This window comes from Anomaloglossus baeobatrachus, chromosome 4, assembly GCF_048569485.1.
Source record: "Anomaloglossus baeobatrachus isolate aAnoBae1 chromosome 4, aAnoBae1.hap1, whole genome shotgun sequence".
NCBI lineage: Eukaryota > Metazoa > Chordata > Amphibia > Anura > Aromobatidae > Anomaloglossus > Anomaloglossus baeobatrachus.
Genome location: NC_134356.1, coordinates 20,779,854 through 21,068,211, shown reverse-complemented (window position 1 = coordinate 21,068,211; position 288,358 = coordinate 20,779,854). Strand labels below are relative to the sequence as shown.

The window sequence follows — 288,358 nt, the reverse complement described above, 5'->3', positions numbered from 1 at the left end:
ATTGTTTCTCGATATCTCCTGCTTTTATTTTTTTTTATTCATTGTCCGTCATCTGGATTTAGATTCAAGCTATTGATGTGATAGATTGTTTCTAATATATACTGAGGAGCAAAAGGGTAACAATGTTTTGACCTTTTGACTTTCAGGCTCAATACCTCACCATCCACTACAGCTCTGAGCATGAGGAGACCTCCAATTTATACACAATCATCTTGGCTATCTCATATATGACTTGCAAATATTCTGCTCCTGTGACCATCAAGTAAATTCTGCTCCTGTGAGCATCAACTAAATTCAGCTCCTGTGACCATCAACTAAATTCTGCTCCTGTGACCATCAACTAAATTCTGCTCCTGCGACCATCAACGAAATTCAGCTCATGTGACCATCAACTAAATTCTGCTCCTGTGACCATCAACTAAATTCTGCTCCTGTGACCATCAACGAAATTCTGCTCCTGTGACCATCAACTAAATTCTGCTCCTGTGACCATCAACTAAATTCTGCTCCTGTGACCATCAACTAAATTCTGCTCCTGTGTCATCAACTAAATTCAGCTCCTGTGACCATCAACTAAATTCTGCTCCTGTGACCATCAACTAAATTCTGCTCCTGTGAGCATCAACTAAATTCAGCTCCTGTGACCATCAACTAAATTCTGCTCCTGTGACCATCAACTAAATTCTGCTCCTGTGACCATCAACAAAATTCAGCTCCTGTGACCATTAAGGAAATTCTGCTCCTGTGACCATCACCTAAGCTCTGCTCCTGTGACCATCAACTAAATTCTGCTTCTGTGACTATCAAGGAAATTCTGCTCCTGTGACCATCAACTAAATTCTGCTCCTGTGACCATCAACGAAATTCAGCTCCTGTGACCATCAAGGAAATTCTGCTCCTGCGACCATCACCTAAGCTCTGCTCCTGTGACCATCAACTAAATTCTGCTCCTGTGACCATCAAGGAAATTCTGCTCCTGTGTCCATCAACTAAATTCTGCTCCTGTGACCATCATATAAACATAGCAACAAAAAAGAGGAAAATATCCTCCAAAAATTAAGTATTAGTTACAGCAAGATGGGCTGCAGTGTGTACATCGCCCTGGCCAAAAACTAGTGCTCTACCAGGACACAGCTAAACCCCCACTAAAGTGGAAGCGTCACAGGTATAGGAGAAGCAAATCACACACACACCTCCATGGAATGGAGGAGGGCGATTGCTAGATGATAAAACTGCACACTAGTGGCTTGCATAGAGCGCTGTTCACATATGCAGATAACACAGTCACAAACCCGCAGCCTATTAGGTGACGCCCATACTATTAGATCAGGCGGGCTGCCAAGCCGTACCCCACTGTGTATCATGCACGGACAGACACTCTACAGTGCAAGGCCCTGTGACCATCAACTAAATTCTGCTCCTGTGACCATCAACGAAATTCTGCTCCTGTGACCATCAACTAAATTCTGCTCCTGTGACCATCAACTAAATTCTGCTCCTGTGACCATCAACTAAATTCTGCTCCTGTGTCATCAACTAAATTCAGCTCCTGTGACCATCAACTAAATTCTGCTCCTGTGACCATCAACTAAATTCTGCTCCTGTGAGCATCAACTAAATTCAGCTCCTGTGACCATTAACTAAATTCTGCTCCTGTGACCATCAACTAAATTCTGCTCCTGTGACCATCAACGAAATTCAGCTCCTGTGACCATTAAGGAAATTCTGCTCCTGTGACCATCACCTAAGCTCTGCTCCTGTGACCATCAACTAAATTCTGCTCCTGTGACCATCAAGGAAATTCTGCTCCTGTGACCATCAACTAAATTCTGCTCCTGTGACCATCAACGAAATTCAGCTCCTGTGACCATCAAGGAAATTCTGCTCCTGCGACCATCACCTAAGCTCTGCTCCTGTGACCATCAACTAAATTCTGCTCCTGTGACCATCAAGGAAATTCTGCTCCTGTGTCCATCAACTAAATTCTGCTCCTGTGACCATCATATAAACATAGCAACAAAAAAGAGGAAAATATCCTCCAAAAATTAAGTATTAGTTACAGCAAGATGGGCTGCAGTGTGTACATCGCCCTGGCCAAAAACTAGTGCTCTACCAGGACACAGCTAAACCCCCACTAAAGTGGAAGCGTCACAGGTATAGGAGAAGCAAATCACACACACACCTCCATGGAATGGAGGAGGGCGATTGCTAGATGATAAAACTGCACACTAGTGGCTTGCATAGAGCGCTGTTCACATATGCAGATAACACAGTCACAAACCCGCAGCCTATTAGGTGACGCCCATACTATTAGATCAGGCGGGCTGCCAAGCCGTACCCCACTGTGTATCATGCACGGACAGACACTCTACAGTGCAAGGCCCTGTGACCATCAACTAAATTCTGCTCCTGTGACCATCAACTAAATTCTGCTCCTGTGACCATCAAGGAAATTCTGCTCCTGTGACCATCAACTAAATTCTGCTCCTGTGACCATCAACTAAATTCTGCTCCTGTGACCATCAAGGAAATTCTGCTCCTGTGACCATCAACTAAATTCTGCTCCTGTGACCATCAACTAAATTCTGCTCCTGTGACCATCAACTAAATTCTGCTCCTGTGACCATCAACTAAATTCTGCTCCTGGGACCATCAACTAAATTCTGCTCCTGTGACCATCAACTAAATTCTGCTCCTGTGACCATCAAGGAAATTCTGCTCCTGGGACCATCAGGTTAATTCTTGATATCCTCAGCTTTTACTAAACTTCTTCTTTGTGGATCATCTGATTTAAGATCCATGTGATGGAATCATATATTGGATTGTTTATTCAATAGGGATAAATAAAAAGGGATGAGGAATTATAAAGTCATCTTAGAGATCCTGTGGTAAATGTTACATCAGTCCATATTTTCATTTACTGAATTGGGGATATCATTTGGTCATTGAGGTGGGATTTTATAATAAGCAGGGGAGGGACGTATGTCTAAGCAGGGGAGGAGCTTGTGTCTAGAAGTCATTTGTATGTCCGGTGTCTATTCACAGAGGATACAGTAGGAGCAGATGGCTGTAGATTTTCCTTCTGTATTGAGGAGAATACCACCTGTAAGCCAGGGGTGTAAGTAGCGTTCGATGGGCCCCTGTGCAAAATTTGGAACTGGGCCCTCCATCCACGTTTGTTGATTAGATGTATGTATATATATATATATATATATATATATATATATGTATACATTTAGCGTTCTAACTCCTATAAAGACATACGAGTCAGTCCCCCCCCCAATTATATAGTAATGTCCCCCATCCTGTTCTAATGTACCCCATCCTGTGCTCTGTCCTGGTAAATATGTTCCCCATCCTGGTATATACTGTCTCCCTCTTGGTACATATTGTCCCTCTCCTGAGCCCCTCCTGGTATATACTGTCCCCCTCCTGGTATATATGTTCCTGTTCTAGGCCCTTCCTGATATATACTGTCCCCCTCCTGGTATATACAGTCCCCCACCTGGTATACATGTTCCGCTCCTGGGCCCCTTCTGGTATATATTGTCCCTTTCCTGGTATATACTGTCCCACTCCTGGGCCCCTCCTGGTATATATGTTGCTCTCCTGGTATATACTGTCCCACTCCTGGTATATATGTTCCTCTCCTGTGCTCCTCCTGGTATATACTGTCCCCCTCCTGGTATATACTGTCCCCCTCTAGGTATATACTGTCCCTCTTCTAGTATATACTGTCCCACTCCTGGGCCCCTCCTGGTATATATGTTTCTCTCCTGGTATAAACTGTCCCTCTCCTGGTATATACTGTCCCACTCCTGGTATATATGTTCTTCTCCTGCGCCCAGCCTGGTATATACTGTCCCGCTCCTAGTATATACTGTCCCCCTCCTGGTATATACTGTCCTCCTCTAGGTATATACTTCCCCCCTCCTGATATATACTGTCCCCCTCTAGGTATATACTGTTCCCCTCCTGGTATATATGTTCCTCTACTTGGCTCCTCCTGGTATATACTGTCCCTCTCCTGGTATTTACTGTCCCACTCCTGGTATATACTGTTCCCCTCCTGGTATATGTCACGCTCCCCGGGTCCCCTGTCCAGCTCCCCGGCTCCCCTGCCACGCTCCCCGGCTTTCCTGGCTCGTCCCCCGGCTCCTCTGTCCGGCGTCCCCCGCTCCACAGCCTCCAGGCCTCCTCACCTAGGATCCCCAGGCGTCCCGGTCCCCGCTCCCAGCGTCCGCTGTCAGCTTCGCTCCAGCCCGGCTCCCCTGCCTCCTGTTCACCGCTCCCTGCCCTGGCTTCTGGCACCCGGGCCTCGCGCATGCGCGTTAGGGCGCGCGCGCGGTCATTGACCATTTCTTAAAGGGCCAGCGTCCACAGACAGGATATTGAACACACAGGTACAGGGTATAAAGGGGTTTAATGTCCAAGTGGGCGGGGCCTGTTCTTCGTGTTTCCTAAGCTAGGAGTCAGGTCTCCTTGTCTCTGTGATATACTCACCTCTCTCTCTTCTAGAGCCGCTCCTGCCTCGCCATCCGGTCCTGCCGATTCCCGAACCCCGCACGCTCACTATCTGCCATCCCGTCAGTCCGTACCATCTTTGATCCCTGTGGTGACCCGTTCTCTCACTCCATCGGTTCCGGACTCTGCCTGACGTCATCTCGGCCTCCGAACCTGAGCTCCGTCACCCGGACTACCATCTGTGACTCCGTGGTCCCAGGGACTTCTACATTCCACTATTTTGCACGGACTATCCTGCTACCTGTAGTGCTCCGGCTACCGGACCCCTTGCCTTCAGTGAGGAGTTCGGCCCAGTGGATCCACCTCCTGGGTCTGCCCGTCCACCTGGCCCTAACAGTAAGAACAGGCCATGGATCCCGCCGAAGCACTAGCGGCCTTGCAGGAGGAACTCACACGCCAGCGTGAGACCCAGACCCGCATGCTGAACTTTATGTCTTCTGTGGACGCCCGCCTGAACACGCTACAAGCGTCGGTTACATCTTCGGCATCTCGAGCTTCCACTGGACAATCCACGGCCCCAGCTCCCGTGGCAGCCTCCTCGGATGCTTCCAGGCTTCGTCTGGCCCCACCACCCCGGTACGCCGGAGATCCCAAGACCTGCAGGGGATTCATAAACCAATGCTCCCTCCATTTCAAGCAGCTGCCGCATTTGTTTGCTTCCGACCAAGCCAAGGTCGCGTTCATGATGTCCCATCTAGAGGGTGAGGCACTGGCGTGGATGAACCCCTTGTGGGAGAAGGAGGACCCTGTGACCACTAACATCCAGGAGTTCCTGCAGGCATTTCGTGGCACCTTTGATGAGCCCGGACGCGCCTCCGCGTCTGCCTCATCTCTCCTCCGGTTACGTCAGGGGACTCTGACGGTGGGTCAATATGCCATCCGTTTTCGCACCTTGGCTTCGGAACTCGGGTGGAACAATGCGGCTCTAACCGTCCACCCTGGATGCCCTGATTGCCCTAGCAACTCGAGTGGACATTCGCTTTCAGGAACGATCCAAAGAGGTGTCCCGTGAGAGACGTCCGATACGGCATTCCTCTCCTCCGCAGAAGCCCGCCGTACTTCAGTCAACGGCATCTGGTGTCTCCGTCCACGAGCCCATGCAGATCGACCGTTTGCGGCAGTCTGAACAACGCCGAGCAGAACGACTCGCCAAGGGCCTCTGCTTCTACTGCGGAGAGGGCACACACCTTCTACGCTCCTGTCCAGAGAGGCCGGGAAACTCCAAAGCCTAGGGTTGGTAGGAGAGGCCACCCTAGGTGCTGGGACTCTCTCAGACCCGGTTACGTGGACTGTTCAAGTGACAACGGGAGAAACGCGGTTCACGGCCGAGGCGTACCTCGATTCCGGGGCAGCAGGCAATTTCATCCAGCAGGCCACGGTGGACAAGTACCAGGTGCCTGTTACTCCACTCGACAAACCCCTCGTGATTGCCTCTGTGGATGGGAGACCCCTCTCTGACACCATCTCGTGGATCACCAAGCCGGTGGAACTGCGTATCGGTGCCCTGCACACCGAGAACATCGCTCTCTACGTCCTCCCACACATGTCCCATCAAATCCTGCTGGGACTCCCCTGGTTACGGATACACGAACCGTCAGTCAGCTGGGGCACTGGTGAAATCACCCGATGGGGCTCCTCTTGCCACGAGAACTGTCTGAAGACCATACAACCCATCCGACGACCTCCGGTTCCAGAGTCCCTACCAGGACTGCCCTCGGTCTATTGGTCCTTCGCGGACGTCTTTGACAAAAAGGAATCAGAGGTACTTCCGCCACATCGTCCTTACGATTGTGCCATCGACCTGCTCCCGGGAACTACACCACCTCGAGGTCGGATATATCCGCTGTCTCCTGCCGAAACAAGGGCCATGTCTACCTACATCACAGAGAACCTGGCAAGGGGATTCATTCGGAGATCCTCCTCTCCTGCTGGAGCAGGCTTCTTCTTCGTTAAGAAGAAAGAAGGCGACCTACGCCCATGCATAGACTACCGGGGATTGAACCAAATCACCGTGAAAAATAAGTACCCCCTGCCGCTCATCCCCGAATTGTTTGATCGGCTTAGAGGAGCTCGTGTGTTCACCAAGTTGGATCTTCGGGGTGCCTACAACCTGGTCCGCATCCGCTCAGGGGACGAATGGAAGACCGCGTTCAATACTCGCGATGGGCACTATGAATACTGTGTGATGCCCTTCGGCCTGTGTAACGCACCAGCAGTCTTTCAGGAATTGGTGAACGACGTGTTCCGAGACCTTCTCTACGTCTGTGTGGTGGTATATCTTGATGACATCCTGGTCTTTTCTCCGGACCTCCAGACCCACAGAGAGAACGTGCAGCTGGTACTACAAAGACTGAGGGAGAATCGTCTGTACGCCAAGTACGAGAAGTGCGTCTTCGAGCAGTCTTCTCTTCCCTTCCTGGGTTACGTAATCTCCGATACCGGCCTGCAGATGGATCCGGAGAAGGTCTCTTCCATTCTCAACTGGCCCCCTCCTTCTGGATTGAAGGCAATCCAACGCTTTCTGGGATTCGCAAACTATTACCGTCAGTTCATCCCTCACTTCTCTGCTCTGACTGCACATCTCTCCGCCTTGACCAAGAAGGGGGCTAATCCAAAGGACTGGTCACCTGCGGCCGACGCCGCGTTTGGCTCCCTGAAGCGGGCATTTGCTTCCTCCCCTGTGCTCCACCGTCCGGAGTTAAACCGACAGTTCACCTTGGAGGTGGATGCCTCCTCCTCGGGAGCCGGAGCAGTGCTCATGCAGAAGTCCTCCTCCGGGAAGATGGTTACTTGCGGTTTCTTCTCGAAGAGCTTCTCTGCGCCTGAACGCAACTACACCATCGGTGACCGAGAGCTATTGGCAGTCAAACTGGCTCTGGAGGAATGGCGCTACCTTCTGGAGGGAGCAGTGTACCCCGTGATCATTTACACGGACCACAAGAACCTGGAATACCTGCGGTCTGCTCAGCGACTGAACCCACGGCAAGCCAGGTGGTCCTTGTTCTTTGCCAGGTTCGATTTCCAGCTCCATTTCCGACCCGCGGACAAGAATGTACGCGCAGATGCCTTGTCCAGGTCATTCATGCCCATGGAGCAGGAGAAGGAGACATCCCAGCCCATCATCTGCCCTAGTAAAATCATTCCGGTGGCTCCTGTCACCCTGGCCCAGATACCGCCCGGGAAGACCTATGTCTCTGAAACCGACAGACAAAAAGTGTTGCACTGGGGCCATGCCTCGAAAACAGCCGGCCATGCTGGTCAGAAGAGAACATGGAGTACAATTGTACGTCACTACTGGTGGCCATCCCTTCGCACAGACGTCGCTTCTTTTGTCTCAGCCTGCTCCTCTTGTGCCAGGAATAAGACGCCCAAACATCTGCCATATGGCCGTCTCCTGCCTCTGCCAATTCCCTCCGTTCCGTGGCAACACATTGCAATGGACTTTATTACGGACTTGCCCCTGTCCTCCGGACACACAGTCATATGGGTCGTGGTGGATCGGTTCTCCAAAATGGCTCATTTCGTCCCTATAGCAGGACTGCCCTCAGCCCAGGAACTCGCTGACGCCTACATACAGCACATCTTCCGGTTGCACGGCTTTCCATCACACATTGTGTCCGACAGAGGAACTCAGTTTACCTCCCGCTTCTGGAGGGCCCTCTGCAAACATCTGGGAGTGACTCTGGACTTTTCTTCAGCCTACCATCCTCAGTCGAATGGCCAAGTGGAACGAGTCAATCAGATCTTGACCTCCTTCTTACGTCACTACGTCAACGCCCATCACGACGACTGGTCCACGCTTCTTCCTTGGGCTGAATTCTCCCATAACCACCACGTCAGTGAGTCCTCCTCCAGCTCCCCCTTCCATGTCGTTTACGGACTTCAGCCTTCCGTCCCATTACCTGTATCCTCTTCCTCGGATGTCTCTGCTGCTGATGCTGTAGCACGTGACTTTGCGACAATTTGGGACTCTGTCAAGACGTCCCTTGGACGTGCTTCCCTTCGGATGAAGAGACACGCAGACAAGAGGCGTCTGGATCCCCCGTGTTTCTCTCCAGGAGATCTGGTCTGGCTTGCCTCCAAGTATGTCCGATTGAAGCTGCCATCTTACAAGCTGGGTCCTCCCTACATCGGGCCGTTTAAAGTCCTCAGCAAAATAAATGAGGTCTCCTACAAGCTGCAGCTCCCGGCCACGATGAGGATACCCAACTCCTTCCACGTCTCTCTGCTCAAGCCGGTTGTCCTTGGTCCCTTCTCCGCTGCTGCCAGTTTGGCTCCTCGTCCTATTGCCGATGACGACATCTATGCGGTAAGGGATATCGTGGCCATGAAAACCGTACGGGGCCGGCAGTTCTTCTTGGTGGACTGGGCTGGGTATGGTCCTGAGGATAGGTCCTGGGAACCCCGGGAGAATGTGGGTACTCCTCTGATACGTGCCTTCCTGTCCCGGTTGCGGGGAGGGGGGCGTGGGGGGGGGTACTGTCACGCTCCCCGGGTCCCCTGTCCAGCTCCCCGGCTCCCCTGCCACGCTCCCCGGCTTTCCTGGCTCGTCCCCCGGCTCCTCTGTCCGGCGTCCCCCGCTCCACAGCCTCCAGGCCTCCTCACCTAGGATCCCCAGGCGTCCCGGTCCCCGCTCCCAGCGTCCGCTGTCAGCTTCGCTCCAGCCCGGCTCCCCTGCCTCCTGTTCGCCGCTCCCTGCCCTGGCTTCTGGCACCCGGGCCTCGCGCATGCGCGTTAGGGCGCGCGCGCGGTCATTGACCCTTTCTTAAAGGGCCAGCGTCCACAGACAGGATATTGAACACACAGGTACAGGGTATAAAGGGGTTTAATGTCCAAGTGGGCGGGGCCTGTTCTTCGTGTTTCCTAAGCTAGGAGTCAGGTCTCCTTGTCTCTGTGATATACTCACCTCTCTCTCTTCTAGAGCCGCTCCTGCCTCGCCATCCGGTCCTGCCGATTCCCGAACCCCGCACGCTGACTATCTGCCATCCCGTCAGTCCGTACCATCTTTGATCCCTGTGGTGACCCGTCCTCTCGCTCCATCGGTTCCGGACTCTGCCTGACGTCATCTCGGCCTCCGAACCTGAGCTCCGTCACCCGGACTACCATCTGTGACTCCGTGGTCCCAGGGACTTCTACATTCCACTATTTTGCACGGACTATCCTGCTACCTGTAGTGCTCCGGCTACCGGACCCCTTGCCTTCAGTGAGGAGTTCGGCCCAGTGGATCCACCTCCTGGGTCTGCCCGTCCACCTGGCCCTAACAGTATATATGTTCCTCTCCTGGGCCTCTCCTGGTATATACTGTCCCCCTCCTGGTATATACTGTACTCACGCTCACTGTCCTCCTCTTGTGTAATCCTCCTCTATAGCCGGCCCTTAGATACACATTCAGCTGAAGCAAGGGTTGTGAGCCCCCTGAACCCTCGGGCTCAGTGTGGTTGTGATCTCTGTGACCGCGATCGTTCCGCCCCTGATGGGAGCGACCACTGATTGGCCATATAACAATCACTCTCATTATGGAAACATAGAGCACACTGCACGGGTCCAAATGTGCCCAGTGAAATAGTATCATAGGTGCCACATGTACAGACCCAATATTTAACTTAAAGTGATCACAAGCCATGGGGAACCCAAATGTGGGCGCTCGATTATTGAAGACTGTTGAACACGATGACCCTGGAGGTGCCTATGAGTCTATGGATACACCGTGCCTATAAGAGAAGTAGGAAGGGATTAATTATGGCTTCCTTGCCTTCTTTCTCCTATCTCCTCATACATCCATACACAGATATTTCGTTGTCATTTTGGTAACCGCAGAACCACAAAACAGGACAAATCTCTCTAATAAGAACGTGTGGGCACGGAGATACCAGCAGCCGGCCGTACACACTTTCTTGATGTGATCATTATGATTTCGTAGCCCCCTGCCCCTCCTGTTCCCCTCACATCATAGAGGCTCCTGTGGTCCCTCATCACAGCGGCTCCGAGCCATACAATTAGGAGAGAGATGACAAAATGAGAACGATGCTTCCCCTGGGTGGTTTCCAGCATCTATCGCACAAGATCTCAGGCCCTTCCCTTTACGGAGACAGAAAATTGACTTATTAGAACTTTGTACTTTATTCTAGAATTATGGGGACAAATTATCTGGTTTCTCAGTCTTAACCCATTGAATACCTGACTGAGAAATATCTATCTATCTATCCCTCTATCTATCTATCTATCTATCTATCTATCTATCTATCTATCTATCCCTCTATCTATCTATCTATCTATCTATCTATCCATCGATCCATCCATTTATTCATTCTTGCTGATGTCTAGTGGGTGTCTACATTATGGTGGGAGGTCTCCAGTGGTCGATTTCGGAGGAGAATCTTCACAGATCACAATGATGATTTGGGACAGAGAATTCATGTCTGTTCTTTACCCCCCAAACCATCTTGAGGTCCAGATCTTTCTCCTATTGGCCCCTGGGGGGGGTAATGAGCTGGAAAGACAATTAGCACAACAAGGTCTTATCCGGGGTACAAAATGAGGAAAAGAAATTGGTGGTGCCCAACTGGGATCGTTGTGTCAGACACAACTATCTAGGGTCACATACTGGTGATGTCATTATCTACTCATCACAAAGACCCCACGGTCATATTCTGGTGAAGTCACTGTGCACTCATCACCAAGACCCCAGGGTCACATACTGATGATGTGACTATCCACTCATCACAAGGACCTCAGGGTCACATGCTGGTGATGTCACTATCCACTTATCACAAAGTCCTCAGGGTCACATGCTGATGATGTGACTATCCACTCATCACAAAATCCTCAGGTTGATATGCTGGTGATGTCACTGTCTACTCATCACAAAGACCCCAGGGTCACATGCTGATGATGTCACTATCCACTCATTACAATGACCCCACGGTCACAGTCTGGTGACATCACTGTCCACTCATCACAAAGACCCCAGGGTCACTTGCTGGGGCTATCACTGTCCGCTAATCACAAAGAACCCAGGTTCACATTCTGGTGATATCACTTTCCACCTCATCACAAAGACCCCAGTGTCACATGCTGGTGATATCACTATCCATTTATCATAAAGACCTCAGGGTCATATACTAGTGATGGCACTGTCCACTCATCACAAAGACCTCAGGGTCACTTGCTGGTGATGGCACTGTCTACTCATCACAAAGACCTCACGGTCACATTCTGGTGATATCACTGTCCACTCATCACAAAGACCTCAGGGTCACTTGCTGGTGATGGCACTGCCTACTCATCACAAAGACCTCACGGTCACATACTTGTCATGGCACTGTTCACTCATTTAATGACCCCAGATGCCTCTAGAAATCCCAACATGGACTTATTAAACAATAATGCCGCCATTCAATGTCTAAATCATGCAGCGATATAATATCCATGTTAGGTTCAGGTTCAAATGTTGAGACCCATCTTAAGAACAGGGCCCCATCATGAGCCATCATTAGTGGAGGTTCTCTTCATTCACTAGAATGGGAGATTTGACAATTAAGACACATTTCATTAATTTTCTGAGCCCCCATTGAAATGCATTGACTACAGATGTATAGACTTAAATGACCCTTCACATGGGGGGTCTGTGTTATTAAATTTAGGATTTTACCCATTCTATCAGCTATAATAAGCTTTTAGCACTTTAAAAGACCCAAACACATCTATGGGTAACACAAAGAGTTCATTTGTTTCAATGGGACTTGTGTAATACTTCTTTCCTCCTGTGGTGGCACTGTAGGGAGATGGAAGACTTGATGCTTGCTTTCACGATCACTGGGGGTCTCATCTGCAGGACACACTGGGATCAATTTACCATCAGGGGGGCTTTTCTAAGAAAAAAGATGGGGCAGAGCACACAAGGCTCATATCCCCTTCTCTCCTTTGTAACACACTGTCAGGAGAAGAGAGAGACTTGCGACCCCCCAGAATGGTTTATTTGTAAGAAAAAGAATATTCCCTTTCACCGATAACAGATTGACAAACAAAATATATTAAAAAAGTTAATGAATGAATGCTATTAACCAGGATGGGTCAGTGACTTCATCGTCCACCACCTCGTCTTCCTCTTCCGCACTCTGGTCCTCATGAATAGTTGACTTAACAGCATCACTTATTAGTAATTGTGTCTCATCATCATTCACCTCTTGAGACACTAATTGCTGTTCCACAATGTCGTCTGCTTGTGAACTTGGCTACTCAAAAATTTGGGCATCACTACACATGATCTCCTCATTGTCCCTCCTAAAACATGTAGGGCGAGAGGCCAGAATCAATAAATGTAATAATAATGTTTTGTGGTCCAGACTCTTGGTTAGTGATGCTAGACCATGTGGAAGACAGGGTGGTGGTTGGAAATGTAAAGAACTCCTCGAAGAGTCCAAGTGTGGGATCACTTGTGTCCTGGGACTAGTCATGGTGGGGAGAAGGAGGATTAGTATGAGAGTTTTGTGGTCCAGACTCTTGGCTAGTGATGCTAGACCATGTGGAAGACAGGGTGGTGGTTGGAAATGTAAAGAACTCCTTGAAGAGTCCAAGTGTGGGATCACTTGTGTCCTGGGACTAGTCATGGTGGGAAGAAGGAGGATTAGTATGAGAGTTTTGTGGTCCAGACTTTTGGCTAGTGATGCTAGACCATGTGGAAGACAGGGTGGTGTTTGGAATTGTAAAGAACTCCTCGGAGAGTCCAAGTGTGGGATCACTTGTGTCCTGGAACTAGTCATGGTGGGAGGAAGGAGGATCAGGGTGAGAGTTTTGTGGTCCAGACTCTTGGCTAGTCATGCTGGACCATGTGGAAGACAGGGTGGTGGTTGGAAATGTAAAGAGCTCCTCGGAGAGTCCAAGTATGGGATCACTTGTGTTCTGGGACTAGTCATGGTGGGAGGAAGGAGGATCAGGGTGAGAGTTTTGTGGTCCAGACTTTTGGCTAGTCATGCTGGACCATGTGGAAGACAGGGTGGTGGTTGGAAATGTAAAGAGCTCCTCGGAGAGTCCAAGTATGGATCACTTGTGTTCTGGGACTAGTCATGGTGGGAGGAAGGAGGATCAGGGTGAGAGTTTTGTGGTCCAGACTCTTGGCTAATCGTGCTGGACCATGTGGAAGACAGGGTGGTGGTTGGAAACAGACTGAAAGGCATTATCTGAAAGGTATTATCTTCCATCCAGCTTACAACCTGCTCTCACTGTTCTGGCTTCAACACTCGCATCCCGCGCCCCACTGCAAGGTGTGACAGGAACATAGGGCTAGATGATAAGTATGCACTGGCAAACGGCCACAGCATGGACCACCATAAGTGGGACATCCACTTCCACGTCCGTTACCGCACACTTTGTGCATTTTGTTCCCGGGGTTGTGTGAGCAAAGCGTCTCGTCACCGGGTCTTATACTGACCCGATCACACGATGCGACCGGCCAATCACAGTGATGACAGTAGGCAACAATGGCTACGGCATTACCATGACTGGCAGGGAATCCTAGCATTTTAAGAGGCTGAAAAAAAGCCAAGAAACATGTGGAGCGGACATTCGAGCACCAGGGATTCTTGATCGAGTATGGAGCACGCTCGCCCATCACTACCCAGGAGGACCAATCCAACAAAAAAGTTTTTTGTCAAAACTTTTTCCAGCCAAACCCCCTCCTGCTCCTGATAACATATTAGCTTACCACTCGTGTAACTGAGGCGGTGCTGTAAATTTTAATCAGGCGCTGGTGAGATCCGCAGCGCTCCCCTGCCAGATAAACCACAGTAACAGATAATTCAGCCAGTAATTACAGCATCTGCTCTTCATGAACATCACGGAGGACGGAAGCAGACTGTGGATTTCTCTACAAGAAAGGCCGAAACCAGTATCCCCTGCACACCAGGGCTCAGGATGGAGTTCTGCACTAATGAAATAAAAACTAAACTTTGAAAAGCTGCAAAATCTTAAACCCAAGGGTGAGAACCAAACCGCGGGTATATATACACACTGCCTAATCTACATCAAAATCCGAGTCACCGTGGACATATATTACTTTACGTATTCTGTATTATACTCCAGAGCTGCACTCACTATTCTGCTGGTGCAGTCACTGTGTACGTACATTACATTACTGATCCTGAGTTATATCCTGTATTAGACTCCAGAGCTGCACTCACTATTCTGCTGGTGCAGTCACTGTGTACATACATTACATTACTGATCCTGAGTTACCTCCTGTATTATACTCCAGAGCTGCACTCACTATTCTGTTGGTGCAGTCACTGTGTACATACATTACATTACTGATCTTGAGTTACCTCCTGTATTATACTCCAGAGCTGCACTCACTATTCTGCTGGTGCAGTCACTATGTAAATACATTACTGATCCTGAGTTACCTCCTGTATTATAATCCAGAGCTGCACTCACTATTCTGCTGGTGCAGTCACTGTTACATACATTACATTACTGATCCTGAGTTACTGTACATCCTGTATATTATACTCCAGAGCTGCACTCACTATTCTACTGGAGCAGTCACTGTGTACATTACATTGCTGATCCTGAGTTACCTCCTGTATTATTCTCCAGAGCTGCACTCACTATTCTGCTGGTGCAGTCACTATGTACATACATTACTGCTCCTGAGTTACATCCTGTATTATACTCCAGAGCTGCACTCACAATTCTGCTGGTGCAGTCACTGTGTACTTACATTACATTACTGATCCTGAGTTACCACTACAGCCTGGACTGACAAATAATTACGACTCTCCACTGCGGCAAAATTATCAATATGTCCAGATGAGCGTCTCGTGCGGTTTCACCATGTAGTGATGGTTTCCACCATAAAGCAGCTGAGTACTGTGCGGCCTCTATGCTCCAGGCTGAGCAGTCACTTCTCACATTGCTGATGCCCCTTTAAAGCTAAAAATCCTAAAATATCCTAAAGTTTGTTGTTTTTTTTAAATCTTGATTCCTCTTAAATTCTTTGTCTGGTCCCTTCTGAATTGATATCTAGTCCCTGGTGGCCTCGTAGTTTAAAGCCAATCATGGGCATTGTAATAGTGTAGTGTTTGATATTAGGACCAGCTGTTTAATGCTTTCAACCTCTCACCCAATTACTGTTAACCAATGCTGTGTCCTGTCCCTGGTGGCTCAGTGATGCTATTTTCAGTCCCTGGTGGCTTAGTGATGTTTTGCTTTGTTGTTGGTAAATGCTGTGTTCTGTCCCTGATGTATCAGTGAGGCTGTGCCTGGTCCCTGGTGGCTCAGAGGTGCTAAGAGCTGTACTGGCTTGGTGATGCTTTGTCTAGTTTCTGATGTCTCTGTGATTCTTTTTCCTATATCTGGTGACTAAGTGATACTGTTTCTTGTCCCTGGTGGTTTGGTGATACTGTTTCTTGTCCCTGGTGGTTTGGTGATGTTGTGACTTGGTATGGTACCTTTGTGATGCTATGTCTTGTCCCTGGTGGTTTAGTGATGGTGTGACTTGGTCTGGTATCTTTGTGATGCTGTATTTTGTCCCTGGTGGTTTGGTGATGTTGTGACTTGGTCTGGTACCTTTGTGATGCTGTGTTTTGTCCCTGGTGGTTTAGTGATGTTGTGACTTGGTCTGGTACCTTTCTGATGCTATGTCTTATCCCTGGTGGTTTAGTGATGTTGTGACTTGGTCTGGTACCTTTGTGATGCTATGTCTTGTCCCTGGTGATTTAGTGATGTTGTGACTTGGTCTGGTACCGTTGTGATGCTGTGTTTTGTCCCTCGTGGTTTAGTGATGTTGTGACTTGGTCTGGTACCTTTGTGATGCTATGTCTTGTCCCTGGTGGTTTAGTGATGGTGTGACTTGGTCTGGTACCGTTGTGATGCTGTGTTTTGTCCCTCGTGGTTTAGTGATGTTGTGACTTGGTCTGGTACCTTTGTGATGCTATGTCTTGTTCCTAGCGGTTTAGTGATGGTGTGACTTGGTCTGGTACCTTTGTGATGCTGTGTTTTGTCCATGGTGGTTTAATTATGGTGTGACTTGGTCTGGTACCTTTGTGATGCTGTGTTTTGTCCCTGGTGGTTTAGTGATATTGTGACTTGGTCCGGTACCTTTGTGATGCTATGTCTTGTCCATGGTGGTTTAGTGATGGTGTGACTTGGTCTGGTACCTTTGTGATGCTATGTCTTGTCCATGGTGGTTTAGTGATGTTGTAACTTGGTCTGGTACCTTTGTGATGCTATGTCTTGTTGCTGGTGGTTTGGCGATGTTCAGCCATGTCCTTGTTAGGTTAGTGATTCTGTATTCTGAACTATGTGGCTTAATCATGATGCATCTTGCCCATGATTTATTAGTAATGCTGCTTCTGGTGTCTGGTAGCTTAGTGATGCTTTGTCTTGTTCCTGGTGGGCTAGTGATGATGTTTCTTACCTATGATGATTTACTGACTGTGTGAGCTGTGCCTGGTAGATTGGTGATATTGGGCCCTTCTCCGGTGGCATAGTTCTGACACTGGTGGCTTAATTATGCTTTTTCCAGGTCCTGGTCCTGGTGGCCATGTGGTTTAGTGACAGCTCTCTAGTAATTACTTTTCTGACAACCTGTTATTACATTATCTAGTTATTTGTGAACCAATACTTAGACCTTGGTCGGTCACTATGCTGTTGATGGTTGTCCAATAATACAGTGTTTTGTCCCTGATGGCCCAGTGGTTTAGTGTCAATTCTCTATTATTTGGCTTAGTATCCAGTCTCTGGTGACTCAGTGGTTTAACACCAGATGCCTGTGCCGTATCTGGTGCCTTAGTGAAGTAGTGCTGCATCCCTGGTGGGCCGGTAACGCTGCGTTCTGTCCCTAATCGCCCACTAATTTAGTGTGAAATCTCAATAGTCCCTGTAGTTCCGTAACCAGTTTGTCCATTTATTCAGTTTCCAGTATTTAACACTCCATTAATTTCAAAAAACAGTTAATTATTGCCTAGTTTATATTAACATCAATGATGTAGAGTATTGTTCCTGGTGGGCATAAAATGCAGTAAGGTTAGGTTATGTGCGCACGCTGCGTTCTGGCAAGTGCAGAAAAAAACGCACCCTCTGGCAGACTGGACAACTGAAAACACTGTGTTTGTCAAAAAAGATGCATCCAAAACGCATGTATTTTGGATGTGTTTTGCATGCCTTTTACATGCGTTTTGGATGCATTTTTGTCAGTGCGGTCCCCGGTAATTCAGCTCTGCTACATGCTCACTGACAACAGACAGAGACAGAGCCAGGCGAAGAGAACGAACTCGGATGAACTTCACCCGACTTCATTGTCATCGCACGGCTCTGTCTGTGTGTCGCGTCCTGATTAGCGGTCACACGTGAAGGACTCACCGGTGACCCCAAATCCCCTGAGTGACTGCAGTGAGTGCGCGATCAACAGTGCCGTCACTCAGGTTACTCGCGGCCACAGTTGCAGTCCTCCAACTGAGATCTGTGGCCGTGGGTAACCTGAGTGACGTCATCGCTGATCGTGCGGCTCACTTCAGTTGCTGCGTGGAGCTCACAGAGAGCGGTCGTGGTCTGTGGCCGCTCCTTTCAGCTTCATGTAGCAGAGCTTAAAGCATCGCGGGACCTCGTGTGGATTACGCTGGACCTCGAGGGCTGTTTGGGGATTTTAATGAAGTGGTGAAAAAGGGTGTTTATTTTGTCTTTTATTACAAATAAAGGATTTTTTTCGGGTGTTTGTGTTTATTTTCTTTAACTTACAGGTTAATCATGGGGGTGTCTCAGACGTCTGCCATGATTAACCCAGGACTTAGTGGCAGCTATGGGTTGCCATTAACTCCTTATTACCCCAATTTCCACCACACCAGGGCAATTCGGGATGAGCTGGGTAGAGTCCCGGGACTGTCGCATCTAATGGATGCGGCAATTCTGGGCGGCTGCTGGCTGATATTTTTATGCTGGGAGGCTCCCCATAACGTGGAGCTCCCCATCCTGAGAATACCAGCCTTCAGCCGTGTGGCTTTACCCTGGCTAGTATCAAAATTTGGGGGGTCCGCACGTCGTTTTTGTTAATTTATTTATTTTACTGCACGATATAGACCTGCCGGCGGCTGTGATTGGGTGCAGTGAGACAGCTGTCACTCAGCGTTGAGGCGCGTCAGACTGCAACCAATCATAGGTGACGGTGAGCGTGGAAAGCAGACTGCAACCAATCATAGGCGCCGGGGGGCGTGGAAAGCAGACTGCAACCAATCATAGGCGCCGGGGGGGCGGGGAAAGCAGGGAATACGAGATGGTATAATGAGCGGCCGGCATTTTCAAAAGAGAAAAAGCCGCCGGAGTAGTGTGACAGCCGTGCAGCGCCGCGCCGGTGATCGGTGAGTATGAGAGAGGGGGGGAGAGGGAGAGACCGACAGAGAGGTAGAGACCGACAGAGAGAGAGAGACCGACGGACAGAGAGAGAGAGACATACAGAGCGACCAACTGACAGAGAAAGAGACCGACCGACAGGCAGAGATTGACCGACAACGATAGACAGAGAAAGACTGTAAAGACCTGCGTTTTGTTTGTCAAAAAAGCATGCGGAACGTGACAAAAATGCAGTCCAAGTGCATTTTGGTTGCGTTTTGACCCACATCATTGATTTCAATGGGTGGAGAATGCAGCTATAACGCACAAAAGAAGTGACATGCTGCTTTTTTTTCCGCAGCGATTTTTGGCATCCAAAACTCTGCACATTGAATTTTCGGCTTTCTCATAGACTTTGCTGGGGAAGCAGAACGCATGCAATTTGGCACTGAAATGCTGCAGTTTAAAACGCAGTGTTAATGCGGGAAAAAACGCAACGTGCGCACACAGCCTTAATGCTTAAATCTCCCCTATGGCTTAAAATAGAGTCTCTATGGAGCCTGACTAAATAATTTAATAACTAGTGTCTAGTAACCCTGTGATTTAATTCGTTGTCCCTGGTGGGCCAGTGGTTCAGAACTGTGTTCATATTATCACTATTTTTGGGGAAATAGGAGAGTTAAAGGTTCTATCCTTGCAGTGTCCCTGGTGACCTAGTGGTTCAGTTTGGTCCTGGTTGAATTTCAGAAAATCCTAAAAGTCGCAGTCTTAAAAGTTAATATTAACCCTTTAACAAGTCATATGACTTAGGATAAAAGCCAAACTAGAAATTCAATTTGCACACACATGTTTTTGGGTGTTGCTCCTCATCAGTGCAAAACAGGACATCAAATTTTCACTTCAGAAATTTCTAACAGTCGCAATCCTACAAGCCCATATTACCCCTATGACTTAGCAAAAAAGCCAAACCAGAAATTTAATTTGCAGACACATGTCTCTGGGTGTTGCACCTCATCAGTGCAAAGCAGAAGATCAAATTTTTTCTTCAGAAAATCCTAAAAGTTGCAATCCTAAAAGTCAATATTAACCCTTTAACAAGTCATATGACTTAGGATAAAAGCCAAACCAGAATCCCAATTTGCAGAAATTTTTTTCTGGGTGTTCTTTTTCATCAGTGCAAAGCATGAGATCAGATCTGGGTGGATAAAAGGCCTCTATGTGGGAACATAGCCTCTTTACATTGGTGGTTTTATCTTATAGGAATGGTTTTTGGCCAGTTCTAGACATTGTATGTTTTCGGGTGCCAGGTTGAGATCTGGTGATTTCTCCTTCGCTCCGTATATTTTATCCGTGGGTTTTACAATAAGAGACGTGAATGGAAGAAATTGCCTCCGTTCATTATTCCAATGGGATTATTGGGTGATAATAAATGAGATTGTTGAATAATTCATCGCATTCTCCGTACACAGATCTACTCGACTCAACTCTTTCAACCGGCCCACCAGGACATCTCAATTATCATCCCATCAAAGATAACTCGGCGTGACCCCAATGCTCATTACCCTCAGTCGTTCTCCTTCTTTGACCTTTGATTTCCATCTCACGTTAACCAGAGTCGTCTTCACACAAGCAACTAGAATCATTCTTAAATACAGTATTTCCTTAAAGGAGCTCTCTAGGTAAATCCAGGGCAAAGCCAGGGGAAGGAGCTTTTAGTGGTTAGTGACCGTGCTGCCCCTTTGACCATTCAAATTGTACTTGCTGACTTTTAAAGATGTCCTTCTGGGCATGCTCTGTGCCTGGGAGAGTGTAGTGAGCATGCTCTATGTTTCGGAGAGGGTAGTGAGCATGCTCTGTGTTTCGGAGAGTGTAGTGAGCATGCTCTATGTTTCGGAGAGGGTAGTGAGCTTGCTCTGTGTTTTGGAGAGTGTAGTGAGCATGCTCTATGTTTTGGGGAGTGTAGTGAGCATGCTCTATGTCTGGGAATGTGTAGTTAGCATGCTCTATGTTTCAGGGAGTGCGGTGAGCATGCTCTATGTTTCAGGGAGTGTAGTGAGCATGCTCTATGTTTTGGGGAGTGTAGTGAGCATGCGCTGTGTTTCGGGAGTGTAGTGAGCATGCTCTATGTTTTGGGGAGTGTAGTGAGCATGCGCTGTGTTTCGGGAGTGTAGTGAGCATGCTCTATGTTTTGGGGAGTGTACTGAGCATGCTGTATGTCTGGGAAAGTGTAGTGAGCATGCTGTGTGTCAGAGAGTGTAGTGAGCATGCTCTATGTTTCTGAGCATGTAGTGAGCATGCTTTATGTTTCTGAGTATGTAGTGAGCATGCTCTGTGAGAGAGTGTAGTGAGCATGCTCTATGTTTTGGGGAGTGTAGTGAGCATGCTCTATGTCTGGGAAAGTGTAGTGAGCATGCTCTGTGTTTTGGAGAGTGTAGTGAGCATGCTGTGTTTCGGAGAGTGTAGTGGACATGCTCTATGTCTGGGAGAGTGTTGTGAGCATGCTCTATTTTTCTGAACATGTAGTGCGCATGCTCTGTGCCTGGGAGAGTAGTGAGCATATTCTGTGTTTCGGAGAGTGTAGTGAGAATGCTTTATGTCTGGGAGAGTGTTGTGAGCATGCTCTATTTTTCTGACTTGTATTTTTGTGAGCGTGTAATGAGCAAGCTCTATTTTTCGGAGAGTGTAGTGAGCATGCTCTATGTTTCTGAGCGTGTAGTGAACATGCTCTATTTTTCGGAGAGTGTAGTGAGCATGCTCTATGTTTCTGAGCGTGTAATGAGCATGCTCTATTTTTCGGAGAGTGTAGTGAGCATGCTCTATGTTTCTGAGCGTGTAGTGAGCATGCTCTATTTTTGGGAGAGTGTAGTGAGCATGCTCTATGTTTCTGAGCGTGTAGTGAGCATGCTCTATTTTTGGGAGAGTGTAGTGAGCATGCTCTATTTTTGGGAGTGTGTAGTGAGCATGCTCGGTGGAGGAGGAGCTGTCTACATTACTTATTGTCACTGATTTGAGCCTCTCTTTTCTTTCTACAATAGAAGTATTGATATCTTGTCTTGTAATCCCGCCCTCTTGTCAATAAGATATGTGGCCTTGCCCCATTGTGCACAGCACATCATGAGGAGTTGTGGAAATTTTAATTTTGATGTCTCAGGTCCATGGAGGGCCTTTCCTTGAGACTCCCTGGAGGCAGACTGGCCCGGCAGACCACGGCTCTCAGGGTATAAAGGCGGAAATACAGAATTTCCAGTGTCGATTATTTTTCATCTCTCATCTTTTCCCCGGAGATGACATTTTGCCAGACTTTATCCAGACTGTTAGATTTTATTACATTCCTTCAATATTCCACTTCAAATATCAATGGACTGTGCAAGAGAATAGCAGCACTTTACTGGCTCTGTAATTGTGCGATACTCCGCCAAAGGTTGCGAGAAGCTCCGGTATGACTCCAAGGAACGGCGATGGGCAACCGTCCAACGCCCGCACTGGTCACACTGTCAGCTTCAAAGTGAGCGTCTAAGCTGGGAAATCCATTCCCAGCACCAATAAATGACATACATGAGGGTCCCCTGCTCAGATCCCCCCTTCCGCAGAGCAGGTAGCAGCTAACGGTATTAAAAGTACCCCCAGCTTTAGTAGTATTGGCGGTACCATGTAAAACAATGTCACCCCTTGACTCCCTGGGATAAAACCTTCCCAGTCGCTGTAGGTGTAGGGGACAACTCAAAATCACAAAGAAAGGGAGAAGATCCCTTATTTTTTTGGATTATAAGACCCACTTTTCCTCCCAAAAATTTGGGAGGAAAATGAGGGGTGTGTCTTATAATTCGAGTGTTGCTTACCGGAGGTGGTGGAGAGGGGTTGCAGGAACAATGCTGCTGGTGGTGTGCTGTGGCTGAGGGCTTCAGGCCCTGTGCTGTGGCTGCAGTTGCTCTGCTGTGGCTGAAGGCCACAGGCACTGTGCTGTGGCTGTTGTGCTGTGACTGTGGGTGCTGTGCTGTGGCTGCAGGCTGCGGACGCTGTGCTGTGGCTGCAGGCGCTGTGCTGTAACTGTGGGCCACAGGTGATGTGCTGTGACTGTGGGCTGCAAACGCTGTGCTGTGGCTGCGGGCGCTGTGTTGGGGCTGCGGAGTGCTGTGTTGGGGCTGCGGAGCGCTGTGCTGGGGCTGCGAGCGCTGTGCTGGGGCTGCAGGCACTGTGCTGGGGCTACGGGGTGCTGTGCTGTGGGTGTGCTGTGCTGGGGCAGCGGTGCCATCCTGAAAATGTCACCAGTGCAGACTTCAAATAATGGCGCCCGGAGGTGGCGCATGCACAGATGGAGCTCTCAGCTCAAGATATCATCAGTGCACGCGCCACCTCTGGCTCATTGATATTTCATCAGCAGACTTAAGGAAAATGGCGCCTGGAGGTGGCACATGCGCAGATGAGATCTTGAGCCGAGAGCTCCATCTGCGCACGCGTCGACTCCTGGCTCCATTTCTTTGAAGCCCACACCAGAGGCTAACAATTCAAATAGTTTCAGGATAGTCAAAAGTACATATAAAGTGAAAAAAACAATCCCTTTAAAAATTCTATTTTATTAAATACGTCTTAAAATTTCCCAAGTGGTTCACCTGTACAGAAATTATCAAGGGTAGTGTAAATATACACCAAGGATGCCACCCTTATTCAGAAGAATACAAACAAGAGCAACAAAATAGGAGTATGGGGTCCCAAATGGGATTAATTTGACCCTATTATGGACCTACCACCTCACTTCTTCCTACCGACGGAGGTAATACCGCCTTAACGTAACTGGGCGCCCCCGTTCCTCGGTGGCTATCCCTCACTTACCCTAATAATTTCCCTACCATATGAGGAAAAAATGAGAGTGCCTATGCAAATTACTAATAGTTATTGGTTGGCCTTATTAACCCTCAATGAGAGGGCAATGGTTAAATTATAATACCCTGTTTAATATGCTCCAATTCAGCTGGTCATTCATTTATATACAGAGATAACAAATCCAGGAACCAAACCAACCCAAACAGATATGCTTAGCTTGCATTCAGCAATGGTTAGGATATTATAACACCCTGCCTAATATGCTCCAATTCAACTGGTCATTAATTCATATACAGGGACAACAGATACTACAATACCCTGTTACTCATGTCCATCTAATATGCTCAAATTGAACTGGTCATTATTTATATACAGGGATAACAGATCCATAAACCAGACCAACCTAAAAGATATATTTAACTTGCATTCAGCAAATCCCACTCTCTGGAATAATACCAGTATATACACTCATTATAAATGAATAAATTTCATTTTATAAAGTTGAAATATTAACTTCCCTTTTTGAAGTGCATCTGCACTGCCTCGACGCGTTTCTCCGCCCTCTAATCCGGTTCATCAGGAGGCCCAGGGAGAAAGGGAACCATTCAAAAGTGCTACATGTCTCCTTATGGCAGCAGCTGCCGCCATAAACCGGCAGTTTAAATAGACCATATCATATAAACATGAACACAAATGTCCGAGGTATAAGCCGGCAGGCTTCTGTCTCATCTAGGCGTAATGCGCATGTCAATTCTCATTCAAACGCTAGAGCGTGTGAGATAGACATTGCGCATGACCTGATGTCATCGCTCATTAATTCATGACTCATTGTTGTGGTTTCAGATAGCCGCGCCCGCTCGACCCATATTTGGGCGCCGGACACGCCCATCGATTCCGGACGCGGTGCCATAGCAACCTGACAAACCCGTCCTACATGACGCACTGCCCCTATTGCGCACGCGTCCGACACACAACAAGAGGACATTACCTCATGTTGTGCGTTAAAACAGCGCGAGCGCAGCGATTTAATATGGAACGCTTCATATTATTTAACACCATATATACATAGATAATATAAGGAGGAGGGTTTTCTACACCTAAAGCGTCACTCCCTTATTAAACAGGGTCCAAGGGCCTCAAAAGGAGATGGTTGCCATATCATAATCACCATGGCAACCAAACTCACTACAATTCATAAATCAAATAAGGGGGGGAAAAAAAAGGAAACGAGGGAGGGGCAAAATAATACTTAATACAGGTGTAATAGAATAACCTCTTTAAACCACAAAGAGTCATATTTAAGTTCATATGATGTAATTCCCACAAAGTCAGTTACATAACTCCTATATTTATATTCTCAAAATTAACAATATCATGTGATGATATAAATAAGCTCCTAGACATCTACTTAGAAACCTGCCGTTTCAGTCACATTATAACCAACTTTACTCCATTAAGTGACTATATACTACAAACATATACCAAATAGACATATTAATACCTCTAATGTTAAAGAGGACAAAGGAGGGGAGAAAAAAATCTTTCTCCACCTAATGATATGGACTACCTCCTAAAATGAATCACCTATAACCACAAAGATAATCGTCTCCCCACTCTTTGCAAGGAGTAAAGTAACCACCATTTACGTGGTATATTAAACGGCTATCCTAACTAGAAATTGGAAACTACCTACTCTAAAAGGAGCTATACGAGGTGGTCACCCTCAGATGAACGGTGTGTAATTTAATTGTTCGTTTAGACCATTTGGGGATTGGGTTTTTAATCGGAATATCCACTGACATTTCTTCCTCAAAATCCTGTTATCCCAGTCACCTCCTCTGGGATTCCGTCTAATCATTTCTAGGACTCTGAAGCGGACTGATTTAATATTGCCCTGGTGGAAGTCCCACACATGTCTCGCTATAGGGGTCTCTCTTTTATGTCTGATGTCACCGACATGTTCCCCTATACGTCTCCTCAGCTCCCTCCTAGTCTTGCCTACATAATCAAGGGGACAATCACATGTTGCAAGATAGACCAGGCCTTCACTTTTACAATTTGCGAAATCTCTCAGGAAATACTCACGCCCAGTGCTAGCACTAATGACCGATTTACATTGTATAATCCAGTCACAGTACTTACAGCCACCACAGCGAAAGGTACCCACAGGCCGTCGATCAAGCCACGTGCCCACTGGCACGGGTCGGCTGTAGTGGCTGTGCACCAGTTGATCTCTAATAGAGCCTCCTTTTCTGAAAGTGACCATAGGTCGAGGGGAAAGGACGTCCACCAAATCAGGGTCAGCCCTAAGAATCTCCCAATGTCTCCGCAAAATTCGGAACACTCTATCGGATTGATCATCGTATGTACCGATGATTCTTATTAAATCCCCATCTGCGTTCTGCCTTTGATTTGTCAGTAAAAGTGGACCGCGTTCTTTGTTCTGAGCATGTTGAAAGGCCTTACTAAGAACATCATGTGGGTAACCCCTTTCTCTAAAGCGTATCCTAAGATCCCTTGCTTGTTCATAGAAATCTCGATCGTTGGAACAGTTTCTCCTCACTCTAAGGTATTGACCTTTAGGTATGCCTCTTTTAAGAGAATTGGGATGAAAACTGTCCCAACGTAGTAGGCTATTTGTGGAGGTTGGCTTCCTATAGGTTTTAGTTGATAGAGTACCATTGTTTTCAATACCAATTTCCACATCCAAGAACGCCAAATGTGATTTATGAATATGGTGAGTAAATCTTAAGTTAATACTGTTGACATTTATATATCGCATAAAATCATGGAATTCCTGTTGGGTCCCCACCCATATGACTAAAACGTCATCAATATATCTACCCCAATATAGGATGAGCGGGACCCACCATGAAGTATCAACCCCAAACACGACAGTTTCCTCCCACCAGCCCAGGAACAAATTTGCGTAAGAGGGAGCACATGAGCTCCCCATCGCAGTGCCCCTGAGCTGATGGAAGTACTTGCTGTCGAACATGAAGTAATTATGCGTGAGTACGAAATTAAGTAAGTCCATGACAAGATTGTTATGATCCCACAGGAAATTCGCTCTGGACTGGAGGAAATGATTAACTGCCTCCAGGCCCCTTTCATGTGGGATAGAGCTATATAAAGACTCCACATCAATGGAGGCTAGATAAAATTCACCTTCTACAGAGATGTCTTGAATCTTCATAAGTAAGTCAGGTGTATCCCTTATATATGAGGGGAGAGTTGAAACAAAGGGTCTCAGGATATTGTCAAGATAAATACTGACATTCTGCGTCACTGATCCTATTCCCGACACGATTGGTCTACCTCTGAGGGGGTCTATGCCCTTGTGGATTTTTGGGATCGTATAAAAAGTGGGAATCGTGGGATTCACAGGAACCATGAATTCATACTCATTCTTAGATATTAACCGTTTATCCAACGCCTCATCCAATATTTTCACCAATCTATCACAAAAAATCTTTGTTGGATCATTATTAAGTATGTTATATGTGTCCTTATCTCTCAATATACTTAGACACATCTCCCTATATGGTCCATGGTCCATGAGTACCAGGTTCCCACCTTTATCTGAGGACTTCACAATAATATTTTGTTCCTCCCTCAGAGTTCGTAACGCCACCCTTTCACCTTCGGACAGATTATCCGCACCCTCATTATAATGGATCTTACTCAATTCTTCCTCAACAACCTTCACAAAAATGTCAACACTATTTATCTCACTCACCGGTGGCTGCCTATGACTTTTTTTCTTTAATGTGGTAAATGGTCCAAGGCCTCTAGTTGACTCCCCTTCCTCCTGTAGGCCTGTCAGTATATTAAATGCCCCCAAATCCTCCGGGTCGATGCCTAATTCTGCACACTTCTCCCGATCATTATTTTTAAAAAATTTGTGCCATTTTAATTTTCGGCCAAAAAGATGAATGTCTTTTGTCCATTCAAACTTATCAAAACCAGTCCGTGGAACAAAAGAAAGACCCTTGTGCAGTAATGACCTCATATCCGGGGTAAGAGAGACCGAAGAGAGATTAATAATCTTGCCTGCCGTCTGATTATTATTTATGTATTGCGATTTCTCAGACCATAACGATTGGAGGCCTCCTTTTCTAAAAAAGAAGAAGGAGGAGCCAGGGAGGAGGAGGAGGACTGGTTTTGATAAGTTTGAATGGACAAAAGACATTCATCTTTTTGGCCGAAAATTAAAATGGCACAAATTTTTTAAAAATAATGATCGGGGAAGTGTGCAGAATTAGGCATCGACCCGGAGGATTTGGGGGCATTTAATATACTGACAGGCCTACTGGAGGAAGGGGAGTCAACTAGAGGCCTTGGACCATTTACCACATTAAAGAAAAAAAGTCATAGGCAGCCACCGGTGAGTGAGATAAATAGTGTTGACATTTTTGTGAAGGTTGTTGAGGAAGAATTGAGTAAGATCCATTATAATGAGGGTGCGGATAATCTGTCCGAAGGTGAAAGGGTGGCATTACAAACTCTGAGGGAGGAACAAAATATTATTGTGAAGTCCTCAGATAAAGGTGGGAACCTGGTACTCATGGACCATGGACCATATAGGGAGATGTGTCTATTGTATATTGAGAGATAAGGACACATATAACATACTTAATAATGATCCAACAAAGATTTTTTGTGATAGATTGGTGAAAATATTGGATGAGGCGTTGGATAAACGGTTAATATCTAAGAATGAGTATGAATTCATGGTTCCTGTGAATCCCACGATTCCCGCTTTTTATACGATCCCAAAAATCCACAAGGGCATAGACCCCCTTAGAGGTAGACCAATCGTGTCGGGAATAGGATCAGTGACGCAGAATGTCAGTATTTATCTTGACAATATCCTGAGACCCTTTGTTTCAACTCTCCCCTCATATATAAGGGATACACCTGACTTACTTATGAAGATTCAAGACATCTCTGTAGAAGGTGAATTTTATCTAGCCTCCATTGATGTGGAGTCTTTATATAGCTCTATCCCACATGAAAGGGGCCTGGAGGCAGTTAATCATTTCCTCCGCTCCAGAGCGAATTTCCTGTGGGATCATAACAATCTTGTCATGGACTTACTTAATTTCGTACTCACGCATAATTACTTCATGTTCGACAGCAAGTACTTCCATCAGCTCAGGGGCACTGCGATGGGGAGCTCATTTGCTCCCTCTTACGCAAATTTGTTCCTGGGCTGGTGAGAGAAAACTGTCGTGTTTGGGGTTGATACTTCATGGTGGGTCCCGCTCATCCTATATTGGGGTAGATATATTGATGACGTTTTAGTCATATGGGTGGGGACCCAACAGGAATTCCATGATTTTATGCGATATATAAATGTCAACAGTATTAACTTAAGATTTACTCACCATATTCATAAATCACATTTGGCGTTCTTGGATGTGGAAATTGGTATTGAAAACAATGGTACTCTATCAACTAAAACCTATAGGAAGCCAACCTCCACAAATAGCCTACTACGTTGGGAAAGTTTTCATCCCAATTCTCTTAAAAGAGGCATACCTAAAGGTCAATACCTTAGAGTGAGGAGAAACTGTTCCAACGATCGAGATTTCTATGAACAAGCAAGGGATCTTAGGATACGCTTTAGAGAAAGGGGTTACCCACATGATGTTCTTAGTAAGGCCTTTCAACATGCTCAGAACAAAGAACGCGGTCCACTTTTACTGACAAATCAAAGGCAGAACGCAGATGGGGATTTAATAAGAATCATCGGTACATACGATGATCAATCCGATAGAGTGTTCCGAATTTTGCGGAGACATTGGGGGATTCTTAGGGCTGACCCTGATTTGGTGGACGTCCTTTCCCCTCGACCTATGGTCACTTTCAGAAAAGGAGGCTCTATTAGAGATCAACTGGTGCACAGCCACTACAGCCGACCCTTGCCAGTGGGCACGTGGCTTGATCGACGGCCTGTGGGTACCTTTCGCTGTGGTGGCTGTAAGTACTGTGACTGGATTATACAATGTAAATCGGTCATTAGTGCTAGCACTGGGCGTGAGTATTTCCTGAGAGATTTCGCAAATTGTAAAAGTGAAGGCCTGGTCTATCTTGCAACATGTGATTGTCCCCTTGATTATGTAGGCAAGACTAGGAGGGAGCTGAGGAGACGTATAGGGGAACATGTCGGTGACATCAGACATAAAAGAGAGACCCCTATAGCGAGACATGTGTGGGACTTCCACCAGGGCAATATTAAATCAGTCCGCTTCAGAGTCCTAGAAATGATTAGACGGAATCCCAGAGGAGGTGACTGGGATAACAGGATTTTGAGGAAGAAATGTCAGTGGATATTCCGATTAAAAACCCAATCCCCAAATGGTCTAAACGAACAATTAAATTACACACCGTTCATCTGAGGGTGACCACCTCGTATAGCTCCTTTTAGAGTAGGTAGTTTCCAATTTCTAGTTAGGATAGCCGTTTAATATACCACGTAAATGGTGGTTACTTTACTCCTTGCAAAGAGTGGGGAGACGATTATCTTTGTGGTTATAGGTGATTCATTTTAGGAGGTAGTCCATATCATTAGGTGGAGAAAGATTTTTTTCTCCCCTCCTTTGTCCTCTTTAACATTAGAGGTAATAATATGTCTATTTGGTATATGTTTGTAGTATATAGTCACTTAATGGAGTAAAGTTGGTTATAATGTGACTGAAACGGCAGGTTTCTAAGTAGATGTCTAGGAGCTTATTTATATCATCACATGATATTGTTAATTTTGAGAATATAAATATAGGAGTTATGTAACTGACTTTGTGGGAATTACATCATATGAACTTAAATATGACTCTTTGTGGTTTAAAGAGGTTATTCTATTACAGCTGTATTAAGTATTATTTTGCCCCTCCCTCGTCCCCTTCCCCCCCCCCCCCTTATTTGATTTATGAATTGTAGTGAGTTTGGTTGCCATGGTGATTATGATATGGCAACCATCTCTTTTTGAGGCCCTTGGACCCTGTTTAATAAGGGAGTGACGCTTTAGGTGTAGAAAACCCTCCTCCTTATATTATCTATGTATATATGGTGTTAAATAATATGAAGCGTTCCATATTAAATCGCTGCGCTCGCGCTGTTTTAACGCACAATATGAGGTAATGTCCTCTTGGTGTGTCGGACGCGTGCGCAATGGGGGCAGTGCGTCATGTAGGACGGGTTTGTCAGGTTGCTATGGCACCGCGTCCGGAATCGATGGGCGTGTCCGGCGCCCAAATATGGGTCGAGCGGGCGCGGCTATCTGAAACCACAACAATGAGTCATGAATTAATGAGCGATGACATCAGGTCATGCGCAATGTCTATCTCACACGCTCTAGCGTTTGAATGAGAATTGACATGCGCATTACGCCTAGATGAGACAGAAGCCTGCCGGCTTATACCTCGGACATTTGTGTTCATGTTTATATGATATGGTCTATTTAAACTGCCGGTTTATGGCGGCAGCTGCTGCCATAAGGAGACATGTAGCACTTTTGAATGGTTCCCTTTCTCCCTGGGCCTCCTGATGAACCGGATTAGAGGGCGGAGAAACGCGTCGAGGCAGTGCAGATGCACTTCAAAAAGGGAAGTTAATATTTCAACTTTATAAAATGATATTTATTCATTTATAATGAGTGTATATACTGGTATTATTCCAGAGAGTGGGATTTGCTGAATGCAAGTTAAATATATCTTTTAGGTTGGTCTGGTTTATGGATCTGTTATCCCTGTATATAAATAATGACCAGTTGAATTTGAGCATATTAGATGGACATGAGTAACAGGGTATTGTAGTATCTGTTGTCCCTGTATATGAATTAATGACCAGTTGAATTGGAGCATATTAGACAGGGTGTTATAATATCCTAACCATTGCTGAATGCAAGCTAAGCATATCTGTTTGGGTTGGTTTGGTTCCTGGATTTGTTATCTCTGTATATAAATGAATGACCAGCTGAATTGGAGCATATTAAATGGATATGAGTCATAGGGTATTGTAACATCCCTGTTTATAAATCAATGACCAGCTGAATTGGAGCATATTAAACAGGGTATTATAATTTAACCATTGCCCTCTCATTGAGAGTTAATAAGGCCAACCAATAACTATTAGTAATTTGCATAGGCACTCTCATTTTTTCCTCATATGGTAGGGAAATTATTAGGGTAAGTGAGGGATAGCCACCGAGGAACGGGGGCGCCCAGTTACGTTAAGGCGGTATTACCTCCGTCGGTAGGAAGGAGTGAGGTGGTAGGTCCATAATAGGGTCAAATTAATCCCATTTGGGACCCCATACTCCTATTTTGTTGCTCTTGTTTGTATTCTTCTGAATAAGGGTGGCATCCTTGGTGTATATTTACACTACCCTTGATAATTTCTGTACAGGTGAATCACTTGGGAAATTTTAAGACGTATTTAATAAAATAGAATTTTTAAAGGGAAGCCCACACCACCAACAGTTCCTGGAAGTTGCCTGCCCCACTGGGCCGCCCGCCACACCGCCCTACTCCACCACCGCCCCTGCCTCCTGTGATCCAAACTCCACCACAGCTGCTGCCCGCTCTCGGTAAGACACCACCGGATTGTAAGATGGACCCCACTTTTTTTTCCCTCTAAATTTGGGCTGTGTCTTATAATCCAGTGCATCTTATAAACCGAAAAATACGGTAACTGGTTTTGTTATTCAGTGCTTTTACCTGTAGAGGGCGATCAAGAGCAGAAGAAAAGTCTCCTCCAATCAGATGAAAGTTCCATCATGATGCACAAAAACTATTCAGAATAAAAAGGTAGATTTCACAAATCATATATTTTTTAATAATGACTGGCTCCGGATTGTCTGCCGCACTTTTGATGTTCTGTAATCTTCACCAGGCAGTAAGTCACTATTCTCCAGAAATCTGCAGGAGGCAATCAGGAGGCAGCAGCAGAGGCTCGTAGGACGGCGATGCCTTGAGGACGCGGCTGAGACAAAAACATCTGTCCTTATCTCAGATTATTTGTTATTGTGCGAGCTTCAACACCGACACAGAAAACAACGTGATAAAAGCAGAATATTTCCCAGGAGCCGCGCCACGCTCCGTACGACATGCCACTCTTTCTCCTCAGCTTCTATGTCTTTATTAAAAAAAAAAAAAAGACTCTATTATTAAAGTCTTAAAGGACCCAAGGAATCCTAGCGCATGAAACTATTTTCTATTCCTTCAATGCAAAAAAAAAAGATGCATACATTTTTTTACCCCTTTAAAAAAGTCACTGTGACATTTGCTTATCTTGGCTCAGGCAGCAAAATTAAAGGGATAATGAGGTATACCCCAACTTCTCTGTATGATATTACTTGGTACTTTGTAGAAGAGAATCTGTTCCTGGATATAGAATAAGTCAATTTCGTAAAAACCTGTAACTCATTTAATATTGTCAGTGTTATTACTGCTTATCTGGTCTCAAGCAAAACAATATACTGGAGGACGAAGGTGCTACTTGATGTCTCTGTATTGTTTTTTTTACTGTAGAGTCAACAGTATCTGTAAGTAGAGAGCTGGAGAAAGCCACCTCCCAAATAACCTTTAAGTTACACACCTGTCCCAAGTCCGGGTTTTGCTCCAATCCCCCCGGTCCACTAAACTCTGTTGTGCTCCACATTGGGCATTGCTTACTCCCATGTGATTGTCTACCTAGGTCTATATAAGGCTTACCAAGACACACACCTGTGTCTTGGTATCAACACTAGCTTGCTTGTGCACCACAACCTGCTCAGTACCTGCCTGCAGCCTCCAGGACCTCTGCTACCGTTGCCACCTTCCTGCTGTCTCCAGGACCTCTGCTACCTGTCTGCGGTCTCCAGGACCACTTCTTCTTTTTCCAGTCTGCAGTTTCCAGGACCTCTGCTACCTGTCTGCAGTATTCAGGACCTCTGCTACCTGTCTGTGTTCTCCAGGACCTCTGCTTCCTGTCTGGGTTCTCCAGGACCTCTGCCACCTGTCTGTGGTCTCTAGGACCCCCGCTACCTTTTTGCTCTCTCCAGGACCTTTGCTTCTGTCAATGGTTTAAAGATCCTCTGCTACCAGTCTGCAGTTTCCAGGACTTCTGCTACCTGTCTGTGGTCTCCAGGACATCGGCTACCTGTCTGTGGTCTCCAGAACATCGGTTACCTGTCTGTGGTCTCTAGGACCTCTGCTACCTGTCTGTGGTCTATAGGACATCTGCTACCTGTCTGTGTTCTCCAGGTCTCTACAACCTTTCTAATGTTTCTCTGTCAACTGTCTACAGATTCTCTGCTACCTTTCTGGGGTCTTTAGAATCTCTGCTACCTGTCTGTATTCTCCAGGACTCCAGGACCTCTGCTACCAGTCTGCAGTTTCCAGGACCTCTGCTACCTGTCTGTGGTCTTCAGGAGACCTCTGTATCTGTCAATGTTCTACAGAACCTCTGCTACCTTTCTAGGGTCTTTAGAACATCTGCTACCTGTGTGTTTTCTCCAGGACCTCTGCTACCTGTCTACGGTTTCCAGGACATCTGCTACTTGTCTGTGGTCTCCAGGTCCAAAGTCACCTTTCTGCTGTTCAGGATCGGATCTCTTCTACTTGTCAGTGGTTTCCAGGACCTCTGCTACCTGTCTGCAGTGTTTAGTACCTTTGCTACTTGTCTGTGGTCTTCAGAACCTTTGCTACCTGTCTGCGCTCTCCTGGATCTCTGCTACCTTGGTCCAGCATGTCTCAACAACCTGCTGACTCAATGCACATGGCCCGTGTGCCCAACCATATCTTGGAGCTTCAAAGATCTACCTCACCTAGTGAGCCTAACACTGTACCTCTATGAGTTAGTGTGAAAGCTGCTTATCTTGGCTCAAGCAGTGTAAAACTGAATATAATGAGACACTATAATTTAGTTACATGAACCTTAAAATGATATTCTTCTTAGGCAACATGATGGCCTTGTTGTACAGACAACCTAGTGGACAATGTGAAACACCACATCCACATTTGCTATATTGTGCACCTACACAAAAAACTCACCACAGATCTTAGACCCATACAGATTGGTAGTGGTCTTCATATGACAACCCATATTGTCCATATAGTCCAGCTGGAATCTTCAACATCTCTTCTGATTAGTAGTCATCACCGTCACAGGGCAATGCAGAGCTTCTAATAAGAAGATGAGCCGGATGGGAAGGTTTGCAGGACTCTGGTCCAACCTCCACAGACTTCTGATGTGGCCATTGTTTTACCTACTTCCGGAAACTGAATAACATCTTTAAGCCCCGCCCCATTTCATATGGGAACGCCCATGAGGAACAGGAAAACCCTTTTAATTCACATTTGCATGGCTCCCACACCCTTTGTTGTTAGGTTTTTAACTTTTTTGCACTTACACAATGGTGGCTTCCTCTGTGGCTCAGAATACCTTCATACCACAAGTTTTACGTAAAATTCCAGGTTGTTCAGCACAAATACAGGTTTACCAAAATGATGGAGACGATGCTAAATTATTCCAGCCCTGTCTGCCTGCGTTTAATTGCTCGCTCTGCCTCCATGCAGATAAATGCAAGTGCCGTATGCAAGGCCTGTTGTGCTGTTTGAGGCTTAATTTTAAAGGATTTTCCACAGGATCCAATTAATTGGCAAACCAAATTAATTAAAACTGATGAAGTTCTATTCATCCATTATTTATAATCCCGTTACAGCTGGGAAGATGAAGGGGCATTAAGCCGTACGTTCCTACAAATATTTCTTTATTTGTTTGATGGAGTATTAACCCCTTTTGCACTGAAGGGGGCAATTCCTGAGCCCATAGCCGTCCCTTTATCTCCGAACGCTTCAGTTAATATTATATTTCTTCTAAGGAATCACTTTATTCAGGGGAATTCTTATAGATAAGCAGAAAAAACGCATAGATTTTACAACAATAATATACTCTCGGATGGGGAAAATGGCGAAACCCTCCCAGGATCCATATTCTTTAAGATGAGAACAATAAAAAAAACGGTAAAATGAACGTTTTTATTTAATTTGGCAGCTTAGGGTAAATAGTGCATCTGGATAGGAGCTGATAATACAGAATTTATTTTTTATTTTTTCCAAAATATAAACTGGTGTCGTTCATTTAGAATATTTCATAGGAAAAATACCCTTGATGCTATTTCCAGTGTTAAAGTAATTGGTAATTACAAGCTCAGTTGAGGGATTTTCCTGTTGTAAATAGTCTGAACGCCTTTAGCTTTTTTTTTTCTGCTGTAAAATTAGTTTGATATAAAGTATTCCCTTAAAGATTGAATTAAGAAAAAGAAGTAATATAGTATCATACAATTAAGAGGATTAAAACTTATTTTACAATGTTCCCCCCCAGAAATCTATCCCTTTTGGTTAATTAGTTCCGCAAAAGACGTATCCTGTTGAAATGGAGCGTTGGCTTCTCCACTGTGCAGCCTGACCCAAGGTTTCGCCTTTCTGGCTTCTTCAGAGGGCATTCATCCTGCCCTTTGAAGAAGCGTGAAAGGCGAAACTCCGATTCTGACAGGGAAATTTTTGTTCCATGCCTTTTTTTCACATTTGTTTGCATAATTTCTGTTCTTTGCTCAATAAATGTAGATGTTTTAGTAATATCACCCCACCTTAGACAGCGTTACGGCTACAAATGATAAGAAATTATCAGTGGGATGTTTAAATGAGCTCCTAAGTCAAAATATCGATCGCTTTGTCTTTGTCAGACAACTCATTGGGTATACATCTGTTGAGATGAGACTACAATGGGTCTCTTAAGGTCTGACTGCCGTGTCCAAATTATATAGAATGTCGTGTGTGCACGCGAGATAGATAATAATTGAATAGACCAATTATGACTCTCTGTCTCACGACTGACGCCAACAGCTCTGCTCTTTATTTCCAAAACAAAGCTTTTTATAGTATGGGTGTAGACAAAAGTATAGTCCAATCAAGTATCGCAGGCTGGACTCAGGACGTATAGGAATTTGCATAGTCTCTGCTGAATTGGTCAGTCCAAACTTTAGGAATTCCTTTGTTCCTTAACTTCTTTGGGAGTTGTCCAGGATGCAGCAGCCATCTTTAAGGTACATGTGCTGGTATACTGTATTAAGGAAAATCACTAAATATGCAAAATATATATATACTAGAAGGTGGCCCGATTCTACGCATCGGGTATTTTAGAATTTACGTATTGTGTAGTTCATGTATGATTTTTGTTATATATATAGATGTTGTTGTGTGTACTTACCAAGTGTTTGTGTAGGGCGCTGTACATGTTCTGGGTGTTGTCTGGGTGTGGCGGGGGGTGAGAGCGGTGTTGTATGTGTGTTGCGTTGTTTGTGGAGCGCTGTGTGTCTGTAGCGTTGTGTGTGTGTGTGTGTTGCGCGGTTTGTGTGTGTGTGGTGTGTTTTGGGGGGAGGTATGTTTTGTGCAATGTGTGTGTTGTGCGGTATGTGCGTATATTTATGTATGCCGCGGTGTTTGTGTGTTGGGTGTTGTGTGTGTGCAGCGTTGTCTGTGTGTGTGGGTGTCTGTGTAGGGCGGTGTTTGTGGTTCCCAGTGTGTGTGTGTGTTGTGCAGTGCGCGTGTGTGTGTGTGTGTTGGGTGTTGTGTGTGTGCGGCGTTGTCGTTGTGTGTGTGGGTGTCTGTGTAGGGCGGTGTTTGTGGTTCCCAGTGTGTGTGTGGTGTGTTGTGTGTGTGTGTGTTGGGGGGAGGTGTGCACCTCCCATCGTGCTCCATCCCCCATGCTGCGCACCCCCCATCGTGCTCCATCCCCCATGCTGCGCACTCCCCATCGTGCTCCATCCGCCATGCTGCGCACTCCCAAACGTGCTCCATCCGCCATGCTGCGTGCTCCCAAACGTGGTCCATCCGCCATGCTGCGCACTCCCAAACGTGCTCCATCCGCCATACTGCGCACTCTCCATCGTGCTGCATCCCCCATGCTGCGCACTCCCAAACGTGCTCCATCCGCCATGCTGCACACTCCCAAACGTGCTCCATCCGCCACGCTGCGCACTCCCCATCGTGCTCCATCCGCCATGCTGCGCACTCCCAAATGTGCTCCATCCGCCATGCTGCGCACTCCCAAACGTCCTCCATCCGCCATGCTGCGTACTCCCAAACGTGGTCCATCCGCCATGCTGCGCACTCCCAAACGTGCTCCATCCGCCATACTGCGCTCTCCCCATCGTGCTGCATCCCCCATGCTGCGCACTCCCAAACGTGCTCCATCCGCCATGCTGCGCACTCCCAAACGTGCTCCATCCGCCATGCTGCGCACTCCCAAACGTGGTCAATCCGCCATGCTGCGCACTCTCAAACGTGCTCCATCCCCCATGCTGCGCACTCCCAAACGTGGTCCATCCGCAATGCTGCGCACTCCCAAACGTGCTCCATCCCCCATGCGGCGCACTCCCCATCGTGCTCCATCCCCCATGCTGCACCAGCATCAGCCTCTCTGCCCGCAGCATCAGCCTCTCTGCCCACAGCATCAGCCTCTCTGCCCGCAGCATCAGCCACTCTCGTCCCAGCATCAGCCTCTCTCCTCCCAGCATCAGCCTCTCTCCTCCCAGCATCAGCCTTTTCTGTCCCTAGCATCAGCCTCTCTCCTCCCAGCCTACCCCAACCTCAGCCTCCCCCAGCATCAGCCTCTCTTCTCTCAGCCTCCCCCTCCCAGCCTCCCCCAGGATCAGCCTCTCTCCTCCCAGCCTCAGCCTCTCTCCTCCCAGCATCAGCCTCTCTCTTCCCAGCATCAGCCTCTCTCCTCCCAGCATCAGCCTCTCTCCTCCCAGCATCAGCCTTTTCTGTCCCCAGCATCAGCCTCTCTCCTTCCAGCCTACCCCAGCCTCAGCCTCCCCCAGCATCAGCCTCTCTTCTCTCAGCCTCCCCCTCCCAGCCTTCCCCAGGATCAGCCTCTCTCCTCCCAGCCTCCTCCAGCACGCCGTGCTCCTCTGCCGACACAGATCCGATCGCATACACACACACACACACACACCCGATCGCATACACTCACACACACCCGATCGCATACACGCACACACACCTGATCGCATACACTCACGCACACACACATTGAAGATATTGCACATACGCGCTCACACTCACAACATCCGGAGATACCATATGCTTCTGGCCATGTGATCCTCCGGCAGGTCCTGGAAGTTCACTGCACAGTATCGCCGCCGAGAAGCAAGTGATATCCCAGGATGTTGTGAGTGTGTGGATGCGATGTGATGTGTGTGTGTGTGTGAGGTGTGTGTGAGAGTGAGTGTGATCTGATGTGTGTGTGTGTGTGTGTGTGCGTGTGTGTATGTTCCGCTGCTGCACGGGAGCCCACACCAGCATACGGCGGCAACCCCAGCAATGCGAGGGTATGTGTCGGCTGGGTTGGCGGCGTACGCTGATGTGGGCTCCCGGGGGTACAGTACTCACCTGGGAGTCGTGGCTCCGTGTCGGTCGGTTCGGGGAATGCGTGCGGGGGGCAGGGCCAGAGCGAGCGTGCATTGCGTGAGGGTGGCGGGGCGTGGGCGAGTTGCCTGGGCGAGCGGCCAATCCGTGTGGGGGGGCGGGGCCATGGCGAGCCCAGCGGCCAATCAGCTTTGTGTCACCGTAAGGACACAATTTTGGAGCAAAACAGACAGACAGACAGACAGACAGACAGAATAAGGCAATTATATATATATGTATATATATATATATGTTAGTAAGAAACAAAAGCATTCATAAATATGTGTGTTAGATTACATTAACTAAGCTACATACCTAAATCTATGAAATGGCTGAATTAAGTATTTTTGGTTACTCAATTCTTATCCTCAACACATCTTGGAAATCACCCGATTTCTGGTGTTTGTGAGTTGAAACCCATTCAGACCTTGTGACTTTTAAAAATTGTATTCTTTCTTAGGTGATGTTCTTATGCATCCTGCTACTTATAACTTATATAAGTCTTTGCAGCATGGAGAGGAAGCCCCTTGTGCAGTACACAAAACTTCATCTGACCTCTTACTTCATATAACAAGTCTGTGTACCATGGAAAAGAAGTCTCCTGTGCATACAGTAGAAGTTTGTTACGCGGGTCTGTCAGTGGTTGCTTTGCAGCTCTAACATAGACAGGCTGTAGCGCCGGCGTTCCTGCAGAGACGTTGACTTACTCACTGCCCCGGCTGGCTCCCGTTCTCCCCACATTCCCCTGGCCATCCACGTGCTATCCTGCATTCCTCCCCTTTCGAGCACGTTACATGCTGCACAGGGTTTCTGGGAGTGCACCTAAGATACGCACATGCACACTGGCCCTCCTCTTGGAAGGCAGGTGCACTATTTTCAGGAAATGCCTCTCAACCTATAGCTGACAGACACTATGTATTTAAGGCACCCTCCCATTAGGGGAGGTGCCTGCGCAACACCTTGGGTTAGTGTCCTGTCTGTCTAGTTGTCACGTCCCGTTATCCCTGTATCCGCCACCCTGTACCTGCCTTCCCATACCTGTCTCTCTGCCGTGCCCACCATGCTTGCTTGTACCTGCCTGTATCTGTGTCTGTCATCTGTCCTGGGGTCAGCTGCCACAGTCACGGTCACTGCCCTGGGAGTGGTACCTGGCATCCGCCAAGTGGTGGGTGCTTAGTTAAGCCCCCTCCTACTAAAAGATAAGCCTGTTCCCCTTATGGTCCAGTGGGTCCACTAATTCCGGTCACTGCCCCTACACTGGCAATGAACGTTACACAGGCTTAGCTCAAGACAGTATACCAGATTCCTGGCCTTCATCTTTTATCCCCTGTAAAGGTATCTGGACTTACACAAGGTCCGTGGATTCATCTGCTGTCCGGTGGTGCTGGTTGGCAAGAGGAATCAGGTAGCTATATCAAAACCAAGAGGGCAGTAAAGGTGCAAAATTGGAAGCCAAAAGAAAGGTCAGTAAAAGGGCCACAGTCAAACAAGCAAAGCAGGAGCTGAAACACAGGACTGAACCAGAGTGGATAAACTATAACTGGCAACTCACAGCAATAAGCTGGGAGTTTAAATAGGGTGTGGGGCTGTCCAATTGTTCAAAGCAGAGAGCTGATTACTACAGTGTCACCTAGCTGTGTTCTCATTAGTAATTGGGCTTGCAAGAGTTAATTTCTGCTAGCCTGCTGGTTATCTCTTGCATCACATGTTATCGGAGATCTATCACAGTCACTCCCTGCCTTTTTAAGATGGTTGAGTCTGTCTTCCTATGCCGACTATACCATTTGCTTTTTAAGATGAAGCAGCCTCTCTTCCTATGCTGACTATAGCTTTTGCTAAACCAGTCCATGTGCTGTTGTAGCCCTGTCCTTCTGGTGCTTGTATTGCTTTGTGCTTGGAGATATTGTAGAATTCTCCCATTGTCTTGTTGTTTCCTCCCTTCTCTTATTTTCCTCCTAAGCTCTTTTTGAATTATACCGCTGTGTGTGCCATGACATTTGGTTTCCCCTATTTGTCTATTTCTGTTGGCTTTATCACTCCTGCCCTGGTCCTCCCAAGGGGCTGGGAGTATACGATCAGGGCTGGTCAGGAGCAGGACTAGGAAGGCGGCCCAGATATCTTCACCATCAGAGGTAACTCTGGGATTAGGGCCAGTTTAGGAGCCCCAGTCCCCTGCCCTCCATATACATCGTTACAATAGGTTATTGAATGTACACTAGACTCACCCGTAAAGATCACATTGAATTGACCATATGATTGAGGGGTGGTGGTTGGACTTGTGCAATGTTCTGCAGAACCTCTGCAGTTTGCACTCGGCACAACTATGCATAAAATCCTCTAAATACGAGTAAGTTTTGCTTATTTTCTTTTGCAAACGCCACATTTTTGAGGATCCAGTTGAATAAATAGTCTAATATTCCAAGCAGCGGCTTTTGTTCGGGTCAGGTCTGCTTTGCTCCTCCAGGCACAGCTCCTAAATAATAGACATTTTCTGTGAAATTTAATAAGAGTTTTACGGGGAGAAGACGCTCGCGGACATTGTTTGCTTTTCTTTACTTTGAAATTATTTCAAAAAACAAATAAAAGCACAAACAATGTATGATGTGAGAAAGCAACAAGGTGTCTGGAGACAAAAGAGACTGGAAATATGACATGATGTCAACTGCAAACTTCACGCCTTCAGACTTCCAACAATAGCTGTTACTTATACCTATCCGTTCTACCACCAAGTCTCCGGTGATGGCCACTGGCCACTGAATCTTGGTGCCCCAACAGACCATACCTGGTTGCAGACTTAAAGGGCACTTCTAGTGTGGGCCAACGGCATATATGTTCATTGTCTCTTTCGCATTTTGACCCTTCACCTTCTCTTCATCTTTCCCTTGCTCCTTCATATTTTGTTGTCTAGTTCTTTGTATTTTTCTTCCTCGTTATCTTATCTTCCAGACTTTATTTTTTACCTTTTCTCTGCTTCTGATAGAGATGTTCCTAGCAGTTAGCAATCTTGGATTACTCCAGGAACCTTTACCTGGAAATCCAACTGGCAAAGTTATAGACCTTTGTGAGGCACTCTAGGGTAAAGAATAAGGAGTATGTCTTAAACTCTGTACCAACTTTTAAGACTTCAACCCATCTGGTATGACACATAAAAGTATTGTCCAACTCATTCTTGGTGTCCTACGTATGGTGGTTTGGTGTCCTTTGGTTTATTGACCCAATTAATTGACCCACTTTGTGATGTCCAGTTCTGTAGAACCTCAAATAATTTATTGATTCACTTCTGGTGTTCTTTGGTTTAGTTTTTTCCCAGTCCTTAAATGATTATGGTTTAGTATCAGTTCCTTAAGTCTACTGGTTCAAGTCTTTGTTTGGTTTAATGACCTAGTGGTTTTGTAGTCTTTGGGTCCATTGGTTTAGTCTTAAAGTCCCTCGTATCCCTCGGTGCCCATTTTCCCAGATATTCTGCCTCAATGCTTGTTGCTCTCCTCTATTCTCCTCTACTCTTGCCTAATCGTGCCTCAGTTACGTAGCTGCCAGCCTTTTTCTGGTGGGACATATGGTCCCATCTTTGGGCAAGTGAACGTTGACTCCCAGACTAATATTCCAGGGCTGACCCTAGTTTATTCTTCCCAACCAAAGATCAGGCGATCTAGGAATCTTAAAAAAACCTTGCCATCTAAGCAAAGAGATCCTATCTTTCTTGACTGCTCAAAGCTGATATTCAGAGTTGACTTCCCGTTATCCAGCAAGTCTTCGATTATGACCTGTAGTCTGCCCTGATCTTCTGGTTGTCAACATGCCCTGACCTTGACTACACATCTTAGATCTTGTCTAAGGCGGGCTTTGCACACTACGACATCGCAGGTGCGATGTCGGTGGGGTCAAATTGAAAATGACGCACTTCCGGCATCGCATGCAACATCGTAGTGTGTAAAGGCTCGATGATACGATTAATGAGCGCAAAAGCGTCGTAATCGTATCATCGGTGCAGCGTCGGCATAATCCATGATTACGCTTACGCGACAGTCCGATGTTGTTCCTCGCTCCTGCGGCAGCACACATCGCTGTGTGTGAAGCCGCAGGAGCGAGGAACATCTCCTACTGGCGTCACTGCGGCTTCTGTAGGATATGCGGAAGGAAGGAGATGGGCGGGATGTTTACATCCCACTCATCTCCGCCCCTCCGCTCCGATTGGCCGCCTGGCGTGTGACGTCGCTATGACGCCGCACGACCCGCCCCCTTAACAAGGAGGCGGGTCGCCGGCCAGAGCGACGGTCGCAGGACAGGTGAGTCCATGTGAAGCTGCCGTAGCGATAATGTTCGCTACGGCAGCTATCACAAGGAAATCGCTGCTGCGACGGGGGCGGGTACTATCGCGCTCGGCATCGCAGCATCGGCCTGCGATGTCGCAGCGTGCAAAGTACCCCTTAGTCTTACATCTTGGAATCCATCATTTGTCAAGAAATGGAAACCTCTATGAGGTTGCAATCTGAGAAACGATAGAGTGGGTAAAGGATGAATACTAGAGTCCCCCAAAATCTTTAGCTAAAGCCAAAATGTGTTCACCAAGGTTACCCATTTCTTCCCAGTAGACCTCAAAGATGAATTCTAGACTCCTCCAAAATCCTTTGCCAAAGCCAAAATATGTTGAACAAGGTTATCAATTTCTTCCAGGTAGACCTCAAGGATGAATACTGGAGTCCCCAAAATTTTTAGTCAAAGCCAAAATGTATTGACCAAGGTTATCCATTTGTTCCAGCTAGACCTCAAGAATGAATACTAGAGTCCCCCAAAATTCTTAGCCAAAATGTGTTGACCAAGGTTATAATTTTCTTCCAGGTAGACCTCAAGGATGAATACTAGAGTCCACCAAAGGCTTAAGCCAAATTGTGTTGACCAAGGTTATTTATTTCTTCCAGGTAGACCTCATGTGAGCAGATATTGTATCTGGTGCACATCCCACCATTATGGTCCCTACAATCCAATTAAACTCCATATAGAAGACACATTAAATGTTCCCTATAGACAGACAACCGTTTTTTGATACTTCATGACAGCTATGGCACGTGGGGATATTGTGAAGGCTCTAGATAACACCTAAGCAATTCCTTTCAAGGTAAGAGGGTGGTTAACGATGATATACGTTTTTTATTTTTGACTTCCTTGACCCTTGCAGTCTACAGTACAGCGAGGATATCTCATTAGTAAACCGTTCCTTAAGATTTCCTCCTATTATGCTGAAGAAAAGACGTCTTCATATGTTGACACTTCCTTTATTATAATTTTACTGTTCCTGGACCTCTCGTCTCCTTCTCCTACTGCAGTGATATTTGTTAGCGAGCTTTCCACTTTTGTTCCCGTCAGGTTATATTGCTAAGTGTGTGTTTTCTAGTGTCGGAAGCAGTTAAAGTCCCCTGTACGCCAATTTGTAGCCTTGACTAGAATGGAGTAATTACTCGTTATAGGGTAAACAGGACTTTGTTGACGTACAGACTATTGGACAGGGAGTCTCTGGCGTCAATTACCTGGTAGGCTGCTAATCTGCTTTATTGCACGTTGAGCTCTTGTTGATTGCTGAATGCAAAGACAAAGAAAAAAATCTGACCGTAATTTATGTCGGTATGACAGAGAATGCTTGAGAACCTCATTATGTCGGCCATACGTTTTATGTTTCTTCGATTTTTGATCTTTTATGCCAAAGAAAGAAATGCTTGAAAGAACAATTACTGTTACTATGGGGCTGTCGATTAACGAAGCCTGAGCTAATCGGGAGGGGGTCAACCTCTGTTCAGGTTTTTAATTTCAGGATATACAAAAAGTTGCTTTTAGTCTGGAGGTCCCAACTAAAGATGAGTGGATCAAGCAAAATTTGAATTTGTCAGTTCACACGGATTTTTCCAAGAAATTCGATTTTCTGTTACGGGGTATGTAATGACAGGACTGGTGCCCCTAGGCTGGCCCTCAGACTTGAGATCCTGCGCTGTTCCTTATCTCGGAGGAAGGCTTGATGGTAGCCAGGTCCGAGCCCCCAGCGTGACCCTAACTCCTGTCCGAGCCCTGATCTTACTCCTGCAGAGCTGAAAACCTGAAGACCTGAACCAGCCGATACCCATCTCTGGCTGAACAATTCACAAGCCTCACATTGCTTGTCAGACTCTGTGGTGTGAACAGTCTGACGACACCATGCCAACAGGTGTGTGCAAAGCTGAACTGTCATGATTCATGCATGGCTCTGCCGTTTCTGAGCTGAGCTTATCCTGCCTCCAGGGATTAGGTCCCTTGGGAGGGGCCTGTTTTTTCTGGCCTTGTTCTTGGTGCTGCTATCTCTGAGACGCCACCAGTAATATTTCTGACTCTGCTACGTGCACTGTTCCTGAGAGATGTTCTCTGTTTCTTGTCCTGCTATCCGGTGCTGTTCGTCCTGACCCCCGTCCCTCTTGCCCAACCTAACCTATGTCCCTCCTGCCCGACCTGACCTCGGTTCCCTCGACCTGACCTGACATCCATTTCCCTGGCCTTTCCTGACCTCCATCCCTCCTTCCTGACCTTTCCTCCGTTCCTCCATGTCCTCTGGTCTCCGGTCCTGTTCCGTGTCCTCCACTCCCTCCCCTGTGCTTACTTGCTCTCCCGGTATCCGACCTCGGCTCTGTTCTTTGACTTTGGCTTCTTTTCCCCTTGGTACAGACGTGACATCCTGGCATAGACCCTGACTGATCGACTATCCCTGCTCTTGTGTTAGTGACCTCTAGTGGGCTTGTGTCCTACTGCACTCAGGAGTTCTCTTTCTACCTGAGTCCCAGCGCCTCCTAGTGGTAGCTTGACATGAACCTTGCATAACATTTTCAAATAAGTTATTCTCTGCCAATCTCTAGTCCAAACCCGCCGTGATTTGAATGGTGTAATACCTCATTTCTCCTGCGCGAGTGCTGTAGGGAAACTAGATGCTTATTGCCAAGATTACGGATTACTGCTGATTCTTGGGGGTTCGAACATATTATTGTCAGTAAGAATTGATTGTCTAAGGAATTGGCTGTCTATAGTAAAGAAGCCTTTTAATATCATTGGTGACATTAAAAGTTTTAAGGGGTTGTGCCAAGTTTACGATCACAGCCTATTTTATCAAGCCTTCCATTTTTTAGCCTCATTGAAACTTCAATGCTACTGTCATGGGATATGAGGGGATAACAGGGGACCGGGTCTGCTAGACTTCCCTACTCCCAGAGATACCTCTGATGGTGAGAATGTCTGGGCCGCCTTCCTTGCCCTGCTCCTGAACAGTCCTGATCTACTACCCCCTTTCCCAACCACAGGGGAGGTATGAGACAGGAGTGCTTGAACCCACAGATATAGACAAACAGGTGAAACCAAAACTCTATCTCGCAGCTTGTTCACACAGAGTAATGATAATTAGGAAAATAAAGAGCTGGGAGGAAAGAACCAGATGACAGGAAGAATTCCACAGCAAACCATTCAACATACAGTAAATCACGAGACTAGAACACAACAGAACATGGACCAGGTAAGCAAAAGCTATAGTCAGCATAGGAAAACAGGTTCCTTCATCTTAAAAAGGTGGGGAGTAACTGTGATAGGTTTTCCCATAACATGTGATCAAAAAGATAACCAGAAGGCTAGCAGCAATTAACTCCTGCAAGTCCGGTCACTAATGAGCACACAGCTGGTCGATGCCCGAGCCTGCCTGTGGAACTCAGAAGCACCATAGAAAGCATAGTGAGGAGTGTCAGAGTCTGTGGTCTGAACTGCGTCTGATGCTGCTATGACACTACTTTTTAAGTGCACCGATCAAAAACTCCAACCCTCTGAACAAACGCCATCCCTTCTGTATTCCCTGGATATCTCCTGTAGTGGTTCCATTAGCAAGAAGTCGAAAAGGTGCCGATGTTCACGGATCGGTCTCTCCGATATCTCCTCTTTCTTCTTGAGCATTCAAATTAATGCTGCTCCCCTTTAAAAGAAAGTGCATGCACCACGGCTGTCTGGACAGTCAAATCTCCGTTACATATCTTTAAATGCCCTCTCCACACCCTAATAACCGCCCACTGAATGTGCGCGTAGATTCCACGTCTGAAAAAGGAGTATCCTGAAATCACAGAATCCAAGAGGTTTACTATTACAAATCAATAATGGTGCTTTAATGGTTCCTTTAAGAAAATAAGCTAGCGCTGTTACAGTCACTTGCTTATTACCTTTTATCGTCTCTGCCTATAAACCCATTGCATTATATGCATTATTCCTTGCAGATTTCAGGTCACGTCTCTGTCTTCATGCCCAGAACCCTTCTGCAACATCCTCAGATCATTTACACGATTATGTCTTCCATCTTGAGGACTTGTTCAGCTTGGGAGCTCACAATCAAGATGGTTCTTTAGCAGCAGGAAGCAGTGGTGATGTCACACTAGGTACAGGGAAGTATCAAGTGAGCGGAGAAAGATAAGGGAAGGGCGAGAGGGTGACCCCTGACCAAACCTACTGCTGGTCCCTGGGGTCCCTCACCACCATAGATAGGATCTGCACCTATGCGCCGAGCAGGATACCTGACCCTTGGTATCCCTACTGCTGGACCCAATATAGGGAACGGGTAAGAGGAGTTCTTCGTCAACCCCACTAAACCCCTGCGTCTAGGGAAGGGGGAGATGGTGACCCCTGACCAAACCTACAGCTGGTCCCTGAGGTCCCTCACCACCCTAGATAGGTTCCACACCTATGCGCCAAGCAGGATACCTGACCCTAGGTATCCCAAGTGCTTGACCTTAAATAGGGAACGAGTGGGATGAGCTCTTCATCAACCCCACTAAACACTATAGAAGACAACAAGGAGGACACGGGGAAAATGCATGAACTACTTATCCACAGATGACTCAGGAAGGAGTTCAGTAACAATACTACAGATGAGAGCAAGCCACCTGCTTGCAACCAGAGCTAGAATGAACTGAAAATATCACCAGCACCAGTCCAGGGAAGAAGGGAGTATTTAACAACAAGGGGAATACTGATGATCAGCAGCTGGGTGGAAGGTGAACTCCTGCTGGGTCCAAAAGGGGAAGAGATGAATCCAGCAGGAAAGCTACCTATATGTATACTGACAGCAGGAACAATAAAAATTCAGGGAGCATTCTGTACAGCCAAACTCTGTGACCTTCTATTGCCAGAAACCACATGACTGTCTGTCAGCCGAGACAGGTGATCTGAAAGGGATTCAATAATCTAGCTATTACCGGGATTGTTCAGGGGGACAAAATTATTCTTCCCTAGCTTAAAAAGCAAACAAACAGATGCCATTTTCATCCTCAACCATTCCCCGACCCCTGCCAGTTTCAGCTTTTTGGTCCGGCCTCACAGGATGTGGCTGCTCAGCCAATCACTGACTGAGGTGGGTCTCTGATGTGGCTGGTGATTGGATGAGCAGCGATTTCTTGTTATTTCTGGCGTGAGGAGATAAAACCAAGAAGTAGAGGCGGGGGAAACTGGGGAAAGGTTGAAAATAGATCATTAGGGGATCGGTGAAGGTATCAGCTCTGTTTGGGAACACAATCTGAATGTTTTAAAAAAGGGGGCACTATGGTTGGAACTTATAATTATCACTCTTAAAGGGGTTGATCATGTTATAGTGGCATATATTATACATACGGGCTATTACAGGGGCCGTACGTGAAGAGTAGTCAACCATAGGCGCCATATTGCCCTCTTTGGTCATGTGTGATGATGTCATAGGCAAGCGGTGATGTCATTAAAAGGTACAGTATAGCAGTATCAGATATTCTACATATACAAAGAGTACTTTTTTCTTTCAAACTCTGGAAAAAGCTGTAATATTTCACCCCATACAGCACAGGTCGACGTCCTGCGGTATAATTGCACCTTATACATGCAATAAATACATACGCAGAGCGGTATAAAGCGCTCTCCGTCCGTCAGCTCTGACAGCGTCTGATGTGCCGCTTATTAAAGTGGATATCACAGATCCCCCTCTTGGAGGAAGCTGTTTGCCTTTCTTCCCTGCTCATATAACTCTTGTCAGCTGTGATCTGCCTCGCACTTAATGAAAGGCGGGCATCGGCGGAGGCAGGCGAGCCGCGCGCCTCATCGGGAGAAGAACGTTTTCAGAAGGGGCTTGATCAGCATTTAATTATAATTTACAGCATTTCACGAATTCAGTAACAATAAACTGGAACAGTCAGACACAGCTGGGAGTCAGAAACCTGCACCGAGGAGCAAACCTCCTCCAGAATTCAGCTGTCAACGTGAAAACCATCCGAATTCTCCAGAAAATAAAGAAATATACTAAAAAAAAAGAAAAAAACAGAGACAGCGCCGCTCTATTGCACAGGCTGATCCTGGTATTGCAACTCAGCTGTATTTGAGTAAATGGGACTGAGCTGTAATACTAGAGACATCCTGTGGATGAGAGAGGCGCTGTGTATGACAAAAGAGCAGAGCTCTTGTAAACTCGTACATGAAGTTAAACTGGACTTCAAGATTTATAAGGCTCTGTCTAACTAATAAGGCACTAAGGTAAAGCCCAGGGACCTGTTCTCCATTACACACCCAGCTTCATTACTGTTATTGATACATTGTGGTTGCACTGATATCGGGGTACTGCGTGTTATGGATACTCTGGGGTTGACACTGATTTGGGGATACTCTCAGCTTCAAATGATGACCAGTGGCCTTGGATGATGCCCAGTGCCCTCACATGATGATCATTGCCCTCAGATGATGACCGGTGTCCTCAGATGATGATCATTGCCCTCAGATGATGACCAGTGCCCTCCGATGATGACCAGTGCCCTCAGATCATGATCAGTGCCCTCAGATGATGCCCAGTGCCCTCAAATGATGATATTTGCCCTCAGATGATGACCGGTGCCTTTAGATGATGACCAGTGCCCTCAGATGATGACTAGTGCCCTTAGATGATGACCAGTGCCCCCAGATGATGACCAGTGCCCTCGTATGATGACCAATACCGTCGGATGATGATCAGTGCCCTCGGATGATGATCAGTGCCCTCGGATTATGACCAGTGTCTTCAGATGATGACCAGTGTCTTCAGATGATGAGCAGTTTCCTCAGATGATGATCAGTGCCCTCGAACGATGACCTGGGTCATCAGATGATGACTAATGTCATTGGATGATAACCAGTGTAATCGGATGATGATCAGCACCCTCAGATGATGATCAGCGCCCTCAGATGGTGATCAGTGCCCTCGGATGATGATTAGCGCCCTCGGATGATAACCAGGGTCATCAGATGATGACTAGTGTCCTCGGATGATGATCAGCGCCCTCAAATGATGACCAGTACCCTAGGATGAAGATCAGTGTCCTCAGATCATGACCAGTGTCCTCCTATGATGATCAGCGCCCTCGGATGATGATCAGTGCCCTCAAATTATGATCAGCGCCCTCGGGTGATGACCAGTGTCCTCAGATGATGACTAGTATCATTGGATGATGATGACTAGTGTCTTTGGATGATGAGCAGCACCCTCAGACGATGATCAGCGCCCTCGGATGATGATCAGTGCCCTCGGATGATGATTAGCGCCCTTGGATGATGATCAGTGCCCTTGGATGATGATTAGCGTCATCAGATGATGACCAGTGTCCTCAGATGATGACCGATGCCCTCAGATGATGATCAGCGCCCTCGCATGATGATCAGTGGCCTCGGATGATGATTAGCGTCATCAGATGATGACCAGTGTCCTCAGATGATGACCGATGCCCTCAGATGATGATCAGTTCCCACAGATGATGATCAGCACCCTTGGATGATGACCAGTGTCCTCAGATGATGACCGATGCCGTCAGATGGTGACCAATCCTCTCAGATGATGACGAGTGCCCTCAGATGATGACGAGTGCCCTCAGATGATGATCAGCACTGTTGGATGATGACCAGTGTACTCAGATGATGACCAGCACCCTCAGATGATGATCAGTGTCCTCAGATGATGACCGATGCCCTCAGATGATGATCAGTGCCCTCAGATGATGATCAGCACCCTTGGATGATGACCAGTGTCCTCAGATGATGACCGATGCCCTCAGATGGTGACCAATCCTCTCAGATGATGACCAGTGCCCTCAGATGATGACGAGTGCCCTCAGATGATGATCAGCACTGTTGGATGATGACCAGTGTCCTCAGATGATGATTGATGCCCTCAGATGATGATCAGCACCGTTGGATGATGACCAGTGTACTCAGATGATGATTGATGCCCTCAGATGATGACCGATGCCCTCAGATGATGACCGATGCCCTCAGATGATGACCAGTGCCCTCGGATGTTTTCCCCTCCTGACAGATGACAACCATGGTTCTGATATGAAATAAGAGCAGATTGTTTCCCCCAGACGGACGTGGAGGCCGAGGATGTCGTGTTTCCTAAATATCACGGCTCTGAAGGGCCTCAGTTGGAAAAAGAAATGTGCCTGAAATAAATGGAAGGGAAATGCAGGAAATATTGGGCGGAATTTGTCCTCGCTGCTTCCGAGACCGGAGAATTAACAGCAGTGAAAAATAACAAAACCAAGAGGCCTAGCTGCAGAAGTTCCGGGGAAAAGTAAAGTGTGAGGTTGTTCTATTCGTGTATTTCCACCTTGTCTGCTTATCACAAATAGATGGAACCGCACGTCATTCTTTTTAAATGTTATTCCCTACCCACATTTGTTTGCAGGGCAATTGCCGCCATTTTGCTTCCCTCTGCAGACCCCCAGCCCTTACTACAACTATTTTACAGCGCAGAAGTTTGGGTCTCTATTGACTTATATGGGGTCCGCAGTCCAGGGTTAAGTTTGAGTCAAGTTTGTGTCCCAAACCAAACTTTTAACTAAAGTCTGTCCGAACCCAGCAAACCCCAACTTCCAGGGGTCCGCTCATCTCCAATCCTGATCCCTGGTGGTCAGAGGTACAGTCAGCATCCTGATCCCTGGTGGTCAGAGGTACAGTCAGCATCCTGATCCCTGGTGGTCAGGGGTACAGTCAGCACCCTGATCACTATGGTCAGGGTTACAGTCAGCATCCTGATCCTTGGTGGTCAGAGGTACAGTCAGCATCCTGATCCCTGGTGGTCAGAGGTACAGTCAGCATCCTGATCCCTGGTGGTCAGGGGTACAGTCAGCACCCTGATCACTATGGTCAGGGTTACAGTCAGCATCCTGATCCTTGGTGGTCAGAGGTACAGTCAACACCCTGATCCCTGGTGGTCAGAGGTACAGTCAGCACTTTGATCCCTGGTGCTCAGAGAGGTACAGTCAGTCCCCTGAGCCCTGGTGGTCAGAGGTACAGTCAGCACCCTGATTCCTGGTGGTCAGAGGTACAGTCAGCATCCTGCTCCCTGGTAGTCAGGGGTACAGTCAGTAACCTGATCCCTGGTGGTCAGGGGTACAGTCAGCACCCTGATCCCTGGTAGTCAGGGGTACAGTCAGTAACCTGATCCCTGGTGGTCAGGGGTACAGTCAGCATCCTGATCCCTGGTGGTCAGAGGTACAGTCAGCACCCTGATCCCTGGTGGTCAGAGGTACAGTCAGCACCCTGATCCCTGGTAGTCAGGGGTACAGTCAGTAACCTGATCCCTGGTGGTCAGGGGTACAGTCAGCATCCTGATCCCTGGTGGTCAGAGGTATAGTCAGCATCCTGATCCCTGGTGGTCAGAGGTATAGTCAGCATCCTGATCCCTGGTGGTCAGAGGTACAGTCAGTATCCTGATCCCTGGTAGTCAGGGGTACAGTCAGTAACCTGATCCCTGGTGGTCAGAGGTACAGTCAGCATCCTGCTCCCTGGTAGTCAAGGGTACAGTCAGTAACCTGATCCCTGGTGGTCAGGGGTACAGTCAGCACCCTGATCCCTGGTAGTCAGAGAGGTACAGTCAGCACTTTGATCCTTGGTGGTCAGAGATACAGTCAGCATCCTGATCCCTGGTGGTCAGAGGTACAGTTAGAGTCCTGATCCGTGGTGGTCAGAGAGGTACAGTCAGCACTTTGATCCCTGGTGGTCTGAGGTACAGTCAGCACCCTGATCCCTGGTGTTCAGAGAGGTACAGTCAGCACCCTGATCCCTGGTGGTCAGAGAGGTACAGTCAGCACCCTGATCCCTGGTGGTCAGAGGTACAGTCAGCACTTTGATCCCTGGTGGTCAGAGGTACAGTCAGCACTTTGATCCCTGGTGGTCAGAGGTACAGTCAGCACTTTGATCCCTGGTGGTCAGAGGTACAGTCAGCACTTTGATCCCTGGTGGTCAGAGGTACAGTCAGCACCCTGATCCCTGGTGTTCAGAGAGGTACAGTCAGCACCCTGATCCCTGGTGGTCAGAGGTACAGTCAGTACTTTGATCCCTGGTGGTCAGAGGTACAGTCAGCACTTTGATCCCTGGTGGTCAGAGGTACAGTCAGCACTTTGATCCCTGGTGGTCAGAGGTACAGTCAGCACCCTGATCCCTGGTGTTCAGAGAGGTACAGTCAGCACCCTGATCCCTGGTGTTCAGAGAGGTACAGTCAGCACCCTGATCCCTGGTGGTCAGAGGTACAGTCAGTACTTTGATCCCTGGTGGTCAGAGGTACAGTCAGTACTTTGATCCCTGGTGGTCAGAGGTACAGTCAGCACCCTGATCCCTGGTGTTCAGAGAGGTACAGTCAGCACCCTGATCCCTGGTGGTCTGAGGTACAGTCAGCACCCTGATCCCTGGTGGTCAGAGGTACAGTCAGTACTTTGATCCCTGGTGGTCAGAGGTACAGTCAGCACTTTGATCAGTGGTCAGAGGTCCTGAGCCCTGTTGATCAGTATTACACATTTTCCTCTTTTTCTGAATGTTCCAGCCCCTTTACCTGGTGATTTCTCTGACTATTTAGAGCGCGGTGATTTCACGTTGCATTGCACGGTGGTTGCGGTGGAAGGTTCCAGGCCGCGCATTGTTTCTGCTTTTCCTTTGCTCTGCAGTTTTGGATTAATATTGTACGTTCCACTTTAGCAATTTTCATAAATACACACAGTCCGTGCCTTTGCTTTATGTCTGTGTAATATCTCGCCGGGGCAGAGCCGCCGCTTCCCGACCGCCGCTGTGCCAGAGAAATTATCAACTGAGGGGGTCGAGGAGAAGCTGAAAAAGTAGCAAAATGGAAGAGTATGTGTTTGGCGTAAGTGAAGGTATTTTGGGGATTTAGGAGCCCTCGGTCTCCCCTGCTGCTGCCGATCAGCATTTCTTGAGTTTTTCCTTTCTAATTCATCGCTCCACACGTAACACAACATTCTTTATTCTTCACCACTTTTAATATTTTTGCTTGTCAGTGAATATGTGAGCAAGGATGGTTGACCTTAGGGAGATTAACATCCACCACTGCGGAGACACCATCACGTGTTTCTCAACGCAGTGATTCTAGAGCAATGCCCCCTGGGAAATATTCAAAGCAAGAAACCCTGCGGAGACACCATCACATGTTTCTCAACGCTGGCAGGAAACTAGCCAGGTCTTTCACCGGGAAGGAACAACCACGGGAAGGGCAGTCTCCAGTCAAGGAGACCACCTATGCCAAACATGGTATCCATCCACAGACAGCCGTTTCGGGGTATTTGCCCCTCATCAGTGTGGAGTAGGAATCTGGCTAGTGGGAGCATTGCCTAGTAAAAGACTATGTGAGCAAGGATGGTTGACCTTAGGGAGATCAACATCCACCACTGCGGAGACACCATCACCAAAGACCTGGCTAGTTTCCTGCCAGCGTTGAGAAACATGTGATGGTGTCTCCGCAGACCTTCTTGCTTTGAATATTTCCCAGGGGGCATTGCTCTAGAATCACTGCGTTGAGAAACACGTGATGGTGTCTCCGCAGTGGTGGATGTTGATCTCCCTAAGGTCAACCATCCTTGCTCACATAGTCTTTTACTAGGCAATGCTCCCACTAGCCAGATTCCTACTCCACACTGATGAGGGGCAAATACCCCGAAACGGCTGTCTGTGGATGGATACCATGTTTGGCATAGGTGGTCTCCTTGACTGGAGACTGCCCTTCCCGTGGTTGTTCCTTCCCGGTGAAAGACCTGGCTAGTTTCCTGCCAGCGTTGAGAAACATGTGATGGTGTCTCCGCAGGCCTTCTTGCTTTGAATATTTCCCAGGGGGCATTGCTCTAGAATCACTGCGTTGAGAAACACGTGATGGTGTCTCCGCAGTGGTGGATGTTGATCTCCCTAAGGTCAACCATCCTTGCTCACATAGTCTTTTACTAGGCAATGCTCCCACTAGCCAGATTCCTACTCCACACTGATGAGGGGCAAATACCCCGATACGGCTGTCTGTGGATGGATACCATGTTTGGCATAGGTGGTCTCCTTGACTGGAGTCTGCCCTTCCCGTGGTTGTTCCTTCCCGGTGAAAGACCTGGCTAGTTTCCTGCCAGCGTTGAGAAACATGTGATGGTGTCTCCGCAGGCCTTCTTGCTTTCCTTGTCAGTGAATGGGAGCGAAAACGAACAGAATACTGCTCATACAGCTGAGGGTTTGCTACAGTTGTATTCAGTTTAGACTATCCTCGGGGGTGAGGCAGGTTCCTCTGCTCTTCTGTTCCAGTTACATTACCCAACCTGACACAGGGCAAGAATCCACTTACTACACAGATAGTTGGCATCATCCTGCCGCTATACAGTGTTATACTGTATTATACTCAGACACTACTGCTGGGCCAACTCTGCTACATCAGCCTTGTTTAAGCTAATTCTTTTACATCAGACTCTGATGTGCCAGCTCTGCTACATCAGACTCTTTTGGATCAGCTCTTCTACATCAGACTCTTCTGGGCCAGCTCTGCTACATCAGACTCTTCTGGGCCAGCTCAGTCCATATCAGACTTTACTGGGCTAGCTCTGCTACATCAGACTCTTCTGGGCCAGATCTCCTACATCAGACTTTACCGGGCTGGCTCTGCTACATCAGACTCTTCTGGGCCAGCTTTACTACATCAGACTCTTCTGGGCCAGCTCTGCTACATCAGACTCTTCTGGGCCAGATTTACTACATCAAACTCTTCTGGGCCAGTGTTACGGTTGCTGCGAGCGCTGGAGACTAAGTCCAGATTTCTTGCTACTGCACATGTGCGAGCGCTGGAGACTAAGTCCAGATTTCTTGCTACTGCACATGTGCGAGCGCCGGAGACTAAGTCCTATCTTGGAGCCATTGCACATGTGCGGGTGACATCATCGCTGACACGAGGTCACATGTCTCTGACACCTTCTATGCCGATTGGTCGCTGGTCATGTGCTTGTGATGCCTTGCTCGGTGATAGGCCAGCATGACGTCACTCCTGTCGTTCTGGCAGCGGATTGGCTCTGGTGTCCTCCATCTTGGATGAGGCACAGAGTCTATATAAGACCCTGACACACGCCGCATGGCGCTCAGTCCTCTTGGTTCATGCATAAGAGTAGACGCTCTGTGCGCGTTCCTCTAGGCATTCCTCTGTCTATGCTAGGTGAGCGCTACCGGCAGGGTAGCGTTCTTATACCTTACAGCTTCGGCTGCTGTCCGTATCCTTACCTCTTAGGGGAGCGGACATAGGCAGGTGCCTGAGGCACATGGTCTGGCTGGGCCTTGTGGTTCGACTCGTAGGTGGACGTTGCCGCTAGGGTAACGTTCCTTATACTGCGTCTGGCAGTTGTTCGTATCCTCGCACACTAGGGGAGCGAACAGAGGTAGGAGCTTTGTGCGGCTTACGCTGCTGTTCGTCTCTTTTGCACCACTAGAAGAGCGGACCTAGGCAGGTGCCATATCTAGTGGTTCGTGTCCTCGCACACTAGTGGAGCGAACGCAGGTAGGAGCTTTGTGCGGCTTACGCTGCTGTTCGTCTCTTTTGCACCACTAGAAGAGCGGACCTAGGTAGGTGCCATTTCGCACACATTGCCTTTGTCTCTGTGATTATTAACAGAGATCATTCCACACACCCTCCAAGTAAGGGAGGAATTGCTTTACTTACTTATTATATCCTTCTGTGAGTTAACAGAGGTATTGCACTCTGCCATAGTCTGCAGCAGAGTCTTTGCACGGTGGACCCTGACTGTCTGATACTCCTTTAGATTATCAGACAGCCCCCCGTAACATTAGGACTGAGCCAAGGGTCTGGCAGTTATGGCAGAATATCAGCAGTTACACCGTTACATACAAGTACTTGAGTCACGGCTCAAGAGTATAGAGGATAAACCTCAGACCATGGTGACATCTGCACATGATCCTCGACTTGCTCTGCCAAACAGATATTCTGGCGATGCCAGATCATGTCGTGGTTTCATTAGTCAGTGTCAGATACACCTAGAGGTCAACTCTTCTCGCTTCTCTACGGAGAGGTCCAGAGTAGGCTTTATCATCTCCTTACTTCAGGACAAAGCCTTAGAATGGGCGACTCCCCTATGGGAGCGCTCTGATGTGGTTACTCTGAGACATCAAGACTTTCTTGATGCTCTTAAGGCGGTATTCATGGGTCCGCAGGTTACCCATGATGCGGCCCTGAGACTGTTAGATCTATCTCAGGGTTCGTTATCCACTAGTTCTTATGCCATTGCTTTTAGAACTCTGGTGGCAGAACTAGATTGGCCAGAGAAGGTGTTGATTCCTATCTTCTGGAGAGGGTTGGCAGGCTATGTCAAGGATGCTCTTGCTACTCGTGAGGTCCCTGCTTCTCTGGAGGACTTGATCACAGTAGCAACGAGGATCGATGTACGCCATAAGGAACGTAGACTCGAGGTCTCTTCCTCACGCCCTAAGCATCGGGCTATTCCAGTTGTTGAGGGTCCACTACCATCTTCCTCAGCATCTGAAACATCTCCCACTCCTATGGAGTTAGGTCATACGTCTTCCAGACTACGCAAGTCTGGTCCTCCTATATGTTACGTATGTCGTCAGGCTGGGCACTATGCCAACAAGTGTCCTAGTCGTCAGGGAAACTCCCTGGCATAGTAACCATTAGAGGGGGGTTACTAGAGACGTCTTCTGCACCCTCTAAGTGTTGTATCCCAGGTCAGCTCTCGTTATCTGAGAATACATGGCATATTATGGCTTTTGTGGATTCCGGAGCTGACGGGACTTTTGTGTCCTCAGGATTTGTAAAGGGACACAATATTCCCTCTATCATGTTAGAGGCGCCTATTCCTGTCCGTGTTGTTAATGGAACTATGTTGTCTGACTCCATTACATTGAGGACAGTTCCCTTGCGCCTTTCCCTGTCTCAGGGTCACATAGAGGAGATTTCTTTTCTTGTTTTGCCTGAGGGTATAGACGATGTCCTTCTGGGTCTCCCATGGCTTCGGACTCATGCTCCTCACATTGACTGGGAGTCTGACAGCATTATTAGTTGGGGTTCGAAATGTCAGTCCCGATGTCTTCCCTTACCACCTAAGGTCATTGCGGTTGCATCTACTGATCTCTCTCCCATACCTACACCCTATCTGGATTTCGCTGACGTGTTCTCCAAACAGGGTACTGAGGTTCTTCCACCCCATAGGCCGTATGACTGTGCCTTAGACCTTATCCCAGGTTCGGTTCCACCTAAAGGCAGGGTTTACCCCCTGTCGATACCTGAGTCGGAGGCCATGTCGACCTATATAAGAGAGAGTTTAGAGAAGGGGTTCATTCGTAAGTCTGTCTCTCCCGCGGGAGCTGGGTTTTTCTTTGTTCGGAAGAAAGAGGGTGATTTGCGTCCCTGCATAGATTACAGGGGTCTCAACGCAATCACAATAAAGAACAAATACCCATTACCTTTAATTTCGGAGCTCTTTGACAGATTGAGAGGAGCTCAAGTTTTTACAAAGTTGGATCTGCGGGGTGCCTATAACTTGATACGAATTCGAAAGGGTGACGAATGGAAGACCGCTTTTAACACCCGAGACGGTCACTATGAATACCTCGTCATGCCTTTTGGGTTATGTAATGCACCCGCAGTATTTCAGGACTTCGTAAACGATGTGTTCAGGGATTTACTGTTATCCTCAGTAGTGGTGTATCTGGACGACATCCTGATTTTTTCTCCTGATCTGGAGACTCATCGTCAGGATGTCGTTCGTGTCCTTTCCCGTTTAAGGGAGCACTCATTGTTTGCTAAACTCGAGAAATGTGTATTCGAGCAGTCCTCATTGCCTTTTTTGAGTTACATTATCTCACAAGAGGGCCTGGCTATGGATCCTGCGAAGCTCTCTGCTGTCCTGCAATGGTCCGAACCTCATTCCTTGAAGGCGGTGCAACGCTTCTTAGGATTCATAAATTATTACAGGCAGTTCATACCCCATTTTTCTACTTTGGTGGCCCCTTTGGTGGCCTTGACTAAGAAAGGTGCTAATCCCAAAGCCTGGTCTACTGAGACATCTCAGGCTTTTGAGGCAGTAAAAAGACACTTTTCAACTGCTCCCGTTCTTCAAAGACCCGATGAGAGTAAGCCCTTCCTCTTAGAGGTTGATGCCTCTTCAGTGGGTGCTGGTGCGGTCTTGTATCAAAAGAACGGTGCAGGTAGAAAAAGGCCGTGTTTCTTCTTTGCGAAAACCTTTTCACCAGCAGAGAGAAACTATACCATTGGGGATAGGGAACTGCTCGCCTTGAGATTAGCCTTGGAGGAGTGGCGTCACTTGCTGGAAGGAGCGAAACATCCTTTCCAGGTCTATACAGACCATAAGAATCTGACGTACTTACAAACCGCTCAGCGTCTGAATCCTCGCCAAGCCCGCTGGTCCTTGTTTTTCTCCCGCTTTCACTTCTCCATCAACTATCTGTCTGGGAGTAAGAATAACAAGGCAGACGCCCTGTCTCGCTCTATGCTTTCTACCCAGGAGGAGATTGACGAACCTCGTCTTATCCTTCCCTCCAGGGTTTTTCATACGCTCTCCCCTGTGACGTTAGACCAAATCCCACCGGGCAAGACCTTTGTTCCGCCTGATCGACAGAATGATATACTGTCATGGGCCCACACCTCAAAGGTGGGTGGGCATTTTGGTATTAGGCGGACACGAGAGTTACTGGAGAGGTGGTATTGGTGGCCACACTTAGCCAGCCACGTCAAGAGATATGTCGGTTCCTGCTACTCGTGTGCTCGCAACCGTCCATTACGGTAGAGACCGGCTGGACTCTTGCATCCTTTACCAGTGCCAGATAGACCATGGGAGGTGGTAGGCATGGACTTTGTGGGTGATCTTCCATGTTCACAGGGACATAGATTTGTGTGGGTCATTACGGACCATTTCTCCCGGATGGTTCATCTCGTACCGTTATCGAGAATCCCATCTTCCAGGGTACTAGCCAAACTATTCCTCAAGCATGTCTTTAGGCTTCACGGGATGCCAGATCGTATCATTTGTGATAGAGGCCCGCAATTTACTTCCCGTTTCTGGCGAGATCTTTGTAGCCTTCTGCAAATTGAGTTGAATCTCTCTTCGGTATACCATCCGGAGACCAATGGTTTGGTTGAGCGTACCAATCAATCTATGATTATATACCTTCGACACTTTGTTGCTGAGAACCACGATAACTGGTCCTCCCTCCTACCCTGGGCAGAATTTGCCCTTAACAATTCGCTGGCTGAGGCCACTGGGCAGACACCGTTCGTACTCAATAATGGGCAACACCCTAGGGTACCGGTACCGTTTCCCGCTGCTGCACCTCCTCCTCTTGTGGCCGACTGGGCAACTAATGCCAGAGAGGTTTGGGATCGGACTCAAGAGTCGATCCAAGCAGCTAAGGACCGTATGAAGACGGTGTCCGATCGGTTTCGTCGCCCGGCTCCTGTCTTTTCTCCAGGGGACTTTGTGTGGCTCTCTGCAAAACACGTGAGACTTAGAGTGAGCTCTGTCAAATTTGCTCCTCGCTTCCTGGGTCCTTATGAGGTTCTTCGACAGGTAAATCCTGTAGTCTACCAATTGAAGTTATCCGTCCATCTTAAGATTCATGACAAATTCCATGTCTCACTGCTAAAGCCGGCTATTTTACCTCACGCTCGTGAAGTGCACTCTCCTGCCTCTGATTCCTCTCGCTCTAGCTATGAGGTATGAGCCATAGTTGGTTCTAAGATGGTTAGAGGGCGCAGGTTCTTCTTGATAGATTGGGAGGGTTACGGCCCGGAACATCGCTCTTGGGAGCCTGAGGAGGCTGTCCATGCTCCCGACTTAGTTGCCGATTACCTGCGTCGCCGGGAGGGGGGCCCTTGAGGGGGAGGTACTGTTACGGTTGCTGCGAGCGCTGGAGACTAAGTCCAGATTTCTTGCTACTGCACATGTGCGAGCGCTGGAGACTAAGTCCAGATTTCTTGCTACTGCACATGTGCGAGCGCCGGAGACTAAGTCCTATCTTGGAGCCATTGCACATGTGCGGGTGACATCATCGCTGACACGAGGTCACATGTCTCTGACACCTTCTATGCCGATTGGTCGCTGGTCATGTGCTTGTGATGCCTTGCTCGGTGATAGGCCAGCATGACGTCACTCCTGTCGTTCTAGCAGCGGATTGGCTCTGGTGTCCTCCATCTTGGATGAGGCACAGAGTCTATATAAGACCCTGACACACGCCGCATGGCGCTCAGTCCTCTTGGTTCATGCATAAGAGTAGACGCTCTGTGCGCGTTCCTCTAGGCATTCCTCTGTCTATGCTAGGTGAGCGCTACCGGCAGGGTAGCGTTCTTATACCTTACAGCTTCGGCTGCTGTCCGTATCCTTACCTCTTAGGGGAGCGGACATAGGCAGGTGCCTGAGGCACATGGTCTGGCTGGGCCTTGTGGTTCGACTCGTAGGTGGACGTTACCGCTAGGGTAACGTTCCTTATACTGCGTCTGGCAGTTGTTCGTATCCTCGCACACTAGGGGAGCGAACAGAGGTAGGAGCTTTGTGCGGCTTACGCTGCTGTTCGTCTCTTTTGCACCACTAGAAGAGCGGACCTAGGTAGGTGCCATTTCACACACATTGCCTTTGTCTCTGTGATTATTAACAGAGATCATTCCACACACCCTCCAAGTAAGGGAGGAATTGCTTTACTTACTTATTATATCCTTCTGTGAGTTAACAGAGGTATTGCACTCTGCCATAGTCTGCAGCAGAGTCTTTGCACGGTGGACCCTGACTGTCTGATACTCCTTTAGGTTATCAGACAGCCCCCCGTAACAGCCAGCTCTGCTACATCAGACTCTTCTGGGTCAGCTCTGCAACATCAGACTCTTCTGGGTCAGCTCTGCAACATCAGACTCTTCTGGGCCAGCTCTACTTCATCAGCTTCTACTGGGTCAGTTATGTTACATCACACTCTCCTGAGCCATATCTGCTATATCAGACTTTGCTGGGCCAGCTCTGCTACATCAGTCTCTGCTGGGCCAGATTTACTACATCAGACTCTTCTGGGCCAGCTCTGCTACATCAGACTCTTCTGGGCCAGATTTACTACATCAGACTCTTCTGGGCCAGCTCTGCTACATCAGACTCTTCTGGGCCAGCTCTACTGCATCAGCTTCTACTGGGTCAGTTATGTTACATCACACTCTCCTGAGCCATATCTGCTATATCAGACTTTGCTGGGCCAGCTCTGCTACATCAGACTCTGCTGGGCCAGCTTGGCTACCTCTGGTTCTACCAAGCTAGATATGCTACATCAGACTTCATTGGACCGTTTCTGCTACATCAGACTCTTCTGGGCCATCCCTATAACATCAAACTCTGCTGGTTCAGTTCTACTGCATTAGGTTCTGCTGGACCAGCTATGCTACCTCAGACTCTGCTGAGCCAGATCTACTATATCAAACTTTGAAGAAAAAACAAAAAGCCAGCACCAAATGTGCACTTCAGCACTAAACATTCCAAACTGTACTTATTATAAAAATTTTGAGATTTTTGGCAAAAAATTGCAATTTCTTGAGCTGCCTCGCCACGTCACGGCAAATCTCATTAGAGGCAGTCCTACACTAAAATATTATTATAAAATGTGCCATACGGCCTCATATATGAATAGTAGAACTGCTCTTAGCAGCACTCACCTGGTCTATTTCAATCCCGTACCCATGACTGAATCATGGCTGTGGGCGGGACAGGTCCAAGCAAATGCTGCATGAAGTAAATAGCCTGTGGACAAAGCCTGATGACTCAATGTGAACAGTCACCAACCGCCAAAATCTAGACAGATGGAATACATCCCAAATTGGGGTGCATAGCAAGGTGGAGGTCAACCACCGACCAATTCAATGAAGAAAAAACAAAAAGCCAGCACCAAATGTGCACTTCAGCACTAAACATTCCAAACTGTACTTATTATAAAAATTTTTAGATTTTTGGCAAAAAATTGCAATTTCTTGAGCTGCCTCGCCACGTCACGGCAAATCTCATTAGAGGCAGTCCTACACTAAAATATTATTATAAAATGTGCCATACGGCCTCATATATGAATAGTAGAACTGCTCTTAGCAGCACTCACCTGGTCTATTTCAATCCCGTACCCATGACTGAATCATGGCTGTGGGCGGGACAGGTCCAAGCAAATGCTGCATGAAGTAAATAGCCTGTGGACAAAGCCTGATGACTCAATGTGAACAGTCACCAACCGCCAAAATCTAGACAGATGGAATACATCCCAAATTGGGGTGCATAGCAAGGTGGAGGTCAACCACCGACCAATTCAATGAAGAAAAAACAAAAAGCCAGCACCAAATGTGCACTTCAGCACTAAACATTCCAAACTGTACTTATTATAAAAATTTTTAGATTTTTGGCAAAAAATTGCAATTTCTTGAGCTGCCTCGCCACGTCACGGCAAATCTCATTAGAGGCAGTCCTACACTAAAATATTATTATAAAATGTGCCATACGGCCTCATATATGAATAGTAGAACTGCTCTTAGCAGCACTCACCTGGTCTATTTCAATCCCGTACCCATGACTGAATCATGGCTGTGGGCGGGACAGGTCCAAGCAAATGCTGCATGAAGTAAATAGCCTGTGGACAAAGCCTGATGACTCAATGTGAACAGTCACCAACCGCCAAAATCTAGACAGATGGAATACATCCCAAATTGGGGTGCATAGCAAGGTGGAGGTCAACCACCGACCAATTCAATGAAGAAAAAACAAAAAGCCAGCACCAAATGTGCACTTCAGCACTAAACATTCCAAACTGTACTTATTATAAAAATTTTGAGATTTTTGGCAAAAAATTGCAATTTCTTGAGCTGCCTCGCCACGTCACGGCAAATCTCATTAGAGGCAGTCCTACACTAAAATATTATTATAAAATGTGCCATACGGCCTCATATATGAATAGTAGAACTGCTCTTAGCAGCACTCACCTGGTCTATTTCAATCCCGTACCCATGACTGAATCATGGCTGTGGGCGGGACAGGTCCAAGCAAATGCTGCATGAAGTAAATAGCCTGTGGACAAAGCCTGATGACTCAATGTGAACAGTCACCAACCGCCAAAATCTAGACAGATGGAATACATCCCAAATTGGGGTGCATAGCAAGGTGGAGGTCAACCACCGACCAATTCAATGAAGAAAAAACAAAAAGCCAGCACCAAATGTGCACTTCAGCACTAAACATTCCAAACTGTACTTATTATAAAAATTTTGAGATTTTTGGCAAAAAATTGCAATTTCTTGAGCTGCCTCGCCACGTCACGGCAAATCTCATTAGAGGCAGTCCTACACTAAAATATTATTATAAAATGTGCCATACGGCCTCATATATGAATAGTAGAACTGCTCTTAGCAGCACTCACCTGGTCTATTTCAATCCCGTACCCATGACTGAATCATGGCTGTGGGCGGGACAGGTCCAAGCAAATGCTGCATGAAGTAAATAGCCTGTGGACAAAGCCTGATGACTCAATGTGAACAGTCACCAACCGCCAAAATCTAGACAGATGGAATACATCCCAAATTGGGGTGCATAGCAAGGTGGAGGTCAACCACCGACCAATTCAATGAAGAAAAAACAAAAAGCCAGCACCAAATGTGCACTTCAGCACTAAACATTCCAAACTGTACTTATTATAAAAATTTTGAGATTTTTGGCAAAAAATTGCAATTTCTTGAGCTGCCTCGCCACGTCACGGCAAATCTCATTAGAGGCAGTCCTACACTAAAATATTATTATAAAATGTGCCATACGGCCTCATATATGAATAGTAGAACTGCTCTTAGCAGCACTCACCTGGTCTATTTCAATCCCGTACCCATGACTGAATCATGGCTGTGGGCGGGACAGGTCCAAGCAAATGCTGCATGAAGTAAATAGCCTGTGGACAAAGCCTGATGACTCAATGTGAACAGTCACCAACCGCCAAAATCTAGACAGATGGAATACATCCCAAATTGGGGTGCATAGCAAGGTGGAGGTCAACCACCGACCAATTCAATGAAGAAAAAACAAAAAGCCAGCACCAAATGTGCACTTCAGCACTAAACATTCCAAACTGTACTTATTATAAAAATTTTTAGATTTTTGGCAAAAAATTGCAATTTCTTGAGCTGCCTCGCCACGTCACGGCAAATCTCATTAGAGGCAGTCCTACACTAAAATATTATTATAAAATGTGCCATACGGCCTCATATATGAATAGTAGAACTGCTCTTAGCAGCACTCACCTGGTCTATTTCAATCCCGTACCCATGACTGAATCATGGCTGTGGGCGGGACAGGTCCAAGCAAATGCTGCATGAAGTAAATAGCCTGTGGACAAAGCCTGATGACTCAATGTGAACAGTCACCAACCGCCAAAATCTAGACAGATGGAATACATCCCAAATTGGGGTGCATAGCAAGGTGGAGGTCAACCACCGACCAATTCAATGAAGAAAAAACAAAAAGCCAGCACCAAATGTGCACTTCAGCACTAAACATTCCAAACTGTACTTATTATAAAAATTTTGAGATTTTTGGCAAAAAATTGCAATTTCTTGAGCTGCCTCGCCACGTCACGGCAAATCTCATTAGAGGCAGTCCTACACTAAAATATTATTATAAAATGTGCCATACGGCCTCATATATGAATAGTAGAACTGCTCTTAGCAGCACTCACCTGGTCTATTTCAATCCCGTACCCATGACTGAATCATGGCTGTGGGCGGGACAGGTCCAAGCAAATGCTGCATGAAGTAAATAGCCTGTGGACAAAGCCTGATGACTCAATGTGAACAGTCACCAACCGCCAAAATCTAGACAGATGGAATACATCCCAAATTGGGGTGCATAGCAAGGTGGAGGTCAACCACCGACCAATTCAATGAAGAAAAAACAAAAAGCCAGCACCAAATGTGCACTTCAGCACTAAACATTCCAAACTGTACTTATTATAAAAATTTTGAGATTTTTGGCAAAAAATTGCAATTTCTTGAGCTGCCTCGCCACGTCACGGCAAATCTCATTAGAGGCAGTCCTACACTAAAATATTATTATAAAATGTGCCATACGGCCTCATATATGAATAGTAGAACTGCTCTTAGCAGCACTCACCTGGTCTATTTCAATCCCGTACCCATGACTGAATCATGGCTGTGGGCGGGACAGGTCCAAGCAAATGCTGCATGAAGTAAATAGCCTGTGGACAAAGCCTGATGACTCAATGTGAACAGTCACCAACCGCCAAAATCTAGACAGATGGAATACATCCCAAATTGGGGTGCATAGCAAGGTGGAGGTCAACCACCGACCAATTCAATGAAGAAAAAACAAAAAGCCAGCACCAAATGTGCACTTCAGCACTAAACATTCCAAACTGTACTTATTATAAAAATTTTGAGATTTTTGGCAAAAAATTGCAATTTCTTGAGCTGCCTCGCCACGTCACGGCAAATCTCATTAGAGGCAGTCCTACACTAAAATATTATTATAAAATGTGCCATACGGCCTCATATATGAATAGTAGAACTGCTCTTAGCAGCACTCACCTGGTCTATTTCAATCCCGTACCCATGACTGAATCATGGCTGTGGGCGGGACAGGTCCAAGCAAATGCTGCATGAAGTAAATAGCCTGTGGACAAAGCCTGATGACTCAATGTGAACAGTCACCAACCGCCAAAATCTAGACAGATGGAATACATCCCAAATTGGGGTGCATAGCAAGGTGGAGGTCAACCACCGACCAATTCAATGAAGAAAAAACAAAAAGCCAGCACCAAATGTGCACTTCAGCACTAAACATTCCAAACTGTACTTATTATAAAAATTTTTAGATTTTTGGCAAAAAATTGCAATTTCTTGAGCTGCCTCGCCACGTCACGGCAAATCTCATTAGAGGCAGTCCTACACTAAAATATTATTATAAAATGTGCCATACGGCCTCATATATGAATAGTAGAACTGCTCTTAGCAGCACTCACCTGGTCTATTTCAATCCCGTACCCATGACTGAATCATGGCTGTGGGCGGGACAGGTCCAAGCAAATGCTGCATGAAGTAAATAGCCTGTGGACAAAGCCTGATGACTCAATGTGAACAGTCACCAACCGCCAAAATCTAGACAGATGGAATACATCCCAAATTGGGGTGCATAGCAAGGTGGAGGTCAACCACCGACCAATTCAATGAAGAAAAAACAAAAAGCCAGCACCAAATGTGCACTTCAGCACTAAACATTCCAAACTGTACTTATTATAAAAATTTTGAGATTTTTGGCAAAAAATTGCAATTTCTTGAGCTGCCTCGCCACGTCACGGCAAATCTCATTAGAGGCAGTCCTACACTAAAATATTATTATAAAATGTGCCATACGGCCTCATATATGAATAGTAGAACTGCTCTTAGCAGCACTCACCTGGTCTATTTCAATCCCGTACCCATGACTGAATCATGGCTGTGGGCGGGACAGGTCCAAGCAAATGCTGCATGAAGTAAATAGCCTGTGGACAAAGCCTGATGACTCAATGTGAACAGTCACCAACCGCCAAAATCTAGACAGATGGAATACATCCCAAATTGGGGTGCATAGCAAGGTGGAGGTCAACCACCGACCAATTCAATGAAGAAAAAACAAAAAGCCAGCACCAAATGTGCACTTCAGCACTAAACATTCCAAACTGTACTTATTATAAAAATTTTGAGATTTTTGGCAAAAAATTGCAATTTCTTGAGCTGCCTCGCCACGTCACGGCAAATCTCATTAGAGGCAGTCCTACACTAAAATATTATTATAAAATGTGCCATACGGCCTCATATATGAATAGTAGAACTGCTCTTAGCAGCACTCACCTGGTCTATTTCAATCCCGTACCCATGACTGAATCATGGCTGTGGGCGGGACAGGTCCAAGCAAATGCTGCATGAAGTAAATAGCCTGTGGACAAAGCCTGATGACTCAATGTGAACAGTCACCAACCGCCAAAATCTAGACAGATGGAATACATCCCAAATTGGGGTGCATAGCAAGGTGGAGGTCAACCACCGACCAATTCAATGAAGAAAAAACAAAAAGCCAGCACCAAATGTGCACTTCAGCACTAAACATTCCAAACTGTACTTATTATAAAAATTTTGAGATTTTTGGCAAAAAATTGCAATTTCTTGAGCTGCCTCGCCACGTCACGGCAAATCTCATTAGAGGCAGTCCTACACTAAAATATTATTATAAAATGTGCCATACGGCCTCATATATGAATAGTAGAACTGCTCTTAGCAGCACTCACCTGGTCTATTTCAATCCCGTACCCATGACTGAATCATGGCTGTGGGCGGGACAGGTCCAAGCAAATGCTGCATGAAGTAAATAGCCTGTGGACAAAGCCTGATGACTCAATGTGAACAGTCACCAATCGCCAAAATCTAGACAGATGGAATACATCCCAAATTGGGGTGCATAGCAAGGTGGAGGTCAACCACCGACCAATTCAATGAAGAAAAAACAAAAAGCCAGCACCAAATGTGCACTTCAGCACTAAACATTCCAAACTGTACTTATTATAAAAATTTTGAGATTTTTGGCAAAAAATTGCAATTTCTTGAGCTGCCTCGCCACGTCACGGCAAATCTCATTAGAGGCAGTCCTACACTAAAATATTATTATAAAATGTGCCATACGGCCTCATATATGAATAGTAGAACTGCTCTTAGCAGCACTCACCTGGTCTATTTCAATCCCGTACCCATGACTGAATCATGGCTGTGGGCGGGACAGGTCCAAGCAAATGCTGCATGAAGTAAATAGCCTGTGGACAAAGCCTGATGACTCAATGTGAACAGTCACCAACCGCCAAAATCTAGACAGATGGAATACATCCCAAATTGGGGTGCATAGCAAGGTGGAGGTCAACCACCGACCAATTCAATGAAGAAAAAACAAAAAGCCAGCACCAAATGTGCACTTCAGCACTAAACATTCCAAACTGTACTTATTATAAAAATTTTGAGATTTTTGGCAAAAAATTGCAATTTCTTGAGCTGCCTCGCCACGTCACGGCAAATCTCATTAGAGGCAGTCCTACACTAAAATATTATTATAAAATGTGCCATATGGCCTCATATATGAATAGTAGAACTGCTCTTAGCAGCACTCACCTGGTCTATTTCAATCCCGTACCCATGACTGAATCATGGCTGTGGGCGGGACAGGTCCAAGCAAATGCTGCATGAAGTAAATAGCCTGTGGACAAAGCCTGATGACTCAATGTCATTAAGTCATCAGGCTTTGTCCACAGGCTATTTACTTCATGCAGCATTTGCTTGGACCTGTCCCGCCCACAGCCATGACTCAGTCATGGGTACGGGATTGAAATAGACCAGGTGAGTGCTGCTAAGAGCAGTTCTACTATTCATATGTGAGGCCGTATGGCACATTTTATAAAAATATTTTAGTGTAGGACTGCTTCAAATGAGATTTGCCGTGACGTGGCGAAGCAGCTCAAGAAATTGCAATTTTTTGCCAAAAATCTCAAAAATTTTTTTATAATAAGTACAGTTTGGAATGTTTAGTGCTGTAGTGCACATTTGGTGCTGGCTTTTTGTTTTTTCTTCATTGAATTGGTCGGTGGTTGACCTCCACCTTGCTATGCACCCCAATTTGGGATGTATTCCATCTGTCTGGATTTTGGCGGTTGGTGACTGTTCACATTAAGTCATCAGGCTTTGTCCACAGGCTATTTACTTCATGCAGCATTTGCTTGGACCTGTCCCGCCCACAGCCATGACTCAGTCATGGGTACGGGATTGAAATAGACCAGGTGAGTGCTGCTAAGAGCAGTTCTACTATTCATATGTGAGGCCGTATGGCACATTTTATAAAAATATTTTAGTGTAGGACTGCTTCAAATGAGATTTGCCGTGACGTGGCGAAGCAGCTCAAGAAATTGCAATTTTTTGCCAAAAATCTCAAATTTTTTTTTATAATAAGTACAGTTTGGAATGTTTAGTGCTGTAGTGCACATTTGGTGCTGGCTTTTTGTTTTTTCTTCATTGAATTGGTCGGTGGTTGACCTCCACCTTGCTATGCACCCCAATTTGGGATGTATTCCATCTGTCTGGATTTTGGCGGTTGGTGACTGTTCACATTAAGTCATCAGGCTTTGTCCACAGGCTATTTACTTCATGCAGCATTTGCTTGGACCTGTCCCGCCCACAGCCATGACTCAGTCATGGGTACGGGATTGAAATAGACCAGGTGAGTGCTGCTAAGAGCAGTTCTACTATTCATATGTGAGGCCGTATGGCACATTTTATAAAAATATTTTAGTGTAGGACTGCTTCAAATGAGATTTGCCGTGACGTGGCGAAGCAGCTCAAGAAATTGCAATTTTTTGCCAAAAATCTCAAAATTTTTTTTATAATAAGTACAGTTTGGAATGTTTAGTGCTGTAGTGCACATTTGGTGCTGGCTTTTTGTTTTTTCTTCATTGAATTGGTCGGTGGTTGACCTCCACCTTGCTATGCACCCCAATTTGGGATGTATTCCATCTGTCTGGATTTTGGCGGTTGGTGACTGTTCACATTAAGTCATCAGGCTTTGTCCACAGGCTATTTACTTCATGCAGCATTTGCTTGGACCTGTCCCGCCCACAGCCATGACTCAGTCATGGGTACGGGATTGAAATAGACCAGGTGAGTGCTGCTAAGAGCAGTTCTACTATTCATATGTGAGGCCGTATGGCACATTTTATAAAAATATTTTAGTGTAGGACTGCTTCAAATGAGATTTGCCGTGACGTGGCGAAGCAGCTCAAGAAATTGCAATTTTTTGCCAAAAATCTCAAAAAAAATTTTAAAAATTTTTTTTTATAATAAGTACAGTTTGGAATGTTTAGTGCTGTAGTGCACATTTGGTGCTGGCTTTTTGTTTTTTCTTCATTGAATTGGTCGGTGGTTGACCTCCACCTTGCTATGCACCCCAATTTGGGATGTATTCCATCTGTCTGGATTTTGGCGGTTGGTGACTGTTCACATTAAGTCATCAGGCTTTGTCCACAGGCTATTTACTTCATGCAGCATTTGCTTGGACCTGTCCCGCCCACAGCCATGACTCAGTCATGGGTACGGGATTGAAATAGACCAGGTGAGTGCTGCTAAGAGCAGTTCTACTATTCATATGTGAGGCCGTATGGCACATTTTATAAAAATATTTTAGTGTAGGACTGCTTCAAATGAGATTTGCCGTGACGTGGCGAAGCAGCTCAAGAAATTGCAATTTTTTGCCAAAAATCTCAAAATTTTTTTTATAATAAGTACAGTTTGGAATGTTTAGTGCTGTAGTGCACATTTGGTGCTGGCTTTTTGTTTTTTCTTCATTGAATTGGTCGGTGGTTGACCTCCACCTTGCTATGCACCCCAATTTGGGATGTATTCCATCTGTCTGGATTTTGGCGGTTGGTGACTGTTCACATTAAGTCATCAGGCTTTGTCCACAGGCTATTTACTTCATGCAGCATTTGCTTGGACCTGTCCCGCCCACAGCCATGACTCAGTCATGGGTACGGGATTGAAATAGACCAGGTGAGTGCTGCTAAGAGCAGTTCTACTATTCATATGTGAGGCCGTATGGCACATTTTATAAAAATATTTTAGTGTAGGACTGCTTCAAATGAGATTTGCCGTGACGTGGCGAAGCAGCTCAAGAAATTGCAATTTTTTGCCAAAAATCTCAAAATTTTTTTTATAATAAGTACAGTTTGGAATGTTTAGTGCTGTAGTGCACATTTGGTGCTGGCTTTTTGTTTTTTCTTCATTGAATTGGTCGGTGGTTGACCTCCACCTTGCTATGCACCCCAATTTGGGATGTATTCCATCTGTCTGGATTTTGGCGGTTGGTGACTGTTCACATTAAGTCATCAGGCTTTGTCCACAGGCTATTTACTTCATGCAGCATTTGCTTGGACCTGTCCCGCCCACAGCCATGACTCAGTCATGGGTACGGGATTGAAATAGACCAGGTGAGTGCTGCTAAGAGCAGTTCTACTATTCATATGTGAGGCCGTATGGCACATTTTATAAAAATATTTTAGTGTAGGACTGCTTCAAATGAGATTTGCCGTGACGTGGCGAAGCAGCTCAAGAAATTGCAATTTTTTGCCAAAAATCTCAAAAAAAATTTTAAAATTTTTTTTTTATAATAAGTACAGTTTGGAATGTTTAGTGCTGTAGTGCACATTTGGTGCTGGCTTTTTGTTTTTTCTTCATTGAATTGGTCGGTGGTTGACCTCCACCTTGCTATGCACCCCAATTTGGGATGTATTCCATCTGTCTGGATTTTGGCGGTTGGTGACTGTTCACATTAAGTCATCAGGCTTTGTCCACAGGCTATTTACTTCATGCAGCATTTGCTTGGACCTGTCCCGCCCACAGCCATGACTCAGTCATGGGTACGGGATTGAAATAGACCAGGTGAGTGCTGCTAAGAGCAGTTCTACTATTCATATGTGAGGCCGTATGGCACATTTTATAAAAATATTTTAGTGTAGGACTGCTTCAAATGAGATTTGCCGTGACGTGGCGAAGCAGCTCAAGAAATTGCAATTTTTTGCCAAAAATCTCAAAAATTTTTTTATAATAAGTACAGTTTGGAATGTTTAGTGCTGTAGTGCACATTTGGTGCTGGCTTTTTGTTTTTTCTTCATTGAATTGGTCGGTGGTTGACCTCCACCTTGCTATGCACCCCAATTTGGGATGTATTCCATCTGTCTGGATTTTGGCGGTTGGTGACTGTTCACATTAAGTCATCAGGCTTTGTCCACAGGCTATTTACTTCATGCAGCATTTGCTTGGACCTGTCCCGCCCACAGCCATGACTCAGTCATGGGTACGGGATTGAAATAGACCAGGTGAGTGCTGCTAAGAGCAGTTCTACTATTCATATGTGAGGCCGTATGGCACATTTTATAAAAATATTTTAGTGTAGGACTGCTTCAAATGAGATTTGCCGTGACGTGGCGAAGCAGCTCAAGAAATTGCAATTTTTTGCCAAAAATCTCAAAAAATTTTTTATAATAAGTACAGTTTGGAATGTTTAGTGCTGTAGTGCACATTTGGTGCTGGCTTTTTGTTTTTTCTATATCAAACTTTGCTGGGCCAGCTCTGCTACATCAGACTCTGCTGGGCCAGCTCTGCTACATTCGACTTCACTGGGCCAGTTCTTTTATTACAAACTCTTCTGGACCATCTCTACTAAATCAAGCTCTGCTAATATACTACATCAGACTCTGCTGAGCCAGATCTGTTATATCAGACTTTGCAGGGCAAGCTCTACTACATCCGACTTTGCTTGGCCAACTATGCTACGTCAGAAGCTGCTGAGCCAGTTCAACTATATCAGGCACTGCTGAGACAGGTCTACCTCATCAGAATCTGCTGGGCCTATTCTGCTACATCAGACTTCACTGGGTCGATCTCTGCTACATTAGACTCTGCTGAGGCGGTACTGCTACATTAGGCTCTGCTGAGGCAGTACTGCTACATCAGACTCTGCTGGACCAGCTCAATTACATCAGAATCTCAACTACATCAGGCTCTACTGGGTCTGCTCTGCTACATCAGACTCTGCTGGACCAGCTCTGTTACCTCAGACTGCAAAGCCAGATCTGCTACATCAGACTTCACTGTACCGGTTCTACAACATCAGACTATTCTGGGCCAGCTCTACTATATCAGACTCTAAAAACAAATAAGGACCACAGCCGCACCATGACTTATACAAGTTGGTATGTAATGAATTAAGTATATAAATTACATGGTGAAGTGAACGACCCAGACTGGTCGCTAATGTATGAATAAAAGAAGAGAAAGACGCGACCATATGCCAATTTGTGCCACAAGTGATGTCTTTTATTAAGGTCAGGGAAGGTGAAAGATTGCGGCACAATTACAAGTGAAATAGCAGGGCACAGGCAATCCAAGGTGTTACACATAGTAGAAAAACCGTGCAAAGTACTATATTAGTACCATCCCATAAGTGATGGGGTGGTATACATTGCCAATCAGGATGAAATAAAAAAGCAAGGTAACCGGACCACAATAGATCCCATCGGTTACACATACAATTGCATGTAAGTTGGATAGAATTGAGTAGAACCGCATACAAAGTATATGCACGTACCTGGAAGACAAAGAACCTTAGAATGCACCGTGACCTGCGTCACCCGACGGCCGTTTCGGCTGTCCAAGCCTTCGTCAGGGGGAGTGGCAAATGTGAGGGAGTGAAGGTTTAAAAAGGGAGCGACAACCAATCAAATCCGATGTCCGGGGAGGTGACGCATGCGGTGCCCCGGCAACCAAGAACGCCGTCCGCCCGCCGCGTCGCCCAGCACACGACACTTCCGGTCACATGACAGTCAAAGCCGGTCACGTGAGCGGACGTCACATACAGGGTGAATCGACGCAGCGAAGCGGCGGCGTCCCGGAGCCAGCGGCACGCATGCGTGCTCGCACATCGGAGTCATAGGAAGAAGCAACTATAATAGCCTCCAGCATATCAGATAATAGCATAATATAGGTATAACACTAATAATCGGGCCATGGCACCATAATGATAATAATCATACGGCAAAAACTCCATAGAATGGTCATATGATAACACATTGTATATAAGAACATAGATACATAGAAAAGAGCTGTAATATGCAATAGATCAGAAGCCAAATTAACATTATATTGGCAATGGAAGATATCTCAAAATACATATACTGCATGATCATAAAATAAAATATGAAAACATAGATCTAATCAATGTCAACAGATGTCAAAAATGTGACAAGATATGTCACGAAATGACTAGATTATCATGACTATGAATATTTCAACAAAGTACCCTCATAAGATATCCATATATATATAATATACATAATGGACTAGTTGTATATAAAAGTCCATAATGTACACAAAAAATGACATGCAATATAGAACCAATAAAAAACACAACCATATGGTCAATAGCATCAAAGCTTATAGATATACACCCATATGTGTAGTCAAAAGATATCACAATAAATATATCTATATATATAATTGCCTTATTCTGTCTGTCTGTCTGTCTGTCATGCTTCAAAATTGTGTCCTTCCGGTGACATTGTGTCCTTACGGTGACACAAAGCTGATTGGCGGCTGGGCTCGCCATGGCCCCGCCCCCCCACACCGATTGGCCGCTCGCCCAGGCTGCGCCCCCACACGGATTGGCCAGCCGCTCGCCCAGCCTCCGCCCCCCCCACAGATTGGCCTCTCGCCCCGGCACCCTGCAGGCATTGGCAATTCGGGCACGCCACGCCCCGCCCCCCTCACGCAACGCACGTTAGCTCTGGCCACGCCCACCTCCCCCCGCGCATTCCCCGAACTGACACGGCTGTTAAGGGGGGTGAGTACTGTACTCCCCCCCCCCCATCCCCCATCCCCCGCTCGCACGGGAGTGGTGTGGGCTCCCGTGCGAGCGGGGGACAGGATACGTTGGCATGGTTACAAGCGCATCGAGGTCCTGTAGCGGCGGAAGATCCACACGCACACACACACACACACACATCAGCTCACACTCACTCTCACACTCACTCTCACACACACCTCACACACACCTCACACACACCTCACATTGCATCCACACACTCACAGCATCCGGCGATATCCCTTGCTTCTCGGCCTCGATACTGTGCTGTTGTGACCTTCCAGGACCTGACGGAGGATCACATGGCCAGAAGCATGTGGTATCTCCGGATGTTGTGACTGTGAGCGCGTATGTGCGATATCGTCAGTGTCTGTGTGTGTGAGTGTATGCGATCGGGTGTGTGTGAGTGTCGGGATCAGGTGTGTGTGAGTGTATGCGATCGTGTGTGTGAGTGGATGCGATCGTGTGTGTGAGTGGATGCGATCGTGTGTGTGAGTGGATGCGATCGTGTGTGTGAGTGGATGCGATCGTGTGTGTGAGTGGATGCGATCGTGTGTGTGAGTGTCGGGATCGGGTGTGTGTGAGTGGATGCGATCGTGTGTGTGAGTGTCGCCAGAGGAGCACGGCGTGCTGGAGGAGGCTGGGAGCAGAGAGGCTGATCTTGGGGAAGGCTGGACGGAGGCTGGGAGGAGAGAGGCTGATCCTGGGGAAGGCTGGGAGAGGGGGGCTGATGCTGGAGGAGGCTGGGGGCAGAGAGGCTGATCTTGGGGAAGGCTGGACGGAGGCTGGGAGGAGAGAGGCTGATCCTGGGGAAGGCTGGGAGAGGGAGGCTGATGCTGGAGGAGGCTGGGAGCAGAGAGGCTGATCTTGGGGAAGGCTGGACGGAGGCTGGGAGGAGAGAGGCTGATCCTGGGGAAGGCTGGGAGAGGGAGGCTGATGCTGGAGGAGGCTGGGAGCAGAGAGGCTGATCTTGGGGAAGGCTGGACGGAGGCTGGGAGGAGAGAGGCTGATCCTGGGGAAGGCTGGGAGAGGGAGGCTGATGCTGGAGGAGGCTGGGAGCAGAGAGGCTGATCTTGGGGAAGGCTGGACGGAGGCTGGGAGGAGAGAGACTGATCCTGGGGAAGGCTGGGAGAGGGAGGCTGATGCTGGAGGAGGCTGGGAGCAGAGAGGCTGATCTTGGGGAAGGCTGGGAGGGGGAGGCTGATGCTGGGGGAGACTGGGAGGGGAAGCCTGATGCTGAAGGAGGCTGGGAGGAGGAGGCTGGGAGGAAGGAGGCTGGGAGGAGAGAGGCTGATCCAGGGGAAGGCTGGGAAGGGGAGGCTGATGCTGAGGGAGGCTGGAAGGAGAGAGGCTGATGCTGGGGGAGGCTGGAAGGAGAGAGGCTGAGGCTGGGAGGAGAGAGGCTGATGCTGGGGAAGGCTGATGCTGAGGGAGGCTGGAAGGGGAAAGCTGATGCTGGGGAAGGCTGGGAGGACGGAGGCTGGGAGGAGAGAGGCTGATCCTGGGGAAGGCTGGGAGAGGGAGGCTGATGCTGGGGGAGGCTGGAAGGAGAGAGGCTGATGCTGAGGGAGGCTGGAAGAAGAGAGGCTGATGCTGGGGGAGGCTGGGAGGAGAGAGGCTGATGCTGGGGGAGGCTGGGAGGAGAGAGGCTGATGCTGGGGAAGGCTGGGAGGAGAGAGGCTGATGCTGGGGACAGAGAGGAGAGGCTGATGCTGGGGACAGAGAGGCTGATGCTCGGGACAGAGAGGCTGATGCTGGGGACAGAGAGGCTGATGCTGGGATGAGAGAGGCTGATGCTGGGAGAAGAGAGGCTGATGCTGGGGACAGAGAGGCTGATGCTGGGGACAGAGAGGCTGATGCTGGGGACAGAGAGGCTGATGCTGGGGACAGAGAGGCTGATGCTGGGGACAGAGAGGCTGATGCTGCGGGCAGAGAGGCTGATGCTGCGGGTAGAGAGGCTGATGCTGGCGCAGCATGGCAGATGGAGCACGTTTAGGAGTGCACAGCATGGCGGATGGAGCACGTTTGGAAGTGCGCAGCATGGCGGATGGAGCACGTTTGGGAGTGCGCAGCATGGCGGATGGAGCACGTTTGGGAGTGCGCAGCATGGCGGATGGAGCACGTTTGGGAGTGCGCAGCATGGCGGATGGAGCACGTTTGGGAGTGCGCAGCATGGCGGATGGAGCACGTTTGGGAGTGCGCAGCATGGGGGATTCAGCACGATGGGGAGTGCGGAGTATGGCGGATGGAGCACGTTTGGGAGTGCGCAGCATGGCGGATGGACCACGTTTGGGAGTGCGCAGCATAGCGGATGGAGCACGTTTGGGAGTGCGCAGCATGGGAGATGGAGCACGATGGGGGGTGCGCAGCATAGGGGATGGAGCACGATGGGGAGTGCGCTGCATGGGGGATGGAGCACGATGGGGAGTGCGCAGCATGGCGGATGGAGCACGTTTGGGAGTGCGCAGCATGCGGGATGGAGCACGTTTGGGAGTGCGCAGCATGGCGGATGGAGCACGTTTGGGAGTGCGCAGCATGGCGGATGGAGCACGTTTGGGAGTGCGCAGCATGGCGGATGGAGCACGTTTGGGAGTGCGCAGCATGGCGGATGGAGCACGTTTGGGAGTGCGCAGCATGGGGGATTCAGCACGATGGGGAGTGCGGAGTATGGCGGATGGAGCACGTTTGGGAGTGCGCAGCATGGCGGATGGACCACGTTTGGGAGTGCGCAGCATAGCGGATGGAGCATGTTTGGGAGTGCGCAGCATGGGAGATGGAGCACGATGGGGGGTGCGCAGCATAGGGGATGGAGCACGATGGGGAGTGCGCTGCATGGGGGATGGAGCACGATGGGGAGTGCGCAGCATGGCGGATGGAGCACGTTTGGGAGTGCGCAGCATGGGGGATTCAGAACGATGGGGAGTGCGGAGTATGGCGGATGGAGCACGTTTGGGAGTGCGCAGCATGGCGGATGGACCACGTTTGGGAGTGCGCAGCATGGCGGATGGAGCACGTTTGGGAGTGCGCAGCATGGGAGATGGAGCACGATGGGGGGTGCGCAGCATAGGGGATGGAGCACGATGGGGAGAGCGCTGCATGGGGGATGGAGCACGATGGGGAGTGCGGAGTATGGCGGATGAAGCACGTTTGGGAGTGCGCAGCATGGCGGATGGAGCACGTTTGGGAGTGCGCAGGATGGGAGATGGAGCACGATGGAGGGTGCGCAGCATAGGGGATGGAGCACGTTTGGGAGTGCGCAGCATGGCGGATGGAGCACGTTTGGGAGTGCGCAGCATGGGAGATGGAGCACGATGGGGAGTGCGCAGCATGGCGGATGGAGCACGTTTGGGAGTGCGCAGCATGGGGGATGGAGCACGATGGGGAGTGCGCAGCATGGCGGATGGAGCACGTTTGGGAGTGCGCAGCATGGCGGATGGAGCACGTTTCGGAGTGCGCAGCATGGCGGATGGAGCACGTTTGGGAGTGCGCAGGATGGGAGATGGAGCATGATAGGGAGTGCGCTGCATGGAGGATGGAGCACGATGGGGAGTGCGCTGCATGGGGGATGGAGCACGATGGGAAGTGCACACCTCCCCCCAACACACACACACACACGCGCGCGCGCACTGCACAACACACCACACACACACACTGGGAACCACAAACAACTGCCCTACACAGACACCCACACACAGACAACGCTGCACACACAAATATACGCACATACCGCACAACACACACATTGCACAAAACATACCTCCCCCCAAAACACACCACACACACACAAACCGCGCAACACACACACACAACGCTACACACACAGAGCTCCACAAACAACGCAACACACAAACAACACTGCTCTCACCCCCCATCACACCCAGACAACACCCAGAACATGTACAGCCCCTACACAAACACTTGGTAACTACACACAACAACATATATATATATATATATATAACAAAAATCATACATGAACTACACAATACGTAAATTCTAGAATACCCGATGCGTAGAATCGGGCCACCTTCTAGTCTATATATAAGAACATAAATATAGAGATAATAGTGCATTAGCAGAACTACATTATCAGATGAAACAAAAAACAGCATTCAATGTCCATAAATAACTAATAGAATTCTGGGTAGTATATAGTGGTCCATAGGTTCATAATAAACGATGATCATAGCTGTTCCAGAAAATTGGCCGAAGGTAGATGCCGATATGCAGAAAAAGTCCATAGATTGGTTGGCTATCTAGATGAAAGATATATACAGGAATTAAAATTATGTAAAAACAAATTGTAAAAAAACACACCCTGAAACCACAACTATCACAAAAATGAGGCATACGATATGTTTTCATTAAGGCCCAAGGGGTGAAGGGTTTTAAGGGTCCAGATCCATTTAGTTTCCATTCTAGACAGTTTTTGACTGATTTTACCACCACGAATATTAGAGTCCAGATGTCTTGTTATCTCTATGTTTTCCAATGGTCATGCCAGACCTAGTAGTGATGTTAGAACGGAAGGAAGATGCATCAGATTGGTCGCTCACTGCAGAATTTTAAGAGAGCGAGGTGGAACGAGCAGCCCTAGGTGAGCCAGGTGGACCATGTCTCCAGTGATAGACCGTTTTTTGAGCAAAATCACGCTGATCTCTTGCTAGCTTCCTAGCCTGTGTATCATGGATTTTTTTCACACAGGAATCCAGTGCCTTTTCTAATCTTGCGTCATATGTTGATATTTGATCAGCTGGGCAATCAGCTTTAAATTTAGATTGAATCTCATCAAGCTTGCTGTCAATCTCAGCAATGTTTTTAGTGTTGGATTCCACCAAAAGTTCCATAAATGTTAAGGAGCAGATATTACAAGACTCTTCCCACCTAGAGATGAATGTCTCATCATCAATAGTGAATGTGGGTATAACACGGACCCTTAACCCCCTGGGTATCAGCTTTTTAGAAATATATTTTTGTAAGAATAAGTCCATACTTTCCACATTAATAAGTTTATAACGTGCACTACATCTGCAGTTATTTATTATGCGGTGTGCCCCTGTCCAAAGATTTATGTGGGTCTAACGACCAGACAATTTAAGGTTCGCATTAGAGAACATGTGAACGGGATAGCAGCGGCTGCTGATTGTTCTGACATCTCATCCCTTAAGACGATTCCTCGCCACTTTAGACAATACCACCAATCTAATCCATCACTATTAAGAGTTAGAGGAATCGACCGTTTGGACTCTAATATTCGTGGTGGTAAAATCAGTCAAAAACTGTCTAGAATGGAAACTAAATGGATCTGGACCCTTAAAACCCTTCACCCCTTGGGCCTTAATGAAAACATATCGTATGCCTCATTTTTGTGATAGTTGTGGTTTCAGGGTGTGTTTTTTTACAATTTGTTTTTACATAATTTTAATTCCTGTATATATCTTTCATCTAGATAGCCAACCAATCTATGGACTTTTTCTGCATATCGGCATCTACCTTCGGCCAATTTTCTGGAACAGCTATGATCATCGTTTATTATGAACCTATGGACCACTATATACTACCCAGAATTCTATTAGTTATTTATGGACATTGAATGCTGTTTTTTGTTTCATCTGATAATGTAGTTCTGCTAATGCACTATTATCTCTATATTTATGTTCTTATATATAGATATATTTATTGTGATATCTTTTGACTACACATATGGGTGTATATCTATAAGCTTTGATGCTATTGACCATATGGTTGTGTTTTTTATTGGTTCTATATTGCATGTCATTTTTTGTGTACATTATGGACTTTTATATACAACTAGTCCATTATTTTGTATTATATATATATGGATATCTTATGAGGGTACTTTGTTGAAATATTCATAGTCATGATGATCTAGTCATTTCGTGACATATCTTGTCACATTTTTGACATCTGTTGACATTGATTAGATCTATGTTTTCATATTTTATTTTATGATCATGCAGTATATGTATTTTGAGATATCTTCCATTGCCAATATAATGTTAATTTGGCTTCTGATCTATTGCATATTACAGCTCTTTTCTATGTATCTATGTTCTTATATACAATGTGTTATCATATGACCATTCTATGGAGTTTTTGCCGTATGATTATTATCATTACGGTGCCATGGCCCGATTATTAGTGTTATACCTATATTATGCTATCATCTGATATGCTGGAGGCTATTATAGTTGCTTCTTCCTATGACTCCGATGTGCGAGCACGCATGCGTGCCGCTGGCTCCGGGACGCCGCCGCTTCGCTGCGTCGATTCACCCTGTATGTGACGTCCGCTCACGTGACCGGCTTTGACTGTCATGTGACCGGAAGTGTCGTGTGCTGGGCGACGCGGCGGGCGGACGGCGTTCTTGGTTGCCGGGGCACCGCATGCGTCACCTCCCCGGACATCGGATTTGATTGGTTGTCGCTCCCTTTTTAAACCTTCACTCCCTCACATTTGCCACTCCCCCTGACGAAGGCTTGGACAGCCGAAACGGCCGTCGGGTGACGCAGGTCACGGTGCATTCTGAGGTTCTTTGTCTTCCAGGTACGTGCATATACTTTGTATGCGGTTCTACTCAATTCCATCCAACTTACATGCAATTGTATGTGTAACCGATGGGATCTATTGTGGTCCGGTTACCTTGCTTTTTGATTTCATCCTGGTTGGCAATGTATACCACCCCATCACTTATGGGATGGTACTAATATAGTACTTTGCACGGTTTTTCTACTATATGTAACACCTTGGATTGCCTGTGCCCTGCTATTTCACTTGTAATTGTGCCGCAATCTTTCACCTTCTCTGACCTTAATAAAAGACATCACTTTTTGCACAAATTGGCATATGGTCGCGTCTTTCTCTTCTTTTATATATCAGACTCTGCAGGGTCAGCTCTACTACATCTCTGCTACATCACACTTTGCTGGACCTGCTCTGCTACATCAGATGTCACCGGGCCAGCTCTGCTACATCAGACGTAACCGGGCCAGCTCTACTACATTGGACTCTGCTGAGCCAGATATGCTACATCAATGGGCCAGCTCTTGTAAATCAGCTATTCTTGGGTAAAGTCTTCTACATCAGCCATCACCAGGCCAGCCCTGCTGCATTAGTCATTGCTGATCCAGCCCTGCTACACCTTTGCAGACTGTACATCTTCGTCACCACTTCATCCCAACTCCAGTCCATGTTGCTCAAGAACAGCTAATATGGGCCAGTGACTTCCTTTTCTGTCGCCTCGCCACTCCTCCCAGCTCGCTAACGCTCGGGTCCGGCCCTGCTACAGCTGCTGCTGCTCGGTGGCTCGAGCGGTGGGCCGGATCCGGGGACTCGAGCGGCGCTCCTCGCCCGTGAGTGAAAGGGGTGGTTGGTTTGGGGGATTTAGTCCGTGACGCCACCCACGGGTTGTGGTGAAGATGGGCACCACCGCTGCTGGTGACGGGGATCCCGGGAGCGATGGTAGGGAGCAGCTGGGATGTTGTTTTCCCCCTCCGTGGGTAGGGGTCGGTGGTCCCGGGGCCTGGTGGTGTGACGGGGCGGCAGGGTTGGGGAAGTGCAGGGTTGCAGGGACAGCGCGGCGCGGTGCTGGATGGCACGGGTGTACTCACTCAGCAAGAGATGCACAAAGTCCTCGGTAAGCCAAACGGCTGGATGGACGGGTCCCGCAGCCGGCTGCAGTGTCTCTCCCCGGACAGGTAATGGCGGCTCTCTTTCCCTGCAACTTGATGTACTTGTTTGACTACTATGGATCCCCAACGGTAGTCTGCTCCCCGGTGTATGGGTACCGGAGGAACCCGTTTGCCCGCAGGCGCTGGCTCTTGGGTCTCTAGCCTTAGGCGGTAGCTGTATACCCTCACGGTGTGGGCGGTTGCCTTCTATCGGGTCTTTGGCTGTTAGGAAACCCCTGGGGTTCCGTTCACACTCGGATTTGACTATTATCGGCGGCTCCAAGCCTGGTCGGGGTCCGATGGCCCTGCCTGTGTGTGCTGCATTCACTTCGCTCCCCGGTCGGTACCGGCGGGCCAACGCCCGACCCCGGTCCTACGGTTCTGCGTTGCTTCACCACTCCTGCAGACGGCCACCAACGTCTGCCAACCTTGCTGTCAGTGCCTGGGCCACAAACCCAGACACCCAAGTGCTTACTCCTCTCACTTCAACCTCCAAACTCTATCTGACACTTTTTCCCGCCTCCAGGCCTGTGAACTCCTCGGTGGGTGGGGCCAACCACTTGGCTCCGCCCTACCTGGTGTGGACATCAGACCCTGGAGGGAGGCAACAAGGGTTTTGTGTTTGGCTAATGTTACTGTCTAGTGGGGGTGCGGGTGTTTGTGTGTTATCTGTGACGACCTGGCTAGTCCAGGGTGCCACACATCCTGCCGCCTCGCCACTCCTCCCAGCTCAGTCCATCCATCCTGCCGCCTCGCCACTCCTCCCAACTCAGTCCATCCATCCTGCCGTCTCGCCACTCCTCCCAGCTCAGTCCATCCATCCTGCCGCCTCGCCACTCGTCCCAGCTCAGTCCATCCATCCTGCCGCCTCGCCACTCCTCCCAGCTCAGTCCATCCATCCTGCCGCCTCGCCACTCCTCCCAGCTCAGTCCATCCATCCTGCCGCCTCGCCACTCCTCCCAGCTCAATCCATCCATCCTGCCGCCTCGCCACTCCTCCCAGCTCAGTCCATCCATCCTGCCGCCACGCCACTCCTCCCAGCTCAATCCATCCATCCTGCCGCCTCGCCACTCCTCCCAGCTCAATCCATCCATCGTGCCGCCTCGCCACTCCTCCCAGCTGAGTCCATCCATCCTGCCGCCTCGCCACTCCTCCCAGCTCAATCCATCCATCCTGCCGTCTCGCCACTCCTCCCAGCTCAATCCATCCATCATGCCACCTCGCCACTCCTCCCAGCTCAATCCATCCATCCTGCCGCCTCGCCACTCCTCCCAGCTCAATCCATCCATCCTGCCGCCTCGCCACTCCTCCCAGCTCAATCCATCCATCCTGCCACCTTGCCACTCCTCCCAGCTCAGTCCATCCATCCTGCCGCCTCGCCACTCCTCCCAGCTCAGTCCATCCTTCCTGCCGCCTCGCCACTCCTCCCAGCTCAGTCCATCCATCCTGCCGCCTCGCCACTCCTCCCAGCTCAATCCATCCATCCTGCCGCCTCGCCACTCCTCCCAGCTCAGTCCATCCTTCCTGCCGCCTCGCCACTCCTCCCAGCTCAGTCCATCCATCCTGCCGCCTCGCCACTTCTCCCAGCTCAATCCATCCATCCTGCCGTCTCGCCACTCCTCCCAGCTCAGTCCATCCTTCCTGCCGCCTCGCCACTCCTCCCAGCTCAATCCATCCATCCTACCGCCTCGCCACTCCTCCCAGCTCAGTCCATCCATCCTGCCGCCTCGCCACTCCTCCCAGCTCAGTCCATCCATCCTGCCGCCTCGCCACTCCTCCCAGCTCAGTCCATCCATGCTGCCGCCTCGCCACTCCTCCCAGCTCAGTCCATCCTTCCTGCCGCCTCGCCACTCCTCCCAGCTCAGTCCATCCATCCTGCCGCCTCGCCACTCCTCCCAGCTCAGTCCATCCTTCCTGCCGCCTCGCCACTCCTCCCAGCTCAGTCCATCCATCCTGCCGCCTCGCTCTTTGGGACAGCGATGCCTTTGAATGCGAGCCAGCGAGAATTTGCTCGGCCTCAGCTGCTGCACTCAGGAAAAATTACTTCATATTCAGGGTTTTATTATTGCATTAAGACGTAAGAAATGTGTCAGTTCTGATCCATTCGGAGCGGCGCGTTCTGCTGGGCAGGCAGATTAGGTTAATGCCAGATCAGGCGTCACATTCACAGTTTGCATAAAAAGCACAATCCCGGAAGGAACGCGGCAAAGAAAGTTGTTTTTTTTTATTTAGAACTTTAGCCGGGAGTCAATGTCACCATCCTCCGCCGGTCAGAGTCTCCCTCGGACTCACGGCATAATGGAGACGTCAGTTGTGGATGTCACCTTCACTTTCCCGTCATGGGAACGATTTCTCGGAACTGATGAGCGCAGATTATTATTATTTCCAGGATATAATCTCCAAAAATGGAGACAAATAGATGTAGAAACCCTTAAGTCCAGCAGCGACATGACACCTGTACAGACTGGGAGCATTTAATAAGAAATGTAAAAATTACCCATGGTTTGTGCAATATCAAGGGCGTGTATACTTTATCAAACAGTCTTTAATTTCGACTAAGCTTCAAAAATAAAAATAAACTAGGCATTAAAATCTCCTACCATTTTATGTACACAGCTCCTATGCAGATCAATATAAAGGTCTGGTAGAAGTGGTAATTTACCCTTTACTAGGCACATTCTCCATCGAGTTGTCAATGGCCGACTTGGCTGACATCATGATAATGTTTTTTTTTTGTTAAAAATGTTTTTATTCTCCAGCCTGATAAGTTTAGGGGTCTTTCAAACCTTAAGATCATATCTAAGATGTCAAAAACTTTTGTGATCTCATGAACCTAGGGGCCTGGCTTAGGATTTAATTGATTTGGGCATCTGATGAACTCATGGGTCTAGTTTGGGGTTTGATGAACTTACTGGCCTGGTCTAGGGTCCGATTAACTTTCGGGTCTGGTTTGGGGTCTGATGAACTTATAGGCCTGGTCTGGGGTCTGATGAACTCACAGGCTTGGTCTGGGGTCTGAGGAACATAGGGGCCTGGTCTGGGGTCTGATGAACTTACGGGCCTGGTTTGGGGTCTGATGATCATACGAGCCTGGTCTGGGGTCCGATGAACTTACAGGCCTGATCTGGAATCTGATGATGAACATAGGAGCCTGGTCTGGGGTCTGATGAACTTACGGGCCTGGTTTGGAGTCTGATGAACTTACGAGCCTGGTCTGGGGTCCGATGAACTTACATGCCTGGTCTGGGATCTGATGAACATAGGAGCCTAGTCTGGGGTCTGATGAACTTATAGGCCTGTCTGGGGTCTGATAAATTTACGGGCTTTGTCTGGGTTTTGATGAACTTAGGGACCTGGTTTAGGATTTTATTCATTTGGGGGTCTGATGAACTTATGGGTCTAATCTTAATCTAGGGTCTGATGAATTTACAGGCCTGGTCTTGGGTCCAATGAAGTTACAGGCCTGGTCTGTGGTCTGATGAACGTATGAGCCTGGTCTGGGGTCTGATGAACTTACGGGTCTGGTCTGGGGTCTGATGAACGTATGAGCCTGGTCTGGGGTCCGATGAACTTACGGGCCTGGTCTGGGGTCCAATGAATTTACAGGCCTGGTCTGGGGTCTGATGAACTTACGGCCTGGTCTGGGGTCTGATGAACTTAGGGACCTGGTTTAGAATTTGATTCATTTGGGGGTCTGATGAACTGATGGATCTAGTCTGGGATCTCCTAAAATTAAGGGTCTGGTCTGAGGTCTGATGTTCCTTAGGATCTGGTCTATGTTCTAAATAAATGTTGAGATCTGATAAATGTAGGGGTCTAGTCTAGGAGTCTAGGGTCTGAGAAATTTAGGACACTGCTTTGGGATTTGAGGAACCTTGGCTTCTGGTATAGAAATTGAATACATTTTGGGTTTAACGTCTGAAGAATTTAGGGGTTTGTTCTGGGATCTCTCTCTTAAAATTTAGGGTCTGGTCTAAGGTCTGATGAACCTCACGATCTGGTCCATGATCTAATTAAATGTTGAAATCTGATATATGTAGGAGTCTAGTCTCGGGTCTGATACATTTATGAAACTGGTCTGGGATCTGAGGAACCTTGGCTTCTGGTCTGGAATTTGAATACACTTTAGGGTATGAAACATGTAGGTATTTGTTCTGGGGTCTATTAGATTTAGGGATCTGGTCTGAGGTCTAATAAACTTAGAGGTTTGGTCTACAATTTGAATAAATTGTCTGTTGCCTGATTAATTTGGGAATATGAGAAACCTATGGATCTGGTCAAGAATTTTACTACATTTCGGGGTCCAGTGAATTTAGAGGTCTACTCTGGGGTTTGATAAATATGGAGTTTTGGTCTGGGGTTTGGTAAACTTAGAGGTCTTATTTAGAATTTGAATAAATGTTGAAATCTGATAAATTTAGGGGTCTAGGATTTGATAAAATGTTACAGTCTGATAAGTTTAGGGGTCTGGTCTGAGGTCTGATGAACTTAGGGTTCTGCTCTAGGATTTGAAAAACTGTTGGGGTCTAATTAATTTGGGGATCTGATGAACCTACGGGTCTTGTCTAGGATATGAATAATTTGGGGATCTGATGAATCTACAAGTCTTGTCTAGGATATGAATAATTTGGGGATCTGATGAACCTACAGGTCTTGTCTAGGATATGAATAATTTGGGGATCTGATGAACCTACGGGTCTTGTCTAGGATATGAATAATTTGGGGATCTGATGAACCTATGGGTCTTCTCTAGGATATGAATAATTTGGGGTTCTGATGAATCTACAAGTCTTGTCTAGGATATGAATAATTTGGGGATCTGATGAACCTACAGGTCTTGTCTAGGATATGAATAATTTGGGGATCTGATGAACCTACGGGTCTTGTCTAGGATATGAATAATTTGGGGATCTGATGAACCTATGAGTCTTCTCTAGGATATGAATAATTTGGGGTTCTGATGAATCTACAAGTCTTGTCTAGGATATGAATAATTTGGGGATCTGATGAATCTACAAGTCTTGTCTAGGATATGAATAATTTTGGGGTCTGATGAACCTATGGGTCTTGTCTAGGATATGAATAATTTGGGGGTCTGATGAACCTACGGATCTTGACTAGGATATGAATATCTTTGGGGTCTGATGAACCTATGGATCTTGTCTAGGATATTAATAATTTGGGGGTGTGATGAACCTATGGGTCTTGTCTAGGATATGAATAATTTGGGGGTCTAATGAACCTACGGGTCTTGTCTAAGATATGAATATCTTTGGGGTCTGATGAACCTATGGATCTTGTCTAGGATATTAATAATTTTGGGGTGTGATGAACCTATGGGTCTTGTCTAGGATATTAATAATTTGTTGGTGTGATGAACCTATGGGTCTTGTCTAGGATATGAATAATTTTGGGATCTGATGAACCTAGGGGGCTGGTCTTTGGTGTGGTGCATTCTGGGTCTAAAAGGAATTTTGGCTTCTGTTCTCGGAAGTCAATAATTTTTATCTGAGGTCTGGTTTTCAGTTTGATGCCTCCTCTGCCACCATTCCTACATTTAGTACTTATGTGGTTTATAAGGAATGTGGTGCTGTTGTTTGTGTCCCTTCCTTTCCCTTATATCTTAATCCTCCCCACCGGAAGGGATAAAGTCAACAGAACTGAAGGAGGAGAAGAGCACGCCAGCATGAGAGAGCTCTTGATATGGTAATAAACTAGTCCTCAAGCAGTGGAAAGTGTCAATGTGAGAGCGGCTTATTCAATAGGTCTGGCTTCTTGTAAAGGGTGTGGTTAACTACATTAGGCCCGCCCCCGAGGAGCTGAAAACTTCATATCTCTGTGAGAACTTGTTGTCAAGTATAGATTTAGAGCAGAGACCTTTTTTGGGTACTTAGAAAGCCTGATTGTAAAGTTATCAACTCAAAAATCCAGAAATGTAGAAAAATTTAAATTTCAATTTTTAAAAAATTTATTTTATTAAATATATTATTTTAGAATTTCTTTTTGTTAATATTTAGAATAAGACCAGTTCTCAGTCCAATTTTATCTAAGGTTTACTACACAATCTAAACCCAAGCCGTGTACCTTCCGGGCACAATAAAAAAAATAAAGAAAAAAAAAGAAAAATCAGCTTTTCTCTTCTTTTCTTAGTGCCGAATTGGAAAGTGTGGACAAGCAGAGGGATGATATAGTGACATCTTATAAAGGGAGATATCAATACCATTAGCATTAATTAGGAGCTCAGGGTCTGAATTTGCCAGATAACTTAAATATATCCATATTTAAAAGGATAAAAACTCCGCGCTGTTGACAAAGCGGCTGACTCAGTCCCCTCCGGGAATATACAGGATAACAAGGGTATTAAATATTTACCATCCATTACATGCACATCAATTATGGAGCACGGAGACCTTAAAAGGTGCATTAAGTACATAACCTGCATCGTAAGGAGCCTCAAATACAAAACACTTACTGCCAAACTGAAAGGAGCTATAGCGGGAACATAACAGGGCGCATTATTCATGTGCCGCCTCACATTAGACATTGTGTTTTGTAAAGTTACTGTTTGGAAAAACTTTTTCGGCTGCTGAAAACAAGTTATTTAAAGGAAAATTGCTAAAAAAAACATGAAGGAAATCCTGGCTGTCGAGCGGAGCGTTCCTGAATATAAGGGAAGGGTCCGTTAACACCCCCGGACTTCTACCAGTTCAGTAATGACCCCCTTATCCCCCAAGTCCATGTATTGTGTTTTCAAAAAAATACTGATGTTATTTTATTTTTCCCATTGACCCTGTAGATTTTTTTTAAAAATTCAACATGAAATATAAAAAATAAAAACGGAAAATATACAATATATTTTTTCATTTTTTTCATTTTTAGGTAACTCTTTTATTAGCTCAGCTGAAGCCCTAACCCTACTCCTAACGTAAGCTAGCCCTAACCTTAGTCCTAACATAACCTAGACCTAGCCCTAGCCTTAACTCTAGCCTTAACCCTACTTCCAATGTAACCCTAGTCCAAACGTAAGCTAGTCCTAATCCTAGCCTTAAGTCTAGCCTTAACCTTACTCCCAATGTAACCCTAGTCCAAACGTAAGCTAGTCCTAATCCTAGCCTTAAGTCTAGCCTTAACTCCACTTCCAATGTAACCCTAGTCCAAACATAACCTAGACCTAACCCTAGCCTTAATCCTAGCCCCAGCCCTAGTTCCAACTCTAGACCCAATTCTAGCCTTAATCCCAGCCTCACTTTAGCACTAACCCTAGACCTAATTTATACCTAACCCTAGCCTTAACTCTAGCCCTAATAGTAGCCCTAACCCTAGATCTAATACTAGCTCTAACCCTAGTTCCAACCCTAGATCCAGTCCTAGCCTTAACCCTAGACATAATTTTAGCTCTAACTCTGGTTCCAACCCTAGACCCAATCCTAGTCTTAAACCTAGCCATCACTTTAGTCCTAACCCTAGATCTAATATATTCCTAACCCTATCCTTAACCCTAGCCCTAAAAGTAGGTCTAACCCTAGATCTGATCGTATCTATAACCGTAGTTCCAACCCTAGCCTTAACCCTAGACCGAATTCTAGCTCTAACCCTAGTTCCAATTGTATACCCAATCCTAGCCTTAAGCCTAGACCTAATCCTAGCTCTTACTGTAGTTCTAACCCTAGACCCACTCTTAGCTTTAATTATAGTTCCAACCCTAGACCCAATCGTAGCCTTAACCATAGACCTAATCCTATCTCTAAACCTAGTCCCAACCCTAGACCCAATCTTAGCTTTATCCCTAGACCTAATCCTAGATGTAACCCTATAATTGCAACCCTAGACCCAATCCTAGACTTAACCCTAGACATAATCGTAGCTCTAACTCTAGTTCCAAACCTCGTCCTAATCCTACAATCCTGGCCTTAACCCTAGACCTAATCCTAGCTCTATCTCCAGTTTCAACAGTGGACCCAATCCTAGCCTTAACAATATACCTAATCCTAGCCTTTACTTTAGTCCTAACCTTAGCTCCAAGAAGAAATGTCTCATTGCAGTGGAGACTTGAATTAACAATGGGGTCTGGAAATTAATTTATTTTCTCTCATACAATTTGGTGGTGGAGGGAACCTTCTCTTTGACTCTCTACCCCACGCCACTACGCCATTGGGCTACGAACCAACATGAGTCAAGCGACAGAAACTCTCAAATTGCAGACACGTCGTATGTGTCTTGCATTGACCTCTATGACAGGTTAGTCACAAATGATTTATGACTAGTAAAAATCCAGCACATTTGGAAACATTTGTGATTGTTTGTCACATTAGCGGTGTGACGAACTACCACTAGGTGTCACCATATGCAACTAGTGACAGGGAAGTCAAACAAACCGGAGGTCAAGAGCCAGGATGTCATGTATGGAGCACAGGGATGAAGCAAAGCCAAGGTCAGAGCACAAGCCGGAGGTCAGAAGTCAGGAAGTCACGTAAGGTACGGGGAAGGGGAGCTGAGGTCAGGGTAAAATCCGGAGGTCAGAAACCAGGAAGTCACATAAGGTATACTGGGGAAAAGCGGAGCCGAGGTCAGGGTACAATCCGGAGGTCAGAAGCCAGGAAGTCACATAAGGTATACTGGGGAAAAGCGGAGCCGAGGTCAGGGTACAATCCGGAGGTCAGAAACCAGGAAGTCACATAAGGTATACTGGGGAAAAGCGGAGCTGAGGTCAGGGTACAAGCTGAAGGTCAGGAGCCAGGGAACAACATCAGAGTCAGGGACATGGGAGCAGAGGGGTACTAACAACATTTTTGGGGTAGGAGGACAGGATCAAAGCATAAATGGGAGCCAGAGCACTTACTGCAGGCAGGAATTATGACTGGCGGTGTTCCAGGTGAGTTTGTTCCCTAATGAAGCAGAGCAATCACCCAGAACGAGGCACATGGAGAGAGGCCCCTCCCAACACCAGCGCAGGAACCAACGATGGGAAACCACCCCTCCACCAGCGAAAAATACAAAACAGAACATTGGCTTTGCTGGAGAGCAGAGCACCGCGGATCAGAAGCATGACAAATGGTAGTTGTGAGTCACAATGTAACACCATGGAAAATCATAAGATTCGTAGTCGCAATGCAACACTGTGGAAAGGCCCAGGAGATCCTGCAGACTGTGCGCTGTGCAGCAGCATGCACTGCATAGGCAGAAACTCCAGCCAAATGATAGGAGGAAAATATATTTGGTTTGCAGAAGGCATAAAGTATCTATTCAAATATAGAAAAGCTGGATAGATTCTGGAGATAGATGTATAGATAGATGGATGGATGGATAGACAGATAGATAGATGGAGGGATAGATAGATAGAGGGATAGATAGAGGGATAGATGGATGGATGGATAGACAGATAGATAGATAGAGGGATAGATAGATAGATGTAAATAGATAGAGGGATAGATAGATAGATAGATAGATAGAGAGATAGATAGATAGATAGAGGGATAGATAGATAGATGTAGATAGATAGATAGATAGATAGATAGATGGATGGATGGATGGATAGATAGAGGGATAGATGGATGGACGGATGGATGGATGGTGTTAGGGCCAGGTGGACGGGCAGACCCAGGAGGTGGATCCACTGGACCGAACTCCTTGATGATGGTAAGGGGTCCGGTGACTGGAGCACTACAGGTAGCAGAACAGTCCGTGTACAAGAGGAGAATGCAGAAGTCCCTGGGACCACGGAGTCACTGATGGTAGTCCGGGTGACGGAGCTCAGGTTCGGAGGCCAAGATGTTGTCAGGCGGAGTCCGGAACCGATGGAGCGAGCAGACGGGTCACCGCAGGGATCAGAGATGGAACGGACTGTCAGGATGGCAGATGGACAGCGTTCGGGGTTCGGGATCTGGCAGAACCGGGTGGCGAAGCAGGATCGGCTCTAGAAGAGAGAGAGGTGAGTATCTCACAGAAACACAAGGAGACCTGACTCCTAGCTTGGGAAACACGAACAACAGGCCCCGCCCACTTGGACATTAAACCCCTTTATACCCTGTACCTGCATGTTCAATTTCCTGTTAGTGGACGCTGGCCCTTTAAGAGAGGGTCAGTGACCGCGCGCGCGCCCTAATGCGCATGCGCGCGGCCCGGGTGCCAGAAGCCAGAGGAGGGAGCGGTGAGGAGGAAGCAGGAGAGCCGGGCTGGGTTGCCATCGGACGCCGGGAGCGGGGACCGGGCTGCCTGGGGACCGCAGGCAATGGGGCAGGAAGGCTGTGGAGCAGGGGACCAGGAAGCTTGGCACGGGAGCGGCGGAGCGCAGCAGGGGAGCCGGTGAGTGTGACAGGGGACCCGGGGAGCGTGACAGGGGACCCGGGGAGCGTGACAGGGGACCCGGGGAGCGTGACAGTACCCCCCCATGCCCCCCTCCCCGCAACCGGGACAGGAAGGCACGGATCAAAGGAGTACCCACATTCTCCCGGGGTTCCCAGGACCTATCCTCAGGACCATAGCCAGCCCAGTCCACCAGGAAGAACTGTCGGCCCCGTACGGTTTTCATGGCCACGATATCCCTTACCGCATAGATGTCGTCATCGGCAATAGGAGGAGGAGCCGAACTGGCAGCAGCGGAGAAGGGACCAAGGACAACCGGCTTGAGCAGGGAGACGTGGAAGGAGTTGGGTATCCTCATCGTGGCCGGGAGCTGCAGCTTGTAGGAGACCTCATTGATCTTGCCGAGGACTTTAAACGGCCCGATGTAGCGAGGTCCCAGCTTGTAGGATGGTAGCTTCAATCGGACATACTTGGAAGCAAGCCAGACGAGATCTCCTGGAGAGAAACACGGAGGGTCCAGACGCCTCTTGTCTGCGTGTCTCTTCATCCGCAGGGAAGCACGTCCAAGGGATGCCTTGACAGAGTCCCAAATTGTTGCAAAGTCACGGGCTACAGCATCAGCAGCAGGGACATCCGAGGAAGAGGATACAGGTAAAGGGACGGAAGGCTGAAGTCCGTAAACGACATGGAAGGGAGAGCTGGAGGAGGACTCACTGACGTGGTGGTTATGGGAGAATTCAGCCCAAGGAAGAAGCGTGGACCAGTCGTCATGATGGGCGTTGACGTAGTGACGTAAGAAGGAGGTCAAGATCTGATTGACCCGTTTCACTTGGCCGTTCGACTGAGGATGGTAGGCTGAAGAAAAGTCCAGAGTCACTCCCAGATGTTTGCAGAGAGCCCTCCAGAAGCGGGAGGTAAACTGAGTTCCTCTGTCGGACACAATGTGTGATGGAAAGCCGTGCAACCGGAAGATGTGCTGTATGTAAGCGTCAGCGAGTTCCTGGGCAGAGGGCAGTCCAGCCATAGGGACGAAATGAGCCATTTTAGAGAACCGATCCACCACGACCCATATGACTGTGTGTCCGGAGGACAGTGGCAAGTCCGTAATAAAGTCCATCGCAATGTGTTGCCATGGAACTGAGGGTATAGGCAGAGGCAGAAGGCGGCCATATGGCAGGTGTTTGGGCGTTTTGTTCCTGGCACAAGAGGAGCAGGCTGAGACAAAAGAAGCGACATCCGTCCGAAGGGAAGGCCACCAGTAATGACGTACAATCGTACTCCATGTTCTCTTCTGACCAGCATGACCTACTGTTTTTGAGGCATGGCCCCAGTGTAACACTTTTGTCCTGTCAGTCTCAGAGACATAGGTCTTCCCGGGCGGTATCTGGGCCAGGGTGACAGGAGCCACCGGAATGATCTTACTAGGGCAGATGATGGGCTGGGATGTCTCCTCCTCCTGCTCAATGGGCATGAAAGACCTGGACAAGGCATCTGCGCGTACATTCTTGTCCGCGGGTCGGAAATGGAGCTGGAAATCAAATCTGGCAAAGAACAAGGACCACCTGGCTTGCCGTGGGTTCAGTCGCTGAGCAGACCGCAGGTATTCCAGGTTCTTGTGGTCCGTGTAAATAATAACGGGGTACACTGCTCCTTCCAGAAGGTAGCGCCATTCTTCCAGAGCCAGTTTGACTGCCAATAGTTCTCGATCACCGATGGTGTAGTTGCGTTCAGGCGCTGAGAAGCTCTTGGAGAAGAAACCGCAAGTCACCATCTTCCCGGAGGAGGACTTCTGCATGAGCACTGCTCCAGCTCCCGAGGAGGAGGCATCCACCTCCAAGGTGAACTGTCGGTTTAACTCCGGACGGTGGAGCACAGGAGAGGAGGCAAATGGCCGCTTCAGAGAGCCAAACGCGGCGTCGGCCGCAGGTGACCAGTCCTTTGGATTAGCCCCCTTCTTGGTCAAGGCGGAGAGAGGAGCAGTCAGAGCAGAGAAGTGAGGGATGAACTGGCGGTAATAGTTGGCGAATCCCAGAAAGCGTTGGATTGCCTTCAGTCCAGAAGGAGGGGGCCAGTTGAGAATGGAAGAGACCTTCTTCGGATCCATCTGCAGTCCGGTATCGGAGATGACGTAACCCAGGAAGGGAAGCGAAGACTGCTCGAAGACACACTTCTCGTACTTGGCGTACAGACGATTCTCCCTCAGTCGTCGTAGTACCAGCTGCACGTTCTCTCTGTGGGTCTGGAGGTCCGGAGAAAAGACCAGGATGTCATCGAGATACACCACCATACAGATGTAAAGAAGGTCCCGGAACACGTCGTTCACCAATTCCTGAAAGACTGCTGGTGCGTTACACAGGCCGAAGGGCATCACACAGTATTCATAGTGCTCATCGCGAGTATTGAACGCGGTCTTCCATTCATCCCCAGAGCGGATGCGGACCAGGTTGTAGGCACCCCGAAGATCCAACTTGGTGAACTCACGAGCTCCTCTAAGCCGATCAAACAACTCGGGGATGAGCGGCAGAGGGTACTTGTTTTTCACGGTGATTTGGTTTAATCCCCGGTAGTCTATGCATGGACGTAGATCACCTTCTTTCTTCTTCACGAAGAAGAAGCCTGCTCCAGCAGGAGAGGAGGATCTCCGAATGAATCCCCTTGCCAGGCTCTCTGTGATGTAAGTAGACATGGCCCTTGTTTCGGCTGGAGACAGCGGATATATCCGTCCTCGAGGTGGTGTGGTTCCCGGAAGCAGGTCGATGGCACAATCGTAAGGACGATGTGGCGGAAGTACCTCTGATTCCTTTTTGTCGAAGACATCCGCGAAGGACCAATAGGCCGAGGGCAGTCCTGGTAAGGACTCTGGACCCGGAGGTCGTCGGATGGGTTGTATGGTCTTCAGACACTTCTCGTGGCAAGAGGAGCCCCATCGGGTGATCTCACCAGTACCCCAGCTGACTGATGGTTCGTGTGTCCGTAACCAGGGAAGTCCCAGCAGGATTTGATGGGACATGTGTGGAAGGACATAGAGAGCGATGTTCTCGGTGTGCAGGGCACCGATACGCAGTTCGAGCGGCCTGGTGATCCACGAGATGGTGTCAGAGAGGGGTCTGCCATCCACAGAGGCAATCACGAGGGGTTTCTCGAGTGGAGTAACAGGCACCTGGTATTTGTCCACCGTGGCCTGCTGGATGAAATTGCCTGCTGCCCCAGAATCGAGGTACGCCTCAGCCGTGAACCGCGTCTCTCCCATTGTCACTTGCACAGTCCAGGTAACCGGGTCTGAGAGAGTCCCAGCACCTAGGGTGGCCTCTCCTACCAACCCTAGGCTTTGGAGTTTCCCGGCCTTTCTGGACAGGAGCGTAGCAGGTGTGTGCCCTCTCCGCAGTAGAAGCAGAGGCCCTTGGCGAGCCGCTCTGCTCGGCGTTGTTCAGACTGCCGCACACGGTCGATCTGCATGGGCTCGTGGACGGAGACACCAGATGCCGTTGACTGAAGTACGGCGGGCTTCTGCGGAGGAGAGGAGTGTCGTACCGGACGTCTCTCACGGGACACCTCTTTTGATCGCTCCTGAAAGCGAATGTCCACTCGGGTCGCAAGAGTAATCAGGGCATCCAGGGTGGACGGTACGTCACGACCAGCCAGCTCATCTTTAATTCGACCCGAGAGTCCTTCCCAGAAGGCGGCGGTTAGAGCCTCGTTGTTCCACCCGAGTTCCGATGCCAAAGTGCGAAAACGTATGGCGTATTGACCCACCGTCAGAGTCCCCTGACGTAACCGGAGAAGAGATGAGGCAGACGCGGAGGCGCGTCCAGGCTCGTCAAAGGTGCCACGAAATGCCTGCAGGAACTCCTGGATGTTCTTGGTCACAGGATCCTCCTTTTCCCACAAGGGGTTCATCCACGCCAGTGCCTCACCCTCTAGATGGGATATGATGAACGCGACCTTGGCTTGGTCGGAGGCAAACAAATGCGGCAGCTGCGTGAAATGGAGGGAGCATTGGTTTATGAATCCCCTGCAGGGCTTGGGATCTCCGGCGTACCGGGGTGGTGAGGCCAAACGAAGTCTGGAAGCATCCGAAGAGGCTGCCACGGGGGCTGGAGCCGTGGATTGGCTAGTGGAAGCCCGAGATGCTGAAGATGTAACCGACGCTTGTAGCGTGTTCAGGCGGGCGTCCACAGAAGACATGAACTGCAGCATGCGGGTCTGAGTCTCACGCTGGCGTGCGAGTTCCTCCTGCAGGGCTGCTAGTGCTGCAGCGGCATCCATGGCCTGTTCTTACTGTTAGGGCCAGGTGGACGGGCAGACCCAGGAGGTGGATCCACTGGACCAAACTCCTTGATGATGGTAAGGGGTCCGGTGACTGGAGCACTACAGGTAGCAGAACAGTCCGTGTACAAGAGGAGAATGCAGAAGTCCCTGGGACCACGGAGTCACTGATGGTAGTCCGGGTGACGGAGCTCAGGTTCGGAGGCCAAGATGTTGTCAGGCGGAGTCCGGAACCGATGGAGCGAGCAGACGGGTCACCGCAGGGATCAGAGATGGAACGGACTGTCAGGATGGCAGATGGACAGCGTTCGGGGTTCGGGATCTGGCAGAACCGGGTGGCGAAGCAGGATCGGCTCTAGAAGAGAGAGAGGTGAGTATCTCACAGAAACACAAGGAGACCTGACTCCTAGCTTGGGAAACACGAAGAACAGGCCCCGCCCACTTGGACATTAAACCCCTTTATACCCTGTACCTGCATGTTCAATTTCCTGTTAGTGGACGCTGGCCCTTTAAGAGAGGGTCAGTGACCGCGCGCGCGCCCTAATGCGCATGCGCGCGGCCCGGGTGCCAGAAGCCAGAGGAGGGAGCGGTGAGGAGGAAGCAGGAGAGCCGGGCTGGGTTGCCATCGGACGCCGGGAGCGGGGACCGGGCTGCCTGGGGACCGCAGGCAATGGGGCAGGAAGGCTGTGGAGCAGGGGACCAGGAAGCCTGGCACGGGAGCGGCGGAGCGCAGCAGGGGAGCCGGTGAGTGTGACAGGGGACCCGGGGAGCGTGACAGGGGACCCGGGGAGCGTGACAGGGGACCCGGGGAGCGTGACAGTTGGATAGATAGACAGATACATAGAGGGATAGATAGAGGGATAGATAGAGGGATAGATAAATAGATGTAGATCGATAGAGGGATAGATAGATAGATAGATAGATAGATAGAGGGATAGATAGATAGAGGGATAGATAGATAGATACAGGGATAGATAGAGGGATAGATAGACACATAATTAAATCTAGTAAGGTAATGACAATGATCTTATTTATCCATTGTTCCTCTTCTCAGTGAGAGCTTTCCGTGTTTCTACATTCCGAGCTGAGGATACATTTCCCGGTGATGGCTCTCGCCGGTGACCTTCTAATCAGCTAATATTTGCTCATTTGAATACATTTTCACCAATGAATTTTTAATTAATCCGTTAGCAGCAATCATCTCGCCCACTGCCAGCCCGGCAAATAACAACTTACACTATCATCGTGCCAAAACAAAGAGCAAAATCGCGGGGTTTCTGGAAGGATCAGAGCAGATTAAATTAAAGGATAATTTTAACTCCCATTGAAAATTTCCATCTGGTTGAGGGTTTTGTTAAACTTGTGCAAATTAAAATGTTTCACTCCTTTTTAACAAAATGAAGGTTCGGAGGGAGGATTACATGTGGAGAAGGAGAACAAAGAATAAGGGGCTTTGTGAGAAAAGAAAAACAAGGCAGCTTCACTCCCCAAACAGCGCCACTTCTAGTACGTGTCTGGTATTGCAGTTCAGTTTAGTTCACTGACTTACAGTGGGGTAACTAGAGTTCGATGGGCCCTGGTGCAAAATTTGTACCTTGCCCCCCCCCCTGCTTATGTTGGTCAGATGTATGTGTATATACATATATATATATATACAGTATATGTATACATTTAGCATTCCAATTCCTATAAAGACATATGAGTTGCCCCCCCCATTATGTAGTAATCTTCCCCACCCTGTCATATATGTCCCCCATCCTGATATATATATGTCCCCCATCATAGTATATATGTTCCCCATTCTAGCCCACATCCTGGTGTATATATAACCCCATCCTGGTACATATGTCACCATCTTGATATATATGTCCCCATCCTGGTATATACAGTATGTCACCATCCTGGGCCCCTCCTAGTATATACTGTTTCTCTTCTGGGCCACGCCTGGTATATACTATCCCTCTTCTGGCATATACTGTCCCCATCCTGGTGAATATGTCTCCATTCTGTCTAATGCAAAAAGCAACATTGTACGCACCCTCCCTGACTCCCACGTTGCTCAGCGTCCTCCTATGTAGCCAATGCACAGTGACCAGCAGATTTCATCGGCATCAGTGCTATTGTATAGCTATTGTATAGCACTAGTGTCCCTGCATGGTAGTACAGGGACACTGGCGCTAAAGTACCTATTCATCCCCTCTTCACCAGGTCTGAAGGAAGTTTCTTCTCCTGCAAGATGTTACAAGATGTTTTTGGAAGCTGTAGGAATGGCCAGTGGAAGGGGTAGGACTGGTGGCTGCTGTTTGAAAGACCTCTTCCCGGACCCTGAAAGGCAGATGGCACCGGCTTCCAGTGTGGTCATCACTGAGGCTTCAGGGATCAGATATCTCTTGCAGCAATGTTGCCCCCAATAGAGCATTTCTCTGGAATTTTAGTCGAGGGCCGGCTGGTTGGCACAGAGCCAAGGCAGACACAGGATGAGTGGAGAGGACAAGTTGGAAAACACCAGAAAATACATCTTCTCTGAATACAAAGTTCCCACTTGAAGTTCCAGCTGCTCAGAAATTAAGTGTATTGGTTCCATCCAGAGTGTTCTATCCACTAGAGACACCTTCAAGGGACTTTGGAGGCGCCGGACAGTGGTCTAGTTGTGTGACGCCCCTGGACTAGTCAGGTCGTCACAGGGTACGGCACGCTCTTTATCTCCCAGTGCAGGACTCAACCACTCTTGGTTCCGGGTTCCCAACTTTCAGCACTGCCTCCATCAGCATCCAAAAATCCCAATCACACCTTGCACCACACCCTGTCAGGCACACCAGTGGGCTGCTAAGCTGGAATAGGGCCGCCCACTTAGGGGTCAGGCAGGGAGGTGGGAGGTGACAAGTGAGTTTAGTGGTAGCCCTCGAGCAATGAGGAGCTTGGGGAAGCTGGGAGTTGGAGCTCCCAGGGGAGAAGTAGATTGGGTTGCAGACGGTGGTCTGGACCCGGAGGAGTCGGAGACCCGGTCGCTGAATATTGGGACTGGGTACCTGGACTTAGTCTTGGAGGACGGTTGGTAGCTCAAGTACAATAGCCGGTCTGGGGCCGAAAGCACGTTGGGGTACTGGACCCTAGGTCGGGGAGAGGCTTCAAGCAACCCGACAATTAACCTGTGGAGGATAGGGCCTTTATGGACTGTCCCCACAAAGCTCAGAGATCGGGGGCACTAGCGCAACGAGGGGGATAGAGCTTTACAACCAAAGCAGCCCACTGAAATCCCAAGCGTGAGCTCCTGAGAGCATATCTCCTTCACACCAAAAAGTGGGGAGCAGGGCCTGGAGAGCTTCAAGCTTATGGGCCACTTGGACACTACTAAAATCTGTGCACGGAGGCAGGCTCTGGACCATCAGGCAGTACTGCAGGGGACCGAACCCAGACGAGCTCCCCCAAGAGGGCAGCAGCACCCAGAGACTTGGTTTACAATGTTGTCAGCGTCTGCTTTCCTTCTGAGTGAGTACCTGATCACTCCTTGCTCCCAGCGAACCTGCGCTCCCCTGCAATCCATCTCACCATCCACAGTCCCGGGGCCTTCCCTACCCGTGGAGGGTAACGTCAAATACCTGTGCCCATTCCATCACCCTGGGTACTCCCAACGGGAGCGGCGGTACTCCTTGTTACCACACACTACAGGTGGCATCGCGAACTATCTAATCCCCTGTAAATAACCCCCCATCATATTTTAGAGTGACCCTCGAGCCACGAGCTGTGACACCCGGATCCGAGCGGTTCGACCGCTGCTGGGGCGGTACAGTAGCATTTCAAGGAACCGTATACCTCTATGCAATATGGACACGGACAGGGACAACGAGGATTTGTTCTTGCCAAGGGTGACCTCTAATATTGACCTTATGCAAGAGGGTTCCGGCCTCACGGGACATGCATGGATGTAGGGCTCCGCACCTACACAGTAGAAACTCAGGCCCATGGCTCGACGATGGTCTCAACGTTGTTCAGACATCTTAATATGGTCAACTTGCATGGGTTCTGGAACAGGAGCAGCAACTGGAAACTGAGACACCAGCAGCCTCTGAAGGGATGCAGCCAGATGTATCAGTCCTCTATCACGTTTCACCTCCATGGACCTCTCCTGGAACCTGAGGTTGACCCAGGTAGCCAAAGAAATTTGGTCCTCCAAAGAAATGAAAATATCACAGCCTGAAAGTTCATCCTTAATTCTCCTGGATAAGCCTTCCCAGAAGGCGGCCACCAGTACTTGATTATTCCAGCCTAATTCAGAGGCATACTGGCTGACAATGTGGATACCTTGCCGTAACTACAGAAGAGAGAACGCAACAGAGGCGACATGACATGGCTCATCAAAAACCTTCCTGAAGGCTTCCAGAAAGCCTAGGATGTTGAAGGTGATTGGATCTCTTCTCTCCAAAAGATGTTTGACCCAAGCTAGATCCTCCTGCAACATCAAGAAAGACACCTTGGCCAGGCCGAAGTGAATTGATGTGGCAAAAGTTCAAAGTGCAAGGAACACTGATTAATGAACATTCGGGATTGCTTGGGATCGCCGTCAAAATGTGATAGAGCAGACAAAACGGGCCAGGATTCTGTTGGTGCCGGGTTGGATGGATGCCAATGAAACAGCCGGACCTAGAATGCTCAGGCAGGTGTTCACAATCCGCAGAAAGGACAGTATCTGATCTTTTTTGTTCCGCATCTGCAACATCTCCCGGTACAGCACTGGCAGTGAAAGGGTAGTGGAATCCGTGGAGTCCATGGGCTGTGCAAACTGTAAAGCTCGCTGGTGTTGAGGCGCTGAGCCAGAGTGGACCAACTGGACCACGGGGGAACCCGGGCTTACCCTATAATGGCAGGGGCTTAACTAAGCGGCTGCCGTGAGGCATACACCAGGTATCCCTCCCAGGACTGAGGCAGCTGACCCCTAAGACAGGAGATGGAATTAGGTACGGATAGCGGTGCAGACAGGTACAGCTATGATGGAATGGACAGGTATGGTGGGCATGGCACGGACAGAAAGGTATGGGAAGGCGGACCTAGGAGTAAGTAATGGTACAGGAGCACGGGACCTGACAACTAGCTAGCAGACAGAAAGACTGACTAACTAAGGACGTTGCGCAGGCACCTCCCCTAGTGGCCAGATGACTTAAGTAGCTTGTGCCTCTCAGCCTGTGGCTGAGAGGCACTTCCGTGAAATGGCATGCCGGACCTTTAAGGTGTGCTGGTGTGCGTGCGGCCTAAGTGCACTCCCAGGGTACCTGTGCTTTGTGCACAGTTCGTGGGAGGAGGAGGAAGCAGAAGCACATGTAGATGGCAAGGTGGGTGCGGGAGAGAATGCACCCCGGCCGCGGCGGTGAGTGAGTCGGTATCCCTGCTGGGGACACTGGCATTACACTCAAAACCTTTGTCCTTTACGTTTTGTGCTTATTGTCTTCCTTTGTCGCCCTCACAGCGGCTTTCATGGGCCACGTAAAGAACAAGTAAAGTGAAGGTGCCGGAGCTCTGCATATCGGGGCGTCATCATTTTCACATCAGTAATAAAAAGTCTCAAATTGGAAAACTTTCTTTTAGAATTTTCTTTCCCACTTTTTTTATTGTCTAATTTGATTTTAAGATTAGTTTTTGCTTTCTCCTTTGAAAAGAATTATTCGCAGCAGCTGATGATTAGTGAACGCTCCAGGCCCCAGGGGTTAAGCCGGTATCGTTAATCAGCATAGGTTTTTGTTGGTTTTTTTTGTTTTTTTTTACTATTTTGTAGCTTTGTGTGGAAAATCGAGGCCGGGAAGATTTCTATATGATGAGAAATATCTGGGGTCAAAGCAAAAGCAGAAGGTTTCATTACAAATGTGACTGATGTATGAACGTATATAAAGTATATCATCAAAATTCTCAACAGAACGGCAAATTGAAAAGTACAAAGTGGTAATAAAGAAAATCAATAGAAAAGACTTTCTGAAAGGCATTATCTAGATTTGGCAACCCCTATACATATTAATGTTGTAATAACCAATTTTTTTTTATGTATACTTTCTCGCATGTAGGCCCTTGTGTTGCCATGGTTACAGACTACAAAACAACATGATGTAGTCTGATGATGTAGTCTGATCCTGTAGTCCTGTGTTACTCCACTTCTCTACATCAAGTCCTTGCTAAACTATAGACAGTAAAAGAGGATGGAGATGTAAAAGAATCACGTCTGGAGGATCTGGTGCCCCTTTTCTGTTTGTCTCATGGTGTATGTGTAACTCCCCTAAAGCCATCAAGGAGCTACAAAGTACTGAATCCCCACCAGGATGCAGGGCCTACCCCCAGGGACCCAGAAGACCAGTGTCAATAACATCAAAAACATTCTAGTTAATCCCCGTTTTTCCCCAATTTCCCCATAGACTAGTGACAGACTAGGGTTGGACCCAATGGATGGCCACCTAGAAGTGGAGCCAATCCAGTCCACTAGACGACCAGGTAGGAGGGGCAGACAGTGGACAGTTAGGTAGTCAGAGTGAGTCAGTGACGGAGGGAGCGAGTAGAAGGACTGACAAGAGTGTAACGGTGACCTGAGGGCCCAGGCGGTTGGTTGCCAGTGGAGTACGGTGGAGTACTCCCGGAACCACAGCACCAACGGGGTACAGAATCCTAGGTCAGGCAAACGCTCTTGGCAGACCTGATAAAATCTGCACAGTGAGGGGACCATCAAGGACCTCACTGACCTTGAAGTTCGGGATTCAGTAGCAACGGCAGAACTAGGGAACAGGACCAGAGACTCCGACCCCACAGGGTTCACGCTACCATCATACGGACTACCGTTGAGAGACAACCAGGAGGGTACCCCCAGCCGCTCCAAGCCACAAGGACCCACCAACCAAAGACAGGTGCAGGGGAAAGAAGCCACCAGGTCACTAAATTGGCACTGGGACTAAGGGGATCAGTGGTCAAGAATAGCCTTCCTTGGTTGACCAGTTTCCATTAGACTGTGAGTAAAAGAACCAGTTACACTACAACCCCTTGTGTGGCCTACCTTCTTTCTACACCCATCTACATCACCTTACCTCTGGGGTCCAGCCCTGCTTGCGGAGGGCCTAACATCCAGGCTGGCACTAACACCAGCCCCAGTAGTGAGAACTGTGCAGCGGCGGCTCCATCTACATAGCCGCAACCCGCAGTAGCGTCACGTATAAACTTTCATTTATTCTCCCCTGTAAATATGCCCCTTTTAAAAAACGTCCTCTGGACACGGGACCGGGCAACGGCCACCAACTGACATCTCCCCAGCAATACTCCGAGTACCCCATAACCATGGGCGACACATATGCTTTATATTACTGTACTCACCACCTCTGTACACAAGGTGCCAAGTATCTGAATAGGTTCTGCCTTGTGACAGGAGGACTGTCACACAGTGTCTGGTTCAAAACTCGCCGAGTGTCAGGACTACTTCTGACGCTGTTCACACAACAGAGTCTGACACTCCACATGATGCTGCTTTTGAGTTGAAGAGACAGGCTCGGGCATCGACCAGCTGTGCTCATTAGTGATCGTGCTTTCCTGTGTATTACTGCTTGAGTCACATGTTGCAGGAGACCTATCACATTCGACTTTGCTCTTTTTAAGCTGGTGGAGCCTGTTCTCCCATGCCGTTGATATCTTTATGCGATCCCGGTCTTTGTGCGTTGTTATCCAGTTGCTGGTGATCTACTCTGTACTGTTTGGTGTGTTGTAGAAACACTCTTGTTGTCTGATTATTTCCTCCCTTCCTTTAGTTTCCTCCTGATCATATATTGTCTTTACCTCTGTGAATGATCGCTGTGAGTTTGAGTTTTGGTTTTTCCTCCCGTCTGTTTATTTGTGTTGGATTTACCACGCCTGTCCCGGCCCTCTACTGGGTGGAGGGAAAGGGGCCACTAGACCAGGGTTGTTCAGGAGCTAGGGTAAGAAAGGCGGCCCAAACATCGTCACCTTCAGATGTATCTTTGGGATCAGGGTCAGCAAGGGTTCCCCTAGCCTGAGGGCCAGTTTAGGCTCTCCTGTTCCGAGTGATCCTGTCACACCCCATAAGAAGGACTTAGCCAGGGAGTAGTTAAGCTCTGTGGGTCGCCCACAGGGGGAGAAGCCTGCTGCAGGATACAGCCTGACTCCTCCCAAGTCTAGTCAGTTGAGGAGAGGAGCAGTTATAAAGCTGTATTAGTCAGTAGTATAGCGAGAAAGAGAAGTTTGCAAGCCCCTCAGATATCTTAGGCTGAAGAAAGTGGGTGTTTTTGGCATTCAAGTCCTGACCCACAGGGTCAAACCTGTAACAGAGCACACGGGAAGGACTACAGTGGGGAACAGGTAAAAGATCAACTCTGTTCCCAAGTCGTGAGTACTAGGCCTGAACTCTAGAGAGGTTTCCTGGTCAGTGGATGGACTCCAGCTGAACTAGTCATCAAGTGGAGGCTTTCCCAGAAGGATTTTGGTTACTCACGTACATTTTGGCTTTTTTCTGTCTCTGTGTCAGCAGTGAGGTCTGCCCGGACATCCTCCATAGCATTTTGTTTCATTGAGATTTGGACGGATAGTTTGCGCTGAGCCTGCAGGTTGGCTTGACTTTTTTTGGAACTTAATTGGGGTGGATTAAGCACCATCCGGACTATACTGTGTTGCAATCTTTCACCAATTTTTCTCTGCCGTTCACATCCAGGTAGATTAGCTACAGTGCCATGGGTTATAAATGTCTTGATTATATTGAGCACCATGGACAAAGGAACATCAAGATCTCTGGTGATAGACTTGTAACCTTGAGATTATTAATATTTTTAAACATTTTTGGTTCTCAAGTCCTCACATAGTTCACTGCTTCTCTTTTTGTTCTCCATCCTTAGTGTGGCACACAGACACACAATGAACAGCTTGAGTCAACTTCTCCCTTTTGTATCTGGTCTCAGGTGTGATTTCTATATTGCCCACAATTGTTTTTTCCCACGGATGAGTTTAAAGGAGCATCACATGCTCGAAACAAAGTTGTTTACCCACAATTTTAGAAAGGTGAAAACAATTTTATCTGGCACAATTTTGGGGTTTTGTGTGAAATTATGTCCAATTTTAATTTTTTTTCTCTGTGTATACATGTGTATAATAAAACATGTGTAAACACAATAATTTACAGGAAGAAATACTTCAGTTACTGGAACAATTTCAAGGGTGTGAACACTTTCGGAAATTACTTTATAACGAGCACTTTAAAAGTCCTAAAGTGGCACTCTAGAGGGTGGATTCACATAGCATTTAAGTTTTTTTTATTGCGAGGAGTAAAAGGAGAAGTATAATTCCTTCATTTATATTTCTTATTCTTTATAATTCACTTTGGGCTTTCGTTCAAAAATTGCATTAAAAACATTTTAGTCCCAAATAGCCTGCTGTTAGGGACCTGATAATTGGCATTGAGCTTCAGGAAGGAAAGCATGGCCAGTCTTACGTTGCATGTTTTTTAGAGAATGCAGTAGTAATAATAATAATATTTTTTATTTCTATAGAGCAAATATATTCTGCAGCACTTTACAATTCAAAGGGAACTTGTACAAACAACATAAGACTTTACATAGTAACACATAATTCAATGCCAAGAGGAGTGAGGGTCCTGCTCAGAAGCTTACAATCTATGGGGAAATAGGGTTAACACAAATGGTAAAAATACATTTCTTGTTATGTAAGGTCCAACCTATATGTATAATCTTGAAACTGTAGATACTTGGAATTACTCAGCTTGTTTGGGATGGCGCATTCCAGAAACATTGTTGCAGCACAAGAGAAGTCCTAGAGACAGGAGTGGGAGGTTTGGATTGAGGAGGATGTCAGTCTTAAGCCAGCTTTACACGCTGCAATGTATCTTACAATGTGTCGGCGGGGTCACGTCATAAGTGACGCACATCCGGCATCGTAAGTACATTGCAGTGTGTGACAGGTACGTGCGATCGCGATTGAACATTAAAACGTTCATCGCATACACATCGTACCTGTCTCTAGAATTGCAGGTCAGATTGTTCATCGTACCCGGGGTAGCACACATCGCAGTGTGTGACACCCCGGGTATGATGAACAGATCTTACCAGCGTCCTGCGGCTCCCGGCCCACAATGCGGAAGGAAGGAAGTGGGCGGGATGTTTACGTCCCGTTCAGCTCCGCCCCTCCGCTTCTATTGGCTGGCTGCCGTGTGACGTCGCTGTGACGCCGAACGTCCCTCCCACTCCAGAAAGTGGACGTTCGCCGCCCACATCGAGGTCTTATGGAAGGGTAAGTACGTGTGATGGGGGTTACTCGTATGTGCGGCACGTTCAACAAATGGAACGTGCCACACATATGATGGGGGCGTTGCAAATCGCATACAAGATCATATGCGAAATTGCAGCGTGTAAAGTAATGTAAAGTCATTAGTGGAATGAATAGGGTGGGTAGGGTGGTGGACAGAGGCGAGGAGGAAATATAGGGAGATGCAAAGCTTTGTGTGTAAGAGTTATACCATTGAATTGTATTCTGTAGCAGATGGGCAACCAGTGCAAAGACTGGCATTAGATGGAGGCATTGGTGTAATGGTTGGAGAGAAATATGATGCTGGCAGCTGTACCCATGATATATTAGAGAAGGAAGAGTTTAGTGAGAGGGAGATTATTATAGAGTTGCAGTAGTCCAGGCGAGAATAAATCGGAGCAACAGTAAGGGGCACTTTGCAGACTACGCCATCACAGGTGCGATGTCGGTGGGGTCAAATCAAAAGTGACGCACATCCGGCGTCGCTGTCGACATCGGAGTGTGTAAATAGTTTTTGATACGATTAACGAGCGCAAAAGCGTCGAAATCGTATGATCGGTGTAGCGTCTGTCATTTCCATAATTTCGGAAGGACCGATGTTACAATGTTGTTCCTCGTTCCTGCGGCAGCATACACCGCTGTGTGTGAAGCCGCAGGAGCGAGGAACATCACCTTACCTGCGTCCCGGCTGCAATGAAGAAGGAAGGAGGTGGGCGGGATGTTTACGTCCTGCTCATCTCCGCCCCTCTGCTTCTATTGGCCGCCTGCCGTGTGACGTCGCTGTGACGCCACACAACCCGCCCCCTTAGGAAGGAGGCGGGTCGCCGGCCAGAGCGACGTCGCAGGGCAGGTAAGCGCATGTGAAGCTGCCGTAGCAATAATTTTCACTACGGCAGCTATCACAAGATATCGCAGCTGCGACGGGGGCGGGGACTATCATGCTCGGCATCGCAGCAATCGACTTGCATTGTCGTAGTGTGCAAAGTACTCCTAAGAGTACATACAGAGTGTCCACCCATATCCTGTCCACCGCCATTAACTTGAGAACGACGGCAGCTATAGGCATAGAAGTGGTGTCTAGGTATAGTAAAGTAGCCATGCGCAACGCAATGAAACCACCTATAGCGCCACCTGATTGAAAACAATGAAGTTAGCATTTTTATCTCGAAAACGGAACAAGATAGAGAAAAAAAGTGAATTACAAAGTTGTAGGGCATCATCAATTCAATACGAATCGACACCTTGCATACAGAAATGCTATGATTAGAACGTGTAAAACTCACAAGGCTGCGGACGTGAAGCGACACCTCATGGAGACCGTCCTACAAGTCATTGGGTATGGTGGCTGTGTGGAGTGGCCTCCACGCTCACCTGACCTGACCCCATTGGACTTCTTTCTGTGAGGTCACATCAAACAGCAGGTGTATGCGACCCCTCCCCCAACATTGCAGGACCTACGACCACGTATCACAGATGCTCGTGCAAACGTGTCACCTACCATATTGCACAGCGTGCAGCAAGATACAGTATGCTGTGCAGAGTCCAGATGTGCATTGCAGCAAGATACAGTATGCTGTGCAGAGTGCAGATGTGCATTGCAGCTGACGGGGGCCACTTTGAGCATCAAAGTTAAAAGAGCGTCATATACGTGACCAGCATTCAATGTTTTGGGGGGGTCATGGGTTTCATATCATAGCATTTCTGTATGCAAGGTGTCGATTTGTATTGAATTGATGAAGCCCTACAATTTTTCTATTCACTTTTTTTCTCTATCTCGTTCCGTTTTCGATATAAAAATGCTAACTCCGTTGTTTTCCACCAGGTGGCACTATAGGTGGATTCATTGAGTAGCGAATGGCTAATTTACTATAGCTAGACACCACTTCTATGCATATAGCTGCCGCCGTTCTAAAGTTAATGGCGGTGGACAGGATATGGGTAGACACACTGTATAGATACTGCCCAGTGGCACTAGGTGGAGGCATCGGTGTAGCGAGCGGTTGGACAGGAATGTGAGGCTGGCTGCTACATTCATGATATATTAGAGAAGGAAGAGTTAAGTGAGAGGGAGTCCAATTAGTAGAGCGTTGTAGTAGCCTGGACGAGAATGAAGCGGAGCAACAGTAAGGGGTACTTTACACGTTGCGACATCACTAGCATTTGCTAGCAATGTCCAGCGCAATAGCACCCGCCCCCATCATACATGCGATATCTTGTGATTGCTGCTGTAGCGAACATTATCGCTACGGCAGCTTCACACGCACATACCTGGTCGGCGACGTCGCTGTAACTGCTGAACAATCCCTCCTTCAAGGGGGAGGTGCGTTCAGCGTCACAGCGGAGGGGCGAAGTTGAGCGGGACGTAACATCCCGCCCACCTCCTTCCTTCCACATTGCCGGTGGACGCAGGTAAGGAGATGTTTGTTGTTCCTGTGGCTTCACACACAGCGATGCGTGGCGCCGCAGGAGCAACAAACAACATCATATCTCCTGATGTAGCGACAATATGGAAATGAATGACGTGACACAGATCAGCGATTTTTAACGCTTCTGTGCTCGTTCATCGTCGCACATAGGATTTACATGTTGCGATGTCGCTACCGGCGCCGGATATGCGTCACTAACGTCGTGACCCCAACGATATTTCGGTAGCGATGTCGCAACGTGTAAAGTACCCCTAAGAGTAAATATAGATACTGCCCAGTGGCATTAGGTGGAGGCATCGGTGTAGTGGTTGGACAGAAATATGATGCTGGCTTCTATATTCATGATATATAAGAGAAGGATGAGTTTAGTGAGAAGGAGACCAATTAGTAGAGAGTTGCAGTAGTCCAGGTGAGAATTAATCGGAGCAACAATAAGAGTACATATAGATATTGCCCAGTGGTACTAGATGGTGGCCTCGGTGTAGCGGTTGGACAGAAATATGATGTCGGCTGCTATATTCATGATATATTAGAAAAGGGAGAGTTTAGTGAGAGGGAGACCAATTAGTAGAGAGTTGCAGTAGTCCAAGCGAGAATGAAGCAGAGCAACAATATTGCCCAGTGGCACTAGGTGGAGGCCTCGGTGTAGCGGTATGACAGAAATATGATGCTGGCTGCTACATTCATGATATATTGGAGAAGGGAGAGTTAAGTGAGAGGGAGACTAATTAGTAGAGAGTTGCAGTAGTCCAGGCAAGAAAGAATCAGAACAACAGAAAGAGTACATATAGATACTGCCCAGTGGCACTAGGTGGAGGCATCGGTGTAGCAGATGGACAGAAATATGATGCTTGCTGCTATATTCATGATATATTAGAAAAGGGAGAGTTTAGTGAGAGGGAGACCAATTAGTAGAGAGTTGCAGTAGTCCAGGCGAGAATGAAGCGGAGCAACAGTTAGAGTACCTTTAGATATTGCCCAGTGGCACTAGGTGGAGTCATCGGTGTAGCAGATGGACAGAAATATGATGCAGGCTGCTATAGTTTTGAGATTAAAGAAGGGAGAGTTTAGTGAGAGGGAGACCAATTAGTAGAGAGTTGCAGTAGTCCAGGTGAGAATGAATGGGAACATATAGATATAGCCCAGGCTTAGGACGTATCTTGGAATATCCAGGGTACTCATCAGTCATTTGTTGTAATATTTACAATAGGAGCTAACTTTGCTGGTCAATGCTTAATTTGGCTCCCTTGGCATCAGCATGATATGCCGCACCGATGAGGTGGATGGATTATCTCCACAGAGAAGCGCTCGCTAACAGAGGTTTAGACAAATTTGTGAACCATACTTGGGAGAAAAAGTCCTTTTGTGTCCGTAGAAAAAGCCTTAGGCTGGGGACCCTCTTTGCGTTCTCCTACTTGCAGTTTAGAACGCACGTTTTGGGCTTAATTGATTTGACCAAAGTTGCCTTTTTCAGAAATTTAGCGCTGAAAACGCATGCGTTTTTGTCGCGTATTTGATCCGTTTTCAGCGCTTTTTACCAGCGTTTTCACCTGTGTTCTGATAGTTGCGTTTTGAACATAAAGACACTGCTTAGTAGAATTTAAATAGTCAAATTCTTAGAAAAAATGGGAAGAAAAGAATCAAAGCTATATTCATAGAATAAATCATTAAATTAAACTTTGTTCATTAAATCATTGCGGTAATATGATATTTTATGTAAAAATAGCAATAAATTATTAATTTCCTTAATTTAAATTGTCGGATTATGTGTGTGTGTAAAGGGACATATGAATTTATTATTTTGATGTCCAAAAAACATGCGATTTGGAAGTCCAAAACGCATGTTTTCTGCACATAAAAAGCAGGTAAAACGCAGAAATTTGAAGGAATCTTGGTTTTGGCCATTTCTCATTGACTTCAATGTTAGCAAAACACACCTAAAATGGCAAAAACAATTGACCTGCTGCTTCTTTGAACGCATGGTTTTTGCCACAAAATATACAAATTAAACGCAGCGTTTAGAAACGCAAAGTGGGGTCGGAAAATCCACTTTTTTCATAGACTTTGCTGGTAAATGAAAAAGGTGCTTCCCAAAAAGGACCTAAAAAGCACCTAAAACGCAGGTAAAAAACGAAAAGTGGGTCCCTAGCCTTAGATCTTTGAGTTCAGCTCATGAAAAATGGGAGCAAAAACAAAAGTGTTGCGTTAATATTTTTGTTCAGTGTGTATAATATGTCTTGTGATGTTTTTATAAAACTGACCAACTTCTTTTTGATTTTCTGTGGCTTTTTGGATAGTGAAATAATTACTTACAGAATTGTTAGTGTGGGAAAGAAAATTATGCTGCGGATGTCTTATCTTGAGCTTTTCCTTTTCGTGATAATGGAACCAGGGATTCCCAGCCAGTGTCCCACGCTGGTACTTGCCAGGCCTCAAACTAAGTAACTATATGGGGAGAAGGTATGCACACCTTGTATGCACACCAAATTTTCATATTTTCACTCTTACATATAGCTATTGGATTTTTCATGTCAGTATTCACACAGCAGTTTCTGCTTTTCATATATTCCCGTTACATAGTCACTGGTGTGCATACCTTCTCTCCATATAGTGTAGATTTTTTAGGTTTTTGCACCCAGTTCAGACTCAGAATTGGTGTTCCAGACGTTATTTCTTAATCAAACTAAGTAACGTCTGTGATCCGACGATGGCAGGCACAATGAGTTCAGCATGGCCGCCGACATGATAATGGTAAAGGAAACCTTGCGCTGTTGTAGGTCTATATTATTGAGTTGATGTCTTGTATAATGAGGACACCATGGAAAATAACTATGAGATTTAAAATAACACTTAATGAATAGCCCTGAAGAAGCCATTCTTGGCGAAACTCAAGGCAGGTAGAGTGCAAGATGTGTGTCTAATCGATGCAGTTCTGGGAAATCTTGCGCTGTTGTAGGTCTATTGTTGTGAATGTCATTCGAGGGGGTGATGGTTTGGAGCTCCCTCTGCAGGTCAGGACTGGGGGTGAAGCTGACTGTGACCCAACAGGTGTGGGAGTTAATTGGAAGTTTGGGAAGTCCAATTGCAGATCAGCCTGGGCTATATAGAAGAGCAGTGTCTTCTGGCTGGAGCCGGTGATAGATGTTTTTCCTCAGTTTCTGAATTGCCTTGGAGTTTGTCCTTCCTGTCTCATTCCAGATAAATTGCAAGTTCTTTGCTTTATTGCCTGATCCACACCTAAGGGTGTTTGTGTTTCTTTTAATTTTGCTTAAGGTCTGTTTTCTTGCAGGAGAGGAATTGTCTTTATGTTTTGATGAGCATGGGGGTTCCCCCTCTGCAGGTCCCACTGCAAGAAAAAGGAGATTCTCCCTGTTCTACTTGATTATTTGCACTTTTGTATTTATTGTGTTTTTTGGTATTTTGTTTCTCCCATTATTTATAAGAGTACCTGATATAGTGGGGGAGAAACCGTGTGGCCTCAGGGTTTTTGTATATCAGGAGATTGGTATTTTTCTGCAGGGTTTTGCACTGACCGCAATCAGTTTTCTTTCCTTTCCTGTTGTATCTAGGAAGTCGGGCCTCGCCTATGCTAATCTATATTTCCTATCTGTGTATTGTGTTTTCTTACATCACCGTTGGCTCTATATGTTGGGCTTGCTATTCCTTTGGGGACTGCTCTGAGGCAAGATAGGTTTCCTCATTTCTATCTGAGAGGTGTAGTAAGTTTCTCTGGCTGTGACGAGGTGTCTAGATGTGTTTAGGCTACTTCTAGTATGGTCTGACAGGGGATTGCGGTCAGCTCAGGGTCCAACAACTCTTGTGTTTTTTTTGTGTTTTTCTGCAGATGGGACTTTTGTGATCATCCATGTATTATGAGACTTAAAATAACACCTAAAGGAATGCCCTGAAGAAGCCATTCTTGGCGAAACTCAAGGCAGATAGAGAGCCACATGTGTGTCTAATCAATGCAGTTCTGGATATTGAATATACTACTTGTAGAGATGTTAGCATGAGAGAGTGTATAGCAAACATTGTTGATCATAGCTTGAGCTTTTTCTTTACTGGAGAATGACTTGTGCTGTTGTAAGTCTACATTGTTTTCTTAATGACCATATCTTTTATAATAAGGAGGACACCAGGGATAATGACTGAAAGAAAGAATGTAAACCTTAAGGCAAGAGACAAAGAATAAAGAGCCAGTTATTAGTGTGTGAGTGTATAGAGAACACCGATGAGCTGCTCCTTTATGTGAGAATGTCTTGTGCTTTTCACGGTCTACATCATTTTCTTAATGACCATATTTTATATAAGGATTATACAGCGGTAAATGACTACAAGGTTGAACGTAAATCTTAAGGAGTCCCTCTGATGAAGCCATTCATGGTGAAACTCAAGGCGGTGAGAGAGAAAAAACAAAAAGTCATATATATATATATATATATATATATATATATATATATACTGTATATTTACTGCGATGACTATTTGCAGAAACCCTAGTGCAGAAAAGTGTGTGGCGCCCCTGAGGCTCTGGTCGCCACAGGGTACTGCACCTCAATTAAGGTGCAGTATCCATCTCAGGTAAGGGGGGGTTAATCACTGGTGTTCCACATTCACACTCTACATACAGCTCAGGAGCCTTCTCACAGGGTGAGATGGCTCATGGTAGATAGGGGGGTGACCATCACGATGCAAGGGACTTCCCCGGTCACTGAAGCCAGCCACCTGGGGGGTGGGGTCCACTTGGAGTAGATATAGGCGCAACACACTCTCATCAGAGAGATCCGTCGGGACCATATGTCACGGGGTCCTTCTCCCATATCACACAATCAACAGAGCGAGAGATGGCGGTACAATCCAAAGAGCATTTATTCCAAGCAAAGCAAATGGTCCATAACATAATCCATAAAACAGAGGGTAAAATTAGTCCAGTAACACAAATATAGTCCGGTAACCGATAAATGTCCAGGTCTGAGAAGTCTCAGCTTCTCCCAGAGGATCAATCCTCTCCCTTCACGTTCCCAACAGACTGCCTAATTCTTCAGGTAAGCAAAGAGTTTAGGTGGATCTCACGCCCCCTCCCCCGACTTAGGAACAAAAGCCTGGCAGGGGGGGGAATTAAACCTGCAAATGGGACAATGTACACACAAGAAACACAGAATGGACAGTGGACCACGCCCAAACATTAACCCACACAAAATAGTATACAATCCACAATATTCCACCATCACAACCATAGTTCTGACAAGACACTTCTGGAATTCTTGGACTTATTATGCCCAGGGCCTGGAGCGGGAGCTCGGCCGGGGTACCTAGCGGCGGAGGGGGACATCCTAGACCAGTGACATTCTCCTTCTCTCTTAAACCACTGGTGGTGGCCTCCTTTACTTCCCTGGGATTGACCGAAGCCCACGACGGCAGAGACCAGCACCTGGAAGCAGCTTTAATTCAATGAGTAAAAGAACCTGGAACCACAGTTGCCGACTCAGACTCTGATTAGCGACACCATCATCCCGCACTCCGGCGCTTTCAACAGACCGCCATCCCACTGTCATCCACCCGGGGCCCGCTCTGCCTGCGGGGAGCGACACCATCCCGGCTGCCGTAACACCTGCCCCGGCGAGGAATTCAGCAGCGGCGGCTACTCCCTGGCCGCACAGCACAGGTGGCGTCACAACAAACTTTCCCCAATAACCCCGCTGTGAGGCAGGAGAGGTCGCGGACGGGCGCACGGGGGAACACCGGAGTGTGCTGCCCCCTAGCGCCCTCAAAAGGGGGGAGGTGTGAGGCAAATCCCGGGATATGAAGATGAATTATGACTCCAGTCATAATCCCTCATCACTCCCTGGCAGTGCCCCCTCCCTTCTTGTTCTCAGTGTTCCACTTACACCTCCATGGCCATGTCCTGTGATATGGAAATTAGGTGGCTTGGGGACAATGGACACAGGATGACTCCCTGCCGTGACCCTGTAGTGGGGGCTGCTAGCTAGTTAGCAAGGCTATGGAAATAGCCAGACAGAACGACTCCAGTAAAAAATGGTTCATATCTCGCAAGCCATATTTCCGATAAATATGGCAACCATAAAAATGGTGTCTCCGCATGCGGACGATGCCGGCACACCCTTTTTATGGGAGCAGGACATTGGGAAATGCCCCAGGCGTGATATCAGCCAATGTGGAACTAGTAGACAAGTCATGAAACCTCTCATTCTGTAGCTAAATTCATAACTGTCACAATGAGAGCATTGGCGTCCGCCTACGACGCTCCCAGGCCAAGTTATGGCCATATTCCATGTTGTGGATTTTGTCCATAACTCCAGCCAGGGGTGGAGCAGTGCTCCCTCTGAGGTCACGAAGGTAGGAGGGGACCTGGATTTGTCCAGGTTGATAACCCTACTTCGGCCATTTTCCAGTGTTCTTTTCGCTGGGGGCACGTGTAGGAAACATCTGTGGGAAGGATCCTAGAAACCTGGGTACAGCGCCCCCCTGTGGCCAGACGCAACAAGGTAACTGCTGGAACTGTGTATGCCTGTTTGTAACCCATGCTTTGATTGTAACTGTACTCTGACATATGTATATTCTGTAGATTCCCTATTGTATATATTGTAGTTTCTAGTGTGCTTTAGGCTGATTAAATTATATAATTAATCTTGGGCTGTTCTGTTATCTCGATCTTGAATCCCACGTCTGTGTGTTCGGCTAATAGTTACCGTAAATCGGTTGGTGGCAGCGAATTGTGCCAAGGATTATTGTGGGGAGGCCAGTGAGATTCGGGGAGATTTTATATATTCCGCCCGCGGAGGTCGGGGGAATATATACCTTACTCTCACCGGGGACCCTTCAATAATCGGCATAAGTAGTATAGCGGCCTCCTTGCTTATGGTCGGGCAATTCCATAATTGGCCTGACTATAAGAGGGGCGCTAGAGAGCGCGTCACGTGCTCTGTCTGTCGGTCGGGAGGTATAAAGGAGGGGTGACCCCCACTTGTTACCCCCCGATTGTGACGTACTGGTAGCCAGCGCGGGGGATTTCTGAGTGACCCCCCCGGTGGTTTGTGACACCCGCATTTCCCACCGGTTACTGCACACCTTGGGGCAACGGAACCGGGCAAGGCCACCCCGTGACAACGCCTGACCCAACCCGAAAAGGCGCGGCAATGAGTAGGTTAACCACCTGCCCCGTGGGGCGCTACGAGTGTATAAAGAACACCGCTGACCATAGCATAAGTGGTTCTTCTATGTGAGAATGGCTTGTGCTATGGTAGGGCTACATCATTTTCTTTATAAACATGTCTTGTTCAATAAGGACATTGGGAAAAGTGACTACTAGATTGAACATAAAGAGCCATTAAGAGTCAGAGATGAAGCCAATCCTGGCGAAACTCAAAATGTGTTGAGATTCGCATGTCTATATATTTTATGTGATTTTAGATCTTAAAATTAAATGTTAAGGTGGGAGAGAAAAGTATGTTCATGAAACTGATTGTCACGATTCCTCCTCTCAATGTGTCTTAGACTCACTGAGTGACAGTTTTGCTATCCTATGGAGTCAGGGCCGTGTTGAGCCATCAGTTTGGTGATTGACAGCTCAGTCGTCCAATCTAGTGCAGGGGCGTGCTCAGCTGTAGGTATGTTGATTGACAGCTCAGCCATCCAATCTGAGACTGGGAGGTGCTGGGCTTCTTCAGGTGTTCCCTGTTCTGAGTGATTGCCCAGCTATTTAGCTGACTAGTCAGTCCCAGATCACTGCCAGATGTAGCATTTGCTCATTGGTGCATGTTGGCCTCGTTTATCTGTGCTCTGTGTTTTGATCTATTGCTGCCAAACTTTTGACGTCCTCTGACCATTTGTGTGCCTTGCCCCTTTCCTTCGATCTGCTATCCTTCTGATTTTATGACCCTGGACAATGATCTGACTACACCTTTGCTTTTCCCCTAAGTTCATGACGTGCTTTCTGAGTATCTGACCCCGGAATGTGTGACTTTCCTGCCTCATGGCTTGTCCATGGGTAGTGGCTATTGTCACTTTTAGTGTATAGACAATACCATTAACCATAGCTTGAGCTGTTCCCGTATGTTAGAATGACTTGTGCTGTTGTAGGTGTACATAATTTTCTCGATGACCATATGTTTTATAATGAAGACAAGATTAAACATAACCCTTAAGAGTTGTCCCAGATGAAGCCATTCTTGGCGAAACTCAAGATGAGAGAGAGAGTTAAGTGCCGCAAGTATATTTATTTGATGTGATTACTATATACAAAAATGTAACTGTTGGAGAGTGTATAGAGAACACTGTTGACCATAGGTTGCATTGTTCCTTTATGCAAGAATGGCTTGTGTAGTTGTCGATCTACTTCATTTTTTTGATGACCATGTCTTGTCTAATGGGGACACCGTGGAAAATGACAACAGGATTAATATAACTCTTTAAGAATGTTCCAGGTGAAGCTATTCTTGGCGAAACTCATGGCAAGAGTGAAAGAGTAAAGAGCCATATGGGTATCTATTTGAAATGACTACTAATTGAAGAAATATTGATGTGGTAGAGCGCACAGAAAATACAGGAGACCATAGCGTAAGATCTTCCTTTATGTGAGAATGGCTTGTGCTGTTTTGGGTCTACATCATTTTCTTGATGACCATGTCTTGGATAATGAGGACACCAGTGAAAACAACTACAAGTTTGAACATAGCTCTAAAGTGATGCTCCAGATGAAGCTATTCTTGGCGAAACTCAAGGCAAGAGTGAGAGAATAAACAGCCACATGTGTACCTATTCAATATAGTTACTATGTATAAATGTTAATGTGAGAGGGTGTATAGCGAACGCTATTGACCATAGCTTGAGTTGTTCCCTTACATGAGAATGACATGTTCTATTGTAGGTCTACATCTATTTCTTTATGACCATGTCTTGTATAATGAGGATACAAGGGAAAACGACTACGAGTTTGAACATAACTCTTAAGGGAGGTTCCAGATGAAGCTATTGTTGGCGAAACACAATGTGTGTAAAGAGCCACATTTACATCTGCTTGATATAATTTTGGATAATAAAATGACTATTTACAGAAACATTATTGTGGGAGAGCTTATAGAGAACACAGTTGACCATAGCTCGAGCTGTTCCCTTACATGAGAATGACTTGTCCTGTTGTAGGTCTAAATCTGTTTCTTTATGACCAGGTCTTGGATAATGAGGACACCAGGTAAAATGACTACAAGTTTGAACATAACTCTTAAAGGAGGTTCCTGATGAAGCTATTGTTGGCGAAACACAAGAGCCTAATTTATATGCTTAATGCGATTTTGGATATTAAAATGACTATTTTCAGAACTGTTATTGTGGGAAAGCATATAGGGAACACAGTTGACCATAAATTGAGCTGTCCCTTTACATGAGAATAACTTATTCTGTTGCAGGGCTACATCTTATTCTTTATGACTATGTCTTGTAAAATGAGGACACCAAACTACAAGTTTGAACATATCTCTTAATGTAAGTTCCAGATGAAGCTATTGTTGGCGAAACACAAGAGCCTAATTAATATCTGTTTGATGCTATTTTGATATTAAAATTACTATTTACAGAAATGGTATTGTGGGAAAGCTTATAGGGAACACAGTTGACCATAAATTCAGCTGCTCCTTTACATGAGAATGACTTATAGTGTTGTCAGTCTACATCATTTTTTTGATGACCATGTCTTGTAAAATGAGAACAGGAAACTACAAGTTTGAACATAACTCTAAATGGTAGTTCAAGATAAAGCCATTATCGGCGAAACACAATCCAAATTTATATCTGATGCAATTTTGGATGTCTTGTATAATGAGGACACCAGGGAAAAAGACTACAAGTTTGAACATAACTCTCAAAGGACGTTCCAGAGTAAGCTATTGTTGGCGAAACACAAGGTGTGTAAAGAGGCACATTTACATCTGTTAGTGCAATTTTGGATATCAAAATGACTATTCACAGAAACATTAGTGTGAGAGAGAATATGAGAACACAGTTGATCATAAATTGAGCTGCTCTTTTACATGATAATGACTTATGGTGTTGTAGGCCTACATCAATTTTTTGATGACTATGTCTTGTAAAATGAGAACTCGAAACTACAAGTTTGAACATAACTCTTAATGGAAGTACCAGATGAAGCCATTATTGGTGAAACACAAGCCAAATTTATATCTGATGCAATTTTCTTTGTTATAGGTCAACATATTTTCCTTTATGACCATGTCTGGTATAATGAAGACACCAAACTACAAGTTTGAACATAACTCTTAATGGAAGTTCCAGATGAAGCCATTATTGGCGAAACACACGCCAAATTTATATCTGATGCAATTCTGGATATTGAAATGACTATTTACAGAAACTTTAGTGTGGGAAAGCATATAGAGAGCACAACTGACATAGATTAAGATGTTACTTTACGTGAGAATGACTTGTGCTGTTGTAGGTCCACATAAAACATTTGATGACTATGTCTTGTATAATGAGGACACCAAACTACAAGTTTGAACATAACTCTTAATGGAAGTTCCAGATGAACCCAGTATTGGCGAAACACAAGCCAAATTTATATTTGATGCAGTTTTGGATATTGAAATGACTATTTACAGAAACATTAGAGAACACAATTGACATAGATTGAGATGCTACTTCACATGAGAATGACTTGTGCTGTTGTAGGTCTACATCATTTTTTTGGATGGCCATGTCTTGTAAAATGAGGACTCCAAACTACAAGTTTGAACCTGACTCTTAATGGAAGTTCCAGATGAAGCCATTATTGGCGAAACACAAGCCAAATTTATATCTGATGCAATTCTGGATATTGAAATGACTATTTACAGAAACATTAGTGTGAGTAAGCATATAGAGAACACAATTACCATAGCTTGAGCTGTTCCCTTACATGAGAATGACTTGTTCTGTTGTAGGTCTAAATCTTTTTCTTTATGACCAGGTCTTGTATAATGAGGACACCAGGTAAAATGACTACAAGTTTGAACATAATTTTTAAAGGAGGTTCCAGATGAAGCTATTGTTGGCGAAACACAAGAGCCTAATTTATATGCTTCATGCGATTTTAGATATCAAAATGACTATTTTCAGAAATGTTATTGTGGAAAAGCATATAGGGAACACAGTTGACCATAAATTGTTTTTTTATGGTGGATTTCAAAACATTTCTTCCTCTCGGCATTCGACCTTTATCTTTACCTTTAAGATGATCAAGGTGATGATGGTAGAACTGTACTAATGAATCCGTACGAGTTCGGTGTAATGTGGTGTGTAAATGACCCGCAGTCACGTGTATCCATCAGACCGCGGCGTTTGATCCTGGATATTTTTAACGACCCGAATGCGCCACTTATTAGGAGGGATCTGCAGATTTTAAATGATTCAAAGTTCCACAGATGATTTTTCTTCCTATTAAAGGTAACAAGCCGAGAGAATTAGACTCACTCACCCCCCGAGCTCATTACCTTCCCCAGAGTGAGTTCATTACGGCCGGGCACCACGGTTATTCCATCCGCACACCGGCTACGGCGAGATATAACGGGCAAGAAATGTGTTTCATGAAGATTATTGTTGAAAGGGCAGAGAATGATCATTCCCGTAATGTGCAGCCATTCTTCCAGGACAATGACCCAAGGTGCTTTGTTCCTTCTTAATAAGGTTTATGTCTGACCTGAAAAGAAAAGTACATTATTTTTTAGTCATTAGCAAAGATCCATCAACATGATGAAGTTCACACACGAGACCCAAGGATATAAGGAAGGGGGGTAAATGAATCCTTGGCTTGGGAGCTATACACTTTTAAAATCACTTTTCTATCACAGAACTTTGCCCTAACATAAAAATCACCTCTGAATATAACCTCAGGTTCAGAGATTTCTTTATTACTTGGGTACTTGGTTCGACTAATCTCCCAGTGAGTATGGGCTTAGACTGTCTCACCAAAATATCAGATGATCTTCCAGTGGGTGTAGGGTTAGACTATCCCATTAGACTCCTATATGATCTTCCAGTGGGTATAGTGTTAAAACGTCGCATTAGAGTCCTGGATGATCTTCCAGTGGGTGTAGGGTTAGACCGTCCCATTAGAGTTCCAGACGATCTTTCAGTGGATGTAGGGATAGGCCGTCCCATTAGAGTCCTAGATGATCTTCCAATGGTTGTAGAGTTAGACCGTCCCATTAGAGTCCCAGACGATCTTTAAGTGGATGTAGGGATAGGCCATCCCATTAAAGTCCTAGACGATCTTCAAGTGGGTGTAGGGTTAGACCGTTCCATTAGACTCCTAGATGATATTCCAGTGGGTGTAGGGTTAGACCGTTCCATTAGACTCCTGGATGATCTTCCAGTGGGTGTAGGGTTAGACCGTTCCATTAGACTCCTAGATGATCTTCCAGTGGGTATAGGATTGGACCATTCCATTAGACTCCTAGATGATCTTCCAGTGGGTATAGGATTGGACCATTCCATTAGACTCCTAGATGATCTTACAGTGGGTGTAGGGTTAGACCATCCCATTAGAGTCTTAGATGATCTTCCAGTGGTTGTTGGATGAGACCATCCCATTAGAGTACCAAAATATTTTCCAGTGACTGTATGGTTAGACTGTCCCACCAGAATGCCAGATGATATTCCATTATGTGTAGAGTTAGACATCCCATTAAAGTAATCCCCAGATAATGTTCCAAGGGATGGGGGGGTGAGACTGTCCCATTAGAGTGCCAAAATATTTTCCAATAGATGTAGGGTTAAACAGTCCCACCAGGATACCAGGATACCAGTTGTAGTAGGGTTAGACCATCCCATTAAAATGCCATATGATCTACCAAGGAGTTGTAAGGCAAGGCTGTCCCATTAGAGCACTAGAGAATCTTCCAATGGATGTAGGGTTAGAGTGTCCCATTGGAGTGCTACCTGTTCTTCCAAGGGAGGTGGGACAAGACTGTCGCATTAGAATACTATAGGATCTTCCAGTGGGTGTAGGATTAGACCATGACTTTAAAATAATTGATGATCTTCCAGTAGGTTTAAGGTTAGACAGTTCAATTAGAATACCAGATGATCTTCCAGTGAATATAGGGTTAGCATGTCCTATTAGAGAACTAGAAGATCTTCTAGTTGGTATAGATTTGGACTGTGCTACCACAGTTAGTTAGGTTCTTGTGTTTCTCCTGTGCATCCCCCATACTGTGGAACTTTCTATTCCAACACATCAAACTCTCATCTATCGTGGAAACCTTCAAAAGGAACCTGAAGACCCACCTCTACCGACAAGCCTACAACATGCAGTAACCCTTGTTTGTCTAGCTCTACCCTCTCCTACTTTATCCTCACCCATCCCCTCTAGACTGTGATCCCTCGCGGGCAGGGTCCTCTCTCCTCTTGTAGACTGTGATCCCTCGTGGGCAGGGTAGTCTCTCCTACTGTAGATTGTGATCCCTTGCGAGTAGGGTCCTTTCTCCTCTTGTAGACTGTGAACCCTCAAGGGCAGGGTCTTCTCTCCTCCTGTAGACTGTGATCCAACGCGGGCAGGGTCCTCTCTCCTCCTGTAGACTGTGATCCCTCGCGGGCAGGGTCCTCTCTCCTCCTGTAAACTGATCCCTCGTGGGCAGGGTCCTCTCTCCTCCTGTAGACTGTGATCCCTCGCGGGCAGGGTCCTCTCTCCTCCTGTAAACTGATCCCTCGTGGGCATGGTCCTCTCTCCTCCTGTAGACTGTGATCCCTCGCGGGCAGGGTCCTCTCTCCTCCTGTAAACTGATCCCTCGTGGGCATGGTCCTCTCTCCTCCTGTAGACTGTGATCCCTCGCGGGCAGGGTCCTCTCTCCTCCTGTAAACTGATCCCTCGTGGGCAGGGACCTCTCTCCTCCTGTAGACTGTGATCCCTCGCGGGCAGGGTCCTCTCTCCTCCTGTAAACTGATCCCTCGTGGGCAGGGACCTCTCTCCTCCTGTAGACTGTGATCCCTTGTTGGCAGGGTCCTCTCTCATCCTGTAGACTGTGATCCCTCGTTGGCAGGGACCTCTCTCCTCCTGTAGACTGTGAGCCCTCGTGGGCAGGGTCCTCTCTCCTCCTGTAGACTGTGAGCCCTCGTGTGCAGGGTCCTCTCTCCTCCTGGACCAGTCTGCGCCTTGTATTGTTCGTCATTCTTGTACTTGTTTTTATGTGTACCCCTTTTCACATGTAAAGTGCCATGGAATAAATGGTGCTATAATAATAATCTATTTTTTAATTCGGAGCTATCCCTTTAAATCCTGAATATCTATTTCTCTTCAAAAAGTCTCCATTCCAGACTTACCTTTTTTTCCTTTACAAATCCTCTGTACTTTTTCTAAACTAATAAAATGATATTCATTTTTCGGTTGTTATTCCCTCGAGGCAACTGCGAAGAAATGTTGTAATAAAAGAAGGAAAAGAGCAAAAATAAAAAAAAATGCCTGTATAACAGATAATAACCTGGATTGAGATATCGATTTTATTGTCAGGTTATATTGTGGAGTCTGATAATGTAATAACATAAATATGAACATAATAGATTAAAACACTTTCCCCATAATTTATAGTAATAACACTAAACATGAGAATTATTACACTCGCTGCTGTCCTTAAAGAGTTTGCAAAGTGAAAATTTGGATCTGAGAACCAAAATAGTAATATCTTCACCTTATTAGCCAATAAAATGATATATATGGCATTGACCTCCAGGATCAATAAGGAAATAAAGGTTCAATAACTAACATGTCATATGCAAATGCATGAAGGGAGTCCACTGGGCGTTCTTCTACCAGTGAAGTGTCTTAATTTTTTTGTTCTAAACCTTCTCAAACATATTTTTTTCAATCTCCAGCACTGGCCACGCCAACCTCTGCACAATCTCATGAAGATTTTTCCTTTGCTCTGCCTCTGCTTGAGAAAGTGTATAGTTGAGATCAGCAGCGTGACCATGCCATTGGTCTAAATGGTCAATGTTCATGAGCACACCAATCCCCATCCAGCTTGCCAAGCGCTCTCGAAAATTGACAGTTCAGATAAGGGGCACTCTTGTGCTGCAAATCCAATCTGTGGAGTTCCCCGTGCAGTAAGCAGAGGGAAAACATGGGAAAAAGTAAGAGAACTGAACCTAAGGTGGGCTTTGCTCGTTGCGACATTGCAAGCCGATGCTGCGATGTCGCACGCGATAGTCCCCGCCCCCGTCGCAGGTACGATATCTTGTGATAGCTGGCGTAGCAAACATTATCGCTACGCCAGCTTCACATGCACTCACCTGCCCTGCGACCGTCGCTCTGGCCGGCGACCCGCCTCCTTCCTAAGGGGGCGGGTCATGCGGCGTCATAGCAACGTCACACGGCAGGCGGCCAATAGTGGCGGAGGGGCGGAGATGAGCAGGATGTAAACATCCCACCCATCTCCTTCCTTCCGTAGAGCCGCCAGCTGCAGCTAAGGTGAAGTTCCTCGCTCCTGCAGTGTAACACACAGCGATGTGTGCTGCCGCAGGAACAAGGAACAGCATCGTACCATCGCTGCAGCAAAATTATGGAAAAGTCGGAGCTTGCAACGATGATACGATAACGACGCTTTTGCGCTCGTTCATCGTATCATCTAGAATTTACACACAACGATGTCGAAAGTGACGCCGGATGTGCGTCACTTTCGATTTGACCCCACCGACATCGCACGTGCGATGTTGCAACGTGCAAAGCCGCCCTAACTGTATAGAGTAATCTATGCTGTAGAGCATAGATCATTCTATCCAGTTAGCTTCAGTTCTCTTACTTCTTCCCTCTGCTTACAACATGGGAAAATACACCAGTTGGATCCGGAGCACTAACAAGCAACTGATCAATCTTGATGAGCGCTTGACAATATGGAAGGAGAGTGGTGTGCTCATGAATATTGACCATTTACATCAGTGGCATGGTCGCAGTAATGATCAAAACTGTACACTTTCTCAAGCAGAGGCAGAGCACAGAATAGATGCAGGGACACTAAAGCTGCAAGATGAAGCAATCTGACCAGCCTCAGAAAAGCATTTCCATGTTTTAAAGCATAGATCACTATCCAGTTAGTTTCATTTCTTTTGCTTTTTCCCTGTGCTTACAGCATGGAAGAGCACAAATGTCAGATCTGCAGCGCAACCATGCCACTGAACTGAACTGTGAAGCTTCAAGAGCACTTGGCAAGCTGGAAGGGGAGCGGTGTGCTCATGAACATTGACTGTTTAGACCAGTAGCATGGTTGCGCTGCTAGTGAGAACTGTTTACTTTCTCAAGCAGAGGCACAGCATAGAAGATAAGCAGGGGAGTAATAACGCTGCCTAGATCAAGCGATCCAACCAGCCTCAGAGCACCACTTCCACACTCTAAAGCATAGATCACTCCACATTGACTGTTTAGACCAGTGGCATGGTTGCGCTGCTAGTCAGAACTGTACACTTTCTCAAGCAGAGGCAGAGCATAGGAAGTATGCAGGGGCACCAAAGCTGCCAAGATCAAGCAATCTGACCAGCTTCAGGGCACCACTTCCATGCTCTACAGCAGGGGTGGGGAATCTTTTTTCAGCCGGGGGCCATTTAGAAATTTCTAACAACCTTCGGGGGCCGCACAAAACTATCAATGTGAAAATGACCCTGTTATATTTGGTCAAACAATTACATAACTCACCCGTACTGTGGCGGCCAGAACGGCTTCTCTTTGGTGCAGGTGTGATGTTCGGTGATACTAATCATATTTCTTCTCACAGCTACTTTTTCAGGTTTGTCTCCGCCTGTAGCACTGTCAACTCTTTGTGATAATAAGATTGGTAAATCATATACATCACATAACAGATGCTGGTGGGAGGCACAGACATCACTGAGGGGAGGCACAGACATCACTGGTGAGAGGCACAGACATCACTGGTGGGAGGCACAGACATCACTGGTGGGAGACACAGACATCACTGGTGGGAGGCACAGACATCACTGGTGGGAGGCACAGACATCACTGGTGGGAGGCACAGACATCACTGAGGGGAGGCACAGACATCACTGGTGAGAGGCACAGACATCACTGGTGGGAGGCACAGACATCACTGGTGAGAGGCACAGACATCACTGGTGAGAGGCACAGACATCACTGGTGGGAGACACAGACATCACTGGTGGGAGGCACAGACATCACTGGTGGGAGGCACAGACATCACTGGTGGGAGGCACAGACATCACTGGTGAGAGGCACAGACATCACTGGTGAGAGGCACATACATCACTGGTGGGAGACACAGACATCACTTGTGGGAGGCACACACATCACTGGTGGGAGGCACAGACATCACTGGTGAGAGGCACAGACATTACTGCTGGTGGGAGGCACAGACATCACTGGGGGACACACAACAGTGGGGGGCTGGACAGCACTTGCGGAGCCCTGACATCACTGGGCGGAGGAGGGACACACAAGCCTGGGGTGATACACAGCATTGGTGGGCACACAGCACCGAGGGTTGCACGAAACTCTGGGGGGAGGGAGCCACAAAGCACTGGAAGCAGCAGCAGAGGGCGGGCGTTGGACACCTAGCAGTGCTGGAAACACAACACTGGAGAGCAGGCGCTGGACACGCAGCTCCTGAGGGCAGAGGGGTGGGTACAACGCTGCTTGAAGCTGTGAAGCTGCTGTGGGATGGAAGCGCAGAGCGCTAAACCCGTCCATAAAGTAAGTCCTGAGCTCACAAGGAGAGCATGTGGAGATTTAAAGGGCTGGCGGCCCGCAAGACCGTGGTGGCGGTGTGGAGCCCCATTACCTTCAGGTCACCTCCGGTCTTCAGAGACTTCACGTACTGGGATTCTTCTGGCCACAGGTAGGTCAGGTTAACTCCAATGGGAATCGTGACGCCACTCTCGGTATTTGCGGTCAGGGGCGACCGCCACTGCAGTTTAGGGAGCGTCTGGGGCTGATGGTAATGCAGTCTGGTGTTATGGCCTCCCGAGAGTGAGGCTGGCCCCAGGGGCTCAGTGTAAGCGTGTAGTACTACAGGTCGCAGAAGAACTCACACACAAGCAGCAATGTCTTTCAGGGTTTTTACTCACTTTCAGATGGCAGGGGTGAGTTAACCCGGGCGATGCTATGATGAAACAGGTGGAATCAGGTATCCCTCAGCCTGATGTAGGGGTGACTGCTGACTCGCCTTCCTAGCCCTTCTTGTTTTTTGGAGCCCTTTTTTTTTTTTTGGAGTACTGTGGGGGTCACCCAGGAAGTCGCAACTGCCGTTCTCCCCTTTCTGACCCGTTTGCTGGCAGTGTGGACCAAGGTAAAGATGGCTCCAGGTTCAATCCTCCTTATGGGCCCCCTTGTTGCTGCTGATGCTGCGGACTCTGTGTAGGTTGGTGAGGCACATTCAGTGCCCTCACCAGCAGGTTTGGCAGGCCAAGTAGATGGGTTCCTGCTCTGGGGATCTGTTTCCCTGTGCGGGCTCGGTCTACCGGCAGTCTCCTTACTCAGCCACCTCTGCACTAGGTGGATTTCAGGCAGCACTACTCGGTAGCCGCTCTCCCCCGCCAGCAGCCACTACAGGTGCAGGGTCTGAGCGTGTCCTGATCTTCTCCACACCTCAGATGCGGCTCCTCCACTCCTACTCCTCTGGCTGCCTCTGCACAACTCCTCGTCTCCAGTCCCGCTACCCACCACTACCTGGGATGCGAGGGCTACGCCCTCTCCCTGGGTCTGCCCATGAGTCCCCTCTAAGCTGCGTGTGTGTGTCCTGGTTACTAGTGTCTGTGTGTCCACACCCTAGTCAGCCTTTGGTATTACCTGTTTTGTACTGACCCAGCATGAGTGCAGTACTCAGTGGTGCTTGACCAGGTCAGGGGTGCCACAGCGGCTCAAGCACTGCCGCCCCCAGGAATATGCCTGGGGGCTGCAGAAAAGGACATGAGGTTCCCCACCCCTGCTTTAGAGCGTGGAAGTGCTGCTCTGAGGCTTGTCAGATCTCTTAATCTGGGCAGCTTTAGTGCCCCTGCATATTTTCTATGCTCTGCCTCTGTGTAATACTTATATATGTTCTGAGGATTTCGATAGCGTAGGGCAATGACAATCAGAGACGAGTTCCGGGTACAAGATGTTTTATAATATGTAACCACGGTAGATACACAACGGAAAACACAGCAGTACAAATACACAAAATACCTTTCCGAAACGGAGCGAAGGGAATTCCTGGGGCCACGCACCGGACTCCCCCAGGGAGACCACCAGAGCGAACCCCTATACAGGGACTGTCCGGCAATCACCCCGGAAGGCCTAAATGCGCCGCAGCCGGGACACAAGGGGCAAGCGGTAAAAGTCCAGGAGTGTCCGTACGGAATGATTGTCCAGAGTGGTTACGAACCAGAGAGAACCGGGCAGAGTGCTGACCGAAGATGGCAGACGGAATCCGGGCACAGCTTAGAGAAACCGGGTAAGGTCCAGAGTCGGTCGGTCGGTAGTCTTTAGGAGGATCCAAAGGCAATCAGGATTAGCAGCAGCAAAGCAGGAGCACACAGCAAGCAGTATACTCAGGCACTGGACTAGGCTTAGAGGCGGCCTTTTAAGCAGCTGGACAGGAAGTAGGGCAACAGAACAGTAAACTCCATGTTAACCGAGGGCAAGCTCATTCAAAAGAGAACTGGAAAACCTGGAAACCTGACATTACTCCCCCCCCCAGAGACGGCCTCAGGACGGATCAGGGCCTGGCTTGTCCGGGAAACGCCGATGAAACTGGGCAATCTTCCGGGGTGCCCGAATGTTACCCACCGGTTCCCAGGAATCGTCCTCGGGGGCGTACCCCTGCCAACGTACCAGATACTGGAGCCGACGACGATGGAGCCGGGAGTCAATAATGTCCTCAACCACGAACTGCTCCTCGCCGTCGACCATCACAGGCGGAGGAGGGGGCACAACACGACCATGAAACGTATTAGGGGAAACGGGTTTGAGGAGAGACACATGAAAGACCGGGTGTACCTTTAGATGGTGCGGTAACCGTAGCCGACAGGCCACAGGGCTCACGATCCCGGTGATCTTGAACGGACCGATGAATTTTTGACCCAGCTTCTGCGAAGGAACACCCAATCTCAGGTTTTTGGTGGATAACCATACAGAGTCCCCTACCTTGTACATGGGTGCCGGTTTCCGGTGAGTGTCTGCCGACCTCTTGTAACGCTCCTGGGCCATAGCCACAGTGTCCTTTAGAACCTCCAGATTTTGTCGTAGTTCTGTCAATCTGTCCTCCACCGCTGGCACCGAAACCGCAACCGGTGACCTAGGTAAAACAGTCGGATGGTAACCCAGGTTAGCGAAAAAGGGCGTTACCTTAGTGGAGCTGCTCTGAGTGTTGTTATATGAGAACTCCGCCAACGGAAGCATCTTCAACCAATCGTCTTGGAGATGGCTGACATAGCATCGAAGGTATTGTTCCAGGGTTTGATTCGTCCGTTCGGTTTGCCCATTTGTCTGAGGATGGTATGCAGAAGACAAACAGACATCAATCTGGAGTGCCGTACAAAACCCCTTCCAGAATCTAGACGTGAACTGCACGCCCCGGTCAGAGATGATCTCGTCTGGTACCCCATGCAATCGGAATACGTTCTGGATAACCAAATCCACTGTCTCTGCGGCTGAGGGAAGACCGGTACACGGAATGAAGTGAGCCGCTTTAGTCAATCGATCCACCACCACTAAAATGGTATTGTGCCCGCCTGAGACTGGCAACTCCACAATAAAATCCATGGAGATAGACCCCCAAGGGCGAGATGGCACGGGTAACGGTTGGAGGAGTCCCGTAGGAGCCACACGAGGGACCTTGCACCGGGCACAAACCACACATGAGTGGACATAGTCCTTCACATCCTTTAAACAGGTAGGCCACCAGAAGAAACGGCTCAGAAATTCCTGCGTCTTCTGTACCCCCCTATGACCAGCCAACACGGAGTCATGGACCAACTTGAGAACCCGAAGTCTTACGGCCTCCGGGACATAAATGCGTCGCTCTCTCAACCACACACCATTCCGAAGAACAAGTGTTACATCATTCGGGGGGGCAGCAAGAAATACGTCACCATCATAGGCCAGCTTGATGTCCTTCCACAAGTCCTGGTCCTGGATTACTCCAACGAAATTGGCATCCGATAACACGGTCTGAGACGGGGTTCCAGGTACGGAGTCCACGGCGTGGATTCGGGACAAGGCATCGGCTTTCCCATTACGTGAACCTGGACGGTATGTAACGATAAAATTGAATTGGTTAAGAAATAGGCTCCAACGGGCTTGCCGTGGAGACAGGCACCTGGCAGACTTAAGAAATTCCAGATTACGATGATCTGTGAGTACTATCACTTGCTGCGCAGCTCCCTGTAAGTGGTGTCTCCATTCCTTGAAAGCGGAAATAATCGCCAATAATTCCTTGTCCGCAATGTCATAGTTCCTTTCTGCAGGGGACAACCGGCGGGAAAAGAAGGCACACGGATGCAAGAGACTCTTGTCCCCAGTCCTTTGAGAAAGAATGGCCCCTAATGCATAGTCGGAAGCGTCGACCTCCACGATAAAGGGAAGTGCGGGATTCGGATGTACTAATATTGGCGCTGAGGTAAAACATACCTTGAGACGATGGAATGCTTCCTGGGCCTGGGCGGACCACACAAACTTCTGTCCTTTCTTGGTCAACAGAGTGATGGGACGAACAATCTCCGAAAAGTTACGGATAAAGCGTCGGTAAAAGTTGGCAAAACCGACAAAGCGTTGTACCTCTTTGATGTTTCCCGGTTCCGGCCAGTCTAGAATGGCTTGTATCTTGCTAGATTCCATGTTCAGTCCCTGAGGAGAGATGACATAACCTAAGAATTGTATTTGTGAGCAGTGGAACTCGCATTTCTCCAGTTTAATGTATAGGCGGTTTTCCCTCAGACGGGTAAGTACGGTCTTGACGTGCTCCTGGTGGTCCTGTAGAGAATCAGAAAAGATTAGGATATCGTCCAGATAGATCACCATGAATTGGTCCATGATATCTCATTAACTAGATGTTGAAATGCCGCGGGAGCGTTACAAAGTCCAAAAGGCATCACTAGGTACTCAAAATGTCCGTACCGACATCGGAACGCGGTCTTCCACTCGTCTCCGGGACGTATACGAAGCAGATTATATGCCCCACGGAGGTCTAATTTGGTGAATATTTTTGCCTGTTGGACCCTCTCCAATAGCTCAGGAATCAACGGTAACGGATACCGGTTCCGGATGGTTATCTTATTCAGTTCCCGGTAGTCAATACAGGGTCTTAGAGTCCCCTCCTTCTTTTTCACGAAAAAGATGGGTGCCCCTGCGGGTGAGGTAGACGGACGAATAAATCCCTTGGCTAGGCTTTCATCAATATACTCTTTTAGTGCTTCTAGCTCAGGTGCCGCCAACGGGTAGACATGACCAAACGGAATCTCCGCCCCTGGGAGTAAGTCTATGGGGCAATCATACGGTCTATGCGGGGGAAGCTGATCGGCTTTTCTTTTGTCGCATATATCAGCGAAGTCACGGTAAACCGGGGGTAAAACAGGTACCTGTACAGTGCCCTCCGTATTTGGTGTTACTGGAACCGGAACGGCTGGACAAATGGTCGGACCACTCTGCGGTGGGAAGGATATTTCCTTAGTCTCCCAATCGATGACCGGATTTGTAGACCGTAGCCACGGAATACCTAAAACAATCGGAAAATGAGGAGAAGAAATTATCATGAAAACAAGGGTCCCCTGCTGACCTGGCTTCATCACGCATTCGAGCGGTACTGTTTCCCGATCCACTGGTCCAGAGATTAACGGAGATCCGTCTACCGTCTCCATGGTAACCGGTGAGGATCTTTGCTGAGTCCGGATACCGTGTTTCCTGGCAAAGGAAGAGTCCATGAAGTTTCCCCCTGCCCCGGAGTCTATCATTGCAGAGGTAGGAATTAGCTGTCCCTCCCAACGGATCTGAATGGGGAGTAAGCAATGGGTATATTTCCCCTCTGAGTCCTTCGGTGAGGTAGACATTACAGTCAAGGGAAATACCGCATCCAAGTGTCCACTTGCCTCAGAGATATCGGACTCTGCATCCGTGTTGTCACACTCTGCCATGGCTGCCAATACCTTATTTGGGCGATTTGGACGTTTCGGGCAGTCGATCAAGAAATGGTCCGATTGACCGCAATAGAAACACAAACGCTCACGGAGCCGGTGTTCACGACGTTCGTTGGTCTCTCGTTTTTGCAAAGAGTCCACTTGCATAGGTACGTCCTCGGCCTCCCGTGGCGTCTTGAGAGCGGGTTCTCTGGAAGGAAACGCAATATTGTTTACACGGTTTACAGCTGCCCATTTTTCCTGTCTACGTTCCGTCAAACGAGTATCAATGCGCACACAGTGCTGGAGAAACAGTTCAAAATCCCCTGGAGATTCGGAACGGGCTAACTCGTCCTTGATGGTACTGGACAAACCTTTTCTGAAAACAGATAATAATGCATTGTTTCCCCAGTCGGTGTCTACCACTAACCTCTTGAACTCAGTGGCGTATTCAACGACAGAACGCTTTCCCTGACGTAAGGAAAGGAGAGCCGATTCAGCGGTAGCACGGCGATTCGGATCATCAAACATTTGCGCCATTGCGGTCAGAAAGTCATCCAGGTGGTTCAAACGGATGTCCCGATTCTCTATCATGGGATTAGCCCAAGCCAGTGCTCGTGAGGTTAATAACATGATGATACATAACACCTTTGACCGATCAGAACGGTAATAATCAGAATGGACATCGAAAAACAGTATACATTGGTTAACAAATCCACGGAACTGACTACGATCACCATTGAAACGGAATGGGGGTAACCTAGGCATACCGGCAGCTGATACGGACGTAGTGGGGACGGCTTCCTGAGCCTCCACTCTGACTTGCAAATCCTGTATAGCCGGACCCAGTACCTGGTGATCATGGCCCAGCTGTGCCTCCACATCTCTAAGTTTATTCTGCACCGCCTCCATCTCCTGCTGCAGGGAGTTAATCATGGAGAAGAGCTGATCTACTCGTGTCTCAGTCATTGCCCCAGCGAAATCCTCCTATGGCCTGAGTATAATGTAATACTTATATAAGTTCTGAGGATTTCGATAGCGTAGGGCAATGACAATCAGAGACGAGTTCCGGGTACAAGATGTTTTATAATATGTAACCACGGTAGATACACAACGGAAAACACAGCAGTACAAATACACAAAATACCTTTCCGAAACGGAGCGAAGGGAATTCCCGGGGCCACGCACCGGACTCCCCCAGGGAGACCACCAGAGCGAACCCCTATACAGGGACTGTCCGGCAATCACCCCGGAAGGCCTAAATGCGCCGCAGCCGGGACACAAGGGGCAAGCGGTAAAAGTCCAGGAGTGTCCGTACGGAATGATTGTCCAGAGTGGTTACGAACCAGAGAGAACCGGGCAGAGTGCTGACCGAAGATGGCAGACGGAATCCGGGCACAGCTTAGAGAAACCGGGTAAGGTCCAGAGTCGGTCGGTCGGTAGTCTTTAGGAGGATCCAAAGGCAATCAGGATTAGCAGCAGCAAAGCAGGAGCACACAGCAAGCAGTATACTCAGGCACTGGACTAGGCTTAGAGGCGGCCTTTTAAGCAGCTGGACAGGAAGTAGGGCAACAGAACAGTAAACTCCATGTTAACCGAGGGCAAGCTCATTCAAAAGAGAACTGGAAAACCTGGAAACCTGACACTCTGCTTGAGAAAGTGTACAGGTCTGACCAGTAGCGCGACCATGCCACCGATCTAAACAGTCAATGATCACTGTTCTTCCAGCTTGCTAAGCACTCCTGAAGATTGACAGTTTAAAACAGCATTGTTGTACTAAGGTCCGAACTGTGCGCTTTTCCATGCTGCAAGCAAATGCAAAGCATAGGAAAAAACACTGAGGCACCGATGCTGGCCATCCAGTCATTTTCAGAGCAGCACTGCACCCTTAAAAGCATAGAGTATGTACGTGTGCACCGTCCACCTATGAAAGAGGTCAGAGGTGGCCAATAAGTTAGGTAATGGGCAGTAGACAATACAAGAACAGAAAGGATTTTTAATAATATGTAAATTGCAAAGTTGCTTCTTTTTATAAGCATATGGCAATTTTACTAATTTGCTAAGATGAGACAAATACTTTAATTACTTTCAATATATTAATATATTGCAAAACTGAAAATACATAAAACAGAATTACACAATTGACAATAGGTGCTATGGATCAGCTCCTCCCCCCTCCCTGCGCAGGGACTTCTGCACATGACACAGAGCATGCTTATTCTACTCTCCTATAAATGTCCTACCACTGACATATACCTTCTAACATCTTTACAACCATATCACGTCATTTATTATAATAGGCTTTGTATTTTTTTGTTTGAATTGTATGTGTGTTGACTGTCACTAGATGGCGCTAGACACTACGTGCATGTAGTAAATGGAGCTGTAGTTAGACAGGCCGAGGTCATAAACCAGGTGGACACAAAAGTACACGGGGGGCAGACAGAGACGAGATAAGGATACAAGCCGAAGGTCAGGGTTCCAGGAGAGTACGTACAAAATAAAGGGAGCAGGCGGGGACGTGATCAGGAGAAAGTCTGAGGTCAGAAGCCAGGAAAGTCACAAGAGAAACAGGGGAGGACAGGCAGAGACGGGTCAATATCAGTCCGGAGTTGATAGACCAAGATATGAACACTGAGCACCAGGGGAGTCAACAGCACAACTGAAATCAGGAAGTATGACTGGTGGTGTCCAGAGCGAACACGCTCAATAATGAAGCAGAACAATCACCGGGGATGAGAAGAAGGACCAGCGTGGAACTCAGTGCTGTGAAACAACCAGCAGAGCATTCATCCTGCAAAACGCTCTGCACCATAAGCAACATATACCGGCTCTGCAGGAGGGCATAGCAGAACAATACAGAATGTTCTGCACATTGGAATCGTGACTGTACGGATATAGAAAGTGGAAATGGAACAAACATTGACGTCCTTGAAAAATCTCGACATCATGTACAGGGAACCTTGATCAGATGAAACCTCCACATCCACTTCACGCACAGATAAATCGAGTAAAGCTTTATCTCATAATGAGAAGGTCCATATCACCAGAAAAGAAAACAATTATTCTTGGAAGGGTTGAAAGGAACAGAAGATGAGGGCAACTAGACAGAAGATGGATGGAAACAATCAACGGAGGTCGAAAGAAACTAATAAAAATAATCAAGGAGTGCCCATCTAAAGCAGAAGGAGACCTGGTACTTCTCCTGAAATTGCTACTTAAGATTGGAGCCATTCCTGTATAAATCAGAAATATGAACATGGAGCATACATTCAGCTCGGCTATGACCCTTTTTTTTCCTGTCCACCAGCCATATTGTATTAAAATAAGCTAATAAATGCACAATAAATCACACCTTTACTATACGAACTGGCAGAACGCCAAGCTTTATTGGCGGTAAATCAGCGTATAGCAGCAAGCAAGTCTTCTGGCAGAAAGACACTTGCCACTTACTATGCCTTCACTGTAGAGATGAGCGAATATTTGACATTCGCATTCTCCAACTTGGCCAAATTTTCCCATACGAATATACTTCAAAGTTTCCAATCGCCCTAAGAGGCATACACGGATGAGCAAAAGGGTAACAATGTTTTGCACTTTTGAATTTCAGGCTCCATATCTCACTGTCCAGTAAAGCTTTGAGCGTGAGACGACCTTCATTTTATAGACAATCATCTTGGCTATCTCACACATAAATGTGACTATTTACCATATGATTAGTTAAGCAGATTCTCATCATGTTTCTGCATTGTTACTGGTTTGCTCCTTTTTCTTCCCGTATACTACAAATCACAACCTGTTCTCACATTTCTTCCCATATACTACAAATCACAACCTGTTCTCACATTTCTTCCCATATACTACAAATTACAACCTGTTCTCACACTTCTTCCCATATACTACAAATTACAACCTCTTCTCACATTTCTTCCCATATACTACAAATTACAACCTGTTCTCATATTTCTTCCCATATACTACAAATTACAACCTGTTCTCACACTTCTTCCCGTATACTACAAATTACAACCTGTTCTCTCATTTCTTCCCGTATACTACAAATTGCAACCTGTTCTCACATTTCTTCCCATATTCTACAAATTACAACCTGTTCTCACATTTCTTCCCATACACTATAAATCACAACTGTAGCGCCCCACAGGGTCTTAGGGTACTCATCACCGGGCCAGCGGTTTCTTGGGGTTGCTGTGACTGGCCTGACCCGGCTCCGTGGCCCCGTCGGCTACATGAAAAGACAAACAAACAGGTGTCCAATGTAAATGGGGATGGAAGGAGGGCACGGGTCCCTGGGAAGCATGTCGCCAGTTGCAATGGCGACTGGGTCTTGGCCTCTTCTGCCGCAGACCCTTCCTGCGACTTTTCCTCTCCCAGGGCGGTGTCGGATGGGAATGGGGGATGCTTCGCGGCGCCACCCGTGGTGTGCGGTCAGGAATTAGCCACCACTGCATAGTCTCTCTCTGGGGCAGATGTTGGGTGCATCCAGGATGGTATCGCTCCCCACAGGTGGAGCGGGATTACCCCGGGAGGATGGTGAAAATGGGGCGGCAGTCCACGGGAGCGCAGGGCAGCGGCATTTACTCACAGAGTCACCGGGTGCGAGTTCCAGATGCTTTTATTCTCTGGCTAAGATGGTATCGTGCCCCAGGTGCTGGTCCTCACCGTCAGAGACATCGATTGATCCCGGGCAGGTCAGAGGTCCAGTCCGGTTTGGTAATCGGTGGGCTTTCTCCTCCGTGCACAACTCTGTACTTGGTGGCCTGAAGCGTCTTGGGATCCCCTCCTGCTCTCTCACTCTCTGTCTTGGCCCGTATTGCAGGAAGCTTGAACCTCTGGTTGGATCTCTGTTTCTCGCTCCCTGGGTTCCCTCTTTGCTGCTGTGCCCCGGACACTAATGTTGGTGAGGTCCTTGATGGTCCCCTCACTGGGCAGATTTCTATCAGGTGAGCTTGAAGCGTCTTCCTGAACTAGGGCTCTGTACCCTGCCTGTGCTCAGTCCTGTGAGTACTCACACCGTACTCTCCCTAGCGACTGTACTCTTTTAGCCCACGATTACTGGTACCGGGTCCCGTCCCTCCAGGTGTTACTAGCCCCGGTCTGGCTGGCTCCCCTCTTCAGGAGACTTCTGCAGAGGTCGGTGTGGTGTTGCACCCCAGACGGCTCTGTTCTTCCTCCCTGAGGGGTGCCTGGCAGCAACCCCTCAGGGTGCTGCTCCACAGAGTGTCTGCTCTGTCTCTGTCTGACTGGAACTGACCTTGACTTCCTGTCTGCTTTGTAACTTACTCCTACTCCTGCCCCCCACCTTTGCAAGGATCAGATCATTGTTATGGTGACCCGGAGTTCCCCCAGTGCCTGGGCCTGCTAAGAACTGGCTGAGTCAATTTCTGACTGTGTTTAGATGAGCTATGTGAGGTGTGTGTAAACTTACTGGGTTAACCTCTTCCTGCCAGGGAAGGATATAATGATATACCCTTTACCGACCAGTCTCATGGGCACTACATTCCCCCAGAGCGAAACTCAGCACTCCGGGGCTGCAAGAAGAAATTACACCACCACTTTTTCATAGATCAACAAATTAACACGTTCCTTATACCAGGACCCAATAAAGGAAAGGAAGAAGCAGGATGGAAAAGAAGGAGAAGAAAAGAAAGGAAAAAGAAACATTGGCATAACTCAAGCCATTTAAAAAAAACAAAAAAAGTTATTAGACATTGTGGCAGTGGGGCTCTCTCTACTTGCGGAGAGCCATTACACCCAAGCTGCCCAATTCCACCAACCCCAGCAGTGAGAGACTTTGCAGCGGCAGCTTTCCCCATATAGCCACATACCGCAAGTGGTGTCACGAAAAACATTTTATTTTTATTTCTCCCTTGTACAAAACCCCTTTAAGTGGCCCCCACGGTAACTGAACTTGGCAACGGTCACCCAGTGAACTTTCCCAGTAATATACAGCCCAGGACCGAGTACCCCAAAGCCCTGGGTTGTGTCACAACCTGTTCTCACATTCCCTAATAGCTCAGTGTGTTATTAGGTTGATTCCCAAGTGAAAGGTCACTGTTTTAAATTGAGGAGCAGCCATGAAGAAGATTTCCCAAGAAAGGAGAAACAGCATAATCCAGCTCATCGATAGTGGTCTCTCGTGTAAGAAAATTGCCAGACTGCATCATGTGAGGCCATGACAAATGGAAGAATAAGAAGTGAAGTCCATCCATTCATTAAAAAGTCAAGAGGTGGATGTCCAGGCAGAAGATCGGGGTCAACAAGTTGCTCTACACAAGGTCTATCAGTTCTGAGGCGAAAAACAGCATGGAGACGGCTTGTATACTTCATAACAGTGGGACCAGAGAGCATCAGAACAATTGGGAAATCTATCAAGGACTGTTAGTAACTTCAGGAAGTCATCAATTCTGAAACGGCTTTGGTATCTTGGTGACGGAGGCATGGAGAGGGAGAAGAATAGAAGTGGATGGGCAGAGAATAAACATGGCGGGACCAAGGACAGGTGTAGAGGGAAGAGAATAGGCATAGAGGGGGCGGAGAACAGGTGTGGAGGGTAGAGAATAGGCATGGAAGGGTGGAGAACAGATGTAGAGGACAGAGAATAGCCAAGGAGGGGCCAAGAACAGATGTGGAGGATAGAGGATAGGCATGGAGGGGCCGACAACAGATATGGAGGGTAGAGGATAGGCATGTAGGGGAGGAGAACAGGTGAGGAGGACAGAGAATAGGCATGGAGGGGCTAATAACAGATGTGGAGGACAGAGCATAGGCATGTAGGGGTGGACAACAGGTGTGGAGTGCAGAGGATAGGCATGGAGGGGTGGACAACAGGTGTGGAGGACAGAATACCAGTTGAATGGCCTTTGAAAGTGATATGGTTATGAACCAAAATTTTGCCATTGTATGTCCCGGATGCCAGACTTCAAAAGTTGGAAAGTAGGCTATAACTCTTCAAGTTATAGAAGTGACACACAAATTCCCCGGTGCTGACAACATCTTCCTCCTTGAGAAGTAAAATACTTTTCTTTTTCCGCTTCGTCACCAGTGATCTAGACAGCATCCTCTGCCTAGTAATATGGAAAACCTCCGGCGTGTCTGTCTATCACTTTTATCCTGAGATAATGTATTATTATACGACATCACAGGCTGCATGCTAATCTCCGATATCTGACAGCCGCTGTTTTCAGATGGAGATTATATATAAAAAAAAAAGAGGAGAAAACATTAGCCGTTAAGATGAAATGTAAATCCGGGGAAAATCTCCAGATCAATGCAGAGTAATGAATTTTGAAGCTGCGTTTTGTTCCTTGTAATAGACACCTGCCCGTCTGCACCGCGCGCCTCCCTCGTCTCACCGCCTTCGTCTTGGCATCCCTGTGTCAGCCATCAAACTTTAAGAAGGAGCTGACAGACCAAGTTCTGCATCATTTCCTTCGTTCTCTCTTTCCAGATGTCATTTCCATACGTTTTTTTTCTATTTTACTTCCTGACCCCCTGGAGGTTTTTTTTTTGTTAGAATTATACCGTACATACAATGATCTGTTAACTCTTTACAGCTGTGATTCAAAAACCTCAGAAACTAAAAGAGTGCTAGGGTTCCCTTAAAAAGGATGTGTGGGAAGTTTTTGATCTAATTGTATTCCCGTTGTTCTCCTGAGTATTCTGTTTTTTGTTTCTTTTAAATCCATCATACAGATCCAGAGATATGACGCTTTTTATTTATTGCTATTTTTTTATGCTCACAGGATCCTCTGGGGCGTGGTTTAGGCTCTGCATAATTAGCCTGTTGGCCACGCCCCTTTAGTGAAGGCCATAAAATTAGCACTAAACACAAAGGCCCCATATCTCTGGAACCAGTTGGCGGATTTTAAAAAAATAAAAAACAGAATACACAGGGGAGCAGTGGGAATAAAATGATTCCCATTTTTTACCCGGTAGCATGTCCCCTTTAACCCCTTCATGACCTTGGACGGATCTATCCGTCAAGGATCGTGTCCCGTTAAGCCCCGCCCCCTGCCGCGGGCAGGCGGCGGCGGTCGGCACACATATCAGCTGTTTTCAACAGGTGACATGTGTGCCTGCTAGCCACGGGTGGAATCGCTTCCACCCGCGGCCATTAACCCCTTAAATCTTGCTGCCAAAGTCTGGCAGCAAGATCTAAATGCGCGCGGCCATGTTTTTTACTTACCGCCGCCCCCACCGGAAGTCACGTGCGTTATCACGTGACTATCGGTTGTTGCCATCGTAGCACAGGGTCATGTGATGACGCCTGCAGCTATGATGTTTCACTTTCGTTTTCCCTCGGCCGAGAGCAGAGAGAAAAACAAAGTGACTGCATCTGCTGTTTACAGCTGTATAGCTGTGTTCAGCAGATAGATAATAGCGATCGGATTGCCGATCGCTATAGCCCCCTAGGGGGACTAGTAAAATAAAAAAAAAAGTAAAAAAAAAGTTTTAAAAAATAAAAAAAATAAAAAAAACCCTAAAAGTTCAAATCACCCCCCTTTCCCCCCATTGAAAATTAAAGGGTTAAAAAATAAATAAATATACACATATTTGGTATCGCCGCGTTCAGAAATGCCCGATCTATCAAAATATAAAATCAATTAATCTGATTGGTAAACGGCGTAGTGGCAAAAAAATTCCAAACTCCAAAATTATGTTTTTTGGTCGCCGCAAGTTTTACACAAAATGCAATAACAGGCGATCAAAACGTAGCATCTGCGCAAAAATGGTACCATTATAAACGTCAGATCGAGACGCAAAAAATAAGCCGTCACTGAGCCATAGATCCCAAAAAATAAGAACGCTACGTGTTTCGGAAAATGGCGCAAAACGTGCGCCACTTTTATTGGACAAACTTGTGAATTTTTTTAACCCCTTAGATACAAGTAAACCTATACATGTTTGGTGTCTACAAACTCACACCGACCTGAGGCATCACATAGATACATCAGTTGTATCATATAGTGAACACGGTGAATAAAACATCCCAAAAACTATGTGCGATCACACTTTTTTTGCAGTTTTTCCACACTTGGAATTTTTTTGCTGTTTTCCAGTACAATATATGGTAAAACCTATGGTTTCATTTAAAAGTACAACTCATCCCGCAAAAAACAAGCCCTCATATGGCAAGATTGACGGAATAATAAAAAAGTTACGGCTCTCGGAAGAAAAGGAGCAAAAAACAAAAACGCAAAAACGGAAAGTGCCCGGGGGCTGAAGGGGTTAAAGTAAATTTATACAAGCCAGAATTGTCCTCAAGCCTAAAATATAAAAAAAAACTTTGTTAAACACCTTTTATAAAAAATAAATAAAAATGACTTCACCTGAGCTCCTATGGTATTATTAGCCTTGACCTTCATACACACTGCCTCTGGTAATGATGGCTTGTAACATGTGACAGCTGCTGACAATCACAAGCCACAAACGTCACACATGGCAATATATCATTACTGGAGACTGGATATATAGAGATACACAGGGAATCAGATCTACTCCAAAAACTACATGATTTGTCTCTACGAAATATTCTGAAGCTTTGCCTTGGAAAAATTTCTACAAAGGATTTGCGATGTGTGAAGGTAAGCATTTTGTGGCGCATTTCTTTGAAGGGCGCTGCAGAAGTGCCGAGTTACTCACCGCCACCGCCGGGTCCCGTTCTCCACTGCTGCTGCTTGGCCTTTCATGTACTCTTCTGCCTTCCTCCCTTCCCAGGCTCTGTACATACTGCACAGGAGTGCACCTAGGATGCATGCACGCCCTCTTAAAGGGCAAGAGCGCTATTTCCAGGAGATGCCTCTCAGCCCATGGTTGAGAGGCTATTTTTATCTAGGGCACTCTCCCATTAGGGGAGGTGCCTGGCTACTTGTTCAATTGGTCAGCATACTAGTCTGCTAGCTAGTTGTCAGGTTCCTGTGCTCCTGTCCCATTGTCCCTGTGTCTGTCACCCTGTGCCTGTCTTCCTGTACCTATCTGTCCCTGCCGTGCTCACCATATCTGTCTATATCCACGTGCCTGTCTACCTCAGCTATCCCGCCTGTACCTGCATGCACCTGGGTCTATACCTGAGTCTGTCTCCTTTCCTGGGGGTCAGCTGCCACAGTCCCAGTCACTGCCCTGGGAGTGGTACTGCCCTGGGTGTTAGCCCCTCCAACGAAAGGGTAAGCCCAGGTCCCTCCTGTGGTCCAGTGGGTCCACCAATCTCACTCACTGCCCCTACACCGACCACGAGTGTTACAGGTAGTATATTAAACTACTATGGGTCCTTTAAAGAGACGGGACCCAGCATTGGTTGGTCGACACACTTCAGTTACAGACTTTCAGGTTTTGATTTGAGTGGACATCCCCTTTGATTAAATCATGAAGGCTGCAGCCAATCATCGGCCACTGATTGGCTGCAGCGGGCACTTAACTTGCCAATATTACATGTGCTCCGGGAGATGGGTATGTGTTTTTTTATTTTATATGGTGCACTCTAGCAGTTAAGAAGGGGTTGTCCAGTCATAGACAAACCTTTAATTAACCAATTTAACCTAATAGAGCTTCAGTTTAGAGGGAATCTAGGATTACTTTAGTACACATATAATAATAATCCAAAAATTTGCCACACTTCACATTCCGAGGACATTGCTCAGATGCCATAATCAAAGGGTGAAACTAAAGACTAAACTCCTGCATCATGCTCCGCCCCTGAGGTTCTGCACTAGGATATTTATGGCTTCCCCAGTTTTCCTTTGAAAAACCTGTAAATAATATTGTTAAAAAAAGCAACAATAGTTATTCCATTAACCTTTTAAACCTTTTCTTGCCTCTATGATTTTATTTGAGCAAATTATAGCTAGAGATAAAAGAGTTGGTGATGCTTCAATAAGACCAAGAAGAAAGACATAGCTAGAACTTCCCCCATTACTATCAGGTATAGAAGAGAATAGTGACATGTCTCGTTTGCCTCTTAAGTTCATGCTTCCCATAAAGGTTCTACATGAGTCTAGGTGAGCAATGTTATTAAAGAAGGAATCCTCCTTAAACCCTAACTACTAATGGTAAAGGTTGATGGAGCCAATCCTTTGAGGGTCAAAGTCCTATATCTCACCTTAAAAACAATCCTAACATTGGTTTCCAGACAGTGAGATTCCACCAGAGCCCAATAAAGTTTCAGCATTCCAGATATGTAGGTGGGAGTGGGGGTCCAACCATTGAGGTATCCTTGCTAATCTTGTGATGGCTATGAATATGAGAAGACCTCCTAAGGTCCACACTGCCCATGAGTAAAGTGGATGAAATCAACGTTAGCTAGGTCAGCCAACTTTTAAAGCCTTATACTGTAGCAGCCTCAAGAACTCCATTGATGGAAGTCTCCTGTTTTTTTAATATTATGAGTTCTGATTGGGTCAAGACTTCTTATTAGTAAAGTGAATGGAATCTCCCTTGGCCAACCAACTCTTCAGGTCTTATAGTAGCCTTCAGTGCAGATTCCATGTCAGTAACCTACTTAGATTGGCTGAGAATGTCACAGGTCTCATAGTAGTCTCAAGGACTGCCTTCATTGCAATGGCCTACAACCAATGATGGATTGGTGGGCATGCTCGGCACTGCTCGGTACTCGATCGAGCATCAAGGGATGCTCGGGTACTAGTGGTGATCGGCCAAGTATCATGGGTGCTTGGAAGTGTCGTTCATGAAAAATCACACAAAGTGCAGGCTTACTTCACTGAATGATGGGAGCGAGCACCCCAGTGAGAGCCACTCGCTTATGGAGAAGAATTTAGAGATTTTAGATTTTGAGAATAATTTGGAGATTTTAGGTTTGGAGGAGCATGTAGAGATTTTAGATTTGGAGACAAATATGTAGATTTTAGATTGGAAGAGAATTTGGAGATTTTAGACTTGGAGGATAATTTCAAGATTTTAGATTTAAAAGATAATTTGGAAATTTTAGATTTGGAGGAGAATTTAGAGATTTTAGATTTGAAGGAGAATTTGGAGATTTTAGATTTAGAGAATTTGGAGACTATAAACTTGGAGATTTTATATTTGGAGAAGAATTTGTAAATTTTAACTTGGAAGAATTTGGAAATTTTAGATTTGAAGTAGAATTTTTGAGATTTTAGAATTGGAGGAAAATTTTGAGATTTTAAATTTGGAGGAGAATTTTGAGATTTTAGATTTGGAGGAGAATTTTGGAGATTTTAGATTGGAAGAGAATTTGAAGATTTTAGATTTGGAGGATAATTTCAAGATTTTAGATTTAACGGAGAATTTGAAAATTTTAGATTTGGAGGAGAATTTACATATTTTAGATTTGAAGGAGAATTTGGAGATTTTAGATTTGGAGAATTTAGAGATTTTAGATTTGAAGGAGAATTTGGATATTTTAAATTTGGAGAATTTGGAGATTTTAAACTTGGAGATTTTAGATTTGGAGAGGAATTTGTAAATTTTAAATTTGAAGAATTTGGAAATTTTAGATTTGAAGAAGAATTTTTGAGATTTTAGAATTGGAGGAGAATTTGGAGATTTTAGATTTGGAGGAAAATTTAGAAATTTTAGATTTGGAGGAGAATTTGGAGATTTTAGATTGGAAGAGAATTTGGAGATTTTAGATGTGGAGGATAATTTCAAGATTATAGATTTAAAGGAGAATTTGGACATTTTAGATTTGGAGGACAATTTAGAGATTTTAGATTTGAAGGAAAATTTGGAGATTTTAGATTTGGAGAAGAATTTGTAAATTTTAAATTTGAAGAATTTAGACATTTTAGATTTGAAGGAGAATTTTTGAGATTTTAGAATTGGAGGAGAATGTGGGGATTTTAGTTTTAGAGTAGAATTTAGATTTGGAGGAGAATTTGAAGATTTTAGATTTGAAGAAGAATTTGCAGATTTTAGATTTGGAGAATAATTTGTAGATTTTAAATTTGAAAACGAATTTGGATATTTTAGATTTGGAAGATCTTTTTTTTATTTTAGATTTGGAGAAGGATCTAATATTGGAGGAGAATTTGGAGATTTTAAATTTGAAGAAGAATTTAGAGACTTGGAGGAGAATTTGGAGAGTTTCTCCTCAGTTTCTGCTCCAAAAAACTCCTCGTAAACATCTGTGTACACTGGTATCTGCGTGATAAGCAGGTTGAAATTGCGGCAGCAAGTTTTGAGTAAGAGGACGGGTACATTTTCGTAACAGTTGGGGAAGTGGCACAGAGAACAGACATGAGTGATGTAAATCTATGTAATATTAATTAACTTTCTCAACCTGCACACTCACATTACCCACATCTAATTCGGTTACCAGCGGATCCATTGTACAATCAGGCGGCTGCAGACATGAAAAAACGAAGATCAGTGGGTTGTTTTAATTATAATCTGGTGTCAAAAATCGCTGCCTGAGAAAGGAATTGCTCTTAAGAGACCATCTGTGATATTACATCTCAGCCATATGAGCATGAAAGCAGTTTAATCATCCGGCCGCTTCTCGGCTCATCTCCTTTATCTCATATGCAAAAAAAAAAAATTTTGACCAAGAAAATGAATCTGGAGGAACTTAGTATCCCTGGCAGGGGGCAACGAAATGTAGGTCTTCATTGTATTTACCTGGAGCACTCGGATCCTCCGCATTGTCCCGCAGGTACATGATTTATGCATGCCATGCAGATTCAGGGAGATCGTCAGTAATAAGACCGCCCTCCCTCCCTCCATCCATCCTACGTCTTGCTGTTACCATTTTAATATTCTCAGACCCAACACGGTTTGATAGATTCTTCAGTCTTGATTGTCCCATAAAAAGTATGTGAACCTTTAATTAAAAAAAAAGCAAAAAAAGGGTGTCATTAGCTTTTATATGATTTTATAAAATAAAAAATTCACTAATTTGTACAGTAGCTGCCGACAGTCCAAAATTTGCTGGTACTAGCCCGACTTTTCAGTTACAATCCTGGAAATTATAGGACTGCCCTGACCCAAAAGTGGAAGTGGAAGTCACCCACATCTTAATGTTAGCTACCCATTAATGATTAGTGATTAGTACTTAGTACTTGTAACTAGTGATGAGTGAGCACTGCCATGCTCGGGTACTTGGTACTTGTAACTAGTGATGAGTGAGCACTACCATGCTCGGGTGCTCAGCACTCGTAACTAGTGATGAGCGAGCACTACCATGCTCGGGTGCTCGATACTCATAACTAGTGATGAGCGAGCACTACCATGCTCGGATGCTCGTTAGTGGTAACTAGTGATAAGCGGCCACTACCATGCTCAGGTAGTCAGTACTAGTAACTAGTGATGAGTGGGCACTACCATGCTCGGGTGCTCAGTACTCGTAACTAGTGATGAGTGAGCACTACCATGCAGGTTTTTTGAGCTCTATATCAAGAAAAAAGAAACCTCAAAAAGAGAGTAGGAATGCATTAGCACTTAATTGTTAAAAAAATGAACATTCCCTTTAAGAGTGAAATTGACCATAGCATTGTTATGAGTGTGACATCACGTTGAGAAGAGCTGTGTCTTTTTCCAGCCACTCAAGAAGATGTAAGAAAGAGGCTGATTACACGAGAGCATCCGAGCCGCTATTAGTAATTGATCATACACTTAGTATCTAGACGTCTCCAATTAACACATAATTAACTCTGCCTTAATTATACCAAATACAGGCAAATATGGATCGCTCAGACAACCTGACCCGCGCATCGCTCATGAAGATGAGGCTATAATGGTTTCTTCAGGCTATCTTTTCATGTCCTAATGCATTCACAGCAGATTATTAGTGGATAATTACTCCGTCTATATGATGGTGGCTCATAATATAAACCTCTGTCATCGTCACTGATAATAAATCCAATGAATGCTGAGCACCAACCAAGCTACAAACCATCAAATTGTCACCTTAAATTATAGGCCAAGAGGAGTATCTCTATCACAGAGAGACAAAGAGTCAGGACTCTCAAAACCTCTATTAAGTCCATTAACTTCCAATGTGTACTCCTTTTACAAGGGTTTGATGACCACCTGATGAAGGTTTCTCATGGGCCAACATCATGACATGACAAGTCCACACCATTCCATTCTCTCTCTGGCAGGCATCTCATTTGTCTGCTGAGCATCCTGACCTTCTACAAGTCTCCAGTTTGGCCAGCCCTGACCTCAACTTGTCTCCACCAAGTCTAACCTCTACTGGTCTGACTATATCTACTGATTTCTGGCTTGTCTCAGAAACAAGTCCTGGTGTCATCTGCTTAGTTTCATGCCACGTATTGTCAATGGAGACAACTCCTGGAGGAAGCGACCAGGTGATTCCCTGGAGCACTGTCCATATCCTTGTATAAGGGTTTGGTGACCTCACTCTTGGGTTTAGTCCCAAGCCAAATCCATTGGAAATCAGTGGGTAAGGTTCATGACAAGAGTGCTATAATTCTTCTCAAGTACAATGACCAACTAACTCAAAAATATGCTTACCAGTGCCTGTGTGGGATGTACATGGATAAGTGAATAATGACCAACACGCATATTCGGACCATGCTTCTCCATGACCCATTCTCTTACCTTTGTCTGTTTACATGTTGGAGATTTAAAAGACCCCACTTTGTCTGGAGACCTTGTATGCTTTGAGGGACTTGGAATCTATGTCCTACTTCACCAAATCCCACAGCTTGTGAGTCCATAAGGAGCAAGAAAAAGAAGACTGATTTATGTCTATATTTTATACAAATAAGGGCACCATGTTGGGAACATGGGTTATGCCGCATTGTCTAATAACTAGGACTCGAATTTAGGTTGGTGGCTACCCAAAGATGAATTTAGGATTCCCCTTAGCCTGGGTGTTTGATATGACTCAACTTTTGGTTGGTGGCCACAAAGAGATGAATTTAGGATTCCTCTTTGCCTGGGTGTTTGACATCAGTGCTATCTGTACAACCATGATTGTGAGTGACACTTTCTGGTCTTTCCCAGAATTGGGATTTCCTACTTCAGGATCTCGGTTGGAGTTAGTGTATAACTTGAGGTACAGAATAGAATCGAAAGAAGGTAGATGTGGAAGAAGAGAGCAGGTACGAGGAATGTCTGTTGGACTTGGTTGCTCTTGAGACTAATCAATAGCTCTTAGGGTGCTCAAAATGGTTTCTGTAACTTGACTATTTCCCAAACACAGCTTGGTAATGTTGAAATGGGTCACCAGGATTGAATGTTGTCTAGTGATCACCGTGATCTGATGTCCTAGCCAGGGACCAGTTGTCTAGATATGCTATAAAAGGGAGGACAACTCTGTCCCACTGACATTGGGTCACCAAGGGCATCTCTCTACAGGGATCAAGTCTCTTTATTTTCAATTTGGAGGTCTGACTCCCCCAAAGTTCATAATTCTAGAAGAATAACTCAACAATGTGTTTAGGTAGAGTTACTTCTATAAGATGTCTATAGGGTAAAGACTCAACTGATGAAATCGAATGGCAGCTGTGAAATATCACATGACGCCATCAGGACCATGCAGTGATGATTCGAGAAGCCGTAAAAAGAGTTATATTGGATCTGTCACCGTTGACCTTCTAATCCGAGATGGCAAGCATAAAACCAACCTGTAATTGTTTTTCAACACCGCCTCACCCCACACGTTCTCTTTAATTGGCTTACCAAATCAATTGGACAGGCTGGTGATATGAAACTTCCAACAGGGAGAAGTATGGGGGAAATCAGCATGAACAGAAGTGCCGGCGTCTGCTTAGACCGCAGCCCTCGGCCATTCTGCACGGATTTAATAAATACATATATCTCGCGATGAAAACTATTATGTGGAAATGCTGTCTAGTCGATGCAATATATCTTATTCTCAAGACCTATCCCTGGGCGCTTGTTGTCTTCAAAGCTCAGTGTCTCGGAGACTGTGGATCCTAGTAGAGAAGATAGCCGCGGGGCACCAAGTCGTGCAAGTTTATGTATCCACAGATAGTAAACCATAATTTGCTAAGAAAACTGGACAACGGCTTCGGTTGTAGCGGTGAAATAGGTTGTTTGCCGTGAAAAACGTGTAGCTTCTTCTTTTTGGGATCGTCTTTTACTCTTCCTTTATAGAGTTGTAGCTGCTTATTATTTATTTGATGGTTGCTGAAATTTTGTTAGGACGCTTTGGGATTTTTGTAAACACTTTTGGCAAATTGGGCATGAACATCAGCTTAAAAATGGGAAATTTCTTTTTGATTAAGACAGTTTTAGAAGTGGGACTTGAAAGTCCTTATTTTACAAACCAAGATAAATATGAGGAATGGGGAAAAACTTTAATGGGAAAATTCCACAAAAATTGATTATTTCTTATTATTATCATGATTCCTATGTGCAGAACATTTTGTATTGTTCTGCTTTGATCTCCTGCAGAGCCGGTATATGTTTCTCATGGTGCAGAGCGTTTTTTTCATGTATACGGATGTATAAGGTTCAGGGAGCAGATAGAGATATGATCAGGAAGAGGTCCGAGGTCAGAAGCCGAGAGGTAACGTATAAGATTCAGGGAGCAGACAGAAATGTGGTCAGGAAGAGGTCCGAGGTCAGAAGCTGAGAGGTAATGTATAAGGTTCAGGAGGCAGACAGACATGGTCAGGAAGAGGTCAAGGTCAGAAGCCGGCAGATAATGTATAAGGTTTAGGGAGCAGACAAAGACGGGGTCAGAAAGTGGTCTGAGGTCAGAACCATGGAGGTAACGTATAAGGTTCAGGGAACAGACAGAGACGTGGTCAGGAAGAGGTCCGAGGTCAGAATCCGGCAGGTAACATAAAAGGTTCAAGCAGCAGACAAAGACGTGGTCAGGAAGAGGTCCGACATCAGAAGCCAGGAGGTAACATATAAGGTTCAGGGAGCAGACAGAGGCATGGTCAGGAAAAGGTTCGAGGTCAGAAGCCGGGAAGTAACGTATAAGGTTCAGGGAGCAGATAGAGACGTGGTCAGGAAGGGTCCGAGGTCAAAATCCGGCAGGTAACATATAAGGTTCAGGGAGCAGAAAGAGACATGGTCAGGAAGAGGTCCGAGGTCAGAATCCGGCAGGTAACATATATGGTTCAGGCAGCAGACAAAGACATGGTCAGGAGGAGGTCCGACATCAGAAGCCAGGAGGTAACATATAAGGTTCAGGGAGCAGACAGAGACATGGTCAGGAAAAGGTTCGAGGTCAGAAGCCGGGAAGTAACGTATAAGTTTCAGGGAGCAGATAGAGACATGGTCAGGAAGGTTCCGAGGTCAAAATCCGGCAGGTAACATATAAGGCTCAGGCAGCAGACAAAGACGTGGTCAGGAAGAGGTCCGACGTCAGAAGCCAGGACGTAACATATAAGGGTCAGCGGGAAGACAGAGACGGGGTCAGGATGAGGTCTGAGGTCAGAAGCCGGGAGGTAACGTATAAGGTTCAGGGAGCAGACAGAGACGTGGTCAGGAAGAGGTCCAAGGTGATAAGCCAAGATCAGAATACTTACACCACACAGGAACCGAGAGCACACTGAGCAACCAGGAATTACAACTGGCGAGGTTCAAACAGAGCAAGCCCAGTAAAGAAACAGAGCAATCACCAGGAACGAGGTGCATCTGTGAAGGCACCTCCAAAAACCAGCGTGGACCGTAGTCCTGAAAGACAAACTGTCAGCAAGTGCACAAGACTCATAGCAGAGTATTCCAAATGCAAAATGCTCCGCACAGCAGAGCCGTGACACATTTCTTACCTAGCATAAAGGAAACAAAAAACAACAAATTAAAATGGAATATTTTGAAACCAAAACTTTTCGACTAATTAAAACTTTTGAATACAAGTTCAACCTTATTATTTTTTTTTTTTTTTCAGAATCTGAAAAATTCCGGGAGTCCCTAATAATATTCTCTGCTCTCCCCTTAAAAAGGAAAATGTCAAAATGATCTGCAAAGAAGATTTTGATCAGAGGGAAAAGGGAGAGACGAGAATCAATTTGTAAGACTTTGTAGTCAGCGAGGGAGCCGGGCTCCGGCTTTTGAATTGCATGTGTATATTTAAAAATGACTGTGTTCATAACTCAGGGAGACAGGCCTTGTTTTACGGTTCGCTCCTGGGGGACGACGAAGCAAATGCTCGACCGGATTTACGGGAGCGAGGCTCCGAATGATGGTTTATTTTGATCTTTGCCAGCCTTGCGCAGCCTAGTCAGCGGCTAGTGGGTCTTCCCCTGTGGACGAGAAGATGAAGGATTCTACAGCACGTCTCATTAACTTGCTACATGAAACGCCGTCTTTATTATAGGCTTTCACACTGACCTAGCCCTGAGATTTAAGAAACTGCATTGATGTTCTAATAAAATGAGCGCGTCCACCCGTAAAATACTCTGAATACTTATTTAACTGCTAAAAATCCTTGGAACTTATATTGCACTTTATCTAATATTAATTACCTAAATGGAAGTTATAGGGGTGGGCTCATCAAAAGTATTCAGGGGCGCACAGAGAAATCACGGGGCCCCAGAGCAGAAGCTCCAATTGAGCCCCACCACCCTCCAAAAAAATATATATATTTCATAAGGTCACAGAAGAGCAGATCTCACAACTTTGCAGCCCTTACAAAGTAAATTGCCTTGTATTGAAGCCCTTTCATTGTCCCCATAAAGTATGATGCCTATAAAAGAGCCCCCTCAAACACACTATGATACCCCCACAGTAAAGTCCTAAACATGCACACTATGAAGACCCAACACAGTATGATTCCCCAACTGTGCAGTCACTCTCCATAGAGCATAATGGTTCCCACACCTCTCCACACAGTATGATGGTCCCAAGACAACACTACACACAGTATGATGACCCCAAGACAACCCTTCACACAGTGTGATGACCCCAAGACAACCCTCCACACAGTATGATGACCCCAAGACAACCCTCCACACAGTATAATGACCCCAAGACAACTCTTCACACAGTATGATGACCCCAAGACAACCTTCCACACACTGTGATGACCCCAAGACAACCCTGCACACAGTATGATGGCTCCAACACAACCCTCCACACAGTATGATGGCTCCAATACAACCCTTCACACATTATGATGACCCCAGGACAACCCTCCACACAGTATTATAACCCCAAGACAACCTTCCACACACTGTAATGACCCGAAGACAACCCTCCACACAGTATGATGGCTCCAAGACAACCCTCCACACAGTATGATGGCTCCTACACAACCCTCCACACTGTATGTTGACCCCAAGATAACCCTTCACACAGTATGATGACCCCAAGACAACCCTTCACACAGTATGATGACCCCAAAACAACCTTCCACACAGTATAACCCCAAGACAGCCTTCCACACACTGTGATGACCGCAAGACAACCCTCCACACAGTATGATGACCCCAAGACAACCCTATACACAGTATGATGACCCCAAGACTAGAGATGAGCGAACCGGCCGTGGTTCGGCTCGAGTTCGGTTCGCCGAACCGAGGTCTGGTTCGCGTTCGGTTCGGCGAACCACTCGAACCGCATAGGAAACAATGGGAGGCAATCACAAACACATAAAAACACCTAGAAAACAGCCTCAAAGGTGTCCAAAAGGTGATAAACAACTCACAACACAATACAAACACTTGGGAAAGTGACAAGGACATATACTCATGCGAAAACAAAACAGCGTTACAAGGAAAAAGAGGAGGAGACACAGATATAGGCATGGCACGCCTTTCTAAAATGATGTAAAACACCGCAAGGTGACTCCAAGCGGAGTCTCCCTTTTTTCCAAAAATTGGGCCCCACACACACCCCTTCAGTGGCAGCACTTGTGCCCCAGTTGTACACTTCACATAGATTTGCATCAAGCACATTCCAAATCCACAAGCATTTACTCTCCCCAGGATGACACAGGGGTAGTAAATTCCTGGTGGATCCATGACTTGTTCATTTTGATGAATGTTAGTCTGTCCACATTGTCACTGGACAGACGCGTGCACTTATCTGTCAGCACACACCCAGCAGCACTGAAGACACGTTCAGAGACAACGCTGGCAGCTGGACACGACAAGATCTCCAAGGCGTAACTGGAGAGCTCTGGCCATTTTTCAAGATTTGAAGCCCAAAATGAGCAAGGCTCCAGTTGCAAAGTCATGGCATCGATGTTCATTTGGAGATACTCCACCTCTGCATCTCGTTGGCCCAGGCTATACGTCATGACGTATTGCATACCTCCCAACTTTTGAAGAAAGGAAAGAGGGACAAAGTAAGCGGCGACATTTGACCACGCCCCTAGCCACACCCCTAGCCACACCCATTTAGCAGTAAGGGTCATTCAGCAGATGCCCCAGACTGTTCATTCATATTCATAGCAGCCAGAATTTTCTTATATTTCTGTGTCACTATATGACATTGCTTATTTGTGCCTATAAGGCCGTGTTCACATGTTGTATAAAATTCTGTTTCTTTTTATTTCTGTCTGCACCAAACTACACAATAACTATTTCCTCTGATTGTTCCATTTTCTGCCTTTTCTCCATTATTTAATGTGTTTTTGGTTCAGATGTAAATCTGCGTTTTTAAGTGGTTTTATTGTACTGAGAAGCTTTTTCCTGCATTTTTTGAAACTCCACATAGAAACCTCCAGAGAAAAAAAAAACAAAACTGCAGAGTTCAGTGACGTCGTCTCATGGAATCACATCCACTTTACTTGGATAATTAAACACAGCGGAATAAATGTGCAAAAAAACAGCAGAAAAAAATGCAGCATTTACACTACATGTGAACACGGACTAAATGTCCAAGCAAAGTGGATGAGAGGTAATGAAATCTCCGCCCCTTTTATGTCTGAAGATGCCGCTGAACTGTGCGGATTTGGTGTTTTTTTCTTTATAATCTTCAGGATTCACATCTGCCCCAAACATGTATCAAATAAGGGGACAATGCATAAAAAATACCGCAAACACGCAATAATAAGAGAAGATTGTTATTGCGCTCATGGTGCGGACACCTGCAGATAAAATGCAGTATTTCTGATATGTGTGAACACGGCCTCAGTGATACATTTTTCTTACATTTTTTATGGGTTTTAACAAAGAAAAATAATAAATTGCGTAATTTTTTTCCCGCCATTTACCGATCCCCATCAATAATCTGATCGCTGTCTTCTTCGGGTCATTACGATTACAGGGACACCAAATATGTCCATGTTATTGTCGCGGGCGGAGGAGGGGACGCTGCGCTCTCCCACTGCTCGGGTCCGGCTGCTGCTGCTGCTGCTGCTGCTCGGTGGTGGCTCGAGCGGTGGGCCGGATCCCGGGGACTCGAGCGGCGTTCCTCGCCCGTGAGTGAAAAGGGGAATTGATGGTGGGGATTTGGTTATTGTCCGTGACGCCACCCACGGTTGTGGTGAGATTGGTGACACCACCGCTGCTCTGGACGGGGATCCCGGGAGCAGTGACAGGGAGCAGCTTTGATGTTAGTTCTCCCCTCCGTGGGTAGGGGGGGTTGGTTGTCCCGGGGCCCGGTGATGGGGTAGGGATGAATGGCAGGCGGGTTACGGGGCCTGGTGAGGTGCAGGGTCGCGGGGGCAGCGCTGTGCCGCACGGCACGGTGGTACTCACTCAGCCAATGATAAGGACACAGTTCTCGGTAAAACACACGGCTGGATGGACGGGTCCCACAGACGGCTGCGGTGTTGTTTCTCCCGGCAGGTTGATGGTGATTGCCTTTCCCTGCACCTATGTAGTGTAACGGTTCCAATGGGTTCCCACCGGTAACCCGCTCCCCAGCTTGAAGGTTGCCGAAGGAGCCCCTTTTGCCCGCAGGCTCTGGCCCTGGGAACTTTAGCCTTGTTGGTGACTGTGTTTCCCTCTCTCGGTTGGACTGTTGCCTTCTGTCGGGACTTGGCTGCTGGGAAACCCAGGAGGTTCCCTTCGCTAACGGATTTGGCAAATTCACGGCGACTCCTAGCCTTGCCGGGTTCCGTAAGCCCCTGCCGGATGGTGCTGGCTTCTCTTTGCGTACCGGTCCGGTACCGCCGGGCCACCGCCCGTCCACGGTCCTTACGGTTAGCTCCAATAGGCCACTCCTGCAGACGGTCACCACCGTCTGCCAACCTTGCTGATCCGTCCGGGCCACACACCCGGACCAACTTCAGTCTGCTCTACTACCACTTTCCTCCTTCCACTTTCACTTCCAAACTGATCTCTCTACTTTTCCCGCCTCCAGGACTGTGAACTCCTTGGTGGACAGGGCCAACCGCCTGGCCCACCCCCTGGTGTGATCATCAGCCCCTGGAGGGAGGCAACAAGGGTTTTTGTCTGACTTTGGTGTGCCTGACCGGGAGTGTGGGGTGTGTTGGTGTTGTTCTCTGTGGCTCCTGGCTTGTCCAGGGCGCCACATTATTTGCTGATTTGTGATGTTTATTACTTTATATAAAAGTGTAATATTACATTATTCTACTTTTTTTTATTATTTTTAGTAATTTTATTGAAAGAAAAAAAACCCCCTCTTTTCCTTTCTCTATAGAATACAGGAGATAGAGACGCTGCTCTGTACAATGCTGTGTCCTGTATAATCTGCTGTGTAATCAGAGGCTCCATTGTAGGTTCATTCATATAAAATCCTCTGTCTGATGTCATCAATTCCTAGTGGCTCAACAGCTAGAGCAGCTAGGAAAGCTAGGAGGCTGCTGGAGACATGTTTGAAAGTTGCTGGTTCAAATCTAAGTTGGTGAAAATAAAAAATGTATTTTGTAATTTTTCCACATTTCTTTATAGTAGTTTTTTGGGTACAAATGAATCTGACTCTTTCCTTCACCTACAAATAGATGCAGTATCTATCTATCTATCTATCTGTCTGTCTATCTATCTATCTATCTATGTATCTGTCCGTCTATCTATCTATCCATGTATCTATCTATCTATCTATCTATCCATGTATCTATCTATCTATCCATCTATCTATCCATCTATCTATTATATATCTATCATGTATCTATCCATATCAGTGGCGTAACTAGAGTTGGATGGGCCCCGGTGCAAAGTTTAGACCTGGGCCCCCCCTCCACATACACAGACACTTGGGGTAAGGCATACCTCCCAACTTTTAAAGAAGGAAAAGAAGGATAAAGTTTGCGGCGCGCGTATCGCGCCGCGGCAAATTTTTAGGCCACGCCCCCTAACCACACCCATTTCACAGTCACGCCCATATCCACTCCCCATCCACACCCATTCAGCATGGACACGCAGGCAGCCGGCGGGCCTCCAGCATGGACACGCAGGCAGCCGGCGGGCCTCCAGCATGGACACGCAGGCAGCCGGCGGGCCTCCAGCATGGACACGCAGGCAGCCGGCGGGCCTCCAGCATGGACACGCAGGGAGCCACAGTGAGGCGGCCGGTCGCCCACACAGTGAGGTGGCCGGTCGCCTTCACAGACAGGCGGCAGGGGGGCGCCCGCACAGACAGGCGGCAGGGGGGCACCCGCACAGACAGGCGGCAGGGGGGCGCCCGCACAGACAGGCGGCCGGGGGGCGCCCACACAGACAGGCAGCCGGGGGGCGCCCGCACAGACAGGCGGCCGGGGGGCGCCCGCACAGAAAGGCGGCCGGCCGACCGCACAGACAGGCGGCCGGCCGACCGCACAGAGAGGCTCCGGCCGGGGGTGAGGGGGGGGGAGGGAGGGAAATCAGCGCTGGGGAGATTTTACTGTACCAGCAGCAGCACAGGCAGCGCTCCTCTCTGTTATGCCACGTCTACTGGGATGGTAGGAGGGAAAAGCAGGGAGGCGGAGAGAGAGTGGGTGGGCGGAGCCCGGGAGCCGGCCGTCCCGATCGTGGCAACGGGACAAACAACGTAAAGCGTGAAAGTCCCGCTGTATCCGGGACGGTTGGGAGGTATGGGGTAAGGGATAATGACACTGACACTCGGGGTACAGGATAATGACGCTGACACTTGGCTCTCACCCACAGCACCCTGAAATCCCTCTATCAGCACCCAGCTTTCCTATGTTCTGATATTTATCTTGTCCTCAGCACCCAGCTTTCCCATATCAGAGCATGAGAAAGCTGGGTGCTGAGAGATGTATATCAGAACATGGGAAAGCTGGGTGCTGAGAGATGTATATCAGAACATGGGAAAGCTGGGTGCTGAGAGATGTATATCAGAACATGGGAAAGCTGGGTGCTGAGAGATGTATAGCAGAGCATGGGAAAGTTGGCTGCTGAGGGAAAGAGCCTTTTTCCCTCAGCACAAAACATTTCCATCCCATACTTGTATCTTTGTCCCCCCTGTATAAAGTTCTCAAAATACTATAACAGCCCCCACATAGCCTTCCAAATAATTGTATAAAGGGTCTCACATAACCCTTCATATATTAGAATGCAGATACATAGCCCTCCATATATTATAATGCACCCCCATAATCCTCCATGTATAAAGTAGCCCTTCAATTATAATGCATTTCCCATAGTTCTCCATGTATTAAAATTCACCCCATAGTTCTCCATATATTATACTGCACCACATAGTCCTCCATGTTTTATAATGCACTTCCATAGTCCATGTATAAGGTAGCCTCCATAGTCCTCCATATATTATAATGCAGCCCCCATAGTCCTATATGTATTATAATCCAGCCCCATCAATTTTCATATTGTATTATGCAGCCCCATACTCCTCCATGTATAATGTACCCCTAGTCCATGTATAAGGTGTCCTTCATGTTTTTTATGCAGTCCCATAGACCTCCATGTGTCATGCAGCCAGCCACCCCAGGGCCTCCATGTGTCATGCAGCCAGGCCCCTCCATGGCCTCCATGTGTCATGCAGCCAGGCCCTCAGGCCTCCATGTCATGCAGCCAGGACCCTCCAGGCATCCATGTGTAATGCAGCCAGGCCCCTCCAGGGCCTCCATGTGTCATGCAGCCAGGCCCTCAGGCCTCCATGTCATGCAGCCAGGACCCTCCAGGCATCCATGTGTAATGCAGCCAGGCCCCTCCAGGCCTCCATGTGTCATGCAGCCAGGCCCCTCCAGGCCTCCATGTGTCATGCAGCCAGGCCCCTCCAGGCCTCCATGTGTCATGCAGCCAGGCCCCTCCAGGCCTCCATGTGTCATGCAGCCAGGCCCCTCCAGGCCTCCATGTGTCATGCAGCCAGGCCCCTCCAGGCCTCCATGTGTCATGCAGCCAGCCACCCCAGGGCCTCCATGTGTCATGCAGCCAGCCACCCCAGGCCCTCCATGTGTCATGCAGCCAGGCCCCCAGGCCTCCATGTCATGCAGCCAGGACCCTCCAGGCCTCCATGTCATGCAGCCAGGCCCCTCCAGGCCTCCATGTGTCATGCAGCAAGGCCCCTCCAGGCCTCCATGTGTCATGCAGCAAGGCCCCTCCAGGCCTCCATGTGTCATGCAGCCAGGCTCCTCCAGGCCTCCATGTGTCATGCAGCAAGGCCCCTCCAGGCCTCCATGTGTCATGCAGCAAGGCCCCTCCAGGCCTCCATGTGTCATGGAGCCAGCAAAATAAAAAAACAAGTACCTCTCTTCTCCTTTTGACCCCTGCAACCACGGTAGTTATGACCCTGCCCCCATATGTCACACACACTGCTCCCCATACAGCCTGCACCCCCCATAGCACACACACTACACCCCCATATCTCACACACCCTGCTCCCCATACAGCCTGCACCCCCCATAGCACACACACTACACCCCCATATGTCACACACCCTGCCCCACATATCTCACCCTGCCTGTACCCCAACTTACCCCTCTCAAACACTCTGCACCCCTTCACATCCTTCTGTCACAGTCTGCAGCCCTCATATGCCACTCACCCTGCACTCCCCTCCCCCTCGTGCCCCCTCTTTTCTCATTACCAGTCATCATGTGTCCATGTCTCCTTCAGGAATCCGTATCTTCTGATGCTTTCTGCCCGGCCTCCTGTGTCTCCTCCCACACACTCACATGGGCGTGACATCATCGCAGGTCCTGGAAGGATGGATTTCGTCTGCTGTGCAGGAGCGCTTCTGCTCTGCCGCAGCTCAGAAACGCCTGGTGGGTCTCTCCAGGTCAGGGGGCCCCTCTGCCCCCTGCTGACACCGGGCCCCCTGACTCAAAGGCCGGCCCCCTGGCGGTCGCGTAGTCGGCCACTACACAGCGCATCTCCTCTGTTACAGAGAGGAGCCGGCTGTGCAGAGCGGCTGCCGGGCCCCTAAAACCCTGCAGGCCCGGTCGCAGTGGCGACCGCTGCGACCGCGGTCGTTACGCCCCTGATCCATATGTCTATTTATCTATCATGTATGTATTATCTGTCATGTGTATATACACACACACACACACACACACATATATATCTCTCTACCATCCATCCCTCTATCATTCATCCATCTTTGCAGCTAAATAATCTGCTTTTGCTTTGTCTCCTGCACTATAAAGGTTAAGATTACCAAATCCTCCCATGGTTTTCAATATGGGCATTGGCTCAGAGGTAGAGCTGCTGCCTATGGAACAATGAGCTTCACAGTTTCATCGGTGAAATTTAATTTAATTTATTCACTGCACTGAGGGGAGGAGTCGGGACGTCAGCTGTGAGCCGCAGGAGTGCGGGACAGACCTGAAAAATCATGGCAGTCCCGCAGAATCCGGGACGGTTGGGAGGTAAGGTATTGCACCAAGGCTCGGCGGTGCTGCCACAGTCGCTGTAACATGTGGAGAGTCGAATTCCAGCGTGTCGGCACATCGCATTTCAGGCGATGAACCGGCAGGCCGAAAGACTTCTGGAGCGATGCAAGTCGCTCAGCTGAAGCGATTGAACGGCAGAAGTGAGCAGACAGTTTTCGTGCCCTGTTCAGAAGGCCATCTAGGCCGGGATAGTGTGTTAAAAATTGCTGGACAACAAGGTTCAACACGTGAGCCATACAAGGCACGTGTGTCACCTTGCCCAGGCGAAGGGCCGCACCCAGGTTTGCAGCATTGTCGCACACGGCCTTACCAGGCTGCAGGTTGAGTGGAGACAACCATTTACCAAACTCAGTCTCCAGAGCTGCCCACAACTCAGCCACTGTGTGACTCTTAGTTCCAAGACATTTCAAGACAAAGACCGCCTGATGCCGTTGCGCTTTGCTGCCAGCATAGTAATGAGGGGTGCGTGATTCCTTCTGCGCAGTTACAACGCTGGTGGCCTGACCAGGCAGGCTTGGGGCGGAGGTGGAGGACCCAGACGAGGTTGAGGAGGCAGAAGCAGTGGAGGAACTTGGACAGACAGAGGATTGACACACAAGTCGTGGGGACGGCAAGACTTGTGCAGCAGACCCTTCACCATCTATCAACATAGTTACCCAGTGCCCAGTCAGCGACATGTAACGTCCCTGTCCCATGCTTACTGGTCCAAGTATCGGTGGTGAAATGCACCCGTTAACACACAGAGTTTCTCAAGGAAGCGGTTATGTTGTGTGCGATATGCTGGTGTAGCGCAGGCACACCTTTCTTAGAGAAGTAGTGGCGACTGGGCATCTGGTACTGGGGCACAGCGACAGACATAAGGTCTCTAAAATCCTGTGTGTCCACCAGGCAGAAAGGCAACATTTCGGTAGCCAAGAGCTTACAGAGGGATAAAGTCAACCTCTTAGCTTTGTCATGGGTCGCAGGAAATGGCCTTTTATTTGTCCACATCTGAGGGACAGAGATCTGGCTGCTGTGTGTAGACGGTGGTGAGTAGGGTGTCCCTGGAAAAATGCAGGTTTGTGAGGAAAGTGTAGGTGTAGACATGATGTTGCCTTCATCCAACGTTGGTGCTATCGATGTCTGAGAGAGCTGTACACATGCACTTGTTTCCCCTTCCAAACCAACTGATGACCTACCAAGCAAACTGCCTGTTGCGGTTACAGTGGTGGAAGTTGTGCGTGGAAAACCAGGTGTGACAGCTGTCCCCACAGTCCTAGAAGATGAAGAGCGCGCGGATGCACTGGAAGGGGCAGGCGGTGGATGGTTCGCTCCGCTAGGCCACATTGCAGCACGGTGAGCTTCCCACCGGGACATATGATATTTATTCATGTGACGATTCATGGAAGAAGTTGTCAAACTGCTGAGGTTTTGACCTCTACTAACAGAAGCATGACAAATTTTACACATCACATGATTTGGGCGATCTTTTGCTATGTCAAAAAAGGACCAGGCTAGGCAAGGCTTAGAGGGCATGCGACCTGCTGAGCCACCCCGACTAGTGCTCAGAGGCAGAGTGGTGGCTGAGGATGCAGTTGTAGACGTGCTACCAGTACTCCTCCTCTGTCCAGGAAGGCGCAAGGTAACTTCGTCGTCAGTAGCATCCTCCTCCACCGCCTCTGTTGACCTCCTCGAATGCCTGACTGTGGGTTGACAGTAGGTGGGATCTAGAAGTTCCTCATCAAGCGTTGTGTTTGCACTCCCCTCCCCCTCAGACCGAGCCTCTTCCTGCCCTGAACGAATATTTAAGTTGTCATCCCATTCTGGTATCTGCGTCTCATCGTCATCAGTATGTTCCTCATTGTCTATTACAACAGGTGTTTCAATTTGTGAATAAGGGTCAACATTATGCTCAGAAACTTGGTCATCACGGCCTGAATCTGAGTCACAAAGGTTCTGGGCATCACTGCAGACCATTTCCTGGTCTGTACTCACTGTAGCTTGGGAGCAGACCTCTGATTCCCAGGCTATAGTGTGACTGAACAGCTCTGCAGACTCAGCCATCTCTGTTCCACCATACTGTGCAGGGCGGATGGAGACTTGGGAGCTGGGAGAAAGCAAGTGTGATTGGGATGACAACTCAGAGGACTGGTGTTTTTTGGATGCGGTAGTTGAGGTGGAGGAGAGGGCATTTGTTGGACCATTTGAGATCCATTCAAGCATTTTGTTTTTTTGGGCAACATCTACCTTTGTTCCAGTTGTTCGTGTTCGTAAAAAAGGGAGCACATCGGATTGTCCACGGTAAGTAGTAGACATCTTACTTTTGCTGGAAGATGGTCTATCTTCAGCAGATGTTAATGGAGCTTTGCCACCTTCCCCACGGACACAAACCTTTTTTCCTTTTCCAACACGCCTGTTCCCCTTTCCACCAGCATCTGTCATTTTGCCACTCATTTTGCTAGCGACAAGATTGTCCACTTAAAATATGGTAGTAAAAATTGAGAGGTGGTGTAGATTGCAGCGGTGGTCTAGCTTTATTGACAGCAGAATAGACAACAATAACTATCCCGGACAATGAAACTATGGCCCTTAAAATGGCAACACAGTTTGCTAGTATAATGGCTTAGTAACAATGAGTTTGAGTGTGCAATGCAGGCAGACGTGCTGCAAATATCTTTGCACTAGTGTGACTATACAGAAGTCCAACAGCCACGTTTAGGATGCCACTAAGTTCACTCAGTGTTTGCTAGTATAATGGCTTAGTAACAATGAGTTTGAGTGTGCAATGCAGAGGTGCTGCAAATAGCTTTGCACCAGTGGGACACTAATGAAGTCCAACAGCCACTTTTAGGATGCCACTAAGTTTCCTCAGTGTTTGGTATTATAATGGCTTTGTAACAATGAGCTTGAGTGTGCAAAGGGCAGGAGGGTACAGTGGCAGGGTTGTGGGTCAGTGTAGAGGAAAGGAAGCCTGCCTTTCTATCCCTCCTAATGGTGAAATGCAGCGAGGAACTCCCTGACCTTAGCTACACAGATGCTGTTATCTGTAGCTGTTAAAATCTGTTTCCACGGACCTGACTGTCACCTATGGCTCTGAGCCTGCTGTTATTAGCCCTTACAAGGGCTAATAGAAACTTCTATCCCTATTCTGTATAGCTCTGTGTGTAGAGCGTACACAGCAGTATCGGGAGCTGCAGCTGCGGTGACTGACACCCAGACACAGAAGGCAGATAATGGCGTCCAGACGGGCAGATACCCGTATTTATAATGCAGGGACATGTGACATGGACAGCCTATCACACATGCCGTTGCTTCTCTGGCTAAAAGTCCACTTAGCTGTGTGTGTGTCTGGGATTGGCTGACATGCTGGCCCGCCCCACTACACGCGCGCTTAGGGAAGGAAGACAAGGAAAAAAAAAATGGTGATCGCCATTATCCCAGCAGCAGTGATCTGAACGCGCAGTCCCCGCACACTATACACTGAAATTTCATAATAGTGTGAGTCACAGAGTGACTTACACTATTACAGCGGAAAGCCAGCTAGGAATTAGCTTGGCTTTTTGCTGATAGAACCGTTCTCGAACGTAACTAGAACTATCGAGCTTTTAGCAAAAAGCTCAAGTTCTAATTCGATCTAGAACAGCCCCCAAAATCACTCGAACCGCGAACTGGAGAACCTCAAACCGCGAACCGCGCTCAACTCTACCCAAGACAACCCTCCACACAGTATAACACTAAAGGCCCCGTCACACACAGAGATAATTCTTTGGCAGATCTGTGGTTGGAGTGAAATCATGGACATATTGTTCCATTTGTACACAGCCACAAACCTGGCACTGATTGTCCACAGTTTCACTGCAACCACAGATCTACCACAGATCTGCCACAGATCTATCTCTGTGTGTAAAGTGGCCTTTAGACAACCCTCCACACAGTACAATGACCCCAAGACAACCCTATACACAGTATGATGGCCCCAAGACAACCCTCCACACAGTATGATGACCCCAAGACAACCCTCCACACAGTATGATGACCCCAAGACAACCCTCCACACAGTATAACCCCAAGACAACCCTCTACACAGTATAATGCCCCAAGACAACCCTATACACAGTTTGATGACCCCAGGACAACCCTACACACAGTATAACCCTAAGGCTATGTGTCCACGCTGCGGAAAATGCACGGATTTTGCCACGGATTTCTCGCGGAAAAGCCGCGGATTTCCCGAAAATCTGCAGCAGCGGCACTTCCCAGCCATTTCTATGGCTTTTTGGAAATGCTGTGCCCACGCTGCGGATTTTTCCGCGGCGGATTTGGTGCGGATTTTGATCCGGAAAAATCTGCAACATGTCAATTATTGTTGCGGATTTTGATCCAGATTTTGGCTTCAGAATTGGGAAAAAAAAAATCCGCACCAAAATCCGCGGCAATTCCGCGGAAAAACCGCGGCAAATCCGCACCTTTGAAAAGGTGCGGATTTTGCGGGAAAGCCGCGGATTTTCATGCAGAAAAATCCGCATCAACATTCTACCGTGCACACATAGCCTAAGACAACCCTCCACACAGTATAATGACCCCAAGACAACCCTCCACACAGTATGATGACCCCAAGACAACCCTATACACAGTATGATGACCCCAAGACAACCCTCCACACAGTATAATGACCCCAAGACAACCCTCCACACAGTATGATGACCCCAAGACAACCCTATACACAGTATGATGACCCCAAGACAACTCTATACACAGTATTATGACCCCAAGACAACCATCCACACAGTATAACCCTAAGACAACCCTCCACACAGTACAATGACACCAAGACAACCCTCCACACAGTATAACACCAAGACAACCCTCCACACAGTATGATGACCCCAAGATAACCCTCCACACAGTATGATGACCCCAAGATAACCCTCCACACAGTATGATGACCCCAAGACAACCCTCCACACAGTATAACCCCAAGACAACCCTCTACAGAGTATAATGCCCCAAGACAACCCTCCACACAGTTTGATGACCCCAAGACAACCCTATACACAGTATGATGACCCCAGGACAACCCTACACACAGTATAACTCTAAGACAACCCTCCACACAGTATAATAACCCCAAGACAACCCTCCACACAGTATAACCCCAAGACAACCCTCCATACAGTATAACCCTAAGACAACCCTCCACACAGTATAATGACCCCAAGACAACCCTCCACACAGTATAACACCAAGACAACCCTCCACACAGTATGATGACCCTAAGACAACCCTCCACACAGTATAATGACCCCAAGACAACCCTCCACACAGTATGATGACCCTAAGACAACCCTCCACACAGTATAATGACCCCAAGACAACCCTCCACACAGTATGATACCCCCACAGTAAAGTCCTCCACATGCACACTATGAAGACCCAACACAGTATCATTCTCCAACTGTGCACAGCCACTCTCCATAGAGTATAATGGTTCCCACAACTCTCCACACAGTATGATGACCCCAAGACAACCCTCCATACATAGGGGGCGGTATTATAGTAGTTATGTCCTTGTACATAGGGGGCAGTACTATAGTAGTTATATTCTTGTACATAGGGGCAGTATTATAGTAGTTATATTCTTGTACATAGAGGCAGTATTATAGTAGTTATATTCTTGTACATAGGGGCAGTATTATAGTAGTTATATTCTTGTACATAGGGGCAGTATTATAGTAGTTATATTCTTGTACATAGGAGCAGTATTATAGTAGTTATATTCTTGTACATAGGAGCAGTATTATAGTAGTTATATTCTTGTACATAGGAGCAGTATTATAGTAGTTATATTCTTGTACATAGGGGCAGTATTATAGTAGTTATATTCTTGTACATAGGAGCAGTATTATAGTAGTTATATTCTTGTACATAGGAGCAGTATTATAGTAGTTATATTCTTGTACATAGGAGCAGTATTATAGTAGTTATATTCTTGTACATAGGAGCAGTATTATAGTAGTTATATTCTTGTACATAGGGGCAGTATTATAGTAGTTATATTCTTGTACATAGGGGCAGTATTATAGTAGTTATATTCTTGTACATAGGGGCAGTATTATAGTAGCTATATTCTTGTACATAGGAGCAGTATTATAGTAGTTATATTCTTGTACATAGGGGACAGTATTATAGTAGTTATACTCTTTTACATAGGGGCAGTATTATAGTAGTTATATTCTTGTACATAGGGGCAGTATTATAGTAGATATATTCTTGTACATAGGAGCAGTATTATAGTAGTTATATTCTTGTACATAGGGGCAGTATTATAGTAGTTGAGAGTAAAATGAATGATACATATCTTTATTTGCAGCATTTTATTCATACAGATGTGAATTGGTTCCGATAATACTTAACCCTTTCTCTGCCGGCTCGTTCCTCTATACAGGGGGATAGGATTCGGCGGTTCCAGTGGATGCGTGAGGCGATTAAACACTGCAGACTGAATAAAAGACATAAAGCATCTCCGAGGGTTTTGGCTGATTGCTGCAATTTCACTAAGAAAATCGCTGACTGAAATGTGCGAAGCTCCATAACTCACAGGCGCGCAGCGTCCAATATGTCCGCTCTTCCTCTTCGACAGATCTAAAGTGGGAAAGAAAAACATTGAGACGTTGTAAATAAAAGGGGAAAACACTGACATGATGATTTTTGTGCGTCGTCTTCTCACTGATATGTCCCTGAAGGCGTTTTTCCATTTTCAGTAACATACACTATTGAGATAGTGAGACGCCTCAGTGACTTCCTATTACGGAAAAGACTCGATATAAAATAATGTTTTTGAGAGAAAGAGAGAGGTCAGCCATGCGGGAGAGCGAGTCACCGCAACACGGGACAACATATTACTGATGACACCGATCAGAGGACAGATACTAAGCATCAGAGGTCCATAAAGATGCAGTGTGGTGTCAGCACAGACCAGAGAAAAGGAGTGCCGTATACAGTATATATATACAAGCAGAGGATCATTACATCATCTAAAGAAAGGGAGAGAAAACCCAACGACAAGGTGTTCACAAGTGTGAATATCAGTACTATAATACGGCCCCTATGTATAAGAATATAACTGCTATAATACTGCCCCCTATGTACAAGAATATAACTACTATAATACTGCCCCCTATGTACAAGAATATAACTACTATAATACTGCCCCCTATGTACAAGAATATAACTACTATAATACTGCCCCTATGTACAAGAATATAACTACTATAATACTGCCCCTATATACAAGAATATAACAACTATAATACTGCCCCCTATGTACAACAATATAGCTTCTATAATACTGCTCCTATGTACAAGAATATAACTACTATAATACTGCCCCTATGTACAAGAATATAACAACTATAATACTGCTCCTATGTACAAGAATATAGCTTCTATAATACTGCTCCTATGTACAAGAATATAACTACTATAATACTGCCCCTATGTACAAGAATATAACTACTATAATACTGCCCCTATGTACACAAGAATATAACTACTATAATACTGCCCCTATGTACAAGAATATAATTACTATAATACTGTCCCCTATGTTCAAGAATATAACTACTATAATACTGCCCTCTATGTACAAGAATATAACTACTATAATACTGCCCCTATGCACAAGAATATAACTACTATAATACTGCCCCCTATGTACAAGAATATAACTACTATAATACTGCTCCTATATACAAGAATATAACTACTATAATACTGCCCCCTATGTACAAGAATATAACTACTATAATACTACCCCTATGTACAAGAATATAACTACTATAATACTGCCCCCTATATACAAGAATATAACTACTATAATACTGCCCCTATGTACAAGAATATAACTACTATAATACTGCCCCCTATATACAAGAATATAACTACTATAATACTACCCCTATGTACAAGAATATAACTACTATAATACTGCTCCTATGTACAAGAATATAACTACTATAATACTGCCCCTATGCACAAGAATATAACTACTATAATACTGCCCCCTATGTACAAGAATATAACTACTATAATACTGCTCCTATATACAAGAATATAACTACTATAATACTGCCCCCTATGTACAAGAATATAACTACTATAATACTACCCCTATGTACAAGAATATAACTACTATAATACTGCTCCTATGTACAAGAATATAACTACTATAATACTGCCCCTATGTACAAGAATATAACTACTATAATACTGCCCCCTATATACAAGAATATAACTACTATAATACTGCCCCTATGTACAAGAATATAACTACTATAATACTACTCCCTATGTACAAGAATATAACTACTATAATACTGCCCCTATGTATAAGAATATAACTACTATAATACTGCTCCTTATGTACAAGAATATAACCACTATAATACTGCTCCCTATGTACAAGAATGTAACTACTATAATACTGCCTCTATGTACAAGAATATAACCACTATAATTCTGCTCCCTATGTACAAGAATGTAACTACTATAATACTGCCCCTATGTACAAGAATATAACTACTATAATACTACTCCCTATGTACAAGAATATAACTACTATAATACTGCCCCTATGTATAAGAATATAACTACTATAATACTGCTCCTTATGTACAAGAATATAACCACTATAATACTGCTCCCTATGTACAAGAATGTAACTACTATAATACTGCCTCTATGTACAAGAATATAACCACTATAATACTGCTCCCTATGTACAAGAATGTAACTACTATAATACTGCCCCTATGTACAAGAATATAACTACTATAATACTACTCCCTATGTACAAGAATATAACTACTATAATACTGCCCCTATGTATAAGAATATAACCACTATAATACTGTTCCCTATATACAAGAATATAACTACTATAATACTGCCCCCTATGTACAAGAATATAACTACTATAATACTACCCCTATGTACAAGAATATAACTACTATAATACTGCCCCCTATATACAAGAATATAACTACTATAATACTGCCCCTATGTACAAGAATATAACTACTATAATACTGCCCCCTATATACAAGAATATAACTACTATAATACTACCCCTATGTACAAGAATATAACTACTATAATACTGCTCCTATGTACAAGAATATAACTACTATAATACTGCCCCTATGCACAAGAATATAACTACTATAATACTGCCCCCTATGTACAAGAATATAACTACTATAATACTGCTCCTATATACAAGAATATAACTACTATAATACTGCCCCCTATGTACAAGAATATAACTACTATAATACTACCCCTATGTACAAGAATATAACTACTATAATACTGCTCCTATGTACAAGAATATAACTACTATAATACTGCCCCTATGTACAAGAATATAACTACTATAATACTGCCCCCTATATACAAGAATATAACTACTATAATACTGCCCCTATGTACAAGAATATAACTACTATAATACTACTCCCTATGTACAAGAATATAACTACTATAATACTGCCCCTATGTATAAGAATATAACTACTATAATACTGCTCCTTATGTACAAGAATATAACCACTATAATACTGCTCCCTATGTACAAGAATGTAACTACTATAATACTGCTCCTTATGTACAAGAATATAACCACTATAATACTGCTCCCTATGTACAAGAATGTAACTACTATAATACTGCCTCTATGTACAAGAATATAACCACTATAATACTACTCCCTATGTACAAGAATATAACTACTATAATACTGCCCCTATGTATAAGAATATAACTACTATAATACTGCTCCTTATGTACAAGAATATAACCACTATAATACTGCTCCCTATGTACAAGAATGTAACTACTATAATACTGCCTCTATGTACAAGAATATAACCACTATAATACTGTTCCCTATGTACAAGAATGTAACTACTATAATACTGCCCCCTATGTACAAGAATATAACCACTGTAATACTGCTCCCTATGTACAAGAATGTAACTACTATAATACTGCCTCTATGTACAAGAATATAACCACTATAATACTGCTCCTTATGTACAAGGGCCTATTTCTGGGTGGCACAGGGTACTTAAAGCACAGTCCCACTAGGGGAGGTGCCTGTTCAACACCCTAGTTTAGCTAGTTTGTGTTCTGTGCTCTAGCCAGCTGGTTGTTAGGTCCTCTTGTCTGTCCTGTCCGTCCTGTCCTGTTGATTCTACTGACAATGTCTGTCCTGTCCGTGCCATTTGACTTGGTGACTCCAGTGGGCCCAGCCTTGTTAATGACTCTACCTGCACTTTCCGACCGTGCCATCTCCTTTGGGCACTCCTGTGGTCCCAGCCTTGCTAGTAAATCTGCCTTGTCAGGGCCATCTGCCTCATCCATTTCGATGGTCCGGGCCTTGCTAGAGACTTAGCCTGTCTGTCCTGGCCGTGCCATCTGCCTCAGCCCTTCCAGTGGTTCCAGCCCCGCTAGAAACTCTTGTTGTCTGTCCTGGCCATTCAGTCTGCCTCAGCCATTTTGGTGGTTCGGTCCTTGCTAAAGACTCTGCCTGTCTGTCCTGACTGTGTCATCTGCCTCAGCCACTCCGGTGGTCCCAGCCTCTCTAGAGACTCTGCCTGTCTATAGTGGCTGGGACATCTGTCTCAGCCATTCCACTTTTCCTAGTCTTGCTAGTGATTCTGCCTGTCCATCCTGGCCAGGCCATCTGCCTCAGCCATTTTGGTGGTCCTAGTCTTACTAAAGACTCAGCCTGTCTGTCCTGACCGTGAGATCTGCCTTAGCCATTCCATTGGTCCCAGCCTTGCTAGAGACTCTGACTGTCTGCCCTGGCCGTACCATCTGTCTCAGCCCTGTCGGTCGTCCCAGCCTTGCTAGAGACTCTACCTGTCTGTTCTGGTTGTGCCATCTGCCTCAGCCATTCCGGTGTTCCCAGCCTTGCTTGAGACTCTGCTCTTGGCCGTGAAATGTGGCTCAGCCATTTCGGTGATCCGGGCTTGGCCTATCTGTCCTGGCGGTGCCATCTACCTCTTCTACCCTGGTGGTCCCCGTCAACTTTAGTGACTCAGCCTGTATGCTCCTGTGTTCTTCCCTGCCCTGGGGGTCAGCTGCCATAATCCCGGACTCTACCCCATTAATGGGTAGACCCGGTGTTTCCCTGTGGTCCAGTGGGTCCACTTTTGCTCAGCGCAGCACCATCTTTAGCGGCAAGTGTGACGCCCTGGACTAGCCAGGTAGTCACAGGTAGGCCCTTGCACAAACACCAGCCCCTAAAAAGGTACCAGCAGCCAACCTTAAAACCCTGAGTCACCCCTCTCAGGAATTAACGTTCACACCCGGGGGGCGGAGCCAGGTGGTTGGCCACGCCCACCAAGGAGTTCGGATGGCTTGAGGCGGGAAAAACACACAGATCGGTTAGGGAAGTGAAAAGGAGAGGAGGTGAAGTGGAGTAGAGAGGAGTAACATCTGTCAGGGATCTGGGTAGGAGCCCGGATACCCTGTGGCCATGAGGCAGATAGTGGTGGCCGCCTGCAGGAGCTGGGATTACAGCTGGTGGAACCGTAAGGGACCGGGACTGGGTAGTGGCCTGCCAGTACCGAACCGGGGAACCGATTGGAAACCGGAGAACCAGGAGGGGTACTCGGACCCAGTACGAGGCCCAGAAGCCACTGGACCGAGTCGAATTCACTGATTGGGGTCTGGAATTTAGGTCCTTTTCCACCCAAGACCTGACTGAAGACAACAGCCCAACCAGAGGGATAGAAAGCCACCGCTCAGGCATCGAGATCCCACGGGCCAGCGTCTGCGGGCAAACGGGCTCTACCGGCACATACAAAGCTGGGGAGCGGACTACCGTTGCTCAGGCATAGGAGTCACCATTCTACTAAAAGTGAGGTGCAGGAGTAAGGCGGAAACCACCAACCTAAAAAAGGGAAAAGCGCAGCCGGCTGCGGGTACCGTCCACCATATTGTTTGGTTTACCAGAGACTCCAGCGTGTCTGTAACAGTGAGTACAACAGTGCCCTCGGGCCGCGCACCACGCCGCACCGCACCGACACGCCAGCACGCATCCATCCCCCGCCTCAGCACGTCCCTCGGGCCCCCGGGACCATCACCCCCTACCCACGGAGGGGCCAACACCAAGCTGCGCAACACCATCCCCGAGAGCCTAGTCAACGGCAGCGGTGGTATCCATCCATTCACCACAACTCGTGGGTGGCGTCACAAACTTAACCCCCAAAAATAACCGCGGCCTCGGCCGTGGACCTCCCCACCGAACACCACCCCTCACGTAGCGCCAGCACCCCTTCAGAACGACGTGACCTCCGGGTCCAGGAGGAGCTTGAGCCACCCACCGACGAGCCCGGATCCGAACGGCTCGGCAGCCGGCCGAGCCCTGGGGCGGTACACAAGCGTTACATGAACACTGAGATGTAGTGTTGTAGTATGACCGTGTCATGCAATGGTACTGGTGAATTATTGAAAAACACTCACACCTTTGTGTCCTTATGGTTTTGCAAGACCAGTCTTCAGACCTTGGAGGCAGTAGACCGCTTTTTGTAAACTTTGACCCCTTTTTCAATTAAGCTCTACTTGAAAAAGTATTCAACACCATCGTACATCCTACATTTGTAGATACATTGAAGATTCTCTTCGACCCTCCTTTGCTATCTGATGACAAATACGGCAATAAAAACCTCTAGTCACTATTTTTCCAGACGGATAATTCAGCGAATATTCCCCTGTGAGTATCATCAGACAGAGAGACAATCCGGAACACCTGCCCGGGGAGGAATCTTTCCACACCTGATTGATAAATTCCACCGGGTTCCAGGCAGTTGGGAGGAATCTCATCTGATGTCGGAAAAACCAATCGATCAGAGTAGAAAGATAATTTACTGCTACAATTATCTGGTGGTGGCTGAGGCGAGGGCGGTCGGCGGATCCCGGGGACAAGCAAGTGAATTCTTTTTCTTTGTTATTCTGCTGGGATATTCCTGCTTCTGCATGTGCAGATAAATAGACTTTCATAGACAGCGGGAGATTGACGGGAGTGGAAACAGATCGGTCTATGCCAAAGATGAAGTAATTCAACCGTATACCGTACACAGCTCTATCATCAGCCGAAATATGACTTAACCATTATTTTCCCCCATTCCAAAAACATAAAAATGGTAAATTAGAGGGGCAAGGGGGTTACCATGTCAGGGGGCTTCCAATGGACAACACTTTTTTTTGGATGGATAACCTCCACAGCCAAAATCCTACTGTGATGCCAAACACCCTGGTGTAATGAGACGCAAAACCACTAGGAGTCGCCAGAGACGGTGCGAGGTAGTTAAACAAGCCAGGGGTCAGAAGCCGGGATGCCACGTCAGTAACAGATGGAGAGAGAGAAGCCGAACTCAATGTGCGAGCCGAGGGTCTGTAAACCAGGAAGTCACGTCACGTACCAGGAAGAGAGGGGAGCCAGGGTCAGAATACAAGCCAAGGTCAGTAGCTAAGAGGACATGTTGGGTACACGGGAGAGTGCGGAGCTGGGGTCAAGAATCAAGCTGAAGGTCAGGGAGTCAAGGAGTCAAGATAGAGTAGGTGAGGACAAGGGACAGGGTATGAGGAACTAGGTGGCAGCATAAGATCAGGTCAGTCACTTACGGGAACCAGATACATTCACTGCTAAACAGGAATTATCACTGGCGGCGTTCCGGGTGAAATAGCTCCCAGATAAAGCAAAGCAATAACCCGGAACGAGGCTCCAAAGACATCCCCTCCCACAGCACACAGGACTAGACCAGGAACAACGCCCTGGCAAAACCAGGTAGTCACAGATAGGCCCCCACACTACACCCTTTACACGGATGAGAGCAGCCCCGGTGTCGACGCTTCAGTAGCGGCGTATATCCCGCGATGTGGTGGGAATGGATACCAGATGGCTCTATCGACCCGTACGTACCGAGTGCTGATGAGGCCCCGACTGCTCTAGAGGGTTTGATCGTACCAATCTGTCGGCACTGCGAGCTGCCCGGACACTTTGCCAGTGCGTGCCCTTGGAATACCCGGCCTTAAAGGGGCCGGAATCTGCCACAAGTTTTAAAGTTTTAAGTTGCAAGTTTGATGTTTGTGGACTGTCACCCCCGTTGAAGGTCCTCGTGTTCCTGGAGGAGGCCATCTGCACCACAGGTGGGGGTGGCAGGGTAGTTAAAAAAGTTAAGTGACACAGCGCTCCGTTCTTGTTGAACGTCTTCACCCTGCAAGTTACAAGTGAAGAGGCCATCTGGGGTCGGAGCCCGGAGCCCGGTCCGGAGGAGCAGTCGTACCCGCACCATCGGCAGCTGAAGACGGAGTCTTTTGGACAGTGCCGCACGTGAGCAAAGGTGACATTGGGGACTCGTGCTGTCCGGTGGTGGTTCGGGGAAGAGCTGCAGGAGGAGGCTGTTCCGGCAGCGGAGTTTAAATGTTACAATTGACCAAACTTCTCACCATGCCGCTGTCTCTGGAGAGGCTGATTGGAGGATGGGCCTGCGGTAGAGTCGGCCGAGGCCCTGTGACTCTCAAAATCGGTGACTACCCTCCCGGTCAGGAGTGCCCTGGATGTGGGGCCCTTGAAAAAGGACTGCCGGGTAAGGAACTTTTTACCCGGCCCGTTTGGGCAACACCCGAACCTGTTCTGGACTTGGGCAAGGGGTGCGCACCAGTGCTTAGCGGTAGCACCAGGGGGCAGGTTGTTTTGGGTGGGTGAGGTGAGAAGGACCTGGCCCGTCCCGGTTTTTATATGTGCAACATTTAAGAAAAATGCCTCCCGTAAGGGAAGAAACCAAAATATGCTTGAATGTAAATATGTTAGCATACTTGTAATCTGTTTTACCCTTTTCATCTTTTCCAGTTCAGTTTAATAAATGTTGGTGGTCGGACAGCCCGCGGACGGTCTGTATTAAACCAAGGGGGAATGTGACGCCCTGGTAAAACCAGGTAGTCATAGATAGGCCCCTACACAACACCCTTCCACCACTTAGGAAACACACAGCCAACCTAAAACCCTATTCGCCCCCCTTTGGGAAAGACACTCACACTAGTGGGCGTGACCAGGCGGTTGGACACGCCCACCCATGGGTCTAGACAGCCCGGGGCGGGAAAGCGAGCAGTGAAGTTTGTAGTTCAGTTTGGAGAGAAGTGTGGGCTGGAGCTAAGTGTAGCTCCAGCAGGAAAAGTTCAAGTTGAATGGTACCAGGGTAGGAGCCCTGGTGCCTCTGGCTAGGAGGCAGATGGTGGTCTCCGTCAGCAGGAGACGGGAAGATGGCTCGGCAGAACCGAGGTGGACCGGGACAGGGTTGTAGCCCGCCGGTACCGACACGGGGAACCGACCTGGAAACTGGAGCACAAAGGGGGGTACTCGGACCCTGAAGCCAGGACCGGAAACAAGTGGCCTGGTTAATTAACCGATTGAGGCCAGGGCTAGAGGTTCTGTCCCAGCCAAAGTCCCTCATAGAAGACAACAGCCCACCGATAGGGATAAGAGCTCACCGCCAGGGCCCATAGATCCCACGGGCCAGTGACTGCGGGCACGGCTCCTTAGGCCACATCCAGCCAGGAGCGGACTCCTGAGTTCCAGACTAGGAAGTCCACCTTACACAAAACAGTGCAGAGGAAAAGGATAGAGACCACCAGCCCGGGTGGGGGACCCGAATGCAACCGGCCGTGGCACCGGCCACCAACATCCAGCTGCCCCTACATTTTCCCCGGGTGCCCCATAACAGCAGCGGTGGTGTCCCAACTCACCACACACCGTGGGTGGAGTCACAAACTTAATACGGCCTAGCCCGTACATCTACGTCCCCCCATTTATTCAGCGTGTCTGCGAGACCCCCGGGTCCGGAGACCCTCGAGCCACTACCCCAGCAGGCCCGAATCCGAGCAGCGCCGGCTGCTGGCACAGGGGCGGCACATAGGCTCTGCAGGAGAGCAGAGCACCGCTAATGAGAATAATGACACCTACAGAGCCGTCTATTGTACCATTGTGGGTCTAGAGGCAACTTTCTCATAACTACTAACATCAGGGTCCGTAGTATAGGTACAATTTGCTCTGCAATGCCCCCATCCCATTTGAAAGTCCACTTTTATATAAATTCTACTCAAGATGTTTGGAATTTGCTCGGATCGGATTTGGCAGTTGTTGGCAGCTGTGCTCTCTGCCATTACTTGCCACTTGAATATACAAATAGTCACTTAGTCTGAGGGTCCTCGGGGGCAATATGTCACCATCTTTCATAAAGCCCAAGCTGGAAGTTCGTCCATCACAAAATACTTTCCGCGACACAGGAGATTAGTCCTCAACTCAACTGTCCTCTCCAACTCTGGTTGGGCCCCCACGGCACAAGTTTCTTCCACCAGCTTTCCAGTTTCATTCATGGCTGCTTTAATTGAGTTGGTTGCTCAGCTCAGAACCCAAAGGTACAACACGTGGTTCCTCTCACAATTCCTTTGAGCCATCCCTATGCACTGTTCTGTAACAAGAGTGATGGCCCTGTGCACAATTTGGACCTGGCCTCATGTATTTTGGTCAGATGTATGGGCCCTTGGAAGTTTCTAAATCATTTCCTGTAATAATGTCCCCCATCTTGGACCCTTCCAGTAATAATGTTCCCCATTCTGGTATAATGTCCCCATCCTGACCCCTTCTAGCAATATATAGTATGTCCCCAATCCTATACCTCTGATAGTAATGCCCCGCATCCTGGGCCTCTACAATTAATAGCGTCCTCCATCCTTGCATCCTTGGGTAATGTCTCCCATCCTAAACCCCTTCTTGGTAAAATGTCCCTTATCTTGTGCCCTTTCCTGGTATAATGTCCTCCATCCTGGCCCCATTCCAGTAAAAATGATCCCCATCTTGGTATAATGTCCTTTTCCGAGCCCCTTCCAGTAATATATGTCTTCCATCCTAGGCCCTTTCTAGTAATAATGTTCCCAATCCTGGGACTTTGCAATTAATAATGTCCCTCATCTTTGTAGAATGTCGTCCATTCCAAGTCCCTTCCAGTAATAATGTTTATTATCCTGGTATAATGTCCCATTCCGGTAATAATGTCCCCCATTCTAGGCCCCTTCTAATAATACTGTCCTCCATTCTAGACCCCTTTTTGGTATAATGTCCCTCATCCTGTGCCCTTTCCTGGTATAATGTCCCAATCCTGGGCCTTTGCTATTAATAATGTCCCCCATCTTTGTATAATCTCCTCCATCCTGAACCCCCTTCCAGTAATAATGTTCCTCATCCTAGTGTGATAACCCGATCATGGCCCCTTCCAATAATAGTGTCCTCTATTCTAGACCCCTTCTAGTAATACTATCCCCCATCCTGGACCCCTTCTTGGTATAATGCCCCTCATCCTGGGTCCTTTCCTGGTATAATGTTCCTATCCTGGGCCCCTTCAAGTAATTATATTCCTCATCCTAATTTAATGTCACCTTCCTGGCCCCTTTTAGTAATATATGTCCCCATCCTATGACCTTTCTAGTAATACTATCCTCCATCCTGAACCCCTTCCTGGTATAAAGTACAACATCCTGGGTCCTTTCCTGGTATAATGTCCCTATCCTGGGCCCCTTCAAGTAATAATATTCCTCATCCTAATGTAGTGACACCATCCTGGCCCCTTTCAGTAATATATGTCCCCCATTCGAGGCTACTTCTTGTAATACTGTCCCCAACTCTGAGCCTCTACAAGTAACAATGTCCCCCATCCTGGTATAATGTCCCTCATCCGGTGGAATTTTCCTGGTACAATGTCCCCCATCCAATGTCCCTCATCTGGGCGAACTTTCCTTGTATAATATCCTCCATCCTGGTATAATGTCCCTCATCCGGTGGAATTTTCCTGGTACAATGTCCCCCATCCAATGTCCCTCATCCAATGTCCCTCATCCGGGCGAACTTTCCTTGTATAATATCCTCCATCCTGGGCCCTTTCCTGATATAATGTCTCCCATTCTGGGCCCCTACCAGTAATAATGTCCTGTACACCATCTTAATATAATGTCCCCATATGCAGCAATGGACCAGCGCAATACACTGCAGCATCACGGTGCCTCAATGTCAGCTTAGCCCCTTATTGCTCTTCCCCAGGGCAGACTGATAGCTTGGGATGGGAATACTTAGGATTGGACCTGGGGAGGGTGAGTAAAGCAAGTTGTTTTGGCCTTGTTGGAAGGGTAAGAGCCATTTACTGAAGCCGATCCGCACTACGAACACCTCCTATGTATGAAATACATCTCGACTGTTTTTGATTTTTCGGCCCGGGCCTCGTTTCGAGCTCACAGTTGCCTTCAGGTATCGTTCGTTCATCTACAAACAGCAGATAAATGGCTCCTGTGCCGAGAGCTTTTAGAGGAGATGGCAGAGAGTCAATGCCCCATAGATGGCAGGGGAAGGTCTGGGACTGGAGCCAGGTAGGAGCGCGATATAGATCTGTTGTCAGAAACAAAGAGAAATCTTTATGGCCGGAGACAGATTGTGCGCTAAGCATCATTATCCATTTAGGACGCCGATTGCTGCTGTGTTTCTAAGAGCGAAGTCCTTGTCCTTCTGAATACGGTGAGGAGGATGAAGGAGGGGGAAAAAGAGAAGAACAATGGAAGTCCGAGCACAGACAAAGCTCCCATCATCCTGAGTATTCCAAGCCTCAGACCTCCTGTATGCTACTGAGATACCAAGCGCAGCTCTGGAGGACATAACGCTGGATCAGTAATGTAATGTACAATGAGTACGGAAAATATTCAGACCCCTTTAAATTTTTTACTTTTGTTTCATTGCAGCCATTTGGTAAATTCAAAAAAGTTCATTTTTTTCTCATTAATGTACACTCTGCACATTTTTGCAAATTTATTAAGCAAGAAAAACTGAAATATCACATGGTCATAAGTATTCAGCCCCTTTGCTCAGTACTGAGTAGAAGCACCCTTTTGAGCTAGTACAGCCATGAGTCTTCTTGGGATCCTAGATTTGAGAATCCTCGGCCATTATTCCTTGCAGATCCTCTCCATTTCCATCAGGTTGGATGGTGAACGTTGGTGGACGCCATTTTCAGGTCTCTCCAGAGATGCTCAATTGGGTTTAGGTTAGGGCTCTGGCTGGGTAGGTCAAGAATGGTCACATAGTTGTGTGCTTAGGGTCATTGTATTGTTGGAAGGTGAACCTTCAGCCAAGTCTGGGGTCCAGAGCATCTAGAAGAGGTTTTCTTCCAGGATATCTCTGTACTTGGCCGCATTCATCTTTCCTTCAATTGTAACCAGTTATCCTGTCCCTGCCCCATAGCATGATGCTGCCACCACCATGTCTCACTGTGGGTATTGTATTGGGCAGGTGATGAGAAGTGCCTGGTTTTCTCTACACATACCGCTTAGAATTATCACCAAAAAGTTCTATCTTCGTCTCATCAGATCAGAGAATCTTATTTCTCATAGTCTTGGAGTCCTTCATGTGTTTTTTCCAAACTCCATGCTGGCTTTCATATGTCTTGCACTGAGGAGAGGCTTCCGTTGGGTCACTCTGCCATAAAGACCCCACTGGTGGAGGGCTGCAGTGATAGTTGACTTTGTGGAACTTGCTCCCATCTCCCTACTGTATCTCTGGAGCTCAGCCACAGTGATCTTGGGGTTCTTATCTGAGGATATGAAAAAAAGAACTATGCTCTACAAAAAGATGGCCAAGGCTATAAGAATTTTGCTGACACCCTAAAATTGGAGTCCTCCTATCAGTGCTCAGACCATACGCCACACACTGCAGAAGGTACAGGGGTGGGGGTGGGGTCTGCCTGTCAGTGCTCAGACCATACACCGCACACTACAGAGGTTAAAGGGGTCGGGCATCCTCCTGTCAGTGCTCAGACCACATGTCACATCTTGCAGAAGTTACAGGGGTGAGGGGTCCGCCTGTCAGTTCTCAGACCATATGCCGCACATTGCTGAAGTTACAGGGGTAGGGGGTCAGTCAGCTAATTGTCAGACCATACACCACACCCTACATCACATTGCTCTGCATGGCTGTCATCTTAGAAGGAAGCCTTTTCTAAAGATTATGCACAAGAAAGCTGCAAATAGTTTGCTGAAGACAATCAGACTAAGGACATGGGTTACTGGAACCGTCCTGGGGTCTGTTGAGACCAAGATAAACTTATTTGGTTCAAATGGTGACAAGTGTGTGTGGTGGCAATCAGGTGAGGAGAACAAAGACAAGAGTGTCCTGCCTACAGTCAAGCATGGTGGAGGAGAGTCATGGTTTGGGGCTGCATGAGCGCTGCCGGCTGTGGGAAGCTACAGTTCATTGAGGGAACCATGAATGCCAACATGTCCTGTGACATACTGAAGCAGAGCAGGATTCCCTCCCTTCATATTCCAACATGATGATGACCCCAAACACCTCCAAGATGACCACTGCCTCGCTACAGAAACTGAGGGTAAAGATGCTGAATCGGCCATAGACCTAAACCTTATGGAGCATCTGTGGAGGCTCCTCAAACAAAAGGTGGAGGAGCACAAGGTCTGTAATATCCACCAGCTCCAAGAAGTCTTCATAGAGGATAGAAGAGGATCCAGCGGTTCCTGTGAAGCTCTAGTGACCTCCAGGCTTACAATAATGTGATGGGTGTACTTACGTTTGCGATATACTGTTTGTGCACAATGTACTGTAGTTTCCTCCCGTACAGATTCTTCACCAAATTACAAATGCAGAGTCCACATCCGCTGTCCGGTCGTCCTCTGATGTCACCCATAGTACAGTATATAAAGTGCAGTAATTACCGCGGCCGAAATTTGTCACAGATCCAACCCACACTCATTTCTGCAGCGAATAGTTCCAGAAAATGAGGATTTCGTTCCCGCGATGCAGCGTGATTTGCATTTGCCTTTTATAACTGCTACAAGAAGCAACGATCCTGCGCTGAGGTGCGTGGACACATAGACAGCCGGAAAATAAACGGAGCCAATAAAGAGGCTCCTTACGCCATCAGTTTAATTGCGAGACATTTGGTCAAAGCAACATTCCGCTGTAGAATATTCTATATTCCATATCATGGCTGCGGTCCATCTCATTCCTCCCCGGGGGATGGCGTCACGTTATGATGATGGGTAGATATTTCCTATATTTCGGCATTTTTAATACGGGGACTTGTTGGACTATTTTGGAACGAAATCTAATTTGCATTATGGGTTTATTTCCCGTCCGTTATTGGGAATGTTCGATATAGAAGTGAGAAGTCAGGCAATTTCTGAAAAATGTTTTTGTAATTTGCCGTTTATGCAGAAAGCACAGGAATTAGATTAGTCAGGGATGTGTAATCTCCTCATCTTGGATCTCTTCCAGGTAATGGCAATTAGATGAATAGCAAATAAATGGATGGGCAATGCAGTAGTTTTCCAGGGATTGGGATAAAGGGTTAACAAGAGGTGCCATATGTGGACACATGAGGGTCAGTGGGTGCTCTCGTCCACTGGCCTGGCTATCTTCAGAAAGATCACGGCTCATCCCACTGAACGCCTGCACTCCTTTCCCATGGGCAGAACACGACTCGGACAACACAGGGTGAGGGAACGACACATTGGTAAGACTTTATTGGGTCACCAACAGGCAAAAATATATTGTACACGCCCAGCAAGAACACAAGATGGTACACCAGAGATTAGAATCTTTGTGACGTTGGGGCTTCCAGGACCAACTGTCCCAGTCCAGCAGCACCACGCTTTTGGCTGGCACCCACTGAGAAGAGATAGCGGCAAATTTAGGAAGCTGATTGAGCACATCAAGATATGTAGCTAAGTGATCATGTAGTCCCAACCTGGGTTCTCCAAGTGAATTTGTGGGCTCAGCATTGAGCAATTAATCAGTTTTGTGATCCATCAGCTGGAACCGTAGCTCCTAAGCTGAAATCCTGTAGAATGTCCAAAGCAAAGCAGTTCTGTGTTTCCTTCAGCTGGAACCGTGGGTCTTAAGCTCATATCCTGTAGAATATCCTAAGTGAAGCAGTTCTGTGTTTTCTCAGCTGGAACCATGGGTCCTGAGCTCAAATCCTGTAGAATATGCAAAGCAAAGCATTTCTGTGTTTCCTTCAGCTGGAACCGTGGGTCCTAAGCTGAAATCCTGTAGAATATCCAAAGTGAAGCAGTTCTGTGCTTCCTCAGCTGGAACCGTGGGTCCTAAGCTGAAGTCCTGTAGAATATCCAAATCGAAGCAGTTCTGTGTTTTATTCAGCTGGAACCGTGAGTCCTAAGCTGAAATCTGGTAGAATATTCAAAGGGAAGCAGTTCTGTGTTTCCTCAGCCAGAACCATGGGTCCAAAGCTGAAATTCTGTACAATATCCAAAATGAAGCAGTTCTGTGTTCCCTCAGCTGAAACCGTGGATCCTAAGCTGAAATCTTGTAGAATATACAAAGTGAAGTAGATCTGTGTTTCCTCATCTGGAACCGTGGGTCTTAGGGGTACTTTACACATTGCGACATCGCTACTGCGATCTCGTCGGGGTCAAATCAAAAGTGATGCACATCCGGCGCCGGTAACAACGTCGCAACGTGTAAAGCCTAGAAGCACCGATAAACGATCGCAAAAGCGTCGAAAATCGGTGATCTATGTAGTTTCGGTCATTTCCATAATTTCGCTGCAGCGACAGGTACGATGTTGTTCCTCGTTCCTGCGGCAGCACACATCGCTGTGTATGAAGCCGCAGGAGCGAGGAACATCTCCTTACCTGCGTCCCGCCTGCAATAAGGAAGGAAGGAGGTGGGCGGGATGTTTACGTCCCGCTCATCTCCGCCCCTCCGCTTCTATTGGCCGCCTGCCGTGTGACGCCGCTGTGACGCCGTACGACCCGCCCCCTTAGGAAGGAGGCGGGTCTCCGGCCAGAGCGACGTCGCAGGGCAGGTAAGTGCGTGTGAAGCTGCCGTAGCGATAATGTTCGCTACGGCAGCTATCACAAGATATCGCATCTGCGACGGGGGCGGGGACTATCGCGCTCGGCATTGCTACAATCGGCTAGCGATGTCGCAGCGTGCAAAGTACCCCTTAAGCTGAAATTATGTAGAATATCTAAAGGGTAGTAGTTCTGTGTTTCCTCAGGTGGAACCGTGGGTTCTAAGCTGAAATCCTGTACAATATCCAAAGTTAAGCAGTTCTGTGATCCTTCAGCTGGAACCATGGATCCTAAGCTGAAATCCTGTACAATATCCAAAGTGAAGCAGTTCTGTGTTTCCTCAGCTGGAACCGTGGGTCATAAGCTGAAATCCTGTAGAATATACGAAGGGAAGCAGTTCTGGGCTCCCTTAGCTGGAACCGTGAGTCCTAAACTGAAATCCTGTAGAATATCCAAAGTGAAGCAGTTCTGGGTTCCCTTAGCTGAAACAGTGGGTCCTAAGCTGAAATCCTGTAGAATATCCAAAGTGAAGCGGTTCTGTGTTTCCTCAGCTGGAATGGTGGGTCCTAAACTAAAATCCTGTAGAATATCTGAAGAAAAGCAGCTCTGTTTCCTTAGCTGGAACCTCAGCTCCTCAGCTGAGATGATGTAAAATCCTTCTTCCTGGGGACAGAAGCAAAGCCTTTTTATAGCTCTTAGTTCTCAATTCAGGGTATTGGGTGTGACAGGATTGGTTGGAGATGGCTGCTCTCATTGGTCGCAAGTTGAATCCGACTGCATCATTTTTCCCTGAACTATGTAGTCAGAAGGGCTGGGGAATACATATTTACAAACAATAGGGCTCCAATCAGTCTGGGAAGAGACAATGGCTAACTTCTCTTGATTTAACAAACAATAGGACCCATACGTCTGGCTTAATTAAGAACAGTTCGCCTCTCACACAAGTGGCCAAATGCTGAGTTGTCACACCATCGCCTCTTCCCCAAAATTGGGGTTATAAGTCATAAATGTGCCATTAATAAGGTATGAGGCATTGGTACATCATGGTAACCCCCATGTTATTTTTAGATGCACATTTCCCCTCACACAGGAATATAACGCTCCCATCTTCATGTACATTCTCAGCTGTAGAAATAACATGACTTTGAGGAAGGGGATAATTATGAATTGTGGATACTTGAATCAGATGACCGAGAGGAGAAACACTGTACCCTCAAAAAATGGCAAAACCACAGGAAAACTCACTTCGGTCCCCCTCAAAGCAATTCAGTAAAATTTACCTCGGGGTCAGAAGACAATTTTATTTGGGTAAAAACCTCTGTAGGGGCGGAAAATGCATGATGTTGATTCTGCTTGATGTCTGACTCCTCGAAAGATAAGGACCGTAATTGTGCGGCCAGGGCGTCCACAGCATCCATGATGGCTTCTCAGCACCCACAAAATGATGTGGGCTGGTGCTAATGTTCTAACACTTAAATACTGCAACTGATCCAGCCGATTCTGGTACAGACTAGGGTCCCTGAGCTCGCCATTCCTTGGGCCCTTGGGCAAGCTGGAATAGCCCTAACTACCATTTAAGAGGAGACCACTCCTACCTGGCTACCTGAAAGGCCGTTGAGTGTTTCTCGTACCTCCTTAGAAGTCTGGGGAAAGTGCAAAGTGCATTATATCTTATTAGGGAAGTTATACAGTGCCTACAAGTAGTATTCAACCCCCTGCAGATTTAGCATGTTTGATAAGATGCAAATAAGTTAGAGCCTGCAAACTTCAAACAAGAGCAGGATTTATTAACAGATGCATAAATCTTACAAACCAACAAGTTATCTTGCTCAGTTAAATTTTAATACATTTTCAACATAAAAGTGTGGGTCAATTATTATTCAACCCCTAGGTTTAATATTTTGTGGAATAACCCTTGTTTGCAATTACAGCTAATAATCGTCTTTTATAAGACCTGATCAGGCCGGCACAGGTCTCTAGAGTTATCTTGGCCCACGCCTCCATGCAGATCTTCTCCAAGTTATCTAGGTTCTTTGGGTGTCTCATGTGGACTTTAATCTTGAGCTCCTTCCACAAGTTTTCAATTGGGTTAAGGTCAGGAGACTGACTAGGCCACTGCAACACCTTGATTTTTTCCCTCTTGAACCAGGCCTTGGTTTTCTTGGCTGTGTGCTTTGGGTCGTTGTCTTGTTGGAAGATGAAATGACGACCCATCTTAAGATCCTTGATGGAGGAGCGGAGGTTCTTGGCCAAAATCTCCAGGTAGGCCGTGCTATCCATCTTCCCATGGATGCGGACCAGATGGCCAGGCCCCTTGGCTGAGAAACAGCCCCACAGCATGATGCTGCCACCACCATGCTTGACTGTAGGGATGGTATTCTTGGGGTCGTATGCAGTGTCATCCAGTCTCCAAACATCACGTGTGTGGTTGGCACCAAAGATCTCGATCTTGGTCTCATCATACCAGAGAACCTTGAACCAGTCTGTCTCAGAGTCCTCCAAGTGATCATGAGCAAACTGTAGACGAGCCTTGACATGACGCTTTGAAAGTAAAGGTACCTTACGGGCTCGTCTGGAACGGAGACCATTGCGGTGGAGTACGTTACTTATGGTATTGACTGAAACCAATGTCCCCACTGCCATGAGATCTTCCCGGAGCTCCTTCCTTGTTGTCCTTGGGTTAGCCTTGACTCTTCGGACAAGCCTGGCCTCAGCACGGGTGGAAACTTTCAAAGGCTGTCCAGGCCGTGGAAGGCTAACAGTAGTTCCATAAGCCTTCCACTTCCGGATGATGCTCCCAACAGTGGAGACAGGTAGGCCCAACTCCTTGGAAAGGGTTTTGTACCCCTTGCCAGCATTGTGACCCTCCACGATCTTGTCTCTGATGGCCTTAGAATGCTCTTTTGTCTTTCCCATGTTGACCAAGTATGAGTGCTGTTCACAAGTTTGGGGAGGGTCTTAATTAGTCAGAAAAGGCTGGAAAAAGAGATAATTAATCCAAACATGTGAAGCTCATTGTTCTTTGTGCCTGAAATACTTCTTAATACTTTAGGGGAACCAAACAGAATTCTGGTGGATTGAAGGGTTGAATAATAATTGACCCTCTGAATAAACTTTTCACAATTTAAAAAAAAAATAAAAAAAGAAATAACATTCTTTTTTGCTGCATTTCACACTTCCAGGCTGATCTACAGTCCAAATGTCACAATGCCAAGTTAATTCCGAATGTGTAAACCTGCTAAATTTGCAGGGGGTTGAATACTACTTGTAGGCACTGTATATTCTCTCTTTTTTATGTGGTTATTTTTCTGCCTATCTTGGTCCAACAGTAGATGGCTAGTGTCCAATGAAAACCTGTCATTGTAACTCCGCCCAAAAACCTGTCAATCAGTCAATTTATCCCTCCTTATAGACCAGTCATTCAGTCATGTCATCAAACAATAGTTATATAGTTTCTATTTTTATGTGGTTATTTTTCTGCCTATCTTGGTCCAACAGTAGATAGCTAGTGTCCAATCAAAACCTGTCATTGTAACTCCACCCAAAAAACTTTCAATCAGTCACTTTATCCCTCCTTATGGACCTGTCATTCAATCTGTGATGCTAGACACTATGAGCAGTATGAATAAAAGAGTAGTCAGACAAGCCGGGATCATAAGCCGGGAGGTAACGTATAAGATTCAAGGAGAAGACAGAGACATGGTCAGAAAGAGGTCCGAGGTCAGAAGCCGGAAGGTAAAGTATAATGTTCAGGGAGCAGACAGAGACATGGTCAGGAAGAGGTGCAAGGTCAGAAGCCGGGAGGTACTGTATAAGGTTCAGGAAGCAGACAGAGATATGGTCAGGAATAAGTCCAAGGTCAGAAGCCAGGAGGAAACCTATAAGGTTCAGGGAGCAGACAGAGATGTGATCAGGAAGAGGTCCGAGGTCAGAATCTGGGATGTAATATATAAGGTTCAGGGAGCAGACAGAGATGTGGTCAGGAATAGGTCCGAGGTCAGAAGCCGGGAGGTAACGTCTAAGGTTCAAGGAACAGACAGAGATGTGGTCAGGAAATAGTCCAAGGTCAGAAGCCACGAGGAAACCTATAAGGTTCAGGGAGCAGACAGAGATGAACAACATAAGTTGGGGATGCACAGCAATAAATAATCTACAATTCAATTGTGTGAGGGTGCATAAGCCCAAAGAAGGCAATGGAAAACAAGGAAAAAGCTTGGGCTAATAAAATGCACTCTACTCACTAATATACAAAAATTTTTTCAACTATGTTTATTTAGAGAGACAATTAAAAACATGTTAAAAACAAGGTGCCATCCATCATAATTGCAGCAATAACAAAATATAGTTATCATAGGTAGAGTCCATATGGATCAATAAACAGACAGAGGATATCAATATCAACAGGAGGCATAAACAGTCAAAGATAATATCTACATATAACAGCCCTCAATAATCACAATAAAGCTGAAATTGTTTGAGTCACTAGGATCCAATAAATAACAATAATTCATAGCAAAATAGCAGCAGAATTAGTCAATATACAATATACAACCTGTATCAGAATCCATACTGCCAAAACCACATGGACAAAAAATCCTATCATTATTTAAATGCTGGCATGATGTACATGTTCATAAGTCCCCACCTTGTTTTTAACATGTTTGTAATTGTCTGTCTAAATAAACATAGTTGAAAATTTTTTTGTATATTAGTGAGTAGGGAGCAGACAGAGATGTGATCAGGAAGAGGTCCGAGGTCAGAATCCGGGTTGTAATATATAAGGTTCAGGGAGCAGACAGAGATGTGGTCAGGAAGAGGTCCAAGGTCAGAATCCGGGTTGTAATATATAAGGTTCAGGGAGCAGACAGAGATGTGGTCAGGAAGAGGTCCAAGGTCAGAAGCCTGGAGGTAACATATAAGGTTCAGGGAGTAGACAGAGATGTGGTCAGGAAGAGGTCCGAGGTCAGAAGCCGGGAGGTAACGTATAAGGTTCAGTGAGCAGACAGAGATGTGGTCAGGAATAGGTCCGAGATCAGAAGCCAAGATCAGAACACTTACACCAGACAAGAGCCAAGAGCACACTGAGCAAACAGGAAGTACGACTGGCAAAGTTCAGACAGAGCAAGCCCAGTAAACAAACAGAGCAATCACCAGAAACAAGGTGATGGCACCTCCCAAAACCAGCGTGGACCCTAGTGCTGAAAGACAACTAGTCAGCAAGTGCACAAGACACATAGCAGAGCCTATTCAAATGCAAAATGTTCCGCACAGCGGAACTGTGACGCCCTGGGCAAGCCAGGGGTCACAGGTCATCACACCACCACACCCTACATCCCAGTTAGGAACACCAAATCCTTGTTGCCTTCCTCCAGGGGCTGATGTTCACACCAGGGGGTGGGCTAGGCGGTTGGCTCCGCCCACCGAGGAGTACACAGCCCTGGAGGCGGGAGGAACCAGGCAGTCCAGCTAGGGACAGAAAGGAGGAAACAAGTAGAAAGGTTAGGGAAGTGAAGGAGTAAACAGCTAAGTGAAAGTGAAGTAGTAGTGGAGCAAAGAAGAATAGGAGTAAAAGTGAGCGTAGAAAGCCCTGAAGTTGGTCCGGCTAAGTGCAGGACAGTGTCAGCAAGGTCAACAATAGCGGTGATAGTCTGGAGGGGGACTGCTCGGAGGTTGCTGGAAGTACCGCGGACAGGTAGTGGCCCGGCGGTCTGGAGCAGTATACGAAGGACAGTCGGCACCAGGGCAGGGGCCTCTCGGACCCCGGCAAGGCTAGGAGTCGCCATAATTTGCCAAATCCGTCAGTGAAGGGGACGTCGATCCCCCAACAACCAAGTCCCGACTGAAGGCAAAAGTCCAACCATTAAGGAGGAACACCGCCACCGCCAGGGCACCAGTTCCTCGGGGCCAGCGTCTGCGGGCAAAGTAGGGCTCCTCCGGCCCATATCCAAGCCGGGGAGCGGGTTACCGGTGGGAACCCATCGCTACCAACAAAGAAACACTAGGTGCAGGTCAAAGGGACATCACCGTTACCTACTGGGAGTGCAAGTGCAGCCGTCCGTGGGAACCGTCTTTCCAGCCGTGTGGTTTACCGAAAAACTGTGTCCACGTCTCAGGCTGAGTGAGTACCACAGTGCCGCAATGCACCGCGCTGCCCCCGCGTCCCTGCGCCCACCAAGCCCTGCATCTCCCATCTCATCACTGGGCCCCGGGATCACCAACCCCCCTACCCACGGAGGGGCAACACAACTGGCTGCTCCATACCATCCTTCCCGGGATCCCCATACAGAGCAGCGGTGGTGTCAACCAAATCACCACAACCGTGGGTGGCGTCACGGACAATAAACCATCCCCACACCCAACAACCCCCCTTTCACTCACGGGCGAGGAGCGCCACTAGAGTCCCCGGGATCCGGCTCATCGCTCGAGCCACCTAGCAGCAGCAGGCCGCAGCAGCCGCGACAGCCGGACCCGAGCAGCAGTGGGAGAGCACGGCGTCCCCTCCTCCGCCTGCGACAACTTGGTGTCACGAACAGGATCTTACCGCTCTGCCGTTGGGTAGAGGTGCGCCTTGTAACCGCCAGAGGTATCCGGCTGAAAATTTCCAGAAGTCGCCATCTTTGGCGCGAAAAGTTCCCGCTCGAGCATCTTCTCGAGTAGCAGAGGCGCGAAGGCCAAAACTCCGCCCCAATAAAGGAGGGGCCGGAAAGAAGCTAAGGGGGACGCGATGGCGGCTGGCTGCATGTGAGCGCAGCTATAATAGCAGGGACGCCAGGACTCTGCAGTCACCCTGTTCCTGGAAGGAGTTGCCAGCAGAATGTGGATGCCGTCCCGAAGCACCGTAGCCCCCGCGCCGGGAACCGCGGCGTGGGTGGAAATCCGTACCGCGCAGCTCTACCTGAGGCTGCAGGTCACGATGCAGCTCCTCCTGGAGGAGTGGGAGACCGACATGGCGGACGTTGTAGCCACCGTGCGGAGACGCGAGGAGAAGATGGAGGAAGGGAGGGTGAGTGACCCACGCCCCTATGTCCCCGAGGGACCGGTCGCTGCGGCTGAGGGACCCGGTCCAAACCCTCTCCCTCCGCTGCCTCCTTCGCCACCCGTCCCGGAGGCCGTGACCCCGCCACTAGGCCCGCTGCCTCCGCAACCGGTAGCGATACCCAGCCCGTCCGCCCTCGCGGACCAACCTGCAGTCAGAGCCTGTGGCAAGTCGGAAGTGCTGCCATGGAAGGCCCCAAAGTCTGCACCGGAGGCAGTCCCTGAGACGTTCCCCGAGCCGGAGCTGGTGACCCGTTCCGAGCCGAAGGCCCAGCCGCGGAAAGCCCCTGTGCCCATCCCCCACACCTCGGCCGAGGTGGCGCCGGGTTGTCGCTGTAAGGCGGCGCCCAAGGCCAAGACACCGCGGGACCTGCCGCCCAGAGCCCTGACAGTGGGCAACGTCCAGGATGTCCCGCGGGGCCTGATCCGTGCGCCGGAGCTCGCAGCAGCACCGTATTGGGACAGGGAGCCGGTACCGCTGGGCCTGTAGATCGGTGAGCGGGAGAGGAAGAAGGCCGAGCTGGTGGCCCAAGCTATAAGGGAGAAAGAAAATCTCCGCCAGGCCACGTTCCGTGTCCGGGGCCCGCTGTACGAGGGGCAGGTGAGGCGGTTTGATGTCCGCCGGGGCTACGGGTTTATTTATGAACCGGGCCTGGAGGCCGAAGTGTTTGTAGCCCGGCGGGATGTGAATGCCCACCTGCCTGAAGAGCACCCCGGCCGTAATCTGATGCCGGGGGATATTGTGTAGTATACCTGGCACTGTGGAGAGAGGGGGTGGTTTGCCCTAGATGCCAAACTGCGGGGCAGCCAGGAGAGCAGAGTGAGTCCTGCACCCCCTCCCTCGGATGAAGCCGACTACCCGGAGTAGGGCAGCGGAGCACCGTTGTCCAGTCCCCGTTGGGACCACCAGAGTGTTGTTGAATGTTTGGAAAAAGTTTAAAAAGTTTTGAGAATGATGAAAAATGATGATTACCGTGTACTTCACCTGATTAACAGTGATTGAAACGGCCGGAGCCGGCACCGTTGTCCCCGTGGGGACCGTTTAAAAAGTTAGCATGGGAACTATCCATGGACAAGCCCGTGAACTTGCAGGGCAACCACAAACGTTAAGTGGCTTGTAAATAAGTTGTTTTACCGTACCGTTTTCCGCAGTTGCCGCCTCCGGAGAGGCAGGTTGGAGGGAGGGCCCTCAGCAGAGCAGGCTGGGGCCCAGCCACCAAAGGAACCGGTGGCTACCCTCTGGAGGGAAAGGACAGATCCCACTCGGGTAACTAGTGCTGGACTTGGGTCAAGGTGTGCTGCCTGGGCTTTAGGGGCAGCATCAGGGCCAGGTTGCTTGGGTGGGAGAGAGCGGAAACCGTACCCGTAAAACCGTTTAGTAACGTTTAAGAAATGTGCCTCCCGTTGTGGGATGATGTTATGATTTATATGTTACCGTTTACTTTTATACATTTACAGAAAATAAAACCGGTGTTAGACGGGCAGCCCACGGACGGTCTGCATTTTGCTAAGGGGGAATGTGACGCCCTGGGCAAGCCAGGGGTCACAGGTCATCACACCACCACACCCTACATCCCAGTTAGGAACACCAAAGCTACTAAAATCCTGGTTGCCTTCCTCCAGGGGCTGATGTTCACACCAGGGGGTGGGCCAGGCGGTTGGCTTCGCCCACCGAGGAGTACACAGCCCTGGAGGCGGGAGGAACCAGGCAGTCCAGCTAGGGACAGAAAGGAGGAAACAAGTAGAAAGGTTAGGGAAGTGAAGGAGTAAACCCCACGTCCCTGCGACCACCAAGCCCTGCATCTCCCATCTCATCACTGGGCCCCGGGATCACCAACCCCCCTACCCACGGAGGGGCAACACAACAACTGGCTGCTCCATACCATCCTTCCCGGGATCCCCATACAGAGCAGCGGTGGTGTCAACCAAATCACCACAACCGTGGGTGGCGTCACAGACAATAAACCATCCCCACACCCAACAACCCCCCTTTCACTCACGGGCGAGGAGCGCCGCTAGAGTCCCCGGGATCCGGCTCATCGCTCGAGCCACCTAGCAGCAGCAGGCAGCAGCAGCCGCGGCAGCCGGACCCGAGCAGCAGTGGGAGAGCGCGGCGTCCCCTCCTCCGCCCGCGACAGAACCATGACACGATCACTGTATATTCTCTCTGTGGAAATCCTTCCTATCTTGATCCAGCAGTAGACACTTATTACTCAATGATTGTAACTGCAAATATGCACAAAATACAAAGTTCCGGACTATTGTCTTCCCTAGGTCCAATAAAAATCTGCAATGTTTCAAAATCGATTTTTATAAGCCTAGTCACAAAATAGAATCAAACCTCAAGTACCGTATGTTCTTCGTTATAATGGCCTCCCTTTAATTTCTGGATCTTACAGACAGTGGCACCGGAGAATACAAATAGAAAATGCTCGGAATAATTAGAATACATGTGCAGACCTCCATGGAAAACAATTCTCCGAGGTTTTTACACTTTTTTTCGAAAGAGCTGGGAGAGGTAATATGGAGACGCTAATTGCAGCTAAACGTTACAAACGATCATCCCTTATAATAAGCATTTGCATCGTAAAATTATGGGATTTATCTTTCTCTGGGAATAATGGGTAGCTTCGCTAAAGCCGACAGTAAGTGGTGAATGTAAAAACATATAATAAGTTTGTGCAGCCGGGAAATATCAAATTCCTGCTACATAGAGATTATATCACTCGGCGGGGGTCTGTCTGTCATTTGCTGTCTGTGAAAAGTGAAAATTGAAGTCAAAACATGAATTTTCTCTGCAATTGGAAACTCTGAGCTGTTGAGTCTCGTTGCTCCATCAATTAAGGAACCGCAGACCCTAAATTACTTATTCTGAATGGTTAATATCAAGAAAATGATACTATGAATGAGAATGACCTTCTGGTCACTCTCACTGTTCTCATCCAATCCAAGTAACTGTTTTCCCGAAAATAAGACCTACCCCAAAAATAAGCCCTAGTAGGACATTGAGGGCTTTTTTTAGTATACTTAAAATATAAGCCCTATTCCAAAAAAAGCACCCATCATCCAAGAAAGTAGACATCCTCAAAAGTAAGCAGACCTCCCAAATAAAAGCAGACCCCAAAAAGAAAGCAGATATCCCCAAAAGAAAGCAGACCAGACCTCCCCAAAAGAAAGCAGACATCCCCAAAAGAAAGCAGACATCCCCAAAAGAAAGCAGACCCCAAAAAGAAAGCAGACACCCCCAAAAGAAAGCAGATACCTCCAAAAGAAAGAAGACATCACCAAAAATAAGCAGAAACCCTTCAAAGGAACGCAGACTCACAAAAAGAAAGCAGACATCCCCAAAAGAAAACAGACACTTCCAAAAAAAAGCAGACCCCCAAATGAAAGTAGACCCCCCAAAAAAGAAAGCAGACATCGTAAAAAAAACAGATTCCCCCAAAAAAGACAGCAGACACCTCCAAAAGAAAGAAGACATCACCAAAAATAAGCAGAAACCCTTCAAAGGAACGCAGACTCACAAAAAGAAAGCAGACATCCCCAAAAGAAAACAGACACTTCCAAAAAAAAGCAGACCCCCAAATGAAAGTAGACCCCCCAAAAAAGAAAGCAGACATCGTAAAAAAAACAGATTCCCCCAAAAAAGACAGCAGACACCTCCAAAAGAAAGCAGATACCCCCAAAAAAGATAGCAGACATCCCAAAAAGAAAGCAGACCCCCAAAAAGAAAGCAGACCCCCAAATGAAAACAGACAACCCAAAAAGAAAGCAGACACCCCCAAAAGAAAGCAGATACCTCCAAAAGAAAGAAGACATCACCAAAAATAAGCAGAAACCCTTCAAAGGAACGCAGACTCACAAAAAGAAAGCAGACATCCCCAAAAGAAAACAGACACTTCCAAAAAAAAGCAGACCCCCAAATGAAAGTAGACCCCCCAAAAAAGAAAGCAGACATCGTAAAAAAAACAGATTCCCCCAAAAAAGACAGCAGACACCTCCAAAAGAAAGCAGATACCCCCAAAAAAGATAGCAGACATCCCAAAAAGAAAGCAGACCCCCAAAAAGAAAGCAGACCCCCAAATGAAAACAGACAACCCAAAAAGAAAGCAGACACCCCCAAAAGAAAGCAGATACCTCCAAAAGAAAGAAGACATCCCCAAAAATAAGCAGAAACCCTTCAAAGGAACGCAGACTCACAAAAAGAAAGCAGACATCCCCAAAAGAAAACAGACACTTCCAAAAGAAAGCAGACCCCCAAATGAAAGTAGACCCCGCAAAAAAGAAAGCAGACATCGTAAAAAAAACAGATTCCCCCAAAAAAGACAGCAGACACCTCCAAAAGAAAGCAGATACCCCCAAAAAAGATAGCAGACATCCCAAAAAGAAAGCAGACCCCCAAAAAGAAAGCAGACCCCCGAATGAAAACAGACAACCCAAAAAGAAAGCAGACATCCCCAAAAGAAAGCAGAAACACCCAAAAGAAAGCAGATCCGCCAAAAAGAAAGACGACAACCCCCAAAAATTTTTTTACTCACCAGACCCCAAACAATTACAGTTGGCAAGTGATGATGGTGGATGGGCTCTCACACAGAGATCTGTATCGCTGTCAGGTTCCTCACCATTCCAGCTGCATTGTACTACAGCTCTTACAAACAGATCGGGTACCAGTATCACACCGCACGAGTAATACTGTTTCCAGTCACCGGGGGGAGCCAACAGTTATAGAATGCAGTTGGACCTGACAGTCACGCAGATTTGTATGTGAGAGCCTATTCACTTGCCAACTTTAATTGTTTGGGGTCTGGCAAATGCGATTCTTTTAAGCGGTGCCTGCTTTCTTTTGGGGGTAAACTTAGCAGTACATGGAGAATAGTACAGTTAAGCAGGTAATGTAAACCTTTGTAAATATGTACTTTGTAAATGTGTCACTCAGGTTACCTGTGGTCACAGGTGGAGGACTGTGGGAACCCCCAGCTGTGACCACAAAGAACCTGAGTGATGTCACCGCTCATCGCTGCAGCTCAGTCTTTGCCTGAAACTCACAGTGAGCGGTTATGTTCTATGCACGTGAGCTGGTAGCAGAGTCAGAATTGTCGTGGGATCTCGTGTAGATTATGTCCTGGGTGTTTTGGGGTAAATAAATTGTAACAATACGGTGTTTTTTGTATTTTATTTCAATTACAGGATTTTTTTTGCGTTTGTGTTTATTTCCTTTCACTTACAGAATTAGTATTGACGGAGGTCTCATAGATGCCTCCCATTACTAATCTAGGGCTTAGTGGCATCTGTGAGCTGTCATTACCACCTTATTACCCCGATTACCACCACACCAGGGCAATCAACATGAACAAGGTAAGGTTTATGGATGCCACAATCCTGGGCAGCTGAAGGCTGCTATATTTAGGCTGGAGGGCCCAATAAGCATGGGTCTCCCCAGCCCTAGAATACCAGCCCTCAGCTGTTGGCTTTATCTTAGCTTGGTATTAAAATTTGAGTGGACCGCACGGTGTTTTTAAAATTATTTAAATAATTTAAAATGCCGCGTGCGGTTCCTGATATTTTGATACGCAGCCAAGATAAGCGAACGCCTAGGGTCTGCAGCCTGCAGCCGTAGGCTTTATCTGTGCTGGGTATCATAAATTGGGGGGACCCTACGCCAAGTTTTTAAATTTATTTTTACAACAATGTACAGTGACCCACAGACAGCATCTGAGATTGCATGCAGACAGACTGTGTCACACAAGCTGGGGGCGCGGTCTGACTGCAACCAAACACAGATGCTAGGACTGCCAGTGGGCGGGGGAAGTGAATATGTATGAGGGTAATAAGCAGCCCGGAAGCAGTGTAAAGCCGCGTCGGAGACTCGGTAAGTATAACGTACTTGCTTCATTCTTTTTTCTTTATTTTTCCTGTTTTTTTTCATTACCTGAGTTGCCGGACCCAAATAATTACCTGGAGAACCCTAAGAACTTCGGGCCTGGCACTTGGGTACTGTTAAACAGTACCAATCTGTTCTGATCATAAAGGAATGATCTACATTCCCTTCCCTGCCCTCCTGAATGAGGAAAGCACTGTTTTTTGGGAGGTTTTGTGCAGAATCTGAGTAACCAAGTAGTTTGTGCCAATATTTCGAAGAGGTCACCAATCAAAAATCTTCCATCTGTCCGAAAATGGGAAACTTATTTTTCGGGGACTTTCTATTCATTGAGAGAACAACCACCTGCAGCTACTGTACATTGGTGTAAATTACGGGCACAGTGGGGTTATTGCTTTTCCATTTTTTAATTTGGTGGAAAATGCGGGCACAGTGAAGCCATTACTTTTCCGTTTTTCAATTTTGTGGAAAATGCAGGCACAGCTGAGCCATTACTGTTCCATTTTTTACTTTGATGGAAAATGCGGGCACAGTGAAGCCATTACTTTTCCATTTTTTTAATTTGGTGAAACATGTCGCCACAGTGGAGCCATTATTTTTCCATTTTTTTTTTAATTTGGTGGGAAATGCGGGCACAGTAGAGCCATTACTGTTCCATTTTTTAATTTGGTGGAAAATGTGGGTACAGTGAAGCCATTACTTTTCCATTTTTTTAATTTGGTGGAACATGCCGGCACAGTGGAAGCATTAGTTTTCTATTTTTTAATTTGGTGGAACATGCCGACACAGTGGAGACATTACTTTTCCATTTTTTTAATTTGGCGGAACATGCGGGCACAGTGAAGCCATTACTTTTCCGTTTTTCAATTTGGTGGAAAATGCAGGCACAGCTGAGCCATTACTGTTCCATTTTTTAATTTGGTGGCAAATGAGGGCACAGTGAAGCCATTACTTTTCCATTTTTTTTAATTTGGTGAAACATGCCGGCACAGTGGAGCCATTAGTTATCCATTTTTTAATTTGGTGGAACATGCCGCCACAGTGAAGCCATTACTTTTCCATTTTTTAATTTGGTGGAAGATGCCGGCACAGTGGAGCCATTAGTTTTCCATTTTTTTATTTGGTGGAACATGCCGCCACAGTGGAGCCATTACTTTTCCATTTTTTTTTAATTTGGTGGGAAATGCGGGCACAGTAGAGCCATTACTGTTCCATTTTTTAATTTGGTGGAAAATGGAGCACAGTGAAGCCATTACTTTTCAATTTTTTAATTTGGTGGAACATGCCGACACAGTGAAGCCATTACTTTTCCATTTTTTTAATTTGGTAGAAAATGCGGGCACAGTGAAGCGATTACTTCTCCATTTTTTAATTTGGTGGAACATGCCAGCATAGTGGAGCCATTACTTTTCCATTTTCTAATTTGGTGGAAAATGCCGGCACAGTGAAGCCATTACTGTTCCCTTTGTTCCCTTTTTTTTATTTGGTGGAAAATGCGGGCACAGTGCAGCCATTACTTTTTCATCTTTTAATTTGGTGGAAAATGCGGGCAGAGTAGAGCTATTACGTTTCCATTTTTTAATTTTGTTGGAAAATGCAGCACAGTGGAGCCATTACTTTTCCATCTTTTTATTTGGTAGGAAATGCGTGCATAGGTGAGCCATTACTGTTCCATTTTTTACATTGGTGGAAAATGCCGGCACAGTTCAGCCATTACTTTTCCATTTTTTAATTTGGTGGAAAATGCGGGCACAGCTGAGTCATTACTTTTCCAATTTCTAAATTGGTGGAAAATGCGGGCACAGTTGCGCCATTACTTTTCCATTTTTAATTTGGTGGAAAATGCCGTCACAGCTGAGCCATTACCTTTCCATTTTTTTAATTTGGTGGAAAATGCGGGCACAGTGGAACCATTAGGTTTCCATTTTTTTAATTTAGTGGGAAATGCGGGCACAGTGGAGCTATTACGTTTCTATTTTTTTAATTTGGTGGTAAATGCGGGTACAGTTGAGCCATTGCATTTCTTATTTTGTAAAAATTGGATTCTCTTTAATTGTCGATGATGAGAATATCCCCTAATACACAATCTTGTCCCTTGACCTCCCTTGCTTTCCAGAGCAAAAAGAATTACCCAGAAGGGGGCGACACTGAGGGCAAAAGAAGGCTCATCCCAAGAAATTGGTGCCTCCCACTTAGAGTTAGGCTTTGTTTTTCTTTTTACTCTCTAGCAGAGCTTATTTTCCTAATGGTCTTTACTCTTTCACACAAGACTCCATTGATGATACTATCATCATAGAGCGGTTTTCTCCATTTACGATGATACTGGGAGTATCTGCCTCATAAATCCCGACCATCAGTGCCGCTCATAATGGAGACCAAGTTGATGGATTTGCTCCAGGACTTTCTTTTCCCCAGCACTGAATTACTCCGAGTGCGCAATTATCCAGAGCGTGTTATTGGATTAGGAGCCAAGTGACACCATTAGCTGCTGAATATTAAAAACGTGACTTATGTTTTGTTGCCTGCGCTAATGAGAAGACAAAGCCACCGCTCATCGTGAGGCAAAGTTATCTCATAAGTGCTTAGATAGTTACTCAATAAAACACACCCGGAGCTACTGTCGTGTGTTGACTTGTAATGTTGTTGTCAGATTGTTTAACGCGTTTCGCATTCTGGGATTTGCGTTCTTTTCGCATTTTGCATTCTTGGAGCTTTTACTAAATCACTTAAAATAAATAGGATAACGCGTTTTACATTCTGGGATTTTACAATATTTCTTAAAATTAATATCACAACGCGTTTCACATTCTGGAATTTTACAATATCACTTAAAATGAATAGCACAACACATTTCACATTCTGTGAGTTCATTAAATCACTTAAAATGAATAGCACAACGTGTTTCGCATTCTGGGATTTTACAGTATCGCTTGAAATGAAAAGAACAACCCATTTTGCATTCTTGGATTTTACAATATCTCTTAAAATTAATATCACTACACATTTTGCATTCTGGTATTTTACAATATCACTTTATATGAATATTACAACGCGTTTTACATACTGGGAATTTGCAATATCACTTAAAATGAATAGTACAACGCGTTTGGCTTTCTGGGATTTCAGTAAATCGCTTCAAATGAATAACACAATGCGTTTTGCATTCTGGGATTTAACTAAATCGCTTAAAATGAATAACTTGGCATCATAGATGCATGTAGGGGAAGTTTACTGAAATGGCGGTCCCCCACAGCAACCAATTTTTAGAAGTGAGAACTCCATTTTTTTAATGCCAAAAATTTTTCACCATTGTTTCGCATTCTGGGATGTTATGAAATTGCTTAAAATGAATACACAACGTGTTTCGCAATCTGGCATTTCAGAAAATTGCTTAAAATTAATTAAACAACGCGTTTCGCATTCTGGGATTTTACACTATTGCTTAAAATGAGTAGCACAACGTGTATCACATGCTGGGGTTTTACAATATTGCTTAAAATGAAAATCACAATGCGTTTTGTATTCTGGGATTTTACAATATCGCTTAAAATGAATAGCACAACGCATTTTACATTTTGTAATTTTAAAATATTGCTTAAAACAAATAGCTTGGTATCACTGATACACACAGGGGAGGTTTTACTGAAATTTTAGTCCCCCACAGCAACCAATTTTTAGAGGTGAGAGCGCCATTTTTTTTAATGACCCTGACAGAGACCCTGAGCTGATGTCGTATGGGGACTTCTTCTGCAGCTGTCAGATTGTTCAACGCGTTTCGCATTCTGGTATTTTACTAAATCGCTTAAAATGAATAGCACAACGCGTTTCGCATTCTGGGATTTTACTAAATCGCTTAAAATGTATATCACAACGCGTTTCGCATTCTGGGATTTTACTAAATCGCTTAAAATTAATAGTACAACGCGTTTCGCATTCTGGGATTTTACTAAACCGCTTAAAATGAATAGCACAACGCGTTTTGCATTCTGGGATTTTACAATATTGCTTAAAATTAATAGCTTGGCATTATAGATGCATGCAGGGGAGGTTTACTGAAATGGCAGTCCCCCACAGCCACAAATTTTCAGAAGTGAGAACTCCATTTTTTTAATGCCAGAAATTTTTCACTACTAGAGGGAGTTTTCCTGTTGAGTTCAATATATATACTGTATAGTATGGAGTAAGATGCTATGCACCCCCTTATTTAAATATTTTGCAATGATTATGTGAGTCACTTGGTTTACCTGTAATAAAATAGTCTATTTTCTCGCATGAGGGTGGAGGAGGGGGATGCAGCTGCAGTGTCAATGTCTGAGGATGTATGCTGTGAGAGGGGAGAAGGAGCAGCAGAAAAAAAAATGTTATCCATTTCTGTCCTTTGTATTATCCACAATAGCCCTTATACAAATATATACACCCCTTGGAGCCAACTGTAGCCTATGGGGAAAATAATTTTTGCAATTGGGTTTCATTATAAAATTTGCACCCTTTAACCTCTACAGGCTCTTTATTCTCCTGACCATTCTGTGGTCATCAATCAGCAGTGAGGAGCTCCGAAAAAGACAGATAAAAGAGTTTCAAGAACTGTCATACTGTACAGCATGAGCTCACTGAGCGATTCTCAGTTAACTCATTCTGCAGCCAATAATATTTTTTATGAAACTCAATTGCAAAAATATATATTAGCCAAAAACCATTCCATTAAGTAAAGAACGATGGATGATCCGTTCATCTTAGCGTTCCAATCTGATATTTAAAGGAGTACTCCACTTTTGGACAAACTTTTCACCGTTTCTAGAACTTAGAACAACTTTCTCGTTTTGCTACAAAACAGCCGTGAAGGTGTTAATGTGGAGAGACTGCACCAATTAAAACCTGCAGTAATTCAGCCAAATAAATCGTATTAGTTGGGTCTTATGAGAGGATTAATGCAGCCTTCCCTTGAGGAGCGGAAAAAAAGCTGATAAAATCCATCCAATGATGGCTGCTGATGGGAAGGAGACGAGCCGCGGTCTTCTTCTAATTAGGTTACCACAAATCTTTCCTACAGAATCATTTTACCGGATCCTGGTGGGAGCAAAGAGAGATGCTGTGCCAGCAACCCAAATAGTATCTGTTTCCAGGCTGCACACGGACGAATATTCCTATTACTCAGCTCCCAGGGCTACAGCATCAAAGTCTGAGAATAGAAATTTAAAGGGAATGTCCTCCTCATCTCAACAAGTTAAGATTATTAATCTGCGCTGTTCACTTTCTTAATATATCCTTATAGCGGTCAGAGCTTTGTTTTTCTGATACACAGCTCAGAATCTGCTGCATAGACAAAGGGTTAAAAAATAGTATTCTGACTACCTGCAGCCACCACTAGAGGGAGCTCACTGCATAGTGGTTTGTCATAGAGCGCTGTGTGTAGTCTGTAAGAAGCTTCTCAGCTCCCTCTAGTGGTGGCCACAGGCAGACAGAATTTCAACATCGGACTATCTATGCAGGGGGTTTGGAGCTTTGTATCAGAAAAACAAAGCACTGACATAAGGATATGTCACAAGGATATATTAAGAAATTAATCAACACGACTTGGTAGAGATAATTAGTGAAAATTGGTGTCACAAGGAGGTTTTCATCAAAATAGCCAACTATGGAGATGACACATTTTGGCACTCTGCCTGCTAACTTCTCTGATGTCTGTGATCAGCGCAGGCTCGAAATAGTTAATCTATGCTGGGCTGCTTGTTAGTCTCCTTTGATCACGTGCTATCAGGGAGCCAGTCACGTTCGCTCCCCTCCTTTTTGTGCTGGCTGGATTATTCTACTAATGCCAGCTATAGCTTTTCTATACTGGTCTGGTGACGTGTTGTGATCCAGACTTACTGATGATTGTTGTACTTCATTGCTTGAGCGGTTGTGGTGATAACGCTTGTATTTTTGTTGCTGCCTTCCTGCTCTTGTTTTTCTCCTTAGTTTCTTACTGTGTGTCTGAGTTTTGGTTTTCCTCTGTCTCTGTGATTTGTGTTGCCACCACACTCCCATACCTTTCTTCCCTTGGGGGGGAACAGTTTAGTTCTGGTCAGGAGAACAGTAAGGCATGGAACTCTGGCATCTCCACCATTAGGGGTAATCTGGAAATTAGGCTTAGCCTAATATCCCCCTGCATGAGGGACAGTATGGGAGCCCCTGTCCCTCACTATTGTGATAATCGGGGACTGGTTACAAAAATTTCTCAGGTTGATCCAATTTATCGCACATTACCCATTGATTTATAGTAAGAACTGTAATACCTAATTTCCCTTGTGGTGGTGCTGTACAGAAATTGAAAACTTGCTACTGATATTCCTAGCCATTCCCAGAACAGTTTATAGGCCAGGATTTAAGAAAATGTATCACCCCTTTAAATTTTGGAAAAAAGCAAATCACCCCTGTTAACAAAATTAAAGTGACTGTCTTGGATGAAAAAAAGATGCAAAAATGTGCTATTTTATTAAAAAAAAATAGCTCCACCCCAGGTTGTTTGTAATATTGCAGGCCGGCCACATTAACGTTAATAGAGCTTACGTGCAGTACCAAACACAACCTGCAGACACATTCATGTTAGCAGAGCTTAGGTGCAGTACCAAACACAACCTGCAGACACATTCATGTTAGCAGAGCTTAGGTGCAGTACCAAACACAACCTGCAGACACATTCATGTTAGCAGAGCTTAGGTGCAGTACCAAACACATCCTGCAGACACATTCATGTTAGCAGAGTTTAGGTGCAGTACCAAACACATCCTGCAGACACAATCACGTTAGCAGAGCTTAGGTGCAGTACCAAACACATCCTGCAGACACAATCACATTAGCAGAGCTTAGGTACAGTACCAAACAGAACCTGCATACACATTTACATTAGCAGAGCTTAGATTTAGTACCAAACACAACATGCAGACATATTCACGTTAGCAGAGCTTAGGTGCAGTACCAAACACATCCTGCAGACACATTTACGTTAGCAGAGCTTAGGTGCAGTACCAAACACATCCTGCAGACGCATTCACATTAGCAGAGCTTAGATGCAGTACCAAACACATCCTGCAGACACATTCACGTTAGCAGAGCTTAGGTGCAGTACCAAACACATCCTGCAGACACATTCACATTAGCAGAGCTTAGATGCAGTACCAAACACAACCTGCAGACACATTCAAGTTAGCAGAGCTTAGGTGCAGTACCAAACACATCCTGGAGACACATTCACATTAGCAGAGCTTAGGTGCAGTACCAAACACATCCTGGAGACACATTCACGTTAGCAGAGCTTAGGTGCAGTACCAAACATATCCTGCAGACACATTCATGTTAGCAGAGCTTAGGTGCAGTACCAAACACATCCTGGAGACACATTCACGGTAGCAGAGCTTAGGTGCAGTGCCAAACACATCCTGAAGACACATTCACGGTAGCAGAGCTTAGGTGCAGTACCAAACACATCCTGCAGACACATTCATGTTAGCAGAGCTTAGATGCAGTACCAAACACAACCTGCAGACACATTCACGTTAGCAGAGCTTAGGTGCAGTACCAAACACATCCTGGAGACACATTCACGTTAGCAGAGCTTAGGTGCAGTACCAAACACATCCCGGAGACACATTCACGTTAGCAGAGCTTAGGTGCAGTACCAAACACATCCTGCAGACACATTCATGTTAGCAGAGCTTAGGTGCAGTACCAAACACATCCTGAAGACACATTCACGGTAGCAGAGCTTAGGTGCAGTACCAAACACATCCTGGAGACACATCCATGTTAGCAGAGCTTAGGTGCAGTACCAAACAGATCCTGGAGACACATCCATGTTAGCAGAGTTTAGGTGCAGTACCAAACACAACCTGCAGACACATTCATGTTAGCAGAGCTTAGGTGCAGTACCAAACACAACCTGCAGACACATTCACGTTAGCAGAGCTTAGGTGCAGTGCCAAACACATCCTGAAGACACATTCACGGTAGCAGAGCTTAGGTGCAGTACCAAACACATCCTGGAGACACATCCATGTTAGCAGAGCTTAGGTGCAGTACCAAACACATCCTGCAGACACATTCATGTTTAGAGCTTAGGTGCAGTACTAAACACATCCTGCAGACACATTCACGTTATCAGAGCTTAGGTGCAGTACCAAACACATTCTGCAGACACATTCACGTTAGCAGAGCTTAGGTGCAGTACCAAACACATCCTGCAGACACATTCATGTTAGCAGAGCTTAGATGCAGTACCAAACACAACCTGCAGACACATTCACGTTAGCAGAGCTTAGGTGCAGTATCAAACACATCCTGGAGACAGATTCACGTTAGCAGAGCTTAGGTGCAGTACCAAACACATCCCGGAGACACATTCACGTTAGCAGAGCTTAGGTGCAATACCAAACACAACCTGCAGACACATTCATGTTAGCAGAGCTTAGGTGCAGTACCAAACACATCCTGCAGACACATTCATGTTAGCAGAGTTTAGGTGCAGTACCAAACACATCCTGCAGACACAATCACGTTAGCAGAGCTTAGGTGCAGTACCAAACACATCCTGCAGACACAATCACATTAGCAGAGCTTAGGTACAGTACCAAACAGAACCTGCATACACATTTACATTAGCAGAGCTTAGATTTAGTACCAAACACAACATGCAGACATATTCACGTTAGCAGAGCTTAGGTGCAGTACCAAACACATCCTGCAGACACATTTACGTTAGCAGAGCTTAGGTGCAGTACCAAACACATCCTGGAGACACATTCACGGTAGCAGAGCTTAGGTGCAGTGCCAAACACATCCTGAAGACACATTCACGGTAGCATAGCTTAGGTGCAGTACCAAACACATCCTGGAGACACATCCATGTTAGCAGAGTTTAGGTGCAGTACCAAACACAACCTGCAGACACATTCATGTTAGCAGAGCTTAGGTGCAGTACCAAACACAACCTGCAGACACATTCACGTTAGCAGAGCTTAGGTGCAGTGCCAAACACATCCTGAAGACACATTCACGGTAGCAGAGCTTAGGTGCAGTACCAAACACATCCTGGAGACACATCCATGTTAGCAGAGCTTAGGTGCAGTACCAAACACATCCTGCAGACACATTCATGTTTAGAGCTTAGGTGCAGTACTAAACACATCCTGCAGACACATTCACGTTATCAGAGCTTAGGTGCAGTGCCAAACACATCCTGGAGACACATTCACGTTATCAGAGCTTAGGTGCAGTACTAAACACATCCTGCAGACACATTCACGTTATCAGAGCTTAGGTGCAGTACCAAACACATCCTGCAGACACATTCATGTTTAGAGCTTAGGTGCAGTACCAAACACATCCTGCAGACACATTCACGTTATCAGAGCTTAGGTGCAGTACCAAACACATTCTGCAGACACATTCACGTTAGCAGAGTTTAGGTGCAGTACCAAACACATCCTGCAGACACATTCACGTTATCAGAGCTTAGGTGCAGTACCAAACACATTCTGCAGACACATTCACGTTAGCAGAGCTTAGGTGCAGTACTAAACACATCCTGCAGACACATTCACGTTATCAGAGCTTAGGTGCAGTACCAAACACATCCTGCAGACACATTCATGTTTAGAGCTTAGGTGCAGTACCAAACACATCCTGCAGACACATTCACGTTATCAGAGCTTAGGTGCAGTACCAAACACATTCTGCAGACACATTCATGTTTAGAGCTTAGGTGCAGTACCAAACACATCCTGCAGACACATTCCCGTTATCAGAGCTTAGGTGCAGTGCCAAACACATCCTGCAGACACATTCATGTTAGCAGAGCTTAGGTGCAGTGCCAAACACATCCTGCAGACACATTCATGTTAGCAGAGTTTAGGTGCAGTACCAAACACATCCTGAAGACATGGGTCGTGCTGTTTCTAAAAAAAAAAAAAAAAGCAGGCATGTCTTTATAATCATAAATTACCCTTTAAAATGACTGAACTGGCAACAATTAGCTGTGAAAGCCTCTGTGATGTTAATAATCGATCATCTCTTGATTCTGGTGTCACCAGTGTTGGATATAGAAAGGGTGGATTGGGATCAATACAAGAGAGAACATCCGGTAATGAATCACCAATATCCATTTATAAGATAAAAGCCATCAATAAGGCCAAGATGAATCCGTGTATCTTAATTCCGGTGGACGGACGTCTCGGACAAGCCCCAGGATCTGCAGTAAATAAGATACAGATGTCAATACACGGATATTTCCTTCATTCCGCAGTATCAATCCCTCATTCCCTGCACTTTACATGAGGGACGGAGATTTATGAGATCAGAGCCGAGAATGAGTTATTGGTGAAGCCCCGAGCCAAAATCTCCAGAATCATAAATCACCGATCCCCGAGAAAGAAAATGTAACCTAATGTATGTAAGAAAGGAGGGATAGATAGATAGATAGATAGATAGAGGGATAGATAGATAGATAGATAGATATAGGGATAGATAGATAGATAGAGGGATAGATAGATAGATAGATAGATAGATAGATAGAGGGATAGATAGAGGGATAGATAGAGGGATAGATAGAGGGATAGATAGATAGAGGGATAGATAGATAGAGGGATAGATAGATAGAGGGATAGATAGATAGATAGATAGATAGATAGATAGATAGAGGGATAGATAGAGGGATAGATAAAGGGATAGATAGAGGGATAGATAGATAGATAGAGGGATAGATAGATAGATAGATAGAGGGATAGATAGATAGATAGATAGATAGATAGATAGATAGATAGAGGGATAGATAGATAGATAGATAGATAGATAGATAGATGGATAGATAGATAGATAGATAGATAGATAGATAGATAAATAGATGGATAGATAGATAGATAGAGGGATAGATAGATAGATAGATAGATAGATAGATAGATGGATAGATAGATAGATAGATAGATAGATAGAGGGATAGAGGGATAGAGGGATAGAGGGATAGAGGGATAGATAGATAGATAGAGGGATAGATAGATAGATAGATAGATAGATAGATAGAGGGATAGATAGATAGATAGATAGAGGGATAGATAGATAGATAGATAGATAGAGGGATAGATAGATAGATAGATGGATAGATAGATAGAGAGAGGGATAGATAGATAGATAGAGGGATAGATAGATAGATAGATAAATAGATAGATAGATAGTTAGATAGATAGATAGATAGATAGATAGATAGAGGGATAGATAGATAGATAGATAGATAGAGGGATAGATAGATGGATAGAGGGATAGATAGATAGATAGATAGATAGATAGATAGATAGAGGGATAGATAGATAGATAGATAGATAGATAGATAGATAGATAGATAGATAGATAGATAGATAGATAGATAGATAGATAGATAGATAGATAGATAGATGGATAGATAGATAGATAGATAGATAGAGGGATAGATAGATAGAGGGATAGATAGATAGATGGATAGAGGGATAGATAGATAGATAGAGGGATAGATAGATAGAGGGATAGATAGATAGATAGATAGAGGGATAGATAGAGGGATAGATAGAGGGATAGATAGATAGATAGATAGATAGAGGGATAGATAGAGGGATAGATAGATAGATAGATAGATAGATAGAGGGATAGATAGATAGAGGGATAGATAGATAGATAGATAGAGGGATAGATAGAGGGATAGATAGATAGAGAGATAGATAGATAGAGGGATAGATAGATAGATAGATAGAGGGATAGATAGAGGGATAGATAGATAGATAGAGGGATAGATAGAGGGATAGATAGATAGATAGATAGATAGAGGGATAGATAGATAGATAATAGATAGTTTAGGTCTCTTATCTGCAGATACTGATTTCTCCCTCTCTTTGTGTATATTATTTTGCTCTATATTGTGCAGTAATGCCGCCTGAGAGCCACATGTAACCGCCTGTAAGTGCTGAAGTGCTGTGCTGTAATAATACGTGGCTTATGCTGTAGCTCAACACAAAAATGGCACAAAATATGCCCAAAGATCAAAAAGTTTACAAACATACCAGCAATAAAACAGGGTAAATCTATATATTAATGGCTGCGGTTACACAGCATTGTGTTTTCTGGTTTCCGCCGCTCCGTGCTGTGATTGGCTGATGGACGGTCGGATGACCCCGCGGTGTGAACCTGCATTTGTTGTTTTGTTTATAGGCTGAGCTGTGGCGGCTTTGATCTTTCCGCCCAGCATTATATGGAGACCCCGGTTGTGGGGCCGGCCGCCCCCCGCCTGGAGGAGCCGTCTCATGTTACTTGCACATTAGTAGGAAGAAATGATTCCATTCTAACCGGCATGAAAATCCGATCACCTCTCCGATACATTATTAATGGCGGCCAGATTGCTGCAAACTGCGCGGTCGTTCTTGTGAGTTTGTTAACTATTTCATTACATTTCCTGATGGAGGATAGATTCACTGGAAATCTAATGTGTAGGGGATCAATCAATAAATTTCAACATGTCCAATCCTTCCTATGAGTGCCGGCTAACTCTCCATCTCCCTTTAACATAGATCCTCTGATGAGCATGCTCCTCGGGGGCGGAGCTGGAAGGCACTACTGGTCAAAAGAGAGGTCAGCCCACATGGGGCCAGCAAAAATCCCCTATGATAAATTTGGAGGAGATCCGGGGCCAGAAATGGAGCCATTAGTGTTTAATGGACATATCTGTCATTGCAACTCAGCTCTAATAAAGTGAATGGCACTGAGTTGCAGTATGTGACGGGGGTGTACAACAGAGCAAAGGATGGACGAGGCCGAGGGACGATCCAACAGGTTTATTAACAGGAATGCAAGAACAGCACACGATAAGTCCACGTAAAACAGATTCGGGGGCCCTTCCCGACAATCCTCGGACCGGATTACAAAGCAATCGTCCTTACAGTAGTCCAAAGAGTTCCACACAATCCCACGGGCCGCCACACAGGCCTAGCTCCGTCCGTGTCCACAGCCACACAGGCTGGAGCTCCTGCTCCCTTCAAGTTTCAGCTCACTCTGCCTGAATCTCCCAGGTAAGCAGAGTTTACACTAGTTGGACTCTAGGCCCACCTCCCCCTACTCCCAGGGATGGAAGTGCCTCAAGAGGATATAACCTTGCATTTTAGGGGGGTGATTACCTACAACAATAGAAATGTACACAGAAGTAGTTCAAATAAGACAATGAACCCAGCTTGAAATAGGAATCTGTACAGCATATACAGTGAGAGGGTAAATTACATCTTCACAATCCCTCCCCCTCCCAACTTGTGTACGTACTAGGGACCTCTACAGGTCACTGGTTAAGTACACACAGGCAGAGCGTTACTTACATGTGGCTTCATGCAGCCACGAATTGGCATCGTAGCTCTCCCACATCATTGCCCAGGAGAACAGCTGCAGGCAGACCACCCATCACCCCAACCACACATCGCCTGACCCCAAAACCAAAGCTCAGATCCACAGTGGCTGTGGGAATAGTCCTCCATTGTCCACCAGCCAGTTCAATGACAATCCCAGGTCCTCTATGGATTGCCTCAGGCCGAACCACTCGGGGATCAGCCAGTGTGAGGAAAGCACCCGAGTCACAAAATCCAACAAGTCTCTGTCCATCCAGCACAACCTCCTGCAAGTGCTTACCTCGATGAGCAGAAGTCGTCATAACTGCAGGTCGCACCCCGTAAACTCCTGGTGGTGCAACATGGGCTGAGTCACTAGGCCAGTCCTCACATAGCGGTGCCACATCTTCCTCCATGGCGCTGGGCTGTAAATAATTAACAATCCGATTGGGCGCAGGATCAGTCCTCATTTGAACAGCTGGGCAGGAGACTTGCCGATGCCCTGGCTGTCCACATTGATAGCATCTGAGCTGGGTCTCCCTCCATCCAAGGCGTCCTCTTGGGTAAGGGGTAGGGGAACTTGGAGGCCGGCTCCCACCTGAAGGTGCTGTAGGGGTTTGAGGATGATTCCTCCATGGCCTGGCTGGGCATGAGGCCTGCAAATGCCCGGGATGCCTACAAACATAACACCTGCGCTCTGTTACTTCCTCTCCCCGGCGTATTCCAGAAAGTGCAGTAGAAGCAACTGGAGGCACATTAACACGGGTATCAACATGTGGTGGCTTAGAGGAACGGGGAACAATGGGGACAGAATAACTGGGGGCATCCGGTGTTGTGGAGCTGTTAGGCGTCTCTCCATCCTCCAACAGAACCCCCCACTGAGGCTTGATGGTGAGCACCTCATCAGCTAGAGCAGCAGCTTCCTCCACTGTCGCTGGTTTTCTCTCACGCACCCATTCCCGGATCTCAGCGGGGCACTTGAAGTAAAACTGCTCTTTTAGGAGGACCTGGAGGACGGTCTCCAAGGTTAAGGCCTCCTCTGCCTCCAACCAACGATGCCACAGATGTTTGAGTTTGTGGGCATACATCTTGAAGGACACTTCCTCATCACATGCTAGAGTACGGAACTGAGTCCTGTAAGTGTCTGGCGTTACAGCATAATGTTCTAGAATAGTCTGTTTAATATCCGCATACTCACAGTTCCACCGATGGTCCATAGCTCTATAGGCTGCAGCAGCTCCACCCTCTAAGAGCCCAACCAGATGCCGGACGCGCTCCCTTTCTGGGACTTCCATTAATCGACACTGATGCTCAAAGTCCTGGAAGAAGCCCTCAATGTCACCAGCAGCCTCATTAAACTGCTTGAAGTCTTTGCGGGACACTCTGCGAAGTTCCCTCATGATGGGTGCTGGGGTTACAGTCTGTCTGGAACCTCTCGCGGCTTCCACAGCGAGCTGCTTATCCAGCAATGCCATCTCCTCCATCCTGCGCTCCTTCTCTTCAGCTCCACGCATGGCCTCCCTCTTATCTTCTATGGTGGCCTCATCTCCAAGCAGTGCCATCTTTTCCTTGTACCACACAACCCATTGACTTTTTTGGGTATTCACCTCCGGCTCCCGTCTTTGCTCCCCTTGCTGTGGAAATTGTTCCTCGGTGCCATCTTGCAGGCAAGCGTGTTCCAATGCCTCAATTATTTGCTCCTTAGAGAGTCCTTTGTAGCCGACACCTAATTCACGGGCCTTTGTTTGTAGACTCGCCACAGTCCAGTTCCTGTATCCTGAGGTTCTGGTTTCAGACGTCGATTGGCTGTTGTCCTCCATTTCTTCTGCTCTGATCCCGCCGCTGCCAACCAGTTTGTGACGGGGGTGTACAACAGAGCAAAGGATGGACGAGGCCGAGGGACGATCCAACAGGTTTATTAACAGGAATGCAAGAACAGCACACGATAAGTCCACGTAAAACAGATTCGGGGGCCCTTCCCGACAATCCTCGGACCGGATTACAAAGCAATCGTCCTTACAGTAGTCCAAAGAGTTCCACACAATCCCACGGGCCGCCACACAGGCCTAGCTCCGTCCGTGTCCACAGCCACACAGGCTGGAGCTCCTGCTCCCTTCAAGTTTCAGCTCACTCTGCCTGAATCTCCCAGGTAAGCAGAGTTTACACTAGTTGGACTCTAGGCCCACCTCCCCCTACTCCCAGGGATGGAAGTGCCTCAAGAGGATATAACCTTGCATTTTAGGGGGGTGATTACCTACAACAATAGAAATGTACACAGAAGTAGTTCAAATAAGACAATGAACCCAGCTTGAAATAGGAATCTGTACAGCATATACAGTGAGAGGGTAAATTACATCTTCACACAGTACCATACATGACCTGTGGACAGGTGTGGCGCTAATTAAAGATGAAAAAAAACATGTCCTATACTCGCCCTTACACTATGGGGACCCTAGCTATGCTTTATCTCAGAGTTACTTCTGAAGGTACAGATGTCTGAGCCACCTTCCTTGCCCTGCTACTGGCCAGCCTTGATCTAATACCCCCTCTCCCCCACCCCAGGGGAGGACTGAGACAGGAGTGGTGGAACCCACAGATAAAGACAAATGGGAAAACCAAAAATTCTATCACAAATCTTGCAAACATGTAGATATAAAACAATATGTGATAAGGAGGAAATAAAGAGTAGGGAGGAAATACCTGTGAAGGTGACGATGTCTGAGCCGCCTTCCTGGCCCTGCTCCTGGCCAGCCCTGATCTAATAGCACCTCTACCCCCACCCCAAAGGAGGGCCAGGACAAGAGTGGTTGAACCCATAGATAAAGACAAACAGGGAAGCCAAAAAATCTATAACACAGCTTGTACATATGGAAATATAAGACAATATGTGATAAGGAGGAAATGAAGAGCAGGGAGGAAATACCTGTGAAGGTGATGATATCTGAGCCACCTTGCTGGCGTTGCTCCTGACCAGTCCTAATCTTATACCCTTTCCCCCCAACCCTAGGGAAGGGCTGGGGCAGGAGTGAGATAAAACCAACAGAGATAGACAAACAAGGGAAACCATAACTTTATTTCACAGCACACTCACACAAAGGTATAAGGCAATAAGAGGTAAGGAGAAAAATAAGAGCAGGGATGAAACAACAAGACGACGAGAGAATTCCACAGCAACTCCAAGCACCACACAATATAATCACCAGCAGGACTGGGAAACAACAGCACACAGACCAACACAGCAATAAACTATAGTCGGCATGGGAAGACAGATTCCACCATCTTTAAATGGCGGGGAGTAAATGTAATAGGTTTCCAACAACATGTGATCCCAGAGGTAACCAGCAGGCTTGCAGAGGTTAACACAATATGTGATAAGGAGGAAATAAAGAGCAGGGAGGAAATACTTGTGAAGGTGATGATGTCTGAGCCGCCTTTCTGGCCCTGCTCCTTACCAGCCCTGTCTTATACCCCTCCCTCACTACCCCAAGGGAGGGCCAGGACAGGAGTGTGATAAAACATCAACAAATAGGAGAAACCAAAAGTCTATCTCATAGCAATCACACAAAGGTATAAGACAATAAGACGTAAGGAGGAAAATAGGAACAGGGAGGAAATAACAAGATGACAGGAGAATTTCACAGCAACTCCAAGCACCACACAATATAAGCACCAGCAGGACTGGAACACTCCAGCACACAGACCAACACAGCAATAAACCATAGTCGGTATGGGAAGACAGATTCCACCAACTTAAAAAGGTGGGGAGTAAATGTGATAGGTTTCCAAAAACATGTGATCCCAGAGGTATCCAGCAGGGTAGCAGAGGTTAACTCTTGCTAATCTGACCAATAATGAGCACACAGCTGGTCGACGCCCGAGCTTGCCTGTGTAACTCAGTAACACCAGAGAAACCATAGCCTGGAGTGTCAGAATCTGTAGTGTGAACAGCGTCTGATGCCGCCATGACAAATCTCTGTGTGACAACAGCTCTTCAGCTTCCGAAACATTTTATTATTTCAAGAAACGCAAACATAAGAACATCCCGTATCACCGCCGACCTCTGGATCTGACGTTTCCCATAAATCACTGACAACCTCTTTATTATATATTGCGTGTAGCATTTCACCGGAAAAAATATATATTTCTCTATTAAATCCGATGATAAAGCACTCGGGAGAATTTATTGCAGGGCACCAATAAAATAAATCTTTATATCTCAATGTCAGGGATGTTCTCACGCTCAGAAACACTTGAAGACGCTGGAGGAGCTGAAGAAGACAACGTGGAACCTAACCCGAATCATGATCAGTCACTTACATCGACTGACGAAGACTTTCGAAGACCTAAATACTCCATCATGGAGCTTCTTTATTGGCAGGTCAATTTCTCACTTGTCGCTTAAATACTAGTTGCTCCACCTGTGACCATTGGTATTCAACGCGTTTCCGACTGAACCAGGAGTGAGACAACAGTAGGAGATCTGGGCTGCTGTCCAGGGTGACAGTGGAGACTAATTTTTACAATTTGTTTTCCAGAATGTCCCTCTGTGACTACTGGCTTTTGCCATGTTTCTGACTGAGCCAGGGATGGGCAATGGAAAGAGGAGTATGAGGTTGCCCAGGGTGCCCATCGAGGTGGCCACATGTTAATGAGTCTTCTTCATAGGCAGGTCAATTTTTTTCTACTTACTTGAATACTAGCTGTCCCTCCCAAGACCGTTAACGTTTCAGCAAGTTTAGGAGTTAGGGTCTCACTAGGTGAGGTAGCTCCCGTAAGCCCAAGGTCTGGGTGGCCACAGGACCATAGGTGCTGTAGATGGATGAAGCACGCAGGGCATAGACAGCAGAAGGACTGTTGACTACACTTGGTACTTGTCATGGTGTGATATTGAGGGTTGTGTATCATTTTGTGTAGGTTCGTATTTTAGACGTGGTGCTCTGTCCTTTCTATGTATTATTTGTCCTGTCTGCAGGTTAATAACCCCCTGCAGTGCTTCTGTCCCTAGGTGTGGGGGAGGGGGTCTGGAATCCACCCAAACTCTCTGCTTACCTGGGGGATTATTCAGTCTGGAGAAGGACAAGAGACAAGCAGGAAGATTTATCCTCTGGGGGAAAAGCTGGGCATTTTTCGCTTACTGGACTGTATCCATGTTGCTGGACTATTTTACCCTCTGTGTGGTGGATTATTTTATGGACCTACTGGATTGCATGGAATAAAGGATCTTTGGATTCTTCACCCATCTCTTGCTCTGTTGATTGTGTGATATGAAGAAGGACCCCATGATAATACTATAAACCGCAGACAGGTTGTGTGAAACTGGAAACCACAGATAAAACTCCGGAGCAACTAGAAGACTCTTAATACTATGGAAGCTGCAGACAACAAGGAAGACGTCCTAAAAACCGCAGGTGGAAACATGGAAGAGGTCCTAGAAGATCTGGGACAGGCAGCAGACAACTCCAAAGAAACTATAAAGTCTGAATATCATGGAAGCCACAGATAGCCAGGAAGACATCTTAAAAGCCGCAGGTAGAAATGTACCGCCCCTGCAGCGGTTGAACCGCTCAGATCTGGGGGTGATTACTCGTGGCTCGAGGGTCTCCGGACCCGGGGGGCTAGGGGCCATACTCAAATGGAGAAGGGGGCTATTTCAGGGGAGATATATTGTTCGTGATGCCACCCGTGGTGTATGGTAATTGGGAGTACCGCCGCTGCCGTTGGGAGTACCCGGGGTGATGGAGTGGGGCAGCTAGATGACGTTACCCTCCACGGGTAGGGAAAGCCCCCGGGACCCTGGATGGTGGAATGGGGGTACAGGGGGAGCGCAGGCTCGCTGGTCGCAGGGGTTAATCAGGTACTCATTCAGCAAGAAAGCAGACACTGACAACATGGTAAACCAAGTCTCTGGGTGCCGCTGACCTTTTTGAGGAGCTCGTCTGGGTCCCCTGCTGTACAGCCTGGTGGTCCGTGGCCTGCCTCCTGGCACCGTATTTTAGTGTTCAGTTGGCCCGTCAGCTTGGAGCTTTCCGGGCCACGCTCCCTGCTAAGAGTAGCAGAGGAGCTTACTTTCAGGAGCTCACGCGCTTGGGATTTCAGTGGGCTGCTTTGCTTGGAAAGCCCTATCCCTCTCATTGCGCTAGTGCCCCCGATCTCTGAGCTTCGTGGGAACAGTCCACGTAGGCCCTGTCCTCTGCAGGTTAATTGTCGGGTTGCTTGAAGCTTCTCCCTGACCTAGGGTCCATGTACCCCGACGTGCCTTCTGTCCCAGCCCGGCTATTGAACTGCGGCTGCTGGCTATCCTCCAAGACTAGCCAAGCATCCAGTCCCAATCTCCCGCAACCGGGTCTCCGACTCCTCCTGGTCCAGACCACCGTCTACAACCTAGTCTGCTTTTCTCCCCTGGGAGCTCCAACTCCCAGCTCCCTCCGAGCTCTTCACAACTCGAGGGCTACCACTGGACTAACTTGTCACCTCCCACATTCCTGCCTGACCCCTAGGTGGGCAGCCTTATTCCAGCTTAGCAGCCCACTGGTGTGCCTGACAGGGTGTGGTGCGAGGTGTAACTAGGATTTGTGGATGCTGGTGGAGGCAGTACCGCAGGATGGGGACCCAGAACCATGGGGGGTTCAGTCCTGCATGGGGAGAGAAAGATTGTGCAGAACCCTGTGACGACCTGACTAGTCCAGGGCGTCACAGAAACATAGAAGAGGTTCTAGAAGATCGGGGACAGGTAGCAGACAGAACTCTGGAGAAACTAAAAAGTCTGATTACCATGAGCACCACACTCAGCTAGGAAGATGTCCGAAAAACCACAGGTGGAAGGGTAGAAGAGGTTCTAGAGGACCGGGAACAGGCAGCAGACAACTCCGAAGAAACTAAAAAGTCTGAATATCATGGAAGCTGCAGACAGCCAGGAAGATATCCTAAAAACCACAGGTAGAAAGGTAGAAGAGGTCCTAGAAGACCGTGGACAGGGAGCCCTGAGTTCTGGAGAAGCTAGAAAGTCTGAATACCATGAAAACTGCACACAGCTATGAAGATGTCCTAAAAACGCAGGCGGAAGGGTAGAAGAGGTCCTAGAAAACCGGGACAGATGGCAGACCGAATTCCGGATAAACTAGAAAGTCTGAAAACCATAGAAGCCATAGACAGCCTGGAAGACATCATAAAAACCAAGGGTGGAAGGCTAGAAGAGGTCCTAGAAGACCGGGGACAGGCAGCAGACAGAACTCCAGAGAAACTAGAAAGTGTGAATAACAGAAGCCGCAGCCAAGGACAAGTCCTAACCACAGTTGTAAACATATTAGAGGTCCTAGAAAACTGGGGACAGGCAGCAGACAACTCTGAATAAACTAAAAAGTCTGAATATCATGGAAGCCGTAGACAGCCAAGAAGATGTCCTAAAAAACCGAAGGCGGAAACTTAGAAGAGGTCGTAGAACACAGGGACAGGTAGCAGACCAAATTCTGGAGAAACTAGAAAGTCTGAATACCATGGAAGCTACAGACAACCAGGAAGACATCCTAAAAATCGCAAGTGGAAACTTAGAAGAGGTCCTAGAAGACCGGGGACAGGTAGCAGACAGAACACCGGAGAAACTAGAAAGTGTGAATAACATGGAAGCTGCAGCCAAGAAGAAGTCCTAAAAACCACAGGCAGAAACATAGAAGAGGTCTGAGAAGACCGGGGACAGGCAGCAGTCAGAACTCCAGAAAAACTAAAAAGTCGGAATAACATGGAGGCAGTAGACAGCCAGGAAGACGTCCTAAAAAAACATAGGTGGAAACATATAAGAGGTCTCAGAAGACCGGGGACAGGCAGCAGACAGAACTCCAGAGAAACTAGAATGTTTGAACACCATGGAAGGTTCTGACATCCTGGAAAACGCAGGCTGATTATGCAATACTGGAAACCGCAGCCAAGTAGATAGCGATACCGCACTGATACCAATACTGGAAACTACAGGCAAGTAGGTAACTGTGGAACTTGAAGCCGCTACAGCCAAGAAGACGTACAACAAAAAGCAGGCATGTAGCTAACAGTGGAACTGGAAGTCATACACAGGTTGTAGAGGTACTAGAAGCCACAGGCAAACAGGAGACGTCCAGAAGACCTCAGACAAGTTGCTGTGAACAAACAAATTAAAAGTCTTACTAGATAGTTTTAATTCCAAGGCCCAGGTGTGAGTCTTGGAAGCCCTTATAATGGCCGAGAAAGCTCAGCACATGGGAGTGTCAGCCGGGTCATTTACAAAGTCCAACTTGGAGCACAAGAAATCTAGCAGACCAGGTTAAAAGGTGCAGAGCCCAAACCCAGGACAGGTGTGTAACATTAGGTCTGATATGTGGCACATCGGTAGACAATATAGATGGCTGCCCTGGGTTTTCGTGTAGGTGGTCAAATTCTCACAGGTCTTCTTTATTGGCCGCTTGGTTCCCACTTACTGCTTGTATACTAGTAATCACTTCAGCATTTCTCCTGTTGCTCTACCAGTACCTGTCCGGTGAAATAGGTGGCTGCCTAGTATCCATGTTTAGGATAGAGTTGTGGCCAAACGATAGCAGCCAAGGGTTAGAATGTGGTTGGTCAAATTTTCATGGATCTTTATTGGCAGGTTGGTTTCCTACTTGCTGAATGTGGAGTAGTTGCTTCACCTGTGACCATTGGGTTTCTACATGTTTCCGACTGAGTTGTGAGACAACTTTAGGAGATGTAGATGGCTGCCTAGGGTTCAGTATGGAAGGCTGAATTTTCATAGAGATTTTTTGGCATTTCTTATGGTGTTCATTCAGGTGTGTCCATTAGCTTTCATAATGTTTCCAACCAACCACGGGTGAGACAACAAGAGAAAAAAATTAATGACTGCCAAGGGTGCCCGTAGGGTTAGCCCAAACCTCCTGGGTCTTCTTTATTGGTAGTTTGGTTTCCCACTTGCTGCTAAAATACTAGTTATTCCTAAATTTAATTTGTTGCTTCACCATTGACCATTAACGTTTGGCCGAAGTGGGACAGTGGAAGGGGGAGCAGGTGGCTGTCTAGGGAGCCATTCCGGGTGACTGAATTCTCATGGATCTTCTTTCTTGGCAGTTTTACCACTTTCTACGGCATTTCTTGTTGTTTCATTTGTTACCAGTGGCATTCGGTTTCCATTTGAGCCAGGAATGGACTAGCTGGCTGCCTATGTGGTCAGTGGGGTTGGCTGAATTTATAGATTAAAAAAAAGGATCAGAGACTTCCAGACTGAGCAGCAATGTCTAAAAACTTTGACCTTATTCAATCTAATCCACAATGATTGCTTGTGAACATAGTCAAGTCTTGACCTGCCAACTGCCATCTTTCCGAGAATCTTCTTCTTACTGTCACGGGGTATGTAATGAAAAAGCATGGGCCCCTAGGCTGGCCCTCAGATCCAAGACCTTGCACTGTCCCTTATCTTGGAGGTAGGCTTGATGGTAGCCAGGTCCGAGCCCCCAGTGTGACCCTGACTCCTGTCCGAGCCCAGGTCTAACTCCCCCTGTCCCCCAACCTTGGGGTGGGCCGGTAAACACAATAAGAAAACCCCACAGAAACGACACGGACGAGTGAGAACAGAAACCTATACACACTGGACTCAAACACAAATGAGAGACAATATGTATATGGGGAATAAAGAAAAGGAAAGAAAATAACCGCACAACAGGGGAATGTCCATACCACTCAAAAATCGCAACACAGATCACCATAAACAGGTTTACCAAAAGGACTGAGATCGCTGGAGCTATGCTGAAGCTATAATCGGCACATACTGGATGAAAACTGTGCTTTAAATAGGAAGGAGGCAGCTGAACGTGGCAATTAGCAACCTGAGCTCCTAGTTCGTGCTCACCAGTCTACAGGAATTGATTCCTGCAGGCTGATGACCAGTGAACCTGAATCAGTCGACGCCCGGTTCAGGCTGAACAATTCTGAAGCCTCAGGTAGCTTGTCAGACTCTGTAGTGTGAACAGAGTCTGATGCCACCATACCACCAAGTGCGTGCAGAGCCGAACATCACATGACACTTAGCTCCTGCAACCATCCTACTATTCTGGCCATGAACTTTTTCACCTAGGTCATGATGTGAAGGCTTTCACAATGTGTCAAAACATTGAAGAATTTTTGGTAAAAGCAAAAGGCAAGGTTAGAGTTGCTATTATTTTTAGTGTTTGGAGACTTTTTGGATCTACAAGTTGACTGTTTCAGGAAAAAGTAAATGTGTCAAGCTACCACTAGAGGGCACCGGGACTCACGTAGAAAGAGAACCCCTGAGAGCAGTAAGACAGAAGCCCACTAGAGGTCGCTAACACAAAAACAGGGATAGTCAATAAGTCAGAGTCTATGTCGGGATGTTTTGTCTGTACGAGGGGAAAACAAACCAAAGTCAAAGAACAGAGCCGAGGTCGAATACCGGGAGAGTAGGTAAGAACAGGGAAGAGAGGAGAGGACATGGAACAAGACCGGAGTCCGGAGAACAGGGAGGAACGGAGGAAGTGTCGGGAAGGAGGGACCGAAGTCAGGACAGGCATGAGGAACAGAGGTCAGGACAGGTTGAGGAAATGGAGGTCAGGTCAGGCAGGAGGGACGGAGGTTAGGACGAACAGTACCAGGTAGCAGGACAAGAAACAGAGACCTTCTCTGAGGAACAGGGCAACAGAGCTAGAAATATTAGTGTCAGCATCCCGGAGGTAGCAGCATCAAGATATGGCGGTGCAACCCCTGGAATGAGGCCAGATTAAACAGGCCCCTCCCCAGAGACCTAGACCCTGGAGGCAGGATACATGCACCAGCTCAGTAACAGCATAGCTATGCATGCTTTATGACACTTAGCTCCTAGTTCCTGCTCACTAGTCTGTAGGAATTAATTCCTGCAGGCTGAAGACCAGTGCACCTGAATCAGCCGACGCCCGGCTCTGGCTGAACAATTCTGAAACCTCAGGTTGCTTGTTATTAGACTTTATAATGTGAACAGAGTCTGACGCCGTCGTGTCATCAAGTGCGTGCAGAGCCGACCATCACATGATACTTACCTCCTGCAATCATCGTAATATTCTGGCCATAGGTGGCTGGTGGAAATATGAAAAATGGAAAATTCATGAAGGTTGTATCAGGAAACGTTGAAAAGAGCTCAAATAGTTACACAATACAAAATGGAAAAAAACATCACATCAAATAAATTCCTCCGTGCATTAAGAAAATGTAAAATATGGCTGAACCTTGGGAGAAACAGAAAAACGTTGCGATGACTCCATAGATCAAGGAAAGGAAATAAGGAAGCAGAGAGAACAGACAGAGGAGCTTTTGTGTTTGTGATTTAAAGCTTTGAATTCACTCTTCTGCTTTGGAATAAAATCCTTTCAGCTTTGCTCCCACATAGATGTATATTTATGTCGTCTTATCTGTCAGATGAATTAAACATACCGTCCTGTAAGAAGGAGCAATTTATCGCTGCCAGAGGAGGACGACAAAAGATCAGACCCAGGTGGCAAAAATGGCACGTATTGGAATTGTTTTTAATAATTGCCTAGGTGAGCAGGTTGGGACTTGCCCAACAGTGGATCCTCCAATGGGACCAGATTCTAAAGAAAACCCCAGATCAAACAGATTCTGGGGTCATTCTAGCTCAAAGCTTCAAGAGGAACCTCAAGACCCACCTCTTCCAACAAGCCTACAACCTACAATAGCCCTCAGTCCAGTAGACCACTGCGCAACCAGCTCTGTCCTCACCTATCGTACCATCACCCATTCCCTATAGACTGTGAGCCCTCGCGGGCAGGGTCCTCTCTCCTCCTGTACCAGGCTGTTTTGTACTGTTAATGATTGTTGTACGTATACCCTCTTTCACTGTAAAGCGTCATGGAATAAATGGCGCTATAATAATAAATAATAATAATAATTCTAAGGCTGAGACAAAAAAATATGGTGGGGACTAACTACTGCCCACCTGACTCCCTATCACAGCCACAAATACAGAAAGTGGGTGCAAATGACCATTGGAAATTAACGAGATGGCCAAACCATTAACTAGTATAAAATCGCTGGAGAACCATCAGGGGAACTCATTTTTCAATTTGGAGCTCCCAGATGTGAGCAGTGTATATGTAGCGCCCCTGAACCCATCAGGGCACTACTGGGTACTGCATCCTGTCACCGATGCAGGGCCTACCCCCAGGGACCTGAAAACTCAATGCCGGTACCATTCTACACACAACATCCCCAGTTCCCTCACCCAGATAGGGATGACTGACTAGTCAATGACCCAATGGATGGCCACCTAGGTGTGGAGCCGATCCAGTCCACTAGCCAACACCCCGGGGGAGAGGAGACAGACAGTACACAGTTGGTGGAGACTAGTGAAAGAGACGGACGTGTCTAAAAACGGAGTCGTGTAGCGGTGACCTGACGGACACAGGAGAGCTGTGGCCAGAGAGGCACCCCTGGAACCAAAGCACTGACGGGGCACATGGCCCTAGGTTAGGTGGATGCTCTAAGCTGCCTAACAAATACCTGCACAAAAAGGGAACCTTCACGGACCTGACTGACCCAAAAATCCGCGGGCACCAGCAGTAACGATTGAGCCAGGGACTGGAGCAGAACTCCGACCTGACAAGGTTCGCACTGCCCGCCGTACGGACGAGAGCATAACAACAAACAGGAAGGGACCCCCAGATGCTCCAAGCTACGGGGTTCCACACAACATACAGAGAGGTGTGGGGAAAACAGAATTGGGAGTACAGGGACCAGAGGTCTGAACCAGCCGTCCAGCGTTGCCTACCTCCGTGAGTAAAGACCAAAGTTGCACCGCATCTTGTTGTGTGGTCTCCGTTCTTCCATGCAGCACCTCATCATCTTCACCCTGGGGCTCAGCCCTACTTGCGGAGGGCCCAACAACGCAGCTCCCATCACCAGCCCCAGCGGACATAAACTGTGCAGCAGCAGCTTCCTCTACTTAGCCGCAACCCGCAAGTGGCGTCACGCTATACAAACTCTTTCAAATCCCCTAAATATCTCCCTATTCAAAAGCACCCCCAGGGTCACAGAATCGGGCAACGGCCACATACACCCGTGACACAGCATCCCCGAATATATACGGCCCAGGACCGAGTACCCTATCGCCCTGGGCAGAACATATAGTATATGTTTTTTTACATACCGTATTTTTTGGATTAGTAGACGCACTTTTCCTCTCAAACATTTGGGAGGAAAATGAGGGGTGCGTCTTAAAATCCGAATGTAGCTTACCGGGAGGTTGAGAAGGGGGGCTGTGATGGCTGCTATGAGGGCTGCAGTGGGGGCTGTGCTGGCTACGTTGAGGGCTGTCTGTGCCGGCAGCTACCTGTGCCAGTGCCTGGATGTGCGGAGAGCTGTCTGTGCGGAGGGCTGTCTGTCTGTACGTGTGCGTACGGCTGGCTGTGTGGGCAGCTGACTGTCTGTCTGTGGCGGCGACTGTCTGTCTGTGGCGGCGGCTGTCTGTGGTAGTGGCTGGCTCTGCGAACAGCTGGCTGTGTGGAGCAGAGCGGTGCAGCGGGTGTTCCAGATGCTCTGGCTTCAAATAATGGCGCCCGGAGTCGGGGGGTGCACAGATAAGAGTTCTCGGCTCAAAATCTCATCTGCACACGCATCGCCTACAGGCACTATTTTTTTTCAGCCCGCACCGCCAGCAGAACATCTGGGATACTCACTGCACCCCTCTGCTCCACACAGCCAGCACAGCCCAACCGCTGCCATCACAGCCCCCACTGCTGCCATCACAGCCCACACCGCTGCCAGCACAGACCCCACCGCTGCCATCACAGCCCCCCAACACTGCCATCACAGCCCCCCAACACTGCCAGCACAGCCCGACCGCTGCCATCACAGCCCCCACTGCTGCCATCACAGCCCACACCGCTGCCAGCACAGACCCCAGTGCTGCCATCACAGCCCCCACCACTGCCAGCACAGCCCGACCGCTGCCATCACAGCCCCCACTGCTGCCATCACAGTCCACACCGCTGCCAGCACAGACCCCACTGCTGCCATCACAGCCCCCAGTGCTGCCATCACAGCCCACACCGCTGCCAGCACAGACCCCACCGCTGCCATCACAGCCCCCAGTGCTGCCATCACAGCCCACACCGCTGCCATCACAGACCCCCAACACTGCCATCACAGCCTCCACCACTGCCAGCACAGACCCCACCACTGCCAGCACAGACCCCACCACTGCCAGCACAGACCCCACTGCTGCCATCACAGCCTACACCGCTGCCATCACAGCCCCCACCGCTGCCATCATAGCTCCCACCAGTGCTAGCACAGACCCCATGACTGCCAGCACAGACACCACCACTGCCAGCACAGCCCCCACCACTGCCAGCACAGACCCCACTGCTGCCATCACAGCCCCCAGTGCTGCCATCACAGCCCCCCAACACTGCCATCACAGCCCCCACCACTGCCAGCACAGACCCCACCACTGCCAGCACAGACGCCACCACTGCCATCACAGCCCCCACCACTGACATCACAGCCCCCATCTCTACCATCACTGCCCCCACTGCTGCCATCACAGCCCCCACCGCTGCTATCACAGACCCCACCACTGCCATCACAGCCCCCACCACTGCCAGCACAGACCCCACCACTGCCAGCACAGACCCCACCACTGCAAGCACAGACCCCACCACTGCCATCACAGCCCCCACCACTGCCATCACAGCCCCCACTGCTGCCATCACAGCCCCCACCGCTGCTATCACAGACCCCACCGCTGCCATCACAGACCCCCAACACTGCCAGCACAGCCCCCACCACTACCAGCACAGACCCCACCACTGCCAGCACAGACCCCACCACTGCCATCACAGCCCCCACTGCTGCCATCACAGCCCCCACTGCTGCCATCACAGACCCCACCGCTGCCATCACAGACCCCCAACACTACCATCACAGCCTCCACCACTGCCAGCACAGACCCCACCACTGCCAGCACAGACCCCACCACTGCCATAACAGCCCCCACCACTGACATCACAGCCCCCATCTCTGCCATCACTGTCCCCACTGCTGCCATCACAGCCCCCACCGCTGCTATCACAAACCCCCAACACTGCCATCACAGCCCCCACCACTGCCAGCATAGCCCCCACCACTGCCAGCACAGCCCGACCGCTGCCATCACAGCCCCCACTGCTGCCATCACAGTCCACACCACTGCCAGCACAGACCCCACCGCTGCCATCACAGCCCCCAGTGCTGCCATCACAGCCCACACCACTGCCAGCACAGACCCCACCGCTGCCATCACAGCTCCCAGTGCTGCCATCACAGCCCACACCGCTGCCATCACAGACCCCGAACACTGCCATCACAGCCTCCACCACTGCCAGCACAGACCGCACCACTGCCAGCACAGACCCCACCACTGCCAGCACAGACCCCACTGCTGCCATCACAGCCCACATCGCTGCCATCACAGCCCCCACCGCTGCCATCATAGCTCCCACCAGTGCTAGCACAGACCCCACGACTGCCAGAACAGACACCACCACTGCCAGCACAGACCCCACTGCTGCCATCACAGCCCCCAGTGCTGCCATCACAGCCCACACCGCTGCCAGCACAGACCCCATCTCTGCCATCACAGCCCCCACTGCTGCCATCACAGCCCCCCAACACTGCCATCACAGCCCCCACCACTGCCAGCACAGACCCCACCACTGCCAGCACAGACCCCACCACTGCCAGCACAGACCCCACCACTGCCAGCACAGACCCCACCACTGCCATCACAGCCCCCACCACTGACATCACAGCCCCATCTCTGCCATCACTGCCCCCACTGCTGCCATCACAGCCCCCACCGCTGCCATCACAGACCCCACCGCTGCCATGACAGACCCCCAACACTGCCAGCACAGCCCCCACCACTGCCAGCACAGACCCCACCACTGCCAGCACAGACCCCACCACTGCCATCACAGCCCCCACCACTGACATCACAGCCCCCATCTCTGCCATCACTGCCCCCACTGCTGCCATCACAGCCCCCACCGCTGCTATCACAGACCCCACCGCTGCCATCACAGACCCCCAACACTGCCAGCACAGCCCCCACCACTGCCAGCACAGACCCCACCACTGCCAGCACAGACCCCACCACTGCCATCACAGCCCCCACTGCTGCCATCACAGCCCCCACTGCTGCCATCACAGACCCCACCGCTGCCATCACAGACCCCCAACACTGCCATCACAGCCTCCACCACTGCCAGCACAGACCCCACCACTGCCAGCACAGACCCCACCACTGCCAGAACAACCCCCACCCCTGCCATCACAGCCCCCACCGCTGCCATCATAGCTCCCACCAGTGCTAGCACAGACCCCACGACTGCCAGCACAGACCCCACCACTGCCAGCACAGACCCCACCACTGCAAGCAAGAGCTTCCATCGCTCCCTGCACAGCCCCCACCGCTGCCAGCACAGCCCCCACCACTGCCAGCACAGCTCCCACCTCTCATAGCACAGCCCCCACCGCTGCCAGCACAGGTCCCACTGCTATCAGCACAGACCGCACCACTGCCAGCGCAGACCGCACCAGTGCCAGCACAGACCGCACCACTGCCAGCACAGAACCCCCCACTGCCATTAGCCCCCACCACTCTCAGCACAGCCCCCACCACTCCCAGCAAAGACCCCACCACTGCCAGCACAGAACCCACTGCTGCCATCAGACCCCACCGCTGTCAGCACAGACCGCACCACTGCCAGCACAGACCGCACCACTGCCAGCACAGCTTCCATTCCTGCCATCACAGACCCCACCACTGGCAGCACAGCCCCCAATGCAGCGCCTGCAGCATCGCCCTACTCCAGCACCTCCCCTGCCTCCTGTGACCCCGCTCCACCACCGCTGCCTCCCCCCTCCAGTAAGACACCACTGGAGTATAAGACGGACCCCATTTTATTACCTTTTTTATCTCTAAATTTGGGGTGTGTCTTATAAAATGAAAAATACAGTAATTAATGAGTGGGTGGAACAAGAAGAACAAACATTGACAGATCTGCAAAGAGAAGCTGGATGACTGCGGCATCTGCACAATATTTCCTCTGGTGGAGAATGCGGGCACGCTCATAGAAACTATATATAACGTCCAACAATTTGGGAATAAAATATTTAAAATCTTACCAAGTATACTAATATATTCTCTCCAGTTATAACCTTTAATGTACAGTCCATATAGATTTACAAATGTTCTTAATGACTTTGCTGCACAGACAACCACTCCCGGACCACTCTATATATGACTGATAAATTACAGCCCCGGCTCTCAGACGAGTCGCGTTGACAAACAAGTCCATTTGTTGTGGAGAAGAAAAGACTTTTGTCGTTGCCCTTGAAGGATTGAATTTTCATCATCTTGACATCATAATAACATGTTAGGACTGTGTGAGCCCGGATCACTGCTTCTTAAAGGGACAAACGTGTTTCTCTAGAAACATTAATGATGTAGAAAGGTTTTTATAATGACCTCTGTGGATGCAAAGCGAGGTTCTCTTAAAGCTTTTCTTGAATAAAATAAAATGGACGAATCATCATTTTTTGTCCTTTTTTTGAGGAAAGACAGCACTAAGAAGGAGATCCATGCTGTTGTGAACGTCATCTGTGTGGGAGCTCTTTTGGAGCTCCCTCTGGTGGCCAGGAATGGTAGTGGAGCTGAGTCTGAGCCTGTGACTCAGACAGGTGTCAGCGTTTATTGGGAATTAAGGAACTCCTATTGCAGACAAACCTGGTGTATATAGGAGAGCACTTTTTGCCTTGCTGGTGCCGATTATAATTGAATTTTACTCAGTCTCTGAACCTGGCTTGGAGCTCTGTTCTTCCCTATGTCCCTGTGCAAGACTACTGCAGATAAGTTTGCTTGTTTTTTCCTTGCTTCCTGGTTTACACCTTAGGGTGTTTGTTTTTCTTGGTTTTGTTTTGTATCTGTTTTCTTGCAGGTAATGTTTTGTTTCTCTAGTATAGTTAGCATGGGGTTCCCCCCTTTGCTACCTCATCTGCTTGAAAAGGGAGTTTCTCCCTGTCTTACTTGATTATTTACACTTTTGTATTTTTGTGTCCTTTTTTAGTATTTTGTTCTCCCATTGTTTACAAGAGTACCTGATATAGTGGGGGTGAGGTAGTTCGACCTCAAGGGCCATTTTTACTATCAGGAGATTGGTATTTTTCTGCAGGGATTTTTGTACTGATCACAATCAGTTTCCTTTCCTTTGTATCTGGTTAGTTGGGCCTCGCCTTTGCTTAATCTATTTTTCCTATCTGTGTATTGTGTTTTCCTACATCACCGTAATCTTTATATGTCAGGGGCTGTCAACTCCTTTGGGGACTTCTCTGAGGCAAGGTAGATTTCCTCATTTCATTCTGTGAGGCGTAGCTAGTTTCTCAGGCTGTGACGAGGCATCTAGGAGTTTAGGAACGCTCCACATCTACTTCTAGTGTGGTCTGATAGTCAGGGGATTGCGGTCAGCACAGGTTCCAACTACTCTTTTTGTTCTTGGCGTTTTGCACTAATGGGAGATTTTTCTAATTTTCCACAGTTACCGGATCATAACAGTGGGCTTCTGTACTGATATCAATGATCTTTTTGGAACCAAATGTAAAGGTATCATTTCACACAAGTCTACAGTGAATCTATCAGCAGAATAGTGAGTGCAGCTCTGAAGTAAAATACAGGATGTAACTCAGGATCAGTAATGTAATGTATGTACACAGTGACTGCACCAGCGGAATAGTGAGTGCAGCTCTGGAGTATAATACAGGGTGTAAATCAGGATCAGTAATGTAATGTATATACACAGTGACTGCCCCAGCGGAATAGTGAGTGCAGCTCTGGAGTATAATACAGGGTGTAAATCAGGATCAGTAATGTAATGTATGTACACAGTGACTGCACCAGCAGAATAGTGAGTGCAGCTCTGGAGTATAATGCAGGATGTAACTCAGGATCAGTAATGTAATGTATGTATACGGTGACTGCACCAGCAGAATAGTGAGTGCAGCTCTGGCGTATTATACAGGAGGTAACTCAGGATCAGTAATGTAATGTATGTATACGGTGACTGCACCAGCAGAATAGTGAGTGCAGCTCTGGAGTATAATACAGGGTGTAACTCAGGATCAGTAATGTAATGTATGTACACAGTGACTGTATCAGCAGAATAGTGAGTGCAGCTCTGGAGTATAATGCAGCATATATTTTGCTATTTGCTTATTTTACTTTGATAAGTGCTTTATATATGATAAGTGCTCGTTGTTTACCTTTAAAGGCTATGGACATTAATTATCTGATGTCACTATATTAGGCAGATGAAATAACTATTGAACACGTCACCAATTTTCTTTCTATTGCTGCTATTGACATAAAATTCTAACCAGATGGCGGTAACAGCCCATCCAATCCACATGAGCAAAGAAATCAAACCTTATATTTCCACAAATTGTGTGTAATAATGAGAAATGACACAGGGAAAAACTATTGAACACATTACTGAAATTTATTTAATACTTGATACACTCCCCTTTGTTGGTGATGAAGCTTCCAGACGCCTCCTGACACTAGTCGCCTGCATTGCTCAGGTGGGATTTTGGCCCATTCTTCCACACACACTCCACATCCTTCAGGTCCCGGCTCCTTCTATGATCTCTGAGTTTTAGTTCCTTCCAGACATTTTCTATTGGGTTCAGCTCTGGTGATCGGCTCGGCCATTATAGCAGGTTTATTTTCTTGGCCGTGTGTTTGTGGTCAGTGTCTTACTGAAATGTCCTCCCTCGTCTCATCCTCATCCTCCTGGTAGATGGCAGCAGATGTTTATCAGGAATGTCTCAGTATATTTGTCCATTCATCCTTCCTTCAATTATATGATTTTTGCTAGTGCCGTCTGCTGAAAAACAGTCGCACACCCTGATGTTCCCACCTCCACACCTCACTATTGGTGTTTTGGGGGGTGATTTGCCTTTTGACCTTCAAACATGATATGTGCTATGGCCTCCAAAGTGTTCAGTTTTGATCTCCTCTGACCAGACTATATTCTCCAGTATTTCACAGACTTGTCTAAATCTGTTAAGAAAACTTTAAGCACTCTTAAACATGATTTTTGCTCAGCAATGGAGTCTTTCAGGGTGAGCGTGCATATAGGAGCGTGCATACAGGAGCGTTCAATACAGGAGCGTGCATACAGGAGCATGCATACAGGAGCGTGCAATACAGGAGCGTGCATACAGGAGCGTGCATACAGGAGCGTGCAATACAGGAGCGTGCATACAGGAGCGTGCATACAGGAGCGTGCATACAGGCCATGGAGGGGGAGTGCATTATTTATTGTTTTCTTTGAAACAATTGTCTCTGCTGATTCCAGGTCTCTCTGTAGCCTCCACAGGTGTCCTTGACTCTTGTACAACTCTTCTGATAATTCCTTTCACTCCTCTCTCTGAATTCTTGCAGGGAACACCTGATCGTGGCCGGTTTATAGAGAAATGATGTGGTTTCTCTTTCCAGGTTATGGCCCCAACAAAGCTCACTGGAGCCTTAAGTAGATTTGACATTCTCCTCTAACCAATGTCATCAGTATATTTTGTAGCAATAAGGTTGTGAAGATCTTGAGACAGCTCACTGGTTTTACCCATCATTAGATGTTTCTTGTGTAGCACCTTGGTAATCAGACTATTTTATAGGCCAGATATTATTTTGCTCTATATGGCAGGATTGTTTTCTAGTTACTGATAGATTTCAGGACTTTCCATTACTTTTTGCACCTTTCTTTCTTCACGTATTCAATTCTTTTTCCCTGTGTCATTTCTCACTAGTACACATCACTAAATTTATGTACATCGATGGTTTGATTTCTGTGCCTGTGTGGATTGGATGGGTTGTAACCAACATCTGGTGATAAATTCATGCAAATAGCACCTAATATTAGAAAATTGGTGTTGAATACTTTTTTTCACCAGCTGTAAGTCACAACTTACCTTTAATGGAAATGTTTCATTATTGCAGCCTCTGCACCCGGCACAGCACTGTGTATCCGTCATGCCTGGAGTGTTCCTTTCACGTCTCACTAGGAATCTCGAGAAAGGAAACCTCACCGATCACTATTGATTCTCATAGGTGGACAGCCGTAATGAATTACACGGGTTGAGATACTCAATGACATTATTTGTTAGGACAGTTAAAGAGACGGTGCCTAATAATTGTATTGTATTGTACGGCGGCCCATGGGCCATTGCTTCTCGGCGGCGCAGAGTGCGATCAATGGAGAATGAGTAACATTCATAAAGAGAATGGCGAGAAAGGGAAATTAAACACTAATTGAAATCTACAAGAACGCACCGATTTATATACTACGTGATCCATTCCGTCACCGGCATTTGCTGCAACACATTAATAGGGCACTTTATAAATCGTACACATCTTGAATTGAGGGCTAAGAAAACGTTGTTACTGGAAGATACTGGGATACAACTGGCATAAAAACTGTCACGGTTCCGATGTGCGGAGCATCTTGTTATCTTTTAGGTTCTGCCATGCTCTCCTGCAGAGCCGGTATTTGCCTGTTCTGTCGCGCAGAACGTTTTGCAGATTGAGATGCTCTGCTGTTTGTCTTGAGGTCCTGTGGACGGGATGTGTAGGTCCTACGCTGGTGCTAGGAGGGGATGGCTCAGATGCTCTGCTTCATTAGGGAGCATGCTCTCCCAGAACGTCGCCAGTCGTATTTCCTGGTTCTGCAGTAAGTGCCCTTGGCTCCCGTTTGCGTACAGTTATCTGATCTTGGCTTCTCGACCCTGGACTGTAGTTGACTCTACTCTGCCCTCCTCCCCCTGACTTTGCCGTTACCTCCTGGCTTCTGACCTCGGACCTTCTCCTGACCACTTCTCCTCCTGCTCCCTATATCCTATACGTTCTCTCCTGGTTCCTGACCCTCGCCCTGTATCTTGATATCGTCTCTGCCTGCTCCCTGTGTTCTGTCGTGTCCTCCTGGTTCCTGACCCTCAGCCTGTATCTTGATCTCGTTTCTGCCTGCTCCCTGTATGAAATACATACTCTCCTGGTATCCTGACCTTCGGCCTGTATCTTGATCTCGTCTCTGCCTGCTCCCTGTGTCCTGTCATGTCCTCTTGGTTCCTGACCCTCGGCTTATATCTTGATCTCGTCTCTGCCTGCTCCCTGTGTCCTGTTGTATCCTCCTGGTTTCTGATTTTGGACTGTATCTTGATCTCGTCTCTGCCTACTCCCTGTGTCCTGTCGTGTCCTCCTGGTTCATGGACCTCGGCCTGTATCTTGATCTCGTCTCCTCCTGCTCCCTGTATCTTATATGTACTCTCCTGGCTCCTGACCCTCAGCCTGTATCTTGATCTTGTCTCTGCCTGCTCCCTATATCCTATATGTACTCTCCTGGTATCCTGCCCCTCGGCCTGTATCTTGATCTCGTCTCTCCCTGCTCCCTATGTCCTGTCATGTCCTCCTGGTTCCTGACCCTCGGCCTGTATCTTGATCTCATCTCTACCTGCTCCCTGTGTCCTGTCGTGTCCTCCTGGTTCCTGACCCTCGGCCTTGGTTAATTACTGCTAGCCTGCTGGTTAGCTCTTGAATCACATGTTGTGGGAGACCTATCACAGTCCCTTCCCACCTTTTTAAGCTGGAGGAGCTTGTCTTCCAATGCCAACTATAGCTTTTGCTACACCGGTCAGTGTGCTGTTCTATCCCAGTCCTGCTAGTGAGTGTATTGCTTGGTGCATGGAGTTGTTGTGGATCTCTCTCGCCGTCTCATTGTTTCCTCCCCGCTCTTGCTTTCCTCCCTTATCACCTCTGTGTGAACATGCTGTGTGATCGAGTTTTGGATGTCCCATTTCTTTCCTTATCTGTTGGTTCTACCACTCCTGTCCCAGCCCCCCCCCCCCCCTGAAGTGAGGGAGAGTGGGGCATTAGTTCAGGGCTGTCCATAAACAGGTCTAGGAAGGCGGCCCAGACATCATCACCATCAAATGTATCTCTGGGATTCTAATTTGCCCAACTATATCAAGCCTTTTGGCTACATTTTATGCCTTTGCCACAGGTTGACAATATCCTTTCATTTCTGAGCCAATTGGCAATGGCTGACACCTTGTCTTGCAGAAATCAGCGGAAGGAGGAATCCCGAGTTGTCAGAACAGGGAGGTTATCCGTCCATTATCTTGGGACCGGTCCCATGTGGCGGTATATAGTAGAGCTGCTTTCTTGAGGCTTTCTGAAATGCGACCGCCCTTCAATTATTTCTTGGCTTTTTAGATTTTACACTATTGTTATCTTTTACATTTCTATATATCAAAGGTTTATTCCTCCCAGCGGGAAGAAGGACGTCTTCATGTTTAAGAAAATGATGTATATGTGGTTTTGTGCGGAATGGCGGAGATGATACTTTAGGAAATAAGCCATTATTTTGTCCTCGCCGCCTCTTGTCACCGCCCTGCTCTTCCCTTCCTCTGAAATTTTGAAATAACACAGTCTGGATGAAAGGTTCTTCTGGCGGTGACCTGTAATTTCACCATATTCAGTGTCGATTACAGGGGTGGACAAAGCGAATGTAAAATTTAGGAGCTAGAGAGGCATCAAAATCGGAGACTGCCGAGAGTTCTGCACGTACCTCAGCAAACTCAATCAGAAAAAACACAAAGTGCTCCATATTGTCCTGTCACCACAGCGGTCATCAACTCTGCCCCTGGACTATAACATGGCAGCTCTCCTCTCCCCTCCCCCAGCAAGAACTCCCAGCACTCATTAAAGGGTATGATTCTGTATTATACTCCAGAGCCGCACTCTCTATTCTGCTGGTGCACTCACTGTGTACATACATTACATTACTGATCCTGAGTTACCTCCTGTATTATACTCCAGAGCTGCACTCACTATTCTGCTGGTGCAGTCACTGTGTACATACATTACATTACTGATCCGGAGTTACCTCCTGTATTATACTCCAGAGCTGCACTCACTATTCTGCTGGAGCAGTCACTGTGCACATACATTACATTACTGATCCTGAGTTACCTCCTGTATTATACTCCAGAGCTGCACTCACTATTCTGCTGGTGCAGTCACTGTATACATACATTACATTACTGATCCTGAGTTACCTCCTGTATTATACTCCAGAGCTGCACTCACTATTCTGCTGGTGCAGTCACTGTGTACATACATTACATTACTGATCCGGAGTTACCTCCTGTATTATACTCCAGAGCTGCACTCACTATTCTGCTGGAGCAGTCACTGTGCACATACATTACATTACTGATCCTGAGTTACCTCCTGTATTATACTCCAGAGCTGCACTCACTATTCTGCTGCTGCAGTCACTGTGTACATGCATTACATTACTGATCCTGAGTTACCTCCTGTACATCTTTTATTATAAAAGTAAAAAAACATAACAATAAGAGAAACATAACAAAATATCAATCAGAAAAGCTGCATGTAACTGAGCCCTGGTTCAGCCGCTCGCTCTCTCCACACACACATTATCACATACAACCCTCATGTATACACAATAATAACTAATGACATCACTGACTTCTGGTCCAGCTGCCAAAGAAAATAGCAAACATAAAACAGGAAAGAAAATAAATAGCCTGTACGGCAAATTTTTTTTTTTTTTTTTCTTTATATACACACGCGTAAACATAAATAAAATCAATACTGACTATATACAAAACTAAATCTATAAACGAACCCCCCACACTCCAGACCACCATCCCCACCCCTGCGCCGACCTGAGAGCTGGTCCTGAGTTTCATGCCTCAGTCTATGTCCAACGTTCCTGGACCAGATCAGGCAGCGCCAGTGTGTAACCCAAACCTCAATGTCCCAAAGTCCCAAAAGATGAACCCACCTCCCCCCTCCTGCCACCACCCAACCTAACACCTACACCGCTATCTATATACACAATATATACAATATATACAAACCAACAACAAATCAACAAACAAAACAAACAATCAACAAAGCCCAGGTTCGGCGCCTGCAGCCCTACATCACTGTATACTGATCAAAACAAAAATCTAGGGTGTCAGCAGCAGCCCACCACCAGGAAAGGAGAGGAGTAGACTAAGGCACACTAAAAGAAAAGCCCCTCCAGAGGAGAGCCGCCCTCCGCGCGCCCAGTCTCTCATACTCCAGAGAGCGCACCTTCACCAGGTCACCGAGTATGGTCCTAAACACATCATCCACTGGGAGGATTTTCCGTTGCGTCGATACTAAGCACCGTGCGTTCCACGTGTGATACCTAACCACTACGCTAACTAGAAATAAAGTGCAGCGGTCCCGACCACCCAGGTCTCTGAACGCTCCATAGGCCCATTCCGCATAGGAGAGACCGGCCAGCCGAGGCCAGCCAATGGAGGCGCCCACCCTGTTGTATACCTCTGTGTTAAAGGGACAACGAAGCAGGAAATGGTCCATGCTTTCCAGCACAGTACCACACTGCTCTCGAGGACAATTCCTATCCTCAGAGCTCCTACACTTCAGATTGTCCCTCACACACAGTTTCCCATGGAAGCAGCGCCAAGCCAAGTCCCAAAACTTCGAGGGGATTCTGATAGAATTTAAAAGATGCAAACCCACCCCAAAATCCCGACTTGGGCAGTCTCTGAGCGCCAGAGGCCTCTGGAAATGGGTCAACAGAACCCTTTTGTCAAGGAGCTTCCTTGGCAGAGTCCTAATCTCCCACATTCCCAGACCCCACCGGCGAATTACCTTCAGAACCAGGGTATCATAAGCCGGAAGATGTCCATGCGGTGTGCGAAGATCCTTCACTTGCCCTCCTGTCTCCCATTCCTGGAAGAAAGGCTGAAACCATCCACTACAGGAGAATACCCACGGAGGAGCCCTATCTTTCCAGAGGTTTGCAATATTGATCTTAATGAAGGTATTCACAAGGAATACCACAGGGTTGACCATACCCAACCCTCCTAGTCTCCTCGTACGGTAAGTAACCTCCCTCTTGATCAGGTTCAGTCTATTCCCCCATAACATCTGGAAGAACAAACTGTAGATCCGAGTCCAGAGAGGCTCCGGCAAGATGCACACGCTGCCCAGATAGATGAGTAAAGGGAGCAGGTAAGTTTTGATCAGGTTTACCCTTTCCCTTAGGGTCAAAGACCAACCCTTCCATTGGTTGACCTTCTGAGTGGCGATCTCTAGCCTGCTTTCCCAATTTTGTTTGGGGTAATCCCCCTGGCCAAATTCGATGCCAAGAACTTTTGCAGAAACTTTGGGTCCTGGAAGGGTGTCCGGGAGATCAAAACCAGGATCTCCTCCTCCCAGCCAGAGACTCTCACACTTATCCCGGTTGATCTTGGACCCAGATGCCTCAGAGTAGCGATTTACCTCTGACATCAGCCACTCTGCCTCCCCATCCGAGGAAACAAAAATGGTGACGTCATCAGCATACGCCACCACCCTTAGAGTGGATTCCGGTGCCGTCCGGTCCATCTCGACCCCTGCCAACGGTCCACTCTCCACCCTCCGAAGGAAAGGATCAATCGCAAACACGTACAGCAGGGGGCTTAAGGGACAACCCTGGCGAACACCAGAACCAACCTCAAAAGAGCTGCCAATCCAACCGTTCACAAGCGGGAAACTCTCTGCCCCAGCGTACAAGGTCTTAAGCCAATCAACAAACCTCCCCGGCAGGCCATACCTCAGAAGGACAGACCAAAGGTACTCATGATTAACCCGATCAAACGCTTTTGCCTGATCCAGGGACAGCATGTACCCCTTCCAGTGGCCAGCCCTACCCTGCTCCACTGCCTCTCGGACACAGAGCACAGCACTAAATGTACTGCGGCCCGGAACAGAGCAATGCTGGGCCCCTGAAAGGAGCTGGGGTGCAAACTTCACCAGCCGATTAAACAGCACCTTTGCCAAAACCTTCCTGTCTGCATTGAGAAGCGCTATGGGACGCCAATTCTCAATGCAAGACGGATCCTTACCCTTTGACAAGATGATCAGGGCAGACCTCCTCATTGACTTCGGCAGAGTGCCCAAGGAAAGACACTCATTGAATACCTCAGTCAAGAGGGGAACCAAGGCGTCCTTAAAGGTCTTGTAGAACTCAGATGTTAAGCCATCTGGACCTGGCGATTTCTTTAGGGCTAGCCCTTCAATCGCCAACCTAACTTCCTCTTCCGTGATCATCTCCGTCAAAACATCAAGAGAAGGGTCTACCCCTGGTTCGGGGACAGCTTCAGCCAGGAAAGCCGACATCTCATCCCAGTCTAGATCCCTCTTCCCCAATAGGTGCGAGTAGAAGGATCTGACGACCTCCAGGATCCCTGATCTGGATCTCCTCAGGGACCCTGTACTGTCAATCAGTCCTGTGACAACTTTACTATTCACTGACATCTTGCAGTTCCTGTAAGGGTCGGGCGAGCGGTACTTCCCATAATCCCTCTCAAAAACCAAAGATGCGTGCCTATCATACTGACACCTCCTCAGCAAAGATTTCACTCTGGAGATCTCCTCACGGCTACCTCCAGCTGAGACAAGATGCTCGAGTTTCCTCCTCAGGCCCTGGTACAGGCGGTACCTGTCCAGACTCCTGAGGCTTGAGAGCTGGCGGAAGAATCTCGCCACCCTTTCCTTGAACATCTCCCACCACTCTGACTTACTACTACAAAGATCCAGTAAGGGTACCTGGCTCTGAAGAAAATCCTCAAAGGACTGTCTTATCTCCGCTTCTTCCAAGAGAGACGAATTCAGCCTCCAAAAGCCTCTTCCCATCCGGGGGGTCTCTGTAACATTCAGAGAAAACAAAATTAAACAGTGGTCGGAGAACTCCACCTCAACAACAGATACTGCTGAAGAGACGGCTTCCTCCTTTAAATAAAACCTGTCTATTCTGGACCTACAATTACCTCTATGATAGGTGAACCCCTCGTGGCCCGGGGTGTGCCGGATGTGGACATCCACCAGGCGAGCCTCACTAGCTATACTATTAAGAGCGACGCTATCATAAGTCAGCTTGCCTCTGGCACCTCCTCTATCTCGGGGTCTCGTGACAGTGTTGAAATCCCCTCCAAAGACAACCTGCCGACTCGTAAAAAGGTAAGGCTTGATCCTCATAAAGAGACACTTCCGGTCCCACTTAGATTGGGGACCATAGATATTAATGAGCCGGAGCTCCTGTCCCTTCAGGAGGACATCTAAGATCAGGCACCTCCCCATTTCTAACTCAATAACCCGTCGGCATTCTACCGGTGCGGTAAAGAGGACCGCCACTCCGCTATACGGCTCGGCTGCAAGAGACCAATAAGAGGGCCCGAGTCTCCACTCCCTTTTGGCTTTAAACACCTCCGCTGTGTTTGACAGCCTGGTCTCTTGCAAAAAGAAAATGTCAGCTTCAACCCGGCTGAAAAAATCAAAGGCCGCAAATCTAGCCGTATTTGACTTAATGCTGGCGACATTAATGGACGCCAGCGTCAACGGAGTGGGTACCGCCATCATTGGTGATTGAGTTAGACGGCTTTCTTTTTCCCGCTCCCCTTCCTATCTTCTGCCTCCGAGGAGGAATCCTTCCCCCTCTTGAGGGACACAGATACGTCCATTCCCACACTCTTGCTTCTATTATCGTCCTCGTCTCCGGACTCTGGGCCAGTCCCTCCCCCCGTGGACCTGGCATCCCCAGGAGAAGGAGACTCGGCGCCTCCTGTAAGCACCGCCGAGGCCGGAACCTCACCCTCGTCTTCCTCTTCAGAGGAAGAGGTGTCCTCAAGGGCTTGGAACTGGTTAGAGAGACCCACCAGAGGGGAGTCGGCTTTACCTTCCTTGGGTACCTTAGTCAGAGCAGGAGAAGATGTTACATCTCCCTTGTTTTTCTTTTTCCTGGTGCCGCGCTTACGCTTTTCCTGTAGCCACTGCCTATTATCCTCATCCATACTTTCATAATGGGAGGATTCTGAGGAAGTGGCATTTTCCTCCCTGTGGATCCTCCTGGCCTCCTCATCCAACTCATTGTCCCTCGGGGCCTCAGCAGCAGGCCTGGCATCCAGAGCAGGGGTCACCCTAGTTGGCCGGGGCTCGCCCACCTGCCTCTCCTGTCTGCGCTTATCTAGACGCCTCAGCTGGGCAGGCGTCTTTTGCCTGCTTTTCCTCCCTGGCCCCTCAGCTCCTTCACCTCTGCCAGTCCCTTCCCCAGCAGAATCTGCCTCTCGACTTTCTCCCACCGGGGTCCTGACTGTATTAGCAAAGGAGCGAGGACAACGGCTGAACGGATGACCTAACTCACCACACAGGTGGCACCTAATCTCCTTACAAGATGCGGCGAGATGGCCGACATCCCCACACAATGCACATTTCTGCACAGTGCAATTTGCACTAAAGTGCGTGGGGTCGCCACACTTGTGACAGAGCTTCGGTTGCCCCTGGTAGTGGACCAGGATACGATCCCTACCCAGGAAGGCAGATGATGGGATGTGGGCAACCGTACCACCTGAACGCTTAAGTTTTACCAAAAACGTCCAGGCCCCTGACCAGATACCAAACTCGTCTCGGTTTTTCTTCGGCATTTCCACCACCTCCCCGTACCGACTAAGCCACGTCATGATGTCAAAACAAGAGAGCGACTCGTTACAAGTCATCACGGTCACTCTCTTGACCTGGTTTTGGCGAGACACTGCCTGAACGTCAAAGTCTCGCCAGCCAGGCTCGTTCTTTACCAGCTCATAATTCGACCAGAAGAGCTCAAGCCCCTCCGGCCGAACAAAGCTGATATCAAACTCGGTCGTGCCATAGAAATGTAAGAAAGCGTAGATGTCATTCGCCTTGAAGCCCATCCCCAGCAGGAGCTCCACAACTTTTTTCCGTGGAAGACACGCATCACTGCCCCTCCACTGAAGATGGACCACATTCCTACGCACACGGGCCGGCCCGGCTGTCGGGAGGGACCACACAGTATCCCCCTCTCTTTGCTCTCGGAAGGCCCCGAGGCCATGCCTCTCTATCCAAAAGGATAGATCAACCTCTCGACCCTCTACATTTAGTGATCTCTCACCCCTCTTTAGAGCCTCCAGGAGGCGCCGTTGCAATATGCCGTCCACAGAGGCCGGAGACGAGGAGGACGCCCTGGTTCCCCCAGCGGTGACACTGGCATAACTCCTGACAGGTGCTGCCACCACCGGGGGGACAACTGGACCAGTAATTACCTCATCATTACCCACCTCCATCTCACCATCCATCATACCAGCACCCTCACCAATATTCACACCCTCAGACTTTTCCTCACTTGCCCCCACCACCACATTCACACCTGCTGAACCAGTACCTTGAGTGGGTGACATGTTAACCTCAGCATCATCGGGCACAAGGGGCTCAGCCACCTCCATAGAACTGGAGGCGCCCTCACCCCTGGTCTTATGAGTGCCCTCCGCGTCATCAGTTAGTGACTTCTGAGCAGGGCGCCGCTGATCCTTAGCTGTTGTGAGGTGCCGCTGATCCTCACTATCAGTATCCGGTTGACCAGCGGCACCAACACAGAACAGAGGCTTCGTGGGAGGACTGGGATTCTCAGCCCCAGCAGCCCCCTCACACTGCCGCCGCTTCTCAACTGAGTGATCAGCGGTAACAGTATTTAGAGGTGCCGAGGCTTCCGCAGCTGCCCCCGACACTGGGCTGCTCCCCCCTCCCACAGGGGAGCGCACCACAGTATCGCGGCCTGACCGAATGCCCGCCGCCGGGCCGCCCTCACTGTCCAGCCTCTCGGCTGATGCATCCCCTGCTACGTCCCCACTACTACAAGCAGAAACGCAGCTCTGTGCCTCGCTACCTCGCTTTGTGATCTCCCCGCGCCTTTGCACCGAATCCACAGCAGGACCCGGGCTGGGCTGGGCAACGGGGCTTATACAGCAAGCTGACCCTGCGGCCGGCTCTGGGGGTACAGGGAGGGGGGCATACACATAGCTTACCGTTTCTTGCGGCTTTGGCTTGTTCTTTTTCGCCTTGCTCTTGCCCCCAGGTGCCTCCTCTGGTAGATCATCACCAAGGTGGAAGTTCTGGAGGCACACTGGGGACTCCAGCAGCTTGATCTCCGCCATTAGCGCCCCTCCCTGGCTGCTGTGGTCACTGTCCTCCCCAGAGCCAGCAGGACCGCGACTAGATGGCACTGCCGCCTGTCCCGCAGGAAGCTCGCTGCACGTGGCCTGCGGGTGGCTCTGCAGGCTGCCAGGTGGGGCTTTCTGCTGGTGGTCATCATCATCATCATCATCTACCTGGCTCTCAGGCTGCAGACCCATCAGCCTCTGCTCTCTGTTATCAGCCATCTGCCGGAACCGGTCCTCACTCATTAGTTTTTCTTTAAACGGTCCACTTTTTTCTCTAATAAATGCTTTTCTCACCTCCAATTCATTAATTTCCTGCTTTAGGCTATGTTCACACACTGCGTTTTTTACCTGCGTTTTGGGTCCGTTTTTGCTGCAGAAATTTCTTGAGAAATTCTTGTAACCTTTCTGCAGACATTCCCCAGCAAAACCTATGGCAAAAAAAATTAGCTGTGCACACACTGCGTTTTTTTCTTAAGAAAATTCTTTCAGTAGATTTTCTTAAGAAAAAGAATGAGCATGTCACTTCTTTTCTGCAGCTAACTGCGTTTTTTGCCATAGATAATTGGCACAATAACGCAGGGAGCAACCATAAGTAAAAACGCACCAAAAACGGACCGAAAACGCACCAAAAACGCACCGAAAACGCGGCAAAAACGCAGGTGCGTTTTTGGTGCGTTTTTTAACAGAGGTGCACTCTTAAGAAATTTCTTAAGAAATCATTTTTCTAGTGTGAACATAGCCTTAAGCTGTTAATTTCTGCCAGGAGCTTGGTCTTCCGGGGCCTGGAGGCTGTGGCAGCTTTGGCGCTTGTGCAGCGCAGCTCCTCCCGGAGTCTCCTGATGGTCTTGCTAGCTTCTTCATACTCACGGAGATGATTCATGACCCGGGAGCCATAGGTGGACACAGACTCCCGGGGTCGCTGCGAACCCCATCCCTCCTCAGCAAGGTCGGCCTCACCTCCGTGAGTACTCGGCTCTCCTCCGGAAGGACGGCTATCATGCACACTTGCAGGCATTTCCTCTATGCTGGAAGCCTTGCGGCTTCTCGGGGTCTCCACAGACCCGGGGGGAGTAGGAGCCACATTACTGCGACTCCTGGTGAAGGGCCTCACCCCCGAGTCCTCAGATGAGCAGGCCGGCTGCTGGCTTTTCTTGATCCCCGCCGGCCTGGTTCGGGGAACAGAAGCAGGGGTCTTGGCTCCATCGCCCATGCCCAGCAACCCGCTCCCTCCCTGGGGAGGAGAGAGCAGGTCCCTGGTGGAGAGGTCTTCCTTCTCAGGAGCTCAGGAGCACACACCAGGATCAGAAGCGACCACACCTCAATTACCACAGTGAGCAGCAGCTGAGCAGAGCTGCACTCACTATTCTGCTGGTGCAGTCACTGTGTACATACATTACATTACTGATCCGGAGTTACCTCCTGTATTATACTCCAGAGCTGCACTCACTATTCTGCTGGAGCAGTCACTGTGTACATACATTACATTACTGATCCTGAGTTACCTCCTGTATTATACTCCAGAGCTGCACTCACTATTCTGCTGGTGCAGTCACTGTATACATACATTACATTACTGATCCTGAGTTACCTCCTGTATTATACTCCAGAGCTGCTCTCACTATTCTGCTGGTGCAGTCAATGTGTACATACATTACATTAATGATCCTGAGTTACCTCCTGTATTATACTCCAGAGCTGCACTCACTATTCTGCTGGTGCAGTCACTGTGTACATACATTACATTACTGATCCTGAGGTACCTCCTGTATTATACTCCAGAGCTGCACTCACTATTCTGATGGTGCAATCACTGTGCACATACATTACTTGTCCTTTACTGATCCTGAGTTACCTCCCGTCACATACTCCAGAGCTGCACTCACTATTCTGCTGGTGGAGACACTATGTATATACTTTACATTACTTATCCTGAGTTACATCCTGAATTATACTCCAGAGCTGCACTCACTGTTAGTAAAGTAAATAAGGCAAGATGTAACTCTGGATCAGAACAGAAAAAGTAATGTAAAGTGTATACACAGTGACTGCACCAGCAGAATAGTGAGTGCAGCTCTGAAGTATAATATAGGCAGTAACTCAGGACCAGTACAGGATTAGCAATATAATGTATGTATGTGCCGCCCCTGTGGAAGCAGCCGAGCTGCTCGGATCCGGGTTCGCTGTGGCTCGAGGGTCTCTGGACCCGGGGGGTCGTGCGGCAACTCAAATGAAAGGAGTTATTTACGGGGGATGGATATATAGTTTGCAACGCCACCCGTGGTGTACGGTAATTGGGAGTACCGCCGCTGCCGTTGGGCGTACCCGGGGTGATGGAGTGGGGCAGCAAGGTGTCGTAGCCCTCCACGGGTAGGAGAGGGCCCCGGGACTCGGTGTGGGATGCCGTGGGATGCAGGGGTCACTCTCGTACTCACTCAGTCAATAAGCAGACGCTGACAACCGGTTAAACCAAGTCTCTGGGTGCCGCTGCCTCTGACGGGAGCTCGTCCGGGTCCCGTTCTTGATAGTGCTGCCTGGTGATCCGTGACCTGCCTCCTGGCACTAAGTTTAACTTCAGCGTGGTGGCCCAGTAGTCTGGAACTAGTCGAGTGCCGCTCCCCACTGTGGCTAAGTGTGGGAGCCTGCTCTCAGGGCTCACACTTGGGATTTTCTGGACCGTTTTGGATTGGAAAGTCCTATCCCCCTCGTTGTGCTAATGCCCCGATTCTGGAGCGGGTGGGAACAGATCATAAAGTCTCCGTTCTCCTCAGGTGAATTGCCGGGTTGCCTGAAGCTACTCCCCGACCTACGGTCCGTGTACCCCATTGTGCCTTCGGTCCCGGACCGGTGATAGTGCTAGGCTGCTGGCCGTCCTCAACAGGTCCAGGCCCCTTGCTACAATCCCCTGTGACCGGGGGTCCGACTCCTCTAGGCCCAGACGACCGTCTTCAACCTAGACAGCTTCTCTAGGAGCCACCGCTCCCGACCTCCTCTCACTCTCTTCACTCTCTGACTGACTACTCTTCACTGACTACACTCCTCACCTCCCCGACCCCCAAGTGGGCGACTCTATTCCACTCAGGCCGTCCACTGGTGTGCCTGGTGGGTGTGGTGCAGGGTGTATCTAGGGTTTGATTTACTGTTGGAGGCAACACCATTTAGATAGGGACCCAGAACCAAGAGGGAGGCGGATACTGCACGGAAGGGCAGATTGTGCAGTACCCTGCGATGACCTCATAGTCCAGGAGCGTCACATGTACACAGTGACTGCTCCAGCAGAATAGTGAGTGCAGCTCTGGAGTATAATACAGGAGGTACCTCAGTATCAGTAATGTAATGTATGTACACAGTGACTGCACCAGCAGAATAGTGAGTGCAGCTCTGGAGTATAATACAGGAGGTAACTCAGGATCAGTAATGTATGTGCACAGTGACTGCACCAGCAGAATAGTGAGTGCAGCTCTGGGGTATAATACAGGAGGTAACTCAGGATCAGTAATGTAATGTATGTACACAGTGACTGTACCAGCAGAATAGTGAGTGCAGCTCTGGAGTATAATACAGGAGGTACCTCAGTATCAGTAATGTAATGTATGTACACAGTGACTGCACCAGCAGAATAGTGAGTGCAGCTCTGGAGTATAATACAGGGGGTAACTCAGGATCAGTAATGTAATGTATGTACACAGTGACTGCACCAGCAGAATAGTGAGTGCAGCTCTGGAGTATTTGGAAATTCTTGCCTGGTTATGTGGATTTATCCTTCATGTTGGGGATATCGGACCGGCCGTTTTTCTGATATTGGACGTGTCGTTTTCTGCTTTCTGTTTCATTTTCCACATTCCAGGAGAGGAGTTGTCAATTTAGGAAAATGTCTTTCAGACGAGGTTGTTATAAAGGAACAATTCCCAGAGTTCTTGAAATCCTGAGCATGAAGGAATAAGGGCGCAGGTGTAAGAAGGTTCCATTCGGGGGACGATCTGGGGATGAATATTTGGGGCCCATCGATGTCTGAGGAGAGAGATATCGAGATCCGCACTGAACCCCGAGAGCAACGCACGGAAAGAAGAGGAAATATCGGGAAATCTTCAAGTGCAGATATTCTGCTTATTTCAGCTTCGAAAAAAAAATATTGGATCGCTTCCACAGTTACCATGACAACCACGGAACAAGCAACACAATATCTCCAATATTTTTATAGTCCTCGCTATTTTTGGAGCATTATATTTTATCTGAATGCAATAACCCTTTATAACATCCAGCCTCGTCTGCCCTTTTATCATCCACTTCCCAATATAAGAACTCAAGACATCCCTCGTCTGAAGACACAGGAAGGGTCGAGACTCTCAGGAGGGGGCTGAGACCCCCGGACAATGCGGTCCTTGGGCTCGTAAACACTTTTTATAGCACATTTTGGTTTTGCTATGATGATTGTATATAAGATGATCTCCAGTGCACACAGCGTGCTGGGGAGAAGCTTTCTGATACAGCAAGCTGCCGCTCAGTCAGATAAATGGCTTGTGCAACTAATCCTGGGAGATTTTCCTGTTTTTTTTCTATATTTTGGATTCAGATATGAAGCCAGAGGTGGACTGAGTCATCAAAGCTCTTTACATCCTGATGCAGCAGAGTCAAAAGTGCCACCAATGTAGGTGCAGACCCGGGCGTGTCACCAGTTTAGCAACAGATTCAGGCGTGTCATCAGTTTAGCAATAGATCCGACCATGTCACTAGTTTACGAGCAGAGCCAGGCGTGTCACGAATTTAGCAGTAGATCTGCCCGTGTCACCAATTTAGTAGTAAATCTGCCCGTGTCACCAGTTTAGGAGCATAGCCAAGCGTGTCACCAATTTAGCAGTAGATCTGCCCGTGTCACCAGTTTAAAAGCAGATCTGGGCGTATCACCAGTTTAGCAGTAGATTCGGGCGTGTCACCAGTTTAGGAGCATAGCCAGGCGTGTCACCAATTTAGCAGTAGATCTGCCCGTGTCACCAGTTTAAAAGCAGATCTGGGCGTGTCACCAGTTTAGCAGCAGATTCAGGCGTGTCACCAGTTTAGCAATAGATCCACCCATGTCACTAGTTTACGAGCAGAGCCAGGCGTGTCATGAATTTAGCAGTAGATCTGCCCATGTCACCAATTTAGTAGTAGATCTGCCCGTGTCACCAGTTTAGGAGCATAGCCAGGCGTGTCACCAATTTAGCAGTAGATCTGCCCGTGTCACCAGTTTAAAAGCAGATCTGGGCGTGTCACCAGTTTAGCAGTAGATTCGGGCGTGTCACCAGTTTAGGAGCATAGCCAGGCGTGTCACCAATTTAGCAGTAGATCTGCCCGTGTCACCAGTTTAAAAGCAGATCTGGGCGTGTCACCAGTTTAGCAGCAGATTCAGGCGTGTCACCAGTTTAGCAATAGATCCACCCATGTCACTAGTTTACGAGCAGAGCCAGGCGTGTCATGAATTTAGCAGTAGATCTGCCCATGTCACCAATTTAGTAGTAGATCTGCCCGTGTCACCAGTTTAGGAGCATAGCCAGGCGTGTCACCAATTTAGCAGTAGATCTGCCCGTGTCACCAGTTTAAAAGCAGATCTGGGCGTGTCACCAGTTTAAAAGCAGATCTGGGCGTGTCACCAGTTTAGCAGTAGATTCGGGCGTGTCACCAGTTTAGCAGTAGATTCGGGCGTGTCACCAGTTTAGCAGTAGATCCACCCATGTCACCAGTTTAGCAGTAGAGCCAGGTGTGTCACCAGTTTAGCAGTAGATCCGCCCATGCACCAGTTTAGACGTAGATTCGGGTGTGTCACCAGTTTAGCAGTAGATCCGCCCGTGCACCAGTTTAGAAGTAGATTCAGGCGTATCACAAGTTTAGCAGTAGATTTGTGGCGCCCCTGAGGCTTCCGTCGCCACAGGTCATTGCACCCCATCCAGCGGTGTGATGCCCCATTCTGGGAGAGGAAGAGAGTGAACTCCGGTCCCCTGGTAAATCCACACTACACCCATTGTTAGGTACATACTGGGACCAGGGAAAGTGGCAGTTACCCCCCCCATGCTGCATGCTGGGAGGGGCCGTGAGACCCATCCCTGCTCCTATAGGGTACAGCTTAGCAACTGGGGAGGTGGGAGGAGCCATCTGAGAGCAGACACAGAGAGGAAGGTCAAGTTTAGTTAGTCTACCTCAGGGAGTGAGAGAGTGAGCATGTAGTTGGAGAAGAAGAACGAGAGAAAGGAGGGAGGAGGAGGCCTGCTGGAGGCAGGCAAGGAGGAGAAAAGAAAGAAAGAAAGAAAGAAGGAAAGAAAGCTCCAAGTCAGACAGGAGCAGAGAAACAGAAGGAGACGCTTCCTGGTGAAGATCCTGGGACCCAGAGGTCCAGGTGACACCACGTAGGAGACAGAAGGAGTCGCAGGGCCACGGGTAGTCTGTATAGCTGTCGGGGCAGTTTAGAGCTACGGTGGCCTGTTCCACAATAACATTGGTGGAGGGATCAAGCTGCGACAGGGGACGGTCCCTAGAGACTGGAGGAGTGCAAAATCATCTCCAAATAGTAAAAACCGAGGCCCAGGGAAGGTTGTAGACTCCCAGGGCCAGAACCCATAGCAGAACTTCCAGAAAAGGGGTAATCAGCCGACAGGTGACCCTCCAGCCTGGAGGCTGTAGTGGAGGCCAAGCCAGGTTCATCCTAACAAAGGCAAGGCTAAGGAAGACAGCAGAAGAAAGAGACACTAAGAGAAGGGCACCGGCTTTCACTCTCAGAATCACCCAGAAACGGCGGAGGTCCCTGACAGTGGTCCCAGCAGTCCAAAGGTTCCTGCCGGCCTTGATAAGAACTGTGAGTAAAGAACTTGAACTGCACCCTTGGAGTGGTCTCTGTTATTACAGCTGCATAGACATTCACAAGCACCAACTGTGCCCCGGGCATTGCTCCACCTGTGGGGAGCAGTACCACCATTGCTGCCATAACATCACCCCGGAGGCCTCACACAGCAGCGGCGGCTTAATAGCCGCATACCACAGGTGGCGTCACGAACACAAACTTCATTCACCAAGCCACATATTCTACTGACACCCACCAGGGCCACGGAGCCGGGCCCAGCCACCACTGACTACCACCGGACTAGTCTGGCCCGGCACCGGGTGTCCCATAGCCCTGGGGTGGGCGAGTCAGATTCAGGTGTGTCACCAGTTTAGCAGTAGATTCGGGCGTGTCACCAGTTTAGCAGTAGATCCACCCATGTCACCAGTTTAGCAGTAGATCCACCCATGTCACCAGTTTAGCAGTAGAGCCAGGTGTGTCACCAGTTTAGCAGTAGATTCGAGTGTGTCACAAGTTTAGCAGTAGAGCCGGGCGTTTCACCAGTTTAGCAGTAGATTCAGGCATGTCATCAGTTTAGCAGTAGATCCACCCATGTCACTGTCGCGGGCGGAGGAGGGGACGCTGCGCTCTCCCACTGCTCGGGTCCGGCTGCCGCTGCTGCTGCAGCCGCTGCTGCTCGGTGGCTCGAGCGATGGGCCGGATCCCGGGGACTCGAGCGGCGCTCCTCGCCCGTGAGTGAAAAGGGGAATGGTTTTGGGGATTTATTGTCCGTGACGCCACCCACGGTTGTGGTGATTGTGTGGGCACCACCGCTGCTCTGGACGGGGATCCCGGGAGCGGTGACAGGGAGCAGCTTTGTTGTTATTTCTCCCCTCCGTGGGTAGGGGGTTGGTTGTCCCGGGGCCCGGTGATGGGGTAGGAATGGATGACAGGCGGGTTGCGGGGCCTGATGAGGTGCAGGGTCGCAGGGGCAGCGCTGTGCCGCACGGCACGGAGGTACTCACTCAGCCCAATGATGATGACACAGTTCACGGTAAAACAAGCGGCTCAATGGACGGGTCCCTCGGACGGCTGCGGTTGCTTCTTCCCTGTAGGTTGGTGATGACTGTCTCTCCCTGCACCTAAGTTCAATGTTGGTAGCGATGGGTTCCCACCGGTAACCCACTCCCCGACTTGGATGTAGGCCGGAGGAGCCCCTTTTGCCCGCAGGCGCTGGCCCTGGGAAACAGTTGCCCTTGGCGGTGGCGGTGTCTCCCCTTCACGGTTGGACGGTTGCCTTCTATCAGGACTTGGCTGTTTGGAAACCCGGAGGTCCCCTTCACTAACGGATTTGGCAAATTCACGGCGACTCCAAGCCTTTCCGGGATCCGAAAGGCCCCTGCCAATGGGGCTGGCTTCTCTTTGTATGCCGGTCCAGTACCGCCGGGTCACCACCCGTCCACGGTCCTTACGGCAGACTCCAATCGGCCTCCACTGCAGACGGTCACCACCGCTGCTCTGTCCGGGCCACACACCCGGACTCACTTCAGGCTCTTTCTCTGTCACTTTTCTCCTCTCTACTACTTTCCTCCTTCCACTTCCTCCTCCAAACTCAATCTCTCCTCTCACTTCTCTAGCTTCACTCTAACTGCCCGTGTTTTCCCTCCTCCAGGACTGTGAACTCCTTGGTGGGTGGAGACCAACCGCCTGGCTCCACCCCCTGGTGTGGACATCAGCCCCTGGGGAAGGCAACAAGGATTTTGTGTTTTGATCTCAATGTGCCTACAGGGAGTGTGGGGTGTGGTGGTGTTGTTACCTGTGGCCCCTGGCTTGTCCAGGGCGACACATTCCCCCTTAGCAAAATGCAGACTGTCCTCGGGCTGCCCGTCCATCACCGGTTTTATTTTTCTACAAAAAGATAAGAAAAACGGTAACACATACAATTATACTAACTTCATCCCACAACGGGAGGCACTTTTCTTAAAACGTTGCAAACAGTTAACGGTTACGGCTTCCGCTCTCACCCACCCAAGTAACCTGGCCCTGATGCTGCCCCTAAGAAAACAGGCAGCACCCCTTGACCCCAGTCTTGCACCAAGTTACCCGAGCGGGATCTGTCCTTTCCAGGGGACCCACGTCCATGGGGAGCCCCTGGAACCCCCAGAGGGTAGCCACCGGTTCCGGTGGTGGCTGGGCCCCAGCCTGCTCCACTGCGGGCCCTCCGTCCAATCTGCCTCTCCGGAGGCGGCAACGGTGGAAGCTGCAACAACAATATTAATTACATCCCACAAGTTTGTGGTTGCCCTGCAAGTTCACGGGCTTGTCCGTAAGGAGTCCCTTACGCAACCTTCAGACAGTCCCCACGGGGACAACGGTGCCGGCAACGACCGGTTCAATCAGCAGTAGTAGACAATCAGATGAACTTCGGTTGATCACTCATTTTCATTTTTCAAAACTTTCAAAACTTTAAACACATATAGGTGGTCCCCCCCCCCTAGATAGTAGTTTCCCTGTACCTAAGTGGGGGTCTACCTAGGTTGGGACGAGTGGATCTCCTGGGTCCAGTGTCAGTGGGGACAGGCAGTGGGGCAGAGGGAACAATCGGTTCCTCCTCCCTGCTATCGTGTGGGGCAGGCGAAGGCATAGGGGAGTTGGGTACAGGTTCATCCCTGGGCACTGGCACTGGCTCACGGTTGACCGCCTCCATTACTTCTTCATCCACAAGTTGTGGGAACAGTATCACTGGAAGAATCACCGTGCCGTTCTGTGTAGGCCAGTCCGCTGGGAAGTCACCCATCACGGTGTGGATTACCTCTTTTGCCTTCTCCGCTGGTGGAGGAACCGGGACTTCAGCCGCTGCCCTCAATGCTGGTGGGCACCTTTTCAGATGGTCCCGGGAAACCATGGTCAAAGTGCCCCCTTGGTCACGGCTGATCTGGTAGGCCTTCCCATCTTCCCATCCTGTGGGCTGTATGACGTATGGGGTTTGTTCCCATTGATCATCCAGCTTGTGTATTCTCCTCTTCCGCTTCAGCACTACATCTCCAGGCTGGAAAGGGCCAGCAGACACCTTTTGGTTGAAGCGCTGCTCCTGCTGTTCCCGACTCTGACTCAAGTTCTTCTCAACATATTCTTGAATCTGTCGGTATTGTACCCTCCTTCGAGTTTCCCATTCAGCTGTCGAAGGGAGTGCTTCTGGGGCTTCCAGTCCCATGTCGAGATCCACCGGTAGCCGACCGGGGCGAGCCCTCATCAGGTATGCTGGGGTGCACTTCGTTGAGCTGGAAGGGATATTGTTGTACATATCGACCAAGTCAGGTAGCTTCTCTGGCCACAGGTTCCGCTCTTCCAGCGGCAACGTCTTGAGGAGGCCAAGGACCAAGTGGTTCATCTTCTCACACATGCCGTTGGTCTGGGCATGGTAAGACATGGTCCGGATCTTCTTGCAGCCGTACAACTGGCAAAACTCATGAAACACTTCTGCTTCAAAATCCGGGCCTTGGTCAGTAAGCACCTTCTCAGGGTACCCATGGGGTCGGCAGAAATAAGCCTGGAACGCTCTAGCGGCGGTACGACTAGTTAGGTCCTTGACTGGGACAACCACCATAAACCTCGAATAGTGGTCTACTATGGTTAGAGCGTAGGTGTACCCACTTCGGCTGGGGGTGAGCTTTACATGGTCCAGAGCGACCACCTCCAGCGGTTGATGTGTAATGATCGGGTTTAGGGGCGCCTTCTGGCTGGCCTCGTCCTTCCTCCTCAGCGTGCAAGGACCGCACTCTCGGCACCAGGCCTCTACAGACTCCCGCATCCCACTCCAATAGAACCGCTCTCTCAACAGCATTTCCAGCTTCTTCCATCCGAAGTGTCCGACACCATCATGGTACGCTTGTAAAACGGTGGGCACATTAGCTTGGGGAATCACCAACTGGCGGATTTTCTCATGAGTCTTCGGGTTAATCAGCTCACGGTACAACTTCCCCTGGTGTAGATACAACCGGGTCCATTCTCGCCACAGGCGCTGGGCTTCAGCTGGGGCGGCAGGGTCTATCACAGCAGCACCTTGCTCCACCAGGGTCTTAACTAGGCGGACAGCGGGCGCCTGGTTTTGAGCTTCCTGCCACTCCTGACTGGGCAGCGGGTCCAGATTTGCCCGTTGCTGGTAGACATGCACCTTCTCAGTTGGTGGCTGGTGAAATGCAGGCAACTTGATCTCTTCGAGGTCATCATCCTTGCACCCCTCTTCTGACAAGTGGGGCATCCGAGAGAGTGCATCAGCATTAACGTTGGCACGACCGGCCCTGTATTTGATGGTGAAATCGTAGTTGGCTAGCCTGGCCACCCACCGTTGTTCCAGCGCACCCAACTTGGCCGTGTCCAGGTGGGTCAGCGGATTATTATCCGTGAAAGCGGTGAACTTTGCTGCGGCCAGGTAATGGCGGAACCGCTCGGTGATAGCCCACACCAGCGCCAGGAGCTCGAGCTTGAAAGAGCTGTAGTTCTCAGGGTTCCTTTCAGTCGGTCGGAGCTTTCGGCTAGCATAAGCAATCACTTTTTCCTTCCCGTCCTGGACCTGGGATAGGACTGCCCCCAAACCCACATTGCTGGCATCAGTGTAGAGGATGAATGGGTGGCTGTAATCAGGGTACGCTAGGATCTCCTCTCCGGTCAAGGCCGCTTTCAGCTGGCGGAAGGATTCCTCATGCCTCTCTTCCCACACCAGTGGGGCTCCGAGGGGTCTACCACCTTTGGTCTGTCCCACGAGGAGGTCTTGCATGGGGGCAGCCATCTTCGTGTATCCCTTGATGAAGCGACGGTAGTACCCTACCAGTCCCAGAAACTGCCTTACTTCCCTCACTGTGGTTGGCCTCGGCCAGTCTTGGATGGCAGTGACCTTCTCGGGGTCGGGGGCGACACCTTCTGCTCCCACTACATGCCCCAGGTACTGCACTCTGGGTTTCAGCAGATGACACTTGGAGGGCTTCAACTTCATCCCGTACTTGGCAAGGGACGCGAACACCTCGGCTAGGTGTTCCAGATGGGCTTCATATGTCTGTGAATACACAATTACATCATCCAGATACAACAGGACGGTCTCAAAATTCAGGTGCCCCAAACAGCACTCCATCAGCCGTTGGAAGGTACCAGGGGCATTGCACAGCCCGAACGGCATACTGTTAAATTCACAGAGTCCCATAGGGGTGGTAAAGGCAGTTTTCTCTTGGTCTTCGGGCGCCACGGCCACCTGCCAGTACCCACTGGTGAGGTCAAGGGTGGAGAAGTAGTTTGCGGTTCTCAGCGCGGACAAGGACTCCTCGATACGGGGCAGAGGGTAGGCATCTTTATGCGTTATCTGGTTAATCTTCCGGTAATCCACGCACATCCGCATGGTGCCGTCCTTCTTTTTAACCAGCACCAACGGGGCGGCCCAGGGACTACAGCTGTCCCTGATAACCCCTGCCTCCCTCATGTTCCTCAACATGTCCTTGGCGCACTGGTAGTGTGCAGGGGGAATGGGCCTGTACCCCTCTTTGATAGGGGGATGTTCACCGGTAGGGATATGGTGTTGGACCCCTTTAATCTGCCCAAAGTCTAGGGGATGTTTGCTAAAAACTTGCTCGTACTCCCGTACCACCCTGTATACCCCTTCTTTGTGATATGTAGGGGTATCGTCAGTGCCCACGTGTAGCTGTTGGTGCCACTCGTCTAACTCCCCTTGGGGCGGGTGAGTGCTGGCAGTAGGTAGTGAAACTGGAGGAGCTGCTTCGTGGATGGTGTGGGGATCTAGGGTGAGCAACTTGGCAAGTGTGGCATACCGGGGAAGCCTGACTTCTTGCTCCCCACAGTTCAGCACCCTCACGGGCACTCTCCCCTTCTTTACATCTACCACCCCTCGGGCGGCCATTACTGTGGGCCAGTGCTCGGAGGGCATGGGTTCTATCATGGCAGGGTAGTCACGCCCCTGAGGCCCTACTGCTGCCCTACACCAAATCATCATCTCACTCCTAGGGGGCACAGTCAACGGGACAACATCCATCACTCTCACCCCACCAATCTCTCCTCCCGTCGAGTTTACATGCTGGCGGTACATCAAGGCTCGGATCTCACGCTGCACAGCTCTTTGTCGGCTCCCCGCCGCCGTGGCGGCCAGCTGCTGCAGTAGGGTCAACACATCGCTCATACAGTGCTCCATCACATTGGTTCCTAGCACTATCTTCGGGTTATGATCACTGGGTTCATTCATTATCACAATCATACCCTGGTGTTGTAGTTCAGCTCGCCCCACAGTCATGGCCACTTGTTTATATCCCACTTGGGTCAGTGGGAGTCCATCAGCAGCAATCAGTGTTATACTAGCATCTGGGGGAGCCAGCTCGTCTTTCCCCCAATACCGTTGATACAGTGTGTATGGTATAGTGGTTACCTGTGATCCAGTGTCCAGGAGAGCCATCACCGCTATGCCGTCCACAGCCACAGGAATGATAGGCCGGGCCCCGATGTACCGGTCCCGCCAGTCTGGGGGGCCATGGGGTTCTACTCCTGAGGATTAACCTGTGGCCCCAGGGGTTGCTCGTTTAACGGACACCGTCGGGAGTAGTGGCCGGGTTTGCTGCACCTGTAACAAATCGGGGGTCCATATTGTGAGTCATTGGTTCTTCTCCGCTGCATCCAGGGGACGTCTTCAGGACGGTCAGCGAGCTGTATCTTTGCCGGAGGCTGGGATCTGGTCTGAGGCTGGAGTGCGGCGAGGATCTTGGCGAGGTCTCCATCCATGCGGCGGACCTGGGCAGCCAGTTCTTCCATCGTGCTGCTTGGAGCTGTAGGTACTGGAGATGCTGGTAGGGCAGGGGCCACCATGACGGGGGCCGTCTCAACTGGCCACGGGGCTGGTTCCAAAACTTCCGAAGCCGGAGGTTGCAGAGCTTTAATGGCCCGTTCCTTTAACACAGTAAAGTCCACATCAGGGTGTTCTAGGGCCCACAGCCGGAGTTGTTTGCGATCCTCGGAGGACCTCATCCCCTGCACAAATTGCTCTATTAACATTTTGTTGCTGTCCGCCTCATTGATGGTGTCCACCCGCTTCAGTGTGCGGAGGGCGGTTTGCAGATGTAAAGCGTAGTCCCGAATGCTGTCCACAGGCCGTTGCCGACATTGGTAAAACTGCATCCTCAGCTCGGCTTCGGTACGGGTCTCAATGGCGGTCTGTAGTTTCTCAAAGATGGTGGCTACAGAGAACCGGTCCCCCTCGGCCCAGGTCTCCGCCTCCTGCTCAGCCGCGCCGGTTTGCTGCCCCAGCACTACCGCTGCACGTTGCTTATCAGTCAGGGGGTACAATTCTAGGAGCGGGCTAAGCTTCTTCCGGAAGACCTGTAACGCATCAGGTTTCCCGTCGTACTGCGGCAGTCAGGTAGCTTCGGGCACATAGGGCTAGGAGAACGGCATCACCTGAGTGAGCGCTGGGACCGCGGCACCCCCCGCCAGCGCGGCCGGGACCTGGGCAGGCCCATTCCCATCCACGGGTGCCACCGCGGCTGCGACCGCCGCTCCTCCAGCAGCTCCGTCGGGCGCAGACATCTTGTTTCCGTCCCCCTTAGCCTCTTTTCGGCTCCTCCTCTATCGGGGCGGAGTTTTGGCCTTCGAGCCTCCACTACTCAAGGAGACGCTTGAGCGGGAACTTTTCGCGCCAAAGATGGCGGCTTCTGAAATTTTTCGGCCGGACACCTCCGGCGGTAACAAGGCGCACCTCTACCAGACGGCAGAGCGGTAAGATCCTGTTCGTGACGCCAAGTTGTCCCGGGCGGAGGAGGGGACGCTGCGCTCTCCCACTGCTCGGGTCCGGCTGCCGCTGCTTCTGCGGCCGCTGCTGCTCGGTGGCTCGAGCGATGGGCCGGATCCCGGGGACTCGAGCGGCGCTCCTCGCCCGTGAGTGAAAAGGGGAATGGTTTTGGGGATTTATTGTCCGTGACGCCACCCACGGTTGTGGTGATTGTGTGGGCACCACCGCTGCTCTGGACGGGGATCCCGGGAGCGGTGACAGGGAGCAGCTTTGTTGTCATTTCTCCCCTCCGTAGGTAGGGGGTTGGTTGTCCCGGGGCCCGGTGATGGGGTAGGAATGGATGACAGGCGGGTTGCGGGGCCTGATGAGGTGCAGGGTCGCAGGGGCAGTGCTGTGCCGCACGGCACGGAGGTACTCACTCAGCCCAATGATGATGACACAGTTCACGGTAAAACAAGCGGCTGGATGGACGGGTCCCTCGGACGGCTGCGGTTGCTTCTTCCCTGTAGGTTGGTGATGACTGTCTCTCCCTGCACCTAAGTTTAATATTGGTAGCGATGGGTTCCCACCGGTAACCCGCTCCCCGACTTGGGTGTAGGCCGGAGGAGCCCCTTTTGCCCGCAGGCGCTGGCCCTGGGAAACGGTTGCCCTTGGCGGTGGCGGTGTCTCCCCTTCACGGTTGGACGGTTGCCTTCTATCGGGACTTGGCTGTTTGGAAACCCGGAGGTCCCCTTCACTAACGGATTTGGCAAATTCACGGCGACTCCAAGCCTTGCCGGATCCGAAAGGCCCCTGCCAATGGTGCTGGCTTCTCTTTGTATGCCGGTCCGGTACCGCCGGGTCACCACCCATCCACGGTCCTTACGGCAGACTCCAATCGGCCTCCACTGCAGACGGTCACCACCGTCTGCCAACCTTGCTGCTCTGTCCGGGCCACACACCCGGACTCACTTCAGGCTCTTTCTCTGTCACTTTTCTCCTCTCTACTACTTTCCTCCTTCCACTTCCTCCTCCAAACTCTATCTCTCCTCTCACTTCTCTAGCTTCACTCTAACTGCCCGTGTTTTCCCTCCTCCAGGACTGTGAACTCCTTGGTGGGTGGAGACCAACCGCCTGGCTCCACCCCCTGGTGTGGACATCAGCCCCTGGGGAAGGCAACAAGGATTTTGTGTTTTGACCTTGTTGTAGCTGTTCTGTTTTGTCACAAGTCAGCTTATGGGATCACCAGTGAGGTCTTCTCAATTAGGCCTCTTCAGACCTAATCAAGATCGAGCGCTCGGAGAGAAAAGACCAGCATCCATGTGGGCATGATCAATTTCTTCTGTTTATTTAAGGAAAGTACAGTTTATTTATACCATTTACAGATCAATGTGATATTGCAAAAGAAAGAGAAAAAAACTTCTAGCTGAACTTTACCAGTTGTTCATATGACCTTTAAGTTTTAGCAAAACAAAAATGTAGAGTCATGCATATGAGATAAGGAGAAGATTAGAAGAACATTTAGAGACCATAATAATCCTTGAACCGGTCTCTTATTCCGTAGGCTCCATGACTATGAACTACCATCAGATATACTTACTAATAACAATAAATCTTTAATGAAGAAATAGAGAAACTATTAACCCTTCTATATCAATTTCCCCCTTTTGTAAATGGTATAACCTTCACTACAGGGTCAGTAGGCGTCCAAACAGGAGCTGCTGGCTCATGGGCCTAGTACCCATGAGGGGTCTTCCTACCACTTCACCCATCCACCCTCAGTGTGGGAGCTGGGCTGAACTCGAATGGAGTATGGGAAAGTAAGGATAGGTTGTGTTTACCAAGGTCCCTGTTCCCTATGATGGCACAAGCAACACATGGCCCCACTCACGCCTCAAAAAGTCACATGTGTAACCAGGTGAATGCCTTCTGGATCGCTCCTGGCTTCAGTTACGTAGCCTCCAAACACGTACAATCCTGCATTATCTGCGCACAACACAACCCAGGTAAAACAGTAAAAGTCCCTAAGAAAGCAACACCCAGACCGCTCTACCGTGTCAACGACTGCAAATAGACTACATACAACTACCCAAGGTAGGAGTGTATGAATACGTCCTGGTATGTGTAGATCTCTTCTCAGGATGGGTTGAGGCCTATCCAGTAAAATGTGCAAATGATAAAACAACTGCAGAAAAACTGATGGAGGAACTAGTCTGTCGGTATGGCATCCCAGAAGCCATAGAAAGTGACAGGGGTACACACTGGTGATGTGCCTACAGGGAGTGTGGGGTGTGGTGGTGTTATTACCTGTGGCCCCTGGCTTGTCCAGGGCGACACATCACCAGTTTAGCAGTAGAGCCAGGTGTGTCACCAGTTTAGCAGTAGATCCGCCCATGCACCAGTTTAGAAGTAGATTCAGGCATGTCACCAGTTTAGCAGTAGATTCAGGCGTGTCACCAGTTTAGCAGTAGATTCAGGCGTGTCACCAGTTTAGCAGTAGATTCAGGCGTGTCACCAGTTTAGCAGTAGATCCGCCCATGCACCAGTTTAGACGTAGACGTAGATTCGGGTGTGTCACCAGTTTAGCAGTAGATTCAGGCGTGTCACCAGTTTAGCAGTAGATTCAGGCGTGTCACCAGTTTAGCAGTAGATTCAGGCGTGTCACCAGTTTAGCAGTAGATCCGCCCATGCACCAGTTTAGACGTAGATTCGGGTGTGTCACCAGTTTAGCAGTAGATCCGCCAGTGCACCAGTTTAGAAGTAGATTCAGGTGTATCACAAGTTTAGCAGTAGATTCAGGTGTGTCACCAGTTTAGCAGTAGATTCAGGCTTGTCACCAGTTTAGCAGTAGATTCAAGTGTGTCACCAGTTTATCAGTAGATTCAGGCATGTCACCAGTTTAGTAGTAGATTAGGGTGTGTCACCAGTTTAGCAGTAGATTTAGATGTGTCACCAGTTTAGCAGCAGATTCCGGCATGCCCCGTACCTTCACAGCAGCGTTCGTGTCCATACAATCACCACAACCCGTGGGTGGCAACACGAACTTTATCTATTCCACCCAAAACCCCTGCGTGCACCGCCACTATCCCCTTTCAGAGCGACGTGACCCCCGGGTCCGTGAGAGGCTCGAGCCACCACCCGCAGTGCACGAGCACGGATCCGAGCAGTAGATCCGCCCTTGTCACCAGTTTAGCAGTAGATTTGAGTGTGTCACCAGTTTAGCAGTAGATTCAGGCGTGTCACCAGTTTAGCAGTAGATCCGCCCATGCACCAGTTTAGACGTAGATTCGGGTGTGTCACCAGTTTAGCAGTAGATCCGCCCGTGCACCAGTTTAGAAGTAGATTCAGGTGTGTCACCAGTTTAGCAGTAGATTCGGGCGTGTCAGCAGTTTAGCAGTAGATTCAGGCATGTCACCAGTTTAGCAGTAGATCCACTCATGTCACCAGTTTAGCAGTAGAGCCAGGTGTGTCACCAGTTTAGCAGTAGATCCGCCCATGCACCAGTTTAGAAGTAGATTCAGGCATGTCACCAGTTTAGCAGTAGATTCAGGCATGTCACCAGTTTAGCAGTAGATTCAGGTGTGTCACCAGTTTAGCAGTAGATCCGCCCATGTCACCACTTTCGCAGTAGATTCGGGCATGTCACCAGTTTAGCAGTAGATTCGGGCATGTCACCAGTTTAGCAGTAGATTCAGGCGTGTCACCAGTTTAGCAGTAGATTCAGGCGTGTCACCAGTTTAGCAGTAGATTCAGGTGTGTCACCAGTTTAGCAGTAGATTCAGGTGTGTCACCAGTTTAGCAGTAGATTCGGGCGTGTCACCAGTTTAGCAGTAGATTCAGGTGTGTCACCAGTTTAGCAGTAGATTCAGGTGTGTCACCAGTTTAGCAGTAGATCCGCCAGTGTCACCAGTTTAGCAGTAGATTCGGGCATGTCACCAGTTTAGCAGTAGATTCGGGCATGTCACCAGTTTAGCAGTAGATTCAGGCGTGTCACCAGTTTAGCAGTAGATTCAGGTGTGTCACCAGTTTAGCAGTAGATTCAGGTGTGTCACCAGTTTAGCAGTAGATTCAGGTGTGTCACCAGTTTAGCAGTAGATTCAGGCGTGTCACCAGTTTAGCAGTAGATTCGGGCGTGTCAGCAGTTTAGCAGTAGATTCAGGCATGTCACCAGTTTAGCAGTAGATCCACTCATGTCACCAGTTTAGCAGTAGAGCCAGGTGTGTCACCAGTTTAGCAGTAGATCCGCCCATGCACCAGTTTAGAAGTAGATTCAGGCATGTCACCAGTTTAGCAGTAGATTCAGGCATGTCACCAGTTTAGCAGTAGATTCAGGTGTGTCACCAGTTTAGCAGTAGATCCGCCCATGTCACCACTTTCGCAGTAGATTCGGGCATGTCACCAGTTTAGCAGTAGATTCGGGCATGTCACCAGTTTAGCAGTAGATTCAGGCGTGTCACCAGTTTAGCAGTAGATTCAGGCGTGTCACCAGTTTAGTAGTAGATTCAGGTGTGTCACCAGTTTAGCAGTAGATTCAGGTGTGTCACCAGTTTAGCAGTAGATTCGGGCGTGTCACCAGTTTAGCAGTAGATTCAGGTGTGTCACCAGTTTAGCAGTAGATTCAGGTGTGTCACCAGTTTAGCAGTAGATCCGCCAGTGTCACCAGTTTAGCAGTAGATTCGGGCATGTCACCAGTTTAGCAGTAGATTCGGGCATGTCACCAGTTTAGCAGTAGATTCAGGCGTGTCACCAGTTTAGCAGTAGATTCAGGTGTGTCACCAGTTTAGCAGTAGATTCAGGTGTGTCACCAGTTTAGCAGTAGATTCAGGTGTGTCACCAGTTTAGCAGTAGATTCAGGCGTGTCACCAGTTTAGCAGTAGATTCAGGCGTGTCACCAGTTTAGCAGTAGATTCAGGCATGTCACCAGTTTAGCAGTAGATTCAGGCATGTCACCAGTTTAGCAGTAGATTCAGGCATGTCACCAGTTTAGCAGTAGATTCAGGCATGTCACATGTTTAGCAGTAGATTCAGGCATGTCACCAGTTTAGCAGCAGATTCAGGTGTGTCACCAGTTTAGCAGTAGATTCAGGTGTGTCACCAGTTTAGCAGTAGATTCAGGCGTGTAACCAGTTTAGCAGTAGATTCAGGTGTGTCACCAGTTTAGCAGTAGATTCAGGCGTGTCACCAGTTTAGCAGTAGATTCAGGTGTGTCACCAGTTTAGCAGCAGATTCAGGCGTGTCACCAGTTTAGCAGTAGATTCAGGTGTGTCACCAGTTTAGCAGTAGATTCAGGCGTGTCACCAGTTTAGCAGTAGATTCAGGTGTGTCACCAGTTTAGCAGTAGATTCAGGCGTGTCACCAGTTTAGCAGTAGATTCAGGCGTGTCACCAGTTTAGCAGCAGATTCAGGCGTGTCACCAGTTTAGCAGTAGATTCAGGTGTGTCACCAGTTTAGCAGTAGATTCAGGCATGTCACCAGTTTAGCAGTAGATTCAGGCGTGTCACCAGTCTAGCAGTAGATTCAGGCGTGTCACCAGTTTAGCAGTAGATTCAGGCGTGTCACCAGTTTAGCAGCAGATTCAGGCGTGTCACCAGTTTAGCAGTAGATTCAGGTGTGTCACCAGTTTAGCAGTAGATTCAGGCATGTCACCAGTTTAGCAGTAGATTCAGGCGTGTCACCAGTCTAGCAGCAGATTCAGGCGTGTCACCAGTTTAGCAGTAGATTCAGGTGTGTCACCAGTTTAGCAGTAGATTCAGGCATGTCACCAGTTTAGCAGTAGATTCAGGCGTGTCACCAGTCTAGCAGTAGATTCAGGCATGTCACCAGTTTAGCAGTAGATTCAGGCGTGTCACCAGTTTAGCAGTAGATTCAGGCATGTCACCAGTTTAGCAGTAGATTCAGGCATGTCACCAGTTTAGCAGTAGATTCAGGCATGTCACCAGTTTAGCAGTAGATTCAGGCGTGTCACCAGTTTAGCAGTAGATTCAGGCGTGTCACCAGTTTAGCAGCAGATTCGGGCGTGCCAGCAGTTTAGCACTAGATTCAGGTGTGTCAGCAGTTTAGCAGTAGATTTAAGGCCCAGTCACACTAAACAACTTACCAGCGATCCCAACAATGATCCAACCTGATAGGGATCGCTGGTAAGTTGCTAGGAGGTTGCTGGTGAGATGTCACACTGCGACGCTCCAGCGATCCCACCAGCAACCTGACCTGGCAGGGATCGCTGGAGCGTGGCTACATGAGTTGCTGGTGAGCTCACCAGCAACCAGTGTCCCAGCCCCCAGCCAGCAGCGCCGTGTGGAAGATGCTGCGCTTGGTAACTAAGGTAATTATCGGGTAACCAACCTGATATTTACCTTGGTTACCAGCGCACGCAGCTACACGTGCAGAGAGCAGGGAGCCGCGCACACCGCTTAGCGCTGGCTCCCTGCTCTCCTAATTACAGCACACATCGGGTTAATTACCCGATGTGTGCTGCAGCTACATGTGCACAGAGCAGGGAGCAGCGCACACCGCTTAGCGCTGGCTCCCTGCTCTCCTAGTTACAGCACACATCGGGTTAATTACCGATGTGTACTCTGCTACACGTGCAAGAAGCAGGAGCCGGCACTGACAGTGAGAGCGGAGGAGGCTGGTAACAAAGGTAAATATCGGGTAACCAAGGACAGGGCTTCTTGGTTACCCGATGTTTACCGTGGTTACCAGCGTCCGCAGAAGCCGGCTCCTGCTGCCTGCACATTTAGTTGTTGCTGTCTCGCTGTCACACACAGCGATCTGTGCTTCACAGCGGGACAGTGTGGAGCCCTACAGGTGCGGTGCAGCAGTGTATTACCCTTAGGGACTCCACGGGATGGGACGGTCTGGTCACAGGTAGGGAACCTTCGGTTTGGGATACGTCGTGACGCCACTCTCAGAATTGCGGTCAGTGAGGACCGCCACTGCAGGTTAAGGGATGCCTGGGGCTGATGGTGGGTGCAGTAGGTTGTAGTAGCCTCCTGAGAGTAAGGCAAGCCCCAGGTCCCTGTGTATGTGGGTGAGACCACAGGTCGCAGAATGACTCAAACACAGTCCAAGAAGTCTTTTAACGTGTTTACTCACTGTTTAGAGGTCACGGTGAGATGCCCGGGCGACACTGTGATAACCAGGTGGAACCAGGAATTCCAGGAGGCCGTTCTGAGGGTAGCTGTCCGCTCGCCCTCCTTGCACTCTTTTTGTTTTAGGAGGATCCTTTGCTTGAAGCGTGGTAGGACCCCTCCAGGGAAGCTGTTACCACCCTGCTCCCCTCTCTCTGGCTCGTCTGCCGGCAGCGTGGCCTTGGTGGGATGGCTTCTGGCCCTGTCCCCTTATGGGCCTGGTGATTGCTGCTTGGCTCAAGCTCTGTGTAGTCGTGGTGAGGGCATGAAGTACCCCCTCCACCTGTAGGTTAAGCAGCTCTGGATGATCTGCTGCCTGTACTGGGGATCTAGTTCCCCTTGTGTGCTCGGATACCGGGATCTCCATACTCAGCCACCCTTCTCTCTGGATGATTTTCAGGCCGACCCACGGTACTCCTTTCTCCCCCGCTTTCAGCTACTGCACTCCTCAGGACCTGTCTGACACGAGAGCTCCTCTGCTCCCTTCCACACACTTCAACTTCTTCCTCTCGACTCTCCTCTTCCTCTCTCTCTCTGCCCTGCTTCCTAGCAACCAGCCCCTGAACACACCCCTAGCTGGGAATTGAAAGTTAACTCCTTCTGGCTACTCAAGGGTCCCCTCTGGTAATGTGGGAGGCCTGGTCACTATATGTTTGTGTGTGCACCTCATCCTGGCCTTTGGAGATTACCTGGAAGCATTGCTCCCGCATGGGTGCAATACTCTGTGGTGCCTGACCAAGTCAGGGGCGCCACATTCCCCCTTAGTTATCATCAGCACGTCCTCGGGCTGCAAAGACAAGAGAAAAAAGGTAAATACAAACTTTTCCCACACAGGGGCAATTATTTACATTTAAACATGCCAGGTACCATTCCACCACCAACCACCCACATGTCCGAACCCCACCCAAAAACCTCCAGGAGGTAGGTCGCCGGTCCTTTTGGTGACCAGGGCTGGGCCATCACATTCCCCAGACCTTTCCTCCAATCTTCCTCTCCTGAGGAGAGTGGTGTAAGGTAGGCCCCATAAACAGGCGTACCCGCTTCCGAGTGTTGGAGGGCAGGCCCCATAAACAGGCGTGCCCCCTTGTTGGTGCAGAGCCATGCCCCCTAACAGGCAGACTCTGTGGTTGATACCAAGGAGGCAACTTTTTACAATGCAAAAGTTTGTGGTTAAAGCCAGTTCATAACCAGTGGTCCATTTTTTAAAGTGCACGTGAACTAGTGCAAAGAAAACATTTTAAAGAGGTCTCACAATAGTCCTTGTGGGCACATTTCACTTAAACGTTACTTAACTGTAAACAGGTTAAACATTACATTTCATACAGTCACTTTGAACTAAACTGTACTTTCTCTATAGCGTAATGGGAGCTGACCAAAGTTGCTGCGGGTTGACCTACGCAGTACTATACTGTCATCTGTCTGAGGTTGTGTCCTCCCACCCGATGTATGTGTCTCGATGTGAATAATAGGTGTACTAGGTATTGATACCAGTGCATGGTCTTCTGCTTCAGCTACATTTGGCTCTTCCAGGTTCTGAACAGGTTCTTCTGGGTCTCTTACTTCTCTAGATTGAGGGAATGTAATAACCGGAATAACTACTGCTCCATTGTATTGAGGCCAACTTGCTGGAAAATCTCCAAGTACAGTATGGATCATCTTTTCTTTTGGTTCTTGAACTGGCAAAGGGTTGGGAATTTCTTCAGGGATTCTTAGTTGTTCAGGACATTTCTTTAAGCGATCTCTAGAAACGACAGCTGTTGTTTTTCCTCCATCTTTGCTGATAAGGCATGTCTTTTCATTGCTAAGCGTCGATGGTAACACAGTATAGGGTTCTTCTTCCCAGTGATTGTCAAGTTTATGACGTCTTCTCTTTCTTTTGAGAACTATATCTCCTGGCATCAAGGGAACAGCAGGTGCTTTTCGATTGTAGGCCTTTTCTTGTTTCTCACGCTGCTGAGTCAGGCTTCGCTCCACACACTCTTGTACTTTCTTGTATTGGGCTTGGCGGTTGGAATCCCAATCAGCACCTTGTAGATGGTCTTCAGGGGTCTCAACTCCCATTTCCAGATCTACTGGCAATCTCCCTGGTCTGGCCCTCATCAGGTATGCCGGTGTGCAGTTCGTGGAACTCACAGGGATGTTGTTATACATGTCCACTAGATCGGGCAGTTTTTCCGGCCACTGATTTCGTTCTTCTAGTGGGAGAGTCTTCAGAAGGTCGAGAATGATGTGGTTCATCTTCTCACACATGCCATTGGTCTGAGGATGGTAAGGCGTGGTACGGATCTTCCTGCAGCCGTACAGGTTACAAAACTCCTTAAACACTTCAGCTTCAAAGGCTGGTCCTTGGTCAGTGAGCACTTGATCTGGGTAGCCATGTGGTCGACAGAAATGTGTCTGGAACGCTTTGGCTGCAGTCTGACCGGTCAAGTCCTTGACTGGTACTACCACCAGGAATCTGGAGTAGTGGTCAACCATAGTGAGAGCGTAGTTGTAGCCTTGTCTGCTGGGTGCCAACTTTACATGGTCCAGGGCCACGATCTCCAGGGGCCGTTTAGTTTGGATTGGCTGGAGTGGTGCTCTCTGGCTGTGCTGGTCTTTTCTTCTAAGATTGCAGGGCCCGCAGTTTCGACACCACTTCTCTAGGGCAGATCTCATGCCCACCCAGTAGAATCTTACTTTAAGTAGGGCCTCCAGTTTCTTCCAACCAAAGTGGCCTGCACCATTGTGATAGGCTTCTAGCACCATCCTCGTATCCTTCTGTGGTACAATCACTTGCCACACCTTCTCATGCGTCCTCGGGTCAATGATGCTCCTGTAAAGTTTGTCTTGATAGATGAATAATCGACCCCTCTCCTTCCATAGGTACTGTGCCTCAGCTGGGGCTCCTTTGTCAAGGCTGGCGCCAGGCTGGTTGATCAGTTTCTTTACCAAGCCTACCGCTGGATCATTTTCCTGGGTCTCCTTCCAGTTGTAGTGAGGTAGTGGGTTCAGGGTCACCTCTTGGCGGTTGGCACGCAACTGCCGGCACTGTTTTGCTCCATGGCGATGGAACGCTGGCAGCTCAATCTCTTCAAGATCATCTACATCTTCACCCTCGTCTGCTAGGTGAGGCATCCTGGACAGAGCATCTGCGTTGCCGTTCTTGCGGCCAGCTCGATACTTGACAGTAAAGTCATAATTCGCCAGCCGGGCTACCCAACGCTGCTCCATGGCACCCAATTTAGCAGTATCCAAGTGGGTCAGGGGGTTGTTGTCCGTGAAGACAGTGAATTTGGTGGCTGCCAGGTAGTGCTTGAACCGCTCTGTGATAGCCCATACCATGGCCAGGAACTCTAGCTTAAATGAGCTATAATTTTCTGGGTTTCTTTCAGTAGGCCTGAGCTTCCTGCTGGCGTAAGCAATCACACGCTCTTTGCCTTCCTGCACCTGTGAAAGCACTGCTCCCAGTCCCACATTACTGGCATCTGTATACAGTACAAATGGTAGACTGTAGTCAGGGTAGGCTAGGATCTCTTCACCCGTCAAGGCCCCTTTCATTTGTCTGAAGGAGTGTTCTTCTGCTTCTCCCCAGTGAAATGGCGGGCCGGAGGTCTTTCCTTTCTTCTTTGGGTGGCCTACCAGGAGCTCTTGCAAAGGCGCTGCCATTTTCGTGTAGCCCTTGATGAACCTTCTGTAGTAGCCTACCAAGCCAAGGAACTGGCGTACCTCCCGGACGGTAGTAGGTGTGGGCCACTCCTGGATGACTGTGACCTTCTCTGGGTCCGGTGCTACTCCTTCTGCACTGACCACGTGACCTAGGTACTGGACCTTTGGCTTCAGTAAATGGCACTTGGATGGTTTCAGCTTCATTCCATATCGGGATAGCGCTTCAAAGACTTCAGCCAGGTGTTTCAGGTGGTCCTCGTAGGTCTTGGAGTACACGATGACATCATCCAGGTAGAGCAGGACGGTTTCAAAGTTGAGGTGCCCTAGGCAGCATTCCATAAGCCTCTGGAAGGTCCCGGGGGGCATTGCAGAGTCCAAATGGCATGCTGTTGAACTCACAGAGGCCCAGTGGTGAAGGCCGTCTTCTCCCGATCTTCTTCTGCTACAGATACTTGCCAGTAGCCACTAGTAAGATCTAGGGTAGAAAAGTAGTTAGAGGTTTTCAAGGCAGCGAGGGATTCCTCTATCCTTGGCAAAGGGTAGGCATCCTTGTGTGTTATCTGATTTATCCGTCTGTAATCCACACACATCCTCATCGTGCCATCCTTCTTCCTCACCAGGACCAGGGGAGCTGCCCAGGGGCTGCAACTGTCCCTTATGACTCCTGCCTCCTTCATGTCCTTCAGCATGTCCTTTGTGCGCTGGTAATGGGCTGGTGGAATAGGCCTATGTCTTTCCTTAATGGGAGGATGACTGCCTGTGGGTATGTGATGTTGCACCCCTTTGATCCTACCAAAGTCTAGTGGGTTCTTACTAAAGACCTGCTCGTATTCCTGCACGACCCTGTAAACCCCATGTTTCTGGTAGACGGGTGTAGAGTCAGTCCCCACGTGGAGTTTCTGGCACCAGTCCTCTAACTGCTTTTGGGAGGTCTCGCCCTCTTTTGAGTCAGCTTGTGTCAGGGGACCTACAGGTGTTATAGCGTCATTTGAGCATGTAAACAGTTTGGCTATGGTAGCGTACCTTGGCAGTCTGGCTTCCTCCTCCCCACAGTTCAACACTCGTACAGGCACTCGTCCCTTGTGTACATCAACTACCCCCCTGGCTGTCAGAATCGTGGGCCAGTGGTCTGAATGAGTGGGCTCTAGTACAGCCTGGTAATCCTGTCCTCTGAGACCTACCGCTGCTCTACACCACATCATCATTTCACTCCGTGGGGGTATCACAATGGGGTTAGCATCCATCACCCGCACACTACCAATCTCACCGCCAGTCTGTTTTACCTGTTGCTTCCTCAGAATGATTCGGATCTCCTTTTGCAAGGCTCTTTGCGACCTGCCCTCAGCACCTTCAACAATCTGGTGAAGCAACAACAACACTTCCCCTAGGCAATTTTCTATGACATTAGTGCCTAAAATCATTTGCGGGTTCCTTTCTCTAATATCAGTGTCCACAACAATCAGTCCTTGTCCCTTCATTTCCTGCCTTCCCACCTTTATGGTTACCTCTTTGACCCCAATCTGGTCTATAGGTTGTCCGTTGGCAGCATAGATGGTGAGGGAGGGGTCCGGTGGTCGGAGATCGTCGTCCGACCAAAACCTCCGATAAAGGACATACGGGATCGTGGTGACCTGAGAGCCGGTGTCCAATAACGCCGGGGTAGGGATCCCGTCCAGGACGATGGACAGGACAGGACGTCCACCCACGTACTGATCACAGCAGCGACTTGGGCCTGATCTTCTTAATCCTGAGGACTGGCCCTCGGCCCCAGGTTTGGCTCGTTTAAAGGGCAAGCCCTTGCATAGTGACCTGCCTCCTGGCAACGACGACAGATGGGTTGTCCAGATGAGTCATAGCGATCACTGCTCCTGCCTCGGGTTGTAGGACCTCTTCTCCTCCGCATCCAAGGGACGTCCTCTGGGCTGTCAGCTAGCAGGATCCGATGAGGGACTTTGGTTTCTGAGGGCAACTGCATTGCTTTCAGGATTTGTGCGACATCCTTAGTGAGCTGTTGCACCTGGGAGGATAGTGTATTTATAGTCTCTGCTGACGCGTTGAGTCCTTTTGCAGTTACCAGGGACTGCGAGGAGGATTCCGCTCCTGCAGCCGTGGAACTGGCAGGCCATGCGGGTGCGACGGGGTCTGTGTCCACAGGAGGTTGGAGTGCTTTCACTGCCCTGTCTTTCAGAATGGCAAAGTCCACGTCAGGGTGTTCCAGGGACCACAGCTTCATCTGCTTCCCATCCTCAGGAGAGCGCAGGCCCCGCAAGAATTGTTCCTTCATCATCCGGTTTCCTTCCTGATCACTGACAGGGTCCACCAGCTTGAGAGCCCGTAGTGCAGCCTGCAGCCTGAGGGCATAGTCTCTTATGCTATCTTGGGGCTTCTGACGGCAGTTATAGAAGTCCGTCCTCAGCTCTCCCTCTGTGCGGTGTTCAAAAGCAGCTGCTAGTTTGGCAAAGATGGTCTCAACAGAGCCCCGGTCATCATTGGTCCAGGACTCAGCCTCCAACTCTGCTGCTTCAGTCAATTGTCCCAGCACCACAGCGGCCCTCTGCTTACCAGTCATCGCGTGCATGTCTAGCAGGGTGTTGATCTTCTTCTTAAACCCGGTCAGCGTGTCTATTTTACCGGCGTATTGGGGCAGCCATTGCGCTCCTGGGACATACAGTAAGGAAACTGGCATTATGGGGGAGACTTCGGCCGGCGCAGCTGCGACCGCGGCACCGGCACCAGGCGCTGCTGCGTCCAGTGCAACGGGGGCGGGCATCGCTTGGGCTGCGTCGCCCTGACCAGGGGCATTACCTCCTGCAGCGTCCATTTTTCTTAAAAAAAAAACAAAAATCTGCGCGCTCCCTTTCCACTTCCTGGGTCAGAACGCTCTCCGAATTGTGGGGATTCTGGGGCGGCCACACCTCTTCGTGGGCGGTGCTCTTTTCCCTCGCGCGGGCTGCAGCGCGCGCTTTTGAAGATGGCAATATGGCGGCGGTTCAATTTTTGCGGTCGGACCTCTGAGGCGCACGGTCACCTGTCTGAACAGGTCTAGTCCAAATCCTGTTCGTGACGCCAGATCTGTGGAGCCCTACAGGTGCGGTGCAGCAGTGTATTACCCTTAGGGAGTCCACGGGATGGGACGGTCTGGTCACAGGTAGGGAACCTTCGGTTTGGGATACGTCGTGACGCCACTCTCAGAATTGCGGTCAGTGAGGACCGCCACTGCAGGTTAAGGGATGCCTGGGGCTGATGGTGGGTGCAGTAGGTTGTAGTAGCCTCCTGAGAGTAAGGCAAGCCCCAGGTCCCTGTGTATGTGGGTGAGACCACAGGTCGCAGAATGACTCAAACACAGTCCAAGAAGTCTTTTAACGTGTTTACTCACTGTTTAGAGGTCACGGTGAGATGCCCGGGCGACACTGTGATAACCAGGTGGAACCAGGAATTCCAGGAGGCCGTTCTGAGGGTAGCTGTCCGCTCGCCCTCCTTGCACTCTTTTTGTTTTAGGAGGATCCTTTGCTTGAAGCGTGGTAGGACCCCTCCAGGGAAGCTGTTACCACCCTGCTCCCCTCTCTCTGGCTCGTCTGCCGGCAGCGTGGCCTTGGTGGGATGGCTTCTGGCCCTGTCCCCTTATGGGCCTGGTGATTGCTGCTTGGCTCAAGCTCTGTGTAGTCGTGGTGAGGGCATGAAGTACCCCCTCCACCTGTAGGTTAAGCAGCTCTGGATGATCTGCTGCCTGTACTGGGGATCTAGTTCCCCTTGTGTGCTCGGATACCGGGATCTCCGTACTCAGCCACCCTTCTCTCTGGATGATTTTCAGGCCGACCCACGGTACTCCTTTCTCCCCCGCTTTCAGCTACTGCACTCCTCAGGACCTGTCTGACACGAGAGCTCCTCTGCTCCCTTCCACACACTTCAACTTCTTCCTCTCGACTCTCCTCTTCCTCTCTCTGCCCTGCTTCCTAGCAACCAGCCCCTGAACACACCCCTAGCTGGGAATTGAAAGTTAACTCCTTCTGGCTACTCAAGGGTCCCCTCTGGTAATGTGGGAGGCCTGGTCACTATATGTTTGTGTGTGCACCTCATCCTGGCCTTTGGAGATTACCTGGAAGCATTGCTCCCGCATGGGTGCAATACTCTGTGGTGCCTGACCAAGTCAGGGGCGCCACAACAGCAACAACTAAAAAATGGCCCAGGACATTCAGCAACAACCAACGACCTCACAGCAGGTGCCAGGTTGTTGCTGGATGTCACACACAGCAACATCGCTAGCAACGTCACAAAAGTCGTTCGTTAGCAGCGATGTTGCTTAGTGTGACGGGGCCTTTAGATGTGTCAGAAAAACCACAAAGAACTATATCAAAAAAACACCAAAAAGGAGCCAAGACAAATGATATGTGCACACACAGAATGTGGTGAGCCTTCCTCATAAAGATGGCTGCAGCCAAGGTGCAAGATGCTGATGTCACAGCCACTCAACCTCCACACTAGGGGGGAGGGGCGGCTGCTTAGCATAAGACATGCACACTAATAAGGCATGCACTGGGAGCCCATCATATAATGAGTGAAATGCACAGTGTCTGAACTGTGACCTATAAATGACGCCAGAAACCCAGGTCAGGCGGGCAAAACAGCACTATATAGGTGCATCTCGCACGGATACACGAGACGCACAGTGTCTGAATAATGGCCTATAAATGACGCACAACACCAGGTCCAGGCGGGTCAGTTAGCACTATGAGTACATAACACATGACAGGCTCACCATTTAACCACCTGAATTCAAAAGGTCCACACACACCCTGCAAAAATGGATAAAATGTGCCATACCTCAAATAGTGAGATATTAGTTTATATTTTGGCCCAAAATATGTAAGCTCGCAATCCGTTCGTCAAGGATTCTCACACTTGCGAGTCCCTACACTGAATTAGTTAATTAATTAATTCCTCATCTTTATGAGGAAGGCTCACCACATTCTGTGTGTGCACATATCATTTGTCTTGGCTCCTTTTTGGTGTTTTTTTTTCCTTTAGATGTGTCACCAGTTTAGCAGTAGATTCCGGCATGCCCCGTACCTTCACAGCAGCGTTGGTGTCCACCATACAATCACCACAACCCGTGGGTGGCGTCACGAACTTTACCTATTCCACCCAAAACCCCTGCGTGCACCGCCACTACCCCCTTTCAGAGCGGCGTGACCCCCGGGTCCGTGAGAGGCTCGAGCCACCACCCGCAGTACACGAGCACGGATCTGGGCGGCTCGGCGGCCGCAGCTGAGGCCGCGGGGCGGTACAAGACCATTAGAGATCCCTTCTATCTGCTGCCAAAGAGGTAAGATTACTGCTAGGTAAATAGTTGGACTCGGCTTGTCTAGTCTCCCCTGAATTCAGAATGGTGGAAGAAGCTTTCTTCTGCAGCAATCTACCCCCCTGTGAACTATCCTTAGAAGATTTTTCTTTACTTCCCAATACTGGATTGAGATACGAAAGCAGAGGTGAGATATGTTCAACAAGTGGGACTTGACTTGTCCTGTCTCCATTACACACAGACTGTTGGGAGAAGCTTTCTGTTGCATCAAGCTGCTCCTCAGTCACATAAATGTCTCCTGGGACACATCCTAGAAGATTTTTCTTTTCTTCAGAATACTGGATTGAGATCCTGGATACGAAAGCAGAGGTGGAATATGGAAAACAAGTGCGACTTGACTTGTCCTATCTCCATCACGCACAGACTGTTGAAAGAAGCTTCCTGTTGCATCAAGCTGCTCCTCAGTTAATTAAATATCTCCTTCGACAAACCCTAGAAGATTTTTTTCTTGTACTTTTCTATGTTTTTTTTAAGTCGAAGGATGAGGAAAATGATGGAAATCTTGGTCTTGGTTCATCGTTTGCGCTCCTTTGGTTCGGAAGCGTTCATTGAACATCTTGAGCTTTGATGTGTTTAGTTTTTATCTTTTTACAATTCCGTCTCGGTAAGTTCACGACAGTCGGCTGCCTTTCCTGCTCTCCAGTCTCTAACCCTCCATCGCTCTTCTGCTTTCTTGATTGCTTTCCATTAGGAGCTAAGAATTTTTTTTTTACCTCTAGTAATTTCTTTTTTATGCTGCATTAGTTTACAGACGGCAGAGATAAAATCGCTTTTTCCGTGCGCCGTATTATTTTTTTTTTTTACCGTCCCGGCTTTCCGCCTCTTCGTAATAATCACTTCTTTTTTTTTTATAAAGCGCTGACAAGGATAAAATAGGCGGCAAGTGGTGAGGTAAGGCATTATGCCTACTAAGTGCACAAAGGCTGGATTATTTCTGAAACAATCAATGCCAGGCTGTCTCCGGTGCCATCTCTTAGGATGGGTCTCAATGGATGTCGTGGAGTCCAAGAAGAGCGGATAACTTTAGACGTGCTTCTTGGATATGACAGAGTATATTACCTCCACTGTTATATCCAAGGGAATATGTCCCATATGGACCCTTGGAGAACGGGGAGCCAGTCCTGGTTGGTCCCATCCTCCAAGTTGCAAAGTGTGTAAAGAATCGACTCATGGATTATCGAAAATGGATGGAAGGTCCTTCTATATTTTGTTTTCTTTGGGACACCTTTTCTTCACAGAGTGTAGGCAGAAGCTTTCTGGTACATCAAGCTGCCTCTCAAATAGATGAATGTCTCCTGGCACACATCTTGGAAAATGTTTCAAGACCACTATCCAGATCCACTGCACAAACAGCTTGGCCAACTTCCACTTGGACCCAATCTTTCACAGAGGCCTTTAGCTAGGCCACCAAGTCTACACCCAACAATCCAATATGAGTGAGGATTCAAGGGAAACTTAATCTCTACTATAGTCCCTACCAGCCCACCTAAAGTCACTTATTCCTCTACCTGATCATAGCCTGCTAAGGGTTGGTTCTCCACTCTTTCCAACACTGGTTAGCCATTGTTCTGATTGTTTCCTTCAGCTTAGCCAACTTACAAAGCTAATCCACAAAATGATAGGCACTCGACCCCACTTTATGGTGCTCGTGGAACAAACTTACAAAGCTAAGCTCAAAGGTGGACAATATGCCTCGGCCATCAACTGTGTCCCATACTGAGCTCTCACAGGCCCACCTGCTACAAGGCCAAAGTGTTCTAGTCCCATAATATGAGTGAGGATTAAAGGGCATTTAGATCTATACTATAGTCCCTACCAGCCCACCTAGACTCACTCATTCCTCTACCTGATCCAACTATAGCCTCATATGGGTAACGGCTCTCCATTCTTTCCAACACTGGTTATCCACTGTTTTCATTTTCCCCTTCAGCTCAGCCAACTTACAAAGCTAATCCACAAAATGATTGGCACTCCATCCCACTTTTTGGTGCTCATGGAACAAACTTACAAAGCTAAGCTCAAAGGTGGACTATATATCTTGCCCATCACATGTTATGAAGTGGCCCATACTGAGCTCTTACAGGCTCACCTGCTACAATGCCACAGTCTTCTGGTCCCATACCACTGCCGGTTATTTGTTAGTTGAGTTTCCCTTCACGAGAACTCGTTTTCAAGCTACATATTCTCAGAGTCGTTGTTGATGCTATGTCTGACCCTTGGGAGAATTTAGAGAGTTTTCAGTCTCGGAAGGACAAGTTGACTGTTTCGGTGAACAAGGTCTCAGCCAAGTGTTTCTTGTTCTAGCACCTTGGGTAGTAAGCAAACTTATGGGCTTTTCCTAGCCTCCTTTTACTAGTGTATCCGCAGCCGACACCAGATTCGTTTTGGGCCAGTATGCTCCCCCTAGAATTTCTATGCAAGAATTTGGAGTTCCGTGTCTTCCCAGGTATCAGTAGCTTTCCTATTTTTACTTTAACCTTATTCTTACTTTTTGCTTTGTCTTTTTGTTTTATTTATACCGAAAAGCCAAGAATGTAGATCAAAGTGAAGCTAAGAAGCATCTCGAAGTCTACGACAGGTGAGGAAGAGCGGCTATAAAAGGCGAGTAATTAAACTCAGGAGGTCACGCAGTCCTTGGCTGCAATTCCTTCAGTCTTATCTGGAGCTCTTAGGTGTCTGACGTGATGAATTGATCAGATGGAGAGCTGCTGGAAGATCCAGACAATGAGATGACCTCAGTGTTTTCTCATCTGAAAGGTAGAGACTGGATTCACGAGTAGAATCAAAGTCATAACCCAGCTGTAGAGGAACATTGAGTGAGACAACCATTAACATATGCACAAAAGGCCACAGTTATATATCCCATAAGACTACATAGGAGCTGTGTACACAAAACGGTAACATTTTTTGCAAAACTGTGGTTGCACAGACTCTTTTAGATTCTTTTGAACCAGAAGGCTACTAAAAAGTTGTAAAGGGGAAAACAGTTGCTGGAATTCTTGAAGTTTCGTTGTCCTGTAGGTACTTTTGAATAGGTTCTTTTTTAACGGACCAATGACCACTTCTGGACAGAGTCATCTTAAAGAGGTAATTTACTATTTAAGAGACCAATGACCACTTCTGTCATTAAGAGGTCATTAAAACCTTAGGCACGTTGACCTTCTGGCTCTTCTAGACTTCTAGATTCTTTTTAAAGGGTTTCCCATTTAATACAATTTTATTTGTTAGAACAGTCTGGAATTCTTGGAGACTGTCTTGAATTTTAGGAGACAATCCTAGAAAATTTGGACACATTTTGGTTCAAAAAGATGAGCACAAAAGTGAGTGCCAAAAGGTCAAAAAGGGTAATAGGACTTAGTGAGGTATTCCTAAGATTGATGCTTATTCTATATCCATAGACTGCCGAAATAGCATTTCTGGAAAAGGGGCTTTGTAAAGCATTGTCTTGAATGGACTTTTTCTTGGGCATGCTCTACCTCCACTTCATTCTTTAGCAATTGGGTTGAAGGAGCAAGCAAAGTTCAGTCCAATAGACAATGAATGGAGCAAAGGTTGAGCTTGCGCACAGCAGATCTCTGTTCTCAGGATGCCGGTGATCATAGATGTCAGACTCCAGTGATCCTTAAATTATCCCTAGCCTATGACTCCTCATCTCCACTGCCTGGGGTTATCTCTATTTTGCTGATTATTCCTTCGTCTGCTGTATGCATTAACCCTAGAACGCTCAAGCAATTCAATCTACCATAGAAAACAAATGACCTAGCAGGCCTGCGAGGCCCCAGGTATGCGTTCTAGGGTTAAGAACTCTTTTCTGGACTTGTTCACACTACAAATGCTGCATCAACTCATGAATAAGAGACTTTTCAGTACCCCTCTAAATATACCTATTTTACCAGCCAACACATAAGCTGATCTCAAGAAGGTACCCTCTGATCAGCTGTAATCTGTAGGGAAATCGGGCAGTAAGTGTTCAATTTCCCTGTAGTGCCACCATAGGAGAAATTAAGTATTGCACAGTGCCTATTTGGCATATCTGTGTAATGCAGGATGGGATGGGTCTTCCAGAAAAAAAAGGGTGCAGGGGCATAGACAAAGATATAAATTGAAGATAAACAGCCAGTCCAGGAACTGCTGCAGCATTTGTAGTGTGAACAAGTCCAGAGAAGAGTTCTTAATGCACACAGCAGATGAAGGATTAATCAACAAACAATGGATAACCACTGGCAGCAAATAGGAGGAGGCAAACTTCTTTAAAGACCAGATAATCTCAGATGCAACAGTATTTGTAGCATGAACAAGTCCAGAGAAGAGTTTATTAATGTTTAGGCAAACAAAGCGTCAATCAGGGAAGAGATGCAGACTGTACAAACTATGAGATTGCAGAGAAAATCTCCGAAGCACACGGAAGCTGAATATAAACTAACTCTACTCAATACTCAGACACACATGGGTGAAAGAGTCGGCCTTAAAAGGCCTTGGGTGATGTCCTCTTTGGTGTTTGCAGGGAAATCTGGGCAGCCCGGTGTGGACAAGAGCAAAAGAAGAAGGTGAGAAGAGAAAAAAACGAGAACTGTCACCTAAGAGCCGTGACAGGTGGGTAACATGACTGTATGAGGCACTGTATGATATCGATCGCAGCCTAGCCAGCGCAGGAGACTCTAAAGAAGCCAGGCAAAGGAAGATGCTGACGGTTGTCCATTCAAGACCGCACCGGGCAAAGAAAACACATGATTTTTGTTGTATTTTCATTTTTGGAATCCAGCAAATTGGCAAACAATTAGGGTTTGGGAACATCTGAATTTTTGTGAAATTTTGAGGTGAAGTTGACACTATTCAGAGTAGACTTTAGTTGACCTGCAGTGATCCCAGGAAACAGGGCCGTGATAAATGGCTCGTTCACACCGCGCTCTCCCTCCGTCAGGGGCAGGGTCCCTGTTTATCTTTACCTGTATGTTCTTACAGAAGGTCATGTAAACACGTACAAAATGTATTTTTGGTGGTAATGTCCCATGATCAGATCCTCACACATTTTTACATCCGGACTCGCATCCTTTCTGGTAAAAGTCGACATTCTCAGTCCATGCATTTCCCGTGACGGCGGTAATCGTTCTGCGTTTCACTTTATTAATCGCGTCTTTAGACCGGAGCTGACAGCGCTGGCACCAGCCGGATTAATTCTGCAGAAATGATACATGGTGCAGATGGATTGTGCTGTCCGCATTGTCTCACATCAAAGAAGGGAGAGAAGTTACCGAGCGCAATTCATAAGACAGAAAATGTATCATTTACACGGCGTGAAAAACATCATCCTACATGATGGAAACGGATCTTATTATCCTCTCTAAGCACATGTAGCAGGGCCGCGGTTGTAATTGGGCACCATGTGGCGACATATTAGTATAGTATCCACACCGCATTCTGCTCACATCATCATCGTTAATAAAAGAAAGGGTCAAAGCAAAATAGGAAGCAAAGAGAGAGGGAAAGAGAGAGAAAGAGAGAGAAAGAGGGAAAAAAAGAGAGAAAGAGAAGAGGGAGAGAGAAAGAGAGAGAAAGAAAAAGAGGGAGACAGAAAGAGAGAAAGAGGGAAAGTAAGAGAGAGAAAGAAAGAGAGAAAGAGGGAAAGTAAGAGAGAGAAAGAAAGAGAGAAAGAGGGAAAGTAAGAGAGAGAAAGAAAGAGAGAGAGGGAAAAAGGGAAAGAGAAGCGGGAGAGAGAGAAAGAGAGAGAAAGAAAGAGAGAAAGAGGGAAAGTAAGAGAGAGAAGGAAAGAGAGAGAGAGGGAAAAAGGGAAAGAGAAGAGGGAGAGAGAGAAAGAGAGAAAAAGAAAGAGGGAAAGCGAGAAACAAAGAGAGAAAGAGAAAGAGAGAGAAAGAGAAAGAAAGAGAGAAAGAAGGAAAGCAAGAAACAAAGAGAGAAATAGAAGAGAGAGGGAAAGAGAGAAAGAGAGAAAGAAAGAGATAAAGAACGAGGGAGAGCAGAGGGAGAGAGAAAGAGAGAGAGTAAGTGAGAGAAAGAAAGAATAAAGAGAGAGAAAAAGGGAAAGAGAGAAACAGCGAGAGAAAGAGAGGGAGAAAGAAAGAGAGGGTAAGACAGAGAGAGTGAGGGAAAGAAAGATAGCAAGCGAAAGAGAGGAAGAAAGAAAGAGAGAGAGAGGGAAGGAACGAAATAAAGAGAGAGAGAAAAAGAGAGAGAAAGAGATAAAGAAAGAGAGAGAAAGAGATAAAAAATGACTGAGAGGGAAAGAAAGAAAAAAGAAAGAAAATGAGAGGGAAAGAAAGAGAAAAAGAGGGAAAGACAGAGAGTGAGAGAGAAAGAAAAGAAAGAAAGATAAACAGAGAAAGAAACAATGAAAAAAAGGAGAGAGAAAAAAAGGAAGGAAAGAAAGAAACAAGTAAAGAGAAAGAAAGAAAGAAAGAAAGAAAGAAAAAAAGAAAGAAAAGAAGTCAAGAAAGAACAAAAAAAATAAAGAAGAGAAAGAAAGAACAAAAGAAAGCGAGAAAGAGAAATTAGAGAGAGAAGTGAAGAAAAGAAGGATAGAAACAAAGTGAGAGAAAAAAGGAAAGAAAAAAGAGAAGAAAGATAGATGGATAGAAGGATAGATAGAAAGGTAGATGGATAGATAGATAGACAGATATAGAGAGATAGAGGGATAGATAGAAAGATAGATAGATAGATAGATAGATAGATACAGTGCCTACAAGTAGTCTTCAACCCCCTGCAGATTTAGCAGGTTTGATTTGATGCAAATAAGTTAGAGCAAACTTCAAACAAGAGCAGGATTTATTAACAGATGCATAAATCTTACAAACCAACAAGTTCTGTTGCTCAGTTAAATTTTAATAAATTTTCAACATAAAAGTGTGGGTCAATTATTATTCAACCCCTAGGTTTAATATTTTGTGGAATAACCCTTGTTTGCAATTACAGCTAATAATCATCTTTTATAAGACCTGATCAGGCCGGCACAGGTCTCTGGAGTTATCTTGGCCCACTCCTCCATGCAGATCTTCTCCAAGTTATCTAGGTTCTTTGGGTGTCTCATGTGGAATTTAATCTTGAGCTCCTTCCACAAGTTTTCAATTGGGTTAAGGTCAGGAGACTGACTAGGCCACTGCAACACCTTGATTTTTTCCCTCTTGAACCAGACCTTGGTTTTCTTGGCTGTGTGCTTTGGGTCGTTGTCTTGTTGGAAGATGAAATGACGACCCATCTTAAGATCCTTGATGGAGGAGCGGAGGTTCTTGGCCAAAATCTCCAGGTAGGCCGTCCTATCCTTCTTCCCATGGATGCGGACCAGATGGCCAGGCCCCTTGGATGAGAAACAGCCCCACAGCATGATGCTACCACCACCATGCTTGACTGTAGGGATGTATTCTTGGGGTCGTATGCAGTGCCATCCAGTCTCCAAACGTCACGTGTGTGGTTGGCACCAAAGATCTCGATCTTGGTCTCATCAGACCAGAGAACCTTGAACCAGTCTGTCTCAGAGTCCTCCAAGTGATCATGAGCAAACTGTAGACGAGCCTTGACATGACGCTTTGAAAGTAAAGGTACCTTACGGGCTTGTCTGGAACGGAGACCATTGCGGTGGAGTACGTTACTTATGGTATTGACAGAAACCAATGTCCCCACTGCCATGAGATCTTCCCAGAGCTCCTTCCTTGTTGTCCTTGGGTTAGCCTTGACTCTTCGGACAAGCCTGGCCTCGGCACGGGTGGAAACTTTCAAAGGCTGTCCAGGCCGTGGAAGGCTAACAGTAGTTCCATAAGCCTTCCACTTCCGGATGATGCTCCCAACAGTGGAGACAGGTAGGCCCAACTCCTTGGAAAGGGTTTTGTACCCCTTGCCAGCCTTGTGACCCTCCACGATCTTGTCTCTGATGGCCTTTGTCTTTCCCATGTTGACCAACTATGAGTGCTGTTCACAAGTTTGGGGAGGGTCTTAATTAGTCAGAAAAGGCTGGAAAAGAGATAATTAATCCAAACATGTGAAGCTCATTGTTCTTTGTGCCTGAAATTCTTAATACTTTAGGGGAACCAAACAGAATTCTTGTGGTTTGAGGGGTTGAATAATAAATGACCCTTTGAATAAACTTTTCACAATTTAAAAAAAAAAAAAAAAGAAATATCATTCTTTTTTGCTGCATTTCACACTTCCAGGCTGATCTACAGTCCAAATGTCACAATGCCAAGTTAATTCCGAATGTGTAAACCTGCTAAATCTGCAGGGGGTTGAATACTACTTGTAGGCACTGTAGATAGATAGATAGAGGGATAGATAGATATAGAGAGATAGATAGATAGATAGATAGAGGCATAGATGGATAGAGGGATATATAGATAGATAGATATAGAGAGATAGAGGGATAGATAGATAGAGGGATAGATAGATAGATATAGATAGATAGATAGATATAGATAGATAGATAGAGGGATAGATAGATAGATAGATAGATAGATAGATAGATGGATAGATAGAGGGATAGATAGAGGGATAGATAGAGGGATAGATAGAGGGATAGATAGATAGATAGAGGGATAGATAGATAGATAGAGGGATAAATAGATAGATAGAGAGATGATAGATAGAGGGATACATAGATAGAGGGATACATAGATAGATAGATCAATCCTGCGGAGCCTCCTCTATTCCTTCACTGACTCAGTGGTGAATATTCAATTTGCTTCTTGCCCTGGGCTCAGTGGTTAGTAGATGCCCCCCGAGCTCCCAGCACATGGACGCCTTCCCTTTCCAGCCCCCATGACTATGATCCAGCCTCGTATGATGAGCACAGATCCTGACAAAACAATGGGCCCCAGGGTAAAAAATAAAATCATTGTCCCCCTGAGTTCCCTTTGGGGGGGATAATTTGCCCCAGAGCCCCTTTCTTTTAGGGTAGCCCCTAGTGATGTTGCCGGCCGGGCCCTCACACTCCTCCCCTGAGTTCCCTTTGGGGGGATTATTTGCCCCGGAGCCCCTTTCTTTTGGGTAGCCCCTAGTGGTGGTGTCGGCCGGGCCCTCACACTCCTCCCCTGAGTTCCCATTGGGGGGATCATTTGTCCCGGAGCCCCTTTCTTTCGGGGTAGCCTCTATTTGTGGTGCCGGCCGGGCCCTCACACTCCTCCCCTGATTTCCCTTTGGGGGGATCATTTGCCCCGGAGCCCCTTTCTTTTGGGATAGCCCCTGGTGATGATGCCGGCCCTCACACTCCTCCCCTGAGGCCGCCGCTGTAGTTTTTGGTGACTCTCCGCCCGTTCCTGCTCTTTCTACATCCATGGCCATGTTTGCTATAGAACAAGGTATTTCTCCGGCGGAATAAGACGATCAATCCTTCTTCATTATGCGCCATAAGTGAAAATTGTGCAGACTGGGAACAAAATCACATTTTTTCTTGACAGAAAAGTTCCCGTCTGTCCTTCTTCATCTCCTCAGAAATAATTCTGGCTATTTTCATCTCATGCTAAGGGTTGGATAAATCATCGGCGCGGAGAGGCTGGCAGTCATATTGTGTGCCGGCTCGCCACGTTTCCCTGTGGCCCCAGCTTGTGTCAGAAAATAACGAAGCTCCGAGGGGATTTCATGTTTCAAAGCGGACGGTTTTACTGTTCATACATTTACGAGACTGCTGCTTAAACATGTGCATCTGTCAGCCCGGATTAATACATCCTAATGCCGCCTGCTAACCACCATCTCCAGGGAGGCTTAAACAGGACGTATTAGTTAGGACATATGCTCGCAGATGACCACACGTCTGCAAATTTTCTCAAGAATTTAATGAAGAATCGACCGCTGTGGTGGACATAATAAATGAAGGCTAAATATTTCATAAGACTATGAACGGAGGAGCTCTCTCTTCCCCTCTCCAAGCAGGAACTCTCAGCCCGGTCTCCATCCATGAGTTTGAAGCAACCACATGGCCATATGGGACATTTACAGATAATCTGCTTTCTACAGCATTAGAATATTTCAATCTTCACTGTATTTCTGTCATGCCTCGGTCTTAGGACTCGATCCGGTGACCTTTTGTTGCCTGGTCAGTTATCTGTTCTTTTATCCTTGCTTCTTCTTTGGTTTGCAGTTAGTCAGGTGTTCTCACTTTTTTTTACTTTATTTCTGTCCTATCACATCCTGGGTGGGGCTTTTTATACTCTTCTTTCCTCAGCCTTCTCTGCTGCCTATGTACTGAGAAGGAAAAGGGTAACAATATTTTGATCTTTTTGATTTCCAGACTCCATATCTCACCAGTCTCCTGTTCCAATGATGATGGTTCTTTTATCCATGTTTCTTGTTTGGTTTGCAGTTAGTCAGGTGTTCTCACTTTTCTACTTTATTTCTGTCCTATCACATTCTGGGTGGGTCTTTTTATACTCTTCTTTCCTCAGCCTTCTCTGCTGCCTATGTACTGAGAAGGAAAAGGGTAACAATGTTTTCATCTTTTTGATTTTCAGACTCCACATCTCACCAGACTCCTGTTCCACTGCTGATGGTTCATTTATCCTTGCTTCTTCTTTGGTTTGTGCTTAGTCAGGTGTTCTCAGTTTTCTACTTTATTTCTGTGCTATCACATCATGGGTGGGGCTATTTATACTCCTCTTTCCCCAGCCTTCTCTCTTGGCTATATACCGACGAGGAAAAAGGTAACATGTTTTGATGTTCTTGACTTTCAGACTCCATATCTCACCAGTCTCCTGTTCTAATGATGATGGTTCTTTTATCCATGTTTCTTCTTTGGTTTGTGGTTAGTCAGGTGTTCACACTTTTCTACTTTATTTCTGTCCTATCACATTCTGGGTAGGGCTATTTATACTCTTCTTTCACCAGCCTTCTCTGCTGGCTATACACTGAGGAGCAAAAGGGTAACAATGTTTTGATATTTTTGATTTTCAGACTCCATAACTCGCCAGACTCTTGTTCCACTGCTGATGGTTCTTTTATCCTTGCTTCTTCTTTGGTTTGTGGTTAGTCAGGTGTTCTCAATTTTTTACTTTGTCTCTGTCCTATCATATCCCAGGTGGAGCTATGTATACTCTTCTCTCACAATCCTTCCCTGCTGGCTATACACTGACGAGGAAAAGAGTAAAAATGTTTTGATCTTTTGACCCCCTGGATACCAATAAACTCTCCAGATCCTCCAAGGACCCCTTCCTGAAGAGCTCTCGTCTCTTAATTTCTTCCACTTGTATGTCACACGTGGCAGCATCGGGGCTTCTGGTTTAGACATCCCAATGAAAGAAAAACCATTATTGTGAACAATATTAATATGGAATGACAACAACAGCATGAAGAAATATTATCATGGACAACGCCTATGGCAAATGACAGGAATATTGACAAACAATAATATCCATACATAGATTCTACATTATGGTCAATCTAGAAAACACGCATCCCCTGTCTCATCTATGGACCATCCCTGGAAACCAACCTTCATCCATGAACCCCCGGATGCTAATAAACTCTCCAGATCCTTCAAAGATTCCTTCCTGAAGATCTCTCTTCTCTAAATTTCCTCTCCCCATGTGTCCCACATGGCAGTGTCAGGGCTTCCGGTTCAAATATCACAGTGTAAGAAAAACCATTATCATGAACAATATTAATATGGAATGAGAACAGCAGCATCAAAAAATATTATCATGGAGAACGCCTATGGCAAACGATAGGAACATTGACAAACGACAATATCCCTATGTATAGATTTTACAGGACGGTCAGTCTAGAAAGTATATGTCTCCTATCTCATCCATGCACCCATCACTGGAAACCAACCATCATCAACGGATCCCCGGATGCCATTAAACTCTCCATATCCTCAAAAGACCCCTTCATGAAAACCTCTCTTCTCTTAATTACCTCCCCCCGTGTGTCACACATGGCAGCATCGGGGCTTCCAGTTCAAACATCACAATGTAAGAAAAACCATTATCATGAACAATATTAATATGGAATGACAACAACAGCATGAAGAAATATTATCATGGAGAACGCCTATGGCAAACAATAGGAATATTGACAAACGACAATATCCCTATGTATAGATTTTACAGGACTGTCAATCTAGAAAGTATATGTCTCCTATCTCATCTATGGACCCATCACTGGAAACCAATTATCATCAAAGGACCCCCGGATGCCATTAAACTCTCCATATCCTCAAAGGACTCCCTCCATGAAGATCTCTCTTCTCTTTATTTCCTCCCCCCATGTATCACACATGGCAGCGTCGGGGCTTCCGATTCAAACATCACAATGTAAGAAAACCCATTATCATGAACAATATTAATATGGAATGTCAACAACAGCATAACATAATATTTTCATGGACAACGCCTATGGCAAACGATAGGAATATTGCCAAACAACAATATCACTAGGTAGATTCTACAGGATGGTCAGTCTAGAAAACACTCATCTCCTACCTCATCCATGGACCCACCACTGGAAACTAACCTTCATACAACCTTCATCCACGGACCCCCAGATGCCAATAAACTCTATATCCTCCAAGGACCCCCATTTTCCCAAAAAATGTGATTTGAGTTGAATAAATTTGGGCAAATTTCCATACTAGAAAGCTCGTAACTACTATTACTATCCGTGGTGAAGAGGAGATAGAGGGTGAGGATTGCGGAGGAAGGCGCAGAGCTCTGGATGGGGGACGGCTGTAGAAATATTGACATTCTTTGCATAGGTAGAGCGTCCTTCCGAAATGCATCTAAGTCCACTTACCTTCCACTGCTGCGTGGCCCTTTCACCCCTTTCATACTCCATCCTTCCTCCTTAATTCTCCTTTTTGTCTGCCTCAGCGGCCAGCCCCGCGTGTAAATGGAGCAGAGAATGATGAAGAGCCCACGACGAGGTGACAAGACATTTAAAATCTCATTTGCTTCGGGTTTCAGAGCGGAATATTAATGCTGATTATGGAAGGGACCAGCCACGCTGACGGCCGCTGCGGAGAGGTCTGTGCATTGCGGCTGAGTAAAGGTTAAACACACAGTTAGGAAAATATATGTGTTAAGGGGAAGAGATGGTAAAAATTACTGGCAGTCATTTTCCATTATTTCATCCCAATTGCAGTATTCCTATTGACCTCTAGATGTCAACCTAACAAGTATAAGCTTCAGTCTGCTCAAGAAAGTAGCTTGATTTACAGCCTGCTGCAAACATGACTGTAATTACCAATATCTGCGCAAATTATATTAATCTGAGAGGGTAATAACACCCATATATTATTATTATTATGTCATATAGTAGTTTTATTCTTTTACATAGGAGCAGTATTATAGTAGTTATATTCTTGTACATAGGGGCAGTATTATAGTAGTTATATTCTTGTGCATAGGGGCAGTATTATAGTAGTTATATTCTTGTACATAGGGGCAGTATTATAGTAGTTATATTCTTGTACATAGGGGCAGTATTATAGTAGTTATATTCTTGTACATAGGGGCAGTATTATAGTAGTTGGGGCAGTATTATAGTGGTTATATTCTTGTACATAGGGGCAGTATTATAGTAGTTATATTTTTCTACATAGGAGCAGTATTATAGTAGTTATATTCTTGTACATAGGGGCAGTATTATAGTAGTTATATTCTTGTACATAGGGGCAATATTATAGTAGTTATATTCTTGTACATAGGGACAGTATTATAGTAGTTATATTCTTGTATATAGGGGGCAGTATTATAGTAGTTATATTCTTGTACATAGGAGCAGTATTATAGTAGTTATATTCTTGTACATAGGGACAGTATTATAGTAGTTATATTCTTGTACATAGGGGCAGTATTATAGTAGTTATATTCTTGTACATAGGGGCAGTATTATAGTAGTTATATTCTTGTACATAGAGGCAGTATTATAGTAGTTATATTCTTGTACATAGGGGCAGTATTATAGTAGTTATATTCTTGTACATAGGGGCAGTATTATAGTAGTTATATTCTTGTACATAGGGAGCAGTATTATAGTAGTTATATTCTTGTATATAGGGGCAGTATTATAGTAGTTATATTCTTGTACATAGGGGCAGTATTATAGTAATTATATTCTTGTACATGGTAGCAGTATTATAGTAGTTATATTCTTGTACATGGGAGCAGTATTATAGTAGTTATATTCTTGTACATAGGGAGCAGTATTATAGTAGTTATATTCTTGTACATAGGGGCAGTATTATAGTAGCTATATTCTTGTACATAGGGACAGTATTATAGTAGTTATATTCTTGTACATAGGGGCAGTATTATAGTAGTTATATTCTTGTACATAGGGGCAGTATTATAGTAGTTATATTCTTGTACATAGGGGCAGTATTATAGTAGTTATATTCTTGTACATAGGGGCAGTATTATAGTAGTTATATTCTTGTACATAGGGGCAGTATTATAGTAATTATATTCTTGTACATAGGAGCAGTATTATAGTAGTTATATTCTTGTACATAGGAGCAGTATTATAGTAGTTATATTCTTGTACATAGGGGTAGTATTATAGTAGTTATATTCTTGTACATGGGGGCAGTATTATAGTAGTTATATTCTTGTACATAGGAGCAGTATTATAGTAGTTATATTCTTGTACATAGGGGGCAGTATTATAGTAGTTATATTCTTGTACATAGGAGCAGTATTATAGCAGTTATATTTCTGTACACAGGTGCAGTATTATAGCAGTTATATTCTTGTACATAGGGGATAGTATTATAGTAGTTATATTCTTGTACATAGGGGTAGTATTATAGTAGTTATATTCTTGTACATAGGGGCAGTATTATAGCAGTTATATTCCTGTACACAGGTGCAGTATTATAGTGGTTCTGATACATGTGAGCAGTATTATAGTAGTTATATTCTTGTACATAGGAGCAGTATTATAGCAGTTATATTCCTGTACACAGGGGCAGTATTATAGTGGATCTGATACATGTGAGCAGTATTATAGTGGCCTCTTCAGCAGATTTAACAGAACTGATTAAAGCCATATTTCTTTTGTACCTTTGCATCTTCGGCTCTGAATATGGATTTGCACAGTAAGTAAATCTGCGGCACTTATTTTCCCATTCAGCATTTTAAGGATGTTTTTTTTTCTTCTCACTTGAACTTTTCTTTTCTCATTCTTTTTTTTTAAGAAGGTTCATTAAAGATTATAAAAATAATTCAGAGACTCGTCGGATCCTGCGCTGCGGATTCTCACCTCATCTGGCTGGGAAATGTCAGCAGGAAGGGTGGGGGGTGCAGAGGTAATATTAATCAATCGCACCTATATATAGGCTGGAATTTACACAGCCGTCTTGCTATAAACTGGTGGAAGATTGAGGCGGCTCAGCTGTAGGTAGATTACAATTCATTCCTCGCACAGACCAATCACCAGAGCTGAATTCCCCCTTATTATGGTGCACAGTGCTCTGCTTGGCACACATGGCACCAGCTGTGACATCGCCCACCCCAATCAAAGCCAATCACAAAGCGCAGAAGATGTGCCTGGAGGACCAGCGGCAGCGGTAGATTTACGGAAAGGTCCGAGAAATGGTGAATATGAGATTTTTTTTTTACTCTCCTCCTGGCTCCTTAGAATCCTATGTACATTGAGTATATAACCCCTATACAGAGAGTTGCACTTATAATAGGGCCCCCTGGGTTGCTTCCATGGAGTAGCTGCTGGCTGTAGGACTGAGATTGTAGAGTGGCGCGGGGCGA

General features: G+C 47.5%; 1 long non-coding RNA gene across 6 annotated transcripts; it reads right to left on the bottom strand.

The window, feature by feature from the left end:
- Window positions 1–147,557: 147,557 nt before the first annotated feature.
- Window positions 147,558–285,713, bottom strand: LOC142302696 (uncharacterized). Of its 6 annotated transcripts, none has more exons than XR_012752965.1 (4): window positions 285,387–285,713; window positions 207,468–207,713; window positions 168,055–168,282; window positions 147,558–147,831 (listed from the first exon to the last, which is right to left on the bottom strand). It is a non-coding gene; the product is annotated as an uncharacterized LOC142302696 (long non-coding RNA). The 6 variants fall into 6 exon arrangements; XR_012752967.1 differs by lacking the exon at window positions 147,558–147,831 and adding an exon at window positions 152,490–152,633; XR_012752968.1 differs by lacking the exon at window positions 147,558–147,831 and adding an exon at window positions 152,645–152,728.
- Between the last annotated feature and the right edge of the window lie 2,645 nt (window positions 285,714–288,358).